This window comes from Neomonachus schauinslandi, chromosome 15 (assembly GCF_002201575.2).
Source record: "Neomonachus schauinslandi chromosome 15, ASM220157v2, whole genome shotgun sequence".
NCBI classification, from domain to species: domain Eukaryota; kingdom Metazoa; phylum Chordata; class Mammalia; order Carnivora; family Phocidae; genus Neomonachus; species Neomonachus schauinslandi.
The window spans coordinates 16,890,134-17,173,125 of NC_058417.1; the positions used below are offsets into that span (position 1 = coordinate 16,890,134).

The 282,992-nt window shown below is 41.0% G+C and overlaps 5 protein-coding genes, 1 non-coding gene and 4 pseudogenes across 7 annotated transcripts in view; 6 read left to right on the forward strand and 4 right to left on the reverse strand.

Annotated features, from left to right (window-relative positions):
• The first annotated feature begins 1,329 nt into the window (after positions 1-1,329).
• Positions 1,330-14,014, forward strand: GIT1 (GIT ArfGAP 1). Its single transcript, XM_021704416.1, has 20 exons — positions 1,330-1,342; positions 4,641-4,774; positions 5,225-5,337; positions 5,459-5,564; positions 6,069-6,286; positions 6,372-6,466; positions 6,803-6,845; positions 8,777-8,825; positions 9,248-9,320; positions 9,852-9,949; positions 10,349-10,460; positions 10,592-10,725; positions 10,890-11,042; positions 11,194-11,424; positions 11,514-11,567; positions 11,735-11,821; positions 11,922-11,995; positions 12,100-12,282; positions 12,401-12,464; positions 12,621-14,014. The coding sequence occupies exons 1-20, from the start codon at positions 1,330-1,332 to the stop codon at positions 12,831-12,833; spliced, it is 2,247 nt and encodes a 748-aa protein (XP_021560091.1). The 3' UTR covers positions 12,834-14,014.
• A 412-nt stretch (positions 14,015-14,426) lies between these two features.
• Positions 14,427-18,495, reverse strand: TP53I13 (tumor protein p53 inducible protein 13). The gene is given in 8 exon segments (XM_021704205.2): positions 14,427-14,730; positions 14,732-14,757; positions 14,849-15,413; positions 15,498-15,692; positions 15,819-15,947; positions 17,817-17,858; positions 18,084-18,152; positions 18,343-18,495. Coding segments are annotated over 8 exon segments (1,185 nt in total). The 5' UTR covers positions 18,415-18,495; the 3' UTR covers positions 14,427-14,643.
• A 2,002-nt stretch (positions 18,496-20,497) lies between these two features.
• ABHD15 (abhydrolase domain containing 15) lies at positions 20,498-24,055 on the forward strand. Its single transcript, XM_021704476.1, has 2 exons — positions 20,498-21,366; positions 23,530-24,055. Exons 1-2 carry the CDS (start codon positions 20,498-20,500, stop codon positions 24,053-24,055), a joined length of 1,395 nt encoding a protein of 464 aa, XP_021560151.1.
• Positions 24,056-27,852: 3,797 nt separating this feature from the next.
• TRNAR-CCU lies at positions 27,853-27,925 on the reverse strand. Its single transcript has one exon. It is a non-coding gene; the product is annotated as a tRNA-Arg (tRNA).
• A 3,747-nt stretch (positions 27,926-31,672) lies between these two features.
• On the reverse strand, positions 31,673-189,040 carry TAOK1 (TAO kinase 1). 2 transcript variants are annotated; one of them, XM_021704581.2, is made up of 20 exons: positions 188,374-189,040; positions 127,129-127,350; positions 100,910-100,981; positions 95,854-95,955; positions 94,579-94,624; positions 93,939-94,035; positions 92,204-92,317; positions 89,065-89,156; positions 80,189-80,282; positions 77,679-77,760; positions 74,158-74,325; positions 71,336-71,539; positions 69,104-69,238; positions 60,645-60,881; positions 58,564-58,692; positions 56,470-56,673; positions 55,403-55,642; positions 51,608-51,820; positions 49,733-49,915; positions 31,673-40,928 (listed from the first exon to the last, which is right to left on the reverse strand). In XM_021704581.2, the coding sequence occupies exons 2-20, from the start codon at positions 127,258-127,260 to the stop codon at positions 40,467-40,469; spliced, it is 3,006 nt and encodes a 1,001-aa protein (XP_021560256.1). In that variant the 5' UTR covers positions 127,261-127,350; positions 188,374-189,040; the 3' UTR covers positions 31,673-40,466. The 2 variants fall into 2 exon arrangements, with proteins under 2 accessions (XP_021560256.1, XP_021560255.1); XM_021704580.2 differs by lacking the exons at positions 92,204-92,317; positions 93,939-94,035; positions 94,579-94,624; ... (2 more) ...; positions 127,129-127,350; positions 188,374-189,040 and having other exon boundaries at positions 77,679-77,734; positions 89,065-89,114.
• Positions 146,413-146,998, forward strand: LOC110593314 (annotated as a pseudogene).
• Positions 160,062-160,182, forward strand: LOC123326761 (annotated as a pseudogene).
• Positions 165,399-166,406, forward strand: LOC110593315 (annotated as a pseudogene).
• Positions 189,041-263,437: 74,397 nt separating the features above from the next.
• Positions 263,438-264,355, reverse strand: LOC110593043 (annotated as a pseudogene).
• Positions 264,356-269,878: 5,523 nt separating this feature from the next.
• NUFIP2 (nuclear FMR1 interacting protein 2) overlaps positions 269,879-282,992 on the forward strand; it is a 24,124-nt gene continuing 11,010 nt past the window's right edge. The window contains exons 1-2 of the mRNA XM_021704177.1: positions 269,879-270,229; positions 275,832-277,556. Of these exons, the coding sequence (XP_021559852.1) occupies positions 269,947-270,229; positions 275,832-277,556 (2,008 nt within the window). The 5' untranslated portion in view covers positions 269,879-269,946. The remainder of the gene's footprint in view (positions 270,230-275,831; positions 277,557-282,992) is intronic.

Consider the following 282,992-nt stretch of genomic DNA (forward strand, 5'->3'; position numbering starts at 1 on the left):
CCCCCCCCCCCCAGGGTGCCTAGAGTCCCAGGGTCGGGCTGGCTTCCTGGCCTGCCTCCTGGCTGTATTTACTGTGGTGTTTCCCTTCTTCCCAGCAGTCAGGTCCAGGCTGATGTGAAACCCCCTGAGCTGCTGAGGAAGTGAGGAGCAGTGACCTGAGAGGCTGCTACCTTCTGATGTGGGAGGACACAGCCAGTGATAGGGCTCAGCAGCCGGCCTGGGGAAGGAAGCCCTGGCTCTTGTCCATCCTCTTTTTAAAAAAGGAGCTATCTCCCTGGGAGACCTCTGGGCAGGCTCAGTGTGTCTGTGAACTCCAGGGGGACTAAGGGCACAATTAAGTGTGAGAGTGTGAAGTGCTGTTTCGTGGGCCCATAACTTCCAGCCACCCTTTGGACGGGCCCAAGACCCCAACAGGCTGAGAACCACAGATACTCTGGTGGTTCTCATGGGTCCAAGCTAGAGTCTTGGGTGACTGTGGATGCCTGGCAGAGGCAGGGTACTCTGGGTGGTTGTGACCTGCGACTCCTGTCAGGGCATGTCACAGTCTGGAGGGCCCTGAAGAAGCTGTCGGGGCTGATGTATCCTTACCCTAATGAGCCGGAAGCTGTGATCTTCCCCCAGCCACATGCTGGTCTGGGGATGGAAGGGCTAAGAGGAAAGCTTGCCCTGTCTGTCTGTCCCAGGCTGTTCTGTACCTCTGGGGGGCCAGCGTAGCATGGGGGTAAGGGTGGAGGGCCCAGAAGGATCGGGAGGACGGTGCTTAGCAGACACTCACCCTATCCGCTCACTCTGTGACCCATGGCAAGACTTTCCTCACTCTGGGCCTCAGTTTGAAGCCTCTGGATGCCGAATGGGTTCAGGGAGGAGTGGTGTGTATCTGATGTCTTGGACTGCTCGGTTCTTATCTGCAGTCATTGTCCCCCAGAGGCCTTGGTGCGCCAGGTACCTCCTTTTCCCCTGATCCAGGATCCAGGTCAGGAAGAGGCAGGTGGTGAGGTAGGCAGGGTGCTGACAAGGTCTTACCCATCACCCTACCCCAGCACCTGGCATGGTGTCTGGCACATGGCAGGCAGTCCCTGGGTGTTTGGGTGCTTGTCAGGACCCCAGCTGGCTCCTTGGGGCTACCCCAGTCCCCCACCGAATGATGCGAGGCGTGGCATACTCAGTGTGGAAACTGTACCACCAGGTACGAGGCTTGAGGGTAATCAACAGTTGGGACCCCATTGGCGTCTGCCTCCTACCCGGTCATAGGTTCCTCTGGCTGTGAAAGGGCTTCCAGCCCTGGGAGTGGGGCTGTGGCTTTTTGTGGTTGATTAATGTGGGGAGGCCATGGAGGTGAAAGGTGAGGTACAGGCGACCCCGGAGGTCCTCGTGCCCCCCTGTTTCCAGGCCTGGGCATACAGGTGACAGGTGTATTTTGTAAGGCGGCTGGACAGGCCATGGCTGCTGTGGCAGCTGGTGCCCCCTCATCAGGTGCCGTATGTGTACCTGCCTGCCATGGGAGTCCAAGGGAGGGGCAGGAGTCAAGGAACCCTGGAGAATGTGTTCTCCCGCCTTCCTTCCCCTCCACTCGCTCTGCCACACAGTCCCAGCCCAGCCCAAGGGCCTGCTCCTCATCCCATGGGTCTCCATCTCAACTTTCCCACCTTGGCAGCCCAGGTCACAGGATGAAGACCTCAGGGTGCCTGTCCTGCAGGCACTTGGGTGAACAAGAATGGCTACTTGCTAGGGACATTTGGAAACCTGCAGGCTCATTTGTTTCTTCATAATGCAGATTGTGGAGTGGGCTGAATGGGGGGGGGGGGCTTTCTTTCTCTTTTATTGAGGTTTAACTTATGTACAGCAAAGTTCCTGCACCTTACTGTTTAGCCTGGTGAGTTTTTACAGTCTGTATACCTGTGTAACCGCCATTCCAGTCAAGAGTTCTGCATTTCTGTCACTCTCTGGGCCTTTCTTCTGCCCCCTCCCAGTCAACACCCCCCCCCCGCCATCCTGACCTTTATCCCCATGGATTAGTCTAGCTTGCTTTCAAGATGGTGGGCTTCTCCCTCTTTTCTAGTGAGGCTCTGCTCAGGAGACCCTGGCCTTTATAGCAGACCTACTGCCCCTGGAGGCCCGCAATGGCTTTGGGTGGTGACATGAATTCACCTTAGTAGAGGCCTCCATGGGTAACATTATCCCAGGATCCCTCCTACCACTTGCCCACACGTTCCAGACCCCCTGTCCTGAGGCAGAAGCCCAGGGGGAAGGTTGGCAGGATGCTGAGGAGGTCACCACATCTCTTAAACCTTATGTTCCCTGGGGGCGCCTGGCTAGCTCAGTCAATAGAGCATGTGACTCTTGATGTGATGAGTTCAAGCCCCACTCTGGGCCATTGGGCATGAAGCCTACTAAAAACAAAACAAAACACCTTATGTCCCTGTCCTTTCTACCCCAGGTTTGATCTAGGGAGCCTCTTGGGGGCAAGGGTCCCTTAACCATTTGACTTAAAGATTAACGCTTCTGGCCTGAGGAACTGGCCTAAGTCGGGCTTAGGGGCTCTGGCTTGGGTAGGCCCAAGGCCCCTTGGGCATATAAGTAGATAGTAGGGTTAGGGTGGGCTTTTCATCTGTGTAATCAAGAACTGAGCTGGCACCAGTGTGCCGCCTGTTCAACCTTCCTATTTCAGGTCACTGTGGAGGAGAGGTAGGACCCCTCCCCCAGGCTGGGAAAATACTGAGCAAAGCCTGGGACCCTGTTCCCCAAATTCTAATCTCTTGGTCCCTGCCATATTCAGAGGCTCACCATGTCTGGCCGGGCTCTGGATAACTGTGCAGTCCTCTGAGGCCTGGCTTCTCCAGTAGGACCGTGGGCCTGGGGTGGAGACCTCAGGGCGTCCCATTTATGATCCTGGCCTGGGCGGCTCCCCACTTACAGGAAACCCCACCATTTCAACAAGAGGAATTTAGGCTGCGTCATTTCCAGCTTCCTGCTTGAGCTGCCGGAGGTGGCTGGACGGCAGACCCCTCACCCAGTGGTGCTTGGGAGTGGGGGGAGGGAGCTTTCCATGTGCCTCACTGGGGTCCCTCCCTGTTTGGGTAGAGCCAATAGAATGTCCTAGGGCTCCCCCTCTTGGCACAGGCGGTAGGTCCCTTCCTCATGGGCCCCTGGGATCGGCTCCCAGAAAAGTGTATGGCAGGCACCTTGTTGCCCTGTGTTTTGGGGAATGCCTAAAGAAGCCCAGACCCAAAGAGCTGAACCCCCTCTTTTGCTTCTCGTTTTTTCCTGTCCCCATGGAGGGGATACTTGCTATAGGCAGAACTCAGGCTGCACCTTGACTCAGTCTCCTTACAGTTCCCCTGGGAACTTTTATGGAAGTCTTTGAGGGGAAGGGTCTGAGAATCGCCTCCTAGTTGGAGAGGCTCTCATTACCCCAAGCCTGTCCCTCCCCTGGGGGGCTCACTTCTGGACTCCCTGAGCACTGCCAGGCAAGGCAGAGAGCCAGTCCCCCCCCCCCCAGGGCTCCCTGAGACTGGGGCAGGGGGCCTGGGCAGAGCACAGTGTCCTGGGAGAGAGGCTCCCTGCCCCCACTCTCTGGAGGCACACAATGGCTGCTTTCTCCCCCATGACCTTTCCAAAGCCTGAGCTGTATACAGCTGTCTCCTCCCCATCTCCCAAGGGGCCCAGGATGGGTGGCATCTCCCCTGCCCTTGTAAAGGACCCCAGGAGCTCCCACCCTGTCCCGGCCCCTCCTTCTTGTCTCCAAAGTTTGCTTCTCCCCAAGGAGTGGAGTGGCTTCCAGGGCCCTTGCCCACTTGGGGCTTCCCCCTTAGGGGCAAGAGCAGAGGGAGAGCAGTGGGTATGACCATGGCCTGGTGTCTGGCATCTCAGTGCCAGACACCAGGGTCCACATCCCAGCAATCCCGTTCATTAGCTGTGTGACCTTGAGCAAGCACTCTAACCTCTCTGAGCCACTGTTTCTCATTGTAAAGCAAGGATAGCATTTCCTGCCTTACCTGACAGGGGTGAGAGACATCGTGCGTACCGGTCCAGCTTGTACACAGTGGGCACCCAGCGTTAGTTCCTTTGCCCTCCCCGGCCCTATTTAGGAGGGGCTACAGCTCAGCCCATCAGTGATGCTGGCAGGGGGCTCAGCATGAAGAGGCCTCTTCCCTGCCAAGATAAGGGCGGAGGCAGGACCCCGTGGAAGGGCCCCGGGGTCCTACAGAAGCCTGGGTGCAGGAGGGATGTGGCACAGCCCAGACACAAGAGGGGTGCCTAGGGCTGTCCTGCAGGTGACAGCAGACTTGCATCCGCTCGGGGACTCCTGCCTCCATGGGGAAGGGCTGGGCCGGCTGTCTTGTTCCCTGGGAAAGGCTGCAGGACAGGAAGACATGCCCGCTGCGTCGGCCATGGGGGCTCCTCCCCACCCCCCCAGACAGGCAGCTGTCAGTCACCTGCTGTGCGCCTTTGGGGAGATCCCTCCTACACCCTAGCTCAGCTTCCTCATCGGTGACCCGTGTGTCCTGATGGTCCCAGCTCCTGGGGCTTTGGGAAGCTGAGTGAGGGACTGTGTCAGCCTAGTGTGGGCCCAGAGCAGGTGCCCAGGACACAGTGTCCCTGACTGGGCCTTGGCTGACCCTCTGCTCCCACCCCGGCAGACCCCGGCTGGGCCTCCATCAGCAGGGGGGTGCTGGTATGTGACGAGTGCTGCAGCGTGCATCGGAGCCTGGGCCGCCACATTTCCATCGTCAAGCACCTTCGCCACAGCGCCTGGCCCCCCACGCTGCTGCAGGTACACGGCTGGGCCAGGCGGGTCCTCGGGAGGCACGGAGTGGGCTGAGCAGAGACACGTTCCCCCCACCCCCCCGCACACACACCGCCCTGGATTTGGCAGCAACCCCCCTCCTGGGGCAGAACCCAGCCCTGACCCTTCCCACCCGTTCTTGCTCACCATGCAGACAGGCCGGGGCCCTCTCCCCAGCTCTGCCGCTCACTAGCTTGGCCGCGGAGCGCAGAGCGGGTCACTTCACTTCTCTGAGCCTTGGCACGCTTGCCGTGCGGCCTGAAGTGCTACACGGGACCCAGGTGCCCGGGCGGCCCGGCTGGGTGGAGGTGCGATGGCGACAGGCGTGGCAGGGCCCTGGGCCCCGTCTCCAGCCACGCGGGCTGTGGCCGGCGCGGCAGGGATCCCCCAGGAGCCAGTGCGCGGTGGGCACTCTGGCTTGGCGCCTCTTCCCTGCAGATGGTGCACACGCTCGCCAGCAACGGGGCCAACTCCATCTGGGAGCACTCCCTGCTGGACCCCGCGCAAGTGCAGAGCGGCCGGCGCAAAGCCAACCCCCAAGACAAAGTCCAGTGAGTTGGGCCGGAGGGGTGGTGGCAGGGGCCGCCTGGCCTGGGACGCGGCTCCGGGAGGCGGCCGGGTGACTGGCCTCTCCCACTCTCCTCCCCACCGCGTCCCGTGTGGCCCGCCCAGCCCCATCAAGTCAGAGTTCATCAGGGCCAAGTACCAGATGCTGGCGTTTGTGCACAAGCTTCCGTGCCGGGACGATGACGGGGTCACTGCCAAAGACCTCAGCAAGGTTGGAGGGGCCCCCGCGGGGGACGGGTGGGCCTCCTGTCTTGTCACCCGCCACACCCCGAGGGCCTTCTCCTCCGTCACCACCGAGCCCTAAGCGCCAGAGGCGGTTGGGTCCGGCAGGAACAGTGGGCACAGCAGGGGGATGCGATTGCATGGTCAGGCGGCACGTGGCCAGGGCCCCTCAGCCCCTAAGGGGACACCGCAGGGCTAAAATCCCCCAGCTGCCATCCGGAGGGGTCGTTTCTTAGCCAGTCAGGGCCTCGGTTTCCTGCTCTGTAAAATGGGAAAGAAATAACAGCATCTCCCTCACAGACCAGATCTGTCTCAAGCAGAGCTCACGGCACAGGTAGATGGTGACTGATAGCAGGGCAAGTCCTCTGTCCCCCTACAACCCGACTCCAGCTGGGCCCCTTGGAGCCGCTAGGAGTCCCAGCAGCTGCCTCACTTGGTACAGCTTGGGGGGGGCCCTCACACGCACATTTGTTGCACACTCTGCTCCTTGCAGCAACTGCACTCGAGCGTGCGGACGGGCAACCTGGAGACGTGTCTGCGCCTGCTGTCCCTGGGGGCCCAGGCCAACTTCTTCCATCCAGAGAAGGGCACCACACCTCTGCATGTGGCTGCCAAGGCGGGGCAGACACTGCAGGCTGAGCTTCTTGTAGTGTATGGGGCCGATCCCGGCTCCCCTGATGTCAATGGCCGCACACCCATTGACTACGCCAGGTGAGGGTCGGATGATGGGTGAGGGTCCGGCGGGTGGGGGTGGTAGACGGCTGCTGCAGGGCTGAGGCATGCCCCCTCCCCACAGGCAGGCGGGGCACCACGAGCTGGCGGAAAGGCTAGTCGAGTGCCAGTACGAGCTCACTGACCGGTTGGCCTTCTATCTCTGTGGACGCAAGCCGGGTGAGCGGAGCTCGGGGCAGGTCTGGCTGGGCCAGGCAGGTGGGACCCAGACACACCCCAGCAGCAGGTGCCATGGCGACAAAGCCGGCTGGGGAACAGTGTTGCTAGGCAACTGGCTCCTGTGAAATTGATGCAGGCTCTTGGCTACAGCACACTGGGATGGGGAGTGGGGAGGGGGGCTAACTTCAGGCAGCTCCCAGGGCTCTCGGGGGTGGCCTGCCCTCCGCCCTGTCCCCTGACAATTCTGGGTGCCAAGCCCTGCTCATGGTAGTGAGGTGGGCTCCCAGCTGCTGAGCCACCCTGCACCAGTGACTTGGCATTTTTATTTTTGTTCAGATCACAAGAATGGGCATTACATCATCCCACAGATGGCTGACAGGTGAGTGCCCACCTGATGCCCCTTCCCAGAGGCTGTCGGATGTCATGGGGGTGCCTGGGCCCCAGAGCCTCCAGCCCTCCCCCTCCCAGGCTTTAAGGTCCCACACCCTTCAGGGGGCCTGTCCAGTCCTCACTCCCCGATGCTGGGCCCCAAGGCAGGTGAGAAATGTCAGCTCGGCATGGGGCCAGCCCAGCCTGAGCCCCACGGCCGGCCGTCCCACACAGGCTTGAGTACCAGAAACACCCGCCCTAGGAGTGGTGGATTGCTGCCTTCTGTTTCCAGTGGCCCTCACCCCACTGTAAAATCTTTAGACAAGTGAAAAGACGGTGGGCTCCAGTAAGATGGTGGGATGTGACTAACTTTGGGACTACTGACCAGGCCTCTGGGGGTGGGGGGCAGGGCACAGCACAACTGAGGTGTTTCTGCCTCTGATCTGAAAAGCCTCAGGCGCCTAGGCTGAGAGGGGGACTCGCTCAGCTCACAAGGTGGATGCTAGCGCCACCTGGTGGCCACCTCTGGTGGCCAAGCTTTGCCAAGCCTTGCCCGCTGGCCTGGATGGCAGAGAGAGGAGGCTCCCTCCCCCTCCAGGGGCCAGTGTGGGCAGACGGGGATGGTCAGGCCTAGGCATCTCGGATCCTGGAATCCAGACCTCCTCTGTTCCGAGACGCCGGGACTCCCTCCTGCTTCTCTGGTCTTACTCGGCCTGGTGTGCGGACCTGTTTGCATGTCTGGTGTGCCTGTTAACAAACACATCTGGGCGCGGGCTCAGTGAAATGGTGACCGAGCACCTTCCCAGTGCCAGCGACTGTTCCTGGCCCCAAGACACGGGTGACTCAGACATGATTTCTGCCCTTAAGGAGCTTACAGTCTAGAGAGGGAGGCAACCTACTCAGACAGCTCTAGTTCAGTGGCTGTGGGAGGGGGTGCAGCGAGAGAAGTAAAGGCAGAGACGGTATAAAGGAGCAGAGCTGTGCTGGGCACTGCGGGCCATCCGTGCGACCGGAGCACAGCGTGAGGAGCAGGGAGTCCCAGGAGCAGGACTGGAGTAGAGACGGGCGAGAGGTTCTGAGCACCGATGTGTGCAGTCGGCTCTGCCATTTATTGGCTGTTTGACTTCAGGCAGGCTACTTAACCTCTCTGAGTCTTAGTTACCTCGTGGAAACGAGGGCCACGGTGCCTACCTTTTCGGGGCTGTTGAGAGGATTAAGTAAGATAACGCATGCTAAGCACGTAGCATATTTTTTAAGTGAGCTTTTGTTTGGAGTATGGCTGAAGTCTGCTCTAAGTATCTTTTGTCATTGAGCTGTCTTTAAGGCCAGGGGTAGTGGGGCCTGATGTGTCAGAAAGATCACCCTGGCTGCTAGCTGGAAACAGGGATTGTAGGGGCGAGCCCAGAAGTGGGAAGATGGATGAAGAAACTGATGCAAAGGCCCCGGGGAGGAGGGACTGATGGCAGAACGTGGGGAAAGCTCCACCGGGGCTTGAGGGTGAGGGCACTTCCGGTGAGCCCCGGGAGCAGATGCTGGTGCTGGGTGAGTGGGGGGAGCAGATGCTGGTGCTGGGTGAGTGGGGCTCGGAGGGAGAGAGCAAGCCAGGCTAGGAGCAGGTTGAGGGGGAAGATGAGTTCCGTCGTGTGTGCGGAGATGGGTGTGAGCTTGCCGTGGGTGCTACTGGGTAATTGCTGCCTCTGTCCTGTTCTTTCCTCTGCTGCCTCTCTCTGGACTTAGATCTCGGCAAAAGTGCATGTCTCAGAGGTATATGGTGCCTGCCACGGGAGCAGGCTCTGGAGGGGGGTGCGGGGGGGGCGGGGGGGCGTTGGTGTGCAGCATCTGGGATGTTGTCTTCCCGGGATCCCTGCATGTTTGGGAGTCACGGCGGGGGCCTAGCCACCTCTCACGCCTGCCCTTCCCGTCTCCCTCCATCATCCACAGCCTGGACCTGTCCGAGTTGGCCAAAGCCGCCAAGAAGAAGCTGCAGGCGGTGAGTCACCATCTCTGACCCTCGACCCCTGCCATCGCTCCCCCTTCCTCTGACCTGGTATCCTTTTCCAAGTCTTGGGCCTGCCCCTCACTCTAGCCTTTCTGGCTCCCTTCCCCCCACTTCCCTGCCTTTTGTCTCTAACTCTGCCCTGCGCAGGCTCCAGGGCCCTAGCTCCACCTCTGACCTACGGGGGGCACTGAGTGTTCTGATCTGGCCTCCCTTCTGTCCTCGCTCCACTGTGGAGCTTGGCAGAGACCCCTGCCCCAGTTTCCAGTTCTGAGACTGGGGGGGGGGGGGGGGGCTGGGCAGCGCGCGGGACACAAGCCATTTCCCACATCTTACGACCTCCTGCTTGAGCTGGCCTTGTCAGCACTGGGGACCAATTGATCTGACAAAGTCTGGGTCCCCCTCTTTGCCTCTAGCTCAGCAACCGGCTTTTTGAGGAACTTGCCATGGATGTGTATGACGAGGTGGATAGAAGAGAAAATGACGCCGGTGAGCCAAGAGGGCATCCGAGGTCACGGGTGGATGATGATGGTACCAGCCCACCTGTTGGGAGGGGCTGGCACCTGCCACGCGGGGACTGCCAGGGGGTGCCTGGGTGAGCGGCCTGGCCAGCAGCGTGCTGAGTTGGAGGCAGCCAGCCTGTTCCTCCGCCCCCAGCCCTGGACTGGGGCTCATCTCTGCTCTGGCTGCCTCCCACTCTGGCTCACTCCCCAGTCCCACTCCACCCCCCTACATCACTCCTTCCTGACCACAGCTAGATTCCAGCCCAAACTCTGGGCTGGGCCTGGCAAGAAGGAGTCGCCTTGTTCTGTTCGTCATCGGCCTAGCCGGCCTCGCCCAGCCTTGCCCTGACCCAGCCTTGCTTCCGTGGTCTGAAGACCACCCCTGTTTTGAACACCAGCACTTGGTGGGCGTGGGGAGGAGCGAGGAAGGCTGCGCCCGGCACTTCTCCACCTCCGCCCCGCGGGCCTGGCCACCGTGGACCCTCCAGACTATTTGCTCCCTGCTCCTCCCCCACAGTGTGGCTGGCTACCCAAAACCACAGCACCCTGGTGACGGAGCGCAGTGCTGTGCCCTTCCTGCCTGTGAACCCCGAGTACTCAGCCACACGGAATCAGGTGAGGGGGCTGGATGGGGGGCCTGGGGCGGTCTCCTCCCCTCCGGGGGTCACCAGCTCTGTGGGCCCTGCCCTTCCTCAGCGGCTGCTGACTGGGCTGCCGCCTGGGCTCTTCTCCCCTGGCCCAGGCCTCCTTCAGGGCTCTGTTGGCACTGGGATTTGGAAATGGGGAAGAGGCTGGGTTGTTTTGAGCACTTGCTGAGCAGCCTCTGGGGGGCATTCCAGCCTCTTCTCGAGAGCTCCCCTAGGCACCCAGAATCCATGTCATCCCTGACCCCCTGCTCTGGCCATGAGCCAGATAACAGGAGACTCCTTGCAGCTTTGTTCCCGCCCCACCCCACCCCCATCTATCAGCTGTAAGGGGGCCTGTCACGCCAGCCGGGTTCTTTCTGCCTTGTAGGGGCGGCAGAAGTTGGCCCGCTTTAATGCCCGAGAGTTTGCCACCCTGATCATTGACATTCTCAGTGAGGCCAAGCGGAGACAGCAGGGCAAGAGCCTGAGCAGCCCCACAGGTGGGAAGGGCATGGATAGGGCTGCGGGCCATGGGCACTTTTCTAGAATATTCTCTTTCATGGGTCCTTTTTGGGGTGGCATGAGAGAAGGTTGTGTGGCTGAATCCTGAGTGACAGGACTGTGCCCTCAGACAACCTCGAGCTCTCTGCGCGGAGCCAGAGTGACCTCGACGACCAACACGACTACGACAGTGTGGCCTCGGACGAGGACACGGACCAGGAACCCCTGCGCGGCGCTGGTGCCACTAGGAACAACCGTGCCCGGGTCTGAGCACTGCCCCACCCCGGGCCTCCATCGAGGCCCGCCTCTCTCCCCATGTAGCCTGGGGCTTTGGGGACAAGCGGGCTGGTTACGGCCTTGAGAAGAGCCTTCTGTGGGCATTCACCCCCTGCCCCTGATGGCTGACTGGCCTCTGTCTCACTCTGCAGAGCATGGACTCCTCAGACCTCTCCGATGGGGCCGTGACTCTGCAGGAGTATCTGGAGCTGAAGAAGGCTCTGGCTACCTCCGAGGCCAAGGTGCAACAGCTCATGAAGGTCAACAGCAGCTTGAGTGATGAGCTCCGGAGGCTGCAGAGGGAGGTAAGGGCGGAGGCTGCAGAGGGAGGTAAGGGCGGCAGCGCTGGTGGGAGTGGGGGCGCCCAGCCTCCTGGTCGGGGAGGGTCCCCTGCTCTCGGAGGTGGGGCTGTGGCCTGGAGCCTCGGGAGGTCCTGACACCGCCGTGCACTCTCAGATCCACAAGCTGCAGGCAGAGAATTTGCAGATCCGGCAGCCGCCGGGGCCGGTGCCCACACCCCCACTGCCCAGCGAGCGGGCGGAACATACATCGATGGGGCCTGGGGGGAGCACCCACCGCAGGGACCGCCAGGCCTTCTCCATGTATGAACCAGGCTCCGCCCTGAAGCCCTTTGGGGGCCCACCTGGGGACGAGCTCACCACCCGGCTCCAGCCTTTCCACAGCACTGTGAGTTGCCCGTGGGTGTCCAGGCCTGGGGGAGACAGGGTTGGAGCTGCCGTGGGGCCCTCCGTGATGCCTACCGTGCCGTCCCCCAGGAGCTGGAGGACGACGCCATCTATTCAGTACACGTCCCTGCCGGCCTTTACCGGGTAGGCAGGGCCTGGGGGAAGTGGGTCTGTGTCTGCGGGTCGGTTCTGAGCCCCGGTGGGTGCAGCTTTTGTGCTGGCTGCTGGGCACAGAGGTGACCCGCACTGCTGGGAAGCTGGAAGGCGGGTGGCAGGGAGAAAAAGCTGACTCCAGCCCTCCTGGCTTTCAGATCCGGAAGGGGGTGTCGGCCTCCGCCGTGCCCTTCACTCCCTCCTCCCCACTCCTGTCCTGCTCCCAGGAAGGAAGCCGCCACACGGTAATGTTCCCATCCCCGGTGCCCAAGGGACAGGCCGAATGAGGTGTGTGCGCATCTGTGAATGTGTCCGTCACCTCCTACCCCTTCCCTGATCCTCCAGAGCAAGCTTTCCCGCCACGGCAGCGGTGCCGACAGCGACTACGAGAACACGCAAAGTGGGGACCCGCTGCTCGGGTGAGGCACCCCCAGGAGGAAGGCTGAGCGGGCCCTGGCGTGCCCGTGAGGGTGCAGGCAAGCGGCCTCACCATGGGAATGTCTCTTTCTAACCCCGGCCTCAGACTGGAAGGGAAGAGGTTTCTGGAGCTGGGCAAGGAAGAAGACTTCCACCCGGAGTTGGAAAGCCTGGATGGAGACCTCGACCCTGGGCTTCCCAGCACGGAGGATGTCATTCTGAAGACGGAACAGGTCACCAAGAACATTCAGGAATTGTTGCGGGCTGCCCAAGAATTCAAGCACGACAGGTATGGGGGTGGGACGCAAGGCTCATAGCAGCCCCTGGGTGTTGCAGAGGGGAAGGGGGGCCGGTGTTCCACTGTCCCTATGAACCCTCATGATTTTTACCCTCCCCTCCCCCAAAAGCTTTGTGCCCTGCTCAGAGAAGATCCATTTGGCTGTGACTGAGATGGCCTCTCTCTTCCCCAAGGTACGGGGGCCGGAAAGAGGAGCAGGATTGGGAGGGTCTCCGGGTGGGGCAGGCGCAGGGAATGTGACCGCTCCCTGGGTGTGGATGAGGACACGCCGGGCCACGTTGGTGGCTCGTGGTTGGAAGTCCGAGGCGCAACTCCCTCCTCCCGTCCAGAGGCCCGCCCTGGAGCCTGTGCGCAGCTCGCTTCGGCTGCTCAACGCCAGTGCCTGCCGGCTGCAGAGCGAGTGCCGGAAGACCGTGCCCCCGGAGCCCGGCGCCCCTGTGGACTTCCAGCTGCTGACTCAGCAGGTGATCCAGTGCGCCTATGACATCGCCAAGGCTGCCAAGCAGCTGGTCACCATCACCACCCGAGAAAAGAAGCAGTGACCACTCTCCCTGCACCCTCGCCTGCACCCTGGGACCTCACTGGCCGTGGGAGCTGGGCCACTCCAGACACTCATCCCCACCCCAACAGAGCCACTGGCGCAAGTGCCCTTCGTGCTGCCACTCCCCCTGGCAGCCAGGCGCCCTGGTGCCCGCCCCCCCTGCAGCCCCCACATTCCATGCACCTCCCCCTGTACATAGCATTCCCCTCCCGCCCCCCCAGCGTGCAGGGGCCTGTAAGGCATCACTCCCAGCCCCTAGCCCTCTGGGGCACCCTCAGCAAAGGGTCGGGTGGGGACACTCCAAGTGGGGCCATTCCCCCTACAGGCACCCCACCCCCATGAGCCAGTTCAGCCCTATTGGGGGCTGAGCGGGGGCATCCCCTCCTTTGTACATAATCTCTGGATGTCCCCGCCCTGTAGCCACCAGCCCCCCTGCTGCTCTCCTTTAATGCCAAACGGCCCCTGCCTAGAGCACAGGCCCCAACCTGTGTTCCCAGGGTCCCTAGCAGCAAACACTGGAAATTGTTTTTTGTTTTTTGGTTTTTTTTTTCCTCTCTCTCCTCTTCCACTCCTTAATTTTAACATTGTGGTAACTGAGTGTCCCTGCGTGCCTGTGTGCGTGTGCGGGGCGGCAGTGCCGTTCCGGAGGCCTGGCCCATCTGGAGTTCTGTGAAGGGTGAGGGGACCGGAGCAGCAGGACCAGTGTTGGGGGTCAGCCCCCCTTCCCCATTCTCGGGGCCAGGGACTGCTGGTAACCAGCTGGGGTCCAACCCGTTGCCTCCCCTCATCTGTCCCCCCACTCCTGACCCCTTCTCCATGAACTTAACAACAAAAACCACTTCCCTGCATCTCACCCCCCCCCCTTGTGGAGGGGGGTGTGCTGGCTGGGGCAGAGAACTGAGCACCTGAGCCTGGGGCTGGCTCCCCGGGGTCCCTGACTCAGCTGAGAGCCCCCTCCCCATAACCTCTTGAGAGGCCAGCACCTGCGCCGCGGCATCCGGGTATCTGGGCTGCAGCCTGAGGTTGGAGACGCAGATGGCAGGGCCTACCAACTCTCCTCCCTGTCCCGCCTCCGTCCCGGGGGCCAGGCTTTACCTGTGTGGTGGTGGGTGGGCTGACTGTCAAGAAGTGTGTCATGTACATTTGTATCAAAAATAAATAAGTGACCATGCGCTGTTGCTGACGCTTAGAGAATTCGGGGACCGGGGCGGGGGGGGGCAGGGGATTGGGGAGGTGGCAGACACGAGAAGGAGAAAGACCAACCTGGCAAGAGCATGAAGCAAGTGAAGACTCCAGCTGCTCTAGACCCGAAACTCAAAACGGAAGCCCTTGTGTTCTAGAAAAGGAGCTGGGTGGTTTCTGTAACTACCACCACCTCCCCCTCCCCACCGTGGTAGCATGCCAGGTTCTCTCACGCTCCTAAAACTTTGGCTAAGGCCGGGTGGGCAGGAGGGGGTGGGCAGGAGGAGGCGGGCAGGTGCCTAACTTGATTTTGTAAACGCCCACTTCAAACAAAACCTATGTGGCCCAGGACAGTGTCCCGGGTGGAAGTGTCTGTGTGGCAGACGCACAAGCTCAACCCCAGATTCTACCAAAATAATTTAATTAGAAACACAGGCAAGGGAGGCCGAAAGGGCCCCTTTCCCCACCCCGAGAAGCAAACCACACCACAGGGACAAGCCCCTTCGCGATGCTCAGGCGGGACTGCTCCGTCTGGCCACCAGGGGGCGGTCCGGCGCAGGGTCCACGTGGCAGAGGTCGCGGCCTCCCGGGTGACAAAGCAAACCTGACACGGGCAGGGCTGGGGCACGTCAGTCGGAACTGTCCCCATCTGAGCCGCTGTCCGGGGTGGGCGAGAGCAGGGGTCTCCGGCGGGAGCGCTTGACCCGGCGGGGGGGGCATCAGCAGCCTCCGCTTCAGCACAGCTGCGGGCAGGGTGGGGACCGGTCAGAGAATGGCAGCGAGGCCAGGAAGGGCCAGGGCTGGGCTGGGTGGGTAAGGAGGGTAACTGCTCACCAGCCACCGTGTCCTGGCTGTCCGCCGTGGGCTCCCAGTAAATGCTCTCCCCGCGTCGGAAGTTTCGGTGCAGCCGAGTGCAGAGCGTGGCCAGAGTGAGCAGCACTAACAGGAAGGTCAGGGCCATGGCAGCCCAAGCAGCCTCCTCCGTGCGCGGGGTGGGGCCCCGGGCCACCCGCGGAGGCACGGGAGGCGCCGCTGCCCGAGGGGCTGGGGAAGCCTCCGCTGGACAGGTGCAGCCCCCTGGGCTGCTTTGCCCTTTGGGCACTTGAGCCTCCAGCCTGGAGCTGGCATTGCCTCCAAGCCCCTCAGGCAGCAAGCGGAGAGTGGGCACAGGCAGCGCATCACCCCCCTCACCCCGAGCTGCCAACATGGGCTGCCTGGCCTCCAAGCTCTGAGGGGAAGCAGAGGGGAACCTCAGGCCCGAGGGGGTGGGCTGGAGACCCAGGGCAGCCCGCAGCCCACGCCTCTTGGCACCGCCAGGAGGGAGGGGCCTGGACCCCCTAGTTGCCTCCTCTGCACCGGGGGGCCACCAGCTCCGCAGAGTAAAGGCCAAGGCTGGAGCCTTTGGGGAGAGAGAGAGGAGTCACCCTTTCCCTGCCCAGATAGCCCAATGACCCCACCACCAACCAAGCCCAGCACCCCTCACCTGCACACACCCTCTCCAGCACAGCCTCCCTCTACCTGGCCTTGGCACCAAGGACCCAGAAAGGCCATCAGAGCAGAGCCATGCCTTCTCCTTCCTCTGTCTCCGCCGCCGCCTCCTCTTCAGCAGGTGGGCAGCCCAGGCCGGCTCTATCCACGCCATCTCCAGCACCACCCCCCATGCTGCCAGCACCAGGGGCTAGGAAAGGGGAGCTAAGATGAAGATGGGGAGCAAGTAGGAAGAAGTCCCTGAGTTTTCCTTCCCCTGCACACGGGGCTACCTCCTCTGCCGGAGCCAGACAGCCACCTTTCATCAACCACTTACCCGCTCCTGAGTAAGGCTAGAGTCAGGGGCCAGCGAGGGCTGGGCCACACAAACGCGGGCCAGGAGGGCAAGCTGGAGCTTCAGCCAAGGGTGCACGCAGGGGTGGTACAGGAAGCTGACATCCTCGGCCTAGAGAAAAAAGCATGGAGATGTCACGCCAGGCCCAGGGCGCTGAGAATCCCAAGGCCTCCCATCCTGGGGGGGCCAGCTTAAAGGGATTCCCGGGGTGGCCAGATGACCCATCTTCAGGACTCAGGAAAGGACAAAGCCCTGGGTGCTGGCGGGCATACCCTCCTGCCTCTGAGTGTTCCTCTCACCCCTCCTCTCCATCAGGTGCCACCCCTCAAAGCTCACAGTTAACACTATCGGACCCCACTCTTCAGCTGTATTTCTCTGCACCTGCAATAGCGGCTCCACAGATCCCCAGTCCAGACTGTAAGCATCCCCCACAGGGACACCAGGCCTTCTATTTACTGACTCTATCTATATATTCAATCTCCCCCCAAACATCCAAATACAGGGCGCTCAGGCAGCAGGTACACAATCCCACGATGGAAACACTTCATCAATTATTAATTATTCTTTGACTGAGCTGACCTGATGCTCAGCACTGTGCCAGATGCTATAGGAGATGCCAAAAGACAACTCCTGGACTCTGCTTGCAGGGAATGTAAAGGAAACTCAGGGCAATAGAACTAATGCAAATGAAAGAGCGAACTAATGCACATGAAAGAGCAAATTAATAAAACTCAAAGTGACTAGTTGCTCAATTATAAGAGCTAAGTTGTAAGCATTACGCGAATTTGGAGAAGGTGATGAGTAAGAGCTGGCGTGATCAGGCAAGAAAGCTGACTGGGCTTTGGAGGTGGATGGGATGGATGGCAGGAGGGCAGGGAGCTGCCCACTTCAGCTTCAGGTCAGGATAGGCCCAGTGTGAAGAATAAGCAGCAGCAAAGGTACAGCAGTGGGAATGAGCCTGGAACTCACATGTGTGGTGAGCAGACCAACACAACTAGAGAGGAACCAAAGATTTGGGGAGGTCAGATTAGGTTTATTTAAGCAGGGCCTGAAAAAGCTGGGGGTGGGGGTGGGGAGAGGCATCAGATGGATATGACCATGATAAGATGAGAATAAAGACCCACTGAAGGTTTCTGAACAGTGGAATGATTTAATGAAAGGGTGTTTGAGGGAAGGAATCAGGTAGGTGGCATGAGGTTTCTTGGCCTGGAGCTATTACAAGGTTCAAAAGATGTTTTGGCTCATCTCGGTTAAACATCTGCCTTCAGCTCAGGTCGTGATCCCAGAATCTGTGGGACCCGCATCCATATCCGAGCCTGCATCCATCGGGGCTCCCTGCTCAGCGGGGAGCCTGCTTCTCCCTCTCCCTCTGCCCCTCTCCCACGCCCCTCCCCCCCACGCTCTTGCTCCCTCCCTCTCTCCCTCAAATAAATAAAATCTTAAAAAAAAAAAAGGGGGGGTTAGATGTTTCGAAAGGAAAACCCAAAGGGACAGGGAAGCTATCTGACCACTAGCAACGAAAACAGAGGCGGCCATGCAAGGCGAACCCACCGTTTGGTGCCTGGTAACCTCTGGCACACTCTACCTCATACAGCTTCCTACTCCCCCCAGGTGCTATCACACACAGCTCGTTTAGTCCTCGGGAGCAGGGACGTTATTAATATCCCCTTAAGGAAACTGGGGCCCAGAGAAGTCAGGAGCCGTCCCACAGTCACACAGCAGAGTTGGGGCAAGGGTTGTTTTTTGGGTCAGAGTTGCCCTTGCAGCCTCCTGCCTACGGGCAGACAGCTACCCGACAGCATTCCTGACGCAGCACCGACAGGGCAGGGGCCCGCGGCTCCCCGTCCTGGGCCCGAGAGCACTCACTGTCTCCTCCCGAGGGAAGTGGTGGAGAATGGAGCTGGAGAGCAGAAACCGCGGAGAACGCCTGCCAGGAGGCTCGCGCCTTCCCACCGAGGACGGCCCCCGCCTTGCACTTACCGGCCATCGGCTCCTCCGCGCGTAAGTCACTCTGGGCGACACCTATGCATGGGGGGAAAAGAGGGCTTAGAGCAGCTGGGGGACTCCGTGCGGGGCGGGGGGGCAGCAGGCCCCACACCACCGGCCGGGAGGGAGTCGTTGGCGACCGACGGCCAGAGGAACCGGCAGAGGTCCTCAGAGCGTGACTGTGGAGGGCGCCGCGAGGCCAGAGCGGGGCTGGGCTGCTCCTTCACACCCCTCTCTCCCACCCCCCCGCCAGGCTCCCACCTGCGGGGGCAGAGGCCACAGGCCCTCGGGACAACCGGCTCCCGCTTCCTCCTCCGGCTCAGCCACCACCTGTGGGTCCAAGGCACAGAAGAGCTGTGGCACTGGGCTCGGCGGGGGCCCTGCCCTCTCCCTCCCAGGCCCAGCCCGCCAGGGGAGGGCTCCTAGTCCCCCCTCCACGCGCCACTCCTTCCAGGACGAACTTTCGGCAAAGCGCTTTGAGATCCCAGGCCGAAGCCTGCTCGGGAGCGGGTCGCCTTACCTCACTGGGACCTAGGAGCCCCGCAAGGGCTGCCAGGAGAAGTAGCTGGGGCGAAGGCGGAGGTGGCGCCATCCCGGCCCGCCCGGGGATCCGCCGGCCGCCCCGCAAGCCAGGGAGCGCGCGCCCCTGCGTCGCCCCCCCGCGCCGCCCGTGTGCCCACGTAGACCCCGGGCGAGCGCGCGCGCGCGGTCCCGCCCCCCCACCCCCAGACCGCGCGCCCCGACGCCCCAGGACCGCGCGCCCCCCGCCTCGCCCCGCCCCCGCAGCTGCGTACTGCTCTCGCCCCGCCTCCGCCCCGCCCCAATGCCTGCCGACAACCGCGGACCCTGCGCGCACGCGTCCTAAACTCGAAGCCGGAAAAGTTTCGCGCAGGAGCCCGGCCCCAGTGCACCGCGCTGCAGGACAGGCGGGGATCCCTCCTTCGCCCGCGCTTTCGTCCCAGCGCGTCTCCGCGGCCTGCAGAGCGCAGCTGCAGTGCCTGGGTGGGATCATGGAGCGGGGCGAAGGGCGGGAAATGGGATCCCAGTGGACCGAGTAGCCCCGGAGGGAAGACCGGTACGCTCCTCCGGCAAACCCGCTTCAGACACGTCAGTGTGACCTGCAGCTAGAAGAGGGGCAGAATCAAGAAGTCCGAGCTGCGGAAGGAAGAGGGTCCCCACTCTAGAGCTTCACCTTCAGTCCATCCCACCCGTGCCCTCGCAAATAGGGCCCGAACCCAGAGGAGCTTCGGAGGGTCTCGGGCCTCTACCCTCCCCAGGCCCAGAACTCCGAGGAAGCCGAAGCCGGGTCTGGGCTGCTTTGCTCCCCCACGCCCGCCTCCGCTCTTGTCGTTGTTTGTTCAGCGATAGCCGGCGTGTGCTCAGGGAGACATTTGTCACCGTGAGGTGGAGGAGTCACAGGCTTCGCCCCCAGCAGGGAGCGCTGGCCGGACCTCCCCTGGGGGGGGGGGGGGGGGGGGGGGCTCTGCTACCCTCTTTCCAGTGCCCTTCTCCTTGGCCCGGCTCAGGATTTTGAGGAAATACGGGAACGTGTGTGGAGGGCGAAGGTTGAGATGCCCAAACTCAAACTTCGAAATAGAGCGAAAGTGGGTTATTTCGAAATAGAGCAAGAACGTGACTTACAAGGGGGTTACTTACCCATCCCTCCCTCGTTCCCCTGTAATTGCCAGCTACTGAAGTGATGAAGGGACTGCAACCTAGCCCCTGCCACGGCCCCATTGCAGGGTGACAGGCATCCCCCTAGCAGCGCGCCTGACTGCATCTTTTCCCCCAGTTTGGGGCTGTTGCTTCTGGGGAAGTCTTTCTCAGGGAGCGGTGTTGAGGATTTCCATGAGCTGAAGCCCCTCCTGGGAGCCCCATGCGCCGGGGGGGGATCCGGACGGTACGCTGATGCAGGCCAGGGAACGAGCAGCCCCCGGCAGCAAACCCGCTGTAGGGCGGGACGCTGGCCAAGCCCCCGCTGGCCCGGAGACGGACCCCCCCGCCCGGCCGGGCTCTAGCGCAGTTGAGGGTGCCCGCAGGGCCGAGACAAACACCGAGGTCAGAGAGCGCGGCCGAGCCTGGGGAGGGAGGAGCGGCTAGTGGCTCCGGCTGCAGCTGCCCGGCCCCGCGGGAGCCCGAGAGCCCAAGCACGGAGCTGTGGTTTATTCACTTCCTTTTGCTACTTCTCAGCTGCGGCCCCTGAGGGCGCAGCGACTCAGGGTCTCCCCGCGCAGCTACACACTAAGCGGGGCCGAGGGGAGGGGTCGGCGGGGACTCTGATGCTTATCCCCGTGCCCCGATCCGAGTCTCCCCACTCTGTGCCGCCAACACCCCACTCCTCAGCTCGCTGCCCTCCCCACTCCCTTCCGGCTCGCTGGCGCGTCCTCGCTCCCTTTTTGTGGCCTAGGCTCCTTTCACCTTCTGCTCCGGCTTGTTGCAATCGCTGTACAAAGGGCCTGGGGCGGGATTGGGGTGGGGGGGCGGGCGAGGGGAGCCGGGCCCGAACTGGCTGCCTCTGCGGGGCCACGGCCAATCCCGAGCGCCCACCGCCCACCCCCACCCCACCCCCGCGCAGGAGAGCCCTGGGCAGCTCCGCCCGCAGAGCCGGGAGCTCGCGGAGGGGACGGCCCCGCCGCCTGCCACCCTTCACCCGCCGGGGGCTCTCCTACCTCGCCATGCCGCCGTGGGGCGCCGCCCTCGCCCTGCTCCTGGCCGCGCTCGCCCTGCTTGGCCTGCTGGCCCCGCGGCTGCGGCGCGCCGTCGGAGCGAGGACTCTGCCGGGGGCCCGCGGCCAGGACCACGAGGAGGAGGCGGACGGCGGAGGCGCCGCGGCCCCGTTCAGCGACGGGCGGGAGCCGCTGCCCGGCGGGTGCAGGCTCATCTGTAAACCGTCGGCGCTGGCCCAGTGCCTGCTGAGCGCCTTGCGACGCTCGACTGCGCTGGAGCCGCGCCCGCGCTCCTGGCTCTCCGGGCCCCACCTGCAGACCCTCTGCCACTTCGTGCTGCCGGTAGGGCCGGGGCCTGAACTGGCCCGGGAGTACCTGCAGTTAGCGGACGACGGGCTGGTGGCCCTGGACTGGGTCGTGGGACCTTGTCCCCGGGGCCGGCGGGTCACCAACGCCGGGGGGCTCCCCGCGGTGCTGCTGGTGATCCCCAGTGCATGGGGGCGCCTCACTCGCAACGTGCTCGGCCTCTGCCTGCTCGCCCTGGAGCGCGGCTACTACCCGGTCATCTTCCACCGCCGCGGCCACCACGGCTGCCCGCTGGTCAGCCCCCGGCTGCAGCCTTTCGGGGACCCGTCCGACCTCAAAGAGGCGGTCACTTACATCCGCTTCCGACACCCGGCGGCCGCTCTGTTCGCGGTGAGCGAGGGCTCGGGCTCGGCGCTTCTGCTGTCCTACCTGGGCGAGTGCGGCTCCTCCAGCTATGTGACCGGCGCTGCCTGCATCTCGCCCGTGCTGCGCTGCCGCGAGTGGTTTGAGGCCGGCCTGCCCTGGCCCTACGAGCGGGGCTTTCTGCTCCACCAGAAGGTGGCCCTCAGCAGGTGGGTAACGGAGGCTGCAGGCCGGCAAGACGGAAATAGGGATCTTGGGCTGACGAAGAAACGGCCCTGCCTGGAATCGAATCACATAGGTTTAGGGCAATTTGGACAAAGTTCTCTTCACACACTTTCTGAGGCTGTCCAAACCCTCCAGTCTAGACAGAACCAGGGAAACAGGTTTAAAAGCTATGGACGGACTTAACATCACTATGCTGGAACAGGGACTCCTGCCATGGGGCCCCATGGCCTCAGGTTCGCCCCAGGCTGTCCCAGCAACCTGAGCACCTGCCCCACCTGTAAGCAGAGGTAGCACCAGACAAGTTTACCACTTTACAACCCACAGCTTGTCAAATCAGCAAAGAGGGTTCTGGAAGCAATTGCAACTGATTGTCTGTCCAGAATGTTTCCTTATAGCGTCTGAGCCTGGAGGTGACAGGAATCAGAAATTTGGTGGTATGTGATTTATTAACATTCTCCGGACCCCACAGAGGTTTTTGCATATTCCTCGATATTGATCCAAAAATGTAAAGAATATGTCAACATACTTTTTAAAAAATCTCCAAAAGGAGAGCAATCCACCATTAGGTTGACAGGTGAGGCTTTGGCACTGAAGAGGCCTGAACGACCATTCCCACAGCAAATGACCAGGCCTCAGCTTGCACTGTTGCCTTCCTAGGAGGTGACAAAATTAGGTCAAAGACATTCAAGCAGAAAGTGTGGTGAGGCAGAAAGACCTGGGATGTACAGTCAGACCCACGTTAGTTCAAATCCTAGCACTGGGTAGGTGCTCAAAAAATGGTGGCAATTGTGATTTCTCTTTTTCTCCTTGCCCCATTTTGTTCTGAGAAGGTCAAACCCTGAGCTCAACAATGGCCCGAAGTGTTGTCACAGCAGAGCAGTCCAAGGCAAGGTGTTCTCATATGGCTTAATTGCCAGTTTCCATCCCCAAATGATCGTGTGTCTTCCCCCCTTCCCCCCCCCACCCAGTGCTGACTCGAGGCACCGGCTGACGGATAAGGTGAGGGAAGTGGAGAGGAAATCCGGACCTTTAGGGTCTGTCCTGCCCATGGAAGTTTAGGATGGAAAACTCAGGGCAAGCCTCTTTGAATGTTTGCCAGAGACACACATCCAAATTCAACTGGCTGTCTGGATTGGTCCACCCAAAGCACTGAGCTGCCCATCCCAGCCTTCGTGTCAGGGTGCCAGGCTCTCTCCATGGAGGTTGAAACAGCAAAAATGTCCCTCTTCCCCAGAGCAGTGGTTCTCAGGCTCCCATGTGGGAACTTACCCTCCTGGCTACTTCCTCTGCCGCTCAGCCCTCTCTAGGAATACCCGTATCACTGCTCAAGGTTTGCCATTATCTGGGCAGCATGTTAACCTTTAAATATCAGACTAATATAACCTGAAGTAAAATGTTAATGATGGGGGGGGATGTCACTTGAATAGTCTGAGCCAGGGAGTTCTAGGAGGGGTTCAGGAGGTGATGGTTCAAAGCAGGTTGCCTAGAAGGTCGGGAGTTGTGGTCAGGAGGAGAGCTGTCACTATGGATCAGCCGCTGTGAAGTCATTTGCTGCCCCAGGGCTAGGCAGGTTAATGCCCTGAATGCCAGCCCATGTTGCCAGACCTTTCCATTTCCCAAGAGATCCCAAATATCTGCAGTGTATGTGAACTCTCCTGATTTTAAATGATGACAGTGGGGTGCCTGGCCCGCTCAGTCCGTAGAGCATGTGACTCTTGATCTCAGGGTTGCTGTCCCTCCTTTGGGCATCGAGTTCACTTAAAAAGATAAAATCTTTTTTTTTTTTTAAAGATTTTATTTATTTGACAGAGAGAGACACAGTGAGAGAGGGAACACAGCAGGAGGAGAGGGAGAGGGAGAAGCAGGCTTCCTGCCGAGCAGGGAGCCCGATGTGGGGCTCAATCCCAGGACCCTGGGATCATGACCTGAGCTGAAGGCAGACGCTTAACCACTGAGCCACCCAGGCGCCCCAAGATAAAATCTTTAAATGATGACAATGAAATGGAAGTTTAGTATCATACGGCCAAAGGATGCTTCTGTGGCCAGAATCTGGCCTGCGGCCTGCCCCTCTGGAGCTCCTGCTGTCGATCCGTTCTCTCATTCTTCCCTCTCTCTCCTACCTTCCCTGTTCCGCGTCGTGCTGCCAGGTATGCCTCGGCCCTGCAGGACACCGTGGACACCCACAGACTGTTCAGGAGCCGCTCTCTGCGCGAGTTTGAGGAGACCCTCTTCTGCCACACCAAGAGTTTCCCCATCAGCTGGGACACCTACTGGGACCACAACGACCCCCTCCGGGATGTGGACGAGGCCGCCGTGCCTGTGCTGTGTATCTCTAGCGCCGATGACCCGGTGTGCGGGCCCCCGGACCACTTTCTACCCACGGAACTGTTTCACAACAACCCCTACTTCTTCCTCCTGCTCAGTCACCATGGAGGCCACTGCGGCTTCCTGCGCCAGGAGCCCTTGCCAGCCTGGAGCCATGAGGTCATCTTGGAGTACTTCCGGGCCTTGACTGAGTTCTTCCGGACGGAAGAGAGGATGAAAGGGCTGAGCAGGCACCGAACTTCGTTCCTGGGGGGCCGGCGTCGCTGGGGCACCCTGCAGAAGAGGGAAGCCTCTCCCTCTTCCAATCTGGAGGAGATCTTTAGCTGGAAGCGATCGTATACGAGGTGAGACCTGGCCCAAGAACAGAGCTGGGCATGCCAGAGTCCTGAAAAGGCCGGGAGGACGGAAGGGGCCCTGCAGTTGGAGGCCTTTGCCTCTGATTCAGCCCCCCTCTCCTAGACTGGTCTGTGGAAAGAGATGGAACTTCCAGCAAGCTGGTGCTCACTTTACCCTGAGAACACTCTTGCCCCAGGCTTTGCTCAACACATTCCAGCTCTTCCTGGTCCGCAGCTGGGCTGTCACTGTCACGCTCTCCAGTCACCGACCTCCTAAGCCAAAGAATAGCACCCTTTGAGTCTAAGGACTCAGGAGAAAATGCTCCGTCCCTAGCAGGGACTCTAGAGAAAATGGATGTATGTGCGTCATCGGGAAGCTCTGCCCCACATAAATAATCAGCCCTCCGACCCTGATTCTGGAGCTGGAGCCACTCAATGTCGTGAGGACAGGATGTTTGTGTCTCAGTCCCACTTCCTTCATTCGGTTCTGTGGTTGTGGCACTCTGCTGACTTCATGCTGTGGCCGCCGTGGAAGCGGCCTCCTAAAGCCACGGGGCTGCGTCAGTCTTGCCTGAGTGTGGGAAAGGCAGCCGAGGCAGTTAAGTGCGGTGCCGAGGCTGGGCTGGTGAGGACCACAAGGTACAGAGAGTGTGTGTCCGTCGTCTGGAAGGCTGAGGTCCGGTCTTCCAGACCAGTCCTGAGGGTCTCGGTTGGGCTGATCCGGGGTTTCAGACTAGGGCTTCAAGCCTAGGGAGATCTTCAGGATGATTTTAGGAAGAGGGAGTTCTCACACACAGGGTCCGCCAGCCTCTGGGGCACTCTGGCTGCTCCCTCCAGTACCGTTCCTGGATATTACTCCAGAAAGTCCTAACCAGGGCTGGTTTTCTTCTGCCGTGCAGGCTTCTCCTAGGTGGTGGAGAGTATAAACCTGCTATCCTTGGTGTTTTCTGGGTCGTTGCCCTCTTTTCTGACACTACTTCTAGCCTCTTCCTTTCCAGAGCCTGGAGAGACATCTGGGACCAGAGAAAACAAAAGTTGCAAGAGGTTGGCAAACGCTTAATCAGTGACTTATGAATATTTCACATTACCACGCTTTTTCTGCTCAATTTATTCAAAAGGCCATCCGTGTCGATGTAGAAAAAGCTTCTTCCTGGATCTGGCCACTCAGGGGCTGGTTTTATGGTGTTTGGTTTTGTGAGGAATAATGCTGAAGATCAGAGTAAAGCAAAGCATGGCACGGATTGATCCCCACATCCTGGTTTGAATTAGGCCATTAAACATTATCATAGGACATCTAGTTCTAGGTGTTGCTACGAAGTTTTATTTTAATTTGTCATCAAGAAAGAACACACCTGTTATAACAGGAAGCTCCCTCCTGGCCTCACAAACAGCAAACCAATTTTAAAGAGGAGAGATGTTATCAAAAGCCATGTCCTGTGGCTCGGTATGAGGAATTCCAGGGGCCATAATTTCAGGTTTGGATAATCTTAGTCCAGCCGTGTTCTAGATCAAATAAGCAGAAACTAGGGCGCCTGGGTGGCTCAGTGGTTAAGCATCTGCCTTCGGCTCAGGTCATGATCCCAGGGTCCTGGGATCGAGCCCCGCATCAGGCTCCCTGCTCTGTGGGAAGCCTGCTTCTCCCTCTCCCACTCTCCCTGCTTGTGTTCCCTCTCTAGCTGTGTCTCTCTCTGTCAAATAAATAAAATAGGAAGAAACTCTGAACTATCCCAGAATCTCACCTGAGATGCAGACAATGCTCAATTATATCTAAGGCACATTATCCTGTCATGAAAAAAATCACTTCCCTCCTTCCTCATTTCTTGCTCCCCCTCCTCCATGGTCCCCATCCGACATTCTTTCACCCTTTCTGAGCAGGAGAAATAATGAGGAACTGAAATCTAAAGAAGCCATTCTACTGCTCGTTTACAGCATCCATCTATCTAGGGCTTGCTGAGGAAGAATTACTAACGTCTGGCCACCCCACTCCCCCCAGCATCTGGTACAGTAGGGATTTCAGTTAATTAGGGTGCTGCAGTTCCCCGCCCCCCACCATGCGGGACCCCAGGATCATTCAGAACTGACCGCAAAATGGGGGCAGCCCAGTGGGTTTTAAACTGTCGGGCTTACGGGGCCCCGAGGGCTGAGCTCTGGATTATTTCTCTAGGCCGGATACCTTGGGACTCTGGTTCTTTAAGGTAAAAGCTTTTGGAGAAATTGTGAGTGGTTTTCTTTTCCTTTTTATAAGAAAGCCAAGCTTGCAGGGGTGGGGTGGGGGTATATACATGTAACATTTTTCTTTCAGCGACAGCCCAGGCTTCATTCATTCCCTTGGACCCACAGCCCTAATACAGAGACTCTTTAAGTATTTCTCCTCCGTGTCCCCTGTGCCACATGTGCTTATAACCTATCTCAGGAAGCCACTTCTTTTTTTTTTTTAAAGATTTTATTTATTTATTCATGAGAGACAGAGAGAGAGAGAGAGAGAGAGAGAGAAGCAGAGGGAGAAGCAGGCTCCCAAGGAGTAGGGAGCCCAATGCGGGACTCGATCCCAGGACCCTGGGATCATGACCTGAGCCGAAGGCAGACGCTTAACCAACTGAGCCACCCAGGCGCCCAGGAAGCCACTTCTTTCTCATCTTCCCATCACTGTTTTTTCAGCAAATTCTGCCAAAAATGTGCAGTTCCTATTCAAGCAGGTTTGGGTGACCCTGAACTTCAGTCTAACACTGAAGGAATCACCCATATTGGCTCTGTTTTGGTGAACAGCTAATCATACGAAACCAGCTGGAAGAAACCCAGGCACACTATTCTGAGACAATATGTGACCCTTGAACAAAATCCCAAGTTATGAGTTTGAGGAAACAAGAAACAAACAACAAAATAAAACTAAGACAACCCAAAGAAGTACCACTGAATTGGGTTTTCCAGGTCTCGAGTCTTAAGCGATCCTCGCAGGCCTTATTCACTTGCTTGCCTTCCTTTTGGTCTCTTCATTATTTATAACCACCTTCAAGTGGTAAGAGAAAACAACAACAACTCCCCAAACACAATGGTTTAGAGGAGGTATGATCTCAGAAGTAGATGGAGTCCTCTGTCTCCTCCCATTGGATCAGAATGCAGGAAGCAAAGGACTGCTTCTGAAGGCTTCTGATCTCGGAGACCTAAGACTGTGCTTGCTATGACTTAATTCTCTTAGAGAGTATTTTATGTTCTTTATACATAGGTTTCTAGGGTGTCTTGGCCAGAGATGATGGTATGTAGAAGAAAGCACCAAATCTTCACTTTGAGAAGTTATCATCTCTGTTTTGAGTGAAGGTATCCTTTTTGAGTACTGTTAAAAAAGAGGCCTTGACACAGGAAGTATCAGCTTGGCTTTATAGACAACCTCAAAATTACCCCCGAGTCAGAAGCTCCTCTCTACTTATCTTCCACCCAGACCACAGATCTTTCATTAGTCAGCCACCCTTGGTATCTTCCTTTAGAAATGAACTTTAGCATGGATTCCTCTCCCTGCTTAAACAAGCAGACACAATTGGCCACTTGGGTAGAACTTGGTAACAATGCCAATAAGGATCTGTGATTCCCTAGCCAAGCCACAAAGGATGGCATCAGAAATCTTCCCTAGTTCTTACCATTGGCAGAGACAAGACTAAGTTATACACAGGGAGTGCCCAGAGACGGAATGAACACCTCAGGAATTCTCACATCATTGGTGGGACATGTAAGCTAGACTCCTGTTTGGGGACATATGCCAAGAAATAAGGGTGTCCTAAATGAGTTTTCTTTTTTTTTTTTTTAAAGTAAGCTCTATGCCTAGCGTGGGGCTTGAACTAACAGCCCTGAGATCAGGAGTCGCATACTCTACCGACTGAGCCAGCCAGGCGCCCCAAGATTGGATAGAAGGTCTCTTGTCATCTGGGAGTCAGTGAACTGAAATAATGCGAATGAGCTCGGTGGGTTGTAAAGACTTTTGGTTGGCTTGAGAATTAAGATCACAGACCTGATACAGATTCTGGGAGTTGGGAGATGACATAAAGATTTTAATGAAAATAACCTTGCCAAAGTGACCAGAGGATGTTTTAAAGTGTCCAGGAGAACTAAGTTTGAAGGAAAAGTGGAATTTCATTAAAACAAAGACACTAACACTAATCAAAATTTAATGTCTCTAGCCCCTCTGCCTCCAGCCTTCCTGTATAATGATAATGAGGTAATACCCTAGTACTTATCACTAGTGTGGTTGAACAAAAACTTCTCTCCAACTTGTTTGCTTCTGAATAATAAATTGCAGTCTCCCTGCAACGATGGAATGTCATTATTTTTTAAATCTCCAGAAACAAAGGCACTGTTTGTCTTCTGAAGTCCTCTGTGTACTGAGCCATACATGCTTACCTACCTGCAAAGTTAACAGAGCCTCCCTGCACATTCTGTATTCACCGGCTGTTGCTTCACTTCTGTACATCTAGCTTTGTGTCTCCTGACACTAACCAGTGGCAGCTCTGTTTAATCAACAACCAGGCCTCCTGCTCTGGGCTAATAATTTCCCAGCAAGCTCAAAATTCCCTGATCATCGGTGGTACCTACACAGAGATATTTCCCACTGAGCAATTAGTAATTTGGGCATTGAATATAGAGTACTGAAGTAGCTTGGAGATGAGGGTTCTAGTTTCTACTTTATCTGTGACATGTGTGTCTTTGGGAAAGTTATTTTACAAGTTGTTCCATATGAAAAGACTGAGACTATAAAAAGGCCCTAATGTTTGTTTGTTTGTTTAAAGATTTTATTTATTTTATATGACAGAGAGAGACAGCGAGAACAGGAACACAAGCAGGGGGAGTGGGAGAGGGAGAAGCAGGCTTCCCGCTGAGCAGGGGGCCCGATGTGGGGCTCGATCCTAGGACCCTGGGATCATGACCCGAGCCGAAGGCAGACGCTTAACAACTGAGCCACCCGGGGGCCCTTTTTTTTTTTTTTTTTTTTTAAGATTTATTTATTTTAGAGAGTGAAGAGTGTGAGCGGGGGAGAAGGGGAGGAAGGAGAAGCAGACTCCCCGCTGAGTGAGGAGCCCAACATAGGACTCGATCTCAGGACTCTGAGATCATGACCCGAGCTGCAATCAAGAGGAGGACGCTTAACCAAGTGAGCCACCCAGGCACCCCAGTAGGCCTTAATTTAGGAGATCTGTTAGGATATAATGAAATAGTAAAAAGTAGGTGAGATCCCATTCTCCAAGTCTACTTAGTTCATCAATCAGAGCTCAAAGACCTCTATCATGAGGTGTTACCTGCTTTCAGATCAGAATGTATTCCCCAATTCTTATAAGGCCAAGAAGTTCGTTATTCCACTGCAAAGTTGGGAAGGGCCTACATGAGCTGGGTCCTGGGTTGCCCAATTGAGGGCAAACTCTCCCTACCCCCTTCTCAAACATGTGTACACATACACATACTCAATAACCTTGTTATAGTTAATAGGTTTCACGCTGGTTCATTTGTTCTGCTGGCTAAAACACATCTGTTTTCCTAGTTCTTATAAATTATGGTCAGAGAAGACGTGACTTTAAGATCTCACCATTATTAGTGATGGAGCTAAAGACCAGAACTCAAATCAGTGCTATTTATACCATACTTTGCCTTCTCCTAGTCCCTGGCTGAGATGACAGTATAAATAATGCCCATTTTAGACTTCATAATGTAAAGGATGGTAACAAAGGGGAAAGAATTTGTCCTCAGAGCTGCTCTAGTACACACCTCTGTGGGGAAGCCATGCACATTAATCTATAAATGGAACCCTTGAAGTTGTTTATTGCATAGCCTCAACACCCTCTGCAACTCTGTCTCCCTCTACCATTAAGAACAAGTATCTGCAGGGGCGCCTGGGTGGCTCAGTGGTTGAGCTTCTGCCTTCGGCTCAGGTCATGATCCCGGGGTCCTGGGATCGAGCCCCGCATCGGGCTCCCTGCTCTGCGGGAAGCCTGCTTCTCCCTCTCCCTCTCCCCCTGCTTGGGTTCCCTCTCTCGCTGTGTCTGTCAAATAAATAAAGTCTTAAAAAAAAAAAAACAAGTATCTGCAGATATAGTAGCAATTAAAGTCACTAATTGGCCACGACACACACAGGAAAGCCTTGTTCTGCAGCTAATATCTCTGAGATGTAAGTGACAGCACCAGCTTATCATCACTAGGGCTGTGGAGCTAGTCAAAAGCTCTGGTAAACTTTTATCTATGTTCAAATTTCTTTTACAGTCAGGTAGGATAGGCTTTGACCCCTGAACTTAACTCAGAGCCTCTTTGATGCATTTAGACAATGACAAATTAGACATTTGTTTTGGGTTGTTGGTAGTGGATACAGGCTAGAAGTACAAGTTTTACAATACTCTCCCCTTCCATGATAGTCCAAAGAGCCCAAATGCAGGGACAGAGCAGAAAGAAATCTTGTTTCTTAAACCTTTTTTGAGTTCCTCCAAATTCAAGGTAGGATGTTGAAAATGCTGGCGATAGGCGATCTGGGATCTAATCTTGGCTCTCCCACCTAGCTGTTTGACCCAGGCAAATTACACTATATAAATTGTTAATCTCAAAAATAGCCCAGTATCACCATACTAGGAGTTAAAAAGCTGTGTTAAGGGCGCCTGGGTGGCTCAGTTGATTAAGCAACTGCCTTCGGCTCAGGTCATGATCCCGGGGTTCTGGGATCGAGCCCCACATCGGGCTCCCTGCTCAGCGGGGAGTCTGCTTCTCCCTCTGACCCTCCCCCCTCTCGTTCTCTCTCACTCTCTCTTTCTCAAATAAATAAAACTCTTAAAAAAAAACAAAGGTGTGTTAAAAAGTTAAAAGTGCTTTTCCAGACAATATTCTATTCAATAAAATAGGCAATACTTTTTTTTTTTAAGATTTTATTTATTTATTTGAGAGAGAGAGAGAGAGCACATGAGGGGGGGAGGGTCAGAGGGAGAAGCAGACTCCCCGCTGAGCGGGGAGCCCGATGCGGGACTCGGATCCAGGGACTCCAGGATCACAACCTAAGGCAGTCGCCCAACCAACTGAACCACCCAGGCGCCCCAGGCAATACTTTTTTTAAATGACACTTAAAACTTTCCTAAATAAAAAACATTAAACTCCCTCTCCCCAAATTAGCCTTCTTACAAAAATAGTCACTTTAACAGTGTTTTAAGCAATGGGCCTATATTAGATATTTGTCCCATACAGGGGCAGAAAATACGATTTTCAAATCATCAAAAGGTGAGACCACCTTCTGAAGTTTTTACAAGGTTCAATAACTGCATATATTCACGTGTCCATATACCATGTGTGTGGGAGGAGTTGGGAGTTCTATAGACTAGAACAGAGGTCTGTATAAAACTGAAGAACCTGCATCAAACCATTAGAACCTAAAGTAGAATCACCTCACACCCACAACACAATAGGCCACTTCATTCTCTGGGCAAACAGAATATTGAGGCAATCAGACCAGAGGGTTTACATCCACATCAGGGAGTTCACTCTTACCTGTATCTTACAATTTTTGTAATAACACCAACATCCAGCACAGTGCCTGAGATTATCCAATAGTCACTTAATTGAAATACACTTTATCTTTGGAAATAAGATTACTTAAAAAAGCTAAGCAGACACTCTGTGTACTAAAATTACTTTATTACAGTTGATTTTTTTAAACATTTCCTTTGCTATGATACAAAGGATACTTACAAACAAAATATTACATATGACCTTGTTTTCGCTCTTATGTTCTGACAACTTGGTAACAGCTTTAAATGCACAATCTATACAATTAATACAGGTTATATATGAACTATAAGGTATGTTGAACCAGAAGAATACTGACAATATACTGTACAATAAGCCTTACCAGTTAGTGCTGTGGACCATTTCTACCAAAAGGAAAATGCACATCTGTACAGTCACCTTTACCAGCTGGTGCTGACAGTGAGGGAGAGGCTTCTTCCCCATTGCAACCCTTGATAAGCCTCCACTGTGGGCATCTGTTTGGTCCGAAAATTGAGAGGACTGTGTATATTTAAAATTAGTCATTGGTAAAGTGGCAGAACATCACTTTCAACACGATAATCTCTCACCAAAATATCAGTCCTAGTTTTAAGACCACAAGTCCTTTGCCTACCACGAAAACCCTACAGGCTCAAGGGCTTTGGGAGATGAGAAGATAAAGGCTGCCAAAAAAGGAGGCAAGAAACCAAGCCAAAATCTAGGTCTTGCAAAATCATCATTTTTCCCTTCACCAAAGGGAACTAGAAATGTACAAATTCATTGATGAACCTCAATGATAACGTATCAGTTAGCTGATAACCCTCATTTTATCTGGACCCCTGACTTGTGGGAATAACTGAAAGAGACTGTTAATAATACATACCACTTTTAGAAAATAACTTCTTGCTTAGTTAAAATATTCCCTTTAGCCACCAAAGCTGGTCCTGGGCTATTACAGGTGTGCATTCATCTCTCAATGGTCTACTCAGAAATGATAAGGTTACAGCTTTTTTTCTTTTCTTTTTTCTTTTTTAAATAAAAAAAGCAATTGACTGAAGCATTTTTCTTTTTTTTTTTTTTAGGTAAATAGCAAAAATAAAAATAAAAACCAACCCTGGCATTTGCACAAATAATGCAAATGGAGCGATATGGCCTTTAAGGTAAGGAGTTAGTAGAAAGGAAGAGAGAAGTGAAGAAAATTCAGAGAAAACGATGTATTAACTTTTCTTTTTAAAAATTTCTACAATACATGTGCAAAAAAATCATGCTGGTTGAGGAAAACAAAGGGAAATGAGTATATAAAACTAAAAACATAAATAATATGTTTGGATGACTGGTGAAAGCAGAAACCAACCTGGGTTACAAAAAGGATTATACATTCAAGATGCTCTTAAACCCAGTGGGATAACTTATGTTAAAACTGTGTTAATAGTTACGTTAAAAATCTCAAGTTTGTTTTTAAATCTTCACAATACAAGCAAAGCTGTTTTAAAATATACACTATACATATTTCTCAAAGTCTCTCCAACTTCATTAATGTGTATTAGGCTATCTTTTTCATTTACTAAAACAAGGGGGTTCTGAAAGCTAGATTGCTCAGAGTAACCCATCCATTATTTAAATGTCTGTCTTAAGTTTTAAATGGGTTAAAAATTTTAGCAGACTTACATAAATAGGATTTAGCAACACAAGTGTTAATTTAAAAAAACTCTAAAGCATTTACAAATTATCTGGTTGGAATAGTCTGGGAAAGTTATGTGCACTATTACTTTAAAATGTTATTTACATCAGACCACTGCTTTTGTAAAAATTTCTCTAAAAGATAAAAAATAAAACTAAATAAATTTGGAGAATTAACCTATTCTAAAGTAGCAGAGAAGGATCATAAAAGGAAAGGTAAAATAAGAACAAAATTATCTTCTAATAGAAACCCCACATATCCTCTCCACTTGGATTTTGCCCTATGAAACCACCTGCAACTATTAGGCTCATATATCAAGTGTCAAGATAATGTGGTATAAATTACTGGCCTCAAGTGGAATTTTTTTTTTTTTTTTAATTTTTCCACCTTGTGTCTCTGGCTTGGATTATTTTAGAACACATATATGTAACTAATTGGTGGGGCACTCTAAGTAGGCACAATTCCCATTTAATATGGAATAAAAGGTGTAACACATAAAAGGTTGGGGAGAAGGGGTGGTGATTTCTTCAATACTATGAAATGCAAGGAAGCACATTTGGAATGGGCACCAAAAAAGAGCTATCTGGCAACACGCCAGGGGCAGCCAACATCTTAATAAACTAAACATAGCTGTCTATGACAAAAAGGGGGTTAGAAGGGTTCCAGGACCCTCAACCCTGTTTGATATGTGCCAAATAGTCACATGGACCAGCCAGAATCTGAAAACATTAAGCAGTTACATCTTTAAATCACGTAATTCACTCCATGACCATGTGCAATTTATAATAACAATAATGTTCATGCTGAGGCAATGTATTTGAGGGCTCAGAAGAAGCAAAATGTGCCACTGAGAGAAACCTGTTCCCACACGACTGGTCTTCATGCTTTCAAGTGGCCCTAATACATCTTTGAAGCTAAGCCAAGCCATGCAAAAGCAAAGAGTACACACTTTTCATTAACAGTGGTATCTCATTTCTAAACTCCATTGACCACAGAGTTGCCACCGAAACGTAGGAGTACTGAATGCACACAAATGAGGGCTCACGGATTTTTAAAAATGCATTTCCCTTGTCTGGTGTTTACCAGCCTTTCATACCTTAGGCTACAAGGCATTCCAGAGAAAGGTTTAGTGGGGATAATGACAAAGGAACATATGTAATTCTGGAAATAGGAAAAATGCTCCAGAAATGGGATCAATGTGCCAGCAGTTAGCATAGTTCATTTCATCTGAAAATTCAGCTACAGAGCCCAATAAACAGTTCCAAGCCATAATGTTACCACCTGCATAATTTACATAAACATTAAAACTCTTGCACTTTATAGACAAAACACACGTCTGTAAACATGGCCACTGGGGGAGGGAGGCTCCTTACCTCATTCATGATTGAAAACATGTAATCATTATATTAAATAAAATGACTTTGCTTCAAAAGATGCAAAACCTGACCAATGATTAAGCTTCATTTCCCCCTGTTTAACAACATTTAAGCATTAATTCTAAAAATGTCACCTAGGATGGTTTCAGGATTGGATGCTAGGACCACAACTGGTAATGACAGCAACTCCTCTCTAGCTGGCACAGACTTATAAACCTTAGTACAAAACCAAAAAATACAGAAACTAGGTCAATTTGTTAGCTACATATTTACAGATAATTACATGATTTTTCACTCATAATTGCTAAAAACTATGAGCGAAAAGGAAACTGTGCAGGCTGAATTACCCGTACTTTGGGGGGAATCCTTGGGCGTCAAAACACCCTTTTCATTCATTCAGAAGTCTCATCTTCTCTCCACTTTTTCATGGCAAGCTACCTACAGATGTCCAGGTTGGTATATCCAGCAGGCATCCTGTCTCAGAGAGGATTAACTTTTTTCTCTATTAAAGAATCTCTTGTATATTTAAAATCAAAAAATAAACCCCACACAATCAAACAGACACCTACATACACGCAAAAAAAAATCTCTGAAACTTCAAAAAGGATTGCTGGGAAACAGTTAACAGTGATGGTGACATAGTAAGTGGCTCCCCAGTTTTAATTCTCTGCCTTTATTTTCTTTAAAGGTTATCTATTTTTGGGTGGGTGGGAGAGAAGTGCAAGTTTAAGAAACCCACAACAGGCAGATAAGGTGCATACTAATTTTTATTTCTTATAATCTGAAAACTATCATTAGGCCAAATGGGTTCTCTTCCCTTGTGTGAGTGAAATTTTGGAAATCTGAATATAAATGAGGGAAATATTAGTCAACATGACTTTAAGGGGGGCTACCAGAATTCAGTAGAAACTATAAATGTACATTAACGGAAGAGTTCTCAGCTTCACTTCTTGCTCTAGACAGTGTTTAAATAAAACTTACTTCCTTACAAATTAATAGTCATTTCCAATGTAGACCTACTGTGGTGTTTTCATAAAAGTGCAGACAACATAACCACACACACAGCAAAACAGACTTCAATCAGTAGTCCTTGCATACAAGAGGCAAGTCTGCTAAGTGTACAGCACACTCTTCATCCTTTAAGGAATCTCAGGATGGGAAATTTCCAGTTCTTAACTAGGAGTGAGTGAGTGCCTTCTCAAAGGCAATGTACAACCTGGTTAAGGGCACTATCACGTTAGATGAGGGAAAAACAAAGTAGAATTCATTTCTCTTTAATAATGATCTGTATTTTGGTAAGCAGCTCAAAGATGACAGCCCAAGTTTTGGCTTTGTTCCTTAGAGAAGGTAGTTTTCTATCTAAGAAACAAGAACCTCTTCTTCCATCATTATAGGAGATTCACACTTATACACCTTAAATATATTATTTTCTGACTTGAATACAAACAAAACACTTCACATCGTCAGCATGGGACAGAATGCAGGACCACAGAAACTTCCCAGGAAAGGGTTGCTGTGTTGGGCCAAATCTGTGCTTGAATAGCAGTGGCTCAGAAGGGCTGGAAGGTGCACGAAGAACTTACTATTAGCAAGCAAGAGGCGGCTCAAGGGAGAAAGCCCCACACCAATACCATATCCTTCTCTCCCAGTGGCCATTTCCTGTTGATCTCATAGTTTAGGAGAACCTTAGATGCTTTAGCAGTAACTCCTTTCTTGGCTTTTTCGGTCCTTAGCAAAATTTATAAATATTAGTATTAATGGAATAAAGAGAGTAAGAGGATCAATGGCATCACTCCTAGGAAACACGTTTAGATTGCGCACACGGAGACTGTGACTTCCTGGTTCTTTTCATCATCTCTGCAGAGGAATCACCACCAGTGTTTTGAATTTCCACGGTTCATTTCTCTCTGCATCACTTATCTTTTATTGCATCACAACACAAACTCACAGAAACGCTGACTGGCCCCACCCCAGCAATATTTTACTCATTGCAACTTATGGCTCCACATTTACTTAACTTTCTTTCCACCCACACAAGTGCTAAGAAGGGAGTAAAAAAGAAAAGATTGCATCTAATGACCACCTTCTCATAAATATCAACCCAGAATACTCATTCTTAAGAAACACATGCATTCTTGCCTTAACTGAGGACTGAAATAACAAAGTAACAGAACCTTAAGCGCCCTGATGGAACTGTACAGTATGAGTTACATCCACCTATCTATACACACATATAGACACTCATATGTATATACAGTATATACATACAAATGATAATAGCTATACCAAAATGTGCATATTTAACACAGTTTTAAAAAGCCAGTAGATCATGGTATAATACAATTTATTTCCACTAGTGAATGGCACACATGGAGAAATGCAAAGGAGGTGTTTCAAGTACAATATTTTTCACAGGTGAAAATAAACAGTATTATTCCAGTGTCCAACACAATGTATTCTATAAAAGTTTAAAATGCCAGACATTTAGTACTTAAAGAAGTAGAAAGTTACTAAAGTCTGCCTTATGGTCTGAAAAAGATACTCATAGAGTTTTCAATTTTTGGATAGGGGGTGAGGAAAAATAGGAGGGAGTGTCAAGGACAGTTTTAGTGTACTGAAAGGTCTTGACAGCTAAAAATCATGACTATGCTAAAAAGTTCAATTCACCAAAAAATCCTTGGCCTTGGGTACCAAGCATATTATACCTGTGGGGGTGGTTCAAATGCAGGACTATTCGTCTCTAGGCATAGAAATGACTAAAAGTAATGGCAGCTCTAAATTAAAGTAATATAAACATTTTCCAGCTAACATGATCTCTATCAATGAAAATACTTTCAGATACTATAATTGGGGGTTACAGCGAAGTTTAATAAGAAGAGAAAAAGTATGTGCAAAAGGAAGGGAAGCCAATTAGGAATAATCTATTTCAAGGTATGAGGTTTTGCATTTTTAAAATGCTAACTTAAAAAAAGGAAGAGACAGTGAACACAAAAAACTTTTTACTGCCAAGCTCTGGATACCAGATATAGCATTGCAACTTTCTGATATGCTGGACAAATTTCCCATACTTCTCATTTTCTTAAATACATATATACCAAGTGAACACCAACACTGGGGAGGAGGTAGTACTAATTTGATCCAATGTTGACATTTGTACACCGATTCAGAAAGTGCTTGCTTCTTTCTTTAGGATCTCTCAAAACCTTTCAAATTTTCCTGCTACAAGCTTTACTCTTGGATGACTCCTACTATGCATGAGATTCCTCAGAAGTTAGATCTTACAAACACACACAAACCAATTAATTGGAATTATTTTTGCAAACTATAAATATTTTAATTAAAATTAACTTAATGGAATAATCCAGGTATAGTCATGACCTACATGTAAAACTGGTTGCCACACAATTAAATCAGATATAAAGCCCTATTGGATAGACATTTGGAGTCAGTATTCAATCACAATTTTACAAGTATATATGAACTCAGTAACTCAATTTGACTAATTTAAGTCCATAAGTAGACTTTAACATGTATCGTTGGTAGTGTTTTGGATTTTAAAGAGTTTTTTGTATGCAAAATTGATCTGCTCCCCTATTCCACCCCTCCAGTAGTACAGATGGGCCAGATTATTAGTTTTTTAAAAGGTATCAAATTCCATTACATTTTTGGACATTTAATTAATTCTAAAGACCTCTCCTATCATTTTCTTCCAAACAGGTACATTTCTCAATTTGTTTGAAATACTGTATATTTTAATGCAAAAAAAGATATTGAGAAAATTAAAAGCCCCTTTAATTAGATAGGACAAGTGCATATTATGTTCACCTAAAAACTGGTAATCTTGAGCATGGCCAAAAGGACAATGTATCTGAGTGCTACCTGAAACACTGCCTAAAACTGAGTGTGAATTCTACTGTTATTTTGGTTTAAAAAGATTTACATTAAAATATTATTTTTTCTTCCAGTCATCTTTAAATGAATGCCAGAAACAACTAAAGGAGAGGATTCATGGAGAGACTGAGCTGACACACCTGGGGAAGACTTACATTTGGTTGACAAAAAACCAAGATTTCAACAGTGACAGATTACTGTTTGGTCATTAGTCAGGTCTAGGTGAAGAGTATCATTGAGAGGGACTTAGAGAATTCTAACTTGGAGCCCTCTGACCACATTAAAAGTAGGACCCAAAGTTAGCAGCAAGGGTTCTTCAAGACAACTGGGGAGGGGGCAGGACAATAACTTGTAAGAAACTCTAATCTCACTGGAAAGGACATTTTTTTCCTTCAAGTCATACTCATAGCTCCTTATCCACCTTCAACTCAATTTCCACACTTGTTGTGGAATACCAAGTAACATCTGACTTTTAGCATTAGGTTGATCCTTCATTGCAAAACAACATAAAACAAAACAAAATATGCCCCTTTCTGGAAAAAAGTTAGCTTTTGTTAAGAGATTCCCTGACCACTATAACTTTACTTTTTTTTTTTTTTTTTTTAATTTGCCAAACTTGCTAGTTCCTTTTCAGTAGTACTTTAGCACTGAGGCTAGAGACTTCTGGAAGTGGTGTTTCCTATTGTGTGATGTTAACATGATGCCAATGGTCACTAAGTCTCAAGGAACCAGAAGTTTGTAAAGTACTGCAGCAACAAAAACAGCCAGGAAAAAAAAAAGGACCTGCACATGCAGCAAAATCTACAGTGGTGAAGAGGATTAGTCAGCAGCTGGTATAGTCATTGGCTCAGTGACTCCTGGTTCACTATGGCAACTACACATTTAAATAATTGGCTATTCTACTTGTAAACAGGAAATCCCATAAGCCAAAGGGGGGATAATCAAATTATGTCTTTGTAGTGTGATGAGAATTCCAATGGATGGCAGTTTGCAAATATGGCATCATTCATATGCCTCCGGCATTTGACTCATAGTGGCTATATGTCTCTGTTTTCAATACAAAGTAAAAGTACTGTTTGGGGTCTTGGCAGTTACAGAGCTTAGCTAGGATGAGACATCACAGTATAAGCAACAAAACGTTAGGATATATAGGCTTCATCTCCTCACTCTGCTGCTGAACATACATACCCACCACATGAACTTTCAGGGGACTCTCTCACCTTCTGGTCTCCCCTTTGAAGGCTCACAGGTTTGTAGATGCAATTCCTACACAACTCAGTGATCTCCTGAAGCACCTCCATCTCACCATGCCACAAAGAAGGCACAATTGAACAGACAAAACAAAAAACAAAAACAAAAACTGACAAACCTATGCAGCACTCAGAAATAGAACTAAGTTGTTTTCTACTCTCCGAAAAAGTCAATGCAACCCTTTAGTGTTCATGGATTTCCACTTTTTTACTCCAAATGAGGCTGAGAAGTCAGACCAATTTAATAAAGAAAATACACTGATTAGGGGATACAGGTGTGTTTCCATAATCACTTGTTTCAGCATATGCTGCCTGCTGTGAGTGGCTCATGAGAATTTGGGGTATGTAGAAAGGCTTGAGATCTTTTCACAAATTTCTTAGGATATAGTTGCCCCAAAGTGATGACACAAGCCACTGTGCTGCATTCTATTTTTTCAGTGTTCAGTAAATATCCCCAATCTAGCCGATTTCTTTTTACATAAACACATCAATTCCCCTTTTCAAAATTTTTCCAAAAGTTAAAAAACAAAAGAAAACCCGGCAGCCAAATACTATGACATCCCAATTAGTAAACACAAACCAGAATGCTTTACAAAAATGAATGAAATATACCATATGCACTCAGCTCCCACACTGTAGTACCCAAGTGAGGAGGCTGCTGTGATGATGTCTGTAGGCAGTTTCTTTTGGCAGACAGCTCCAGCGGAATTGCCACTCTCAATTATTAAGTTATGTATAAGACATGTGTGACCCATTGGATATTTGTGAAGTGACACTCGTGCTTCTGCTCATGCCCTGCTCTGTCCGTCCCCCAGAAGCTGTCCGCCTCAGAGCCTGAGGGCTATTGCGGACTCCCATACTGCTACCTCGGGGTACCCCTTGCATTGGCCCTGAAGGGTGACCCCATGGTTGGGGTCCACCTTGCATTGGATGGCCCCAAGCTTGTGGTGGGCCACCCATGGGGTGACCCCAGTGAGGTCCTGGACCCCCAGTAGGATTGTGAGACCAACCAGAAGCTCCCGGGTAGCTGTGGCTAAATGCCTCAGGGGAGAGATTGGAAAGGACCATGTTACTAAAACCTAGTCTCATGCTTTCAGAGTCAAAAGCTTCAATTTCTCTGGCTTGACGCTCCAGCAGGCTTCGTATTCGTTCTGTGCGTTCATTCTGCAAAGCCAACATCTCTTCTTCAATCTGTTCAGCGTTGGGGGAGAGAAGGAAAAAGAAAGCGGATTTAATTTTAAAAATCTATAAACTAAGGAAGCAATAATTACTCAGCTTTGAAGTGAATCACAAGAAGTTCACTCTGGCTACCTTATGGATGTACATTTAAAAACTGAAGTGGGGCGCCTGGCTGGCTCAGTCTGAAGAGCATGCAACTCTTTTAAGAGAGGGAGAGAGAGGGGCAGAGAATCTTAAGTAGGCTCTACACCCAGCACAGGGTTCGATCTCACAACCCTGAGATCATGACCTGAGCTGAAATCAGAGTTCCAGCCCCAAGTTGGGTGTAGAGATTACTTAAAAATAAATAAACAAAAACTTAAAAAAAAAAATTCTATAAAAAAACTTAAAGAGATGTACTGTAGGAATTGTACATAATTTATATTTTTAAAATGTGTAAGATCAGGGATGCCTGAGTGGCTCAGTCAGTTAAACATCTGCCTTTGGCTCAGGTCATGATCTCAGCATCCTTGGAACGAGCTCTGCTTCGGGCGCCCTGCTCAGTGGGGCATCTGCTTCTCCCTCTGCCCCTCCCCTCTGTTCATGCTCTCTCTCTCTCTCTCTCATGCTCTCTCAAAATAAATAAATAAAATCTTTAAAAAAAAATGACTAAAGGGCGCCTGGGTGGCTCAGTTGGTTGAGCGACTGCCTTCGGCTCAGGTCATGATCCTGGAGTCCCTGGATCGAGTCCCGCATCGGGCTCCCTGCTCGGCAGGGAGTCTGCTTCTCCCTCTCCCACTCCCCCTGCTTGTGTTCCCTCTCTCGCTGTGTCTTTCTCTGTCAAATAAATAAATAAAATCTTTAAAAAAAAATTTAAAAAAAAGACTAAGATCAAGTTCTTTTTAAAAATTAAATCAGATGTTTTTATATTTATTTTTCATTTGACTACAGTTGATGTTACATTAGTTTCAGGTTAAAATCAAGTTTTTTTTTTTCTTAAAGTAGGCTCCAGGCCCAACATGGGGCTTGAATTCATGACCCTGAGATCAAGGGTCACGTGCTGTACGGACTGACACAGCAAGGCACCCCTAAAATCAAGTTCCTAAAAGCAAAGGCAGGGACGCCTGGCTCAGTTGGTAAAGCATGTGACTCTTGATCTCAGGGTCATGAGTTCAAGCCCCATGCTGGGTGTACAGCCTACTTAAAAAAAAAACAAAAAAAACCCAAAGGTAATAACCTCTATTGAAATAATAAATCAAGGCAATTATGATCAATGGCTACTAAATCTATTAGCAAAAAGTTGAATGAAAAAGAAAATGGGTAAGGCGAAACTAACCTTATCAGAAATCCCATAATGTCACTCTAATAAAATAAATATGAGGGGTATCTTGGTGGCACGGTTGGTTAAGCATTTAGGACTCTTGGTTTTGGCTTAGGTTGTGGTCTCAGGGTTGTGAGATCCAGTCCCGCATTGGGCTCTGCACTCAATGCAGAGTCTGCTTGGAATTCTCTCTCTCTCCCTCCATCCCTCCTGCTCGTGCTCTCTCTCTCTCTCTCAAAAATAAATAAATCTTAAAATAACTATGGTACTTGTGTGAAATAGACAATTAGTAAAAGAGAAATAGAGTGAAGATCTCAGTTTGTAGGCATTTATTTATTTATTTAAGATTTTATTTATTTGACAGAGAGAGCATGAGCAGGGGGAGGGGCAGAAGGAAAGGGAGAAGACTCCTCGCTGAGCCAACACAGGGCTCTATCCCAGGACCCTGAGATCATGACCTGAACTGAAGGCAGACGCTCAACTGACTGAGCCACCCAGGTGCCCCAGTTTGCAGGCTTTTAATGCAAGACAAAAGCAGTAATTAATTTAATGGGAGAAACAAATAGCGCAAGCACATTTGGCCAACATCTAGAAGAAAATGGAATGGAACCCCATCTTACACCACATTCCAGATGGACCAAAACCTTAAGTGAAAGCAAACAAAAAGCTAAAAAGTTTTCACTGAAAAGTTAGGAGATTCTGTGTAGCTAAAAATTCATTGTTGGGTAGCCACATAATCAGTTCTGGAAAACCGGAAGTATTACAAATAAATACAGTTGACTGTATATAAATTTTTATTAAAAAATATATGTCAACAATGAAAAAAAAAGTTGGGAGAACTTTATGCATTATCAGACTGACAAAACCTGAACCGAATGATCAATACTAATAGCACTTAAAAGTGGGACAGTTAGACATTATGTATCTCTCTTTTTTTAAAGATTTTATTTATTTATTTGACAGAGAGAGACACAGAGAGAGAGGGAACACAAGCAGGGAGAGTGGGAGAGGGAGAAGCAGGCTTCCCGTGGAGCAGGGAGCCCGATGTGGGGCTTGATCCCAGGACCCTGGGATCATGACCTGAGCCAAAGGCAGATGCATAACAACTGAGCCACCCAGGCGCCCCAAGAAAACAGAAAGTTTAATCTAAATATAATCATGCCTCAAGACTTAATTACCAGTTTACAGGAAATACGAAGAAGAGAGGAATACATTAAATGACACTACGAGAATGAAATAAGCCAAATCCATATGTCAGAATTCCTACAGAGAACAAATGATCCAATCCTCAATAAAAAAAAGGTGTGTGTATGGGGGGGTAGTGGTTATAGACTAAAAGAAAGACTTAAAAGATAATTAACCAAATGCAATGCCTGAACTTTGTTTGGGCCCTGATCCAAATAAATCAACTTAAGAGATAAAAGGGGAAATTTAAGCATGGGCTAAGTATAATATTAAAAATTCATTATTAATTTTGTTAGATGAATTACAGTTATGTTAAAGTCAAAAAGTCCTTACCTCTATTTTGGAGTCAAATGATGGTATGCTGAAATTTCTTCCCCACCTCCTCCCTCCACCACAAAGTTTTGTGTGCAGAGCAGGGGGATAGATAAGAAAAAATTAGCAAAATACTGATAACTGTTGAAGCTGGGTGGTGAGTACTTGGGGATTTCTTAAATTTTTTTTTAAAATGTTTTATTTATTTATTCATGAGAGTCAGAGAGAGAGAGAGAGAGAGAGAGGCAGAGGCAGAGGGAGAAGCAGGCTCCCCGCCCAGCAGGGAGCCCGATGCGGGACTCGATCCCAGGACCCCGGGATCATGACCTGAGCCGAAGGCAGACGCCCAACCATCTGAGCCACCCAGGCGCCCAGTACTTAGGGATTTCGTTGTAATAATTCCTCCTACTTCTCTGTATGCTTGAAAATTTCCATGATAAAAAGTTTTTTAAAAATAAATAAAGAGGATTTATTATAAAGGACCATTAAATCAGTTATCAAGGTATTTGAGGATTTAAGCCAATACTCATTGCTCTCTGCAGAAATCTAACTCAACAAATATGTTTAGTTTTTATGCATCAAATTTTCAGGAGTGTCCTTTATAAAAAAAATTTAAAAAATAGTGTCCAAGTTTAAAAAACTAAACATTTGTTTAGTTTTTATGCATGCAGTTTTCAGAGTGTCCTTTTAAAAAAAGTTTAGCATGGGAGACATACACAAAAGATCACAACAGAATGTGATAAGACATAATAACAGATTTACAAGGTATAGCAGAAATAAAAAGGAATGGAGTGATTCATTCTATAAGGGAGAAAGATGAGGGCAAAGTACTCCCAGAAGAGGTGGTAGAGACTGGATTGTGAAGGAAGAATACAAGTTTACCAGGAACAGAAAGGGAGGGAAAAGATATTTTCAGCTGAAGGAACATGTGCAAAGGCATGGGAAAATGATAAAATAAGAAGTATTTGGGCCAGGGGCGCCTGGGTGGCTCAGTTGGTTAAGCAACTGCCTTCGGCTCAGGTCATGATCCCAGAGTCCCGCGATCGAGTCCCGCATCAGGCTCCCTGCTCAGCAGGGAGTCTGCTTCTCCCTCTGACCCTCCTCCCTCTCATGCTCTCTGTCTCTCATTCTCTCTCTCGCAAATAAATAAAATCTAAAAAAAAAAAAAAGTATTTGGGCCAGAATGGATTCCAGTAAGAAGAGTTTGAAAATTATTGACTGTTCTAAGTACTAAAGTGTTACAAAGTTTCAGAGTGAGCATTTCATATGAAGGCTGAAGGAGAATTTAAGATTAGACATGAATGCTTCTGGGGGAAAGACATCAAATTAACTGTGGTGATTTCTGAGTGGTGGGACTACAGACATTTTAATTTCTATTTATGTTTTTCTAAACTTGTCAAGTTTTGTGGGGTTTTTTGGTAAAGATTTTACTTTTTAAGTAATCTCTACACCCAATGTGGAACTTAAACTCACAACCCTGAGATCAAGAGTTACATGCTCTAATGAGGGAGTCAGCCAAGTGCCCCTAAACTTGTCAAGTTTTAAGAAAAATGATTGTGTATTTGTAAAATAGTTTTTTTTTTAAAGATTTTTATTTATTCATTTGAGACACAGAGATACAGAGAGAGAGAGAGAGAGAAAGCATGAGCAGGGAGAGAGGCAGAGGGAGAGGGAGAAGCAGGCTCCTCGCTGAGCCAGGAGCCCGATGTGGGGCTCGATCCCAGGACCCTGGGATCATGACCTGAGCCGAAGGCAGACGCTTAACCATCTGAGCCACCCAGGCGCCCCTGTAAAATAATTTTCCACTTTTAATAACTATATATAAAATACCCAATTCATATAGAATTTACATATCTCTAAGGATTCAAAGAAATTCAAATTTATCTTTGAAATATTTTTAATGTAAAACTTATAAAAATCCATTTACTAAAAGCATTTATTTTAATTGAAGGGATCTAATAAATAATGTGAATGTGCTGTGTATATAACTAATCTGAATGTGTTGCATATTATCTAAAGGAAACTCATGACAAAAATATAAACACATTAATGTTTATCAACCTTTAATCTACTAAGCATTGCTTCAATTTTGTTTCCTGATTAGTTTTGTCATTTAAGAAACCCAGAACATTTTTCAGTAACATAAAAATAGGCTACCTTAATTCCCATTTCTTTTAAAACATGTTACTTATTTTTTCAAATTAGCAAGGTGGCTTCACTGGGTAGATAAGAGTTACCATAATTAAGACTTTTGAGAGGCTCTTCCAACCTATCTCCTCTGAAATCAAATGTGATATTTTTGTGTATTTTCAGTTCAACAAAGAAAGGTCCTATAAAATGTTCCAATTGTCAATTGTTATTTTAAAAAGTACCAATCATGTTGCTGATGCTGTGAAATATAGAGAGAAAATTAAATGAAATAATAAAACAACAAAAAAAAGCCCATACTTTGGAGATACTGACACTTTTCATGCATGTATAAAATTCACAGGAGATTTAACATTTATAGTGATGTTGTTAACTTGCTGAAATTTTAATGTAAATGAAGTATGAGAAAAGTTGTAATAAGACCTCACGTGAGTCAAATGAGGCTTACTGAGTTGGTGTCTCAACCTAAAGGAACAGTTTTTGTTTCATTTGGAGGCTGAAAACAATCCTCAAACAGAATTATTATTCATCTATAAACAACTAACATTCACTCCAATTCCACCTCTATTTATTTTCAGACGACTATTTCTTTTCTGTACAACCAGTAAGTACAAAGTGCAGAAAAACAGCTGTTAAATGCATTTGGTAGTTGCCAACTGACCCAAACTGCTTTACAGACCTGTACTTCACTTGAAATGTAAACATTAGCCCTAAAAATCAAGCAGCAACTCAAGGCACTATATAGATTTATCATCCTATTGTTCTTTTATTATTTTTAACACTAAATGATGGTAAGCATTTTCCATTATCAAAGTAATATTTAAAAAGAACAAATCTACTGTATTAATATAGCCACTACTAGCATTCTTTCAATTCACTATAATTTGTCTTTTTTATTTCATTCAACACATCATAAGCATTTTCCCATATTAATACTGTCTTTGTAGCCATCACTTAAATGAGTAAGATTTCATTGGCTTGGCCATAATTACTTATCTTTATTTAGATGGTTAAGTGTTTTTTTTCCCCTAGTTTTTATTTAAGACTTTTTAAAGATTTTATTTATTTATTTGACAAGAGAGAGCACAAGCAAGGGGAATGGCAGGCAGACGGAGAGGGAGAAGGAGGCTCCCAACAGAGCAGGGGGAGCCCAATGTAGGTGAAATGTTTTATTTTTTATTTATTTATTTTTTTTTAAAAGATTTTACTTATTTGACAGAGAAAGACACAGCGAGAGAAGGAACACAAGCAGGGAGAGTGGGAGAGGGAGAAGCAGGCTTCCCGCTGAGCAGGGAACCCGATGCGGGGCTCGATCCCAGGACCCCGGAATCATGACCTGAGCCGAAGGCAGACGCTTAACGACTGAGCTACCCAGGCGCCCCAGGTTAATGTTTTAAATCATGATAAAATATGTTATAAAGGGGGCGCCTGGTTGGCTCAGTCGGTTAGTCTCTGCCTTCGGCTCAGGTCATGATTCCAGGCTCCTGGGATGGAGCCCCATGTCAGGTTCCCTGCTCAGCAGGTAGCCTGCTTCTCCCTCTCCTCCCCACTCATACTCTCTGCCACTATTTCTGCCTCTCTCTCAAATAAATAAATAAAATCTGAAAAAAACATGTAATAGGGGCGCCTGGATGGCTCAGTCGTTAAGCGTCTGCCTTCGGCTCAGGTCATGATCCCGGGGTCCTGGGATCGAGCCCCACATCGGGCTCCCTGCTCGGCGGGAAGCCTGCTTCTCCCTCTCCCACTCCCCCTGCTTGTGTTCCATCTCTCGCTGTGTCTCTATCAAGTGAATAAATAAAATCTTTAAAAAAAACCAGAACATGTTATAATGACTGTTTATATGCACAATTTTCCCTATATTTTGGATTTCTTTTCCTTAGACTAAATTCTCAAAGTCTCAAATGCTTAACAATTCCAAAACTCAATATATACATCCAAATTGCTTTTCAAAATGCATTTACAGTATATGAGAGTACTACTGCACCTTCACCAATGGGTATCAGTTTTAAACCAGGCTTTGTAGAACTTGTAGACTTTGGTCCATACATCGAAATAAGATTGTACCTAAGTTACTAATTAGTACTGTTTAACTCTGAGCCACTAGGTGGAGCTAAAAATACAAATATATTTTTAATAGTACCAATATTTCTTTCACGACACTATTTCTTTTTTTTTTTTTTAAGATTTTTTATTTATTTTTGACAGAGAGAGAGACAGCGAGAGAGGGAACACAAGCAGGGGGAGTGGGAGAGGGAGAAGCAGGCTTCCCACAGAGCAGGGAGCCCGATACGGGGCTTGATCCCAGACCTTGGGATCATGACCTGAGCTGAAGGCAGACGCTTAACGACTGAGCCACCCAGGCGCCCCTCACGACACTATTTCTAAAATACTATAGAGGTTTTCCTTTTAGTGATAATTTTGAAGCATGACAGAACTTCAGAATGAATTTTAAATGTTCAAATTGGAATCAGATTTATAAATCTAACAAACTATAGATTTTTCTCAAAATTTACGTGTTCTCTCTCATCTTGAATGAGAAACATAACCAAGATAATTTTTAGAGCCAAGTGCCTCTCAAAGAAGCTAGTAATAAAGACAGCTGTCCCAGGGAAATAGTAACATCTTAGTTAAGTGATTTTTTTAAGACAATTTTTTGAATGTAAGAAGGCACTGTAATTTTATCCAGAAACAATAACAACTTTCATTAGCCAAGACCATTAGGCAAATATTCACTTACAATGGACCTAAGACTATACCAGCTGTTGGGAACTTATGGCTCAGGAATTCTTAAACACAGCTCCGAATCCTGGATACAACTGATATTCTACTACAGTCAATCCTTGAACAACATGAGTTTGAACTACATGGGTCCTCTTACATGTGGATTTTTTCCAATAAATACAGTATAGTCCTTTTAGTATATTTAGTAGTCCTATAGTATACTATAGTATAGTTATTTTCTCTTCTCTAGCTTGGTTTATTATAAGAATACAGTATATAATACACATAACATACAAAATATGTGTTAATCGACTATGTTATCGGTAAGGCTTCTGGTCACTTTTATATGTGTAAGAAAAGGTACATGCAAATTTTCAACTGCATAGGTTGTAGCAGCCTCTAACCCCTACGTTGTTCGAGGGTCAACTATATTCTAACAACAAATGCTTTCCTCTTTATCTCTCAAAAATCTTCTGCCCATCATTCTTTCCCCCAAAACACACACATATTCACACACACTCAACTTTACCACCTTAAAGGATGAAATGAATTTGGGGATTCTAGTTCTATTCTTTAATATATCTGACAAAGAATAAGTAAAAAATAAATAAATACAGATACATCTAGAAGTAACATCTTCAGCTTGATTTTTCACCTGTGTGAAAATAATCTGTCCTATAATTATCTTCCACCAATCTGTATAGTTGCAGGTCCAGGAAGTATAAGTAAAGTATATATATTCCTGATCCTTTGTCCCTGCTTCTCCAAGGCAACTACTAACGTTCTTTTGCTTCACTAACCAAGTTTTTCTCCAATCTCCTTAGGTAGAGCTAGGTACATAAAAGAAGTGAGGAACACGGAGCCGGAGCTACTCTCTCCCAATTCAACTGTCTTCACATAACCCCATATTCCTTCCTCTAGCAATTACTACTTAATTATATTCTCTTGATGTTTAGTACTCAATAATTATAAGGTTCATTACTGAATCAGTAATTTTAAAGAAAAAGAAGAACACTACCAAAACCAGAATTAAGGAGATATGGTATTGTGAAAACAATTCAATACCACCTGTCAATATGAAAAAAGATTTATAAAATGCTTCTGCTGAAAGCAAACCCTAGCACAATTACCTTCCTCAGATTACTTATACCTTTTGTTCTAAGAGTGCCCTGCGGAGGGAGACCCTCTGTTCAAGCTCTCGAAGTTCTCGATCATGTTGTGCCTCGGCTTGCATCTTGATTTTGCTTTGATATGCATTCAACAGCTCCAGTTCCTGCTGCAGCTGCATCTTCAAAACCTGGCACTCTGCTTCCTGTGCTTCATCCAAACGTAGCTGAAAAAGAGAAAGAAAATATCCTACTGTGAGTTATCTATTCCTCACCTATGGAAAAGAGGAGGTATGAGAGAAGACAGAGTACTCTTTTGTAGGATAACAACTGTTCTCTCTCATACCCTGGAGTAAACATCTCTGAAAAAGGAAGGCCTAATAACCATTGATGGCATTAGGAAGATAAAGATATCATGAGCTCTTTGTAGGATGCCTAAATAACCACATTTTTCTTAAGAAAAATCTAGAATATGATAAGATGATATAAGTTAAGACTCTGAATGTTTCTCTCCAATGGAAATAACTATAGCGTAAGGACCAGCAAACAGCCTACTAGCCAAATCTGGGCAGCTGCCCGGGTTTTTTTGTTCTTTGAAGATTTATTTATCCTAGAGAGAGAGCACGAGCGGGAGGGGCAGAGGGAGAGGGAGAGAGAATCCCAAGCTGATTCTTCATTGAGCACGGAGCTCAACAGGGAGCCCAATCTCAAGACCCCAAGATCATGATCTGAGCTGAAACCAAGAGTTGGGAGGCTTAACCAACTGCACCACCCAGGAGCCCCCAAAATGGTTTTTACATTTGAAATAGTTACATTTTATTTTTTAATTTTTTTTTTTTAAAGATTTTTATTTATTTATTTGACAGAGAGAGGGAACACAAGCAGGGGGAGTGGGAGAGGGAGAAGCAGGCTTCCCGCTGAGCAGGAAGCCCAATGTGGGGCTCAATCCCAGGACCCTGGGATCATGATCTCCAAAGGCAGACACTTAACGACTAAGCCACCCAGGTGCCCCTGAAATAGTTACATTTTAAATGGCTATATAACTACCCACATAATATCTTCAATTTTGCCTCCTGGCCTACAAACTCTAAAATATTTACTATCTGGCTCTTTAAGAAAATGTTTACAAAACTTATACAGAAAATATCTTGGGGTGCCTGGGTGGCTAAGTCGGTTGTGTCTGACTCTTGGTTTCGGCTTTGGTCATAATCTCAGGGTTATGGGATAGAGCCCGACATGGGGCTCCGAGCTCAGCATGGAGCCTGCTTCCTTCCCCCTCTCTCTTCCCACCCCCCACCCCCTGCACGCTCTCTCTAAAATAAATAAATAAATCTTTAATTAAAAAAAAAAGAAAGAAAATATTTTATATTTGTACTCAAATGTGACCATTTGGATTCCAAATACAGTACTACTTTTTGCTCACTACCTAACAAAGCTGCTGCTCCAATCCTTGATATATGCTATTGGGATATGTGCTAAACACCTGAGAGGCACTGGCAGAGAGCCTGTTTAAAACTTCAGGTCTAGGGGCGCCTGGGTGGCTCAGTCAGTTAAGCGTCTGCCTTCGGCTCAGTTCATGATCCTAGGGTCCTGGGATCAAGCCCCACATCAGGCTCTCTGCTTGGCGGGGAATCTGCTTCTCCCTCTGCCCCTCACCCCACTTGTGCTCTCTTTCCTGTCTCTTTCTCAAATAAATAAATAAAATGTTTTTTAAAAAACCCTTCAGGTCTAAATGTACCAATGAGAATTCTATATATATCATGCATGCTTCCAAGCAATGCTCCAGAGAAGGAAGAATATGGACCATCACTACTATTTCCCAAGCTGCAGGAGAACGGTCATTTCTAACTAGTATTTTAATTGCTGGGTAGAAGGAAAGGATCACTAACAATTTATTTTGCCTAATAAAACAAACTCACAGCTTGTGTGGAGAGCATTTCATTAATGCTGTGGTCATACTGCTCAGCCAAGATGGCTAACTTCCGGGTCTGCTCCTCCTTGAGCCGTTTCAGAACAGCCTTGTGCTCACTCTTTGGTGTCGTCTCCAATAGGTGATTTCTTAATGCTTTATACTGTCTGGTTTGGATTTTGCAGGTGTCCTGAAACTGCTTTTTTATTTGGAGTTCTTTAGACTGGGAAGAAAAAAACAAATGCATATAATTTTTAATATATGGCATTTGGTGTACCTTAGGCTTACATTAAAATAAGGGCAACAAGGAGAAAGGGAGAAGAAAAACAAAAAGGTCGAGATCATAAGGCTGCAGGTACTTTTGCACTTAGCTATTGGGTCAAACCACTGGATTCTACGCATTTTTATAACAAAAGCTCTAATTTAAAACATTAAAATATCCAGAAATTCATTTATCATAGGACTTCAAGCAATACTTGTTATTTTGTTAGTAAATTTGGTGACTTGAGTAAATATTAAAATTACCATGACAGAAAATTAAATTTCTTCTCATGCATTAAGTATAGTAGATATAAAGGTATTTTACTGGCCAGACAATATTTTATCAGATCTCTGAGGGAGAAAATAAGCATATTTACTCTGTTCCTTATCTGAGGCACTTTGCTTTAATTTCTTTTAATAACAATCTCAACTCTAACTACATACTGAATAACAGACCCCACAAAGCAGGGTATTAGTAACTAATATTATTTACAATTAATTATCTTTTCCTTAAGGGAATAAACTAGATAGAAACATACTTAGTAATGGTTTACTCTTTAATGCCATAAGCAAAAACTTGAAAGTCAATCAGGTTAGCTCATCTTTTAAAGGTCAAACAAAAGTTATGGGGCAAGGGAGAGGACAACTTTCTTGGGAGTGATAAGAGACATGAGCTACATAAATATTTCTGAGATAAAATAACTGAGCTCAGAGACAGAAGAGTTTTGGCTTTGATTTTTGTTAATCATGAGATATTATTCTATAAAGTATACTGAGTGAGCCTGCGAGAATATATTCATTTACTACACTAAGGCAGAACCTATACTTGAAATTATTTTACCTTAATATAAATACTGCCAGATACTGACTGGTTGATTCAGTATGCAACAAATGCACACCTTACCAAAGTAAACCACTTGTCAAGGAACTAGTCATTCACCACCCCTTGTAATATTACAACGTCAAGTAGACCTTTTCCATATTTCACACCAACCGAGGCACTAGGTCATAGTCATGATACTTTATTCTGTGAAGGGTCAAAAATTGTCTAACTAGAAAGATAAACTCTTGGTTTAATTATGCGGAGTAGCACCACACTTAAATACTGTCCTTGGTTAACAAAATTCTTCCAAGTTAGCTAGGAATGAAACAATGACATTTAGACATTCTCTCCTGCCTCTGTATAACATTCAATCTTTTAATAAAAGTTTTTATTTTTAAAATAGGATACCAAGAAAACTGTAATCATTCCGTATCATTAGCCTAATGAGAAAAAGAACTTGCAATTTTTTTTTCAACAAGAAGAGTAACACTCACAATCAAGAATAAACTATAGAAACCCCAAGTGCTCAAACTAAAGTCCCCCTACTCCCCATTAAAGTCTTTTTTTTTTTTTTTAAAGATTTTATTTATTTATTTGACAGACACAGTGAGAGAGGGAACACAAGTAGGGGGAGTGGGAGAGGGAGAAGCAGGCTTCCCGCGGAGCAGGGAGCCCGATGCGGGGCTCGATCCCAGGACCCTGGGATCATGACCTGAGCCGAAGGCAGACGCTTAACCGACTGAGCCACCCAGGCGCCCCCCCATTAAAGTCTTGAAGGAAGTTGGAAGAAACAACTATTATGACTTAGGCATTTAAAAATGGGATGACTTGGTGTTTCTTTTGTTCAAATGGAGCAAGGAGATAAATATATATAACTAAGAGGAACACCATGATTTTCTTCCCTACTAAAATAACAGAACAATTTCCTTTATGGAAAATCTAGAGGTCACTGGTCATCAAAGGAGGCATTCTAAGTCATTCAAAGTCTGACTATGATTGTGAAATAGTCAGACCATCTGTAAAAATAAAATCTAGTGTTAATAAGCTTTCAAACAAAAAGGCTCCAACAAGAGGAAACAGAAAGGAAGGCTTAAATATCAAACAACCACCTATTCCAAGTCCCTAGAGAAATGCAGTCATATCAGATTTATGGTATGACTAGAGAAAACTAACAAGCTTTCAGTGTGGTTTGCTTCTGGGTGCTGTTGACTTTAAAACAATAATTTTACAGACATATTGTTTTAAAAATCTCTTGGGGGAAATTGTTCTGTAGCCAAAAGAGTATATACCCTCTTCATTACAAAGACAAAATAAATCTGAAAAATCATTATGAATTCCAATTTTTCTAAGTAATGATTAATGAAGGCTATATGGGTAGTCAACATAAGCTACTCTGTAAATGATGTTTATTAATTATTTTGAAGACACAAAAAAGTGAAATTTTATCCCAGTTCACAAGGAAAGAATAAACCATCTTAATTTTGCTTTTATATTTCATTCAAGACAGTCTTTTAGAATGGAGTTGCATGGGAATCAGAGTTACAATTGGATATAGTATAGTTTCTAGATTTTAACACAGATTACCTCTTTGAATGAATTTCACTTCACTCCAGGACAGTTAAAGACAAAAAACAGTTTTATAGTTAAATTCTCAAATAAAAGGGCGTAGGGTAAAGTTTAAAAAGGAAATACTAGGGGATATGGGCCTTACTGGATGTAAATAAAAGTTTAAAATTTGCAGACATATCCGAATTAACTGAGGTACTACTACAGATGACCACCTATGCAGTGGATGATTTTGTTTTTGCTCATTAAGAGTAATGTGATTATATTCCTTCAAATATTTATTACAAGTTATAAAATTTGAAAATGTCCTGTAATTGTTAACTCTGGTTGACTCTGGGCTAGACCAGCTGGCTGGAGAGATAAGGGGAGAGAGGGAAATCTTTATAATACACTTTGGTATCTTCACATTTCATACTATGTGAATGAATTCCTGTATTCAAAGTAAATACAAAATTTAAAGTCCTTTGGTATTATATATCACCAACACTTATCTTTACTTATTTATTGGGGGGAGGGCTATATAACAACTTGCTCTACTCTGATGTGCTAATAAAACACACACACACACACACACACACGCACATATATCCCAACTACCTACGCCATGGTCTTACCTACACTACCAAGCAAAGAAAGCAAGCAAGCAGACTCGAGTAACACTGTAATGATTTCTTTGTTCCTTTTAAGATAAGTATAGACAATGAAGGGAGAGGGAGTAAAAAAGACATTTTCTATTCATTGGCTTCTGTGCTGATTAAGAACTTAGTGTCTTTTTTGGAAACAAATCATATTTAGAGTAAGTAAGATTCCAAAATTATATTACTTGGAACAACAGAAAGAAGAAAACAGGTTAGCATGTTGACATGTCAACTATAATATCAGCATTGGACATTTGGGTATATTAAAAATCAGAATTTTGATTCTTACTTATGGCATGTCCTACAACTGTATACCAGAAAGTTTTGGTATACTGCTGAGAAATACATAAACCAAAACATTCTTAAAATGTTAAAATACTAACCAAACATTGTTAAAATGAAAAGAAAAAAGTTTATTCAATTTCTTTATGCCAGACCTCTGTCTTAGACTTTTACTGTTTACATGGATGCCTTTTATCTCTTCTCCCTTTTATCAAGAAGCTTAGGTTAAAGGTACCTTTAGACTCTTAGGCTGTTGTCGAACCTCCATGACATGCTTTCGCCTTAGTTCTCGTTCTCTTCGCTTGTTATATTCCAGCTGGTTTGTCAGCTCAGTTTGATGCTGCAATCTGATCAACTCACAGCGCATCTTCTGAATGGTGTTGAGGTGACGGAACTCCAGTTCCTGCATGGATTCATGCTGTCGCAGTAGCATGGCATGCTCTAAGTCCTTTTGAGTCTGCCTTTTATTTAACTCCTAATCCATAACACAAAAGACAAAGGTATAATACTGCTGTATGATGCCAGGAAAAAAATCCTAAGAAACAGAACAACCAGGAAATAGATGTGATCCTCTGATTCAATAATGGCTACATAGTAAGTATGAGGGTTTTATAATATTTACTGTAGTAAATGAACAATTAGCAGCACAAATTTTCTTTATGCTGTCCATTTACTATTTACTAACACTACTTTATGCAGTAAGTTTAAAATCTATCAAATCTATCTCAAGAAGTTTACTGTCCTTCCCTCTTTCCTTTCTTTATTGTCTCCTAATTTTATATTTGAAGAAGGTTCGTAAGCCATCCTCTGAATTTTTTCAGAGTATACTATTCAATTCTATTAGGAGGAGCATACCCAGTGTAGTGTAGTGGTTAAGAATATGGACTGTAGAGCTAGGCTGCCTGTATTCTATTTCCTTCTTTTTTTTTTTTAAGACCTATTTATTTATTTGAGAGAGAGCGAGAACATGCCTGTGGTAGAGAGGGGCAGAGAGAGAAGGAGAGTCCCAAGCAGAACTAAGCACGGAGCCCTAGTTGGAGCTTGATCTCACAACCTGGCAATCACGACCTGAGCCAAATCAAAAGTCGGACACTTAACTGCATCACCTAAGTGCCCCAAGGCTGCCTGTATTCTATATGTGTAAGAGAAAGAAGTGTAAAGAAGAACATTTAAAGGAAGAAAGCAAGCCATGTGGATTGAATATCTGGGAAAGAAGGATTTAGGCCAGGGAATTATGAGTACAAAGGCCTTGCAGCTGGGATATGACAGACGTATTTCTGATATCACATCATTCAAACATACCTCCCTGACAAGGTCCTGCTCTAAGTTATGGCGTCCAAGTAACATTCTTCTCTTAAAGCGACGGCATTCCAGCTCTAAGTATTGCCTCTGTCGTCGTAGAAGATTAGCCTCTTCCTCTGCTTGGAAATGTTGTATATTCTCTTTCTGCTTTGAAAGCCATTCTTGTTTTTCTTTTTTTGGGGTGCTCTGGTTTTCATTCAGTTCCTGGAAACATAAAGAACTCAGTTCAAAATACATAAAAATTAAGTACATGAATAAACTTAATATAAAATTTGGTATCTGGTAAATTTAAATAAACGTTCTAGTGCTCAGGCAGGGCAATGACCTTAAGGAGGCTGGTAAGTTTTCCTTTTTCTTGAGTGACCAGTGGAAAAAGAGAAAAGTACATTAGAAAACATGCATACCTTTTCGCTTTGCACAGCTACACTTATGATGATTCAAAAGCACACAATGATTGTTAAATGGAGTAAAAATATCTTTCTTTAAATCCTTCCCAAGAAGAGATAGAAGGTAGTGCTTTCAGGTAAAAATCACATGTAAATTAAAATTAGGGCTAAAATACAGTTATGTCTCATTTGGTTTTTAACATTCTAAATATCAAGCTTTTGGCAAGATTATGGATGTACTCAATATAAAAAACTTGGAAATTAAATTAAATTAATTAAATTAAAATCATGGGAGAACAGAAATCTTTTTTATGAGTGGTATTTAATATTTAGCATTAATGACCACTGAACGAATCAAAACCAATGCTTTTCTATAGCATTTTAAGTATCATCTCAAAAACTACCTACATGAAAATAACACTTATATTGGGCAAGATGAGAACATTCATCATATACTCAATGAGGTGAACCCTAGGATGTCAATTAATACTAGTATATTTTCAACCTAAAAAGCCATCAATATTGCAGAGAATACAAATCAGCCATCTTTCCTAAGTCTAAGTTGATTTTTCAGAGACTACTAACCTTATGGTCCTTTCCCTGTTACTCAAGAAAAAGACAAATTCTTTATAACTTAAGTTCATAAGATATTCAAACATGTAAAAATAAAAAGCACATAAATTAGTTCTCAAATGAGGGTGTATATGCACACACACTATAGGAAAAGACAAGGATAACATAGGCACATAGACAGAAAATCACCTGGTATCTTTTTTTTTTTTAACTTATTTTATTTAAATTCAATTTGTTAACATATAGTGTATCATTAGTTTCAGATATAGAGTTCAGTAATTCATCAGTTGCATATAACACCCAATGCTCATCATATGCCCTCCTTAATGCCATCACCCAGTTACCCCATCCCCCCACCCACTTCCCCTCCAGCAACCCTCAGTTTGTTTCCTATGATTAAAAGCCTCTTATGGTTTGTCTCCCTCTCTAATTTCATTTGTCTTATTTTATTTTTCCCTCCTTTCCCCTATGATCCTCTCTTTTGTTTCCTGAGAATCACCTGGTATCTTTCTCAAAATCTTCTGCCAGGGAATTTCCCCACCAAAAGTCTAGTATGTCCCTTCCTCTATACTGAGAATCATTTGGAATGAACACACACATGCATGCACGCACGCACGTGTTATACACCTAAAGGATTATTTAAAGATTTATTATATAGACAGAGAATGTGCACACAAGCGGCGGAGAAAATCTCAAGCAGACTCCCTGCTGTGTGTGGAGCCTGAGGAGGGGGGCTCCATGTCAAGACTCCAGATCACAACCCCAGCTGAGAGCAAGAGTCAGACACCCAACCGACTGAGCCACCTAGGCACCCCGGAATAGTTTATTTTTAAAGAAAGAAATGTGTGGCTTTTTTTTCCACAGCTTACATATTTTTATTTCTAATCAGTTACTTAACAAGTGCTTAGGAAAGCTATTATAAATAAAATAACTTATGTTTTCAGGAGATGATTCTTTTTACGTAAACCTCCTCAATTGAGGATCTCAGTCATCAATGTCTTCATTCAAACTGATACACATTTCATGGTGACAAACAACAAGAGAAAAATTTATCTTCATGGTTCTACGAGTTGATCAACATTACGTATAATCAATAAGCAGATAACTGCCTTGAAAATGTTTATAAAATAAGTACCTCCTTAAGCTGTTCTTTTCGAAGTTTATATTCTCTTTTCTGGGACTCCAAAAAACTATTCAGTTCTTTCTTCTGTTGGGCCTGAATATGTTGCTGAAATTTTTTCTCCTCATTGGCCATCACTTTAGCCTATAGAAAATTTTAAAAATGGATCAAATTAGTTAAGTTGATAGATTCAAAGCAGCATTTGAATACACGTTACCAAGGATACCATTTTCTCCCATGATCAAAAAATTCAGTGTATTACCAAAATGAGAATACCCAACAAATTATTAATACTTGTTACTCAGCATCCTTTTTTATTTTTATTTAAATTTTCGGCAGTTAACATATAACAATATTGGCTTCTGGAGTACTCAGCATCTTCATTTGAATTTCAGAGAACCAATAAAATGGAACTCGTCTTTAAAATGTTGATCTTGTACAGGGTCAGAATGTTTTCACCTTTTTTTTCCCCCCATTTAACAGGAGTATGTTCTCCCCGCAATAAAAAAACAAACAAATACACATTTATCTATAAATATAATTCAATCATGACTTCTTATCTTGGTTGACTTGTATATGAAATAATGTAATATGTTTATCTTTAAATGTAAAACTTGACCTCTTATATATTAAATAATATGAAAATATTAATTATTAGACATATGTATCATACTGTTTTCCCCTTATTTTAAAAGTTTTTATTTTTCAGTAATCTCTACACCCAACATGGGGGTCAAACTTACAACCCTGAGATCAAGAGTTGCATATTCCACCGACTTTTGCCAGCCAGGCACCCCTTATTTCTGATGATATATGCAATGCATAATCACTGTAGAACATTTAGGAAGTATAGAAAAACACAAAGAAGGAAAATATTACATGAGTTTAGCACCCAGAGATAACCAATATAAACATTTTGGTGTATACCCTTCCTAATATTTTCTATGCATATCTATTTCTTAAATTTGTAATCATATTCTATATCCCATTTCATGAAATGCTTTCCTAAATATGTTAGTATCTACCTCTTCCTAAGTTATTAAAAATACTACCCAATGACCAACAGGATAATTCTTTCACCAAATTATTTCAAAATCAAATGTTTATTTACACCATGAATTATTTTGCTAAATTCTCTACTATTGTAAGAGAGTGGTTCTTTTTTTGGGGGGGGGGGAGGAAGGTTGAACAGGGTAGCTATGATAAATAATGCTTTAATGTGGACTACCAGACATATTTGAAGATATTCTGTTGAATTTACTGAGACGCTTACATTTTACTTGACAAACATGACTATGAAATAAAATGAAACTAATGGGACATCAAAAACCTTTACAAGGGGCGCCTGGGTGGCTCAGTTGGTTAAGCAACTGCCTTCGGCTCAGGTCATGATCCTGGAGTCCTGTGATCGAGTCCCACATCGGGCTCCCTGCTCAGCAGGGAGTCTGCTTCTCCCCCTGACCCTCCCCACTCTCATGCTCTCTCTATCTCATTCTCTCTCTCAAATAAATAAATAAAATCTTTAAAAAAAAAAAAAACCTTTACAAGAAAAGGTTTCACATAACAAGAATCCTAAAAAATGTGCTTTTATCATATAGTAAAATGACACTTATTTGTAAATAAACAAATGGGCTAAACCTTAATCTGACTCTCTTATTAATTTATAATCTTTAACATTCTCTTTATATATTAATCTTCAATTATTCTCTGATATAAAAATGTTGCTATAAATTTAAGGACAGTTTCCAAAAAATACACAGAAAAGGGAATCACAAATGATTTTTTTGAGACCTGAACCATGTTACTAATAAGTGATTTATCAAACTCTTCCCAGATAACCAGAGTACCTGAGGCCCAGAACAGATGAATGAATGACTTACCCACCGTGACACTAAATCTATCATGTATCAGGAAATAATCCCGTGTCTATTGGTTCCCAGACTCGGTACCTGATATTTTACATGTTATGTAAATGTCTCTCTCTCCAATTGATTTGCTTGGTTCTGGGGAAGAGATACTCTAACATCAAAATATTATCTTGGTTAATTCTGGGATGGTTACAAGCTAGAACAAATTAATAATACTGAATCAGCCACCTCTTTTTCCATAGCAGCCTGATGTTTCTTGATAAGTTTCTCCATTTCTGCAGCAAAATTGTTACGCTGAGTTTCCAGATCTTTGTCTAATCTGAGGCGATGTTCATCCATCTCAGCCTTCAGCTTATTTTCCAGAGTCATCAACTGCTTTTGATGTTGCCGCCTCATTCTCTTATAGCCAGACATCTGTTCTCTAAGCTCAGAGTCCTGCTCATGTTCTTGCATTTGCCTTGTAACCTAGACATACAAACAATGGACAGAAAAGAACAAAATAAAGCAAAACATTTCTTTCAAAAGCATTTTAGATCACTCTATTAACTAAGGAGGCAATTAATTTAAGAGATCCCAGTTAGCAGTTTTCAATTAAATTTCCAGCAGGTCTTTTAAAGAAATAAACAAGTTGATTCTAAAATTTATATGGGAATATAAAAGGCCAAGAATACCCAAAACAATCTTGAGGGGGAAGAAAAAGTTGGAAGACATATACTTCAGCAATCAAAACAATGTGGTATTGGGATAAGGACAGACTGAACTGATCAAAGGAACAGAACAAAATCTAGAAATAGACCCACACATACTCAGTCAACTGGATTTTCTACCAAAAATTCCAGTTAATTCAAAATGGAAAGCGTTTTTTAATAAATCCTGCTGAAACAACTGGTTCCCTGTAAAAATAAATAGACCTGACTCCTATTATCACTCTATATTCAAAAATTAATTTGAAAAGAATCATTTGATCTAAACATAAAACTTAGAATCGTATGATCCCAGAGTCCTGGGATCAAGCCCCGCATCGGGCTCCCTGCTCAGTGGGAAGCCTGCTTCTCCCTCTCTCTCACTCCCTCTGCTTCTTGTTCCCTCTCTTGCTATATCTCTCTGTCAAATAATAAATAAGATCTTAAAAAAAAAAACACAGAATCATAAAGCAAAATAAGACATGGACTACTGTGTAAGCAAATATTTCCTGGACAGGACACAAAAGGCACTGGCTATAAAGAAAAAAATGTAATAGTCAAACTATGAAAAGAGCCCAAATGTCCATCAACTGATGAATGGGTAAAGAAGATCACACACACACACACACACAAATATTATTCAGCCATCAAAAAGAATGAAATCTTGCCATTTGTAACGATGTGGACGGAGCTAGGCAAAATAAGAGAAAGACAAATACCACATGATTTCACTCATACGTGGAATTTAGGAAACAAAACAGATGAACATATGGGAAAGGGAAAAAAGGAGAGAGAGGGAACACAAGCAGGGGGAGAGGGAGAGAGAGAAGCAGGCCCCCCGCAGAGCAGGGAGCCTGATGCGGGGCTCGATCCCAGGACCTGGGATCATGACCTGAGCCAAAGGCAGACGCTTAACAACTGAGCCACCCAGGCACCCCCATAAAAGACTCTTAACAACAGAGAACAGAGGGTTGATGGAGGGACATGGGTGGGGGGCAGGAGGGCTAAGTGGATGATGGGGATTAAGGAGGTCACTTGTTATGATGAGCACTGGGTGTTATGTATAAGTGATGAATCACTAAATTCGACTCCTGAAATCAACATTACACTATATGTTAACTTACTAGACTTTAAATAAAAATTTGGAAGACACAAATTTATAAATTGGATTTTTAAAGTGAGGTGAAATTCACTCACAACTCCAAGACTAAGTCGCGTGCTCTTCTAACTGAGCCAGCCAGGCACCCCTAAAATTATTCATTTTTTAAAAATATTTATTTATTTATTTTAGAGAGAGAGCAAACGAGTGTGTGAGCGAGTGTGGGGAGGGGCAAAGGGTGAGGGAGAGAATGCTCAAGCAGACTCCCTGCTAAGTGCGGAGCCCGACGTGGGGCTGGAACCCAGGACCCTGGGCTGGATCCCAGGACCCTGGGATCATGACCTGAGCTGAAACGAAGAGCCAGATGCTTAACCAGCTGAGCCACCCAGGCATCCCAAATTAATCATTTCAAAGTGAACAACTCAGTGGCATTTAGAATATTCACAATGTTATACAACTACCACCTTTATCTAATTACAAAACATTTTTATCATCTCAGAAGAAAATCCTGTTCCCCATTCTCTGCTCGTAACCACCAATTTATTTTCCATTTCTATGGATTCACATCTATTTTGGATATTTCATATAGTCATATAATATGATCTTTTATGCCTGGCTTCCTTCATTTAGCATGTTTTCAAGGTTCATCCATGTTGTAGCATGTATCAGTATTTCATTCCTTTTTACAGCCAAATAATATTCCATTTAATATTCCATTGTATGCATATACCATAATTTATCATTCATTTGCTGATGGATATGGCTATTATGAATAGTGCTGTTATGAACATGTGTGTACATGTATTTGTTTATTAGTTTTTGATTCTTTGGGTGAACAGAATTGTTGAGTCATAAGATAATTCCAAGTTTAACTTTCTGAGGAACTGTCAACTGTTTCCCACAGAAGCTGAATCATATTACATATACACAATTACAATATTATTACATACATATTACCAGAAACATACAGGAGTTCTCATTTCTCTGCATGCTCTCCAACAATTATTATTATTTTTTAAGATTTTATTTATTTATTTGACAGAGAGAGAGAGAGAGAGCCCAAGCAGGGGGAGCGGCAGGCAGAGGGAGAAGCAGGCTCCCCACTTAGCAGGGAGCCCAATGCGGGACTTGATCCCAGGACGCTGGGATCATGACCTGAGCTGAAGGCAGACACTAAACCGACTGAGCCACCCAGGTGCCCCTCTCCAACAATTATTATTTTTCTTTTTTTTAAAAGCCATTCTAGTGGGTATGAGGTGGTCCCTCCTTGTGGTTTTGATTTGCATTTCCCTAATAACTAATGATATTGAGCATCTTTTCATGTGCTTGTTGGTCATTTGTATATCTTTTCTGGAGAAATGTCTATTCAAGACCTTTATCCATTTTTTTAAGGGAGGGAGGGGCAGAGAGAGAATCTTAAGCCGGCCCCACACCCAGTGTGAGCCTGACACAGGGCTTGATCTCACATCACAAGCCTGAGATCATGACCTGAGCTGAAATCGAGTCGATGCTTAACTGACTGAGCCACCCAAGAACCCCCCACTTTATGCATTTTTTAAAAGCTTTATTTATTTTATTTGTTTTTAAAAGATTTTATTTATTTGACAGAGTGATAGCACAAGTAGGCAGAGTGGCAGGTGGAGGGAAAGGGAGAAGCAGGCTCTCAGCTGAGCAGGGAGCCTGACATGGGGCTCGATCCCAGGACCCTGGGATCATGACCTGAGCCGAAGGCAGATGCTTAACTGACTGAGCCACCCAGGCGCCCCTAAAAAGTTTTATTTATTTGAGAGAGAGAGAGAGAGAGGAAGAGACAGAGAGAGAGTATGCAGGGGGAAGGGGCAGAGGGAGAAGAAGAATCCCAAGCAGACTCAGCACTGAGTGGGGAGCACTAGGCAGGGCTCAATCTCACCACCCTGAGATCATGACTTGAGCTGAAATCAAAGAGTTGGTCACTTAACCAACTGCACGACCCAGGCGCCCCCCCACTTTATCCATTTTTTAAATTGGATTTTAAAACTAAAAAATTTTAATTTTTCATCAAGTAGGAAAAAGAATAGGTAAATTACAGACGAAGAAAAAATATTTGCAAGACATATATGAGATAAATTACTATAAGCAACCTTTATAAGGAACACCTACAAATCAATATTAAAAAGATGAATATCTGAATAAGAAATGAAGCAAAAGATGGGGTGCCTGGGTGGCTCAGTCAGTTGAGCGTCTGTCTTCAGCTCAGGTCATGATCTCAGGGTCCTGGGATGGAGCTCCACATCAGGCTCCCTGCTCAGCGGGCTCTCTGCCTCTCTACCTCCTTTCTGTTCCTCCCCCTAGCTCGTGCTCTCTCTCTGTTCTCTCTCTCTCAAATAAATAAAATCTTAAAAAAAAAAAGAAGTAAGGCAAAAGACTTGAAGAAACACTTCACAAAAGAAGACACAAGAATAGACAATAAGCACATGAAAAGGGGCTTTAATGATTACCTCTTTAGTCACAGGGAAATGCAAAAATACTACTACAAGATTCCATTTCATACCACTAGAGTGGCTAAAATAAAAAAGACTGACAACCCCAAATGCTGGAGAGAATGTGAACCAATTAGAACTTATACAATGCTAATGGGCATGTGAAATGGTACACCCAGTTTGGAAAACTGATAGATTCTTATGAAGTTAAACATACACATACCTTACAACTCAGTTATGTTACCTTAAGTATTTACCAAAAAGAAATTAAAATATTATGTTCACATGAAGATTTGTACAAGAATGTTTATAGCAATCTTACAAGCCCAAAAGGTAATCAAACCAAATGTTCATCAATAAAGAATGAGTATAAAAATCACATATTCACACAATGGAAAACTACTTATAGTGATAAAAAAGAATGAACTTTTGGGGTGCCTGGGTGACTTAGTTGGTTCAGTGTCTGCCTTCAGTTCAGGCTGGAATCGAGCCCCACATCGGGCTCCCTGCTCAGTGGGGACTCTGCTTCTCCCTCTCCCTCTGCTCCTCCCTCAGTTCATGCTCTCTCTCTCAGTCTCTCTCTAATAAATAAATGAAAGCCTTTAAAAAAGAATGAATTTTAATGAACAGAAGACTGATAAACCTCAAAAACATTAAGTAGAGCAAAATAAGCCTGATACAAGAGTACATTTTGTGATTCCCTTTATATGAAACCCAAACAGTTAAAACTAGTAATAGTGAAGAGACAGAAAATGGTGTTCATGGGAGTGAAAAACTGACAAAGGGGGGGGTATGAAGGGAAATTATTGTGATGACTAGAAATTTTACATATCTTGTTTTTTTTTTAGGTGATGGCTAACTTAGGCATGAACCACTGTAAAAACTCTTCAAATTGAATACCTAATATCCATTTACTGTATGAAAACAACCCAAGGCAGAAGAAAGAATGAGTTATGGTACATGGTAGTTATACTGAAGAATACAGCTTTGGTTATCTTGTACATAAATCTACATACACTCTGAATGTTTTATTTGAAATAAATGGAATTACTGGGTTTAAGAATATGGATCTTAAGCTTTCTAAATCCATAATTTAATAAGTGTCCTTAAGAAAAGGGAACCCCTGTGTACTGTTGGTAAGAAACTGGTACAACCACTGTGGGAAATACTATGGAGGTTCTTCAAAAAATTAAAAATACATACAAACACCATATGATCTATGATTCCACTACTGGGTATTTACCCAAAGAAATATAAAACACTGGGGGACCTGGGTGGCTGCATTAGAAAGTGTCCAACTCTTGATTTCGGCTCAGGTCATGATCTCAGGGTTGTGAGATCAAACCCTGCATCAGGCTCTGCAGTGGGCAGAGGAGCCTGCTTAAGATTTTCTCTCTCCCTCTCCCTCTGCCCCTCCCCTCACTCCATCTCAAAAACAAAAACAAAAACAAAAACAGACGGGAAGGAAGGAAGGAAAGAAAGGAGGGAGGGAGGGAAAAAAAGAATTAAAAAACACTACCTCTTTTTTTCAAAAAAGATTTTATTTATTTGACAGAAAGAGAGAGACAGAGCACAAGCAGGGAGAGCAGCAGGCAGAGGGAGAGAGAGAAGCAGGCCCCGTGAGGTAGGGCTCGATCCCAGGACCCTGGGATCATGACCCGAGCCAAAGGCAGACGCTTAACTGACTGAGCCACCCAGACGTCCCTAGAAAACACTACTTTGAAAAGATATATGCACCCATATGTTCACTGAAGTATTATTTACAATAGTCAAGGTATGGAAACAACCCAAGGGTCCATCAATAAATGAACAAATAAAGCACATAAAATATATATATACACACACAGAGACATAATGGAATATTAGCCATAAAAAAGGAGATCTTGGTATTTGCAACAACATAAATAAACTTAGAGGGTATTATGCTAAGTGAAATTAAGTCAGACAGAGAAAGACAAATACCATATGATTTCACATACATGTGGAATCCAGAAAACCAATGAACAAACAAACAAAAATCAACAGACACTTAAAATACACAAAACAAACTGGTGGATGGTGGGATGGATGAAACAGGTGATGGGGATTAAGAGGTACAAACTTCCAGTTATGAAATAAATAAGTTATGGAGATAAAAAGTACAGCACAGGGGGGCGCCTGGGTGACTCAGTCGGTTAAGCGGCTGCCCTCGGCTCAGGTCATGATCCCAGGGTCCTGGGATCGAGCCCCGCATCGGCCTCCCTGCTCAGTGGAGAGTCTGCTTCTCCCTCTCCCTCTGCCTGCCTCTCTGCCTACTTGTGCTCTCTGTTGAATAAATAAATAAAATCTTAAAAAAAAAAAAAAAAAAGTACAGCACAGGGAATAGAGTCAATAATACTAGTAACGTTGTAGGGTGACAGATGATGACTACCCTTACTGTGGTGAGTACTGATAATGCATAGAATTGTCAAATCACTATGTTGTATACCTGAAACTAATATAACACTGTATGTCAACTATACTTCAATTAAAAAAAAAAAAAAGTGTGTCCTTAATTAATTTGAGGGAGCCAGAAATTGGGAATTTGTTTGGGAAACATTTAATATATGCCAAGTCACAAAGTCACATGAATTGGACTCTCTCCACTAATACCTCTCTAGGTATTTATTAAAATAGTCATTAAAAAAAAAAACAACATCAAGCTATCTTTGCCACTTGCTGTGTCCAAAAAGTTATTTACATGTTGCAGAATAGCAGGAATGACCGGATTCCTCAGGATGGGGGATGGCATTCTTGACCCTAAGTCATACAGAGTCATGGGCCATTGCATGGGACTTATAAAATCTGCTTATGCAGGTGATAACTCAGATAACTTTTTTTCTCAGATACATCTTTTATACTTCCTGTTATATTTTCTAACAGCCTACTTTTCCTATGATATCTTAATTTCCTTTTATTCCTAGTATCCTCATCCTGTGTTTGTCCTACTTTTTTGACTGATCAGGGTAATATGTAGCCTGCTAAAATAACACCCTTATAATGGACACATAATCCATTTATTTATTTAAAGATTTTATTTATTTATTTGGGGGGAGAGAGAGAGAGAGAGAGGTCACACATGAGCAGGGGGATGGAGAAGCAGACTCCCCGCTAAGCAGGGAGCCCAATGCGGGGCTCAGTCCCAGGACCCTGGGATCATGACCTGAGCTGAAGGCAGATGCTTAACCAACTGAGCCACCCAGGCATCCCACCATTTTTTAAAAGTAATCTCTACATCCAATGTGGGGCTCAAATTCACAACCTTAAGATCAAGGGTCACATCTTTTACCAACTGAGCAAGTCAGGCATCCCCCATAATCCATTTTTATTGTTTTTTTTTGGAAATTAGAAGAACTACATTTTGGATACATTAAATTGAATTACTTGATATTTCCCAAACATTTCCCGTCATTTAGCTTTGGTATTTCCTGTTAATTCTTTTTTTTTTTTTTTTAAGATTTTATTTATTTATTTGAGAGACAGAGTGTGAAAGAGAGATCACGAGCAGGGGGAAAGGGCAGAGGGAGAAGCAGATTCCCCACTGAGCAGGGAGCCCGACTTGGGGCTCAATCCCGGGACCCTGGGATCATGACCTGAGCCGAAGGCAGACGCTTAACTGACTGAGCCACCCAGGCGTCCCTCTTCACTGTTAATTCTTATGTAGAAATAACATTTTTCTTCCTCTCTGTGCCTAAAAGCAACAAACTATTAAAACCTCAAACAATTTGTTTTACTTTTTATTTTTTAAAAGATTTTTATTTATTTATTTGAGAGAGCGAGCGAGCATGAGCAGAGAGGGAGGGAGAGAATCTCAGGCAGACTCCACGCTGAGTGCCGAGTGCAAAGTCCCACTTGAGATCATGACCTGAGCCGAAACCAAGAGTGGGATGCTTAACTGACTGAGCCACCCAGCCATCCCTAAACAATTGTTTTATAAATATTTCTTTTATGCCCCAAATCAAAAGTAATCTGAATTCCTATTTAGTACCTTCTAGCCCTCTTAAGCATTTAATATATTCTAACATATCAGTTATTTGCGTAGGTCTTGAAGACATTACTAGTTTTTTTTTTAAGATTTTATTTATTTATTTGACAGAGAGAGACACAGCGAGAGAGGGAACACAAGCAGGGGGGAGTGGGAGAGGGAGAAGCAGGCTCCCTGCAGAGCAGGGAGCCTGATGCGGGACTCGATCCCAGGACCCTGGGATCATGACCTGAGCTGAAGGCAGTCGCTTAACCAACTGAGCCACCCAGGCGCCTGAAGACATTACTAGTTTAACATCTCTCAAAGTATTCTGTATATCCTTCTCGTAAGAGGCACTTAAATGTTCAATGAGTGTTTTGCAAAATAAACCCCAAATCAAAAAAATAAGATAGTGCCACAGTCCAATATGAAAAATGTATTTCTAATTCAGGGGAAGAACGTACCAGTGATGCTGTCCGTATAGTAGCAAAGTGTTCTCGGTTACGATAGTGTGATTTATGACGAGACACTTGTGGTGGAGATTGTGGATCTGATGCTCTTGTTCTAGGATCTCCCTCTTCTCTGTAATTTTCTTCCTCCTAGGCAAAGAAAGAAACAATACAATTTCAGGTGAACAAATACAGTTCATTTGAACTTTCAAGAAAATTTAAAGATAACTTGATCAATTTATCTTAAAGACGTAATTTTAAAAAGCAAAAACAAAAATTGTGAATGCTAACATTTTATTTTCAACATAATTAGAATCAGGAAACATTATTACCTCAGTGTATGAAACAGCACACAGATTTAGGATGAGGAAATGTATCAGATTAGATTTATATCCTACTTATATAGAAAATGGAAAAGCTTTAATAATTTTAAACAGCAGTAAAAAAATTAATTACTCTAAGGCTCTTGGGTTTTCAAATCAATAATATATCTTAAAAATATCTTTATAATACTTCTGCCATTTGTCCATGTAAGTAATCAAAAAATAACTGTAAAAATTTTAAGAATTGATGTATTTCCTTATATATGCCTTAGTTTATTAACCGAAGACGAAATCAATTAAGTAGCAACCAACTAATTATGAGAATAACTTTTTTACTGCTGCTTCTATTGCCTAAGTATATAAAAATTAAACACAATTTTGCCCTGAAGAACACTATTACATAAACTAAATCATTTTTTTTTTTAAAGATTTTATTTATTTATTTGAGAGAGAGAGTGAGAGAGAGAGAGAGCACAAGAGGGGGGAGCAGGAGAGGGAGAAGCAGACTCCCCGCCAAGCAGGGAGCCCAATGTGGGACTCGATCCCGGGACTCCAGGATCATGACCTGAGCCGAAGGCAGTCGCTTAACCAACTGAGCCACCCAGGCGCCCCCATTTTTTTTTTTTTTAAAGATTTTATTTATTTATTTGACAGAGAGAGACACAGCAAGAGACGGAACACAAGCAGGGGGAGTGGGAGAGGGAGAAGGAGGCTCCCCGCTGAGCAGGGAGCCCGATGCAGGGCTCAATCCCAGGACCCTGAGATCATGACCTGAGCCGAAGGCAGACGCTTAACGACTGAGGCACCCAGGCGCCCCTAAACTAAATCATTCTTAATCACTTTTTGTGTTGTGAGTGTAGCAGAACATATATAATATGAAATTTTCCATTTCAACCATTTTTAAATATACAATTCAGTGGCATTAATTATATTCCCAATGTTGTACAACCACCACCATTTCCAAAACTTTTTCCACCACCCAAATGGAAATTGTTATCTGCTAACAAAAATTCTCCATTTTATCCTCTACTCAGTCCCTGGTAACCACTAATCTATTTTGCGTCTCTATGAATTGCCTATTCTAGATACTTCATATAAGTGGAATTATGCAATATTTGTCCTTTGCATCTGGCTTAGTATCACTTAGCATAACATTTCTTTTTTAGCATAACATTTCAAGGTTCACTCATGTTATAGCATGTATCAGAATTTTATTTTTTTCATAGCTGAATAATATTCCCTTGTATGTATATACCATAGTTTATTTATCTTTTCATCTGTTGATGAACACTTGGGTTAGTTCTACTTTTTAGCTCTTGTGCCTAGTAGGTTTTTAGGTAATACTGCAAGCTGTGAAGTTAAAAAGGAAGTATTCCTATTGGTTGCTAAAAACAAGTTACCTGACTTTCAAAATGTTTTCAAGAAAATTAAAAATTCTGCACTCAGAAGTGTGAAGAATAATGTAGCAAAACCCTTATTTCCTAAACCCAGAATTTACAATTATTGGCAATTACACTCAGTTTTATTTTAAAGATATAAACATTATGGACAGTGCAAGTCACTTTTGATCATTACCCATCGTAACTCTTTCTCTTAAAAGACAACCATTATCATGACTTTCATGTGTATACTTACTATTTTTAAATACTTTATTTTTCATGAAATTAACTTCAAATTATATATTACACAGTGTTTCTGTATTTCTTTCTTCTAAGATTTTTAAAATATCCTTTTTGTATTCCTAAAACATTAGTTTCCCAAATGCTAACATTATACTGGGAAAACAAGCTTACTGCCACTTTAAAATAAGTTACCTAAATATGTTCCAAACTTCTGAAACATCCAAGACAATCTCCTAATTAATCAGTGGAAGAAATTATTTACCAAAGTTGAAATTTTTTTTCACTGAAATCCAAATACTCACAGGTTTTAAATGGATGACAGAACTATTAGACATCACTGTGTGGTCTCCCTCCATCATATCCAGCTCACTCTTGTCATCTGAGGCATCTGGAAGACTGTTAACACTACTACTTTGGCTACTGGCACTGATGGACATGCTGGGAATAGACTGATTACTTCCAACACTATTCACTGTTCCTGTCCGGCCAACACCATGATCTTGTTCCTACGGGAAAAGAGCATTAGGTTCAAATATCTGTATCTCTTTTGAAATTGCTAATTATAATCACCTATCACACTGCTTAGCACACAGTCTTTAGAAAGAAACTTAGAGGTCTATCATGAGAAATTCCCTCTATTTGCCAAGACCAGGAAGCCTACCAACTGAAAAACAAACAAATAAAAATAATCAACAACTAAATAACAAAAAGCCCAACCAACTGTGTCAAAAATTCAGTTCATCAGTTATGGGTTGTTTCCAAAGTGTAGCATTTTCTCTAAATTGTTTGACATTTTTTGAAATCCATTTCTTTTTTCTTTTTAAAGATTTATTTATTTATTTATTTGACAGAGAGAGAGATAGCGAGAGAGGGAACACAAGCAGGGGGAGTGGGAGAGGGAGAGGGAGAAGCAGGGGGAGTGGGAGAGGAAGAAGCAGGCTTCCCGCTGAGCAGGGAGCCCGATGTGGGACTCGATCCCAGGACCCCGGGATCATGACCTGAGCCGAAGGCAGACGCTTAACGACTGAGCCACCCAGGCGCCCATCTTTTTTTTCTCTTTTTTTTCTTTTGCCTGTACCAGTGTTGAAATCCATTTCTACCACACATCTCATAGGGTATATAGAGATTCTGGTCATTTCTCAATAATTCCCATGGCTAAAACAAACCCCAATCTTTTTTTAATCCTATAAATAACCACTTTTAGTAGTTGTTGTTTTTAGAGAGAGAGGGCTGGCATGCTCATGCAAGCGGGATGGAAGAGGCAGAACTAGAGGGAGAGAGAGAATCTCAAGCAGATTCCACATGAGAGTTCAAGGCAGGGTCTTAATCCTATGACCTCGATCATGACTTGAGCCAAAATCAAGAGTCTGAGGCTTAAGTAAGTGGGCTACCAGGAGCCCCTTAGTTGTTATTTTTTAAGGAAGACTTTTATTTTCCTTCCTCAGAAAATACTCCCTAGCTCATCCTTCTTTCATCAATTAATTTAATATTAATTCCTATATATTTTTTTGTAAATTAAAAATTACATATTACTTGTACATTTAATCACATTCATAAAAATGTTTTTATGAAGTAACCAGGCAAGCCATGGTATCTGGGCACCAACATTTTAGTACTCTTACCATACCAAGATTCTGTAAGATACGGAGAATTTCATACAGACATATGGCATATATATATGAACTTATATATATATATGAATTTTTCTTACATCCCAGCCTAAAAGAGATGCTGTTATACATCTAAGTACATTAGAATTTTATTAATTTTACTTTACTGAAATATTTTATATATCTAAAAAAGCTCAAAATAATTTTCTTTTTTTTTTAAATAAGATTTATTTACTTTAGGGGCACCTGGGTGGCTCAGTTGTTAAGCATCTGCCATCGGCTCCTGGGATCGAGCCCTACATCCGGCTCCCTGCTCGGCAGGAGGCCTGCTTCTCCCTCTCCCACTCCCCCTGCTTGTGTTCCCTCTCTGTCTCTCTCTCTGTCAAATAAATAAATAAAATCTAAAAAAAAAAAAAAAAAAGGTTTATTTACTTTAGAGAGAGAGAGAGAGAGAGCATGGGGTGGGGGGGGGGAGGCAGAGGGAGAGAGAATCCCAAGCAGACTCTGCACTAAGTGCGGAATCCTACACAGGGCTCGATCTCATGACCCTGAGCCAAAACCAAGAGTTGATGCTTAACTGACTGCACCACCCACGTGCCCCTCAAAATAATTTTCTAATGATTACTCTATAAACTAAAAAACAAAACCAAAACTGTAAGTTAAGAAAGTCTTGCATTTTATAGTTCATTAACTGTGTAGCACTATTAAAAAAGAAAAGTAAGTAACTATTACTCCTGGTTTCAGAATGCAAAGTGATCTCTCTCTCACTGAAAAGCAATTAAAAAAAAAAATCAAAGAATTCTGAGAGGAGCAAAGAAAACTGAAAATATTTATAGAGTAAAAAAGATAGCTCCACAAATAATAAGTTCTATACGTATATTTCCTTATGAGAAGTTCTGTAACATTTCTACTGCAAATTTGTATTTCCATACTCCCTAAAAGGCAACATGGAAAGAACCTGGCCTTGAGACTGAGATACATGAATCCAAACCCATTTTAACCTATGATGAGTCAACTACTCTGAGCTTTGCTTTACTCATCTGTAAAATGCATTTTAGAACTATGCAGATGGAATGAATTATACAGAACTGAAAAGAATCAAGGATCCCTGACAGAGCACAATGCTTGGTAATTCTAAAAACTTCTGAATGACTACTGTCAACTTCCACAGTCTGTAATTTCAAATACTTCCAAAAGCATGTCCCATGGAATCAGACAATAAGGCAAAAGAGGGTTCAGTATCCAAAAAATTTGATGGGGACTGGATTAAAGTTGAACAGGTTTCTTTAATAAAAGACTTTGCAGAGCTTTACTATTATCAATGAGCACTACAAAGGGGCTGGGTTTAAAGAATGCAAAACCCTTTTTCCCACCTGGGATCTTACAGGACCAGTGTTAAGAAAACACAGTCTGGGAAGCACTAATATAAAACATTCATGGCAAGATGAGTTGCATAAGGAAAGAAGCCAATAAAAAAACAGAGCTCAATATCTGAGTCATTTCTAAGTTATTACCTCTTCTTCTTCCTGTGCTTCTACTGCTGGTCCATTATGTGCCTCCTGGAAAAGGAGTTTCTTCATCTTTCGATACTGCAGATTGTCCAGCTCTCTTACTGCATCCTTTGTCCTTTGAATGAGATCTATTAACACTGTTTCAGGGCGCTCACGAAGAACAAACATGTGCTGGATAAGAAGAGAAGGTAAAAGTCAGGGTGAACCTGTATATTTTTTCAATTAGTACAAATGTACCCCTTTCTGAGTGTAGTTACTATCTTAAGTAATCATGATAGATAACACATATAATCTATAGCTATCTAATTCTATTACACTTTTGACTTCCTGTATTTACAAAATTGTCATCTACATATATACACTCTGGGCATACATAACTACCCCTGTACATTTTATGGAAACATGATACCTTTGTTAGCCAACTGAAAATGCAACATTGAAATAATCGAAGAGTCTAATTAAACACTAAGAATTAAGTCCAATTAAGTCCAATAAATAAAGGTTTACATATTCTTAGAACTGATTTCATTGAAAAGGTATTTCACTTCTGAGTTATATTAGGTTTCAACAGGAATGTATTTATGGTGAATTATGTTACTTAAACTTGGATATTATGAGTTCCTTTAGATGTTGGATAAACAATACTCCATAAAACACTAGCAGTTACTTAAAAGCCATTATATTATTAGTGATTTTTACCACTAACATTTAAGCTTAACCTTATCTAATACAGGAAAAAAAAGAACAATTCCACCATTAGAATAATCTGTTATATTTTGATATTTTTTTTTTTTTAAGATTTTATTTATTTATTTGACAGAGAGAGAGACAGTGAGAGAGGGAACACAAGCAGGGGGAGTGGGAGAGGGAGAAGCAGGCTTCCCGTGGAGCAGGGAGCCCGATGCGGGGCTCAATCCCAGGACCCTGAGATCATGACCTGAGCCGAAGGCAGACGCTTAACCAACTGAGCCACCCAGGCGCCCCTTTGATATATTTCTTTACAGAAGTTCTCTTTGTATAAATTTTGTTTTGTAGATACATAGTTAGCATATAGATTGCAGAAAGACACCTTTTGCCTTGAGTTCTATGAAATGTACTTGAATTCTTATAATACTTTTACCTTTGTAGCTCAAATATATTTCTTCTTTAAATAATTTTTTTCTTTTGCCTTTTGATTTTTTAATTACTCAAAAAAAAGCTTCATTTTTTTTTTTTAACGTAGTTGGTTTTTTTTGTTGTTGTTAACCGGGCTCCACGCTGGGCGTGAACTCATGACCCTGAGAGATCAAAACCTGAGCTGAGATCAAGAGTCGGATGCTTAACTGACTGAGCCACCCAGGTGCCCCTTTATTTAACTTTCTGACTCTGCGCTTGTACCTTCAACACTTTCACAACAATTTTCTGCTCCTCAGTAAGGAAAGCACACTTGATCCTGTCATTAACACACTTAGCACACAAACCACCACAGGCTCCACTGATGTGTTTTTCATTTTAGACAACCTCATAAGAACCGTAGGTGTCATAGTACAAACTCCTCAAAGTTGGCCTGGGTGCACAACTCATGAGGATGTGGGTGCTTTCCCAACTTTCTTGGTATAAAGATAAATGATTCTATTACCAGGGGTTCAGGCCATCCTAGTTTTGTTAGACACTATTGTCTGACATATGACAGTATGTCAAACACTGGACCATTCTGAATGCCTATGGATGCCATCCCCCGAAGAGGAAAAAGCTTCTCTAAAGAACTTTACCTATATGATATTTTATTCTACTTCCATTGTCATAAGTATTGTTATTTCAAATTCATAAACATAATGCCTATGGATTACTTCATCAAATGTTTACGCTAAAATAATTTAACTATTACCCTAATTCTGTACAGTTATTTCCAATTTTTAATTCTTTTTTTAAAGATTTTATTTATTTATTTGAGAGAGAAAGAGAGAGCAAGAAGCAGACTTCCAGCTGAGCAGGGAGCCTGATGCAGGGCTCGATCCCAGAACCCTGGGATCATGACCTGAGCTGAAGGCAAATGCTTAACCGACTGAGCCACCCAGGTGCCCCCAATTTTTAATTCTGAGATAGCTTCATACACTTAAAATTTTTTCTATTAACTCTTTTTATGATAAACTGAAACAGAAATATAATTAGGCCGAAGGGAAAGAAGTACTTGATAGATACTTCCTATCATTTTCAATTTCCTGCTATAAACCAGGAAAATGAATAGTATAATGCAGACTTGGGATCTAATCACCAAATATCTGGCCCTGGTGGGTTGGGTTATTACCAAAACAGCTTCTTTTGCTTATATAAGGCAAGTGTAAGAAGCCAGTCAGATTTTTTTCTTTTCCCTGAGCCTTAGCTTGGTATGTATCACTATTTCTGATACTCAATCTTCTTATCCAAAAATAATAAATCTTAAATTTCTAAGTTTGATAGTTTTCTACATACACATCTTGCTTATTTATCACTAACCTAATTCCTAGCTATACTAAACTTTTTGCTGCTATTGTGAGTACCTATTTATTCAGGCTTTCATTTCCGAGACTGAGTGAGCTTAATGCCTAGAATCCCACAAGCATTACTGAAACTCTACTGTTCTTCTACATATTGTGGTTGCAAATAATACTATACACACACACACACACACACATACATGATCTTTTCAATACCTTTGTATCTGATGTGTGTTGGTGAAAATAAACTGAACCTCTCTGAAGTTCTAAAGCATTCATACAAAAATAGTCTACTTAAATCTTACATAAGGTGAAAAATCAACAATATTCCTTAGGGGCACAAGGAGAGAGAGTCAAATCCTACTTACTATTGCCTTACCTAGATGTTTTAAGAACTATATTAAGTTCAACTATATTATTATTGCTATGAATAAGATGGTCAAGCTCCAAATAATAAATTTTTGAGAACAGATAGCATATACCAATCATGTATTTAAATTAAGCAACCAAACCCATTGAAAACTGAACAGAATTTACATGATTCTTAAAATATTTTCATTGCCAAGTTAGGAAAATATATTTCTAAAAAGGAAACAGAAACATGATATCCATTTTTAAGTTTCTTTTGAAAGCTCTTTTATCCCACAATATTTATATAGAATACATTTTCTTTCATATTATTTTAATATAGAACAGATGAATATATAAAATACGGCAGATATAAAAACTAAATCCAAAGTTAAACTATGTTTTACTAACTTTAAAATATGACATTGTTTCACATGAATTCAAATGTGGAGTTATAACTCAGGAATAATTCTTACACATAGAAACAGCCAATTGGTACTATTTGGAATATTTATATATTCTATTCAGACATGGTAAAACACTTAATTAATTTTGAAAACACAAATGAAAAAACTTTGCACCTAAGCAAAGTTCTAAAAGAGAACAGTATATAAAATTAGCATTTCAGTAAAAATTAGTAGAGCATACTTAATATTGATTCAAAATCAAAGAAGAATAAAATACATCCTTTAAATAATTTCTTAGAGGTAGAAAACTGACCTTTAAAAGTTCCTCTGATGTAGGGCGATCTTGAGGGATTTTCTGGAGGCAAGAATCTACAAAGTTGCGAAAATAATCAGACCTATTGTAAAGGAAAGTATCAAGTGAACATATTGCTATTTCCTTTTAAGACACATCCACAAAAAATACACAGAAGATTAGCATCCTGTGCAAGGATGACATGGAAATTCATGAAGCGTTCATTTTTGAGCACTGGGTGTTGTACGTAGTGTTGAATCACTAAATTCTATACCTGAAACTAATATTACACTGTATATTAACTAACTGGAATTTAAATAAAAACTTAATTTAAAAAATCCACAAATCAAGGCATGTGTCTACTGCTGGGAGGGGGAATGGAAAAGGAATGATAAAAACAAATACAATCTACTATAGATTTTATATAAGTCTATGAAAAGCTATCTAAAGCAACCAATGAATCTTTACCATTTTCCAAAGATAAATTTGTACAGATTATTTAAAAATCCTGCTCCCACAATTTAAGAAACAAGCAAGCAAAGTAAAAAAAAAAAAAAGAGAGAGAGAGAGAGAGAGAAAGAGACAGAGAGGTAAACCAAGAAACAGACCCTTAACTATAGAGATCACACTGATGGTGACCAGAAGGGAGGTGGGTGGGGGGATGGGGGAAACAGGAGATGGAGACTAAGGAGGGCACTTGTTGTGATGAGCACGGGGTGATGTATGGAAGTGTTGAATCACTATTGTACACCTGAAACTAATATTACACTGTATGTTAAATAACTGGAGTTTAAATTAAAAACTTAAAAAAAAATCCTACTCCCACATATTTAAATATCATAACTTGTTCTATATTGAGGCAAAAATTAAGGAAGCCGATTTTTTCTTGTTTGTTTTCAAATTTAAGATAACATTCTTTTCAAATTTTTCTTTTCTCTAAGCCATTTCCCTTTTTTTTTTCTTTTTAAAAGATTTTTATTTATTTATTTGACAGAGAGAGAGGGAACATAAGCAGGGTGAGTGGGAGAGGGAGAAGCAGGCTTCCTGCTGAGCAAGGAGCCCGATCCCAGGACCCTGGGATCATGACCTGAGCTGAAGGCAGACACTTAACGACTGAGCCACCCAGGTGCCCTGCCATCTCTCTTTCTTGTTTGCCTGTTGGGTCATCTTCTACATAGCATTTTTAGAACATCAATCTATTTGCTTTGGAGGGAGCAGTTTTATACCTATGTATTTCTAAACAAAAGGATAAAACATCCATTAAACCCAGAAAATCAATTAGGATACTTTTAAAACATCAGAAGTCTGCAACATATTATTTTATACAGTGTTATTGATGAGAGTTCAGTGAGGAAGGTAGTAAGTAATAATTACTCCATCAATGTTTGTCTTTCATATTCACACTAGATTTTAAGTTCCTTGTAGGCAAGAATTCTTTTTTGAATCCCCAAATATCAAACAGTGTAAAGACAGTCTGTGTTCAATATATTTATTACTGATATGTACCATAATGCTAAACTCCACCAAAAGATTCCTTCTAAGTATCTCTAAACAGGTAGCAAAGATCTATGAATGTGCCTTAAATATGTAATCTTTAAAAAATTAAGTCTCATTAAGTTATGCATCTACTTGTCAATTTAAAAATACTTATTTAGTATCCTTGATATCCCCCTAGAATTTTTCAAATGTTAGACACACTTGAATACACTTAGATACATACACTAAAATTTTCTTTTTTTTTTTTTTTTAAAGATTTCATTTATTTATTTGACAGAGAGAGTGAGAGAGTACAAGCAGGGGGAGCAGTAGAGGGAGAGGATCCCAGGACCCTGAGATCATGACCTGAGCAGAAGGCAGACACTTAACCATCTGAGCCACCCAGTGCCCCCAAATTTTCTATCACTGATAAAAACCCTAGTTTTCTAAACTGTCAATCTGTTTACATAAACTTCTTTACATAAATGAATTTAATTTTATCAAATCAAGGAAGTACCAGGAGATGGAGTAACAGAGTATTCTGAATATAAATATCATAATAACAATTAGAACAATCCCAAAGTTATGAATTACCTATCTGATAAATCATCTTACCTATGTTTTATACTTGATAAATTATAAACCATTCCCCAATAAAATATCACTATAGATTGTGGCAATCTATGTATTTTAGTTATAAAATATTAATGTTTAAATTATGCTATATTATATATATTATTTATTATATAATCAGCATTAATAGGTGTTCCTAAAATTCAAAGAAAAAAATAAAATATAAATTTTTGTAAAAAGCATTACTGTTTGCTTCCATGTGGCATCATCTATCCTTTATTTCTGAACTGAATTACATATATGTTATGAAAAACAGATGTTAATAGAAGATAAACATGATATAAGGGTAAGATAAACCAACTTAATATCTCTTCAGGTAATACACTTACTTTACCTAATTGAAATAAAATCATTTTGATAACATTATAAAAAAGTTTTTAATTTATACAATGTTGTTTAATACATGTCTCAGCAATACTCACCATTCATTAGACTGTAGTGTAGGGGATTCATTTTGGGCTATGTGATATAAGGCACTCATTGCATTCATATTAAATAAAGGAGGCTTCCTTTCCGCTGTAAAAGAAAGAAACTTTCCTGTTAAAATATGTGCCTGTTATATAAGTGCATGCAAACATTGTTTAAAAAATTTGGTAGGGGGGTACCTGGATGGCTCAGTCAGTTAAGCGCCCAACTCTTGATTTCAGCTCAGGTCATGATCTCAGGGTTGGGAGACTGAGCCCCAGCCAGGCTCTGTACTGGGTGTGGAGCCTGGTAAAGATTCTTTTTCTCCCTCTCCCTCTGTCCCTCCCCTCCCTCTCTCTGTCTCACAAAAATTAAATTTAAATTTAAAAAAATTTTAATAATGTTTTTTCTTTTTGGAAACAGTCTCAAACTTAGCAAAAAAAAATTGCATACAGAGCTCAAAGAACTTTTTCAAGTGAGTCAATTTACACTAAGTTGCTGGCCTAATGCCCTACCATCCCTAAATACTTTAGTGTATATTTCCCATAAATAAGAACCTTCCACTAAAGAAATCAGGCCATTAATACTGATACATGAGTTATCATCTAATCCTCAACCCTATTCAAATTTCAATCAAATGTTCCAATGTATCCTTTGTAGCAACAGCAAGCCTTGATCATTTGCATCAAGGAAAGTGTGCACCTTATCTAAATTACTAAATTAACATAAAATTGTTCATAGTATTTCCCTATAATCCTTTTAATACCTGTAAAATGTGTAGTGATGTCACTTCCCATTCCTGATACTGGTCATTTGTGTCTTCTTTTTTTCCTGATCAATGTGGCTAGAAGTTTATCAATTTTACTAATTTTCTCAGAGAACTAGTTTTGTTTTTAAAGATTTATTTTAGTGAAAGAGAGAGAGAGGGCGCTCACGGGGGAAGGGGAGGGGCAAAGGGGCTGGGAGAGAGAGAATCTCAATCAGACTACCTGCTGAGCACTGAGCCAGCGCTGGGCTTGATCTCAGGACTTTTGAGATCATAACCTGAGCCGAAATCAAAAGTCCCAAGCTTAACCGACCAAGCCACCCAAGCGCACCTCAGAAAACTATTTTGTTTCACTGGTTTTCTCTATTGTTCTTCTGTTTTTTATTTAACTGATTCCTGCTTTGATTTTTTAAAGTTTTTATTTATTTATTTATTTGAGAGCGGGGGTGGGGGGTGGGGGAGGGGCAGAGGGAGAAGCAGGCTTTCCACTGAGCAGGGAGTCAAACATAGCTGCTTAATCCCAGGACTCTAGGATCATGAACTGAGTGGAAGGCAGACGCTTAACCGACTGAGCCACCCAGGCGCCCCACCTGCTTTGATTTTTTTAAATTCTCGTTGTTCTAATATTTTGGGTTGAATTTGGGTCTCATTGGGTTGAATTTGCTTTTTCTTTTTTTTTTTTTAAGTAGACTCCATGTCTGATGTGGGGCTTGAGCCAATCACAACCCCAAGATCTAAAGTTGTATGCCCTACTAAGTCAGCCAACTGCCCTTTGCTCCTCTTTTTCTAGTCTCTTAAGGTAACTGCTGAAGTCATTTTGAAGTATATAAGACTCTTGAATGTCCCTCAATTTGGGTTTGTCCTATGATTACATTTGGGTTATAGATCTTTGGCAGGAGCATCACAGAAGTGTTACATTTTTCTCACTTTATTCTATGAGATGATGCATGATTCTGAATGCTTCCATTATTGATGGTGTTCACATTGTATCGATTAAAGCTGTGTCTGTCAGACGTCTTCATAGTAAGTTTCTTTGTTTCCTTTGTAATTAATAAGTATTTTTTGAGAAGGTACTTTGAATCTATACAAACATCCTGTTTTTTCATAAAACTTTAATTTTCCTATTTATTTATTGTATGGACTTGTAGATTTCTATTTTTATAATCTGCTACTATCCTTTATTTTGATGTTCAAAATGCCTCATGTTTGAGCAGTGAGAACCATTTTACTGGCTTCTTTTTGACATGGCCCTATCATTTCTTAATCACTTCCTTGCTTTCTGGCACACTAAGGTTTTCCAGGCTCATCTTGTACTTTCCACACTCCAGACTAAGGTTTCCACCATTTCTCCAAGGACCTGGGGCAACAGGGGTGCTCACTGCTACTGAGGTGTCACTGTTCTTAGATCCTTTCCGTGGACAGAACTAGGAAACACTAATATACACAATATATTTATATACATACATGCACATTAAACATATTTGTTTATGAAAACAATGGAGTTCTAGCTTTATCTCTTTCCATTATTTGTCACACCCTTCTGACAATGAGGAACCTTGCTCTTATTATCCTTAATTAATATTTTCTTATTTGATAAATTCTCCCTGTATGTAAACAGTCTCTCATCTTTGCTACCACATTCTTTTTGGTGTTTTTTGTTTTTGTTTTTTAAACTACCACATTCTCTCTTGAGCAGATGTCCCCTTTTCTTGCTCAAGTTTGTTGTTGCTGTTTTTCCTTGCTCAAGTTTTGAAACCCCATTCCCAGTTACTCTACAGTGTGAACATTTTTTTATCCACTCAGTTTCTAAAACCCAACCTAACCTGGGTCCCTTCTCTGCAGCGTGGCCCTCATCAGTCTTTATGACGGAAGCTCTCTTCCTTTTGATCAGGGACAAACACTGTATCAGGCCACCCCCAAATATAGATGTCCTCCTTAGACTCTGACCCTATATGATAGAAGTTTCTCCTATTGTCACCTCTTCACCCTACTTGGGCTCTGACACCCCATGCTGAACCACCTCCATGGCTCATGAGGGGGTCATTGCCCCTAACTCCCATGTTGTTCAAGGGTCAGTCGACTGTATTGTTGAATTTGGTGTGCTAATACTCTGTTGAGGGTTTTCTGGATCCATGTTGATCAAGGATATTGGACTGTAATTTTCTTTTCTTTTAGTGTCCTTTTCTTTTTCAAAAGTGACCTTTTGGTATCAGGGTAATGCTGGCCTCATAAAATGAGTTTGGAAGTATTCCCACCTCTTCTACTTTTTTGGAAGAGTTTGACAAGGATTGGTATTAATTCTCCTTTATATGTTAGAATTCACCAGTGAAATGATGTGGTCCTGAACTTCTGTTTGTTGGAATGTTTTTGATTACTAATTTGATCTTCTTACTAGTAATCAGTCTGTTCAGATTTTCTATTTCTTCATGATCCAGTCTTGGTAGGTTGTATGTTTCTAGGAATGTATCCATTTCTTCTAGGGTTGTCTAATTTGTTGGCATCTAATTGTTCATAGTAGTCTCTTGTGATAATTTGTATTTCTGTGGTATCAGTTGTAACATCTCTTTCATTTCTGAATTCATTTGAGTCCTCTTCTTTTCATGGTAAATCTAGACAAAGGTTTGTCTGTTTTATTTATCTTTTCAAAAAACCAGCTCTTAGTTTCATTGATCTTTTCTATTGGCTTTTTAGTCTCTCATTTATTTCTGCTCTGATCTTCGTTATTTCCTTCCTTTTATTAACTTAAGGCTTAGTTGTTCTTTTTCTAGTTCCTTGAAGTACAAAGTTAGGTTATTTAAGATCTTTCCTGTTTCTCAATGTAAGCATTTATCCCTATGAACTGCTCTCTTAGAACCGCTTTTGCTGACTCCCATACATTTTAGTATGTTGTATTTCCATTTTCATTTATCTCATGTATCTTTATTTCTCTTTTGATTTCTCCTTTGACCCACTGGTTGTTTCAGTAGCATGTTGTTTAATCCTCATATGTTTGTGGATTTTCTGGTTTTATTCTTATAATTGGTTTTAAGTTTCAAACCATTTTGTCGGAAAAGATGCTTAATTGATTCCAATGTTCTTAAATTTATTAAGACTTACTTTGTGGTCTAACATATGATCTATCTTGGAGAATGCTCCATGTATACTTGAGAAAAATATGCATTGTGTTGCTTTTGGATGAAATGTTCTGTATAGATATGTCTGTTAAGTCCATCTGTTTCAACGTGTTAAGGCCAATGTTTCCATATTGATTTTTCATCTGGATGCTCTACCCATTGATAAAGGTGGGGTATTACAGTCCTCTACTAGTATTGTATTGCTATTTCTCCATTTAGGTGTGTCAAAACTGCTTTACATATTTAGGTGCTCCTATGTTGGGTGCATAAATATTTACAAATATTATATCTTGTTGCTGGATTGACCTCTACACCATTATGTAATACCCTTCTTTGTCTCTTACCACAGTCGTCGTTTTATTTTTTTTTTTTAACTTTTTAAAAAAAGATTTATTTATTTATATATTTGAGAGAGAGTGTACATAAGCACAGGGTGGGGAGAGGAGGGGAGCAGAGGGAGAGGGAGAGAGAAACTTAAGCAGACTCGAGTGAGCATGGAGCCTGATGTGGGGCTCAATCTCACAATCCTGAGAACATAACCTGAGCTAAAAGAGTAGAGGCTTAACCAACTGTGCCACCCAGGTGCTCCTTTACTTTTTTAATTTTTAGTAGGCTCCACACCCGACATGGGGCTTGAACTCATGACCCTGAGATTAAGAGTCACATGCTCTACCAACTGAGCCAGCTAGGCGTCTGTACAGTCTTTGTTTTAAAGTCTATTTTGTCTGATGTTAAATATAGCTACCACACCTTCTTTCGGTTTCCATTTACATGGAATATCTTTATCATCCCCCTTCACTTTTAGTCTGTGCGTATCCTTAACATCTGAAATGAGTCTCTCATAGGCATTACATAGATGGGTCCTGTTCATCTACCCTATGACTGGAGAATTTAGTCCATTTATAATTAATTATTGATAGGTATGTACTTATTGCCATTTTGTTAATTGTTTTCTGATTGTTTGTAGTTCCTTTGTTCCTTTCCTCTTCTTTTGTGATTTGATGATTTTTTTGTATTAGTATGCTTAGATTCCTTTCTTTTGATCTTTTGTGTATCTACTATAGGTTTTTGCTTTGTAGTTACCATGAAGCTTACATAAAACTTATATTTACAGTAGTCTACTTTAAGTTGGTAACAACTTAAGTATGAACACGTTCTAAAGTTCTACATTTTTACTCTCCAGACTCCATGTTTTATGTTTCTAATGCCACAACTGACATCTTTTTATCTTGCATATTCATTAACAAATTACTGTAGTTATTTTGATTTATTTTCTTATTGCTATTTTTTCTGAAATTTGATGTCCTCGACATACACTTAATAATCAGAAAAAAATGGTAAATTTTACTTTTATAGACACAATTGTACAATCAGGCACAAAGCCTGAAAAACAACAAACCAGGGAACTTTTTCATAAGATTAATTGTACAAAAGCATATGAACTCACCTATGAAAAATCCTCTACTTTAAGATTCTTGGTCATAAGACATAACCAAGTTACTTCAATCTTTATGATAACAAAGTATGAAAGTATTTATTAATAACTATATTTATCAAAACCAGGGTCAGTACAATTGACTTACATTTGTTCTCCTACCTGCACTATAAGAACATAGTTTGCTTTAACTCATTATCCTTAACTACTTAATTTATTTTTAAAGATTTTATTTATCTTAACTATTTTAAAGTTCAAAAGCATATAACAGGGGCGCCTGGGTGGCTCAGTCATTAAGCGCCTGCCTTCGGCTCAGGTCATGATCCCAGGGTCCTGGGATCGAGCCCCGCATCGGGCTCCCTGCTCGGCGGGAAGCCTGCTTCTCCCTCTCCCACTCCCCCTGCTTGTGTTCCCTCTCTCGCTTTGTCTCTGTCAAATAAATAAATAAAATCTTTAAAAAAAAAAAAGCATATAACAGATATATTTCTGAAGACTGCAAATCTAATTTGCATTGAAAATCATGTCTCTTGATCTGTACTGTCCAACAGGGTAGCCACTAGCCACATGTGACTATTTAAATGTAAATTTATTTAAATGGTGTAAAATTCAATATTCATTTACTCAATTGCAACAGCCACATTTCAAGTGCTCAAAAGCCATGCAGATACAGAACACTTCTATCACTGCAGAAAACTTTACTGGCCTGTGCTACCGTACACCTTTCCTCTGGAACCAGAAGCAGGCTTAAAATGTAGTTACTAACTTAGCACTTCATAATTCAAAACATCTGTAAGTAAAATTTAAAAAAGTGATTATGAAAGATTATAAAAACTGAAGATGCCAAAAGTATGCCTAAAACTCTAAGAATTTCTTTAAATGTCTCACTCATTTAAAATTATCTAAAGGCAGTTTCATCTTCTGAGATTGTTTTATTTTAAGTGTAAAGACTCTCATTGTGAAGGAATAATATTTTATTAGCTATAATAAAAAGAAGCTAGAGGGGTTCCTGGGTGGTATAGTTGGTTAAGCCTCTGACTCTTGGTTTCGGCTCAGGTTGTGCTTTCAGGATCATGAAATCGATCCCCAAGTCAGGCTCCATGCTCAGCCTCTCCCTCTGCCCCTCCCTCTTGTGCTCTCTCTTTCTCTTAAATAAATAAATCTTAAAAAAAAAATAAAAAAGAGGGGTGGGAGGATGGGTTAGCCTGGTGATGGGTATTGAAGAGGGCACGTTCTACATGGAGCACTGGGTGTTGTGCACAATGAATCATGGAACACTACATCAAAAACTAATGATGTAATGTATGGTGATTAACATAACAATAAAAAAATTTTTTTAATTAAATTTAAAAAATAAAATAAATGAAAAAGAAGAAGCTAGAAAGTCTGGAAAAATAAGCCATTTCACAGAAACTAGAGTTTAGACAGATTTCTTGCTAAGCACTACAACTGGTCAATGAATACTTTCTAATCAAATAAATATTAACATATATCAATAATATCTAACAGCACCATTAAGGCAATTTCACTATCACCAAGGGGCACATGTATGTATCAACCAGCACAAGTATGTAAAAATACCTCAGAGGCAGAGTATATTTAACCAGCTTCTCTACATTTATACCCAGGTTTCTTTTTCTTTTTTTTTTTTTTTTTAAGATTTTTATTTATTTATTTGACAGATAGATAGACAGCATAAGTAGGCAGAGTGGCAGGCAGAGGGAGAGGGAGAAGCAGGCTCTCTGCTGAGCAGGGAGCCGGACATGGGACTCGATCCCAGGACCCTAGGATCATGACCCGAGCCAAAGGCAGCCGCTTACTGGACTGAGCCACCCAGGCGCCCCTATACCCAGGTTTCTTAAAAAACTAATTAGGATCTACCTGTAGGAAGAATTGAGGTTAAAAGAATTGAGGTTCAAACACTTTCAAATGGAAAAAACATTCTGCAAACCTCAAAGAGAGACCAAGAGATCTGAGGAGAATGACAGGATGATAATCTCCAAATCTCTGTTCGCTGATGCTGTCATACTTTAAAGTAAAATAAATAAGTAATATAGAGCTTGAAGGGAATAGTTAATAATAGTAATTACAATAAAAGCAAAAATATCTAAAGATTATATAATTTTGGAAAAATATTAGACTGTAAGAGAGAAAGAGCCTGGTTTATAATGGAAATTATGATTTTAATCTACTATATAAGGATAAGCCTTTGATTTTATTTTACCTCAATTTCCCTACTTATTTTACAAAAATTGATTAACTCAATTTGAAAATCATTTAACCAAATTACACATGGATTTTACTTTTTCTTTAAGATTTTATTTATTTATTTGAGAGAGAGTGTATGCCTGCACAAGCAGGAGGAGGAGCAGAGGGAGAAGGACAAGCAGACTCCACACTGCGCTTGGAGCCCGAGGCAGGGCTCGATCCCACAGCCTAGAGATCATGACCTGAGCCGAAATCAAGAGTTGGACACTCAACCAACTGAGCCACCCAGGCGCCCTCACATGGATTCTATTTTTAATGTGTTATTTTCGATCTGTGGTTACTCCTAGAATGGTTCGATTAAATATTCCCAATATTTCCCACTTTTAAATAAAGTTTAAAGGAATATCCTTTTTTTTTTTTTTTTTAAGATTTTATTTGTAAGTAATCTCTACACCCATCATGGGGCTCAAACTTAAAGAGTTGCATGCTCTATTGACTGAGCCAGCCAGGCACCCCTGGAATTTTTCTTTTTTTTTTAAGATTTTATTTATTTATTTGACAGAGAGAGACAGCGAGAGAGGGAACACAAGCAGGGGGAGTGGGAGAGGGAGAAGCAGGCTTCCCGCGGAGCAGGGAACCCGGTGCGGGGCTCGATCCCAGGACCCTGGGATCATGACCTGAGCCAAAGGCAGACGCTTAACGACTGAGCCACCCAGGCGCCCCACCCCTGGAATATTTTTATAAGAAGAAAAAAAAAGGAAAAGGATATAGGACCGGAAGGGGTAAGCTTGGAGAATCAAGAGCAAGAAGATGGACAACATCTTTAATTATAGTGACAATTCAATTATCTACCTGCCTCACTTAAACTAGGAATGTTAGTAAAGTTATGATGGTCCACTGACTTAAGCATAGTTCCCTTTATGGTCAACAGAATAAAATGTGTGCATAAAATCAAATTGTTACAGTATGGCATGCAGCCTGACGTCTAATTCTCATACCTAATTCAAAGTAGTAAGTATCCTACATAGAAGTAAGTAGTTCATCAATGCTGTAGAGACTTTCTACAGATGATAAATCTAGTAATCACAGACATATTTTAGATGTTTAACAAATAGCCATTAAATATTAGACATAAATACCTCAAACTTAATACCACAGTGGAAAATTATTCTAGACCTAATTTAACACAGCAAATATCATATATCTCACCTAATATATATATAAAAAGTACCAGATAACCAAAGTGAAAACTTTAATAGATTTATTGTTCCCTTCAGTAACTGACATAAAAAATAAAAAGCTATGATTTGGTACAGAAAATGAGGTAAAACACTGATCACAACTTACTATATAGTAATAAAGAACAATGCTTACCTAGTTCAATACATGTTATTCCAAGAGACCATACATCTACTTTGCCATCATACTGTCCTTCATCCATGGCTAAAATTACTTCTGGGGCCATCCTAAAACATAAAATGTCATTTAAAGTAAAAAAAAAAAAAAAAAAAAAGTATACTACTCTTTAAAAATGTAATGACCATCTACATAGAGAACAACTGTGTGAATTCTAGACATCATGTCTAGATGAGAATTTTTATAATGAGAAATAAATGCACTACAGGTTATCAGGTAAATACTTACCATTGCATATATACTGTGAGACTCATTCTCACCATCTGTCATGATCATATAACAGCATCCTAAAGAAAGGATGCCCCAGAGCAGGGTTGCATATTCTAATATTGTATAACCCTTAGGCTAGTGATTCTTTTTTGTTTGTTTGTTTTAACTCAGTGGGGTTTTTCTTGTTATTTTTTTATAGTTTTTTGTTTGTTGTTGTTGTTTTTTAAGAGAGAGAGAGAGTAGGGAAGGGGCAGAGGGTGAGAGAGAGAGAATCCTGAGCAGGCTACAGGCCCAGTGTGGAGCTAGACTTGGGGCTCGATCTCAGGACCCTGAGATCATGACCTGAACCGAAATCAAAAGTCGGACACTTAACCAACTGAAGCACCCAGGCACTCCCCCTTAGGCTAGTGATTCTTAAATATTTTGGCCTCAGGATCCTACTACGAAAGCCTGAATTATGCTTTAAAGATGGAATTGTTATCATTAGCACTGAATACTGTCAATTGTTTTCCTTGAAGTGACAAGCTTACTCCATTTATTTGAGAAAATAGCTGCCACAATAACCAACACTGAATAACCATAGTTTGTCACTCTTCCTTTTAAATAGTAACAGTGTTCCATGATAAAAGTGGCTAGGGCAGCTCACAACAAAGACAATTACACAATTATCAACCTTACAGGTGTCTTGGTTATAAAATGGAATATTAATTCATGTTTTCAATTAGAGTCTAACATTTTTGATGGTACTTTAATTTATACTTCAATTAGAGTCTAACATTTTTGATGGTACTTTAATTTATACTTCACTTGTATTTGTTGTTAAGCACAGAAAGACATTTAGAACAGTTGCTGATACTTAGGTAGGATTGTCACCATATTCCCCTGTGTGTGTGTGTGTGTGTGTGTGTAAGCGTAAGTGTAAAGACATCTAAATATGTGTGTGTGTGTGTGTGTGTGTATGCGTAAGTGTAAAGACATCTAAGTATGTGTGTGTGTGTGTGTGTGTGTGTGTAAGCGTAAGTGTAAAGACATCTAAATATGTACCTAGCTCCTACGTTCCAAATACACCATATACAAATTAATGAATATGTAAATAAAGTAAATTTTCAGTTGTCAATACCAGAGTGTTTCCAAGATTTTTTTTTTCTAATAGAGGGAGGGGCAGAGGGAGAAGGAGAGAAAGAATCTTAAGCAGGCGCTATGCTAGGCATGGAGCCTGATGTGGGACTCGATCCCATGACCCTAAGACCATGACCTGAGCCAAAATTTAAAAAACTGGATGCTTAACCAATGAAGCGACCCAGATGCCCCCCAAGGTTCTTTAAGATGTTGAAGTAAGTTTGGGAAATTACTAATTTAGGCAGAATTAAAGAAGTAATTTTGTTTTTTATTGCAGAACCTTTCAGGACCTTTTAAATATCTAATATTCATCATTAATTTATAAATAGGAGAAACATTAAGAAATATTTGCTCCCAGAATCCTTTTAATAGAAGGGAAAGGGAGTCTACCTAAAGTAGGGTTCTACATAAGAAATTTTTGGTCATCTAGAGCAGTGGAGGAGTAGAAATTCTTCAAGTTTTTAAATTCATTTGCCACTAATGAATTTATGAAAATTATTTATCCCCTTGTATATTTTTGAGTTATCTAAATTTTATAAACTTAATAGATGTAAAGGATATAATGCACAGCATATATATATATATACTTCATACTGTGTATGTGATTTAAAGATATTTAAAACACAGAGCTGCAGAGTTAGCTCATTCGATTTATTAAAAAACAACAACACAGTGCTGTCTAACTCAATTAGCAAAGCCAGTCTTCACTGTCATATCAATCAGTCAAATAAGAATCACTTTCTGTCAAAAAAGTCTGACTTCATTTTCAATGTAAATAACATGTTAATGTGTCCCCATGACAACCATCTCAGTTATGAATTTTACTGGGGGAAAGATAACTGAGGAGAGAGAAAAAGCAAGGAGTAAAAGGAAGGGAAGGAAGATGACTGAAAAGGCACAAGGCCTTGCCAAGAGTTTGTGCCCTGACTCTTCAATATTTCTGATAGTTACTATATATTCTCAAATTGTTCTTCTGGTATTGCTTTGAGGCTTTTACAACCAAGACCAATGCATCATTGTAATATTCAGGATGTAAGGAGTCCTATTTTTTATAAAGCAGGAGAGGGAGATTTGAAAGGTAGGTGGGAAAGAAGACGTAGTAGAACTAAGACACTACTCTCATCATATGGAAGTTGAAGAGCTAGACAATTATTCCCTTCAAACTTGCTGACATTAATACTGAATTATTTATGGATAAAACAGAGGATGCCTAGAATTTGCTTCACAATAATGGCGGGGTCGGGGAGAGAAAAATGAGTACATACAGCAGAACTGGCCATGGGATATTGTTATTGGGCTGGGTGACTGGTATGTGAGGCTTCATTATACTTTTGTCTACTTTTATGTATATCTGAAATCTCCATAATAAAAAATAAAACCAAAAAACTCCAAATCAGCTATCAGTCTTCAGGTATTCTTAGTCTGAAGATAATGATATATAATAAACATAAATCTAAAGAAAACACACAAATTTCCACTTAGCATTTCTATCTTTCTCCTCCACTTGGATTTTCACTGAATATTTTTACTCCCACACCCAAAATATGATGCAGGTTATAATACAGAAGAAAATGTCGAAGAGACAAATGAAAAAATAGGAGATGTAAAGGCAGCACTCCAAATCTGTATTTGAAACTAACTATGCTTAAAGTTAAAATGTCCAAAATAGCATTATATTACCAGGCAAAATATAAGGCATCTGAAAAAGTATAATCACACATTTCCTATTTCAATCATGAGGATCAACAGCAAATAGGATTATTCTTACCAATATGGCGTTCCCACAAAAGAATTGGCAGGAGATGCCATGGAAGCTGATCCAAAGTCAGCAAGTTTCACCTGGCCTGGTTCTGTCAGAAGGATATTTCCTGCTTTGATATCTCTGGGTTTAAGGAACACAGAAAATTATTTCTCTTTTCTTCGTTAGATTGTGTTGAAAATGATAAAAATCAAGTAAAAAATTTTAAAACAGGGAAGGAGAAATCAAAATAATTAAGTCCTAGGGTAATTTCTAAATTAGGATAATGAGAATTAAGATCCAAAAGTAAAAAATACAGAAGTGATATAAATATACAGTGATAATTTTCCTCTCTAAAAGAGAAGACAAAATAGCAGTAAAGACAAAAGACAGAAAATCAAGTAATTCGAGTATAGTCTATACTTGAGTTCCTGTTTATTGATACAAATAATGGTTTTAAAAATAGAATTTAATTAGCTGACCATTCCTTCATAATTTTAAGATTTCTGAGTATACCACTTAAAGTTAAAAACGAAAGATCTCATACCCCAAATTTGTTTTTTTTAAAGTTATTCTTATCATTTCCAAACCTTAGCATAGTTCTCCTAATTAAACATGAAATGAAAACTGAAACACATGGATAATGTAGTATCTAATGATCCAAATTTACTTTCAAGCTTACTTTTTAAAATCAGCAAACATATTATCCATGCAAAATAAGAATATTATGGACATTTATATAATAGCATTGTATGTCCAATTGGCACCATAACATTTAACCTTTCCCAAAAAAACCACAAAAAAACCAACCAAACAAAAAAAAACCCAACCAAATTTCCAAGCACTTGTCAATTCTAACTATTGTAATGGATATAATATTAAATAAATCTTTTTCCATTTCCTTTTTAAATGAGGAGAGGTACTTTGAGGTTGGTAAGACCTTAGGGTCTAATTCCAACTCTTCCATTCACTTATTTGTTAGCATGTAGATTTCTCTTGGACCTTACTATCCTCATCTTAAAAAAAAAAAAAGGGTAAGCCATTTAGCTCACAATGACTCTACTATATAGTTTAATATCAATTGCCTGGTCCACTGCTAGTTTCCTTTTAAAATAGACAAAACCTATATCAATGCTAAAAATGCATTATAAAATAGTTTAACCTTAATGTTACTATCCATTATTAAGGATCATCAAGGATTAATACTCAAAAGCATAGAGTGTTAAGTCCATGTCATGGGATCAATGGAATAAAACTGGCATTATCAGTTCCCGGAAAGACAAAAGACCTAAGCTTAGTTCAAGTCTAGTATGGCTTTGTAAACTTCAGAAAAATTAGTCATAAACTGGGGCATCGTTTTACCTGTGAAATGAAAAAAGTTAAGACTACATAATCCCTAATGTCTTTTCCATCTTACAAATTAAATGATTCTACAATTAAATTCCTACCACACATCTATAAAGTGCACAAATGTCAGAAAACCCAGCAGCACGTGTAGACAAAGATAAAACTGATCCTAAAAGAAAAATTATTTAATTTTGAATTAAATTAAATCTTTTATCATTATGGAAGAAAATACCTGATCCTAAAAGGAGATCAAATGTACTGGCATGTTTGTAAGACAACCTAAAAAATGAGTTTATAAGATTCTGAAATACTTTTATATGGCTATAACCAACAAAACTTTCAGGGTTAGTAAGTTCCATGGTTGATAAATCCAATAAGCCACCTGCTGTTAATACATGATAACTGTCAAAGTGCTTACCTATGGATCATGGTATGAGAATGTAAGTAGGCTAATCCCTGGAGAGCACCATGTGTAATTGCTGCTATTTCCACTTCTTGTAATGGCTTTTTGTGAACTTAAAATAAAATTTATTGGAAGATAATTACTATACAGAATATTTTTGTTTAAAAAAATAAACACCTAATATTTGAGGCCATTTTAAAAAAACAAACATTTAGTGAGAAGACTTGCTCCCCAAAACAATAAAACAAGGCTACTGAACTTTAGAACTGGAATTACAGTTGTGCCTAGCTGTTGAAGTATATAGCTCACAGCCAATTTTTCTCTAAGCTAACAAAATTCAACAATTAGTTAATTATAAAAACAAAAGTAACAAAAGAGAAGTTCTCCCTTTATTCTCACACATCTTCATTCTGAACAGAAGGAATAGGTTAAGCTAAATGACAAAGGATAAAGAAAAATGCTTGGTAAGTCATAATATAAAAAATTTCACCTATTTTACGCTACTACAGGACAGTGCATACCATGAAGAGAATCTAGAAAAGGCGAAGGTTTTTACTCTATCTGTAAAGTTTTTACATTATTTAAGAAAATCATACAGAATTCTCATTATATTTTTGCTAATACTTTTTTTCCTAAATAATTAAAGGAAACCTACCTTCCAGTAAATCTGAAGCAGATCCTAAACAATATTCCATTACCAGCTACATGGGAAGAAAAATTATAAAGGCATTAAATTAGTAAAAAGATTCTATTTGAGATAAAATAAGTTCACCAAGGAGATCAAGATGATAGTTTGAAGTAAAATAAATCTAGTCATCATTTACCTTAAAAAATGTTTATGTATTTAGCAATTTCTTAAATGATAAAGTTAAGCCAATGATACATTAATCTTTTATGCTGACATGTAATCACTTGTACAAGATGTATATTTCATCTATAATTACTAACTAAAACTATAAAGGAACATAGTTACATTGTTATAACTGTTAGCAAATGGAAAACTGTACTCTGGATCTATATGTACAACGGTTAGGTTATAGTTTAAATGCTTCCTTAAAGCAAACGCAGAGCATCTCCTGTGCGCCAGATATTTTATATATATAAACTAATTTAATCCTTATAACCACCTTATAAGGTAGGCCCTATTATTACCCTTGGGGATCATTTCTGTTAAAAGAAAATTTATTTTTTTTTTTAAGATTTTATTTGAGAGAGAGAGAGAGAGACAGAGTGACCAGAGAGAGAGCACAAGTGGGAAGGAGAGGGAGAAGCAGGTTCCGCACTGAGCAGGGAGTCAGATGCAGAGCACGATCCTAGGACCCTGGAATCATGACCTGAGGGGAAGGCAGACGCTTAACTGCTGAGCCATCCAGGCACCCAGAAAATTTACTCTTTAAAGATACATTTATTATGCCTATACCACTGCTGGAATACTACCTTGTCACCTCAATGGTAAAAAGAAAAACTTAATCTCCATTTCTTGTAATAAAGTGTCTCAATTCTCTACCATTAGTATTATTCGGCCAAGGAATCAGTTCATATTTCACCAAAATTCACCGACACTTTACCAAAATCTTTGTACATTACAATATATTTATGTCAAAAAGATATGCTAATTTTTATCCTCAAATAATAGGATTATTGTACAATGCTTGATAAACCATTTTAAAATGGTGATAACTAAAAAATGTCAGAGAACATTTTACCACGCACATAAAGGTCAGCCAAATCTCTGCAGTAAACTTGCAAAAGTTTTATTATCTCTTATTGCCAAGGAGTTCCAAGAAAAGCTGCTCTTCCTCTCTCAGTAAGAACTAACATTTCAAGGTGTTTTTGCATGGCTTTCCACAACCACTTTGAGACATTCTTGAATTAATTAATTCTAAACCAATACCAACTAAATTATAGCAAGGAGAGGGCAAACACCTACCCATGCTGTGTGCTCACGTAAATAGCAGCCTTTGTATTCTATACTGTTGGGATGTTTTATTCTTTGTAGAAACTTGACTTCCTTAATAATATCCTGCCATTTCTGTGGGGGAAAAAAAGGAATAAAGGAAAGAAATATGAACAGTTGCTTTTCCTTAGAAAGTTATATAAGAAAAAAGTAATTACTAGCTTAAGCAGGGTTAATGAGAACATACAACTTTGCTTTATTTGTAATATTTAAATAGCAAACTAATAAATTTGAAAGAAATGACACTTGTATAGGTTAAACTCAATTCATAATTTATAGTTATTTTATTCAAGGTAGAACAAATTTTACTTTGATAAAATTTATCATCAATGAATCTCATTAAATTTTACAATCACACACCAAGCATGTTGATGAAAACTACATACTATATTTCGTGATTTTTCTTCATCAGCTCAACTTCCCCTTTTTTTTTTTTTGTTTTTAGATTTTACTTACTTATTTGAGAGGAAGACAGAGAGAGAAAGAGCAAGAGCAGGGGGAAGGAAAAGCAAACTCCTCGCTGAGCAGGAAACCTGACATGGGGCTCAATCCCAGGATGCTGGGATCACAACCTGAGCCAAAGGCAGATGGTTAACTGACTGAGCCACCCAAGCACCCTCTTTTTTTTTTTTAAAGATTTTACTCAAAATGGATGAAAGACCTAAACATGAGACAGAAATCCATCAAAATTCTAGAAGAAAACACAGGCAGCAACCTCTTTGACCTTGGCCGTAGCAACTTCTTGCTAGACATTTCTCCAAAATCATGGGGAAACAAAGGCAAAAATGAACTATTGGGACTTCATCAAGATAAAAAGCTTTTGGACAGCAATGGAAACGGTCAACAAAACCAAAAGACAACCTACAGAATGGGAGAAGATATTTGCAAATGACATATCAGATTAAGGGCTAGTATCCAAAATCTATAAAGAACTTCTCAAACTCAACACCCAAAGAACAAATAATCCAATCAAGAAATGGGCAGAAGACATGAACAGATATTTCTCCAAAGAAGACATCCAAATGGCCAACAGACACATGAAAAAGTGCTCAACATCGCTCAGCATCAGGGAAATCCAAATCAAAACCTCAATGAGATACCACCTCACACCAGTCAGAATGGCTAAAATTAACAAGTCAGGAAACGACAGATGTTGGCGAGGATGCGGAGAAAGGGGAACCCTCCTACACTGTTGGTAGGAATGCAAGCTGGTGCAGCCACTCTGGAAAACAGTATGGAGGTTCCTCAAAAAGTTGAAAACAGAGCTACCCTAGGACCCAGCACTTGCCACTACTGGGTATTTACCCCAAAGATACAAATGCAGTGATACAAAGGGGCGCCCGCACCCCAATGTTTATAGCAGCAATGTTCACAATAGCCAAACTACGGAAAGAGCCCAGATGTCCATCAACAGATGGTTAAAGATGTGGTGTGTGTACACACACACACACACACACACACACACACACACACACACAGGAATATTAAGCAACCATCAAAAAAATGAAATCTTGCCATTCGCAATGACGTGGATAGAACTAGAGGGTACTATGTTAAGCGAAATAAGTCAATCAGAGAAAGACAATTATCATATGATCTCACTGATATGTGGAATTTATGAAACAAAACAGAGGATCACAGGGGAAGAGAGGAAAAAATAAAACAAGATGAAAACCAGAGAGGGAGACAAACCAGAAGAGACTCTTAATCACAGGAAACAAACTGAATGTTGCTGGAGGGGATGGGGGTGGAGGGATGGGGTAACTGGGTGATGGACATTAAGGAGGGCATGTGATGTAATGAGCACTGGGTATTATATAAGACTAATGAATCATAGGCCTGTACCTCTGAAACCAATAGTACATTATATGTATGTAAATTAATATAATTGAATTTAAATAAAAGAATGTTTAAAAAAATAACGTCTTTACTTACTTATTTGAGATAGAGAGGGGGGAGAGATTGAGTGGGGGGGAGGGGCAGAGGGAGAGGGAGAAGCAGGCTCCCCGCTGAGCAGTAAGCCCAACTCTAGGCTCAACCCCAGGACCCCGAGATCATGAGCTGAGATGAAGACAGACACTTAACCGACTGAGCCACCCAGGCACCCCATCAACTTTCCTGTTATTTGCAGCTTTATTAACATGTAATTTACAGGGGCACCTGGGTGGCTCAGTTGTTAAGCGTCTGCCTTCGGCTCAGGTCATGATCCCAGGGTCTGGGATCAAGCCCCACATCGGGCTCCCTGCTCCGCAGGAAGCCTGCTTCTCCCTCTCCCACTCCCCCTGCTTGTGTTCCCTCTCTCGCTGTCTCTCTCTGTCAAATAAATAAATAAAATCTTTAAAAACAAACAAAAACAAAAAACAAAAAAACCCCATGAATTTACATGCCATATAGGTCACCTATTGTGTTTTTGGCTTATATGTTCTATCAAATATTAAGGTTATGTTTGTTTTTTAAACTCAAATGATTACTCTGAGATTTAAATTCCTAAATGCATACTTTCTAAATGCTAGTAAATAACTGTTACTATATAGGAAAGGTCACAGAAAAAAACAAGCAGTATGAAAATATTTTCTTACACATTTTACTAAGAGCCTTCTTCATTGACAGCTTTGAGGAAATACAGATAAATCTTTGGCCATAAGCTACTCCATGACAGCCTTACTTATGTCATACCCATAGTTACTCTTAAGCAACCAGGGAGGGGCGCCTGGGTGGCTCAGTAGGTTAAGTGTCCTGGGATCAAGCCCCACATCAGGCTCCCTGCTTAGCAGGGGACTCTGCCTCTCCCTGTCCCCCTGCTAATGCTCGCTCTCTCTCTCTCTTCCAAATAAATAAAATCTTAAAAAAAGAAAGCATCCAGGGAACTCTAAAAATACAGATCCATCAGTCCATACTCAAAGATTCTAGAGGCTTAGTAGATGTGGGGTGGAAATTAGGAATCTGCTTTTTGCTCTTGTTTGAGTTTTTTCAAGGTTTTCTACTAACTTGGGCCATATTTCTAAAGGCAGGGAAACTACTAGCATAATAGAAAACTTTGAGAAATGTTTTGTACTAAAATTTAAGATCATATATCTCATTTTATTTCACAAGTCTTCAACAAAAGACAGCAAAATATGTTTACAGTGTTTTTTTTTTTTTTTTAAAGATTTTATTTATTTATTTGAGAGCGAGAATGAGAGAGAGAGAGAGCATGAGAGGGGGAGAGTCAGAGGGAGAAGCAGACTCCCTGCTGAGCAGGGAGCCCGATGCGGGACTCGATCCCGGGACTCCAGGATCATGACCTGAGCCGAAGGCAATCGCTTAACCAACTGAGCCACCCAGGCGCCCCTGTTTACAGTGTTTTTATATAAAATGTGTACAATATAAGACGCTACATCATGAAAACATTTCATGGGCTTTAAATTTCAAATTTGAATGCTCTGGGACGCAACTCAGAACAAAGCAAAAGCCTGTATTCTTGAAGGTAAAAAAGACTTTCATGAAAGACACTAATAATTGGATGTGAAAAGATGATACACTAAATGAAACTTTGTTTTAGGTGTAACTAATCAAACAGACTCCAACACAGTACCAGTCTGCCTGTGAAAGCTAGTTCTATAGTTGTGCTATAGAATGGCAAATAAAATCAGTTAACTTGTAAGAAATGGAGTTTTTTAGTAGTTTTAGGAATTTTTAGAAAAATTTTTAGGTATCAAAATGATGGAAGAGTGATATAATCCTAAAAGTGTTACCATACCCACAAGATGATCTTCACAAAAATAAGATTTACCATAAAACAGAAACTTCAAAAAAAGTAGAAAACCAAAATCTTTAAAAAGTAAAGACTAACCAGCAATTCCACCTCTAGCCATATACCTGAAATTATTGAAAGCAGAGATTCAAAGAAATATTTACACAGCCAGGTCACAGCGGCACAATAACCAAGTGGTGGAAGCAACATGAAGTGTCCACCAACAAATGGTGGATAAACAAAATGTGGTGGTTTGTACACACATACACACTCTCTCTCTCTCTATTTAGCCTCAAAAAAGAAGGAAATTCTGACACATACCATAACATGGATGAACTTTGAGGATATTATGCTAAGTGAAATAAGCCAGTCACAAAAGGTCAAATACTGCATGATTTCACTTACATGAGACACCTGAAGTAGTCAAATTCACAGAGAAAGAAATGAGAATGGTGATTTACAGGGGGGGGAGGATGGAGAGAATGGAGAATTATTGTTTAATGGGTATAGAATTTCAGTTCTGCAAGATGAAAAGAGTTCTGGAGAAGAATGGTGGTGATGACTGCATGACAAAGTGAATGTCTTCAATGCCACTGAACTGTACATTTAAAAATAGTTAAGATGGTAAATTTTGTTGTGTGTATTTTACCACAATTAAAATAATTAATTTTAAAATTAAAGCCTAAAGATCCTAGATTTAGAAAGTAGAATACATGTTATAAAATAAATGTATACGATTAAATAGAATAACTACCTGAAGAGAACTAACCAGAATATTAGCAAACTGAAGTAGTATCAATGTAGTATCAATAATTTTTTTGTTTTTCAAATTATTACACACTGCTTATTTTTCAGACTAGATATAACTGCCTGTTGCTTATTAAAGTTTGTTTAAAACAAGCCTTAAACAATTTCTAAACCATTAAGAAACTATACACAATATAATTTATTGTCAAATATATCTTATTCTAGTTTACTTTTTTAAAAACTGGTGATTCCTCTATGATACAGATAAAGTAATATATTAAACCACAGTTTTAAAAAGCTCACTTCAGCAGCACATATACTAAAAAATTAAAAGCAAGGGGCACAAGTTGGGAGGCCATTAATGTTTATGGCTTTAGGTACAACTTTAATGGGTATATTTAGTTTCTGAAAGAAAATTCACTGAGATACACCCTTAATATTTGTATACTTTTATGTATGTATACTTTTTGAAAGAATTCCCATCTACCCCCATTAAAAACAGCATGTCTTTCTTTAATATGCCAATAAGAATGTATACATTTCACCTACCTCAGTAGACTGCTTTCCACTGTAAGACATTTTCTTGATAGCCACCACTTCATTGGTGCGTACATCTCGTGCCTAAAAAAACGAAGGACCATAGTAAAAATGAATAAATTAAATCTGTGCAATTATTTTTCTGAGAATTAAAGCATTTATAAGCTATCATATCAAAAAGGACATCAAAAGTGCTATTAAAGCACATTTAAAAAATAATAATAAATATATAATGAAACTTATCAAATTATCCAGGAGCTCATACACTGGAGAGAAAAATAAAGGTTTATCTTTCAGTGATTTAGTTGAGAGAAAAAAATACAGAAATCTTAATAGTACTATAAACAGAGACAAAACAAGACTAGTATATAAGTCTATGCTAATAAATTTTGAAATCTCAATGAAATGGACAATTTTCTAGTTAAAATTACTAAAACTGATCTAAAGAAAAAATGTGAGGAAAACAACAGTGGCATATTGAAAAGAATACCAATTAATTATCTTTAAAATAGTCATAAGTGGAAAATAGTTTTATCAGGGGAACTTTCCAGGATATAAGTGGTAACAAAAAGTTATCCCATTAATTTTATGAAGGCAGTATAACCCAGAAACTAAAACCTCACAAACAGTACAAAATAGTACCAATTTCATTTGAAAATACAGACAAAAGAATTCTAAATAATTTAAAAACCAAGTATTACAAAAGGCATTAAAATAAATATTCATTTGGATAAAATACATATCACAGAAATGCAAAAGATTTAGATACTAGGAAAACATGTGCCACATTTTAAAAAATATTTGAGAGGGGGACAGAGAGAGAGAGAGAGAGAGAAAGAGAAAGCTCACGTGCTGAGCCGGGGGAGGGGCAGAGGGAGAGGGAGAAGCAGATTCCCTGGTGAGCAGGAAGCCCAACAGGGCTGGACCCCAGGACCACGATGATGCTTGATAGACTGAGCCACCCAGGTGCCCCTCATTTACCACGTTTTTATTAAAAGTCAAAGGGGAAAAAAGTATATATATCAGTGCTCAATAAATGCTGAAAATGCAGGAAGGGCCCAATGCTAAATGTACTCAATTGCAGGGAACGTCAAACTCCTAGAAAACCTAAATTAGAAAGGTAATTTCTCAACGTGACAAATCATGTCTATTGTAAACAACTGCTAATCAGAATTAATACTGTACAATGATACCATAATTATTTACCACTCTTGTGGAAATTTTGAAAACAAAGTGATAAAAACATAATAGAAATACGATCATTGGGGCGCCTGGGTGGCTCAGTCGTTAAGCGTCTGCCTTCGGCTCAGGTCATGATCCCAGGGTCCTGGGATCGAGCCCCACATGGGGCTCCTTGCTCTGCAAGAAGCCTGCTTCTCCCTCTTCTACTCGCCCTGCTTGTGTTCCCTCTCTCACTGTGTCTCTGTCAAATAAATAAATAAAATCTTAAAAAAAAAAAAAAAGAAAAGAAATACGATCATTAACTCTTTGGAAGGGGCACCTGGGTGGCACAGTTGGCTGAGCATCCCACTCTTGGTTTTGGGTCAGGTCATGATCTCAGACTCCACATTCAGCAGGGAGTCTGCTTGGGATTCTCTCTCTCCCTCTCCCCACTGCTCTCTCTCTCTCTGTGTCTCTAAAATAAGTAAATATATCTTTTAAAAAAACCCAAAAAACTCTTCGGAAAAGAAGAGCCAAGCTCTTACTATACATCCACACATGCATGCACCCACACACGCACACGAGAATAGCTGTAAATACTTAAAATGAGTTACTCTTGATTTTGGCTCAGGTCACGATCTCAGGGTGATAAGATCAAGCCAAACTGTGTTGGGTTCCCTGCTGGGCACGAAGCCTCCTTGGGATTCTCTCTCTCTCTCTGCCCCTCCATGCCACCTCCCCCAAAGCTCACTCTCTCAAAACAAAACTATTTTAAAAAGACACCATGTCTGGAAACAACTGACATTTCAATTTCAATTAGTAGTAGATTGGTTAATGGAAACTTGCACCACTTGTTGTAATGGGTAAAGTGGATCTAGCCACATAAGTCCTGCTTGAGTATTTTTCAATAAACTTATTTTTCCAAAATGTTCTCTGCTTATCTGTGAGCTCCTTGATTTTAATCAACAGGTGTTAACATCAATATTCTTTTCTTTTAGAAGAGCTTTATTGAGATAATATACATTCCATTCAATTCACATTTGAATGTATACAATTTAATGGCTTTTAGTACAAAGATATATGCAACCATCACTACAATTTTAGAACTTCCATCACCTCAAAAAGAAAACTCCACAAATTGTTCATTTAAAAAATGGTTAAAATGATAAATTTTATGTGTATTTTACACTAAAATCTTTTCTCTATTAAAAAATAAATAAACCCCATACCTTTTAGCAATCGCCCTCTTATTCCTTTTCCCCACCACTTCAGCCCTAAGCAACAACTTATCTCTCTGTCCCTCTAAGATTTGCCCATTCTGGACACTTCATGTAAATGGAACCATATAACATGTGGTCTTTTGTGTTTGCTTCTTTCATTTAGCATAATGTTTTTAAGATTCATGACTCATGATGTTAAGCATCTTTTCTTGTGCTTCCTGGCCATTTGTACATCTTCTTTGGAGAAATGTCAATTCAGATCCTTTGCCCATTTTTAAATTGTCTTTTCATTATTGAGTTGTAAGAGTTCTTTATTCTAGACAAATCCATTATCAGATATGCGATTTAAAAATATTTTCTCCTATAGGTTGTCTTACAATGTTTTGAGACACAGAAGTTTTTTATTTGGACTTCATCTATTTTTTCTTTTGTTGCTCATGGTTTTGGTGTCATATCTAAGGATCCTTTGCCAAAACCAAGGTTATGCAGATTTATCCCTAGTTTTCTTCTAAAAGTTTTACACATTTAACAGTTACATTTAGATCTTTGATCCATTTTGAATTTTTATATATGGTAACAGGTAAGGGTCCAATTTTATTGTTTTGCATTAAACAGATGCATTTTTTTAAAAAAGATTTATTTGAGAGACAGAGCATGCAAGCATGGCGTGGGGGAGAGCAGAGGGACAAAGGGAGAGGGAGAGAGAATCCCAAGCAGACTCCTTGCTGAGCACAGAGCCCCATGAGGGGCTTGACTTCACGACCCTGAGATGATGACCTGAGCCCAAATAGTCAGGCACTTAACCAACAGAGCCGCCCAGGAGCCCCAGATGTAGTTCTTTTGTTTTTAATGATTTTCTTTTTCTTTCTTTCTTTCTTTCTCTTTCTCTCCCTTTCTTTCTAAGATTTATTTTGAGAGAGAGAGCGAGCATGAGCAGAGGGGAGAGGGGCGGAGGGAGAGGAAGAGAGGGAATCCCAAGGAGACTCCCTGCTTGAGGGTAAAGCCCCACACGGAGCTGAATCCCACAACCCCAAGATCATGACCTGAGCTGAAACCAAGAGTCGGCCGCCTAACCAACTGAGCCACCCAGGTGCACCACCAGATGAACTTTTAATTAGCCTAAGACAAAGCCTGATTTAAAAGTGGGTATATTGGAGGTGCCTAGTATAGGCCCTCGGATTCTCCCCCACCTTTATCTCTCTAAAAATAAATAATAAAATAATGCTAAATGCAATTTTCTGGATTAGATTCTAGAATAGAAGAGAGACAGTGGAAAAACCGGAAAAATCTGAGTATGTAAGTTTAGAGTATCATTTGATCAATGTTGATTTCTTAGTTTTGATAAATGTAATGTTGATAAATATAATGTTGACAAAACCATATTACATAGTTATGTAACATGTTAAAATTAGGGGAACTAGGTGAAAATTATAGAGGAAAACTCTTTACTATTATTATAAAATCTCCTGTAATGTTATTTTTTTAAAAAGGTTTTATTTAATTAATTATTTGACAAAGAGAGAGAACACAAGCAGGGGAAACCCGATGTGGGGCTCCATCCCAGGACCCTGGGATCATAACCTGAGCCAAAGGCAGACGCTTAACTGACTGAGCCATCCAGGTACCCCTAACATACTATTTTAAAATAACATTACTGCTCAGCGGGAAGCCTGCTTCTCTCTCTCCCTCTGCCTGTCGCTCCCCCTGCTTGTGCTCTCTCTCTCTTTCCCCCTCTCTGTCAAATAAGTAAATAAAATCTTAAAAAAAAAATAGTTAAATTAGAAAATTATTATAACTTATTAAAACCCAAACTTATTAGTGATGTTACATTAAAATTAAATGACAAAATTAAAATGAGATACCTCTGCGGATTACATCTAAAAAGAATAAATAAAAATATATAATGCCTACATACATGTTTTCCCCTCCCTTCAGGATCACATGTTGTACTTCGTTATCATGTCTTGTTAGTCTCCTCTAATCTAGAACAATTCCTTAACCCTTGTCTTTCATGACACTGGCATTTTTGAAGAATATACAGTGGTATTTTATAGAATGTTACTAAATTTGTGCTTGTCTGGTATTTCTTCAAGATTAGATTCTGGTTATACATCCTTGGCCAAAATACTACAAGAGTGATATTGTCCTTTTCAGGGTATCATATCTGTAGGTATACAATCTCTTCTTTGATGTTACTAATTTTCATCACCTACTCAAGGCATTGCCTGTTCTTTCCCAATGTATATAGTTATAGTTACTATTTCCTACCCTAATGTATATAGTTATACTTACTGTTTCCTACTTTATATCTAACAAGTAATCTGTGAAGAGATACTTTTAAACCATGGAAACATCCTGCTCATCAAACTTTCCCTCTAGATTTAGCAACCACTGAAATGTTCTAGGCCCAATCTTCACTATGATGATTACAAAATGCTGGGGTTTTTTTTTTTTTTCAACTCTACCATTCCCTTCTCATTTAACAGTCAGCATTCTTTTTTTTTAAAGATTTTGACAGAGAGAGAGAGCGCGCACAAGCAGTGGGAGCGGCAGGCAGGCAGAGGGAGAGGGAGAAGCAGGCTCTCTGCTGAGCAAAGAGCCCGATGCGGGGCTCGATCCCAGGATCCCGGGATCATGACCTGAGCCAAAGGCAGCTGCTTAACCGACTGAGCCACCCAGGCACCCCATAACAGTCAGCATTCTATTATGAGGAAAAGCCCTCCCTTTTTATCCATCCATTCATCCATCATCTGTCATGGAAATAATGGATTCCTATTTTACTCAAAAGGCTATATAATCCATTACCATTTTTATACTAATGCTTATATTACAGGATTTGGCCAGTGAGAGCCCCCTCAATCTGGCTCTAGTGTCCTTTCGACAGGCCCCAACTTTTTTTTTTCTTTTTTTTTAAAAATTTTTTATTTTTTCTCTAAAGCACTTTTTAACTTTCTGGCACAAGATGTTCTAAGGCTTATCTTTTAATGTTCCCTGTCCCTGAAATAGAATGAGCCATTACTCCAAGGAGCTCTTGTTCCCTTTAGTGAGGAATTCAAAATCTGTGTGCTGAGGTGTCATTACAGTGACAATCTTGTGGCAGACAGAGATAGGAGATATATGGGGGGGGGAGATATAACCCATCAAATCCCACAGGGTTCTTCCTTAATTTCCCTGAATCCATATTTCTCTTCTCTCATAGTCAGGATCCTAACTCTAAATAACAGTATCATTCATTGCTCAATCCTTTAACACATAGTTTCAGAACTGTCACACCCATACCAATATGAAACAAATGTATTAAGAGTTGAAGACTTGTCTGCAGTTTCCTTCTCCCAAACTGAGGGTATACAGTTAAAATATTATGTACAAAAGTTACTTGTATTAGATCTATTCTTTCCTCCAATGTGGTTGTATCTGAAATACAGCTGGAGTCATTGTTCCTGTTTGCCTTTGATATGCACCCCATATATACTGATTAAATTTTAATTTTTAAATATATAAAATATTAATTCAAGGTAAATTCAAACAAGTGTCATTCCATCCTCTATCTTTTCCATTCCATTCCCCACCACCACCATCATCATTCTATATCTTGATTTGTTGATTGTATAGGGGCATAATTTATCTAATTTCATCAAACTATACATTTAGTGTTTGTATATTTACTGTACATAAATTGCATTCAATAAAATCAGTCAATTTAAAAAATACTACCACCACAATGAATGGGCTGTATGTCAGGATTTTCTCAGTGTGGTTCTTTTTTCTTTTTTTTTAAGATTTTTATTTATTTATTTGAGAGAGAGACAGGGAGAGCATGAGCGGGGGGAGGGGGAAAGGGAGAGAAACAAGTAGATTCCAGTGCGGAGCCCGAAGCGGGGCTCGATCCCAGGACCTTGAGATCATGACCTGATGACCTGAGCTGAAGTCAGATGTTTAACTGACTGAGCCACCCAGGGGCACCCTCGGTGTGGTTCTTTTATTGGGCCCAATTCTAAGATTCTATGTATATTTTCCCCCTCTTCTGTATTTCTCCACAGTAGTATAAATTGGAGAAGGGACAAACAAAAACTCAGACAAAACTGTAATACCAAAAAAAGGTGTTTTTTTTTTTTAAAGATTTTATTTATTTGACAGAGAGAGACACAGCGAGAGAGGGATCACAAGCAGGGGGAGTGGGAGAGGGAGAAGCAGGCTCCTGGCTGAGCAGGGAGCCCAATGCGGGACTCGATCCCAGGACCCTAGGATCACGACCGGAGCCGAAGGCAGACGCGTAGTGACTGAGCCACCCAGGTGCCCCCAAAAAAGGTTATTTTTGAAATGTTTTCTAGGTCCCTCTTCCCTCATTTTGTGTCCAATCTGGAAATTAAACAAATGTGAGCAACAACTGCACACATACAGCATGTGTACATAACAAGATTCTTCAAGGATATAAACCTAAATGTTAATAACAGCTGTCCTTGGGTAGTGAAATTATAGATGGAGTTTTTACTATATTCCTTATTCTTTTTGTATCCAATTTACAAATGGGATATAAACCAAAAGTTCAAATTGTTAAGAATTTGAAACATATTTCTTCTCTAGGGAAATAATATTTTAAATTGTGGTTTTATTCCAATGGTGCCCACTAAAAAACAAAACAAAAAACTAAATCCATAATACTGCCAAATTATTAAACATCTATAATTATATTTGTTGCTTGAGTGGGGGGGAGCATTTTAAAAGGAAGAAGAAATAAAGAATGTGAGTGGAGTTTTCCCCTACTGATTATGAAAGGAATTCTTAGAGATGTTTTATGGCTTTAGAGTAATAGTTCATTGGCTTGCTTTTAAAATTACAATCTTTAAAATAATAAACATGTTTCTTTAACTACCAATTTTATGTCCTGGAGCCTTTTATTTATGAAGTATTTATTTCTCTAAAGGAAAAAAAAGTCAAGAGACACTTCCCTTTTTTCTTTTTTGGAGAAAGTCTATTTCTGGTTACTAATAAGCTTTTTTTTGTTGTTGTTAACTTTGAAATAATTACAGACTTACGCAAGTGTTGCAAAAATAGTACAGTTACCATATACCCTTCACCCAGCTTCCTCTAATGTTAATATCTTGCATAATGCAGTACCATTATCAAAACTAACAAATTAACATTGGTGAAATTATTAACTATTAACTAAACTGAGGCTTTATTTGAAGTTACCAATTTTTCTACTAATAACTTTTTTTCTGTTCCAGGATCCTACATTGCTTGGTTATCATGGTGCCTTAGTCTCTTCCAGCCTGTGACAGTTCCTCAACCTTTCTCTTTTAGGACTTTGACACTTCTGAAGAGCACTGGTTATTTTGGGGTTTTTTTGTTTTTTTTTTTTTAAGATTTTATTTATTGATTTGAGAGAGAGAATGAGATAGAGAAAGCATGAGAGTGGGGAGGGTCAGAGGGAGAAGCAGACTCCCTGCTCTGCAGGAAGCATGCTTCTCCCTCTCCCACTCCCCCTGCTTATGTTCCCTCTCTCGCTGTCTCTCTCTGTCAAATACATAAATAAAATCTTTAAAAAAAAAAACACAAAAATGATGTGTCCTCAGTGTCATGTCAGAGAGGGGGTACATGATGTGGACAATGGTGCTATTAACCTTGATCACTCGGTTAAGGCAGTCTGACAAGTGTCTCCACTGATTTTCCCATTTCAATTAATAAATATCTTTGGAGCTATACTTGAGATTATGCATATATCCTCTTCCTCCTCAGACTTTAACCCACTGATTTTACCATCAGTGGATCTTGGTTGCAACAATTATTCCCTTAGTCATTCTACATTTAATAAAAGAAATTTATATTCTTTTTCTATATATATATATTTTTTTCTTTATATAAATATCCGTGGTGTGTGAAAGAAAATAAGTCCCTACTAATACCTTCACAATTCTAACCCAAAACCACAGCCTTCCCCCATTCCTTATTTGTAACTTCTTTCTTGGACAGTAAGGAAACTTGTTCTCATTATCTACAATACATTTATTTACTTATTCAAATCTACTATATAGTTTCAGAATTGCCAAACCATATCCCTGTGAATAACAAAGTAACTAGACCTCCTTTTGTCTTTAGCCTTATTCAGCCAAAATACTGTTTTCAAAATCATCTGAGATTAGTTCTTTTCTCCCTTACCCACTTCTGTGTGTTTATGTTGTTCATTTATAATACAGTTAGGTTCATTTGTTATAGTCCATTTGTATTTCATCATAGTTTGTGTGTGTGTATGTGTACATGAAATGTGTGTTTAATGAAAATGAATGAATCGGGGCACCTGGGTGGCTCAGTCAGTTAAGCGTCTGCCTTCAGCTCAGGTCATAATCCCAGGGTCCTGGGATTGAGCCCTTCGTCGGGCTCCACGCTCAGCAGGGAGTCTGCTTCTCCTTCTCCCTCTGCCCCTCCCCCCTGCCGTGCTCTTGCTCGCTCTGTCTCTCTCAAATGAATAAAAAAATCTGAAAAAAAAAATTTTTTTTTAAATAATGAACATTTAATAAACAGGTGGCATGTACACTGAAGTAGATTGCAATTTCTGGCAATTATGAATAAAACTACCATTAAACATTCATGTATAGTTTTTTGTGTGAACCTGAGTTTTCATTTCTCTTGGATTACTATTTAGGAGTGGGAATGCTGGCTCAATATGGTAATAGTATGTTTAACTTTATTTAAAAACTACCAAAACTACCAAAAAACTACCAAACTACCAAACCATTTTCCACAGTGACAAAACCATTTTACATTCCTACCAGCAATTAATGAGATTTCCAACCGCTCGACATACTCATCAGTACCTGGCACTGCCTGTTATTTCTTTCAGCTCATCTTTATTTCTGTCATTTAAGCATACAGTGGTATCTCATTGTGGTCTTAATTTGTATTTCCCTAAAAACTAACGATGTTGGGCATCTTTTTATATGTTTATTAGCCATCTGTATTTTGGGGGGATGTGTCTGTTTAGACCTTTTGCTCAATTTTTATTATTTTCTTACTGTTGAGCTGTGAGAGTTCTTCATTTTTCTAATTTATTTTTACTTTAGAGAGAGCACACGTGAGCAGGGGGAGGGGTAGAGGGAGAGGGCAAGAGAGAATCCTCAAGCAGACTCCCTGCTGCATTTGGAGCCCAATGCAGGGCTTGATCCCAGGACCCTGAGATCAGGACCTGAGTCAAAATCAAGAGCCAGATGTTCAACCAACTGAGCCACCGAGGTGCTTCAAGAGTTCTTTATATGTTCCGGATACAAATCCTCTGTCAGATATGTGACTTGAAAATATTTTCTGCCAGTCTGTGGCTTTCCTTTTCATCTCTTTACAGTATCTTTTAGAAAATGAAAGCTTTTTCATTTTGATACAGTTCAATTTAAAAATTTTGTCTTTTATGGATAATGCTTCTGCTGTTAAAGATTTTCTCCTATATTTTATTCTAGAAGCTTTATAATAGGCTTTAAATTTATCATTATGATCCATTTTGCATTCATTTTTATATAAGGTAGAATCAAAGTCTATTTTTATTTGTTTATTTATTTATTTTTTAAGATTTCATCCACCCATCTGAGAGAAAGAGTGCATGTGTGTACGGCAGAGGGAGAGGGAAAAGCAGGCTCCCTGCTGAGCAGGGAGCCAGATCCAGGCCTCAATCCCAGGACCTCCAGACCATGACTGGAGCCAAAGGCAGATGCCTAACCAGCTGAGCCACCCAGGTGCCCCTATTTTTATTTATTTATTTATTTTTTTTTTAAGATTTTTTTTTTATTTATTTGAGACAGAGAGAATGAGAGACAGAGAGCATGAGAGGGAGGAGGGTCAGAGGGAGAAGCAGACTCCCTGCCGAGCAGGGAGCCCGATGCGGGACTCGATCCAGGGACTCCAGGATCATGACCTGAGCCGAAGGCAGTCGCTTAACCAACTGAGCCACCCAGGCGCCCCTATTTATTTATTTTTAAAGATTTTATTTATTTGACAGAGAGAGACACAGTGAGAGAGGGAACACAAGCAGGGGGAGTGGGAGAGGGAGAAGCAGGCTTTCCGAGGAGCAGGGAGCCTGATGCGGGGCTCAATCCCAGGACCCTGGGATCATGACCTGAGCTGAAGGCAGACACTTAATGACTGAGCCACCCAGGTGCCCCCTATTTTTATTTTTTAAAAAGATTTTATTTTTAAGTAATCTCAACACCCAAGGTGGGGTTCAAACTCACAACCCCAAAATCAAGAGTCACATGCTCCACCAACTGAGCCAGCCAAGTGTCCCTCAAAGTTTATTTTTGTAAACTTTGCTCTGGCACCATTTGTTGACAAGACTATCCTTTCTTCATTGATTTGTCTTTGTACCTTTGCCAAGAATCTGTTGACTATATTTGTATGGGTCTACGTCTGCACTCTCTGTTCTGTTTGAAGAGTTTCTGTATTTATCCTTTCAACAATATCATACTATCTTGATTACTTCAGGTTTCTGAAATCAGATGATGTGAGTTCTTTTTTTTTTTTTTTTTTTTTAAGATTTTATTTATTTATTTGAGAGAGAGAATGAGATAGAGAGAGCATGAGAGGGGGGAGGGTCAGAGGGAGAAGCAGACTCCCTGCTGAGCAGGGAGCCCGATGCGGGACTCGATCCAGGGACTCCGGGATCATGACCTGAGCCGAAGGCAGTCGCTTAACCAACTGAGCCACCCAGGTGCCCCAGATGATGTGAGTTCTTGAACGTGTTTTCTTTTTCAAAATTGCTTTGGCTATTCTAGTTCCTTTGCTTTCCCTAAAATTTTTAGAATATGCTTGTCAATATTTATTTTAGAAGCCTGCTGGGATTTTGATTGGGATTGCATTGAATCTATATATATCAATTGGGAGATAACATTATTTTGTCTTCCAATCCATCAACACAGTATATCTCTTCAATTATTTAGGTCTCCTTTGATTTCTTTCAATGTTTAAGGGTTTTCAGAATACAAATCATGTACATTTTTTGTTGGATTTAAACTCAACAATTTCATTTTGTGGGTACTATAAATAGTACCTTTAGCATAAAACATTCACTGCTAACATATAGAAATACAATGGGTTTCTGTATATTGTTCTTGTATCCTGCAACTTTGCTAAACTCACCTATTAGTTCTGGGATTCCTTCTGTAAGCTGGAAATTTCCAAAATAAACTACCATGTTGTATATAACACGGTAAATATGTGGATAAATTTTAAAACTATTTTTTCTCTTCAATTCTTTAAAATACATATGACTGTTTAAAGCAAAAATTATGACACTGAATTCTTGATTTATAATGTATGCAGATGTGGGCACTGTCTGGCTTAGTTGGTGGAGCTTGCAACTCTCGATCTCAGGGATGTGAGTTCAAGCCCCACAATGGGTGTAGAGATCACTTAAAAATAAAAATTTTTTTAAATAAATCTAATGTATGCAGATGTAATACATAAGACAAGAATAACATAAATGATATAGAGAGGAGTACATGATTTCTACATTTTTCTTGAAGTGATTAATATTAACAAATGAACTGAAAAGAGGATGGGATATTCCTCTCATAGAGAATAAATAAGATGATTAATAGTCAGAAATTTTTTTTAAAGTATATATATACATAACAAAATACTTGAGCTATAAGTAATTAAAGAGCACAACACTACATGTCATCTATTCTCACTGCCTGAGAGTAAAGGTAAAGTCAAAACTGGCTATAGGTCTAAAGACAAACTGGATGCTGTAGAGAGCAAAAAAAGAGGAGGAAAAGGAAAATATATACAACTAATCATTCTGTTTCAAACCAGGAAACTGTAAAGATCCATTCTGGAGCTATTTTAACGAACCAATAAGAATGATCTGAAATCACCATCAATTAATTATATGTAAATGGTCTTTCTAGATCTTTTTGTACATTTATATATTTTCTGTTATTTTTTTTTTTAAAGATTTATTTACTTACTTTAGAGAGAGAGAAGGGGAGAGAGAGAGCGCACATGGGGGGCTAGGGACAGAGGGAGAGGGAGAGAGGCAATCTGAAGCAAACTCTCTGCTGAATGCGGAGCCCGGAGCATGGCTCAATCTCACAACATTGTGATCATGACCTGAGCCAAAATCAAGAGTTGGATGCCCAACTAACTGAGCCACCCAGGCTCCCCATATCTTTTATTAACACCAACAGTATGCTGTAACCATCGAAAATATAAAACTTGCCAAGCCCCTAAAAGAATACAGATTAGTAAAATCTTACAGCAGAAAATAAGAGGTAAATATTACATCTCATTTTTTAAAACAAAGAAAAATAACTTCAAAAAATGAATTTGCCAGGGGCGCCTGGGTGGCTCAAATGGTTCAGCATCTGCCTTCGGCTCAGGTCATGATCCCAGGGTCCTGGGATCAAGCCCCACACTGGGCTCCTGGCTCAGCGGGGAGCCTGCTTCTCCCTCTCCCTCTCCCCCTGCTCATGCTCTCTCTCTCTCTCTGTATTCCTGTGTCTCAAATGAATAAATAAAATATTTTAAAAAATGAATTTGCCAGGATCATACATGGTCTGTCATATTTGTTAGCAAGCTACCTGGCTCCCAAGCCAGTGCTCTGTCACCCATCTACTGACATATTGGTTCTACTTAAGGTACTGGAAACTAAAAGAGAAATTTCTATCTTCCTGGCAATCTAGAGATAGAAGTCCTTTTGGACATGACTCTTTGGTAGGCTTTCAAATACTTATAATACCAGCCCTTGCTTGATTAGCTTGCCTGATGAGATAGCCAGCATAGCTGGCTCAACTGGAGTATTTTTTAAATTTAAGGTGATCCTTACTGTCAATTAATGAAAATTCAGAGATGTTTTAAAAACTACTTCTAGTCATCTAAAAAAATTTGATGAGAGGGTCCTTCCTCTATATACCCTATAGGCAGACACCACACATTAAGCCCTGTCATGGGGTGGGGTGAGAGGAAACAAAAACCAAAGCATTCATTCATGCGTGCACACTCACACATGCAACACATACACACGTAGGTTTATCTGATACCACGAAATACAAAGGTTAGTGACACAGAAATGGAATTACGGCAAAAATATTCAATTCTGGGCTACATTCAAACTTTGCACATCTACCTGGTGCATGTCTCCCAGACATCAAAACAATTAGCAGAAAACACCTGCTTTGAGCAGTTGCCCTTGATTCCTTGATGCTTTCATGCAATGGTTCCTGATGGGTGGTCCTAACCTGAACCTAGGTTTCCTGACTTCCTAAAACAGCATTTATCATCTTGTTTCCCTCACTCATTTTGTTATGAAAATATGTCAAACATACAGTAAAATTGGTATAGCTCAGTGAACCTTTGTTATGCCTTCCCCTAGGTCATAAGTCAGCAAACTTTTTCTATAAAACAGCAAGATATTAAATATTTTATGCTTTGTGGCCAAATACAATTATCTTTCTTTTTCTGTTGCATTTTCTTCTTCCTTTTCTTTTTTAATTTTATTATTTTTTATTATTTTTTAAGATTTTATTCATTTATTTGACAGAGAGAGCCAGAGCGAGAGAGGGAACACAGGCAGGGGGAGTGGGAGAGGGAGAATCAGACTTCCCAAGGAGCAGGGAGCCTGATGCAGGGCTCGATCCCAGGACCCTGGGATCATGACCTGAGCTGAAGGCAGAGGCTTAACGACTGAGCCACCTAGGCGCCCCAAAAACAAAATCTTTAAAAAAATGATTTTTACATTTAGGAAGAAAAATGTTTTGTTTTGTTTTGTTTTTTAAGATTTATTTATTTATTTATTTTAGCGCATGCACCCTTGGAGAAGCAGAGGGAGAGGGAGGAGAGAGATAGACTCCCCGCTGAGAGCTGAGTCCCACGCAGCCTCGATCCCACAATCCATGAGATCACAACTTGAGCAGAAATCAGGAGTCAGACACTTAACCAACTGAGCCACCCAGGTGCCCCAAGCCCTCAGTATTTCTTTCCTAAATTACTAGAAAAGCTTCAAAATCAGCATCCCTTCTTTGATCTTTGACAACGCCAATCTTCCCTCCACATTGCTGCAAGAATAAACTTTGTATATCACAAATGGAAATATTTCTCTTGCACTTCAGAATCAAATATACATTTCTTAGCATAGTATAGGGGGCTGTCTTCAAGAGCCCTTGCTTGTCTTTCCTTTTTACCTTTCTCTGGTGCATCCTCAGTCCCCACTAAAACCTTAATTCAAAACCTACCTGCTTCAGTCACTTCAACAAAGACTACTCACAAGTTATGGATTTGGGGTAATACAATTTTATAGGTTTAAAATTTTTAAATCACTGATATTTTGCTAATATGTGATTTCACTTAGTACCTTAATGCAAAGAAAAGGATCATAACATTACTCTCTCCACTGGACAGATTATGTGGGCAGGTCTAAAGAAGAGAAGAAATCTGGGGGCGCCTGGGTGGCTCAGTCGTTAAGCGTCTGCCTTCGGCTCAGGTCATGGTCCCAGGGTCCTGGGATCGAGCCCCGCATCGGGCTCCCTGCTCCGCGGGAAGCCTGCTTCTCCCTCTCCCACTCCCCCTGCTTGCGTTCCCTCTCTCGCTGTGTCTCTCTCTGTCAAATAAATAAATAAAATCTTTAAAATAAAAAAAGAAAGAAGAAAAGAAAAAAAATCTATAGAAATTCTATACTTTTCACTATTAACAATGAAATACCAATTGCTCCAAAAACACATATTTACAGAATAATATATGAAAATTCCATGCAAGGGGCGCCTTGGTGGCTCAGTCAGTTAAGCATCTGCCTTGGGCTCAGGTCGTGGTTTCAGGGCTCTGGGATCAAGCCCCATGTGGGGCTCCCTGCTCAGTGGGGAGTCTGCTACTCCATCTCCTTCTCCCTCTGTCGCTCCCTCTGCTTGTGCTCTCTTGCTCTCTCACTCTCTCTCTCTCAAATAAATAAATAAATAAAATCTACCAACAACAACAAAAAAAAATAGAAAAGTCCATGCAAGTCCAAATAATATCACACATTAACCTAGGAAAATCTCACTACTAAGATAAAACAACCAATAAAAGCAAGCAATATATGCAAAATGACTTCATGAAACTACTGAAGAGCACCAAATGCAGGCAGGCTTTAGAGACCAGAATGTTTGAGAGAGAACAGAATGCTTGAGAGAAGAACAATATACAAAGTGAGCTATAAATTTACTCCAGCTTCATCCCTGAACTTGTGGTACAGAAAAATAGAATCCAAGGAGAAAGCTAGGCTAAGGAGACAGAGGACAGAAACAGGAGCTTCCAAAATGTCTGAGACTTATAATGCATCATCTCAAAAAAGGGAGCTGAAAAGCAGCAGCTCAAAAACCTGCAGGGGCTCCTGGGTGGCTCAATTGGTTGAGCATCCAATCTTGGTTTTGGCTCAGGTCATGATCTCTGTTGTGGTGAGATCGAGTTCTGCGCCGGGCTCCCCACTGAGTGTGGAGTCTGCTTCAGATTCTTTCTCCCTCTCCCTCTACCCCTCCGTAATCTCGCACACACTCTCTCTCTCAAATAAATAAATAAAATATTTTCTAAAAAAAATGTAAATTAGGGCACCTGGGTGGCTCAGTTGGTTAAGCATCCAACTCTTGATTTCAGCTCAGGTCATTATCTCAGGGTCGTGAGATCGAGCCCTGTGATGGTTTTATTTATTTAAAAATAAATAAAATGTTAAAAAAGAATCAAATGGACAGTTTAGAAAAATTGCACAAAGAACAGGAGAAAGACAGGATTGAAATAGTGTAAACTTTTCACATTGTTTGGGGCGCCTGGGTGGCTCAGTTGTTAAGTGTCTGCCTTCGGCTCAGGTCATGATCCCGGGGTCTTGGGATTGAGCCCCGCATAGGGCTCCCTGCTCAGCGGGGAAGCCTGCTTCTCCCTTTCCCACTCCCCCTGCTTGTGTTCCCTCTCTCGCTGACTCTCTCTCTGTCAAATAGAAGTTTTCACAATGTTTGAGAAATGGAAGAAGTGCTAAGTTACCTATAATAAATCAAGAATATATAATTTCTGGGGCGCCTGGGTGTCTCTCAGTCAGTTAAGCATCTGCTTCAGCTCAGGTCATGATCCCAGAGTCCTGTGATTGAGCCCTGCATGGGGCTCCCTGCTCAGTGGGGAGCCTGCTTCTCCCTCTCCCGCTCCCCCTGCTTGTGCACACGCGCTCAAAAAAAAAAAAAAAAAAAGAATATATAATTTCTGGGGTGACGATTAAAAGAGTAATAAAAGAATGGATAACCAAAAGGTTAATATAGGGGAAAAGACAAACAAATGATCAACAGGTAAATGAAAAGGTGCTCAACATCACTAATCATCAGGGAAATTCAAATCAAAACTACAATGAGATAGCACCTCAATCCTGTTAGAATGGCTCTTATCAAAAAGACAAGTGATAACAAGTATCAGCAAGGGTGTGCAGAAAAGGGAAACCTTGTGCACTGCTTGGTGGGAATGTAAGTTGGTATAAACACAATGGAAAACAAAACGGAAGTTCCTCCAAAAATTAAAAATAGAACTACCATATGACCCAGCAATCCTACTTCTGTGTATGTATCCAAAAGAACTGAATTCAAGATCTTGAAGAGGTATCTACACCCCCAAATTCACTGCAGCATTATTCACAATAGCCAAGATACAGAAATAACCAGAAGTATCTGTCAAAGGATGAATGGATAAAAACGTGGTATACGCACACACACACACATAAATACAATGGAGTATTAATTCAGCCATGAGAAAGAACCACTTGCGACAACTTGGATGAAACTTGAGGGCATTATGCTAAGTGAAATAAGTGAGATAGAAACAGCAAATGCGGGGCATCTGCCTGGCTCAGTCAGATGAGCATGGGACTCTTGATCTCAGAGTCGTGAGTTCAAGCCCCACGCTGGGTGCATAGACTACTTAAATAAATAAACTTAAAAAGAAAAAGACAAATATTGTATATTATCACTTATATGTAGAATCTAAAGAAGCCGCACTCAAAGAAACAGAGTAGAATAGTGGTTACCAGGGGTTGGGAAGTGGGAAGAAATGGGGAGATACTAGTCAAAGGATATAAACTTCCAGTTATAAGATTAACAAATTCTGGGAATTTAATGTACAGCATGGTGATTACAGCTGAAAATACTGTATTATATACTTGAAAGTTGCTAAGAGAGTAGATCTTAAATGTTCTAACTACAAAAAGGAAATGATAATTATGTGACAGGAAGGATGTGTTAGCTAATGATATTATAGTGGTTATCATTTTGCAATATATAAGTGTATCAAACCGACACACTGTAACACCTTAAAATTACACAATATTATATATCAATCACATCACAATAACGGTGGAAAAAATTCTGGGGGGAAAAAAGACAAGAGAGATGAGAAACACTTTATATTTTTTAATTTTTTTAGGGGGGGGAGGGTCAGAGCAAGAGGGGAAAGAATCTTAATCAGACTCCATGCCCAGTGCAGGGCCCCCAGCAGGGCTCGATCTCACAACCTGAGATCATGACCTGAGCCAAAATCAAGAGTTGGACACTGAACCGACTGAGCCACCCAGGCGCCCCTAGGAAACACTTTAAATGTAAGGTTCCAGAAATTGTAAATGAAAGAAGATGGAAAAAGAAATACCAGGCAAGCATTTGCCAAAGAAAGATGTCTAATTAACATCAAAGTAGATTTTAAAACAAGAAATACTATAAAGACAGATAAAGACTGAAATTTTGTAATGATAATGGGACAATTCAACAAAAAGATACAATAATCTGAAATTTGTATATTCGTAATAACACAGCTTAGAAAGGCATAAAGTAAAACAAGAGAGAGCTAAAAGGAAAAACAGGTAAATACACAATCAGAAGAGATTTTAAATACATCTCTGAGTTGCTGACAGAACATGCACACCAAAAACAAACAAATGAAATCAGAAAGAATGCAAAAGATCTGAAGAATATAATCAATGTACGTTATGTACTTGACACGCATAGATCATTACACCCAACAAACTGCAGAATATATGTAATTTTCCAGTTCTGGGAGAACACATTCACAAAACACATAATATTGGTAAGTATCCAGGATATACAAAGAACCCATACAACTCAAAAAAGAAAAACAACCCAATTTTTAAAAAATGTGCAAAACAACTCAACAAATACTTCCCAAAGATATGTGAATGACCATTAAGTCTATGAAAACATACTCAATATCCAGTCATCAGGGAAATGTACATTAAAACCTTACTGAAATACTATTACACATCCACCAGAATGACTCAAATTAAAACGACTGTCAACACCTAATGTTGTAGAGAATATGAAGCAAACAGAATTCTCATACACTGTTGATGGGAGTGTAAAATTTTTACTCCTTAAAAAATGTCTGGCAATTGGTTATAAAGCTCAACATATACCTTCTCTATGATCCAACAATTCCATCCATACTTAAGAGAAATGAAAAACTGAGTCCCCAAAAAGATTTATAAATCAAAAGACTTGTAAGTCAAAAAAGGTTCTGAGATAAAGACATTATATACTAATAAAGGTTCAATACAGCAAGAAGATATAACAATTATAAACATTTACAATACCTAATAACAGATCATTAAAATATATGAAGTAAAAATTGACAGAATTGAAAAGAATTAACAGTTCTACAATAACAGCTGGAGACTTTAATACCCCACTCATAATAATGGAGAGAACAACCAGACAGAAGATAAGCAAGGAAACAGAGAACTCAACACAATAAACCAACTAGATTTAATATACATATACAGAACACTCTACCCAACAATATAATACATATTCTTCTCAAGGGTACATGGGACACTTTCCTAACGTATGTTAGGTCACAAATCAAGTCTCAATAAATTTAAAAAGACAGATATCATACAAAGAATCTTCTCTGATCTCAATGTGATAAAGTTAGAAATTAGTAACAAAAAAGGAAAACTAAGGGTGCCTGGGTGGCTCAGTCGGTGAAGCACCTGACTCTTGATTTCGGCTCAGGTCATGATCTCAGGGTTGTAAGACTGAGCCTCACGTCTCCCCCTCCCTCTGCCTCTCCCTCCCCACCTTCAAAAACAAAAAACCAAAAAACCAAAAAACCAGAAAACTGGAAATTCACAAAGTTGGGGAATTTAAACAACATACTTTTAAACAACAATGGATCAAAGAAGAAATCACAAGGGAAATTAGAAATACCTAGAATTGAATAAAGACAAAAATACAACATATCAAAACTTAAGGGGCCAAGTAAAAGAAATGCTCAGGAGGAAATGTGTAGCTATGAACACTTACATTAAAAAAAAAAAAAAAATTCTCAAATTAACAACTTAACTTTACAACTTAAGGAACTAGAAAAAGAACAACTAAACCCAAATTTAGCAGAAGGAAGGAAGTAATAAAGATTAAAGCAGAGATAAACAAAACAGAGAACAGAAAAATAATAGGGAAGATCTATGAAATCAAAAGTTGGTTCTTCAAAAAGATCAATAAAATTGACAAACCTTTAAGCTAGATGGCCTAAGGAAGAAAGATTACTAAAATCAGAAAGTAACAAGGGGACATTACTATTGATTCTACAGAAATAAAAAGGATTTTAAGAGAGTACTATGAACAACTATATGCCAACAAATTAGATGAAAAGGGTAAATTCTGAAAAATATAAAACCTACCAAGACTAAGCCATGAAGAAATAGAAAATCTGAATAGTATGACTTATAAGTAGATTAAATCAGTAATCAAAAATTTCCCAATAAAGCAAAGCCCTGGACCCAATGGGATCCTAAAATTCAACAACAAGAAAACACACAACCTGATTTAAAAATGGGCCTAACACCCTGACACCTTACCAAAGAAAAAATACAGATGGGAAATGAGCATATGTAAAGATGGTTCACATCATGTATTACAGGGAAATAGAAATTAAAACAATGAGATACTACTAGACACAATTAGAATGGCCAAAATGGAACACTGACAGTACCCTTTGGTACTGATGAGGATATGGAGCAACAAGAACTCTCATTCACTGCTGGTGGGAATGCAAAATGGTACAGTCCCTTTGTAAGATAGTTTGGTGGTTTCTTACAAAATTAAACATACTTTACCATGCAATCCAGCAATGGCACTCTTTGGCATTTACTCAAAGGAGGTGAAAACATATCCACACAAAAACCTGCACACAAAGGTTTTTTTCAAGGCAGTGAAATACTCTGTACGATGATGGGTACTTATCATACATTTGACTATACCCATAGAATGTACAATATCAAGAGTGAACCCTAATGTAAACTACAGTGATTATGTCAATGTAGGTTCGTCAGTTGTCTTCTGGTGAATACTGATAATGGGGGAGGCTATGCATGTGTGAAGGAAAGGACTATAGGAAATCTCTCTGTACCTTCCTTTCAATTTCGCTGTGAGCCTAACTAAAACTGCTCTAGAAAAATAAAGTCTTTTTTAAAAATGTTTTTAAATACCTCTACTTGAGATGCCTAGGTGGCTCAGTCTGTGTTGGGCTCCTTGCTCAGCTGGAAGTCCACTTCTCCCTCTCCTTCTGCCCCTACCCTCAGTTCGTGCTCTAACGATCTCTCTCTAATGAGCTCTCTCTATCTAAAAAATAAATAAAATCTTCTAAAAAAATAAAAAAATAAATCTCTACTTAATTTAAAATCCTCATCTCAATTTCCTTAAGATGAATCTGTTCAGGTTTATAAAGTATTGCAACTTCACTTCTCAAGAGGAAGTATATGTATAAATATATTGTTTTAAGTTTTTATTTATTTACTTAAGTAATCTCCACACCCAACGTGGGGCTTGAACTCAGGACTCCCACATCAAGAGTTGCATGCTCTTCCAATGGAACCAGCCATGCACCCCTATATATAAATCTTTTACTTGCTTACGGCAGTGTATTTTTAAACAATGAAAAAATTAACCTACTTTCTCCCATCAGTAAGTTTTATGCCAAAAGATGTCTTCTTTAACCTGTACAAGAAACTACCAAATAGATACACACCATAAAATATTTTCCGTAGGGGTGCCTGGGTGGCTCAGGCGGTTAAGCAACAGACTTGATTTTGGCTCAGGTCACGATCTCAGGGTTGTGAGATCAAGCCCTGCGTCGGGCTCCATGCTGAACATGGAGCCTGCTTAAGATTCTCTCTCCCCTTCTCCCTCTGCCTTTTCCCACTCATGCTCTGCTCTCTTTTGAAAAACAAACAAACAAACAAATCCCCAAAAAAGGCTCTTTAAATTAGTATCGCTTCTGGTTCTATTTTGTTTCTTCTCTTGGCCTACTTGGGCACTAATACCATATGGCTTTACTATTGTGTTGTATTTTTTTTTTTAATTTCTTTCATTAAATAAACGCTATACCCAACGTGGGGCTCAAACTCACAACCCTGAGACCAAGAGTTGCATGCTCCACTGACTGAACCAGCTGGGCACCTCTATTGTGTCATAGATTTTTAATAATTGATAATCCAAGGTTCCCTTCAATAGTCTCCTATTTAATATTCTTCATTATTTTCTAGGCTATTCACATTGCTTTATTCTCCTTTTCTTCTTTTTCCCTCCAAACTAGCAAACATATTCATTAAGAGGAAATATAATGATGTTCATTACAGTATTATTATTATTATTTTTTTTTTATTTATTTGCGAGAGAGAGAATGAGAGACAGAGAGCATGAGAGGGAGGAGGGTCAGAGGGAGAAGCAGACTCCCTGCTGAGCAAGGAGCCTGATGTGGGACTCGATCCCGGGACTCCAGGATCATGACCTAGGCCGAAGGCAGTCGCTTAACCAACTGAGCCACCCAGGCGCCCTACAGTATTATTTTTAATAGCAAAAAAAGGGAGGAGGGTTGAAAAACCTAAATATCTACTCATATGGAATGATAAAGTAAATTATGATATACTGAATGGATATATAAAATCTGATACACTAGTTGTTATACATGTACACTTATTAATATGAAAAATAAGCAGCACTGTAAAAATTTTAAAAAACAAATGATACCATTTTCATTTTAAAAATGAAACGGCAGGGGCGCCTGGGTGGCTCAGTGGTTAAGCGTCTGCCTTTGGCTCAGGTCATGATCCCAGGTGCTGGGATCGAGCCCCGCGTCGGGCACCCTGCTCCGCAGGGAGACTGCTTTTCTCTCTCCCACTCCCCCTGCTTGTGTTCCCTCTCTCGCTGTGTCTCTGTCTGTCAAATAAATAAATAAAATCTTTAAAATAAATAATAAAAATTAAATGGCAACTGAACAGTATATAAACACTACATGTTACAGATATATGTAGAATAATTAATTATCTCATTTTGCCCTGGACTATGAGGTTTCTAGGACATGGGACTTTCACCACTAAAACTGGGAGTCCGGGCTAAATTGAGATAACAGTCATCTTAGATATATGTACATTACTGAAAGGCTGAAAAGATGTAAATGAAATATTACCAGTGGCTATCTGAAGGGAAAACAACTATAAGTAATGGTTTCTGTATGCTTTTCATTTTTCAGTTAAAGGTGATATAATACATCCTTGTATGAACAAGCAAAGTTTACTAAGTGTCTTTTAATGAAAATCTCAAACTAGAATTATAGTTAAAATTCAAGAGAAAATGGACTTAGCTACACCAATAAAAAAGTAATGAGAGAGGAGCCAAATAACTAAAACCAGGAATGAGTGGGAACATTACAACCAACCTACAGAAATAAAAAGCGTTATATGAGAATACTATTTACAACTGTATACCAATAAATTAGATAACCTAGATGAAACAAATTCCTAGAACCCCCAAATAAAGTAACTTAAGAAAATAAAAAATAGCAACATACATTTAACAAGTAAGCACTTAAAAAGTAATCAAAAACAAAGTCCATAACCAGATGCCTTCCCTGTGAATTCTACCAAACAGTTAAAGAATTGTTCCCCAACTCTTCCAAAAAATAAAAGAGAACACTTCCTAACTCAATGAGGCCAGTATTAGCCTGATGCCAACACGAGACCAAGAAAATCACAAGAAAATTAGTGTCTCTTATGAATACAGATGTAAAAATCTTCAAAGTACTATCAAACCAAATCCAACAGCATTTTATATTATAAACATGAAAAAGTGGAATTTATCCCAGAAATGCAAGAGTGGTTCAATGTAACAGAATCAATAATGTAATATACTACATTAACAGAACAAAGGAGAAAAACCGTATGATCATCTTAATTGATATCAAAAAGGTATATAACAGAGTGCAACAACCTTTCATGGAAAAAAAACACTCAAAAAATTAGAAATAGAAGGAACTTCCTCACTATGATAAAGGGCATTTAGGAAAACCTCACAGCTAATATCATCCTCAATGATGAAAACTGAAAAAAGCTTTCTCCCTAAAATCAGGAACAAGCATGCTCACTTTCATCACTGCCATCAAAGTTCTAATTAGAGCAAACAAATAAGAAAAACAAATAAAAAGCATCCAAATTAGAGAGGAAGAAGTAAAACAATCTTTACTTATAAGTGACATGATCTTATATAGGGAATTCCAAAGTTTCCACATGAAAGATACTAGAGCTAATAAATTTAGCAAAATTGTAGGGTAAAAACCAACGCACATGAATCAGCTGTTTCTATATACCAGCAACGAATAATCTGAAGAGGGAATTAAAGTAATTCCATTTACAACAGCATCTAAAAGAATAACATACTGATGACTAAATTTAAGCAATGAATTAAAACACTTATACACTGAAACTATAAAACACTGCCGAACAAAATTAAAGAAGACCTAAATAAATGTTTAGAAGGGCATTTGTGTTCACAGATAATAAGACAATATTGGTAAGATGCCAATACTACCAAGCATGATCTACAGATTTAAACAATTCATAAGAAAATTCCAACTGCAGAAATGGAAAAGCCAATCCTCAAATTCATATGGAATTGCAAGGGACCCCAAATAGCCAATTCTTTAAAAAGAATAAAGTTATCCCTGATCTTATACTACAAAGCTACAGTAATCAAAACAGTATGATACTAGCATAAAGATGGATATGCAGACAAATGGAAAAGAACTGAGAGTTCAGAAATAAACCTATACAATATGACAATTGATTCCACAAAGATGTCAAGACAATTCAACGGGGAAAGAATAGTCTCTTTAATAGAGGGCACCGGAACAACTGGATTTCCACATACAAAAGAAGGTGGACCTTTACCTCACAACATATACAAAAATTAACTCAAAATGAATCAATGACCTATAAATAAGAGCTAAGACCATAAAACTCTTAGAAGAAAACATAAGGGTAAATCTTCATGACCTTGGATTTCACACTGGATTCTTAGACAAGACACCAAAAGTATAAGTAACAATGACAAAAAAAAGACCAACTGGACTTAATCCAAATTTAAAACTTTTGTACATCAAAGGACATCATCAAGAAAGTGAAAAGACGAACTACAGGATGGGAGAAAATATTTGCAAATCGTCTATCTGATAAGGATTTAATATTCAGAATACATAAAGAACCCTTACAACTCAACAAGGAGACAAACAATCCAAATTTTAAAATGGGCAAAGGAAAAAAAAAAAAAAATAAAAAAAAAAATAAAATAAAATAAAATGGGCAAAGGATTTGAATAGACATTTCTCCAAAGAAGATATACAAATGGCCAATAAGCACATGAAAAGATGCCCAACATTATTAGTCAATAGGGAAATACATATCAAAACATCAAGATACTACTTCAAGTAGGATAGCTATAATCAAAATAACAAAAAAATAACAGGCATGAGGATGTGGAGTAATTGGAACTCTGGTAAACTGCTGGTGGGAATGGAAACAGTGTAGCCTTTATGGTGCAGTCTGGCAGTTTCTCAAAAAGTTAAACAGAAAATTACCATATGATCTAGTATTTTCACTCCTACGTACACACCCAAATTTGAAAACAGTGACTCAAACATATTTGTACACGAATGTTCATTACAGCATTTATTCACAATAGCCAAAAGGTGGACATGATCTTGTGTCCATCAACAAATGAATGGATAAACAAACCATGGTATATTCATACAATGGGATATTATTCGGCTATAAAAAGGAATGAAGTACTGAAACATGCTACAACATGGCTGACCTGTAAAATGTTATGCTATACATTATGCTAAGGGATATAAGCTATACACAAAAGTACAAATATTGTATGATTCCATTCATATGAAATATCTAGAATAGGCAAATTCATAGAAAAAAGTAGATTAGAGGTTAGGTAGAGGGAGAAGGAGGAGTTGTTGCTTATACATACAGAGCTTCTGTTTGGGGTGATGAAAAAGTTTTGGAAATAATGGTAATGGTTGTACAACATTGTGAGCGTAATTAACACCACAAATTGTACACTTAAAAATGGTTAAAATGGCAAATCTGATGGTTCTTTTAGCACAACACACACACATATACACACAAGAGGAAAAGACTTTGGTACATAGCCTTCTGTCAAGTAATAATTCTAGATTTCCATAACACTAAAATGGACTGTGTATGAGATTTTACAGAAGTCGGTATTCTGTAATATTTAATTTTAAAGTAATACAAGTCATGAGACTCCTCAAACCACTATGCTAAAATGCTAAACCATATGTAAGTTAAAACAAAATAAAATTCTTTCCCATTTTTTCAATAATCCAAGAAGCTCCATAAATAAAACTACCTATTTTCATATTATACACACACATCTATGCAAGTGATTATAAATTGGACTATTGCCTATGTTTCTTTATATTATTGTTTTTTACCCTGCTGGGACTAGATATTGAGTAAATGCCAGTCACTGACATTAAGCCTTTAACACTTACAAAATACACTGCTCCAAAGCTTCCATGGCCAATTTCTCTGAGATCTGTGAAGAGCTTCTCTGGATCTTCTTTGAAGAAGAGCTCTGCAATTTCAGGGTCCTTCAGACTGCCCGCTCGGTTAGTTGATGGCATCCTGCTGGGCAATCAGTTCTCTGATTCTAATTTTATACTGCTATCCCAATCCTTGGTTCATCTGTATGAATGAAGCCACGTTGGCATAAACTATTGTAGAGAAATAAGAAAAGAAAAAAGTCAGGAAAAGCAAAAGCTGCTAAGAATAATTAGTATAAGATTATTTTCTGACAGCATATACAAAAATTATCTCAGGTCCAGATTTTCACTGAGAAGGAAATGTGGTCTACTAGTTCCTCAACCTGGCTCATCATCACAATCACCTGTGGTACTTTTAAGAAAACCCAGATTCTTAATATCCATAGTATATATGTATATACTACATATAGACTTTTAAAAATTAAACAAATCTTACGTCTTAGAAGTCTTTCTGTATCTGTACTTAAAGATTTACCTAATCCAGATGCAGTGCACCCTCAGAAGAGCTAACACATAAGCTATCAAAAATGTGCACAGCAACTTAAGACATACCAATACTATGTCTCTAACACCAGGAAGATTCCCATCTATTAATGATATTCAAATGTAAGAAAATATACAAAAGATTTAATTCAGTAAGTTGTTTCTTTTCCTTTCAGATACCATTTGCCAGCGTTTAATCAAATCTAATACAGACATTCCAAAGAAAACTACAATGGGAGAAAGTAATAAATTTCACACAGATAACTGTTTTCCCCATAAACCTGATTCACATTAAAATATGGCCTTTATCAAATCTGTATCATTAGATACGTAGATACTACAGAAAAACAGTAAATTCCCTGGTTTTCTCACAGTTTCTCTATATCTGATTACTCAATTTTATAAAAATAGCTGTCATAATTGAGAGGCTTCAGAACCTGGGTTCTGGAATGACACTGCCTGAACATGAATCCTGGCAACACTACAAACTGTGAGCTTGGGTAGCCTCATTTTCCTAATCTATACACTGAAAATAACCTATTTCATAGAATGGGATAGCATCCTCCAGAAAATCAGAGAAATAAGAAATAATGAACATTTACTTTATAAAATAATAAAAAATAACTATGGTATCATTTAGAATACTAAAAATAGGACAAGGAAATCAATAATCTAAAAGACAGTCCAGAAACAGGGGCGCCTGGGTGGCTCAGTTGGTTAAGCGACTGCCTTCGGCTCAGGTCATGATCCTGGAGTCCCTGGATGGAGTCCCGCATCGGGCTCCCTGCTCGGCAGGGAGTCTGCTTCTCCCTCTGACCCTCCCCCCTCTCATGTGCTTGCTCTCTCTCATTCTCTCTCTCAAATAAATAAATAAAATCTTTAAAAAAAATAAAAAAAATAAAAGACAGTCCAGAAACAAACCCGTGTATGTCTGTCTTGGAATTTAGCATACAACTAAAGAAGAAGAAATAAATGTTGAGAAAATTGGGAACCCATTCAGAAAAAATATACAAAAATTATAATCTTATCACATATCTTATGTAAACATTACTGCTAAGTGGCTTAAGAGGCATCCCAAATAAATGAGGAAAAAAATGAATTTGAGACCTGTTCCTCAAACTTAACACCAGACTTACATATGGGTCAGAAATACAAACATAAAAAATGAAACTGGGGCGTCTAGCTGGCTCAGTAAGAAGAATACGTGATTCTTGATCTTGGGGTCATGAGTTTGAGCCCCACGTTGGGTGCAGAGATTACTTAAAATAAATAAATACAATTTTAAAAAATGAAACTACACATAAGTACTAGAAGTAAGTTCCTCCGTAATCAGGGATTGAGGAAACTTTCCTATGATCCAAATCCAAAACAATGACAAAGACTGATATGTATTTAAAAAAAAAAAAAAAAAAAAAAACCTGGGACAAGGGACCATGAAAAAAGACACTCCAAACAAAAAGATAAAAGATAAACTTGGAAAAAAAGTTTGAAACTTATGTTTATAAACGGTTAATATCCCTAATATGTAAAAAGTTAAAAAAAGAAGACAATCTGATATCCTTAATACCTGTAAAGTTTCTGAAAACAGCAAAGAAAAAAATACAGCAGATATCCATAGTTCACAGAAAAAAAAATTAAACTTAAATTAACAACTTTAAAAAATTAAGTTGCTTAGGGGTGCCTGGGTGGTCAGTCAGTTAGGCGTCTGCCTTTGGCTGGGGTCATGATCTCAGGGTCCTGGGATCAAGCCCTACATCCACTTCTCTCTCTGCCTCTCCCCCAGCTTGTGCTCTCTCTCTCATTCACTCTCTCCCTCCCTCTCTCTCAAATAAATAAATAAAATGTTTTAAAAAAATTAAATTGCTTAAATCTAACCAACCATTAAATATATGAAAATATGTTCAAAATCACAACAAGTAAGAGAAATACAAATTAAAACTATACTAAGATTTCATTTTGTACCTATCAGAAAGGCAAAAATTCACCACATGCTGATGGTGGGGTGAAGGGAAATATATATGCACTCATCCATTAATAGCGGTAATGAAAAAACAGTACAAACCCTATGGAGAAAAATCTAGCAAAAACATATATGCACTTATCATTTCACACAAAAATACCACTTTAAGGAATCGATACGAAAGATACTTATAGAAAACATAAGAAATGATAAATGCACAAGGTCAGGAACTGGAAATCATTACATGGGACTATAAAATGGTACAACCGTTTTGGAAGACTGTTTAGCAGATGCTTATCAAGAAAAATAAACATTTACTATATGAAGGAGCAATTCCTGAACTAGCTGTCATTTATTCAAAGAAAAGAAGACAAAGGCACACAAAAACTCACACACAGTAGCTTTATTCATAATAGTCCAAAACTGCAAATAATACAATTATCTATCAACAAATAAATGTGTAATAGAATTGTGGTATACTGGGACGCCTGGGTGGCTCAGTCGGTTAAGCGGCGCCTTCGGCCCAGGTCATGATCCCAGGGTCCTGGGATCGAGTCCCATATCAGGCTCCTTGCTCAGTAGGGAACCTGCTTCTCCCTCTCTCTCCCTCTGCTTGTGCTCTGTCAAATAAATAAAATCTTTAAAAAAAAAAAAAAAAAAGAATTGTGGTATACTCACACAATGAAATACTATTCACAGCAATAAAAACGAATAAACTACTGATACACGCAGGAACACAAATGAGTATCAAAAGCATTATGCTCACCCCGGAAAAAGAAGTCAGAAACAAGAGTATGTACTTAATGATTTCCCTGATAAATTCTCAAACAGGCAAAACTAGTCTAAAGTAATAGATCCATGGATACTTGGGGTGGATATGGGGGACAAAAGGGCCCAAAGGACCTTCTGGAGATGACAGAATGTTCTATATCTTGAGGTAGTGAATTACGTTAAATATATACACTTGTATCATGTATTACATTATGTAATTGGGTTGTAAAACTACAACTGAACACTTAAAATGGATGCATTTCACTATATGTAAATTATACTTCAATGAAATTAACTTTAAAAAAATTAAATGGCTTGCGGCGCCTGGGTGGCTCAGGCGTTATTCGGCTCAGGTCATGATCCCAGGGTCCTGGGATCGAGCCCCACATTGGGCTCCCTGCTCCGCGGGAAGCCTGCTTCCTCTCCCACTCCCGTGTTCCTTTCTCACTATGTCTGTCAAATAAATAAAATCTTAAAAAAATAAAATTAAATGGCTTAAATCTAAGTACCATATACACATATATAAAATCTAAGTACCAAGGGTGCCTGGGTGGCTCAGTCGGGTTAAGCGTCTGGCCTTCGGCTGAGGTCATGATCCCAGGGTACTGGGATTGAGCCCCGCATCAGGCTCCCTGCTCAGAGGGGAGCCTACTTCTCCCTCTCCCTCTGCCTGGGGCTCCCCCTGCTTGTGCTCTCTTTCTCCCTATCACTCTCTCTCTGCCAAATAAATAAAACCTTTCTTTTTTTAAACCTAAGTACCATATATATGATCTCTTGCATGTGCACTCCCTATATATAGTACAAATTTCTGAACTAGGTATAGAAGGATATGTATTGAAATGTTAATATTTTCTGTGATACAAAGTAGAGCCATGAAAAGCATTATTTGTTAGCCTACACATCTGTATTATCTGAATTTTTATAGTGACTGCTTTTATAATTTTAAGAAATCTACAGTGTACTTTAAATTTGAGAAAAATAAAACAGAACATTTTTAGAACTAGAAGAATACATACTCTGACTAGGGAGAACATCCAAAAGGCTATCCGCATTTTTTTAAATTCACAAAAGACTTATGCATTTTACAATTTTGTATGTCAAAAAAAAATTAAGTCAAACACAAAAACTGAAACTTCCAGAGCAAACACAATTAAGGATTAACATTCCTTAGATATATAGATATCATTCAAATTACTCAGAAAGTAGCTAATTCACCAACATATAAATAAATGGCCAAAGGATATATATTAGCATTCCATAAACAAGTAATATAAATTACTGGGGAGAGAAGTTAAAACCTGATGGGTATGGCCATGAGTTTTGGATTCTATTTTCCTCCTTTAACTCCTGGCAGCTTTGACCTAAGAGTGGCCTGAATTACAGCAAGGAAACCCATAAAGAAATCCCCTCTTTCCATCCAAAGGACCAGTAAAAGGAGATCCTATGATCTAGAGATTGTGGGGGGGAAAGCCATTATTTTCTCTTTTCTCTCCTCAGCCACAGAACTGCACTGCCCCAACAACAGAAAAAAAAAAAAAACCTCTCTTTGGCCAGAAAAATTGGAAAATAGGGCCCCTGTTGGTCCAAAAACTATGAGGGGAATTCCCATTATTTTTTTAAACTCCTCTCTTCTTTCCCCATTTCACTTAAGGGGAGCCCCAGTTATGGGGAGCCGTACAATGCACAGGTCTAGAGGCTCAGAAAAAACCTGTTTTCTGATCAGAAGAACCAGGGAAAAGTCCACTGGAAATTGAAGAGTAAATGGAGGAAAATCATGGAGAAGAGAGAGCTGGAAAAGAGATCCCTAATTCTTTTATTTTGGTATAAGCCAAAACAAATACTGATTTGCACTTGTGTAAAGGAGACTCAAAGAAGTATAGCAAAGGCTACACTAAAGACAACTAATCTATAATATAAACCACTGCCAAGTCTCATTCTATCATTGAGAGGCACACAGAGGGCAAATCCAAAGAGCACAGCAAAGGTTTTGGAAATAGAACTCATTCGGGAACCACCACTCACAGAAAGTGAGATAGAACTACCCATTTAAACCAGGTGGTGTCTACTAAAAACAATCAACATTCTCTAGAGCATATTAATAGGACTCAGAAATGACAACATAATATTCACAATGTCCAAGATAAAATCCAAAATTACTCTACATGCAAAAACAAAACAACACACACACACACACACAACTGGTAAATGTCACAAATTATCAAGGGAAGAGAGGACCAACAGATGCCTACTTTGAGATGACTCATGTTGAAATTACCACACAAAGACTTTAAAGCAGTTATTATAACCATAACAAATGAGGTAATGGTTAACATTCTGGAAACTGAAAAGACGTAAGTTCTTAGCAGAGAGATACAAATAACATTTTTTAAATCACATGAAAAATTTAGAACTGAAAAATACAGTATCACAAATGAGGGGCCCCTGTCTGGCACAGCCTGTACAGCATGTAACTCTTGATCTTGAGGTCATGAGTTCAAATCCCACGTTGGGCATATAACTTACTTAAAAAAATAAAAAACCTCATTGCATGGGCTCAAATGCACAACAGAGATGACAGAGGAAAGAGTTACTAAACTTTAAGACAGAAATTAATGAAACTAAAGAACAGAGGATAAAAGATTGAAAAAACTGAATAGAGCCTTAGTGACTTGACAGTATCAAATTGTCTATGTTTTAAACCATTGGTGTTATTAAGGAGAGGAAATATAAATTGGTAGAGAAAAAATTTTTTTTAGTAATGTCTGAAAACTTCACAGATTTGACAAAAGACATAAATTTAGAGATTCGAAAAGCTCAACAAACCCCAAACAGGACAAATTCAAAGAAAATCAGGCTAGACACCTAATCAAAATATTAGGAAAAGATAAACTAAAATTTAAATGACAAGAGATTTTGTGTAAAAAACAGTCTACAGAAAGTGGAATAATATCTTTAAGGTTATAAAAGGAAAGAATTACCAACCCAGAACATAATTCTTTATCTAGCAGAAGTCTTCTACAAGAATAACGGGGGGGGGGGGTTCTTACATGATACAAAACCAAAAGAATCTGTTGCTAGCAGACTTACTTTAAAAGAAATGCAAAATATTAAACAGAAGAAAGCTAGAGTAGCTACATTAGTATCAGACAAAATAGACTTCGGAACTAAGAAAATCACAAGGGATAAAGAGGAACATTATATAATGATTATGATTCCATTCATCAAATCCCAAATTTGTCTTCACCTGACAAAAGAGCTTCAAATTCATGAAGCAAAAATTGATACACTGGGAGACTCCAACACTCCTCTCTCAGAAATTTAAAGAAGTCTGAAAATATATAGAACAACACTATCAACCAAGTCTACCTAATGACATTTCTAGAATACTCTACTTGACAACAGAATATACATTCTTTTCAAGAGCACATATGATATTCACACTAAGATTACATTCTGGGCCATAAAACAAATCTTAACAAGCATAAAAAAATTTCAATTCATACAAAATACATTATCTAACGATAGTATAATTACATTTAAAGTAACAAAAATATGACTTTTTAAAAAAAAGATTTTATTTATTTGTCAAAGAGAGAGAGGACAAGCGGGGGGGGAGCATCAGGTAGAGAGAGAAGCAGGCTCCCTGTTGAGCAAGAAGCCCAAGGCAGGACTTAATCCTAGCACCCTGGGATCATGACCTGAGCTGAAGGTAGACGCTTAACCCACTGAGCCAACCAGGCATCCCCCAAAATATAACTTTTTAAAAAACCCACAAAATTTGGAAATTAAACACACTTCTACATAATCCATGGGTCAATAAATGAGTTTCAGGGGAAATTAGAAAAGAATACAAATTTGGGGCACCTGGGTGGTTCAGTCTAAAGAGCATGCAACTCTTGGTCTTGGGATTGTGAGTTCGGGCCCCACATTCAGTGTAGAGATTACTTAAAAACAGAATTTTAAAAAAGAATACAAATTGAATGAAAATAAAAATACAGCATAAAATTTGTAGGCTACAACTAATACAGTGCTTACAAAGAAATTTAAGGCACTAAATCTATATTAGAAAAAAAAGATTCAAATAAATAATCACACTTCTATCTTAAGAATCTAGAGGGGGCACCTGGATTGCTCAGTCAGTTAAGTGTCCAACTCTCTTTTTTTTTTTTCCTTGATCTCAGGGTTGTGAGTTCAAGCCCCACACTGGGCTCCATACTGGGCATGGAGCTTACATTAAAAACAAACAAACAAAAAACCTAGTAAGAGAAAAGCAAATAAAACCAAAAATAGGGGCACCTGGGTAGCTCAGTTGGTTAAACATCAGACTCCTGGTTTCGGCTCAGGTGGTGATCTCAAGATGGTAAGAGTGAGCCCTGTTGTGTGGGGCTCTGCACTCAGTTCAGAATTTGCTTGAGATTCTCTCTCCCTCTGCCTCTCCCCACCTCTCTAAAATAAATGAATAAATCTTTTTTTAAAAACCCAAAACTAAATATAAGAAAGGAAATATTAAAGAAACAAGAATAGAAATCAATGAAATTAGAAAACAAAAAGCCAATATAGAAAAATCAGTAAAACCAAGAGATGGTTCCTTTGGGTAATAAAAAAAACTCAACAAAACTGAAAGACCTCTGCCAAACTAACCAAGGAAAACAAGAACAGACACATATTAGCAAAAACAGAAATCAAAGGGGAAATATTACTACATACTCTTTTTTTTTTTTAAAGATTTTATTTATTTGAGAGAGAGAGAGAATGAGAGAGCAAGCACATGAGAGGGGGGAGGGTCAGAGGGAGAAGCAGACTCCCCGCCGAGCAGGGAGCCTGATGCGGGACTCGATCCAGGGACTCCAGGATCATGACCTGAGCCGAAGGCAGTCGCTTAACCAACTGAGCCACCCAGGAGCCCCGAAATATTACTACATACTCTTAGAACACTGAAAGGAAGAAGGAATAGCTCTAAGTTCCTGAATTTAATTCACCATTCTAAACAGACTACAGAAAAAAGAAACACACGATCATATCAACAGAGGCAGAAAAGGATTTGACAAATCCAACATCCATTTATGATAAAAACATTAAAAAAACTAGGACTAGAAGGGAACATCACTGGGATGCCTTGATGGCTCAGTCGGTTAAACGTCTGACTTCTGCTCTGGTGATGATCCTGGGGTCCTGGGATCGAGCCCCACATCGAGCCCCATGTCGGGTTCCCTGCTCAGCAGGGGGCCTGCTTCTCCCTCCACCTGCTGCTCCCCCTGCTGTGCACATGCGCGCACACGCTCTCACTCTCACAATAAATAAAAACTTAAAAAAAAAAAAAAGAAAAAAAGAAGGAAACATCATTAACCTGGCTAAGGGTATCTACAAAAAACCTACAGCTAACATCTTAATGATTAAAGACTAAAAGATTTCCCCTAATGATCAGAAACTAAGTAAGGATGTCTATTCTAATCACTCCTCTTCAACATTGTACTATAAGTTCAGTCATGCAATAAAGGAAAGAAAAAGAAAAGAAATACATAATAGAAAGAATACTCTCTAGTTGCTGGCATTACTGTGTACATGAAAAATCCCAAGGAATATACAAAATAGTAAAAGAAGAAAAAGAAATATTTAGATATGTCTAAAAGTATTTGGATAGAATTTACATAGTAAGAACAATAAATGGGGTGCCTGGCTATCTCAGAGCATGCAACTCTTGATTTCAGGGTCATGAGTTAAAGCCCCACCCTGGGCATAGAGCTTACTTAAAAAAAGAAAAGAAAGGAAAAAAAAAATTAAATGGAGAGATGTACCATGTTAATGGACTAAATGATTCAATACTGTTGAGATCATTCCTCCCCAAATTGGTCCAAAAATTCATTGATTTATAGATTCAATACAATCTCAGGCAAAATTCAACAGAATTTTTTTTTTGCAGATATCAACAAACGGATTCTAAAATGTACATGAAAAGGTAAAGAACCAAATTAGTCAAAACAATTTTTAAAAAGCAGAATAGAGTTGAGGGACTCACACTACCAGATTTCAAGACTTAATACAAAGCTACAATAATCAAGATGGTGTAGTAATGATAAAAGGATAGACACATAGTCCAATGAAACAAAACAGAAGTTCAGAAACAGACCCTCACGAATATGGTCAACTGATTTTTGACAAAGGTACAACAGAGAAAAGATCTCTTTTGAACATGGCACCATAAAAATTAAACATCCATATGCATAAAAATAAAGTTTGCCTCATACCTTAAAGAAAAATTAACTCAAAATGGTCCATTTATCTCAATGTAAAAAGTTAACACTTTAAATCAAACATTTAGAAGATGACGCAGGAGAAAATCATTGCAACCTTAGGTTAGTCAAAGAATTCTTAGATATAACACCAAAAATGTAATCCATAAAAAAGGCAAAACTGACGTGGCCTTCACCAAAATTAAAAACCTTTACTCTTACAAATGACACTTTTAAAAGAATGAAGTCAAGCCAAAGGCTGCTAAAAAATTATTTTCAAATCATGTATCTAAAAAAGCATTTGTATCTGAAATCTATAAAGAACTCTCAAAACTCAATAATGGGGTACAGGAATGCACACTTAGATTATGAAACTATAAAGAAACTCCCAGAAGTTTTTACTGTAGTAAATGTCAGGATAGCAGTTACTTTAGGAAAAAGAAGGGGCTGTGATTGGGCTGAGACATTAGGAGGAACATCTAGAATGGCTAGCAAAGTTCCATTTCTTGTCTTAGGTAGTGATTACAAAGGAATTTTATTTATAATTCATTAAGCTATGTTTGCCAAATTTCTGGATCTGCTTGATTTTATAATAAATGAAAACAAAAATTATATATACTGTAGTTTTCACAAAGAAGGCAATACAACAAAGTGGTACAGATTATTTTTAGGTAGTTATGGCCAGTATTATGCACAACATTCACAAGTCTATACTTTCCTTATGTTCTAAATTTTCAAATAATAATTACATGTTCAACTTCCACAACCAGAAAAAAAGATAAAAGAAAAAATATCCACCATTTGCACACATTCTTTGGGCTGTTAGAAGACAGAAAAAAAAAAGAAAAATTAAATGAACACAAATAAGACAACTCCACTGTTAGAAATCCCTGAAATACTCCGTTACACTGTTAGGCTAGAGTTTATTGTATTCATTGCATAACTGCTTTTCTGTACATCCTCAAATTCCCAAAAATAAAGTACTTTATTATAAAAGTTAGCACCATCTTGGTTGCCCTGCACCCATTCAGAATATTGCTACAACAGAGTCATCAATGTTAAAACTGACAAAGGCACTTGGATTTGAGTCTTGTCCATTTTAAAAATCTGTCATGAATACAGGAAAATAAATAGCACAGAGGAGCTTTCACAGCAACCCTAATCATAAACTCCATTATTTCTCCAGTATGCTAAAAATGAATATTAAGTACATGAATACCCAACATACAGGACTAATACAACCAGATAAACTACAAGTCAGGTTTAAAAGATATAAATATTTTAAGTTCTTAAAGATATTATGAGACTATACATGCAATCTTCTTTAAAAAAAAAAAAACAACAGCCTGTTAGGTTACATTTTTTAAATGGAAAAAATATCATTACAGTAACTTATATCGTTCTTACTAAAAGAGAACAGTAAAAGGAAATTAACAATCCTATAAACAGCAAATGAGATCTTGTTTCTGGTTCCATAAAAAATAGACCAAAGAAGCTCATCATTTATTAGGTTATTTAGGCTTGAATGTAAAAGACATAAACAATTTTTATGGTTGGTACCATTTTGTTCAATCCTGAAACATTTATCTAAGAAAGCCCAATGAAACTAGAATAAAAAATCCAATATGGGGTGCCTGGGTGGCTCAGTCGTTAAGCATCTGCTTTCCTCTCAGGTCATGATCCCAGGGTCCTGGGATCGAGCCCTGTATCGGGCTCCCTGCTCCTCGGGAAACCTGCTTCTCCCTCTCCCACTCCCCCTGCTTGTGTTCCCTCTCTCGCTGTGTCTCTCTCTGTCAAATAAATAAAATCTTTAAAAAAAAATCCAATATAATTTATTTTAAAATCTCAGATCAAATTATGATTTTCAGAATTAAGTAACTGTTCCACATTTATAAAACAAAGTCAAATAACTGACAATAACATCAATCAAAGCAACAGAAAGATGATGGGGGAAGGGTACTGATAATCACAGCATATTCAGTATTACTTGAGGAATGCTCCTTGGACGAAGTGATGATGTCATGCTATTCCATCTTTTAAGAACCTTCAGATTTTCACAAAAAGGACATTGTTGGTCTTAAGCAACTGCTTCAATACCATAACGCCCTTTTCCCTACATCTGTTAATCAGAGGACTCAGGCTTAGAAAACAGCCAACTCAAACATTCAATCCCTTTAGAGAAAGAAAAATTGTCCCTTTATACAGTCTAAATGGAACAATACATAGATAAAATGTAACTGATAAGATTGTATAATTAAGGACTTTCTTGAAAAGAATATTACTTTCTCCCTCTTTAAAAATTTTTTAAAAAGTAATACATGTATTTGGGGAACAAAACTTTTGAAAGACAGAAAGGATTCACAAGAAAAAAAATACAAGTCTCCCAAATACGCCTATTTCTGACATATCCTTGCATAGATTACCTGTGTGTGATGGTTAATAACCCTATAATGGCCTCCAAGTGTGCAAGTGAAAAAGCTGCACATCTCTCATTTAAAATCAAAAGCTAGAAATGATTAAGCTAAATGAGGAAGACATGTCGAAAGCAAAGAAAGGCTAAGAGCAAGAGCTCTTGTGCCAAAAGCCAAGTTATGAATGCAAAGGAAAAGTTCTTGAAGGGAATTAAAAGTGTTACTCCAGTGAACACATGAACGGTAAGAAAGGGAAATAACTTTATTGCTGATATGAAGACAGGTGTTTTGGGGTTGTTGGGGTTTTGTTTTTTTTGGTATACTGTTCTTGTTGTTCCTTTATTTTTAATTTTTTTTTAATTTTATTTATTTTTGAGAGAGAAAGAATGACAGAGAGAATGAGAGGGGCGAGAGGCAGACTCCCCGCTAAGCAAAGAGCCCGATGCAGGACTCCATCCCGGGACTCCAGGATCATGACCTGAGCCGAAGGCAGTCGCTTAACCAACTGAGCCACCCAGGCGCCCCTTTTTTTTTTTTAAAGTATAGTTGACACACAATGTTACATTAGTTTCAGGTGTACAACATAGTAATTCAACAAGTCTATACATTATTCTATGCTCACCACAAGTGTAACTATGTCAATACCATTGACTATATTCCCTATGTTGTATCCTCTGTCCCTCTGACTTATTCATTCCCTAATTGGAAGCCTGTATCTCCCACTCTGGTTCACCCATTTTGCCCATTCCACCACCCACTCCCCTCCGGCAACTGCCAATTTGTTCTCTGTATTTATGGGTTTGTTTCTGCTTTTTGTCAGCTTGTTTATTCATTTACCTTTATATTCTACATACAAGTGAAATATTTTATTTGTCTTTCTCTGACTTATTTCACTTAGCATTATACCCTCTAGGTCCATCTACGATGTTGCAAATAACAAGATCTCATTCTTTTCTACAGCTTAGTAATATACCACTGTATATGTATGCCACATCTTCTTAACCCATTCATGTATCGATAGATACTTGGACTGCTTCCACATTTTGGCTATTGTAAATAATGGTACAATAAGCATAGGGATGCATTACCTTTTCAAATTAGTGTTTTCATTTTCTTTGGCTAAACACCCAGTAGTGGAATTACTGGATCATATGGTATTTCTAGTTTTAATTTTTTGAGGAATTTCCACAGCAGTTGCAGTTTTACATTTCCACCAACAGTGCACAAGGGATCCTTTTTGTCCACATCCTCACCAACACTTGTTATTTCTTGGCCTTTTTTTTTTTCCAATATTTTTAAGTACACCCAATGTGGAGCTCAAACTCACAATCCCAAGATCAAGAGTCACATGCTCCACCGACTGAGCCAGCCAGGACCACCAGTTTCTTGTCTTTTTGATGCTAGCCATTCTGATAAGTATGAGGTGATATCTCATTGTGGTTTTGATTTGCATTTCCCTGATGATGAGTAATGTTGGGCATCTTTTCACAGGTCTATTGGCCATCTGTATGTCTTCCTTGGAAAAATGTCTATTCAGTTCCTCTGCACATTTTTAAATCAGATTATTTGGGATGTTTTTGTGTTGAATTGTATAAGTTCTTTATATATTCTGGATACTAACATGATATGGAGAAAGTTCTTGTGGTTTGGATAGAAGATCAAACCAGCCACAACATTCCCTTAAGCAAAGCCTAACCCAGAGCAAGGTCCTAACTCTTTTCAATTGTATGAAGTCTGAGAGAGTTGGGGAGGCTGCAGAAGAAAAGTTTTAAGCTAGCAGAAGTTGGCTGATGTTTAAGGAAAGAAGCTGTCTCCATACCATAAAAGTGCAAGGTGAAGCAGCAAGTGCTGATGTAGAAGCTACAGCAAGTTATTCAGAAGATCTAGATAAGATAATTAATGAAGGCAGCTACACTAAAAACAATAGATTTTCAATGTTGATTAAACAGCCTTATATCGGAAGAAGATACCTTCTAGGACTTTCATAGAGAGGAGAAGTCACTTCCCTGGGCTAATGCAGCTGGTAACTACAGGCTGAAGCCAATGCTTACTGACTGTTCTGAAAGTCCTAATGCCTTTAAGAAGTATGCTCTATCTACTCTGCCTGTGTTCTATACATGGAACAAAGCCTGGATGACAGCACATCTGTTTACAACATGGTTTACTGAGTATTTTAAGCCCATTGTTGAGACCAATTGCTCAGGAAAAAAAAAAAAAAATTTCCTTTCAAAATATCACTGCTCATTGACAATGCATCTAGTCACCCGAGTATATGGAGATGTGCAATGAGATTAATGTTATTTTCACATCTGCTAATACAACATCCATTCTACAGCCCATGGACCAAAGAGTAATTTCAACATACGAGTCTTATGATTTGAAAAAACAATTTGTAGGGGCGCACCTGGGTGGCTCCGTTAGTTAAGCATTCGACTCTTGATTTCGGCTCAGGTCATGATCTCATGATCTCGTGGGACTGAGCCCTGCATCGGGCTCTGCACTCGGTGGGGAGTCTGTTTGAAGATCCTTTCCCTCTGCCCTTCCCCCCCACTTGCACACTCGCCCTCCCTAAATAAATTAATCTTTAAAAAAATTTTAAAAAGTTTGTAAAGCTATAAACGCCATAGATAGTGATTAGTCTGATGGATCTAGGTAAAGTAAATTGAAAACTTTCTGGAAAGGATTCATCATTGTAGATGCCATTAAGAATATTTGTGATTTGTGGGAAGAGGTCAAAATATCAACATTAACAGGAGGTTGGAAGTAGATTCCAATCCTCTTGAACAACTTTGGGGGGGTCAAGACTTTGGTGGAAGAAGTAATGGCAGATGTGATGAAAACAGGAAGAGAATTAAAATCAGAAATGGAGCCTGAAGATATAATTAAGGTGCTATAATCACATGATAAAACTTTGAGGAGGAGTTGCTTTCTTTTTTTTAAGACTTTGTTTATTAAATTTTATTTATTTATTAGAGAGAGCACACATGAGCATGAGTGTGCAGGGGGGCGGGGGCAGAGAGACAGAGGGAGAAACAGACTCCCCACTGAGCAGGGAGGCCATTGCAGGGCTTGATCCCAGGACCCTGAGATCATGACCTAAGCGGAAAGCAGCTGCCCAACCAACTAAGCCACCCAGGTGCCCCTATTTATTTTTTTTAACAGAGAGATAGTGAAAGAGAGCGCACAAGCAGGGGGAGCGGCAGGCAGAGGGAGAAGCAGGCTCCCTGAAGAGCAAGAAGCCCGATGTGGAACTCGATCCCAGGACCCTGGGATCATGACCTGAGCCAAAGGCAGATGCTTAACCAAATGAGCCACTCAGGCATCTCAAGGCTTTGCTTTCTTATGGCTGAACAAAGAAAATGGTTTCTTGAGATGGAATCTACTCCTATTGATGCTGAGAGGACTGCTGAAATGACAACGAAGGATTTAATATATTCCACAGACACAGCTGATAAAGGAGCAGCAAGGTTTGACAAAACTGACTCTAATTCTGAAAAATTTCTACTCTGGATACAATGCTATCAAACAGCATGTAACAGGGAAATCATTTGTGAAAGGAAGAGTCCATCAATGTGGCAAACTTCACTGTTGTCTTATTTTAGGAAAATGTCACAGCACCCCCCCCCAACCTTCAGCAACCACCACCCTGATCAGTTATAGCCACCCTCGATCAACATCAAGGCAAGACCCTCCAAGAGCAAAAAGATTACAATATACTGAAAGCTCAGATAATGGTTAGCATTCTTTAGCAATAAGGTATTTTTAAATTAAGGTATGTACATTTTTTAGACATAATACTATGGCACACTTAACAAACTACAATATAGTGTAAACATAACTTGTATATACACATGGAAGCTAAAAATTTCATTTGACTCATTTTATTGCAATACTCACTTCACTGTGGTGATCTGGAACCAAGCCCACAGTATTCTCTAAGGTATGACTGTATAAATGTTAGTACTATTAAAGGGAATCAGACTAAAATAATCAGGTCATTTCAAAAGTATTTTGTGACATATACAAATTGTCTTGTACACATAAAAACTATCTCTGGGGGGTGCCTGGGTGGTTCAGTTGTTAAGCGTCTGCCTTTGGCTCAGGTCATGGTCCTGGGATAGAGCCCCACATGGGGCTCCCTGCTCTGCGGGAAGCCTGCTTCTCCCTCTCCCACTGCCCCTGCTTGTGTTCCCTCTCTCGCTGTCTCGCTCTGTCAAATAAATAAATAAAATCTTTAAAAACAAAAACAAAACTATCTCTGGGAAGATGACTGGAAACTGATAGCACTGGTGGCCAGCATCTGAGGAAGGGACTCAAGAGCCTGAGACACAAAAATGACAGGGAGACTTTACACTATTTTGTATTTTTCGAATGGTCCTGGGATCAAGCCCCACATTGGGCTCCCTGCTCCGTGGGAGGCCTGCTTCTCCCTCTCCCACTCGCCCTGCTTGTGTTCCCTCTCTTGCTGTGTCTCTCTCTGTCAAATAAATAAATAAAATCTCAAAAAAAACAAACAAATCTTAAATATCAGAGTAAGAAAAATTCATTTTCTGGCCAAAGCATTTACATGAAACTGAGTTCCAACAGTTTAATATTTTTTGCAACTTTCCACAAGCACTCACATTTCTAATGTTCCCCATCCCCACAAACAAAGATTCTGAGAACTAGAAAAGTAATTCATATGACCATTAAGATTTACAGTACTTGGTAAGAATCTAAATGCAGATTGATAAAATGAGCCTCTTTCCAGTTGTTTCCCTTTAATAAGATCAGCACAGTGTTATAATACAAAATTCTTTTTTTTTTTTAAGATTTTAAATAATCTCTATATCCAACATGGGGCTGAAGTTAAAACCACAAGATCAAGAGTTGAATGCTCTACCAATTGAGCCAGCCAGGCACCCAATACAAAATTCTTTTATTTTTATTTTTTTAAGATTAATTGATTTAGGGCGCCTGGGTGGCTCAGTTGGTTAAGCGACTGCCTTCGGCTCAGGTCATGATCCTGGAGTTCCTGGATCGAGTCCCGCATCGGGCTCCCTGCTCGTCAGGGAGTCTGCTTCTCCCTCTGACCCTCCCCCGTCTCATGCTCTCTCTCTCTCATTCTCTCTCTCTCAAATAAATAAATAAATGTTAAAAAAAAAAAAAAGATTGATTGATTTAAGAGAGCAAGAGAGAGAGAGAGGACACGAGGGGCGGGGAGAGCAGAAGGAGTGGGAGAAGCAGACTCCCTGATGAGCAGGGAGCCTGACCAGGATCATGACCTGAGCCCAAGGCAGATAGATGCAGGTTCTTAACCAACTGCGCCACCCAGGTGCCCCACAAAATTCTTTTAATGTCTCTCTTACACATACACTTTCATTCCCTCAAGTATGGAAAGGAAGACATCAAAATGTTAATAGCTGTTATATGTGAGTGTGAGGATTTATAGACTTATTTTTTTCATTTTCCTGATCAGTACTTTCTAGTTTATTCTTTCAATGAATGCAGTTTATATGAATTTTTACAATGCAAATAAAAAAGAGAATTGCATGATTCTTCAAAGTGCCAGAAACTTAAATGCAAGGTAGGAATGAAGCAGGAATTTTTTAAGTTTTTAACTCAAAATCTACAAGTGTTACAACTTTGCAAAGGAGAAAGATTTTCATTTAAATTTTTCAAAATTCCTTGAATACACTGGAAAACATTCTTCTAAAACTATTACTGGGTCAAGATTTGGGGAGAAGAAAAAAGACTATCAAACTATTTAGATATCTAGAATCCCACACTAACAAATTTGAAAATCTCATGAAGATGATTTTCTGTCAAAATGGAAATTAGTTGCAAAACAACTAACCTGAATTCTTCAGAATATTATGAAAGACAAAAAAGACCAGGGAAATGTTCTAGAGGTTAAAGAAGACTAAAGAAATATTGATGTGGGAAGCAAAGGCAAAAGAAAAATTAAATTTCGTTACTACCTACAACCCACTGACAAGTCCTTGACACAGGCAGAGTGACATTCCTCTAGAAGCTCAGCTGCCTCCATGTTAATACTTCGCTAAGGGCAAAAGGCAATCTTAGCCCAACCCCCAAGATCCTGTAAGTCTTCTTTAACATATAAAAATTCCTTTGGAAACTTCCTTTATCTCTATCCCCCACCCAAGATATATGTTGGCAATCATTCCCCAAGCATGTGGCCCACCAATATATATCTGAAGGGTCTCATGACAAAGGTTTTATTAGACCGTAATAAATAGCCTTTTCCTAACAAGAGCTAGCCATCTCAAGGTCCTGGAAACCCCGCTTCCAAAATTCCTTAGAGACTTATGCTATTCCTAAGCCCCTCCCAACTTGGAAGTATATAATCAGCCAGTCCTCATGACCCCAGCACAGCTCTTTGCGCCCACAGGTCCAGTCCCTGTGCTTTAATAAAACCAACTTTTTAGGGACCCCTAGGTGGCTCAGTAGTTAAGGGTCTGTCTTCGGCTCAGGTCATGATCTTGGGGGTCCCAGGATCGAGCCACACTTTGGGATCCCTGCTATGGGAAGCCCAGGGGGAAGTCTGCTTCTCCCTATCTGTTGGCCCCTCCCCCTGCTCATGCTCTCTCAAATAAAAAAAATCTTTTAAAAAAACAAAACCAAAAACATCTTTTTGCACCGAAGACATCTCAAGAATTCTTTCTTGGCCATCAGCTCCAAACCCCAACATTTCCTACCTTAATAAGACAATTAAATGCCATTTACGGTCCTGAATTGGGGGGGGAAAAATCCATCTTTAAAAGACATTACTGGGGCACTTGGGTGGTTCAGTCAGTTCAGTCAATCAAGCGTCTGACTCTTGATTTCCGCTCAGATCATGATCTCAGGGTTGTGAGATTGAGCCCTGTGTCCGGCTCCACACTCAGGGGGGAGTCTGCTTGGGATTCTCTCGCCCTCTACCCCTCCCCCACCCCCTGTACTCAAGCTTGCACGTGCTCTCACACTCTCTAATAAATAAATAAATAGATCTTTAAAAAGACATTATTGTGACAAACTGGAATAATCTGAATGTACACTGTATATCTGATAAGAGTATTGTATTGTTAAATTTCCTAACTGTGGCACTTTTATTGTGTTTAGTGAAACAATGTCCTTGTTCTCAGGCAACACATGCTTCAGTATTTACAGTCATGTCTGCAATTAACTCAAACACTTTAGGGGATATCAAGTGGGTGTCTACGTAATACAGCAATAGTTATATGTTATATATGTTAACAACTGGTGAATCTTCGGAGTACAATGGGTATTCATTATACAAGTCTAGCAACTTTCCAATCAATTTTATATTTCTCAAAATAAAAAGGAGGTAAGGACAACAAGGCCAGGGTGCCTCCTACAGGTCAAGGCTACCACTATCATGCCAAAGCTGCCCACTCTGGAGGATCCAAAAGTACAGGAGGTAAAAGTTCTGTGCTTAAAATTGCAGCCCATCACTATGGAGCTCAGTGTGAAAAACCGAACAAAGAGTTCATGCTCCAGGGGCTCCTAGTAGGGCTCGGTCTGTGGAACATATGACTGCTGATCTCAGAGTTTAAGTTTGAGCCTCACGTTTGGTGTAGAGATTACTTTAAAATCTTAAAAAAAAAAAAAGCTTATGCTCTGCTGCTTAAAGAGAAAGATCTGCGGTGATGTTTTTAAAAAAGGCAAGTTTGTCAACAAGTGTGCTCTGGACTTCTTTGGGCAGATGAGGCTTCCTGTGTGGAGCCTTTACAGAATAATAGACTTGCATTAATTATTCCACCTAAGATTTTTTCTTGTTTCAAACAGCAGGCAAAATTTGAAGAGAATGTGTTGGACAAACTGGACTGGGTGCAACCCGACCTGGGAGAGCTGTCAGAGGTCACCAAGGGAAACAGACTAACCCTTACAAGAGTATCTCTATCACTCAAGACCAAGACCAGAGGCCACTCCCTGAGATAGAAGATCTTAAGTGTGCCAAATAGGGAAGCTGCCCTTTTCTCTGAACCATGGAAAGATGGGTCTACCAACCACTCAGTCATGAGCCCAGACAGTAACTTATGTAAACTCCCACACAGTTTAAACTGACCAATAAGAGTGTTCTTTCTGGGATCACAAACGTTAACAAAGAAGTTAATTTATGTGATTTGGCAGTTATTCTATACCATTTCCTTGCCATTAAAATGTTTAAAGGACAAAAATAATAAAATTTTAAAAATTAAAAGTTGGGGAAGGGGGAAAACTGGAAACAACCTAAAAGTCCAACAGTTTGATAACTAAAGCCCAGTGAAAGAATGAGAAAGTATTACATCGAATTATAATTTAAACCATGGTAATTTGGGGCACCTGGGTGGCTCAGTTGGTGAAGCATCTGCCTTTGGCTCAGGTCATGTTCCCGGGGTCCTGGGATCTAGCCCCCGCTCCCTGCTCAGCGGGGAGTCTACTTCTCCCTCTGCCCCTCCCCCACTCATGCTTGCGCACGCTTGCTCGCTCTCTCTGAAATAAAATCTTTTCAAAGTTAATAAATAAATAAATAAATAAAACGTGGTAATTTTATTGATGATTACTTTCAAACTTTAAAGCAGAAAGGTAGGAAAAACCCTAATAATAAGGAAAAACAGCAAAAGAAGAAAGATCCAACCAATTTTACTTTGAATTCACATAAAGGTGGTATATCCAAGAGAATATTCAATAAATAAAATTAGAACAAATTTCGGATTGCAGCACAGAGCCTCGAGATCCTCCCCCTCTCCCTTTACCCCCCACCCCAACTTGTGCATTCTCTTTCTCTAAAATAAAATCTTAAAAAAGAACTAAAGATAAAAATAAATACCAACAAAAAAGAAGTTAATACCTATGTAAATTTTAAAACATTAAGTTTTCCCAAAACACTGCTGAAAATTAAGACAAACTTCAAACTGCTAAAAATATTTCCAACTAGTTTATGTGAATATAAAGGATATTTAAAAAGGGCTCAAGCAAATTAAAAAAAACAACAAAAAAATAGGCAATTCTCAAGCAAGCTTATACTATAACACCAATAAAATCAAACCAATACAAACAGACATGAAAACAAATGGTTTTGGGGTGCCTGGATGGCTCAGTCACTGGGCGTCTGCCTCCGGCCCAGGTTGTGATCCCAGGGTCCTGGGATTGAGCCCCGTGTCGGGCTCCCTGCTCAGTGGGAAGCCTGCTTCTCCCTCTCCCATTGCCCCCTGCTTGTGTTCCCTCTTGCTGTCTGTCTCTGTCAAATAAATAAATAAATCTTAAAAAAAAAAAAAAGAAATTTTTTTTCTGAAATTGAAATTTCAGGGATTTAATGGTCAAACCTAGGACTCTCAAAGGTACATATGTAAGAATGTATGACAGGGATGCCTGGTGGCTCAGTCAGTTGAGCATCTGACTCTTGGTTTCGGCTTAGGTCATGATGGCAGGGTTGTGGAATGGAGTCCCACCTCCAGTCTGTGCTCCACCTGGAGTTTACTTGAGATTCTCTCCCTCTCCCATGACCCCCTCCCCAGGCTCGCACTCTCTCTAATAATTAAAATCTTTTTTAAAAAATGTATGAGAAATAAGAATGTACACTGATTCGCATTTCTGGAAAGCAATGCTGGGCTAGGCATCAATATAAAAACCCTCCTGCCCTTTGACTCAGCTCTACCTCTAGGAACTAAAAAAATAATTATAACAAGTATGTTCATAACAGCATTACTTATAAGAGCAAAACAGCTAGAAATAATCTAAAGGTCTATCACTGGGGCGCCTGGGTGGCTCAGTCGTTAAGCGTCTGCCTTCTGCTCAGGTCATGATCTGAGGGTCCTGGGATCGAGCCCCACATCGGGCTCCCTGCTCGGCGGGAAGGCTGCTTCTCCCTCTCTGGCTGTCTCTCTGTGTCAAATAAATAAATAAAATCTTTAAAAAATAAAAAATAAATAAAGGTCTATCACTAGAGACATGAGTAAATGAATCCATCTGACAAATTTCTGTAAGCCATTTTAAAAATTCCGGTTTCAAAGAATATTAATGGCATGGGAATGTGGCCACAATAAAAGTTGTACAAACGCAATTTTTTAAATATATAAATAATATTTATTTATATTTATAAATATTTATAATATTTATTATATCATAAGCACTATATTAAGTACATTATATCCATTATCTAATTTATTCTTTTTTTAAGATTTGAGAGAGAGAGCACGGAGTGGGAGGGGCAGAGGAGAGGGAGAGAGAATCTCAAGCAGATTCCTCACTAAGTGAGGAGCCCGATGCGGGGCTTAATCTCACAACACTGAGATCAGGACCTGAGCGAAAAACAAGAACTGGAAAAACAAAAAAAAAACAAGAGTTGGTCGCACAACTGACTGTGCCATCCAGGCACCCCTAATTTATTCTTTTTTTTCTTTAAGATTTTATTTATTTTAGAGAGCGCAGGAGCAGTGGGAGGAGCAGAGGGAGAGGAACAAGCAGACTCCGTGCTGAGCACAGAGCCCAAGGCAAGGCTCAATCTTAGGAACCAAGATCACAACCTGAGTGGAAATCAAGAGCCAGATGCTCAACTGACTGAGGCACCTAGGCGCCCCCTTAATTTGTTCTCTTAAAGGCACTATTAAGTAGCTCTTAAGTAGAGATGTTATGAGGATTCAGATTTTTCACTTAGTAAAGTACCTGGCACACAGCAAATAGTACTATTTACTTTTATTATCCCCATATTACAGATTTTGAAACTCAAGATTCAGAGAAATTAAGTGATTTGCTATAAAATCACATAGCTAAGGGGCCCATGGGTGGCTCAGTCCTTTAGGCATTTGCCTTCGGCTCAGGTCATGATCACAGGATCATGGGATTGAGCCCCACATCGGGTTCACTGCTCAGCAGGGAGTCTGCTTCTCCCTCTTACTGATGCTCAAATAAATAAAATCTTTTTAAAAAAATCACATAGCAACTAAGTGGTGGAACAAAAATCTGAACTGAAAGGATTTAATTCTAGAATCTCCATTTCTTTTTTTTTTTTTAAGATTTTATTAGAGAGAGCAAGCACAAGCAGGGAAAGGGGCAGAGGGAGCAGCAGACTCCCCGCTGAGCGCGGAGCCCGATGTGGGGCTTGATCCCAGGACCCCGGGATCATGACCTGAGCCGAAGGCTTAACCGACTGAGCCACCCAGGTGCCCCTAGAATCTCCACTCTTAACTATTATGCTATACAATGTCTATACATTAAAAATACACAGAAGCAATAGTAAAGGAAATACACCAAAACAGTGATATCTTCTAAGTGGTAAAATCAGTGATGGCTTTTATCTTCCAAATGTTCTACATTTACACATAAATTACTTTTAAAACTATTTTTTTCCAGAGAACTTTAAAATACCAGTAACACAGGGACATCTGGCTGGCTGGCTCAGTTGGTGGAGCATGCAACGCTTGATCTCAGGATTGTAAGTTCAAGTCCCATGTTGGGTGCAGAGATTACTTAAAAATAAATTCATTATTTTTTACATAGAATCTTTTTAAAAATATCAGTAACACAAATATCAGTATTATAATACCTAGAAGACATAAAATCTTCATCAAAAGCTTAGTCTTGTTAGTTCAGTATCACAATACTTTCAAGAATGTCAACATTTTCTGATAAAGGGAAACTACTGGGGCGCCTGGGTGGCTCAGTCGTTAAGCGTCTGCCTTTGGCTCAGGTCATGATCCCAGGGTCCTGGGATAGGTCCTTGCTCTGTGGGAAGCCTGCTTCTTCCTCTCCCACTCCCCCTGCTTGTGTTCCCTCTCTAGCTGGCTGTCTCTTTGCCAAATAAATAACATCTTAAAAAAAAAAAAAAAAAGGAAACTACTGATCAGAGCTCAATAAACAAAATGTAATGCTTAAAGAAATATCGGTCATAATATCTTCTGTTTTTCAAGAAAATATAAAGACAACAGCTAAAATATCCAATATGTCCAATGTATAAAGTAATGTTCTGGTGATTTAGCAGTGCAGCATCGAATGAATATGATGAAGAAATAAAAAACATTTTGCTTCTGGTATAACTATTCCCACTGTACACCAATTGTAACTTGGATAACTCTAGTTTACGTTAGCCAAGAATAATTCCTTTATTAACAAAAGGAAAGGAATATTTAACTTCAATATTCAAAACAGATTATTCTTTTTTTTTTTTAAAGATTTATTTATTTATTTGAGAGAGCGAGAATGAGAGAGAGTACATGAGAGGGGGGAGGGTCAGAGGGAGAAGCAGGCTCCTCGCTGAGCAGGGAGCCCGATGCGGGACTCGATCCCAGGACTCCAGGATCATGACCTGAGCGGAAGGCAGTCGCCCAACCGAGCCACCCAGGCGCCCCAAAACAGATTATTCTTAGGGGCGCCTGGATGGCTCAACTGGTTAAACATCTGACTCTTGGTTTCGGCTCAGGTCATGATCTCAGGGTTGTGAGATCGATCCCCACATCCAGCTCAGCACAGAGTCTGCTTGAATTCTTTCTCTTCCTCCCCCTCAGCCCCTTCCCCTACTTGTGTGCATGCACTCTCTCTCAAATAAATAGATAGCTCTTTAAGTTGTTATTTTAGATTTAGATTAGCCTTTTTGGCCCTCTTTTAACCTAGTCATTTTGCAGTGTATATTCTTAGTTCTGCCATTCTCAAAAGGAGAACTGTCCTGTCTTAACTGCTTTCTAGATTGAAAAATCTTTTCACATCTTATATTAGCTCTAATAACTGAAAGCCAAACTCTATTTACATTTTTTTTATTAACAGTAATTCAAGAGGTAACAGCTGTGATAAAGCCCTGTAAAATTACTAATCAGCTATGTTATTACAGACAGAAGAATGGACAGCCCATTTATTTACTACATAGAAGTTCAAAGGCATTATAAAACTATGTATTTGACATCTCCATTTCAATATCTCAAAGGCACTTCTAACTCAACATAATCTCATCACTTAAACTAATCTTCCTTTTGTGTGTGTCCCCTATATAAAACAAAGTGAACCAACCTAATATATCCAATTCAGCAATTCAGAAACCTAAGAGTTATTTTTTGACAACTCCCTTTCCCTCACTCATAACCCAATCCATCATCACGTCTTAGAGATTTGTCCTCCTAAAACTTTCTCAAATTGATGCACTTTACTACATCTCCACAATCCCCTCCTTACTCCATCCAGGATACTACCATAGCTCACTCGGCTACCTTACTATAACAACTTCCTAAATCTTATCATTGCATCCACTCTTGGCCCTTCTCAAATCCAATCTACTACAACCAGAATGACCTTTCAAAATACAAATCTGATTATGTCATTCCCTCTAGGTGTTCAATGCCTTTACACTGTATCTCAGTTGAAACAAAAATCATTAACATAACATTTAAGGAATTGATCTGACCCCACCTACCTCTTTAGCCTCAACTGCAACTTCCTGTGCTCTGATAACACAGGCCTCTCAGTTGTTTTTTTTCTTAAAGATTTTATTTATCTATCAGAGAGAGAGCATGAGAGCGGGGAGGGTCAGAGGGAGAAGCAGACTCCCTGCCGAGCAGGGAGCCCGATGCGGGAGTCCCGAGACTCCAGGATCATGACCTGAGCCGAAGGCAGTCGCCCAACCAACTGAGCCACCCAGGCGCCCCAGGCCTCTCAGTTTATTGTCGTGCTCCTTTTACCACAGACCTTGAACAAACAGTAACTAAAAACACAGGTTCTAGAATTATATTGTCTACGTCCCAAAACTGGATCTGCCAACATACTAACTTTTGGCAGTTAACTGGAAGCAATTTAATCTCTCTGACCTCAGCTTTCCCAACTCTACAATAGGGGAAATGGTAGTATCTATGTCATGGAGGTTTTGTAAGGGTCAAATATGTGTAGAGAACATACTGCTCATAAGCAGTAAGCACTTCATGCCAAACTCCTCTACTTGCTTTATTTTCTTATTTTTATTTTTTAAGGTTTTTATTTTAATTCCAGTATAGTTAACACACAGTGTTATAGTAGTTTCAGGTGTACAATATTCAACAATTCCATACCTTACTCAGTGCTTATCATAAGTATACTCCTTAAATCCCCACACCCACCTCCCCTCTGGTAACCCTCAGCTTGTTCACTATAGTTAAGAGTGTGTTTCTTAGTTTATCTCCCTCATTCTTTTTTTTTTTTTCCTTTGCATGTTTCTTAAATTCCACATGAGTAATATCATATGGTATTTGTCTTTCTCTGACTTATTTTACTTAGCATTATACTCTCTAGCTCCACCTATGTTGTTGCAAATGGCAAGATTTCATTCCATTTTATAGCTGAATAATATTCCACTGTATATATATACCACCTCTTTTTTATCCGTTCATCTATCAATGGACACATGGGCTGCTTCCATGCTGCAATAAATATAGGGGTGCATGCAGCCCACTGAATTTGTGTTTTTGTATTTTAAGAGTAAATACCCAGTAGTGCAATTACTGGATCATAGGGTAATTCTATTTTTATTTTAAAGTTTTATTTACTTAAGTAATCTATACACCCAACATGGGGCTTGAGCCCGAGATCAAGAGTTGCACACTCCTCTAACTGAACCAGCCAGGCACCCTATTTTTAACCTTTTGAGGAACCTCCATACTGCTTTTCACAGTAGCTGTACCAGTTTGCATTCCCACCAATAGTGCACAAGGGTTCTTCTTAATCCACACCCTTGACAACACTTGTTATTTCTTGCCTTTTTGATTTTAGCCATACTGACAGGTATGAGGTGGTATCTCATTGTAGTTTTAATTTGCAGTTCTCTGATGATAAGTGATGTTGATGAAGCATCTTTTCATGTGTCTGTTGGCCATCTGTATGTCTTCTTTGGAGAAATGTCTGTTCATGTCTTCTACCCATTATTTCTTTTCTCTCTCTCTCTCTCTTTTTTTTTGTAAGCTCTATGCCAAGCTGGGGCTTGAACTCATGACCCTGAGATCAAGAGTCACATGCTTTACCAACTGAGCCAGCCAGGCACCCCTCTTCTGCCCATTTTTGAATTGGATTGCTTTTTGGGTGTTTGGTTGTATCAGTTCTTTATATATTTTTGGATACTCTTTATCAGATATGTCATTTGCAAATATCTTCTCCCATTCAGTAGGCTGCCATTTAGTTTTTTGATTGTTTCCTTCACCTTGCAGAAGCTTTTTATTTTGATGTTGTCTAAACTCCTTTTTCTTCAATCTCTGGTTATCACCTCCACTGGGAAACTTTTCCCAACCCAATTCTTCTTCCAGGCACAATTAACTGCTTTTGTGTGTGTGTGTGTGTGTGTGTAATGCTTCTATAAGGTCTGCTTATACTCAATTAACACTCATGTCATCTCACTGTTCTGAACTGTTTACCAATCTATCTCATCCTACTAGTAGGTAGTTCCTTAAAGGCAGAGGCTATCTTATTAATCTTTGAATCTGATGTACCTAACACAGTAACTCTGATAGTAGGCATTCAAGAAATATCAGAGTGAATATAGAAATCAGGTAAACAATGAAAAATAAGGTTTTAATACAAGAATTGTGACATAAATAAAAAGATTTTATGTACAATTATGTTTTTTTTTTCAAGTATGGTCTACAGCTACCTGTGTAAAAACTGCCTACTGTATTTTTAAAATGCATACCTCTGGCCCCTCATCAAACCTATATATCTACAATTTTTCATAAACTTTTTTTTTGTAAACCAAAGGTTGAAAGTTGCTAGATTAGCATAACGAATTTATGCAATTACTAAATATAATTTATGAAAATGTATAATACAGTGGTCAAACATTACCCTTCAAAGTCCTTAAGAGTAATGAAATCATTTAATTGAACCTACTACAATTATTTGTAAGCCAAGACTACTGGTAGGTTGTATTCAACATTTTTGAATAGGAGAGTCTGAGGGATAAAATAAAACTGTCTGGAGATTATATCTAATAGGATATTCTCCTTAACCTAGTTTGGAAGTGAAAAGGGGCAACAATTTAAAATATAAACAATTTAACCTACATCAAATTATGCCCAAACCTGAGAAGCACTAATAAACAAAATATAAACTACTTGGATTATTTAGGACATACCTGCTCTCAATTATCTCCATTATATATTCCACTATAGTAAGATCCACCTTTAAGTTACATTTCTAAGCTTTGTGTCCTCCCTAATATTCCCCCACAAAAAAAAAAACAATTTAACAATACACATATTTTATGACTTTCCTTTCAATCATTACACAACTAATAGATAATCTGTGAACTAATATTTGCAGAGAAAATGAGTCAAAACACAACAAACCCTGCCTTTTTGTCATTTTTTCTTCAAATAGAAGAAAAAGCTCTTGTGAGTTTTCCCAAATCTCAATGCATAGTTTTCCTTTAATACTTAAAGTACAGTTACAAGATAAAAATTGAATTTTTTTACTGTCAACAAAATCTAGCATATTGATTAATCTTAGAATCCCTTTCAAAATAAAAATTGAGCCTTGGGCGCCTGGGTGGCTCAGTTGGTTAAGCGACTGCCTTCGGCTCAGGTCATGATCCTGCAGTCCCGGGATCGAGTCCCGCATAGGGCTCCCTGCTCGGCAGGGAGTCTGCTTTGCCCTCTGACCCTATCCCCTCTCGTGTGTTCTCTCTCTCTCATTCTCTCTCTCTCAAATAAATAAAATCTTTAAAAAAAAAAAAAAAAAATTGAGCCTACTGTGTGACATAACAGACTCAGAACAGAATTATAAAAGGTACCTTAGATATCCTTTAAGTCAATATTTACATTATGGATCAGGGCCTGAAAGGTTGAGTGGTTGCCTAAGGTCACACTTACTAACAGAACTAGAATTAAAAATCTAAATTTACTGGGGCACCTGGGTGGCTCAGTCATTAAGCGGCTGCCTTCGGCTCAGGTCACGATCCCAGGGTCCTGGAATCGAGCCCCACATCCGGCTCCCTGCTCTGCAAGAAGCCTGCTTCCCCCTCTCCCACTCCCTTGCTTGTGTTCCCTCTCTCACTGTGTCTCTTTCTGTCAAATAAATAAATAAAATCTTTAAAAAAAAAATTTTTTTAATTTACTAAATGCAAGGTAATGTGCTGAACTGGATCCTGGAATAGGAAAAAGGACATCAGTGGAAAAATCTGGATAAATCTGAATAAAGTCAGTAATTTAGTTAATAGTTTTATATCAATATGAACTTCGTAATTTCAACAAATATATCCACTGTTATACAAAACATTAACAGGGGCGCCTGGGTGGCTCAGTCGTTAAGCGTCTGCCTTCGGCTCAGGTCATGATCCCAGGGTCCTGGGATCGAGCCCCGCATCGGGCTCCCTGCTCTGTGGGGAGCCTGCTTCTCCCTCACCCTCTGCTTGCCTCTCTGCCTACTTGTGCTCTCCCTCTCTCTCTGTCAAATAAATAAAGAAAGTCTTTAAAAAAAAAAAAAACATTAACAGAGCAAGCTGGGTGAAAAGTACATGAGAACTCTCTGTACTAATTTTTCCGTAAATCTAAAACTATAAAATAAAATAAAATAAAAATTAAAGGCTTACTTTAAAAACTCTAAATCTAAAACTAATGTCTAATCCAGAATGCTTCCTTTCTATTTGTATAACATTCCCTACCAGAAAGGCATTAAATTCTAAGTATTCAGAGGTAACAAAATAAAGCACCTCCCAACCAAACACAATCAAAAGAAATCCTCCCTGTTTTTCTGCTTAACACTGAATTCTTACTATATACTCCAGGCATTTTACTTATTTTATTGAATTCTCACAACTATCCTAAAGTAATTATCAACCCAAATTATACCTGAGGTTGAAAAAAGTTAAGTAATTTGCTTACTATCACCTAGGCACTTTAGAATCATGTGTACTTGAATGAGCAAGAAGAATTTGCTACTAAATTTTACAGATTCTATCTTCACAGTGTTTTTCACTGTGATGTGTTTTTCACATCAAAACCTCTTGTCTGTTCTAGAGAAAAAAACCTCCCAAACACTTATTTTTTTTTTCAAGATTTTACTTATTTGAGAGAGAGCACAAGCACAAGCAGGGGGGAGGGGCAGAGGGAGAGGAAAAAGATTTCCCGCTGAACAGGGAGCCCAACACGGGGCTCGATCCCAGGACCCTGAGTGAAAGGCAGACACTTAACTGACTGAGCCACCCAGGTGCCCCCAAAACAAGCATTTAAATCTCTAGTCTTTCCCCCTTAATCCATTATGATGTACATCTATAGTTGTTTACTGGCTTCCCAGAATCTACCCCCACTTTTTTTTTTTTTTTTAAGATTTTATTTATTTGACAGAGAGAGACACAGCGAGAGAGGGAACACAAGCAGGGGGAGTGGGAGAGGGAGAAGCAGACTTCCTGCAGAGCAGAGACCCCGATGCGGGGCTCGATCCCAGGACCCTGGGATCATGACCTGAGCCGAAGGCAGACACTTAACAACTGAGCCACCCAGGCACCCCTACCCCCACTTTTTAGTAAAGGAACTGATTTCCTTCTGGGAAATTACCTCTCCTCTACCTAGATAGGACTATGTATAAATATGCCTAGTTCTGGGGCACCTGACTGGCTCAGTTAGTAGAGCATGTGACTCTTAATCCTGGGGTTGTTGAGTTTGAGCCCCATAGTGTGTAGAGATTATTTTAAAAAGTAAGATTTTAAAAATAATAAATAAATAAATAGCCCTAGTTCTGCCCTCATAGATGATTGGACATGAACCCTACTAAGCCAATCCCACTCTCTGTTCTCAAGGATCCTAAATCCTGAGCAAAATGAGACAAGTTTGGGGGGGGGAAATGGGTGCCACTAATTTATTCCGGTGGCCTGTTTAGACTGTCAATTCATGGGGCGCCTGGGTGGCTCAGTTGATTAAGTGTCCAACTCTTGGTTTCCTGGCTCAAGCAAGGGTTGTGAGATCAAGCCCCACATGGGGCTCTACGCTGGGTGTCGAGCCTGCTTAAGATTCTCTCTCCGGGGGTGCCTGGGTGGCTCAGTTGGTTAGGCGACTGCCTTTGGCTCAGGTCATGATCCTGGAGTCCCGGGATCGAGTCCCGCATCGGGCTCCCTGTTCGGCAGGGAGTCTGCTTCTCCCTCTGACCCTCCCCCCTCTCATGCTCTCTCTATCTCATTCTCTCTCTCAAATAAATAAAATCTTTGGAAAAAAAAAAAAAAGATTCTCTCTCCGGCTCCCTCTTGTTCCTACCCTCCAAGCACCTGCTTATGCTCTCTCCCTCTCAAAAAACAAACAAACAAACAAACAAAAATGTCAATTCATTCCTGTTATCAACATCCCAGGAACTCCCAGACTGACTCTCCAACCTTCCTTTTATGTCTATGAGCAAATTAGTAGCCTTACAATAAGTTTCTTTTCTCCTTAAGACAATGTCACTTTTCTGCCGGCGAAGACTCTAATGGATACAGCACCCTTGACTCATTTAAGATCTCTAAATCACCTCGAAAGTATAACTCAATCCTCCTGCTCAAAAATCTTAAATTACCCACAACTTCCCACTATTACACTCTTCTCTAGGGAGACTTTTCAGGGTTCTCCCGATTTGGGTCCAATCAACATTTCTGAACTTATTTCTCACCAATGGCATCATATATATTAGCGCTGTCTTCTCCACTTGGAATGCTATCCCACCATCTTTGCCTATAAATCTTATCCACCATTCCAAATCTACTTCAATTATTCCCTTGTGTGTAAATTCTTATCAATTCCACTAACACACCAAAATATTGTTAAAAAAAAAAAATCCCCATGCCACTTGGCAGCTATTAGTCCATATTCTGCACTTATTTCTGTATGGATTATATTCTTCCACTGACCCCACTAACTCTTCCAAAAGGCAGAAGGAGTAGAAATATGTCAAGTACGTGCTGTCACAATTCAATCAAGAATAGTATCTCCAGGGCGCCTGGGTGGCTCAGTTGGTTAAGTGTCTGCCTTGAGCTCGGGTCATGATCCCAGGGTCCTGGGATCAAGCCCCACATCGGGCTCCCTGCTCAGTGGACAGCCTGCTTCTCCCTCTGCCTACCACTCCCCCTGCTTGTATGCTCTGTCGAATAAATAAAATCTTAAAAAAAAAAAGAATAGCATCACCAGGGGCACCTGGCTGGCTCAGTCAGAGAAGCACACGACTCTTGGTCTCAGGGTTTTAAGTTCAAGCCCCAAGTTGAGTGTAGAGACTACCCAAATAAATAAACTTAAAAAAAAAAAGATAATATCACAATATTGGCTATAATATTATGAAAAAATTTAAACCAATCAAATTGTTTTTGAGAATTGGTATATGCAAATTTGGGATCAACTTCTGCTTGTGAGCAATGATAGAGTAAATGGGACAGGATTTATTTTCCTGTCATAAGACCTGAAACACTGGGAAAATATAAAATTCCTTTTTAGGCACTGAACAAGAGGCAACACATGACCATAACCTCTGAGAGAAGTAAAACAAGGTAAGTTCTATGGTTATTGGCTTTCTACCTAAAAACACTTTCCAGAATGCAGCACAGGCAAAGGGATTCCAAGTAAAGCATAGCACTCTCTGAGCTAAGAAGACCAAGAGTTTAGGAGAGCCAAGCCAACCGAAATAGAGAAAGTGGACTTTCTAGAGAAAAAATTCCAGAACTGTTTAGGGGATGCCTTCCAATATTTTGCTGAATTAAGTTCCACATGCACAGGGTGAAACTCTGATAAGGCCAGGCAAAGAACAACTACCAGGCAGCTAAACTCCCAGAAGTCACACAGGCTGGAAGATGTCTGAGTTCCAACTCAACCACAATGGAGGGTCCTTGTTGAAGACTTATGGCACTCAGTAGAGACCCCCAAAAGGGTCATAACTTAATAGTAAAGCTAAATTAGCCCTAGTATAAAGACTACTCGAAATTTACCTTAGTGAAGCTTAAAAACAACCCTGAAGGGATTAAACTGATCCACAAGTAACTGCCCATCAGAACAAAGTTTAACATTCTTTAAAAATAGACCAAAAAATTCAGCATAAAAAGAAAAAAGTGACAACATACTAAACTCAATCAAAAATTAAAAGACATACCAAAAAGTGCTGGCTTCAGCAGCACATGTACTAAAATTACAACGATGCGGAGAATATTAGCATGGTTTCTGTGCAAGGATGTCATGCAAATTCACGAAGCCATCCATAAAAAAAAAAAAAAATTTTTTTTTAAATGCAGGGGTGCCTGGATGGCTCAGTCAGTGGAGCATGCGATTCTTGATCTCAGAGTTGTAAGTTCAAGTCCCATACTGAGTGTAAAGATTACTTAAAAATAAAATCTTTTTAAAAATGCAAATTAAAAAAGAAAGACATACCAAAAATCCCAGGAAATGTTATCCATAACTGGCAGAAAAACTGATCAACAAAAATAGACCTCAGAATGAAAGAGAAATTAGCAGAAAAGGGCATTAAATTAGTTTTTCTAAATACCTATAAGCATTTAAATAATAACATATACATAATGAGGAGAGAAAAGAGGAAAAAAACCAAAACAGAACAAAATGGAACTTCAAAGGATGAAAAATACAATTCAGAAATGTAAAAATATACTAGATGGGACTGATAGCATATGTGACACTGAAGAAAACACATAAATTTTTAAAAGATCCATTAATATGAAGACATGAAAATAAGAACTAACTGGGCACCTGGGTGGCTCAGTTGGTTAAGCGACTGCCTTCAGCTCAGGTCATGATCCCAGGGTCCTGGGATCGAGCCCCGCATCGGGCTCCCTGCTCCGCGGGAAGCCTGCTTCTCCCTCTCCCACTCCCCCTGCTTGTGTTCCTGCTCTCACTCTCTCTCTCTCTCTGTCAAATAAATAAATAAAATCTTAAAAAAAAAAAAATCAATAATAAAAAAAGTCTTAAGACTAGTCAGAGAAAAAAAGACATGTTTCCTACAGAGAAACAAAAATAAGAATGACTGCTGAATTCTCATATGAAATTGTGCAAGTCAAAAACATAATGGCATGACATCTTTCATGTACTAAAAAAACTGTCAATCTAGACTATCATATACGGTAAAAAATATACTTTAAAATTGAAGGTGAGGGGCGCCTGGGTGGCTCAGTCGTTGGGCATCTGCCTTCAGCTCAGGTCATGACCCCAGGGTCCTGGGATCGAGCCCGGCATCGGGCTCCCTGCTCAGCGGGAAGCCTGCTTCCCCCTCTCCTACCCCCCTTGCTTGTGTTCCCTCTCTCGCTGTGTCTCACTCTGTCAAATAAATATATAAAATCTTTTAAAAAAATAAATAAAATAAAATCGAAGGTGATTCTACACACCTATCAGAATGGCTAAAATAAAAAAAAATTATAACACCAAATGCTATGAAATAAGCTAGTCACTAAAGGCCAAATATGTATGATTCCTTTCAAATACTATTTAATTCCCAGGGCCTGGGAGGGGCAGGGAATGAGGAATAAGTGTGTAATTGATACAGAATTTTAACTGGGGAAAGATAAAAAGTTTTAGAAATGGATGGTAGAGAAGGTTGCACAACAATGTCAATGTACTTAATGTCACAGAACTATACATTTTTTTTTTAAAGATTTTCTTTATTTGACACACAGAGAGAAAGAGAAGGAGTGAACAAGCAGGGGAAGAAGGAGAGGGAGAAGCAGGCTCCCTGCTGAGCAGGGAGCCTCACTCAAGGCTCAATCTAGGACCCTGGGATCATGACCTGAGCTGAAGGCAGACAGTTAACTGACAGAGCCACCCAGACGCCCCGCACAGAACTATACACTTAAAAATGGCTAAAATGGTAAATTTTACACTACATATATTTCCCACAATTAAAAAAAAAAGGCTAGTGAAGATATGAAAAAACTAGATTACTCACATATCGTTAGTAGAAATGTAAAGGTATTATTTATTTGAGAGAGAGAAACAGAGCACAAATGCAAGGGAGGGGAAGGGGCAAAGGGAGAGGCAGAGAGAGAGAATCTCAAGCAGACTCCATGCCCAGCGTGGAGCCCAGTGCAGGGTTCAATCCCACAGCACTGAGATCATGACCTGAGCTGAAACCAAGAGTCCAACCCTCAACCGAATGAGCCAGCCAGGCTCCCCTCACTAGTAAAAATGTAAACTGTTACAGACACTCTAGAAAAGTATGGCAGTTTCTTACAAAACTAAACATGTGTGTGGTATATAACCCAACAATTGAATTCTTGGATATTTATTCCAGATAGCAAAACTTACGTTCACACAAAAACCTACACCATTTGTATGCCTGTACTTCATTTGTAGTAACAAAAAACTGGGAAATACCCAAATAGCTTTTAGTAGGTAAATGGTTAAACAAAACAAGGAACATACATACCATAAACAACTACTTTGCAATAAGAACAAACCACTGGTACATTTAACAACTTAGATGAATCTCAAGCAAATCATGCTAAGTGAAAAAAAACTTATTTCACACACTCCCTAAATGTCAAAATTGTAGAGATGAAGAACACAAGTGACTTTTAGGGGTTCGGGAGGGTAAGGGAGAGAGGCAGCTGTGACAATAAGGGTAGCCCAAGTGATCCTTGTGATGGAATTATTCTGTATTGACTGTGGTAGCTGTCATAGGAATCTACACATGTGATAAAACTGCACAGAACTAAATATATACACAAATTCACACACAGGGGTGCCTGGGTGGCTCAGTCGGTTGAGCAACTGCCTTCGGCTCAGGTCATGATCCCAGGATCCTGGGATCGAGCCCCACGTTGGGCTCTCTGCTCAGCGGGGAGCCTGCTTCTCCCTCTCGCCGCTCCCCCTGCCTGTGCTCTCTCTCTCTCTCAAATGAATAAAATCTTTAAAAAAACAACAGAGTGCTGTGTATTGTGTAAGACTGATGAATCACAGACCTGTACTCCTGAAACAAATAATACATTATATGTTAAAAAAAAAAAGGAAAAAAATAAAGTAAAATTGGGATACAAAAAATAAAAAATAAAAAAACAAACACACACAAAGGAGTGTAGGCAAAACTGGTGAAATCTGAGTAAGGTCAAGTGAACTGTATCAATGTCAATTTCCTACTTGTGATACTACACTATAGTTACCCAAGATATTACCACTGGGGGAACCTGGGCGAAGAGTCGACAAGATCTCTCTGTATTATTTCTCATAATTGCATGTGAACCTACAGTTACATCAAACAAAAGGGTTTCTTTCAATTAAGGTGAAATAGTTATCAAGCAAAATCTGTGAGAATTCATTAACAGCAGATGTGCACTATAAGAAATGTTAAAGTCGGGCGCCTGGGTGGCTCGGTTGGTTAAGCAACTGCCTTCGGCTCAGGTCATGATCCTGGAGTCCCGGGATCGAGTCCCACATCAGGCTCCCTGCTGAGCAGGGAGTCTGCTTCTCCCTCTGACCCTCTTCCCTCTCGTGCTCTCTCTCTCATTCTCTCTCTCTCAAACAAATAAATAAAATCTAAAAAAAAAAAAAAAAAGAAATGTTAAAGTCGGGGCACCTGGGTGGCTCGGTTAAGCGTCTGCCTTCAGCTCAGGTCATGATCCCAGGGTCCTGGGATGGAGCCCCGCATCCAGCTCCCTGCTGAGTGAAGAGCCTGCTTCTCCCTCTTCTCGCCTCTCTGCTCGTGCTCTCCCTCTTGCTCTCTCTCTCTCTTTCTCAAAAAAATAAATGAAATCTTTCAAAAAAAAAAAAGAATACAGGAGTACATACCCAAAATTGAAAGCAGGTGCTCAAAGAGATTACGTGTATACCATTATTCACAGCAGCAATATTCACAATAGCCAAAAGGTAGAAACAACCCAAAGTCTATCAAAAAATGAATAAACAGGGGCACCTGGAGAGCTCAGTTGGTTGAGCATCCGACTCTTGATTTCGGCTCAGGTCATGATCTCAGGGTCATAAGACTGAGCCCCACCTGAGATCTGCACTCAATGTAGAGTCTGCTTGAGATTCTCTCTCCCTCTCCTTCTGCCCCTCCCCCATCTCTCTCTCTCTCTCTCAAATAAATATTTGAAAAAATAGATGAATAAACAAATGAACACGTGAGATACACACACACATTCCTTTTCAACCTTTTAAAAAGGAATGAAATTCTAAGATATGCAACTATACAGATGAGCCATGAAAACATTATGCTAAGTAAGCCCAGACACAAAAGAACAAATACTGTATGACTCCACTTATATTAGCTACCTAGAAAATGCAAATTCATAGAGACAGAAACAACAGAGGTTACCAGGCCCAGGGAAGGTGGGGATGGGATTGGAGCTGTTCTTTAATGAACACAGAGTCTGTTTTGGATGGTAAAAAAAAGTTCTAGAGATGAATGATGGCAATGGTTACACAACACTCTGAGTGCACGTAATGCCACTGAACTATATACTTTAAAATTGTTAAAATGGTTCATTTTATGTAATTTTAACACAATTGGGGGTTTTTTGTTTGTTTTTTTTAAAGATTTTATTTATTTATTTGACAGAGAGAGACAAAGCAAGAGAAGGAACACAAGCAGGGGGAATGGGAGAGGGAGAAGCAGGCTTCCCGCTGAGCAGGGAGCCTGATGCGGGGCTCGATCCCAGGACCCTGAGATCATGACCTGAGCCAAAGGCAGATGCTTAACGACTGAGCCACCCAGCCGCCCCGACACAATTGTTTAAAGAATGATGAAGTGTTACCAAAGATGAAAAGGGATTATTTCAAAATGAGAAAAGGACAGTTCAAGAATATACAATAATCTTGAGCACCTGGGTGGATCAGTTGGTTAAGCATCTGCCTTCGGCTAAGATCATGATCTCAGAGTCCTGGGACAGAGCCCTGCGCTGGGCTCCCTGCTCAGCAGGGAGTCTTGCTTCTCCCTCTCCCTGTGCACCCTTCTTACTCATGCCCTCTCTCTCTCCCTCAAATAAATAAAATCTTTAAAAATTTTTTAAAAATTAAAAAATAAAAATATACAAATATGTATGTACCTAATAAAACTTCAAAATACATGAAGAAAAACTGACAAAACTGAAAAGAAAAAGACAAATTATGGTTGATATTTCAACATTACTCTATAATTGAGCAAACAGGTACAGAAAATCAATAGGTATACAGAAACTTAACACTCAAATAACTTGACCTAATTCACATTTATAAAGTACTCCATCCAACAAAGAATACACATTCCTTTCAAGTGCTTATGGAACATTAACCAATGTTCCACACTAGACCATACACTGGGCCATAAAACAAGTCTCAACAAATAGAAAGAATTACAGTGCATTCTCTGACCCACAGAATTAGAAATTAAATTAGAGGAGTATTCCTAAATATTTGGAAATAAATAACAAATGGCAGGGTACCAAAGCTGCTGCCACCAAGTCTGAATCCAATGCTGCCCGCCGGCCCACCTGCCTGCCAGACATGTACCCCGATTCCATATGGTTCTAAATCCAATATGGCAACTCTCAAGGATCAACGGATTCAGAATCTTTATAAAGAAGATTATACCGCCCAGAATAAAATTACAGTTGTTGGGGCTGGTGCTGTTGGCACGGCCCATGCTATCAGTCTCTTAATGAAGGACTTGGAGATGAACTTGCTCTTGTGGATGTCATGGAAGACAAACTGAAGGGAGATATGATGGCTCTCCAACATGGCAGCCTTTACCTTATACCAAAAATTGTCTCTGGCAAAGACTATAACATGACTGCAAACTCCAAGCTGGTTATTATCCCAGTTGGGGCATGTCAGCAAGACAGAGAAAGCCATCTTAATTTGGCCCAGCATAAAGGGAACATCTTTAAATTCATCATTCTTAATACTGTAAAATACAGCCTAAACTGCAAGTTGCTTGTTGTTTCCAATCCAGTAGATATCGTGACATACGGCTTGGAAGATAAGCAGCTTTCCCAAAATACCTTTTTATTGGAAGTGGTTGCAATCTGGATTCAGTCTAATTCCATTACCTAATGGGGGAAAGGCTGGGAGTTCACTCATTAACTGTAATGGGTCGGTACCTGGGGAGCATGGAGACTCTAGTGTACCTGTATGGAGTAAATGTTGCTGGTGTCTCCCCAGAAAAATCTGTGCCCTGACTTTGGCACTGATACAGATAAGCAACGGTGGAAAGAGGTTCACGAACAGGTAGTCGACAGTGCCTATGAGGTGATCAAACTGAAAGACTACACATCCTGGGCCACATGACTGTGGCAGATTTGGCAGAAAGTATAATGAAGAATCTTCTTTGGTGGGTGCATCCAATTTTTACCATGATTAAGGGTCTCTATGGAATAAAAGATGATGCCTTCCTCTGTGTTCCTTGCATCTTGGGACAGAATGGAATCTCAGATGTAGTGAAGGTGAATCTGATGCCTGAGACAGAGGCCCATTTGAAGAAGAGTGCAGATACACTTTGGGGGTAATCCAAAAAGAGCTGCTGTTTTGAAGTTTTCTAATGTTGTACCACTTCACTGTCTATGCTACAACAGGGTTTTAGTTGGAGGTTGTATATATTATTGTCCTTATTATCGGTTACTCTAGTAATATTAAAATGACCCAGGAAAAACATCAGTTTCCTAAAGTTACAAATAGAAATAGTTCACAAAACCCTGCAGCCATATCCTGATGTTAGATGATACCTATCTCGTGTAGTCTTGAATTGGTTAATGTAAAATAGTTCCACCACCTCAGAGACACCACTGCCAGTGTTGCATATGCTGCAGTTGCTCTTCAAACCAGGTATGTAGTTACTGTGTGTTATTTAACTCCTGGTCCCTTCATCCAACATGTCTAGTCCAACCACATCCTGGGATGCTTGAAACACTCTCCCTCTGCCCCTCCCTGCTTCGAGAGAGAGAGAGAGAAAGAAAGAAAGAAAGAGAGAAAGAAAGAAAGGGTGAGCGAGCGAACGGACAGACATCAGTTCTACATAAACTCGTCTAGCATATAAACACTTACCAACTTAACTTATGAAGTCAACAATACCATGATACCAAAACCAGACATGAATAAGAAATCTATAGACCAGTATTTCCCCAGGATATGAATGCAAGAAACTCTGAACAAAATATCAGCAAGTAGAAGCCAGCAACTTATGAAAATAATAATGTATTATCACACCAAGTGGAGTTCATCCCTGGAGTGAAAATCAATCAATATAGCTCAGTATATAAGACTTAAGAAGCGGGCGCCTGGGTGGCTCAGTTGCTTAAGCGACTGCCTTCGGCTCGGGTCATGATCCTGGAGTCCCTGGATCGAGTCCCGCATCGGGCTCCCTGCTCGGCGGGGAGTCTGCTTCTCCCTCTGACCCTCCCCCCTCTCATGTGCTCTCTCTCATTCTCTCTCTCTCAAATAAATAAATAAAATCTTAAAAAAAAAAAAAAAAAGACTTAAGAAGCATAATCATATGATTTCAGTAGAGGCAAAAAAAAAAAAGCATTTGACAAAGTTCAATTCATTCCTGACAAAAACTCCCAGCAAACTGAACATAGAAGAAACTTCCTTTACTTGATAAAGAATATCTGTAAGAGCCCTACAGTTAATATCATATGTAATGAGGATATCTACTCTCACCACATCTATTCAAGATTGTACTGAAGGATCTAGCCAGTGCAATAAGGCAAAAAAAAAAAGGAGGAGGAGGAGGAAGGAAGGGCATGCATTCACACTGGAAAGGAAGAAATAAAACGGTCTTTAACCATAAACATAACTGTCTACTTAGAAAATATCAAATAATCTATAAAATAGCTACCTGAACTTAGTACTAAGTGAATTTACCAAGGTTGCAAAATACAAAGTCAATACACAAAAATCAATTGTATTTTACACAGTATTAACAAAATTGAAATTTGGAGGAAAAAAAGTACCATTTACAATAACTTCAAAAATCTTCAAATACTTAGGGATAAATATGTACAATATTTGTATGCTGATAACTATGAAGCACTGATGACAGAAATAAAAAATAAACTAAATAAATGGAGAGATATACCCTAGTGGTAGATTGGAAGACTTGATATCGTTAAAGGGTCAATGCTCTCCAAAATGACAACTCAAGTTGTCCTGCAAATGAAGGAGGGGGATGTCCTCAAATTCCTTGCAGCAGGAACCCACTTAGGTGGGTTGACTGCCAAATGGAACAGTACAACTACAAAAGGAAGAGTGATGGCATCTACACCATAAATCTGAACAGAACCTGAGAGAAGCTTCTGCTGGCAGCTTGTGCCATTGTTACCACTGAAAACCCAGCTGATGTCAGGGTCATATCATCCAGGAATACTGGCCAGTATTAGCTGTACTGATGTTTGCGGCTGCTACTGGAGCCACTCCTATTGCTGGCCGCTTCACTCTGGAAACATTCACTAACCAGATCCAGGCAGCTTCCTGGGAGCCAGGACTTTTGGTGGTTACTGATCCCAGGGCTGACCACCAGACTCTCACAGAGGCATCTTATATTAACCTGCCTACCATCATTCATTAAGTCTTAAGCTGCTCTTCCACAAAAGCAATAAATGGAAATAATGGAAAATAAAGTTTCTTAAAACAAAACAAAATAAAAACAAATAAATAAAAGACCTAAATGTAAAACCTCACACTTTAAAATTTCTATATGAAAGTACTGAACAAAAAATTTTTTGTGACCTTAGTTTATGCAAAGATTTCTTAGATATAAAACCAAAAACACAACCCATAAAAGAAACTGATAAACCAAACTTCATCAAAACTGAAAACTTCTGTTCTTTTAAAGATAATATTAAGAAAATAAAAAACGAGCCTGAGAGAAAAGATTTGCAAAACACGTATCTAATAGGGGCACCTGGGTGGCTCAGTGGTTAAACATCTGCCTTCGGCTCAGGTCATGATCCCAGGGTCCTGGGATGGAGCCCCGCATTGGGCTCCCTGCTCCATGGGAAGCCTGCTTCTCCCTCTCCCACTCCCCCTGCTTGTGTTCCCTCTCTCGATGTCTCTGTCAAATAAATAAATAAAATCTTTTTTTAAAAAAAGTATCTAATAAAGGGCTTAAACCTAAATATATAAAGATTCATGTCTAAGTAATAACAAACAGCCCAATTTTAAAATGGAGGGGAGGGGCAAATAATTTGAACAGACAGCTAAAGAAGAAATACACATCGCAAATAAGCACAGAAGAGACATCAAGGAAATGCAAATCAAAATCTCATGAGCCTCTTCCCCATTTAAGGGATGGGCTAAACTTAGTGACTCACTTCCAAAGAAACAGAGGAGGGAAAGAGCAAAATAGTAACTTCACAGTAGTGAAACCTGGCAAACACTACATTTACCAAGTGAGGAAGGCTAGTATCATCAGTGTTGTCACATGGACATTATGTACCTCCCGATAGGATGTCTGGGGAAGACACTACACATCCACGATATTCCTTCCAAAAACCCATCACCTCAGGCTAATCAGGAGAAAAATATCAGACAAAACTAGATGGGAGACATTCTTCAAGATACATAGCCAACGGGCGCCTGGGTAGCTCAGTCGGTTGGGCGTCTGCCTTCGGCTCAGGTCATGATCCCAGGGTCCTGGGATCAAGCCCCGCATCGGGCTCCCTGCTCTGCGGGAAGCCTTCTTCTCCCTCTCCCACTCCCCCTGCTTGTGGTCCCTTTCTCACTGTCTCTCTCTCTGTCAAATAAATAAATTAAATCTTTAAAAAAAAAAAAAAACTAATCCTGAGAAAACACTAAACATGCCCAAATTGAGAGACATATTAAAAATAACTGACCAATACTCAGCAAGTGTCAACATTAAAAAAAAAAGTGTCAAGGTCATAAAAGACAAAGTACCATCACAGATTAAAGACCAAAGACACATAACAAACTGTAGTGTGAGATCCTCAAACTGAGAAGAGTTATTAGTGAAAAAAGTAGTAAAATTCAAGTAAGGACTAAGGTTAAGTTCATAATATCATACCAATGTTGATTTCCTTGTCTTGGTAATTATTCTATGGTTATATAAGATTAGGGTTGAAAGGCATATCTTAACATTCTAATAACTTTGCAACTTTTCTGTAAGCCTAAAATTATTACAAAAAAATGTTTAAACACATTATAGTATATCAATTAAAAAGCTGGAAAAAAATGTAAAAGAAAATGCCCGATTCTACTGAAATCTCCAAAGTTATAATAATCCCTGATAACTGAGAGGTATGTATTAAAATGATATCCCAGCACTTACTTTGATTTCTATAATTAATCCAATAGAAGAAATATTAAATTTTCACAATACTTACTCCTTCACAATGAATTTTTTTTTAAGATTTATTTATTTATTGGGGCGCCTGAATGGCTCAGTCAGTTAAGTGTCTGTCTTTGGCTCAGGTCATGATTCCAGAGTCCTGGGATGGAGCCCCACGTCGGGCTCCTCGCTTAGTGGAGAGCCTGCTTCTCTCCCTCTGCTGCTCCCCCTGCTTGTTTTCTGTCAAATAAATAAATAAAATCTTAAAAAAAGAAAAGATTTATTTATTTGACAGAGAGGGAGAGAGAGAGCAGGGGGAGGGGCAAAGGGAGACAGAGAGACTCTTAAGCAGACTCTGCGCTGAGCACAGAGCCCGACTCAGGGAGATCCCACCACCCTGAGATCATGACCTGAGGGGGAACCAAGAGTCAGATGCTTATCTGACTGTGCCACCCAGATGCCCCCCACAGTTAATGAATTTTTATGACATGCCAGAATATTAGCAAATGAGAGACGCATTTTATTCTAAGCAATTACTGTAATAGCTCTTTAAGTAAAAGGACAATCACAAAAAAAAAAAAAAGCAAAACATCGGTTAAAAAAATGTAAAAATTTAGAATATCAGTTATCATATATTGAAAGAAATTATCATAGCAAATAATTAAAGTTTAATAATGCTCCATGTTCCAATGTCCAAATGTACACAGTAACTCATGGGGGAAAAGGTACTACAAGAAGATCAAGCTTTCTTCTATCAAGCTTAAACCACTTGCTTTCATTTGATTTAACTAGACAATATCAAAACCAACCAGTAAACCAAAATAGGCATAATTCATTCAATATTTACTACGACTTTACCAATTCCTAGATGCTGGGGATTCAGAGATGATTAGATGGGAAAGGCAAATAAAGGAACAACTGCAATCTCATTTAACAAATATTCATTAAATAATAAAAGATGAATGAAAGATAACCCCACCTTGGGGCCATGGGTGGCTCATGGAGTTACGTGTCGGATGCTTGATTTCATTCAGGTCATGATCCCGGGGTTGTGACATGAGCCCTGCGTGGGGCTCTGCACTCAGTGGGGATTCACTTGAGATCCTCTCTCCCTCTCCCTCTGCCCGTTCCCCTGCTCATGCGTGCGCACACACACACACACACACACACTCTCTCTCTCTCAAATGTTTAAAAAAAAAAAAATTGCAGGGTGCCTGGGTGGCAGAGTCGGTTGAGCAACCAATTTGGTTTCGGCTCAGGTCATGATTGCAGGGTCATGAGATCCCACGAAGGGGCTCCTTACTCAGCATGGAGTCTGCTTGAAATTCTCTTTCTCCCTCTTCCTCTGCCCTTCCCCCCACTCGTGCTCTAAATAAAATCTTTAAAAATAAAATAAAATCTTAAAAAAACTTCCCATATTTAGTGTATATATTTTGATGAGTCTGTACATAAGCACACACTTGCTTATGTACCATCACTGCAACCAAGGTACTAAACACATCCATCACCTCCAAAAATTTCCTTGTGTTCTTTTGTGGTGTGTGTTTGGTTGTTTTATTGGTCAGAACACTCAACATGAGAGCTATCCTCTTAACATATTTTCATATTTCCTAATGAAAGAAAGGGACTGAGAATTTGTTCTTCCTTCCTTAAGGTAAGAGAAATAGTCACACATAAGATTCACAATGCCCACTAGGTTTAATAAGAAAAAAACGAATGTAATTATTCTTTAAGTCTTAGAGAAAACAGTTGGATCATCAGAAAAGGTGTGGTTATATATTGGAAATTAGGTCGAATACACATATTGCATGGCTTCTTCCATTTAGGCAAGCTGAAGGTATACATTTGTCATCTCTTAGTCTTGTTTAATTTTAAAACTGAGAGGGGCGCCTGGGTGACTCAGTCGTTAAGCGTCTGCCTTCAGCTCGGGTCATGATCTCACGGTCCTGGGATCGAGCCTCGCATCAGGCTCCCTGTTCAATGGGAAGCCTGCTTCTCCCTCTCCCGCTCCCCCTGCTTGTGTTCCCTCTCTCGCTGTGTCTCTGTCAAATAAACAAAATCTTTAAGAAAAAAAACTTTTCTAAATGAGAATAAAATGTTTATGTTTAAAGATTTTTTAAAAGATTTATTTATTTAATAGAGAAAGAGAGCACACAAGTGAGTGCAAGGGCTCTGAGAGGTGAGGGAAAGAATCTCAAGCGGACTCCCCTCACAGTGCAGAGCAGACGTGGGGCTCAAACTCAGGACCCTGAGATCATAACATGAGCTGAAATCAAGGGTTGGCCACTTAATGAACTGAACAGCCCAGGCACTCCTATTTATTTTTAAAATAAACTCTACCCCCAATGTGGGGCTCAAACTCATGACCCTGAGATCCAGAGTTGCATGCTCTACTAACTAAGCTAGCCAGGCGCCTCTTGAGTAAAAAAAAAAAAAAAAAAAAAAAAAAGATTTAGTTATTTATTTGAGAGAGAATGTGCACACGCACTAGCAGGGGGAGGGGCAGTGGGAGGGAAGCAGACTCCCCGTTAAGCACAGAGCCCAACATGGCTTGATCTCAGGACCCTGAGATCATGACCTGAGCTGAAATCAAGAGTCAGATACAACTGACTGAACCACCCAGGTGCCCCTTGAGTAAAATTTTAAAAACTGATTTGAGATTTTATTTTCCCTCCTTAGATTGTATTCAATGCCATGGAGAGGAAGGGTTTTTTTTGTTTATTGGGGTGATCATTGTGCTATACAAATATTAAATCACTATGTTGTATACCTGAAATTAATATGTTATACATCAATTATACTTCAATTTAAAAAAAGACATGTTTGCAAAAGTAATCTATGATAAAGAAGTCAGAACAGATGTGGGATGGATGGTTATTGAGGGGGAAGGGACAAGAGGGAACTTTCTGGAATGTTAGAAACTTTTTATAGCTTAATTTGAGAGGTAGATACATTTATAAAACTTCATTTGTGTAGTTTACTGTTTGTATATTTTACTACAATTGAAAGAAAGATACATAAATAGTTGCCAGATGATACAGGGCCTTTGTAGGTTTGAGCAGGTAACAGAAGAGTGGTGTGTTAGGGGATAAATCACAGCAATATGTAAGAAGAACTGAAACGGGAGAGGAAAAGATAGACTTTATCTTTTTAAAAGATTTTATTTATTTTACTGAAAAAGAAAGAGAGAAAGAACACAAGCAGGGAGAGCAGAAGAGGGAGACAGATAATCTCAAGCAGACTCCACACTGAGTGCAGAGCCTGACATGGGGCTTGTGATATCACGACCCCAGCCAAAATCAAGAGTTGGACACTTAACCGACTGAGCCACCCACACGCCCCCAGACTTTAAAGTAACGTAGAATTAGGGTAATAATACTAATACGTACATTGTACGTACATAATACGTACAATATGCCAGGTACTATTCTAAGAGCTACACGTGTAATAATGCATTCTAATCCTCTTACTAACCCTGTATGACAGGTATTATTATTATCCTCATTTTACAGATGATGAAACTGAGGCCCACAGGGATTAAGTAATTTGCTCAAGGTTACATAGCAACGAGAACATCCATGATAATAGAATTACTTTTTTACCACAACATACGTACCTATGAATATACAACAAAACAAAAACCAAGACAAACTAGAATGGCATTCTCAACCTACTTAAACTGTGTTTACAGGGATGGAGTGCATCCAACAGCAACATCCCTTTTCCCCAACCTAAAACTTCAAAGTCAGCACCATCCTCTCACCATTATCAGTCTACATTCCCACCTGACTATAAACCTCACTCAGAAAGGGCACCATCTTCATAATCACCCTTACATCTTCTACTCCTGAAATAAGGCTTCACAAAATAAAAAGTACTTTCTCACAAGAACATTAAGGCCCTTGGAAAAGAAAACAAAGGATGAAACATATTCCAATGGAAGAAACCCCATGATTTCATAATCTACTGGATGAATACAGGTGAGGAAAGAGGTTAAAAGAATCAAAAACAATCCCAAAGTTTCTAGCTTGCAAGGTTTTAGAAAGGTTATCAACAGAAATAAAAATAAATGGCCACAAAAGGCTTGCACATAAATGTTTATAACAGCTTTACTTCTAATAGCTAAAATCTGGAAATGATTCTAATATCAATCAACAAGTAAACAGATAAATAAATTATGGTATAACCAAACCTAGAGTATTACTAAGGAATACAAGAAATGAACTACTGATCCATGAAGCAACATAAATACCACAGACATTATGCCAAGAGAAAGAAGACCAAAAAAAAAAAAAAAAAAAAAAAAAAAAAAAAAAAAAATACATACTGTATGATTTCATTTCTATGACACTCTAGAAAAGACAAATCTAAATCAGAGGAATAGAAATCACATCAGTGGGGCGCCTGGGTGGCTCAGTTGGTTAAGCGACTGCCTTCGGCTCAGGTCATGATCCTGGAGTCCCAGGATCGAGTCCCGCATCGGGCTCCCTGCTCAGCAGGGAGTCTGCTTCTCCTTCTGACCCTCCCCCTTCTCATGCTCTCTCTCTATCTCATTCTCTCTCTCAAATAAATAAATAAAATCTTTAAAAAAAAAAAAAGAAATCACATCAGTGGCTGCCTAGAAATAGACTGGGGTAAGACTGATTGCAAAGGAGCCTAGGGAATTTCCACAGGACAGAAAAATGTTCTTTATCTTCACTTAGTTTTGATGGTTTTCTGAACACTAAGAATGTGTGAATTTTACTGCAAGTAAATTACACCTTGAAAAACTTTTTTTTTTAAGATTGTATTTATTTATTTGTCAGAGAGAGAGAGAGTGAGAGCACAAGCAGGGGGAGCAGCAAGCAGAGGGAGAAGCAGGCTCCCCGCTGAGCAAGGAGCTCAATGCGAGACTCGATATCAAGATCCTGGGATCATGCCAAAGGCAGATGCTTGCTTAACCGACTGAGCCACTCAGGCATCCCAGGTAAAGTTGACTTTAAAAAACGTTTTTAACTAAAAATACCAAACAAACAAAAATACACAAAAAAATTATTAACTTTTAGGTAAATAAATAGGTAAATAAGGGGAACCTTTAGCAAGGGGAGATGAAAAAGATGAGTTCATTTTATATGTGTTAAAAATGACATATCGGGCGCGTGGGTGGCTCAGTTGGTTAAGCGACTGCCTTCAGCTCAGGTCATGATCCTGGAGTCCCGGGATCGAGTCCCATATCAGGCTCCTTGCTCAGCAGGGGGTCTGCTTTTCCCTCTGACCCTCCCCCCTCTCATGTGCTCTCTCTCTCTCATTCTCTCTCTCAAATAAATAATAAAATCTTTAAAAAAAAATGACATATCTATGAATATCCAAGAAATATAAGACCTCTCAGGTAGGCAGTTGGATATAATGAATTTGGGAGAGGCAGTGGAAAGAGAAGGACAGAGAAAGAGAACCAGAGAGATAAACAAAGAAAAGTATCAAGTGTTAAGAGACATCTAGAGTAAGGGGGCAGTAAAATAAAATTTTTAAGAAGGAAGGGGATCATAAACAGTGTTAAGCATTATAAGGAAGACACTTAGGACCACACATGAATATTTTTTATTTTCCTTGTGAATTCTAAAATGCCTTTCATGAACACCTTTTATCCCCTAGCATTTAACATAGAATTTTGCAAACCGGAAAAAGTCTCTCTAAACTCAAAGTCCTGCTCCCTGAAAATCAACCTAATAAATTAATGTTTTTTAGACACTCTAAATATTAAAAAAGAAAACAGGGTCAGGAAGGACTAAGGTCACCAGTAGACTTATGCTCTTAGAAATTTTTTTGCATGTTTTTGCACACATTAAATTACTAAGAGAATACCAGTAACATACCCTAAATTTTCCATGTGTACCACACAGTTAATTTACTAACTATAAATTTTTTTAAAAGATTTTAAGTAATTCCTACACCCAACGTGGGGCTCGAACTTACAAACCCAAGATCAAGAGTCACATGCTCTACCGACTGAACCAGCCAGACACTCCTAACTATAAATTTTTCATGTCTTTCCTCAGAGTTTTTGATGAAGTGCTTGTAAATGTGTACTACTTTTCTGCAGACATGCATACTAGGAGGGTTTTCCCCTGATGCCTGATCTACCATTCAAATGTTTAATACCAACTATCTTTGAAAGGATACACAAGAAATTGTGGTTATCCATACAAAGGGGTACAGTGTGGGAAGGGGTCAGACATGGGAGGATAACTTACTTTTCATGGTGTATCTTATTGAATATTTTGAATTTTATATCATGCACAGTTATAACTTATTCTAAATAATTCAACCTTTTTCCATTAGTTAAGGCCTTTGATTTTAAGGCAAAAGCTGATGACTTCCCAAAGACAACCATAGTCCCAAGATGCATGGATAGCTTGTATGATAGAAATGCTTTGATTTACTTCTCAGAGGCCTTTCCCATTACAGAGAGCCTTGGATCTGCCTATTAACTTCATGTCAAAGTACCATTAGCCTCTCAAATATAAGCCAGTTCCTTCCCTCAATAGAGAGAGGAAGACAGTTTCACAAATCAGATTTGTTTCCTTTAATCTTTCCTAAAGTTTTCTTACAAAATCCTGACTCAGTCTTCTACTTTGACTTTTCTATTCCTAACAGCCAGATTTCCTCTTATTCTAATTACCAACACCCCCAAGACTAGCAATTCCCATACCTGAAAGGAAATTCTCACTAAGGAAGAGTAACAGAGAAATATATCACACACACTAGTGTTTCACATACAAAGAACTGATGAAAAACTTTCACACCGAAACACTAATAATAACTCTACTATGATACAGGCAGATATAAGAAGATGGTAAAAAAAAAAAAAAAAATGAATGAATACAAAACAGCAGCGTTTAGGGCACCCTGCTGGCTCATGGCTCAGTCTGTACAGCATGCAACTCTTGATCTCAGTGTTTTAAGTTCAAGCCCCACGATAGGTGTAGAGATTACTTAAAAATAAAATCTTAAAACAACAAACAGAACAAAACAAAAAAACGGGGGGGGGGGGCCCGCCTGGGTGGCTCACTCAGTTAAGCGTCTGCCTTCAGCTAAGGTCATGATCCAAGGGTCCTGGGATAGAGCCCCATGTCGGGGTGCTCAGCAGGGAGACTGCTTCTCCTGCTTGTGCGGACGCAAGCGCTCTCTCTCTCTCAAATAAATAAAATCTTTAAAAAATTTTTTAAAAATTAGCAGTATGTGATTGATTAGTCAATCAAAAAGTTTTTTCTTCCCTCCACCCTACTACCAAGTAAATTCTATTTAACCAAGGAGAGTACAACTAACTCTTTAGTTCAATAACTGGCAGCTCTTATTACTACTAAGACTCTTAGATAAATTTCAACATAATTCACTTTTTAAAAGACTAAATAAGCTATAATATAACTCAACATATGACAAATATTTACTAGAACTGAAATTCTTTTCAGAACACACAGTAAGACTGCACTTCCTTACCCCTTCTGTGAAATCTATTAAGACCGTAAGACTTGCTTTGGCCAATGGACAATAAGCCAAAATGACAGGACCCTCTTCTAGACACTTTAAGAGCCAGTGAGTTATTAACAACAGTCTCCTTCCTATCACGGAACGTGTTGAGATGGAGCCTCCATCAATGTGAGACCCTGCACAGCAAGAACAAGCAGAATCCTCCACCAACCCACAGTACACATATAGCATGTCAAGCAAAAAATGTCCTGTTAAAAGCCACTAACATTTTTGAACTGTTACCATAACACTACCTGATCTCTCCTGACAAATATACAATCAAAGCCAAAATCATTATACTTTGCTTATTGCTTATGAAACAAAGTCATCCTCAGCATATCCTTTCCCCTACCTCTAGTAAACCCCCAATCCCATCAATTTTTCTGCTTTAAACTCTCTCAAATCCATCATATCAGCTCTCCTCCTTATTGAGACTTCTGTAATAACCTTCTAACCAGTCTCCCTACATATAATCTCTTCCCATTTATTCTCCATAATATGTCCAGAGTAATCTTTTTAAAATATAATCATATCACACTCCTGCTTTTACGATTTTCACACCAGTTACGAGCACAGCAAAAATGGCCCTTCAAGAAATAACTGTAAGAAGTGCTAGAAATGTTCCATGATGTTCTGCATGATGGTTATATACTGTATACATCTGCAAAAATTCAAGAAGCTTACACTTAATATTTACACCCTGATGTCTCAATTAGTTAAAAAGAATAAGATGGCCCCAAAGTAACTTTTCACCTTCATTTTACCAAATATCCAACCCAAACCACATAAATAAACTATAGCCACAAACAATTAGTAATCACCCTCTTAGATAATGATCTTTCATGCTCTCAGGTATTTAATATCCTTTCCACTTGTACTTTTCTTCAAGACCTAAATAAAATCTCATTCCCTCAGGGATCATTCCACCTAAGTATCACTTAACTCTATCTTCACTTGTGCTACAACAACTCTTTGTACATTCCACTTCCCATAACCTTAGCATTCACTACACCAGTGGGTCTCAATCAGACATGAATTTGTTCCCCAGGGGACATCTGGCAATGTCCGGAGACATTTTTGATTGTCACAGGGCAGGGAGGGAGTGCTACTGGCATCTAACTGGTAAAGCCAGAATTGCTCCAAAATATCCTATAATACACAGCACAGATCCCCGTAACAATTAATTATCCTCCCGAAAATGTCAATATTGCCATGGCTGAGAAACCTTGCACTGCATTTATCGTATGTACTTATTTGCAAGTCTATAACTCTACTAAACTGAACAGGAAGGATCAAGTCTTACCCATTTTTTGTATCCTGGCACAGTACTTAGCAAACAGCACTCAAAATGTATAATAAATAGATGTCATTACGATAAGCACAATGCCTAGACTACAGGACTCAAAGATCTATAATACATGTATTATTAATGAATCTTCTTTTGATTAAAATAAAGCTAAAGCTACACAGTTTACTGGCTAAACTGGTAGCTTTTATTTTTTTCTTCCAAAGGTATTTATTTATTTGTTTGTTTATTTATTTAAAGTAGGATCCACGCCCAAGGTGGGGCTCAAACTCATGACCCTGAGAATAAGACTACAGGGGCGCCTGGGTGGCTCAGTCGTTAAGCATCTGCCTTCAGCTCAGGTCATGATCCCTGGGATCGAGCCCCGCATTGGGCTCCCTGCTCAGCGGGAAGCCTGCTTTTCCCTCTCCCACTCTCCCTGCTTGTGTTCCTGCTCTCGCTGCGTCTCTCTCTGTCAAATAAATAAAAATAAAATCTTTAAAAAAAAAAAAAAAAGACTACAGACCGAGTCAGCCAGGCACCCTATGCTGGTAGTTTAAATTCGAATTCATCAATTACTATTTTGATTTGGTGTTTTCACAGTATATAACAATAGAACATAAGTTATAACCTGAGTATCTCAAAAGTGTTACATTGAAATTGATTTCCATATTAAGTTAAGCATGAGTAAACCAAATAGCTTAATGACTATGCTTCAAGAGGATTAAAAAAAGAACACTTTCAAAAAAATGTTTTAATCTCATATCACAGTGCCGCCAGATTAAGGTAGAGTAAAATAATGGATACTAAAATTTGGGATACCATTCCCCTTAACTTCAGTCCAATATAATTTAACAAAATGATAGTGCACTTTAACAAATTGTCAAAACAACCAGTTTTTTTGTTATTTATTAAATATTTCATACCTCAAAAATAGAATCATTTTATTGTTAATGACTGGATGTACCACCTCAAAGACAGTCATAAAGCATATTTTAGGTGTTTGCTTACTGTATCTTTCACCATTCCTACCCTAATGTATTCCACACCATAACCTGGAGGGTTGAATGAAAATCTGTACTTCCAAGACTTTTAAATTAACTAGATGCCTGTTAAGTTTAGTTGTTTAGAGTAAAATATCAGGAGGCTAATTATCCAACTGAAGGCAAATTTTTTAAAGAATGATATACTATTAAAATATCTACATTCCAAATCTGATAAACAAGTTTTTTGATTCCTATCTAAAGTTCTCAAAACACAACTTTCAAATTAGGTCCATTCCTGATGATTATAAAAAAATGTTTTTTCAAAAGTCACATTTGGCCCTCCTTACAGGCACAAAACCTAATTCAATTCCAATACTAAAACCACTAAATGCAAAATCAAAGTAAAACCCCCCACACACCCTTATTTATTTATTAAATAATAAACAGCATCTACTTCATATGTATTCAGCCAGAGAAAGAAAAAATTCATTTGGTAACAATCCATTATTTAGGATTTTGGAATAACACCTTTCACTATAGTAATAAACTCTTATAAAACTTATTCTTCTAACTTACTGAACTATCTAATACATATTACAAAAACAAAATTCATATGTCAATATTTTTATTTTCTTCCAAGCCATGCTATTCTTGAACACAGTGGTTCTCTCCAACCATTTTACTATACATTTGTATGTTTATGTATAATTAGTTCAATCAAAATGTCATGTAAACAAAAAGATATCCAAATTCTATACTTTCCATTGCTAATAACCAAGTCTATTATAGGACATTTCTTTCCTAAATAGAAAATGTTCACATCTTTTCCTTCTTAAAATCCTTCAAGTTTTACAGCATTATTTTATAGAATTGAACATTCACACATAATACACAAAAATAATTGTCAGTACCTAAACTGAAAATAAAAGGAAGGATCTTTTCATTACTCTATTTTCAAATTATTTCTGCTTTTCTAGATAATGGAAATTAGCACCAACAACTATACGTCAAAGTAAGGAATCTGAGGGATGCCTGGGTGGCTCAGTCAGTTAAGCATCCAACTCTTGATTTCAGCTCAGGTCATCTCAGGGTTGTGAGAATGAGCCCTGCGTCTGGCCACAGCCAGCTTAAGATTCTCTCTCTCTCTTCCTATTGTCCCCCTCCCCAAAAAGGTAAAGAATCTGAGAATGAGCATGGTATATTGTTCCTCTGGGACTCAGAACCCTTGAATTCTAAGAAAAAAAACAAAAACAAATACCATACTCATATAATGTGTTGGTCCATACATCACAGTCATCATCTACCATATATACAGCATGAGATTACTGAAACACTGCATATTAAATACTATCACACATACTATACAGAGTTTCTATGCAACAATAAAGAGTAAAGTTTCCTTATCAAGTACAGTTACAGGTAAATAAGTAATTTTAGTCTTTACAATTAACAATATGGATGCTTTTAGCAAAGAGAGAAAGCTTCCCCAATTTTTGAGTAACACTAAATTTCTAAGTGTAAAAAAGGAAAAACCTTGACCTTGTTTAGTAAATGCTGTTTATCAACTTTTTCTGAAATTTCTCAGTCCCAGGGGAAATAAATTTGAAGAAATCAATCAAAAACACAAACTAGAGACTCATAACCACTACAACTGGACTAAAAACATCAACCAAAACATAAGGATATGGTTAGATGTCATGTACTGAAGCACACAGAAATTTTAAAAATATACTTAATATAGTTACTTAATATATTTCAACAGTCACCTTATAAATCCTATTAAAATACATGTTGCACTATTTTTAAACTCCACATATGGACCAAATAAAAATAAAAGACATTTTTCTCAATACATTCCAAATAAAGTTTTCCTTTTTTAAAAAATAAATTCTTTTAAGATTTATTTTAGAGAGAGCGAGCGAGCATAAGCGGGGGGAGGGGCAGAGGGAGAGAAGCAGACTCCCCACAGAACACAGAGCCCAAAATTGCTGGTACCCTAATCAGGATCTTTTTTTTTTTTTTTTTAAGATTTTATTTATTTGTCAGAGAGAGAGAGCGCACAAGCAGGGGGAGCAGGAGGCAGAGGGGAAGCAGGCTCCCGGCTGAGCAAGGAGCCCAACGCAGGACCCTGAGATCATGATCTGAGCCAAAGGTAGCTGCTTAACCGACTGAGCCACCCAGGGATCCCCCTAACCAGGATCTTTTAGACAGAGTCCTCAGTACCCTAACAAGATTTGAGGCCTAAGAAAGGTAAATATGTATAACATAACTACCAAACAGACTAGAGACTAGAATCAGGAGAGATTGAACGTAGACTTACTAAAAAAGAAAAAGAACAAAACAAACAAGAATATCATACTTCAGAGACATTAGAAGTAAATAGGATGCTGGGGTGCCCGGCTGGCTCAGTGGAAAAGCATGTGACTCTTGATCTTGGGGCTGTGAGTTCGGGCCCCACACTGGATGTAGAGATTATTATAATAAACAAAAAGTAAAAAGGATGAGTTGAAAAAGAAATTTCAAGAAAATTTAACTGTGTATCCAGAACACATAAAATACAGCAAAAAAAAAAAAAAAAGTTTCTCATTAGAATGCTTACCCTTACTTACATACCACATTCTATTATTTGCTACTATTATTCATTTTAAAAAACTGTTTTTGTGACCCACTAAATTGAATTCACAAGCCATTAATAAGTCATAACCTAAAGTTTGAAAAGCACTGGCTTAGAGGAACTGACAACCATTGGAGTTCATTACTTTCCTAAGTACCCACTTTAATATTTAGGAGGTGGAAAAAATGAAAAGACAGAATTCCTCCAGGGCAGAGACCATGTCTTACTGGCATATGATCATCACTTAATGTTTGTTAATTAGTACATTGTGGAATACAAAGCACTTCAAGGTAAGGACACACAAAGGATACCTATAAAAATAACCCTAGGAGAACATGAGTACTTTGGATGCCTTCAAAGCTAGGAAGGTGAAAAGAGCTCCAGGAAGTAGAAGAGTGACATCAACTGACTCTTAAATATAAAAATCAAGAACCAAAGGGAAAGAAAATTTCGTTCTTTAGGATAGGCTTTATCCACAAAGGAAAAAGAAAATGTCTTGTAGAACTAAAGTCCACTAAGGGTACAAAAAGTTGTAAGCTACTCTTGATTAGAAATTCTAATCATTTCTTTCAAAAATATATTTTGAGCTCCAAATGTATTAATCCAAATCAAAATTATGGAATGCACTTCAGTCTTAAATATTAGACTCCATGTATTCATTTGTAAAAATTTACTAAGTAGGGGCACCTGGGTGGCTCAGTGGGTTAAGCGTCTGCCTTCAGCTCTGGTCATGATCCCAGGGTCCTGGGATCGAGCCCCATGTCGGGCTCCCTGTTCATCAGGGATCCTGCTTCTCCCTCTCCCCTCTGCTTGTGCTCTCTCTCTCTCTCAAATAAATAAATAAAATCTTAAAAAAAAAAATTTACTAAGTAGCTAGTGCTAGTGTGATAGGCAACAACTTATTGAACGTTTACTATGTATCAGGCAGTATGTTAAGTACTTAAGAAGAGTCATCCCATTTATACCTAACAACCTTGTAAAGTGACTACTATCTTCATTTTATAGGTTAGGAAAGTAAGGCTTAAAAAAGCTACATAAAGAAGTTACACAGCTAATAAATGGTGAAATTAAGATATATTAAGTGCCAGTTTTATTATTATTAGTGGCTGCAAATCAGAATATTTAGTTCCATTTCACTATTTGTCAGTGCTTTTCTCAGAAACTATATTTTGCATATCATTTATTTTATTTTATTTTTAAAGATTTTATTTATTTATTTGACAGAGAGAGAGACAGCGAGAGAGGGAACACAAGCAGGGGGAGTGGGAGAGGGAGAAGCAGGCTTCCGTGGAGCAGGGAGCCGGATGCGGGGCACGATCCCAGGACCCTCATGACCTGAGCTGAAGGCAGACGCTTAACGACTGAGCCACCCAGGTGGCCCTTTGCATATCTTCTTAAATGGAATAATTCATCTACTTCTAAATCTGCATAACACTATTGTAAGTTTATTGAAAGGAAAAATTAGCCCCTTCTCAACTTTAAAGATCAGTTAGAGGCCAATTAAAAGTAGTTATATTTAGGGGCGCCTGGGTGGCTCAGTTGGTGAAAAAAAAGTCTGCCACTCCTTGGGCTTGTGCTCACTCTCTGTCAAATAAATAAATAAAGTCTTAAAAAAAAAAAAAGTAGTTATGTTTAGAGGCACCTGGATGGCTTAGTCGGCAGAGCATGCAACTCTTGATCTTGAGGTCCTGAGTTCAAGCCCTTCCTTGGGCCTAAAGCTTACATAAAAAATAAAACAAACAAACAAAAAGGTAGTTACGTTTAAATATCACTGACATTGGCATTTTTAACAGGATGTATACCTGTACTTTCATTGACTTTATTTACATGCAGGTACTTACATTTTGAAAAACCTTTCCACCTTTTATGGCCCACTTAATTTTGTCACTAGGTAAAAAGATGCTGTATTTCAGAACAAAAAGTCTGCTTCTAGCACAAATGGAAGAGACTGATAGAAATAATTGTTACCAAATGCTGACAGATACATCCCAACTGAAAATAATTGTTTCTAGTCCCTCCACACAACTTTTCAATTCATGTGAATTTTTTTAGAAGGTCTGAGATATCTTTAATAAAATTAAACATCAATTTTTACCACTAAAAATTAAAGCACTTTAATCCAAAAATGGAATGTAACGGAATGAAATAATACAGGTTTGTATCTTTTTCACTTACATCTTAGAATTTGAAATCTTGAAGAATATAAAAAAACAATCCAGCCATGAACAAATGTAGAAACCTAAAGGCAGACAAACATAACACTGGCACTCCGTTTAACAGAACAATTTCAATTTTATGAAAGACTTGACTAGAGAAGTAACACTTTTTAGAAAAGACTCATTCAGGGGCGCTTGGTGGCTCAGTCGTTAAGCATCTGCCTTCAGCTCAGGTCATGATCCCAGGGTCCTGGGATCGAGCCCCACATCGGGCTCCCTGCTCTGCGGGAAGCCTGCTTCTCCCTCTCCCACTCCCCCTGCTTGTGTTCCCTCTCTCACTGTGTCTCTCTCTGTCAAATAAATAAATAAAATCTTTAAAAAAAAAAGAAAAAAGAAGGCTCATTAATATATGATCCTGAACTGAACAGCAGCTAATACATACCAAAAAACTCCTATAAAAGGTAAATTAGTATGAATGCAATTATTATAACAGACACTACTGATAACCAAAAGGGATACAAAGAAAAAATTAACTGATTTTAATACACAAATCAGTCAAATGAAAAACACAGAATTTATTCCCAGGTAATGTGAATAACAGACTAATCTCAAATCTAATTTCAATGCCAACAGTTGGCCCCTAGATAATTTCTGGATTTACTAAGTATTTACATAAGTACCAGCAAATTACTAAAATAAATTATACTCTTTATGTTTAGATAAGAGCATCTAGTCTTGGGGTGCCTGGGTGGCTCAGCTGATTAACTGTCAAACTCTTGATCTCAGGCTCAGGTCTTGATCTCAGTGTCGTCAGTTCAAGCCCCATGTTGGGCTCAGTGTGGAGCCCACTTTCAAATTAATTAATTAATTAAAATTTAAAAAGAGCACCTAGTCTTTCTGGTGTTCTGTAAGTAATCGCTTCTTTTTTATTAACAGAATGGCATCATTACATGGGTCCAAATATGTATGTGCCTTGATATACAGAAAGCCTGTTTAATATGAACACACATTCAATTAATTACCATATCCATAGTTCTTCCCAAATCTGTATTATAGAAAACGCAATTAATTATTTTCTATTCAGTTCACTCATATTTTTGGTCCTGTACACTGTTATATTTCTTTAAAACCTCTCACAGTTTAAATATGTTTGAGAAACTGTCCTTTAGTTTGGAAGGAAGTTTAGTTACTGTCAAGATAATCTTAGACTATTAAACCCAGTTGATTCTCAGAAATTCTTCCATTTATAAAACATGAGAATTATAACCAAATTAACAAATCAGATATCAGAATGCCAAAAGTTAAGTCATTAAAAGGGAATCCAGAGAAAGAGTCAGTTGTGAAAGAACAGGAAGTGATGTACACTGCCATTTTGTAGATGAACTATTTAGAAACATAAGTACCATACTAAACTGGAATCAACCAAACCGACTTAACAGCTCTCAGTATTCTGACAGTGGCATCGAGGTCAGCTGAAATAACCCTCAGGCAGTTTTTCCCTAATAATGAATTTATCTAATTGATAAAGAACATACTTTTACCACTCTTAGAATTCCTACAAGCTATGGAAAAGAGGGTTTCTTTTTAGTTGTCCTTAAGAGTATCTCTTAGTTGTAGCATGCATTTTGGAAATTGAGCAAGTAGTTTACTTATATTCTGTGTACATCCTTAAGTTTTGTAGCCTTTATTGACAAACCTTCTCTGCCTGCACCTTTCCAAAACAAAAACAGTCACTCTTTGCTGAGCAGTATGCTTGGGTTTACACATACTAGTATAAATGAATTATCAACAACAAACCATAACATACAGAATTAGACTTTATGGCAGAATTTCCCATGTAAGGGGAAACTCTACATACTACAACATGCAGCTTTGTGCCATGAAATAAAGATTCAAATGAGAAGTGCTGTTTAAGTCAAAATGAATTCAGTTAAAAATAAAAAGGGAATAAAGAAAGCAAGAAGAATTCTACGTTCTGAGGAAAAATAAACTGATTTAACATATCATTAATGAAATATCAAAATCATGAAATGAAGAGGACAGAAATGAAATTAGTGCCTAACACTACTTATACTAACATCTTTAAAGCCCTGTCTTAAAACAGGTTTCAAAATGCAACAAACACACCAAAAAAACCTCTGATGAACAACATTAAATATACATGGCATTCGGAAGTATTTTAAAATAAGTCACCCACTAAGCAAAGCTTAAACACCAAATACAACTTGTTAGTAAAACATCTAAACAACCCATAGCTGTACATATTGTAGTCTTCGTTGCTTTGTAAAAAAAAAAAAAAAAATTAATCTTAGAACATTTATATATGAAACATTTGGAAATCACTTCATCAGTAAATCTAAATACTTAAAGAAAAAAGTATGAACAGACTTCATGACTATTTGATCACAAAAAGCACTTGGCAACACACTTCCAGAATGTTAAAATTTTTAATTTTTATTTATTTCTACTCTACTAAGGACAAAACCAACAAGTACTACTGTAAAGCAGATAATTTGTTTTAAACAAATCTGACATGAAGCAAAAGAAGTGGAAAAGTGATTTATTGACTACATAACACAGATCCTATCACAGCATAATTAGGCAAATTAGTGTCTGTTTTCTCATTTCCTTCAGAAAAAAAGCATTTCTACAGAAAGGTTTGTAACCTAATCATTTTCAGAAAATCCAATTCCAATGTTATACAAAATAGTATGAACCCTAAAAATTCACAGCTCGAGGAGAATGTCCATAAGATGGCCTGCCTGTATGCATTAATCTTTAATAATTCTTCAAGAACTACTAAAATCACAGAAAGGAAAAGGAGAGGGACATGAAAGAGTACAAATTTATTTTATTTGAATCCTAGTGAAAACCCAACATGCTCACAAAAAAAATGTCAATCTAGTGTGTAAAGAGAGCGAGAGAGACATCAAAACTGTTCAAACATGGCAGGGTCCCTCTCGAGAGGCCATATCTCCCAACAATAACAACAGGAACAGATATACTTCCCAGGGACAGATCTCAGGGGAAGAATATTAAACCAGTAGTTATCCATTTAAAACCAAAGGGAAAAGGGTAACCTTTCCAAGGGAAGCGCCATTACTTCCCTCTCCAGCTCCCCCTCCCTTTCAGTGTATACACGGGCCTATGTATGAAGAAACTGCCTTGGACTTCTGCAGCATTGCAGTAGACTAAAGGATGGGGAAGGGGGAAGGGTAGGGGGAGAGAAACGCTTCCATCACCCATGTAGGAGTATAGATTTCCTGAGCAGGGGTGGAAGCCACCCAGCAGGCTACCCTTCCCAAGAATACAGACACTACAAAGGAGGAGAGAGAGGAGCAGAGGGATCAGAAGGGAAAGGGACCTCGCGCCTTTAAATCGGGGTGCACATCAACCCAGTCTCCCCAAGAGAGCCACACCTTCCTCGAGACATCCCCTTCCACCACCCCTTCCGGTGACCCTCAGGAAAGAGGGATGTAATTGCTCTTGCCCCTCAAAACGGGAGGGCGCCTAGCTCACCAGCTTCTTCACCCCACCCACTGAAATCACAGACCCTCCTTGTCTCCCTCCCTACCCCACCCCCACCTCCCTTCTCGGAGAGGCCAGAGTGGGCCGAATTTCCCCGCCCCCTCCATGTCTCCCTTTCCCAAAGCAGAGGTGCCCTTACCCTTTCGCCGACAGGTCTGGGGCGGAGTAGGCAGGCGCAGCCCCCTGCAGCGCTCGGGTAGCCGCTACGCTGGAGGGCGAAGAGTGAGGAGGAGGGGGCCTGGCGACCGACTGCCGCCCCCCCCCCCGGAGCCCCAGCAAGCCGCCCAGCCCAAGCTCTGCGACAAGGGGCTGGGGGGGGAGGGGGCGAGGGGACGACCGGGGTCGAGGAGGCGCCCTCAGAGCTTGGGCTCAGCTAAGATGGCGCGGGGAAGTGCTGGGAGCCGCCGCCGCCGCCGCCGCCGCCGCCTCGGGGGAACCGGCCCGGGCCTCGGCCGCCTTCCGTCCTCACACAGCCGAGGCCCTCTCGTCCCCCGCCACGGCCCCTCAGCGGGCGGGCCCACGCACAGCCCTCCGCCACCACCACCACCCCTGGGAAGGGGGCGCTCACAAAGGGAAGGGAGGCCGCGGGCCGGCCGGCCGGCGGCGGGGCGGGGTCCCCAGGGGCCGGGAGGCCTCAGAGGTTCGCGGGTGCCTCGCGCTCTCGGCCCGCGAAGGGCGCAGGCAAGCGGGACCCCTCCTCTCTCCTCAGACAGGCGGCGGCACCGACTCACTATCTTTGCCACCCTCCCTCTCTCTCTCTCTCTCCGAGCCCTGAAGCCACAGAGCCCGGCCGCTGCCCAGGTTTCCCCCCCCCTTCCCCAACACCACTCCCCTCCTCCCGACAGTCATCCCAGTCTCCGATCTCGCGAGATTTCCCGCCTGACAGGCCCGACCCTGCGCGAGACACGACTGCGAACGCGTGCGCGCCCTCACGGGAGCGCGCGAGTGCTTGCACTGACTGGGCGGAGTCTCCCGGGTACCCCGAGTCCCAGCCTCGGTCCAGCCTCGTCGCACGCAGCTGGCGGATCTCTTCTGCCACGCGGGCATCAGGTGCATTCATTTCACCCTGAAATCTGAGAAAGAAGAGTTTATCAGCTCTCCTCTGTTCTCACTTCCAAAATATGCGCCCCCCAAAACCCTGCGAATGAGAAGCTTGCCCTGGCATGTAGGATATCCAGTTCTTACACACCTTGGTTCAACTACTCCGTGGAATTCAGAGGTAATCTGGTCAGTGTAATCAGTATGTAGTTGAATTTTTGAGATTCTAAAAGCTTATAAGAACTTCTGGAATGGTAATAAGAGTTGAGAATACAGATTAAACCACCCTGTATGTTGGTAATGGTAGGAAAGAGACAAATTCTTGTGAAGTTTTGGTGTATGTCTTTAGTAGATTGAGTGACGATAACTTTTGGAAACAGGAGCAGCGAACTAACTGAAGAGTCCTACGCGTCCTAACGCAGGAAAGAGAGCTTCTAATTTTTTTGTGTGGTGAAAACGTTTTTTTAGAGGAAAACTCCTTCAGTGGACTATAAAGAGCAATTTTATTCAGGAACCAAAAAGTATGCCTCAAGTGCAGTCATAAAAAAATCTTGATTCTTCAACTGGTTAAGCAGTGAGATAAATAGATCTGTTGTGTGAGACTTATGAGTAAGAGTGTACCCCGGAACAACTGGAAGTTACAGTAAACTAGGAAAGTAAACGCTATGATCAGAAAAACAAGGGCGCCTGGGTGGCTCAGTTGGTTAAGCGACTGCCTTCGGCTCAGGTCATGATCCTGGAGTCCCGGGATCGAGTTCCACATCGGGCTCCCTGCTCGGCGGGGGTCTGCTTCTCCCTCTTCCCTCTCATGCTCTCTGTCTCTTGTTCTCTCTCTCAAATAGGTAAATAAAATCTTTAAAAAAAAAAAAAAAACCAAGATATCCTCTTCGGTGGGTTATACATATAATTTGTTCTAAATATGCTTTTTCGTAGTAAGGGGGTTTGCTCTGTCAGTCAGTCCTCTTTTCACCTATATTGTCAACTACTCTCAAGTGGCAACTTAACCTCAGCATTAAAACATGCCCTAGTTTCTTTGGAGGGAAAAGAAGGATTACAATCTTCATCTCTCCTCCCCTTAAAAGACAAGCTTCTGGGAAAAGTTGTCTGTCTTCCCACCTCCACTGAAACTGATCTTATTACAAGAGTCAAGAGTGACCTCCTACTTGCTGTGTCTAGTAGAGTCATTTTATTTTATTTTTTTTTAAGATTTTATTTGACAGAGAAAGAGAGCAACAGAGGGAGAGGGAGAAGCAGACTCCCCGCTGAACAGGGAGCCCCATGTGGGACTTGATCCCGGGGCCCCGGAACCATGACCCGAGCCGAAGGCAGATGCTTAACCGACTGAGCCACCCAGGCACCCTAGAGGAGTCATTTTAATGCTTCTTGACATCTGCAATATTAGACATAGTTGATACTCCTTCCATCTTGAAACTGTGTTCCTCCTTGGCTTTTCAACACCACTCAAAACCAGTTTTCCTTCTACCTTCTTGTCCTTGGAGCCTCTCTTCCTCCATCTACCGCTCAAATGATGCCCTTCCAATCCTGATCCCTTCTTCTGAAAGTTACAGCAAGAATGTTCTCTTCTAGTTATTTCATACATTTAGGAATGGAAAGAGATTCAGGCTTTCCTATAATATTTATTCTTAATTTTCTATGGAAAATTTCAAACATACACAAAAGGAATGGGATATAATAATAAACCCCCATGTGGGGGTGCCTGGGTAGCTCAGTCGGTTGAGCGTCTGCCTTTGGCTCGGGTCATGATCCCGGGGTCCTGGGATCGAGCCCCGCATCGGGCTCCCTGCTCGGCCAGGAGCCTGCTTCTCCCTCTCCCTCTGCCCCCACCCCCCCCACTTGTGATCGCTCTCTCTCTCTGTGTCAAATAAACCCCCATGTGTCCATCACCTAGCTTCAACTATTATCAGCCATTTTTATCATTCTTGTTTCACCTATTCTCTCACAGCCTTTTCCACCCAATGTAATCCCCCTCCAACCAATGTATTTTTTTAAGATTTATTTGTGAAAGAGAGGGAGGAAAAAAGAGAGAGTGAGTGGGGGGAGAGGCGGGGCTAAAGGGAGAGAATCTGGAGCAGACGCCTCCCTGAGTGTGGAGCTCTGTGCGGCACTCAATCCCATGACCCTAAGATCATGACCCCAGCCAAAATCAAGAGTCAGGGGCTTAGCCGACTGAGCCACCTAGATGCCGCCCCCCCCAAGTGTATTTTTAAGTAAATCTCTAGTAAACCATCATAACATTTTACCTGAAAATACTTCAATATGTGTCTTTGAGAAATGCTTTGGTTGAAACATAACCACAATATCATTATCACACCTTTACAATAATTTCTTATTATTTAATACCCAATCCATGTTCAGCTTTTCCCAGTTTCCAAAATGTCATTTTACAGTCCATTTGTCTGAACCAGGACCTGAAGTTCTACACTTTGCCTTTGATTAATAGATATGTCTCTCTTTTAAAAAAAAAAAAAAAAAAGATTTTATTCATTCGAGAGACAGACAGAGAGCATGAGCAGGGGAGAGAGGCAGAGGGAGAAGCAGACTCCTGATGAGCTGGGAGCCCAATGTGGGGCTCGATCCCAGGACCCTGGGATCACGACCTGAACGGAAGGCAGACACTTAACCATCTGAGCCATCCAGGCACCCCTAGATATGTCTCTTATATCGCTTTTCATGTATAACAGTTCCCCCTCCCTTTTTTCTTCCTTTTTTTTTTTTTTAAGATTTTATTTATTCATTTGAGAGAGAGAGAGTGGGAGGGAGAGGGAGAGAGAATCTGAAGCGGACTCCACACTGAGCACAGAGCCTGACGTGGGGCTGGATCCATGACCCTGAGATCGCCACCTGAGCCAAAACCAAGAGTCCGACGTTCAACTGACTGAGCCACCCAGGAGCCCCTCTTTCCTTTTTGTAAGCAGTTTATTTGTCTAAGAAATCAGATTATAGATCCTGTAGAATTTTCCACATTCTGGACTTGCCAGTTGCATCCTCACAATGTCATTTCACATTTGCTTCATTGCCCATATTTCTAAACTGGTAGTTAAATCTAAAGGTTTGCTCTTGTATAGGTAGTGTTTCTTTTTATAATATTTTGTGTCTGCTACTACCTCATTCTCCCTCTTAACACCACCTGTACCATAAATTGTAGCTCCACCCCCTCTCTGATTCCCCAGCACATAGCGTATCTTAAGAGACCCTGCCTGTCTTTTTAAAAAATTATTATTCCAGATATCTACCTATGATCTGGTACTAAGAGGCCTCCCTCCCCAAATTCTTCAAATTTCACACACACAACACATCCATACATACATACACGTGGGCTTATCCTGTCAAATTTGTTCAACAGTCAAGTATCATTGGTTGATACTGCAAAAGATATCAGTTATTTAATTTCAAAAATTGAATCCAAACAAGAAAATTACACTCATTCATGGTAGGAAAATAACTTAATACTTAGAACAGTTGCAGATTTTGCACCTTCTGTGATTTAACTCCTGAACATTTCTCAAATTCATCCCTTTCTTCATCCCTTTCTTCATCCCCACTGCCTCTGCTATGGTGGTTCATACTGTTTCTAACCTGGGGTACTGTAATTGCCTTCCAACTACTCTCCTCACCCCCCGGGGTGCCCCATTCTCTATACTTTGGTGAATGGTTTTAATCTTCCTAAAATGCAATTTCTAAAAGATGAGTGTGTCATTTCTCTGCTTAAAACTCTTCTATGGCAAAAAAAAAAAAAAAAAAAATAGAAACAAAAAAACTCTTCCATGGCTCCCAAAACCGTCCAAGTAAAATCCAGACAAAACCCTTGCATACCTCTCTAACTTTATTTAGGATGTTCCCACCATCCTGAACTATTATTCACTCTTCTGCTAACTGCTTATATGCTGTCTTCAAGATGCGGCACCGCACTCCTCTGCCTGAAAGACCTCCTCTAGTTGGCTAATATCCTTCAAGATTTAGCTCACATGTCACCTCCGTGAAAAGCTTTCTCATATCTCAATTAGGTATTCCTTGAGCCTACAAATTGGGGTCAGAAAGCTGTGCGAGGGACACCTGGCTGGCTCAGTCGGTAGAGCATGCCACTCTTGGTCTTGGGGTCCTCAGTTCAAGCCCCATGTTGGGTATAGAGATTGCTTGAAATAAAAATTTTTTAAAAAAAGAAAGTAAGCTAGCTGTGGGGTGAAGAATGGGTACCAACCATGTTTTGACCTCGATAAAAAAGTTACCTAAGCAGTGACAAAACCAAGAATAAGCTTTTTCCGTACACTGACATATTTAATCGTCACAACAAACTTGTGCAGTAGGTTCTGTTATGATTACTTCCAATTTATAGGTAAGGAAACTAGGGTTCAGAGAGTTATGTCACTTGCCCAAGATCACACAACTAATAAGTGGTGAGCTAGAATTTGAACCCAGTTGTGAATGAATCTAAACCACATTCTCCTTCCACCATATTCCACTCCTGGCACCACCAATCGAGGACAGCTTGATGCCATGCATATATTTTTTGTGTGTAAGAGATGCCTGACCATGTGTAATGTCAGTATATTTGTGTCATGCATGGATCTATGGGTGAAAAGGCAGCTTGTCAATGTGCAGGTGGGTGCACTGACCGATCTGGTATCTGTCCGATTAAACGATGCTTTCAGTGTTGTTACTCAGTAAAAGACCAAGTTGTCTTCAACTCAATTTAACAAATACTTATTGAGTTCCTGCTGTATGTTAGGCTTAAGTAAAATACAGAAAGGGCAAATGGAACTAATGTTTATAGAGTTACTCTGTGCTGAGAACTGTATGAAGCAAGTTCTTTACATTCATTATCCCCTTAATCTTTCCAACAACCCTGAAAAAAGGATGATGATGATGATGATGACTCCCAACAGAGAGGAAGAAAGTACAAAAAAATCAAGTACCTTTGTGCAGCTCAGCATGGAGAGCTAAAATTACAGTACAGGTTCAATATGAATTTTAAGCTGCTTTTTTTTTTCACTGCTTATTGGTTCCCTTTCTCAAATCCCTCCCCATACTAGGAACTCAAAATCCTGTTAGAGGGGTGCCTCGGTGGCTCAGTCGGTTAAGCGTCCGACTCTTGATTTCGGCTCGGTCATGGTCTCAGGGTCCTGAGATCAAGCCCAAGTCAGGCTCTGCACTGGGCGTGGAGCCTGCTTAAGATTCTCTCTCTCTCTCTCCCTCAGCCCATCCCTCACTAAAAAGAATCCTGTTAGAGAGATTAGATCTGCATGCACAAAACTAAATAACAGGGGCAGCTGGGTGGCTCAGATGGTTAAGCATCTGCCTTTGGCTCAGGTCATGATCTCCAGGTCCTGGGATCGAGGCCCACGTTGGGCTGCCAGCTCAGTGAGGAGTCTACTTCTCCCTCTCCCTCTGCCTCTCCCCCTGCTTATGCTCTCTGTGTCTCTCTTTCTCAAATGAATAAATAAAATCTTTAAAAAAAACATTTAAATAACAATGCAAAACTACCTATTAGCAAATGATGCACAGAACCAGACCTTAATTTATACTTTCCTGGGCCTCAGTTTCCTACCTAAGTGCAATAGACTAAAATGATCTTTGGATTCCTTTTAGTTCAAAAGTATATAATTACAGGAATGATGCAAATAACACGTACAGATAACTTGAATTCCAAAGTGTGTGTGTGTGTGTGTGTGTGTGTGTGTGTGTGTGGCGTGCATTTAGAAACAGAAGAAATGCCTCTTCGGGTGTTTTAACTGACTCCTATTAAAATGTGGGAGAACTGCATTGGTCATGATAATATCTCCATCCAACTTTAACTAGCGTATAAATTTTTTGCAATTACATTGTGATTATTTATGGAAACCTCTATCTCCTTACAGTCGAAGGCAAAAACCATTGAAGCTGAGTACATGACAGGGTAGTTGGTGAGAAGGATGTGTCTTAGAATTTTTACTGTAGGGGCGCCTGGGTGGCTCAGTCGGTAAGCGTCTGCCTTCGGCTCAGGTCATGATCCCGGGGTCCTGGGATCAGGCCCCGCATCGGGCTCTCTGCTCGGCGGGAAGCCTGCTTCTCCCTCTACCACTCCCCCTACTTATGCTCTCTCTCTCTGTCAAATAAATAAATAAAATCTTTAAAAAAAAAAAAAAAGAATTTTCACTGTAGAAACCAGGGGTGAGGCACTCCATGAAACTGGTAATCAACAAATAAATAAATCAGTATGTTACTGGCAGCTCATTCAGTGCATCCTGGGCTATCAGTTCATCCACAGATTTTGTCTTTAGGCTCCAAGACCAACCAACTAAGGCAGGTTTAAGTCTGGTTGTCATACCTCACCCAGACATGTCTACATAAGGCTGTCTCAGATAAGTATGGCTTCCACAGGCTGGAAAATAAAGCTCATCATGTATAAAGTTGTTTCTTGAGCTCTGCGCTCCCACATAATTGAGTTCATTTTGTGAACATCTTTGAAAGGGCCCTGCATGTGGAGGCAGCAGATTCGTCCACTTTAACCCACAGGAATAGATAAATGCTGGGCCAAGGTACCCTAAGGAGAGTAGAATACAATTCAGCTCAGTAAAGTTCTGACCTAGAAACCTTTCAGTCTCCAGTATCTATCAGCTAAGCATCTGCAGCAAACCATGAATAAGTTAAAGCAGCTGCTCCAGAGTCTAAAAGAAGTCCAAGCCTGAAGATAGCAAGCAGAGGATGTGAAGGTCCTGCAGCAGCAGGCACTGACTATGGAGTCCCACCTCCATCACTTCCTGGTGTCCGTCACTATGCTCCTTGGCATCAGTGTCCTAACCAGGCTGAGCGTTCCTTTCCTTAGCTGCAAAATGGGGTTAACATCAAGGGCGCCTGGCTGGCTTAGTCAGTAGAGTGTATGACTCTTGATCTCAGGGTTGTGAGTTCGAGCCCCACATTGGGTGTAAAGGTTGCTTAAAAATAAAATCTTTATTTTTTAAGATTTTATTTATTTATTTGACAGAGAGACAGTGAGAGAGGGAACACAAGCAGGGGGAGTGGGAGAGGGAAAGCAGGCTCCCCGCCGAGCAGGGAACCCGATGCGGGGCTCGATCCCAGGACCCCGGGATCACGATCCGAGCCAAAGGCAGATGCCCAAAAACTGAGCCACCCAGGCACCCCGAAATAAAATCTTTAGAAATGAATAAATAAATAAATGTTTCCTTCCTCAGAGGTATTTAGGATTAACTATAGCATGTAAAGTGCTTACCCCATTTAGAGTGTTAGCTCTGTCTTGTGGGTTTGTGTTTTTTTTTCTCCAAGAGATCAGATTTTTGGGGGAGAAACAGGTGAGTAAGCAGACAAAATATTGTATTGCGAATGCTACAGCAGGAGTGAGCTCAGGATGCTTTGGGAACACATGAAAGCTCTCCCAATCCAGCCCCCAGGTGGGGGAGTCAGGGAATGCTTCCTAGAGGAGGTGGTATCACTGTTACACTTCTGCCCTTCCCAGGGAGGCTGAAATGCAAATTATTTAAATATGTAATGTCTAGGGGCGCCTGGGTAGTCAGATGGTTAAGCGTCTGCCTTCAGCTCAGGTCATGATCTCCAGGTCCTGGGATAGAGCCCTGTGTCCGGCTCCCAGCTTAGCGGGGAGTCTGTTTCTCCCTCTGCCTCTCCCTCTGCTTGTGCTCTCTCTCTCTTTCAAATAAATAAATAAAATCTTAAAAAAAATAAAAATAAAAAATATGTAATATCTAAGTGGGAGATATAGTAAGAATTTATTTGATTACTTTCAGTTTTGTACTACACGGAACTACAAAACATATTTCTGTGACTAAAGGTAGAGATGAAAAGAAAAAAAGATTTGAGAGACAAAGATACAATTTTCATGAACCTAGTAAGTAGGGGTATGGCTAGGAATCAGATGTTCACTGGGAGAATTCTGGAAATTAAGAATTAGAAGGTTGAATGCAATCTGATAGGTAACTATACTTAGGATCTCTCTTAAAGGGTAATGTAGTTCGATTTTTTGAAGTAACAAACGACACACATTTTGAATTGTGTGCATTAGGTTGTTTATTTCAAGTGTTAGCTCTTATTGTGTATGTGTAAAGATGTAAATATTCATCTCACTGCTCTGACACCACCCTCTGGCAGGCACCCCATGATCAGTGCATCATGATTGTCTGAGACATCTGTGAATGTGGGAAGGGTTGGGCAGCATGTTTGTGGACTGAGAGATTTTTGGAATTTATCTTCAGGACCAATTGGTGATTTTGTCATGCCCTTCTCTTTGGCTGACATCTGCCAGGATTCAAAAAAACAAAAATAACAAAAAATAAAAAAAAACACTACCCTAATTCCTACCAGAGTTGTGCCACATAGGATATGAAACAAACAGCTTGCAATCAAAACATAAAATAAGTTGCTATTTTATTGGCCTGGAATTGTCTTTGGGTCTCCTCTTTAGCCTTATCTTTACTAGGTAGTAATACTATACTAGCAAGAAGTCTTTTGGTTGAAAGTGACTATTTAAATCAGCTTAAAGGGGAGAAAAAAAAGGAAATTTATTAGACCCTGTAATTGAAAAGTCCAGTGCCTCAGGAATTAAAAGAATTTTGTTAGGTGTCTGACTCCCCTTTTTCTGTCTCTCCACATACCATCCCCAGCTCCCAGTTGCTTGGCTATTTTTCTCTATAGACTGGATTTTGTTATAAGATTGTCTGTGTTTTGGGGCACCTGGGTGGCACAGTCATTAAGCCTCTGCCTTCGACTCTGGTCGTGGTCCCAGGGTCCTGGGATCGAGCCCCGCATCGGGCTCCCTGCTCCGCGGGAAGCCTGCTTCTCCCTCTCCCACTCCCCCTGCTTGTGTTCCTTCTCTCTCTGTCAAATAAATAAATAAAATCTTAAAAAAAAAAAAAAAAGATTGTGTTTTGTGAGGACTAGAACTGGCGGTGCAGGTGCTTTCCACTGCTGCCACCTAGTTTAATATACCCCAACCCTGAATGCTGCTGTTGGTGCTGTCTACACACAGGAAATGAATCAAGGAATTGTTTTTAAATAGGCTCCATGCCCAATATGGGGCTTAAACTCACCACCCTGAGATCAAGAGTCTCATGCTCTGACTGAGCCAACCGGGCACCCCAAATCAAGTTTCCTAATATTGGTTTTAATCAGATGCTTCCTTTACTGATATGTTGTGTTATGATCACTAGTGACAGGAGCCCCTGTCCCAAAGTTCAGGTTTATACATCCACTTAAACTTGCCTGCTATGTGATGTTTCCTACACAACCTACTCTCTCCCACTTGCTGCCAAAACCCCTGAGCAGGGGACAGAGGTCTGGTCTAGTTATCATGAAGCTCATCCTTTCTCCTCCTCATAAATATTCTCAATACTCGGGCACCTGGGTGGCTCAGATGGTTGAGCGTCTGCCTTCGGCTCAGGTCATGATCTCAAGGTCCTGGGATCGAGTCCCGCATCGGGCTCCCTGCTCCTCGGGAGCCTGCTTCTCCCTCTGCCTCTCTCTCTCTGTCTGTCATGAATAAATAAATAAAATCTTTAAAAAAAAAAAAAAAAAAAAATATTCTCAATACTGAAATGTCACAATATGGCAAATGTAGAAATTGAAGGCATTTGGGACTTTGTGAGGATGAACAGACAAGAATTTGGGGCTTATGGGCCATAAACATGTTTCCATGAGAGGTTTAAGCAGAATTCACATAGATCATACCAAGATGGACTTCCATCTTAGTTTATTTCATGCCGCAGAAGGATGCTGGACCAGAGCAGGGGGCAAAATGGAGTGGGAGGAATGGCCACAGAAGTTCAGATTTACGTTGCCCCAGTTTACTGACCCCAAAGGCAAAGAAAAGCTTCCCACTCTCTCATAAGAGTACATAAAACACAAAGGAACAGCTCCAGGTGGCCCAGCTTGGGCTTTGTGTCATATGGTCTTCTGTGGGCTAGTGGCTTCACCAAAGGATGAGACATTTTGATTGCCCTAGCTGGGATTCTGTGATCACCCTGTGGCAAGAGGCTCAGAGTAACAGCTCCACAAGAACTACGCAGAATTGATGTAGATGGAATGGAAGGGAGAGGAAATTCCCCAAAGGAATGTAGAGTACTTTTTGCCAGAAGAAGAGGGAGCAATTCTGGACAGACAAAAACAACAGATGTTCACTACAAGTAGACTAGAACTGCTGGTGAGGCCAAATGATATGGTTTTGTGGGGATGCTAGCTAGAGTAGAATGTATTAACACTTGCTGTGCTCAGGTAAAAGAAAGCAACCATCACCTGAATACAGTAGAACTTTCATAGATCAATGAGGTTCTTCTCACCTTTACCATAACTCTGAGAAATAGGCAGGGCATACTGCTTTTACAGAATATATTTTTGAGACCCAAGCAACACAGAAAAGCACAGCAGAAGAAAAAACAATTCATATGACAGGCCCAGGTATAAATCTGGTATGTACACTATTTTTGGAGGGAGGCGCCTTCCAGACATTCTCAAAGCCTTGGACAATCCTGAAAATATCTGGCATGTGCAGGAGCCCAGAAGATGTCCATCAGCCAGGCGCAGAGTGCCAAGGTGACAGCAAGTTCTTGGGAACCCCAGCGAATGTGTGCATCTTTTCCTAGAGTTCTCTATCACACTAGCCTTTGTAGTTGCTTCTACAGAATAGATGAGTATTCTTCAGAATACCCCAAGATAACAGTTTTTATTCTCTCACTCTTTTTTTTTTTTTTTTAAGTGAGCTCTACGCTCAGCATGAGGCTTGAACTCACAACCCTGAAATCAGGAGTGGCATGCTCTACCTACTGAGCCAGGCAGGCGCCCCTATTCACTCATTTGTATTTCCATCTCCCACACCTAAACCAATTTCTGACATATAGATGACTCACAATAGATGTTTATGGAATAGTGAATTGATAGATAGCAAACATGTACGGGATGTCAGTTATGTGTATTATGCTGGGCTCTGTGGATATACAGATGAATAAGATACCATTACTGTTCTTGAGATCATAGCCTAATGAGAAAGACCAACACATAAACAGTTCTAAATCATTTAGGACTCTTTGGTTGCCAGTGGCAGAGAATCAGACCCAAAGTAGTTTTTTTTTTCTTAAAGATTTTATTTAATTTTGAGAGAGAGAGCGAGCACAAATAGGGGGAACAGCAGGCAGAGGGAGAAGCAGGCTCTCTGCTGAGCAGGGAGCCTGATGTGGGGCTCGATCCCAGGCCCCTGGGATCATGACCTGAGCCGAAGGCAGATGCTTAACCGACTGAGCCACCCAGGCGCCCCCAAAATTAACCATTTTAAAGTGTCTAGTTCAGTGGAATTAAAGTGTCTAGTTCTGTGGAATTAAGTATACTCACTGTTGTGCAACCATCACTGCTGTCCATCTCCAGAACTTTTTTCATCTTCCAAAGTGGAAACTCTCTACCTGTTTTTTTGGTTTGTTTTTTTTAAGTAGGCTCCATGCCCCCCAGCGTGGAGCCCAACACGGAGCCTGAACTCACAGTCATGAGATCAAGACCTGAGCTGAGACCAAGAGTCGAATGCTCAACCGACTGAGCAGCCGGGCACCTCAAACTCTGTACCTGTTAAACAACAACATCGCATCCTGCCTCCACCCACCCCGTCCCTGCCAGTCTCCACTGTACTTTCTGTCTCTATGAATATGTCTACTCTAAGAACCTCATATAAGAGGACAGCATTTGTCCTTTTGTGACTGACTTATTTCACTTAGCATAATGTCTTCAAGGTTCATCCATGTTGTAAGACACGTCAGAATTTCATTCCTTTCTAAGGCTGAATAATATTCTGTTGTATGTACATACCACATTTTGTTTAGGCAGTTGTCTGCCAGTGAACATTTGCATTGTTTCCCCCTTTTGCTACTGTGAATGCTGCTGCTGTGAACACGGGTGTATCTGTTTAAGTCCTGGCTTTCCATTTTTTTGGGGTGTACAGGAGTTGAGCTTCTGAAGAACAGAAGAAAGAAACAGCAACTTTATTAAAAGGCTATGTCCAGTTCCCATAGTCCCCTTCCACTTCTGGATTTGATCACTCCCACTCTCCTGCCAGACCACAGAGTCAGCCCTTCCCACTGAAGACAAACATGAATACAGAGGTTTTCCCCCATCACCACCACTGGCCACAACATTCCGCTTTGGTGGAATTGGAGAATGCACTGAGAAAGCTAGCTTTCCTCTCAGATCATCCTCTTTGAATGATAGCGGGGAGCCTAGGACTGAGAAACTTTGGGTCCCTGGGAAGGAACATACCAGCTGTGAAAAGCCCGCAGCTGTACGTTGTCAGGTGGTGACTGCCTGTGAAATCTGTCAAGACTCTTGACAGCTCAGCTGAGAACCTAATTACCAGTTACAAAGAGAGACAGGAAAAACGTGTTGTCAGAGAGCTCCTGGCCAGAGAGAATGAGGTACCATGTCCTGGCCCCGTCATCAACCTCCTGCTTGTTTCAACTAGAGCGCAGCACATTAGTATAATTGACATTACACATGTTTATTATCTGGAACAAAGGAGCCATGTCAGACCACAGCCCTGTGTTAGCTGAGTCTTTGGTAATCACATAAATTGAACAGTGGCATTTGACCTGATTGTACAAGCACTTCCGATAGTCTCAGTGCCAAGGATAATACCAAGCCGTACTTAACTTTTCTCCTGGAATTTACACAAACTTCAAACAATCCTCCTCCTTTCCTGGAGTGAAGAGGAGCAGTGATCCTTTGTTCTGGTGAAACCTAGAGAGGGATAATACTTAAAGTCACAGTCAATCAGCAACCCAGCATGTTATCTTCCAAGGAAAATAAATTTGTGTCAACCATGCTGCAGAAACAATTTGAAGAAACCATCAGTCTTCACCAAGAATCCCTACGTTGGGGGAAATTAACATTAGAGTATTGACATGCTAGTTTTTCCAAAGTCTTGGTCCTCTAGTCTTGCAAAACACTCACACTTCCCACTTGTCTTCCTTCTTCAATTGTATCAGCAGCACCTGAGCAAGGATGCTAACTTTCTCAACGGGAAAATTTTTTTTCAAATTTTTGAAAATAAGGACCTGCTACTTATAGCAGCAAGAGATGGGAGAAAAGAGACTTAACATGTATTGGACACATCTGTTATGTTCTGGATACTGTGTTCTGCTGCTAATTTAATCTATAAACCAACTGGCAATGTTGATACTATTATATGCAACTTCAGATGCCATGCCTGGAGCTCAGAGAGGCTAGGTGAATTGCCCAAGAGGACACAGCTAGTAAATGGCAGAGGAGATTTAAAAAAAAATTTTTTAATACAGTTTATTATTATTTTTTTTTAAGTAATCTCTAGACCCAAGGTGGGGCTCGAACTCACAACTCTGAGATTGAGAGTCACATGCTCTTCCAACTGAGCCAGCCAGGCATGGCTAAAATTTTTTTAATGTATTTTTTTTTTTCAGGACAGGGCTTGGAACCCACTTTTTTCTGGCTCCAAAGTCTGTGTTCTTTGTAATATATTATACTAACCTCAGAAGAGAAGAAACTAAAGGGATTCCCCAGAGATAAAACTGATAAAATCAGCCACTCTGAACTTATAGTGCATTTGATTTTCTTATACAGGTATGGATTTGAATTACCTGGTAAAACACAAGGCATTCAGCAAAAACACTCCATCAGAAGCTGCTACCGAGAATAGGGAACCGGGATGGAAAACGGAAGGAAGGAAGGGAAAAGAAATGGAAGAAGAAAGAAGGATGGGAAGGGAAAATGCCTGGCAAATGTAATGGGTAGCTGGAGGTTGTTCTCAGAGGCCTTCTACCTACACCCCCAAGAACGGTGCAGAAGCTGATACTCCTTTTTTGCTCCATTCACCATTTATTTTCTCTTTTTCTATAAAAGGATTAGCAGGATGGGCTCAGTGGGAAAGGAGGCCCCTGTGGGATCCTGTTACCAGCCATCTGTGTTCTGTTCTTTACTTTCGAACAAGATGGCTCCAAAACTCCGAACTGGAGAGGGAGTTGGAGTTGCATACAGATCAGCAGAGCTATTGCTAACAGCTCTGACGCTTGCAGGATGACTCAACCCTCTGTGCCTGGCAGAGTCAGCTGTGGTCCCCTGGAGCCTCCTACTCTAGGGACAAAATCAGAGATGTGAAAAAGTGTCAAGATCCTTGATCTTGGGCAGGAATTCAGGCTGGAAGGATAGGTAGGGGCTCCTGAGTCTTTAAGCGTTCTGGCTGATGATGGGGGAGGGATTAAAGGTGACAGTGAGGGAAACACAGTCCTTTATATACTTGCTCTGCTTCACGAAAGGAATATTCCGTCTGGAGTACGGCAGTCAGCAAAAGCCATATGGCTGTGTCACCAGGAATTCAGCCTAAACACAAATATCACTCACTTCCCTGGTGAATTTCACTCAGGTACAAGCACCTCCTGCTGTTCCCTCACTTTCAGAGAAAACCAAAGACTCTTCCAGTCCTTACACAGCACCATTAATACTTAAGAACATTCTCATGCTGAACGGTTGCCGCCTTCAGACCTCTCCCCTGGTCAGATGTCTAAGGTACGAGCGATGAGGAGGAAGCTACTTGTGCATCATGCCAGGAGGCATCTGGATTTACCCTCTACCAGGACCTCCAGACAACCCCAGGCTTCCTCAAAGAGTTTTCCTTTCACTTGGCTCCTTATCACTCACCAATAAATAGCCCCCAGAGTTTGGCTTCCTGTTGTCATGGCAACCTAGGAGAAATGGTTGAAGCTGCCAATAAAGGCATCTGCAAGAGCTCCCTAAACTCAGACTCTTTGAAAAACAATAGTAGGAAGTAGAATCACCACTCTCCACCCTCCCCACCACACTACGTACACACCTTCAGTTGTCGGTTTTATGAAGAGATTTAGTTCTTGGAACAGCTAAGAAAGTGGCTGTTTTGCCCCAGGTGAAAGGTTCTCATATTTGAATGCAATCCTTTCTTTACACACTCGCCTAGTGATCTATCCAGCCTACCAGGTATTAGCATCTCTCAGGGTTCCTGGAGTTTACAAAATACCACTTATGTGCCCTTATACTTCATTTTTCTAAGCCTGTAGGAAGAATCTGGGTATTTGGTATTTCAGGGCCACACTGCTGGCTAGTTTCCAACAAAGAGTGAGAAGACTCCTGATATTCTCATATATACTATGTGGGAAAATACTTTGTACTCTGTGTAGGAATGTTCACATGTTCATATTAACTACTATTCCCTGTCCACAAAACCCTTTAGCTCAAGGCCATACTGTATAGGAGTTAAGCTCATGGATTCTGTCAAAATTCCTATTTTGAATCCCTTTTTTACTTTCTACTTTGCACTTTCGGCGAGGCTGTCTCTGTTTCACTTTCCCCTTTGTGAAAGGGTGAGGATAACAGTATCCACTTCAGGGCGCCTGGGTGGCTCAGATGGTTGAGCGTCTGCCTTCGGCTCAGGTCATGATCTCAGGGTCCTGGGATCGAGTCCCGCATCGGGCTCCCTGCTCCCAGGGAGCCTGTTTCTCCCTCTGCCTTTCTCTCTCCCCCTTTCTCCCAAAAAAAAAAAAAAAAAAAAAAAAAAAAAAAAAAACAGTATCCACTTCAGAGGGCTTTCATGAGGGTTAAATAAAAGATGTAAGGTACTTAGATCAGTACCTGGTTTTATATATCAGGTGTGCCTCTAGATGAGTGTGTTGCAGAGAAACAGACAAGCTACCTACCTCATCCTCAAAGAGTTCACAGGCTGGGCGCCTGGGTGGCTCAGTTGGTTAAGCGACTGCCTTCGGCTCAGGTCATGATCCTGGAGTCCCTGGATCGAGTCCCACATCGGGCTCCCTGCTCAACAGGGAGCCTGCTTCTCCCTCTGACCCTCCCCCCTCTCATGTGCTCTCTGTCTCTCTCATTCTCTCTGTCTCAAATAAATAAATAAAATCTTTAAAAAAAAAAAAGAGTTCACAGGCTGATATCCACCTGGTAGAGACAGACAAACCAATAATTATAGATAACATGACACATGTTTCTCTAAATAGAGAAAGAGAACAGAGAAGGGGGCCAGAAATTCAGCCCTGAGAATTCCTGGGATGATTTCCTAAGTCAGAGAGATGATTTATCAGTTAGGCACTCTGCGTTGCAAAGGACAACTCACTCCATTTATCACAATAATTCTCTTTTAAAGGTATTTGCCATAGAAACCCAGGTCAACTAACAGCCCAAGAGAGCAAGAGACAGCATTTTAGGTATTGTCATCCTGACGCTCAATCCTTAGCATGACTTAGCTATTTCTCCTCCTGGCAGAGCCTCTTTTACCAATACCAACTGATTCCTTCTTCTTTGCTTTCTATTGATGTTCTCTTCTTCATAGTTCCTATTTCCTCAGAGCTATAGCTTGCCTTGACCCCTCAGGACTCTGAGTTTATCTCATGGCCTCTCTTTATGTATCCTTTTAGTTCTTGTTCTTGTCCTTAATAGTCTCATTCTTTCCTTTTTCTAACTCAAATTTTAGAGTGTGGGAGAGAATCTGATCAATCTACTCCTTCGTTGGTGCCAGTTATGTTTTAAGTTATCGGCCGGGTTCTGGATTGTCCACTGTTGCATCAGATGCCAATTCTGGTCCAGTCAGCTAAGGCAGAGGTACCTTCATGAACTGTACATGAACTGTGGCTATCTAGGGCTGCCTCTTCCACAGAGGCTGTAGGTGAGAAGGTCTCTCTTAGGAAGGAAATGGCCGTAGCAGTCATGACATCGGGTTTAGAACAGAAGAAGTAACAATGTATACAAACGTATTTATTGAGGCATCGGTTTGTTGTTTTTTTTTTTTTTTTTAATTTTATTTATTTATTTGACAGAGAGAGAGAGCACAAGCAGGAGGAGTGGCAGGCAGAGGGAGAGGGAGAAGCAGTCTCCCCGCTGAGCAGGGAGCCCAATGTGGGGCTCGATCCCAGGACCCCAGGATCATGACCTGAGCCGGAGGCAGACGCTTAGCCAACTGAGCCACCCAGGCGCCCCTACTGAGGCGTTATTAAATGCCAGTCAGGATGCAGGATGCCAGGAGTACATAACAAATACTGTGATAAATATTACAAAGGCTGCTATGGGAACCCATTGCAGGGCCACCTGAACCAGACATGAGGTGCCAAGAAAGCTTTCTTAGAGGAAGGAAACTCAATTTTGGGACCAGAAAGAAGGGTAGAAATAAAAAGGAACATGACACATTCCAGAATCTGAAAATAGCTTAATGAGGCTGCCAAAAAATGAGAGGGGATAGTAAGAGGCAGGCAGGGACTACATCATTCAGGTCCTAAAGATTGTAGTTACCATTTATTGAACATAGACCTGAACATTATGCTATTTTATGTGTATTAGCTTATTTAATCCAACAACCCTATGAGTGAGTGAGGCAGGAATAATCGTCACATTTTTTTTTTTAAAGACTTTATTTGTGAGGGAGAGAGAGCACGAGCAGAAGGCAGAGGGAGAGGGGTGCCTGGGTGGCTCAGTCGTTGAGCGTGTCTGCCTTCGGCTCGGGTCATGATCCCAGGGTCCTGGGATCGAGTCCCGCGTCGGGCTCCCTGCTCGGCGGGAAGCCCGCTTCTCCCTCTCCCGCTCCCCCTGCTTGTGTTCCTGCTCTCGCTGTCTCTCTCTGTCAAATAAATAAATAAAATCTTAAAAAAAAAAAAAAAAGAAGGCAGAGGGAGAGCAGGAAGAGAGAGAAGCAGGCAGAGGGAGAAGCAGGCTCCCTGCTGAGCAAGGAGCTCGGAGCATCGAGTCCCATGTGGGACTCGATCCCAGGACCCTGGGATCATGATCCAAGCCGAAGGCAGCCGCTTAACTGACTGAGCCACCCAGGCATCCCTATCACTTACATTTTCTAGATGAAGAAACCAAATGTCGGTGAGATTTAGGAACTTTCTTATGATCCCTTAACTAGCACATACCCAAACTGCTAAGTTACACTTATATTATGGGTCATATTGAGGATTTTGGTCTTTAAGAGCAATGGGAAGCATGGGAGCAATGGGAACCATGAAGAATTTTAAGCAAATTTGCATTTCAAAAGATCACTGGCTTCAGAGTGTAAAACAGATTGCAAGGAGCAAAGGGGGACATAGGGAGGCCACTTGGGTTCCTATTGCAGACCAAGAGAGAGATGGTAGTAAGGTGGACTAGGATGGTAACAGTCAGGTAAATGAATTCATTCATTTATGACTCTGATCAATAAATGTTTAATGGGCTCCTATAAGAGTGCTGGGCACTAAGGGTATAAGAATGAACAAGGCAGACGTGGTCTCTGGCCTCAGAGTTTGAGAGAGAATAGGCAGGAATTCATGGAGTTGAATGTGAGAATGATGATAAAGTCTGGGATGATTTGCTGGCTGGTGGTTGGCGCCAACACCCTTCCCCTTTCCACCTTACTACTCCCCTAGGATTATGTATGTTCAGGTGGGGAGCAGAGGTGGGGGCGGGGGTGAGGTGGGGTCCTAACTGGTAGAGTTAGAAAGGAAGACCAACAACAGTTAAGGAAGAGCTTTGTATGGCATTCTCATCAGCTCAGACTCTATTCTGGAGCCAATGAAAATGTGTAAGCAAGAAAATGGCTTGACCAGGGCGCCTGGGTGGCTCAGTTGGTTAAGCAACTGCCTTCGGCTCGGGTCATGGTCCCGGAGTCCTGGGATCGAGTCCCACATCGGGCTCCCGGCTCAGCGGGGAGCCTGCTTCTCCCTCTGACCCTCTCCCCTCTCATGCTGTTTCTCTCTCAAATAAATAAATAAATAAAATCTTAAAAAAAAAAAAGAAAAGAAAAGAAAATGGCTTGACCAAATGTACATGTTAGCAAGATCAAGATTTATCCCTTCTGAAATTTAGAATTCCTCCAGAGCTGTATAAGCCAATCTGAAAGGGTGAGAAAGCTGAAATCTTCTTTTCACATTCTGCCCTCTAGTGGCCAGAGAAAAATCCGCCAGTTCCAAGTCTACAGGTTTGGAAGGAGCTGCCAGCCAGATTTGCCCTGAATGTCACAGTTCACGCATCCCTCAGCAAGCTGTGTTGCTCAGTCTTCAGCAGAGACCATCCATTCATTTCAGGAGTCCCCCAGCTTCATGGACACAACTCTGTCTCTGACTACAGAGAACCCTCTTCTGAGAACTCTCACCAGCCTGGCTCCCCACCTCCCATGTGGACTTTGCACTCTTCCTCTTTGATGCCCTTACAGTGCGTATCTCTCAGTACGCAGCCCTAAGGAGGCAGCAAAGGCTCACACTGCTGCCGTCAGGTGGGAACCCGGTGAATTGCACGTTGCATTTCCCCTGGAACCACTCCCTCTCAGAAAGTCAGTTCTTTAAACTTGGTATTTTATTGAGCATCCACTTCATTTACATCCAAGTTATAAGAGGAGAGTACCCCCTTCTACTCTCTGGCTCAAATCTAAGGAAGCAATGTGGAGGAGGAAAAGGCGGGAGCTCCTCCTCCCCATGAATTCAGCATTGTCATCATCACCATTACCAGCAACAGACCCGGAAAACAACTTTTCAAAGCCTCAAAAATAGAGAGTGGGCAACACAGGGTAGCCTTTTCAAGGACATCTCCTGCTTTCCCTGGAAAGAGATGTTCTCCTTCTCTCATACCTTTATCCTCGTCTTTTTGCCCCAGCGGCCCTGTGCTTCTAAGATGAAGCTCTGATAATGTCCATCACAATAAGAGAGTCTTATTAGTCTGTGTACTTTGGAAATGAACACTGGAATCACTTCTCAAAAACCCAGATTGATTTAAACACTCTCTGTCAGTGTTCCTTTGGCATCCTTGCTGGTGTGCTAATGAACCTGGGCCACAGTCTCCTCCACTCATTGACTCAGCACTTAGTGGTAAAGTGACCCTCATCTCAGCTAAGACAGCTCCCCTACGTGCTAAAAGGGTGATTTTGTGCATCAAACCCTGATGCTGTTTTTCTGATTTAGCAGATACACACCACCCACAGACAATTTATTCCAGAATTTCTTTTAAAGCCAGGGGCTTTAAGATTTCTGACCGACAGATTCCCTCCCCCTTTCAAGCCCTCTATTCACCCAGGAATTTGCGATGGAAATAGTACTGCTGGCTAGAGTAGCGCGCATACCAGTGCCGCTGAGAGTTGGGTGGCCATTGCCATGGGGGCAGGAGAGTTTGCCTGGAACTGCCTATACAAGGTGGTAGTCTTGAGGACCGCTTAGATTCAGAGGAGTCTAGAACTCAGCCAGCCGCCTCATTTTTCAGATGAGGAAATGGAGGCCCGAAGACATAGGTTAAATGACTTCATTGAAGGTCCAAGGGCAAGTTAGAGACAGAGTTGTGCTCTTTGCAATACATCACCTTTTTCATGAAAACACTCGTGCTGGTCAAGTGGGTGTTCCGCCAGCCATTTCCACTCATGCCACGGTGCTATATCCTGGCACCACCGATTCCAGATAGGAGTGCCGGGAAACGTGGGACTGGCAACAGTGGCGTGTAAATATCCTTTCGTGTGTATGCACGCATAGTCTTGCATCCACCTGTGCACACCTGTAGGTGCTTGTGCTAACGAGGCATTTGTATCGCTGTCTGATTACATGGAATTCCTTAAACCTCAGGGTTCCCAGGAGTGAAATTCAGAGAAGAAATAGTACCTATCTCAAAGGACTAAATGAGAGAATGTATTGAAAGCACTTAAGTACAGTAGCTGCCATATTATAATAAGGGTTGGATATTATATTGTTTCTGTTAGGTCTTTCCATAATGGAATGTGTCAGGGATGACTTTTAAAGGCTTTAATTTTTTCACTTAATTTTCACAGTAACCCTTTGAAGTAGCTTCTTTCGTTTTCTTTCTTTTTTTTTTTTAATTTATTTGACAGAGAGAGTGAGAGACACAGCAAGAGAGGGAACACAAGCAGGGGGAGTGGGAGAGGAGAAGCAGGCTTCCCGCGGAGCAGGGAGCCCGATGTGGGGCTCGATCCCAGGACCCCGGGATCATGACCGGAGCCGAAGGCAGACACTTAACGACTGAGCCACCCAGGCGCCCCAGAATTTCCTTCCTTTTAAAGATTGAATAATAGTCCATTATAAGTATATACCACATTTTATCTCTTCATCGGTCCATATGTACTTGTAAATAAGTTCAACTCTGCTTTCAATGTTTTTGGGTATATACCCAGAAGTAGACTTGCTAGATCATCTGGGAATCTTTTTTTTTTTTTTTAAGATTTATTTATTTATTTATTTGACAGAGAGAGAGACAGCGAGAGAGGGAACACAAGCAGGGGGAGTGGGAGAGGGAGAAGCAGGCTTCCCGCGGAGCAGGGAGCCCGATGCGGGGCTCGACCCAGGACTCTGGGACCATGACCTGAGCCGAAGGCAGACGCTTAATGACTGAGCCACCCAGGCGCCCCAGTTCTTTCGTTTTCTATGTAGCACTGATGAGGAAACTGGGCCTAGAGAGGTTGAGTAACTTACATAAGGTCGCAGGGCTAGGACGTGGCTGAGCAAGAATCAAAACCAGGTCTGTCTGTGCTAATGCTGGCAATCTTAACTGGGTTATACTGCCTCTTCTCTAGAAAAGCAGAGGCGTAACGGACCTTCTCTACTATCGCTGGATTTGTTTGCTAGAACTCTAAACCCAAACACGTTAGAGACATACTGCATGTGAAATGGCCTGGCTCATCCAGATAAATACATTTTAATTAAAGCCACTGAAACTGTAAGCAAAGAATTTGTTTTCACTCCCCTTTAATTACAGTTCTTTATAGAGACCCTACTTAGCCATTTTGTACAAGAAACACTTTCCCAATGACTGAATGCCGTTTTATTCAATATCATATTGTTTCTAAACTCCTAGTTGGTCCTGGTGCGACCTATATAAAATCTACTGGGGTGCCAGTCTGGCTCAGTTGGCAGAGCACGTGACTCTTGATCTTGGGGTCATGAGTTCAAGCCCCATGTTGGGTACAGAGATTACTCAAATAATGAATTATTTTAAAAATATGTATAGAGACACCTGGGTGGCTCAGTCCATTGAGCATCTGCCTTCGGCTCAGGTCATGATATGGGGGTCCTGGGATTGAGTCTCAAGTTGGGCTCCCTATTCAGCGAGGAGCCTGCTTCTCCCTCTGCCTGCCACTCCCCCTGCTTGTGTGCTCTCTGACAAATGGATAAATAAAATCTTTTTAAAAATTAATTAATTAAAAAATAAAAATATGTTTATACTAGTCTACTGAAATCATGTCACAAAATGCTCCGGATCCTACTTATCTGGTAAGCTGTCTGTCTATTCTTTAAAATCTCTTTGGGCATAAGAGACAGAAATTAAACATTTTTCTTTAATTCTTATTAAAAATTCCAGCTCTAGGGGTGCCTGGGTGGCTCTGTTGATTGATCATCTGCCTTTGGCTCAGGCCATGATCCCAGGGTCCTGGGATTGAGCTCCGCATCGGACTCCCTGATCAGTGGGGAGCCTGCCTCTCCCTCTCCCTCTGCCCGCCACTCCCCCTGCTTGTGCTCGCTCGCTCTTTGTCAAATATATAATTTTTAAAAAATCTAAGAAAAAAAAATTCCAGCTTTAAGATCTCTCAGAGTCTGACCCAAATTTCTCCTGTGGTCACATCATTCAATTTCTGTCAGATCAATTTCAATCAGAAATTAGTTGTTCTTAGTTGTTTCTTTTTCGTATTCTCTCTTTTCTCCCTCAGCAATTTCATTCACTCTTGTAACTTCAACGATCCCTGTCGGATAGATAATTACCACATCAATCTTATTCATTCAGTAAACATTAATTAACTTCTTGCTGAATGCTACAACCTGGATTGCACGGGTTCTGTCAGACATCTCTCCTAAACTCCAGTCCAGGTGTTGGTGGAATATCTTTGACGCGATGATGTGAGGTGTCTGATACCCCTGTAAAAGTTGCTCTGGGTAGGGTGCCTAGGTGGCTCAGTTGGTTAAGCAACTGCCTGTGGCTCAGGTCATGATCCTGGAGTCCCTGGATCGAGTCCTGCATCGGGCTCCCTGCTCGGCAGGGAGTCTGCTTCTCCCTCTGCCCCTCCTCCCTCTTGTGCTCTCTCTCTTAAATAAATAAATAAAATCTTTTTAAAAAAAAAAGTTGCTCTGGGTAAAAGAAAGTACCTTGGCTTCTCTGTACCCCACTCTTGGCATTACCACTCTGACCCTCCTTATCCTTACATTAGGTATCCACAGTTTCTGGAATTCTCTATACTGAAACTATAAATCTTGTCTTAGTCCAACTTGGAGCCATGGGAGAAATAACTAGTGTTATCACCCCAAAGTCAACAAAACTGAAACCTATGTCATCACCTTCTTCCCCAAACCACACTGTGTTCTTAATTTCCTTCAGTATTTCATTTGATAGAAGCACTATTTCTCTAAAATTTCCCTATGTCTCCTGACTGCTCTGACACAATCCACTTGCCATTTAGTAACTAAAGTAATGTTACACACCAAGCCAATCATGTTATTCCCCTGCTTAAAACCAGTCCTCAACTTCCCTTTGCTCTAAGAATATAATTCAGATTCCTTACTGGGGCCTAGAAGAAACCCCGAGTGATCTGCCCTCTACCCACATATACTCTCATCTCATGCCACTCTCTTGCCTTGCACCAGCCACACTGGCCTCCTTTCAATTCCTGGAAAATGCAAAACTCTTGTTCTGAGGCTTTAGCAGAAGCTCTTCCTTCTGCTCTTGGCATGGTCTATTTCTTATCCTTTGAGTCTTGGTCTGACGCTATTCCCCTTCTCCAACCTGGCCTTCATCCCTAACCATTATTCTTTGTCGTGGTACCATGTGTTTCTTCATTTGCATTTATCCCAAATGATAATGTTATATATTTTTAGAGTATACCTATTTGTTGTCTGCCTCCTCTGCTAGATTGGAGGCTCCATGAGGGCAGGGACCATGTCCACTTAGTTCTTCCCCTGGCATATAATAAGTGCTCATAAATGGTAGCTGATATCATTGTTTCTAGTGAACTCCCTTTCTCATTCTATAAAATGACCACTTCAGACTCTCTGTAAACTACCTTCTCTAATCTCCTTAAAATCTGATCAGATTGCCATCCTATTCTCTTTTTTTTTTAAGATTTTGTTTATTTATTTTAGAAAGATGAGAGAGAGACAGAGAGAGCGTGCACACAAGCAGGGAGAGCAGCAGAGGGAGAGGAAGAAGCAGGCTTTCCGCTTGAGCAGGGAGCCCAACTTGGGGCTTGATCCGCAGACCCTGGGATCATGACCTGAGCTGAAGGCAGACACTCAACTGACTGAGCCACCCAGGTGTCCCATTTTGAAATTTTTTAAAATCTCTACACCCAACGTGGGGCTCAAACTCATGACTCTAAGACCAAGAGTCACATGCTCCACTGACTAAGCCAGCCAGTGCCCCTGTATTCTTCTTTAAATCCCCACCATCTAGCACAGCTTTTGATTCATGGTATACAGTCAATGTGTAATAATCAAATTAAGAAAGCCAGAACAGAACATCTCTGAAAGAAATTCAAAGCTTGTCCCAGAAACTAGTAAAAAGACACCTGATAGATTCTGAGAAAAGACAGGTGCTGTGTTGGCCATATCTCAGATACATCTTTTCTTCAAAAGCCACAGAAAACCTCAAGAAGTCTCTTTTTGGATTTTCTTCCCATATGAAAAAAAGAGAGAAATCCAGGAATGAAGTGAAAATTGTGTGAAATCAGGGCTCCTTGAGCTGACTGCTAGGTCTTTAAGAAACTTAGTTCATTACTTAAGTTCATTACTTTAAAAAAAAGTGAATGCTGGGGCACCTGGGTGGCTCAGTCGGTTAAGCCTCTGCCTTCTGCTCAGGTCATGATCCCAGGGTCCTGGGATCGAGCCCCACATCGGGCTCCCTGCTCTGCGGGAAGCCTTCTTCCCCCTCTCCCACTACCCTTGCTTGTGCTCCCTCTCTTGTCTCTCTCTCTGTCAAATAAAATAAAATCTTTAAAAAAAGTGAATGCTACCTCTTTTTATTTTTTTAAAGATTTTATTTTTAGTAATCTCTACACCCAGTGTGGGGCTCAAACCCACAATCCCAAGACCAAGAGTCACACGCTCTACTGACTGAGTCAGCCAGGCACCCCAAATGCTACTTCTTTCTAATTCTTCTTTATTCTGTAATGAATACCTACCCCCAGATATTCAGACTTAATTGGTCTAGCATATAACATTGATATTTTTAACAGCTCCCTAGATGATTAATGTGCAGCCAGGATGGAGAACCAACTCCTAGGATGGTGTTACAGACTAAATGTTTGTGTCCTCTCAAAATTCATATCTTGAGCCCTAACCAACAATGTGATGGTATTCAGAAATAGGGCCTTTAGGAGATAATTGGGTTTAGACAAAGTCATGAGGGTGGGAAAATAAAAAGCTTATGCACAATGAAGGAAACCATCAACAAAACAAAAAGGCAACCTCCTGAATGGGAGAATATGTGCAAGTGATATATCCAATAAGGGGTTAATATCCAAAATATATGAGCAACTTAGCTCAACACCAAAACCCCCCAAATAATCCAATTAAAAATAGAGGAACTGAATAGACATTTTTTTCAAGGAAGAATCCAGTTGGCCAACAGACACATGAAAAGATGCCCAACATCACTCATCATCAGGAAAATGCAAATTGAAACCACAGTGAGATATCACCTCACACGTGTCAGAATGGCTAGCATCAAAAGACAAGAAATAAGTGTTGTTGAGGATGTGGAGAAAAAGGAACACTTGTGCCCTTTCGGTGGGAATGCAAATCTGTGGAAAACAGATTGGAGGTTGCTCAAAAAATTAACACTAGAAATACCATATAATGGAGTACCTGGGCGGCTCAGTCGGTTAAGCTCTGACTTTGGCTCAGGTCATGATCTCAGGGTCCTGGGATTGAGCCCCACATCAGGCTCCCTGCTCAGCAGGTAATCTGCTTGTCCCTCTCCTTCTGTCCTTCCCTCACTCGTGCGTGCACACAGTCTCTCTCTCTCAGTTAAATAAATAAAATCTTAAAAAAATATACCATATGATCCAGTAATTCCACTACTGAGTATTTACCCAAAGAAAACAAAAACACTAATTCAAAAAGATATGCATCCCCATGTTTATTGAAGCATTATTTATAATGGCCAAGATATGGAAGCAACCCAAGTATCCATTGGTAGATGAATGGATAAAGACGATGTAATAGATATACAAATGGAATATTACTCAGCCATAAAAAGAATGAGACCTTGCCATTTGCAATATTATAGATAGACCTAGAGGGTATTATGCCAAGTGAAATAAGTGAGACAGAGAAAGATAAATACTATATGATTTCACTTATATATGGGCTCTAAAAAAACAAAATAAATAAACAAGCAAGCCAAAAGCAGAAACAGACCCATAAATACAGAGAACAAACTGATGGTTGCCAGAGGGGAGGGGAGTGGGGATAAGCAAAATGGGTGAAGGGGAGTGGGAGGTATAAACTTCCATAGAATGAATAAGTCATGAAGATAAAAGATTCAGCATAGGGAATATAGTCAATGGTATTGTAATAGTGGATTGTGTGGTGACAGATGGTAGCTACTTTGTGGTGGGCATAGCATAACATACAGACTCATCAAATCACTGTGTTGTACACTTTAAAGTAATATAAAATTATGTGCCAACTTTCCTTTAAAAATATCATGAGGGTGGGGCCCCCATGGTGAGATTACTGTCTTTATAAGAAGCGGGAGAGACCAGAGTTCTTCCCCTACCTGCCAGGTGAGGACATAGCCAGAAGGCAGCTGTCTAAAAGCCAGGAAGAGAGCCCTCACCAAGAACCCAACTGCACTGACACCCGGACCTTGGACTTCTCAGCCTACAGAACTGTGAGAAACCAATGTCTCCATTTAAGACACTCAGTTTGGGCACCTGGGGTGGCTCAGTCAGTTAAGTGTCTGCTTTCAGCTCAGGTCATGATCTCAGGGTCCTGGGATCGAGACCTACATGGGGCTCCCGGCTCAATAAGAGTCTGCTTCTTTCTCTGCCTCTGCCCCTCCCCTGCCCCCACCTCAAACAAAAAAGATTTTATTTATTTATTTGACAGAAAGAGACACAGCGAGAGAGGGAACACAATCCTGGGATCACGACCCGAGCCGAAGGCAGACACCCAACCGACCAAGCCACCCAGGCACCCCTAAATAAAATCTTAAAACAAAAAATAAGACACCCAGGGACCCCTGGGTGGCTCAGTTGGTTGAGCGTCTGCCTTCTGCTCAGGTCATGATCCCAGGGTCCTGGGATCGAGCCCCGAGTCGGGCCCCTTGCTCGGCAGGGAGCCTGCTTCTCCCTCTGCCTGTTGCTCCCCATGCTTGTGCTCTCTCTCTCTGATGAATAAATAAATAAAATATTTTAAAAAGAGGGGCACCTGGGTGGCTCAGTCGTTTAGCGTCTGCCTTCGGCTCAGGTCATGATCCCAGTGTCGAGGGACTGAGCCCCGCATCGGGCTCACCGCTCTGCGGGAGGCCTGCTTCTCGCTCTCCCACTCCCCCTGCTTGTGTTCCCTCTCTCGCTGTGTCTCTCTCTGTCAAGAAAATAAATAAAATCTTTAAAAAAATAAATATAAAAAAATAAAAAAGAATAAGATGCCCAGTCTACATATTTTGTTATAACAGCCTGAGCTGACTAAGACAATTGAGAATCCACTGGTCTTTCATATGGATGTAGTGTTGAATTGATTTTCAACAAGTAATCATTATCATACAAAGCATTTTGGAACACTGCCTGCACATAGAAAATGTTCAATAAATGTTAGCTATTAGTAGTAATAGCAATATTAGCATTATCATCACCGTCATCAAGTAGATAGCCACAGGTTGTTATATACTTCCTTTAATTTTCAATAAAGAATTAAAAGTGAATTATTTTTCTGATAAAGAAATTAAGATTTCGAAGAGTTAAGTGGTTTGACCAAGGTTTCAGAGTCCAGGATTAAAATTATGACTGAAATCTGAATATTTTTAATTACATTAGGTTAATGACAGGAGAAACAGCTTCTTGTTTAGAATTACTTAGAATAACAGTTCCCAAGATGAATATTATTATTCATGCTTAACTTGATTCCTTGGCCATCATCTTTTTTTTTTTTTTTTTACAGATTAAGCTCTCCAACACTAATATGGATGATCTAGAACCAAATACAGGTGGGCAGAACTTCTGGATCTAAAAACCTAACAGTTTTAAAATTCCACAAAGAAAACAAAAACACTAATTTGAAAAGGTATATGCCCGCTATGTTCATTGCAGCACTATTTACAATAGCCAAGATATAAAAGCAACCTAAGTGTCCATCAATAGATGAATGGATAAAGAAGATGTTGTGTTTGTATATAAATACATACAACGGAATGTTAGTCATAAAAAAGAATGAAATCTTGCCATTTGTGACAACATGGATGGACCTAGAGGGTATAATGCTAAGTGAAATAAGTCAGACAGAGAAAGGCAAATACTGTATGTTTCATTTATATGTGGAATCTAAAAAAACAAAACAAAACAAACAACAGAGACAGACCCATAAATACAGAGAACAAACTGGTGATTGCCAGAGGAGAGGTGGGATGGGGAGATGGGTGAATTAGGTGAAGGGGATTAAGAGGTACAAATTATAAAATAATTTAATAATAATTAATAAAAAATTAAGAGGTCCAATTATAAAATAACTGATAAGTTCCAGGGATATAAAGCACAGCATAGAAAATATAGTAAATAATATTTTAATAACTTTGCATAGTGACAGATAGTAACTACACTTACCATGTGAGAATTCTGTAATATATATAAATGCTGAATCATTATTTTGTATACTGGAAACTAATATAATATTGTATCTCAACTATACTTCAGTTAAAGAAAAAAACCCTAATGTCTGCACCTGGTAACAATTAACCTTATTTACAATACAGAGCCCCCAGCTCTTAGGCTGTCCCTCCAGGCTTGAAGAGATCAGATTGCTAAAGAGCCTTTTTTTTAGAGGTTCATTTCTTATCTAGTACTCATGTCCTTCTACCCTTGTTGATTTCTACAACTGTTCATTTCCTAAAAACTCAGAGGAGAGTGCTCAGAAATGGGTCCACAAGAGGGAAAAGGTGAGGAGAGGTGCTACTGTTGACGTTATCTCAGTATCCCCAGAAACGCAGGTCAGTCCAGGACATTTTTTGTGCCCTAATTTTTACTGAGTCCAAAATTGGATCAGGTTTTTGACAGTCTGACTTCCTTAGATGAGAGAAAAACCCAGAGATGGGCCAGATTCCTACCAGGAAGCCCTACATTTCACTTGGCTAATATTCTTTTATAAAGAACCAAATCAAAGCCATCTCTTTTGTGATATAACATTTTTCTCTGTGGTCCCACATTAGAGCTAACTTTGTTATAGCACTTAGCATTGTATCAAAATTTTTGATTACCTATTGCTTCCCTTCATCTTGCTATGAACAAATAGAAGGATCATAACTTATTTATCTCTGTTCTCCCTCCAACAATAGCAATTACGAAGTGGCTAATACTTTGGAGATGCTCAAGAAATGATAGCTAAACAAATTGATGCACAAATGGATACTAGGTTTAATTTAGACCTGAAGTAAAGATATAATTTCAGAGGATATATTTTTGCTTTATTTGGGCCTGTATCTTCGCATCATACTACGTGATTAACTAGATGATAAACTTTAGTATTGCTCTATTCATCTTTATATTTTCCACAGCATCAATTTTTAAGAAATATATGCTGAGGACCTGTTCTGCTCAGATACTGAATAAAGTTCGCCTGTTTTAACTGGGGCAAAGTCCATTCATAAACTTAACATTTACTAGATTCTTTTTATTTATTTTTTTTTTAAGATTTTATTTATTTATTTGAGAGAGAGAGACAGATAGTGACAGAGATAGCGAGAGAGAGCACAAGTGGGGAGGAGAGGGAGAAGCAGGCTCTCGCTGAGCAGGGAGCCCGACGTGGGGCTCCATCCCAGGACTCCGAGATCACGACCTGAGCTGAAGGCAGACGCCTAACCAACTGAGCCACCCAGGCGCCCCTATTAAATTCTTTTTTAATTTTTATTTTTTAAAGATGTTATTTATTTGAGAGAGAGAAAATGAGAGAGAGAGAGCAAGAGCAAGGGGAGGGGCAAAGACAGAGGGAGAAGTAAACTCCCCTGCTGAGCAGGGAGCTCAAAGTGGGGCTCAGTCCCAGGACCCTGGCATCATGACCTGAGCCGAAGGCAGACGCTTAACCAACTGAGCCACCCAGGCGCCCCTAGATTTTTTTTTTTTTGAAGATTTATTTATCCATTTTAGAGAGAGAGAGTGAGTGGGAGGAGAGACAGAAGGAGAGGGAGAGAATTCTCACGCAGACTCCCTGCTGAGCACAGAGTCTGATGCAGGGCTTGATCCTAGGACCCTGAGATAACGACCTGAGCCAAAATCAAGACTCAGATGCTCAACCGACTGACTGAGCCACCCAGACGCCCCTAGATTCTTTTTTTAATTGGATTCTCGCTATGTGCAAGAATGATGGGAGATAGTATGTATAAAAGGCTGGGTCAGAATTAGTCTTACAGTGAATGCGAATCTGGAACTGGATTATTTTTTAAAGATTTTATTTATTTGAGGGTGCCTGGGTGGCTCAGTCGTTAGGTATCTGCCTTCGGCTCAGGTCATGGTCCCGGGGTCCTGGGATCGAGCCCCACATCGGGCTCCCTGCTCAGCGGGAAGCCTGCTTCTCCCTCTCCCACTCCCCCTGCTTGTGTTCCCTCTCTCGCTGTCTCTCTCTGTCAAATAAATAAATAAAATCTTTTTAAAAAATTTATTTATTTGAGAGAGAGAGAGAGAGCACGAGTGCAGGGGAGAGGGGCAGAGGGAGAGAGACAGGTAGACTCCCCACTGAGCAGGGAGCCTGACATGGGGCTCTGTCCCAGGACCCTGGGATCATGACCTGAGCCAAAGGCAGATGGTCAACCAACTGAACCACCCAGGTGCCTCTGGAACTGGATTTTTAAAAATCATAAATTTGGGATCATAAAATAATAGGGCATTTTAGTTTCTAGGAAGAGCATAATCAAAAGCAGAGAGGCAAGAGTGAATATGGCATATTTGGAAGGCATTGGTTGGGTGGTGGTAACTTTGTAGTCAAGGATCCCAAGCAAAGAAGATATATAGATGGCTAATAAGTGCAGGAAAAGATACCCAACATCATTAATCATTAAGGAAATGCCAATTAAAACCATAATGAAATGAGATACCACTGGACATCCACTAGGATGGTTATAATCAAAAAGACTGCCAATGCCAGGGGTTGATGAGGATGTGGAGAAACTGGATCTTCGTACATTGTTGATGGGGATATAAAATGATAAAGCTACTTTGGAAGATAGTTTGAAATTTCCTAAATGTTAACATAAACTTAATTATGAGTCAGAAATGCTACTCCTAAGAACCACCCAAGAGAAATGATAGTATTTATGTCTACTCAGAAGTTTGCACATGAATGTTCATAACAGCATTATTCATAATGGCCCCAAAGTGGAAACAACTCAAATGTACCTCAGCTGGTAAATGGATAAACAAAACATGGTATATCCATACAACAGATACTGTTCAGTGGTAAGAAGCAACAAATTACTGACATGCTACCTACATGGATGAACTTCAAAAACATGCTAAGTGAAAAAAACCAGACAACAAAGGATTCTATTTATATGCAATATAGAATTCCATTTATATGAGTTTCATAAAAGGCAACTCTGTGGAGAAAGAAAGTTGACTAGTCATTGTCTGGGGCTAGGAGAGGGAGCAAGAATTGACAAAGTAACTTTTTGGGGTGAGGGAAATATTCTAAAAGCAGATCCTAGCAGTGGTTGCAGAACTCTATATATTTAGTAAAAATCATTGAATTGTACACTTCCAGTAGGCTAATCTTACGATATGAAAATTATACCCCAATAAAACTACAGGTGGGGGTGGGGGGGTAGGACACAGGTTTAAATCAAATCCTGGCTCTACTAGTTTCTAGCTATGAGACTTAGACAAGTCTCATAAACTGCATAAACCTTTATTTTCCCATCTCTAATATAGGGATGATAAAAATAGTACTTACCATAGCTACCCAATGAAGACTAAGTAAGTTCATGAAGTAAAGCATGTAGCACATAGTAATTACTCGGTGAATGTTAGTTCTTGTTATTATTAGTGTTATTGGAAGATGGGTGAGGGTATCTGCCTGATAGGATGAGCACATGGTCCACATTGGGGGCATGAGGGCTGGGGTGCAGTAAGTGAGGTGGGGCTAATTGATAGACACTGTGGTATTTATATTTATTTTATTTATTTATTTTTAAGATTTTATTTATTTATGTGACAGAGAGAGAGAGCACAAGCAGGAGGAGTGGCAGAGGGAGAGGGAAAAGCAGGCTCCCTGATGAGCAGGAAGCCCAACATGGGGCTCGATCCCAGGACCCTGAGATCATGACCTGAGCCGAAGGCAGATGCTTAACCGACTGAGCCACCCAGGTGCCCCTGTATTTATTTTCAAAAGGTACATGGAGATTTAGAGGGAAGAATAGATCTCCAGCCCCAAGAAAGAAAGGAATTAACTGTGGGACTTTTGAGGAGATAAAACAAAGAAGAGGTAGGTGGCAATAAAAACGCAGAAGGAAACTGCAGGTAGGCAATGTTGAGTAAAAAAGATAGGAAATGAGCACTAGCTGGATGACTATAGCTGTATTGAGAACCCTTTTCTAAATTGGATTTGTATATAGGTAAAAAAAACTTAATTTTAGGGGCACCTGGCTGGCTCAGTCAGTAGAGCATGTGACTCTTGATCTCAGGGGTGTAAATTCGAGCCCCATGTTGAATGTAGAGATTATTTAAAAATAAAATCTTAAAAAAAACCCTTAATTTTATTTACTCACGTATTCGCTCATTCATTTAATCAACAAAATGTACAAACCAGAGATAATAAGAGCACCTACCATATAGAGTTGTCATGAATTAAATGGATTAATTCTTGTAAAGCACAGTTCATAATGTTGCTTTGTATATGATATTAGGGAATTAGATCTGAGCTTCTAAGAGTTGTTTTCAACCCATTTATATCAAGGCTCACTAGTTAATTGGCAGCCCAGAACTGTTGTTATCCACATTCTTGTTAGAAATATAATCTAGAACTCACTGCCATTCCATACTTTTCCAAAGCTTAACTGAGAAAAATAACTTTTGTGGAGAATATGCAATAAGTTATCCATTTCTTTTATTAATTAATTAATTAATTTATTTATTTATTTTCATCCATTTCCTTTTATTTTTTAAAGCTTTTATTTATTTGAGAGACAGAGAGTGAGCAAGAGAGAGAGCAAGAGGTGGGGGGGGGAGGAGCAGAGGAAGAGGGAGAAGCAGACTCCCCACCGAGCAGGGAGCCCCCACGCAGGACTCAATCTCAGGACCCTGAGATCATGACCTGAGCCAAAGACAGACTTAACCAACTGAGCCACCCAGGCATCCCCTATTGGTTCCTTTTTAAAGGTCTGTTTTTCTTAACCATTTTGAGATCTTTTTGAGGTCTTGGATCTCTTTAAAATACAATGAAAGCAGCAGTGCTCAATCCAAAAAGCCTTTAAAAATAATGAGCTTTTGTTTATGTGGATTATATCTATCAATAATTACAGTTTAGTAATTAAAATAAAGAAATAATTATTTTATTTTAAAATAATAGTATACTTATTACCTATTAACATAAATAGCATATTTTAATGAAATGTAACTATATTTCCCAAAACAACAAAAATGTAATAAAAAGAGTCAATGTTTTATGTTTTTACAAAGTTTCTTTTTTAAAGTAATCTCTACACCCAATGTGGGGCTCAAGCTCACAACCCTGAAATCAAGTCTCACACTCTATGGACTAAGCCAGCCAGATGCCCCTACAAAGTTATTTAATGTCCACTTTAGCTAGATTCTCATACATGCATCCACATTCAGGCTGTTGCAATATGTTGTTTTAGCTGAAGTATATGAAGAAAATCTGGCCTCATATAGATATGCAGTTGGAAAAGGGGGAATTATTTTAATAGACTTCTCAGAAAATTGTGGTTATTATTTGATACCACATGAAAACTCAACAAATGGTAATTTCTTCTTTTTTTTAACAAGTGGTAATTTCTTAAAGGTTAGTTGCAGTGTAGAATCTGAAACCATATCAATGAGCTTTTTGTTCTGTTTCATGAAAATCCATTGGTCTTTCTTGCTCTTTGAAAGGACCTTTTACCCATTCATTGGTCATTTGAAAATATTGGTTCACTGAGTTATGCAGATCTTCTGAATGCCAACACATTTCATTATACAATATTTTAAAAATCACATTTATTATCATCAGAAAAGTATTTTAAGTTTGGGGAAGCTGTCAAGCTCATGGTGGTAGAAATAAGTGTTCTAAAATTCTAACTTTTGTTCGAAAATTCAAATTTTATCATTGGCAACAAATCCTGCCAGTTATTTTTCTGGAAGCGCAGGCTCACTTTGTTCATTTTTGAGAAAATTTCAGCCAAATATACCAGTGTGAATAGCCATAGTTTGTTACTCATTGTTTCAAGTAAAAATGGTAGTCAGTGAGAAAAGCAGCTACCTCAGGTCACAACTCCATTGAGTTACACATAAATCACATAAATATTTTTCCTCAAGATAACGCTCGGTTGTTCTTCTACATGGGGCACTGGTATCATAATTAAAGCACGGGGCACCTGGGTGGCTCAGTTGGTTGAGCATCTGCCTTTGGCTTGGGTCGTGATCTTGGGGTCCTGGGATCGAGCCCCGCATCGGGCTCTCTGCTTGGCGGGGAGCCTGCTTCTCCCTCCCCCTCTGTGTTCTCTCTCTCTCTCAAATAAATAAATAAAATCTTTTTTTAAAAAAAGAAATAATTATGGGCGCCTGGGTGGCTCAGTTGGTTAAGTGACTGCCTTCAGCTCAGGTCATGATCCCAGGGTCCTGGGATCGAGTCCCACATCGGGCTCCCTGCTCCGCGGGAAGCCTGCTTCTCCCTCTCCCACTCCCCCTGCTTGTGTTCCCTCTCTCGCTGTGTCTCTCTCTGTCAAATAAATAAATAAAATCTTTAAAAAAAAAAAGAAATAATTAAAGCACGTTTACTGAGGGGTCAAGATTTAATAAAATTACTAATTTTCACTGCTTCATCAAGGACATTCTTAAAAGAGTAAAACAGCATCCTTTAAAAAAAAAAGTTACAAATAAGGGACGCCTGGGTGGCTCCGTCAGTTAAGCGTCTGCCTTCAGCTCAGGTCATGATCTCAGGGTCCTGGGATGGAGTCCCGCATTGGGCTCCCTGCTCAGCAGGGAGCCTGCTTCTCCCTCTGCCTGCTGCTCCGCCTGCTTGTGCTCTCCCTTTCTATACCTTTAAAATAAAAATAAAAATAAAAAAATTTCAAGTAGGGGGCACCTGGGTGGCTCAGTCGGTTAAGCATCTGCCTTCGGCTCAGGTCATGATCCCAGGGTCCTGGGATCGAGCCCCACATCGGGCTCTCTGTGCAGCGGGAGGCCTGCTTCTCCCTTTCCCACTCCCCCTGCTTGTTTCTGCTCTCGCTAACTCTCTCTGTCAAATAAATAAATAAAATCTTTAAAAAAAAAAATTTCAAGTAGATGGCAGTAAAGAATGCAGTGACTACTAGCATGGTTTGGTGCCACCACTTGATTTGTGTTAAGGCATTTGCAGTTTTACCCACCAGTGCTGTTAGTGCAAATGTCAACACAGTGGAAAAAGGCAGATAACATCTTGCCATTATTATGCATATAAGCCATTCTCCCCCACCCCAAGGATTCCCAGATCACACTTTGAATATTACTGCCCCAGAGCCTTTCTACCCAAAGTATGTTCTGAAGATCGGCAGCCGTGGCATTATCTGGAGGTTTGTCAGAATTGCAGACTCTCAGGCTAGCCCCAGACATACTGAATCAGTGTCTGCATTTTAACAAAATCCTTAGATTTCTGGTATTCATATTAACTTTGCAGATTAGAATCACCTCGTGAACTTTTTTAAAACAACGCCAGATCCAGGCTCCCCAAGACTAAGTCAGGGTGTCTAGAGTCCCTGGCATTGGTTTTTTTTTTTTTCTTTAAAGCTCCTCAGGTGATTCTAATGTGCAGTTAACCTTGAGAACTACTGCTCTAGACTTTTCCTTCAGGAAGATGCATCTACTCATGGACACATTTTTTTTTCCTTTTTAAGAAAGACTATTTTTTTTAGAGCGGTTTGAGGTTCATAGCAAAATTGAGAGGAGGATATGGAGATTTCCCGTATACTCCTTGCCCCCACACATGCGTAGCTTCTCCCATTATCAACATCCCCTACCAGAGTGGTACATTTGTTGCAGTTGATGGATAATCCTTCAAAGTGACACAGTATTTTTGCATACAATTTTAGAGAATTTAGAATACCCTGAATGTTGCTCATGAACCCCAGATTAGGAACTTTTACACTAGATCCTTTAAATAAAAGAAGCATAGATCTAATAAAACCAGGAGAGAGCTACTTATCTTCTGGGCCGCATAATAATAATAATAATTTTTTAAAAAGATTTTATTTATTTGAGAGAGAGAATGCACACAAGCAGGGGGGAGGGGCAGAGGGAGAAGCAGACCTCCCGCGGAGCAGAGAGCCTGATGCGGGGCTCGAACCCGGGACCCTGGGATCATGAACTGAGCTGAAGGCAGACGCTTCACCGACTGAGCCACCCAGGTGCCCCAATAATAAAAATTTGCTTTTACTGAACTGTGTATGGCTGTAATGTTTTCAGCTTTCATTAGAGGCACTGTAAGAAACAGCCCTTCAAAATTTATCTCCATGCTTACCATAAGGAGGATGCTGTTGAAGGTGACATTGCTCACAAGATTTGCAATCAGAGAAAGCGCAGCAGAAATTTATGTCAAGTCTTATCTTCAGGAAGAGTAGTGATTTTCCTAAAAACAAGGCTGTTTTTGCCTGTGAACACTGCAAAGACTGTTGCCACTGATGACATTCTCATCTTTTTGTTAGTTGTCAGGGAGCTTAAAGTAAATATTGTTTTTTGACCTTATTAGCAAGTATATAGAATTTCATGGTATGCATTTTTTGTGACCCCCCATTCTTGGCTCTATTTTACTTGCCTCCCCTTATATTCCCTTTGCTTCACCTTTCTTATATATATTATATTTTGTCTTGCTATTTGTTTTCACAACTTTCTAAGCCACCTTAAGTTCTTCTTCTTTGCAAGAAGACAAACTATAGATGAATGAATGAGTGAGTTCAATTAAAATAAGGTGATTCCAGAAAGCCCCATCCTGGAATCTCTACTAAAGACAGAACTAGTCATTTTTCTTAGATGGGCTATTAGATCAGATACTCTAAATGTATTTAATCATCATGAAAGAAATATTTATTAAGCATTTACTATCTATCAGGCTGTAGGCTGGGCAGGTCATCAAGAAGTGGAGGAGCCCACTTTTCTTTTTTTACCCCAGAAAACAAGGTTTTCTGCTTTGTAAGCACCCCACTTTTCTTTTTTTAATAGAAAAGCTAAATATAAAGGAAGGGAGTAGACAAGTCCTCCAAGGGAGAATAGAAAAAAGTTGTTGATAGTTTTAAAATCTTTATATTCCTTGACCCAGTAATTCTGCTTCTGAAAATTTTCCTAAGAAAACAATGTAACAGAAGAATAAAAAAATATATATGTGAAGATGGATTATCTTTATAATAGTGAAAAATAGGTTTTTAAGCAAGGGTGTTAGATGGGCAATAGTAACAGCTACTTCTTAGAAAGGTGTGATAATAAATAAGATAATGCATGCAAATTACTAGGTGTATTGCAAGGCAAAAGTAAATACTTAATAAAAGGTGCCCGGCATGGGGCGCCTAGGGGCTCAGTCGGTTAAGGATCCAGCTCTTGATTTCAGCTCAGGTCATGATCTCGATGTTGTGGCGTAGAGCCCCACAGTGGGCTCCGGTGGCAGTGCAATCTGCTTGAGATTCTCTCCCGCCCTCTTCCTCTGCCCCTCCCCCCAAATAAATAAATAAATAAAATCTTTTTTTTTTAAGATTTTATTTATTTATTTGACAGAGAGACAGCGAGAGAGGGAATACAAGCAGGGGGAGTGGGAGAGGGAGAAGCAGGCTTCCCACCGAGCAGGGAGCCCGGTGTGGGGCTCGATTCCAGGACCCTGGGATCATGACCTGAGCTGAAGGCAGACGCATAACGACTGAGCTACCCAGGCACCCCAAATAAAATCTTTTTTTAAAAAGATGCTTAACTTTACTAATCATGAGGGAAGCGTAAATCAAAATCACAATGAGATATCACCTCACACTTGTTAGAATGGCTCTTCTTTTTTTATTATTATTATTATGTTAATCACCATACATTACATCATTAGTTTTTGATGTAGTGTTCCATGATTCATTATTTGCGTATAACACCCAGTGCTCCATGCAGAACGTGCCCTCCTTAATACCCATCACCAGGCTAACCCATCCTCCCACCCCAGAATGGCTCTTCTTAAAAAGAAAACATATAGGGCGCCTGGGTGGCTCAGATGGTTAAGCGTCTGCCTTCGGCTCAGGTCATGGTCCCGGGGTCCTGGGATCGAGTCCCGCATCGGGCTCCCTGCTCCTTGGGAGCCTGCTTCTCCCTCTGCTTCTCTCACGAATAAATAAATAAAATCTTTATAAAAAAAAAAAGAAAGAAAACATATACCAAATGCTGTCGAGGATGTGAGGAAAAAGGAACCCTCGTGCACTCCTGGTGGGGATGTAAACTGGTGCAGCCACATGGAAAACAGTATGGAGGGTCTTCAAAGAATTAAAAATAGAACTACCATATGATCCAGCAATCCCACTACTGGGTATTTATCCCAAGGAAATGAAATCACTATTTCATAGAGTTATCTTTGCCCCCATGTTCATTTCAGCATTATTTACAATAGCCAAGACATGGAAACCACCTAAATATCCATTGATGGATACATGGATAAAGAAAATATGGTATAGGGGCACCTGGTTGGCTCTGTCAGTTAAGTGTCCAACTCTTGATTCCAGCTCAGGTCATGATCTTACCGTTGTGAGATCGAGCCCCATCTCAGGCTCTGTGCTCAGCATGTCTGTCTCCCTCTGCCCCTCCCCCCACTCAGGTGTCCTCTCTCTCTCACACACAATAAATAAAATCTTAAAAAAAAAAAAAAAAGAGGGTGCCTGGGTGGCTCAGTTGTTAAGCATCTGCCTTCGGCTCAGATCATGATCCCAGGGTCCTGGGATCAAGTCCCACATAGGGCTCCCTGCTCAACAGGAAGTCAGCCTCACCCTCTGCCCCCTCCCCCCACCGCTCGTTCTTTCTCTTCTTCTGTCTCTCTCTCAACAATAAATAAATACATCTTTTTTTTAAATTTAAAAAATTAAAAAAAGAAAATGTGGTGTATATATATATACAATGGAATATTATTTGGCCATAAAAAGAGAAAAAATTCCTGTCATTTGTGACAACATGGAAACTTGAGGACATTATGCTATGTGAAATAAGTTACAGAAAGACAAATACTGTATGATCCCACTTACATGTGGAATCTAAAAAAGCTGAACTCATAAAAACAGAGAGTAGATTGGTGGTGGTCAGGGGTTGGGGGGTGGAGGAAATGGTGAAGGTGGCCATAGGGTATAAACTTTTGGTTATAAGAGGAGTAAGTTCTGGGAATCCAAGGTATAGTATGGTACCTATGGTTACAATACCATAATATATACTTGAAAGTTGCTAAGAGACTAAATCTTAACTGTTCTTACTGTAACAACAATAACAAAATGGTAATTATGTGAAGTGAAAAAGGTGTTAACTAACCTTACAGTGGTAAACATTTCACAATATATGTGTGTATCAAATCATCACATTTAAAAAAATTTTTAATATATTTTTTAAGATTTTATTTATTTGAGAGAGAGAGAGCATGAGCTGGGGGAGGGAGAAGGAGAAGCAGACTCCCTGCTGAGTGTGGAATCTGATGTGGGACTCGATCTCATGACCCTGAGATTATGACCTGAGCTGAAATCAAAAGTCCAACACTTAACCGATTGAGCCAGGCAGGCGCCCCTCAAATCATCACATTGTACACCTTAAACTTATATAAAGTTATATGGGAATTATATCTCAAGGCTGGTGGAAAAAAAGGTGGCTGGTCTTATACTAGCAAGCAATCCACACCTCTGCAATGCTGATCTCCCTCTCTCCCAATCCTTTATACTCATATTCCTGACCCTCAGAATCTGTGAAATAATAAATGGCTGAAGAGATGTGTACACCTGAAAAGCTGCCTTAGGAAGACAGGAGAGCCATACCCAAATTCTTCTTCCCTGTCTCTCAAGTAGAACCCTCTTGAATTCCCCAACTTTCACATATATATTATATTAGAAGTAGAACAAACAGTACTTGCTGATGAATTTCTTAGGGGATGGAAGGCCAGAGAAAGAAAAGAATAAAGAATGCTTTCAGTAACTGAGTGGATGGTAGTGTTGTTTGCTAAGAAGGGGGAAGCTAGGGGCACCTGGGTAGATCAGGTCATGATCCCGGAGTTCCGGGATCGAGCCCCGCATCGGGTTCCCCGCTCAGCGAGGAGTCTGCTTCTCCCTCTACCCCTCACCCGGCTCATGCTCTCTCTCTCTCTCTCTCTTTTCTTTTTTAAGATTTTATTTATTTGACAGAGAGACACACAGCAAGAGTGGGAACACAAGCAAGGGGAGTGAGAGAGGGAGAAGCAGGCTTCCCGCTGAGCAGGGAGCCTGATGCTGGGCTCGATCCCAGGACTCTGGGATCATGACCTGAGCTGAAGGCAGATGCTTAAGGACTGAGCCACCCAGGAGCACCCCCCCTTTTTAAAAAGATTTTATTTATTTGACAGAGAGAGACAAAGCAAGAGAGGGAAGTGCTCTCTCTCTCTTGCACTCTCTCTCCCTCTCTCAAATAAATAAATAAAATCATAAAAAAAAAAAAAAAAGAAGGGGCAAGCTATGGGAAAATCAGGCTTGGAAGAAAATCAAGACTGATAAAAGAAAAGAGGGGCCAGGACCAAGCCTCAAGAAGCAACAGTGTGCTAGATATTTGATGTGGTTTTTAAATATGTCCACAAAATCTTTAATACTCCTCTCTTCAAGCTTGATCCCATTCCCTTTGAATGTGGGCTGGACTTAGTGACTCACTTCTAATGAATAGACTATAGCCGGAGTGATGGTGTTGGACTTCAGAGACCAGGTCATAAAAGGCATTACAGCTTTCTCCTTGCTCTCTCTCGATCACTCACTCTAGCAGAAGCAACTGTGTGAGGTGGCACACACAGCAGCCCTGTGGAGAAATTTACTGGATGAGGAACTTGATAGCCTTCTGCTATCAGCCATATGAATGAGCCCTCTTGTAAGCAGTTCATACAAGCTTCAGGCGACTATAGCCCTCATTGACATCTTGATCTCAACTTCACGAGACTCTGTTCATATTCCTGACCCTCAGAATCTGTGAAATAATAAATGGCTGTTTTCAACTGCTAAATTTTAGGGCTATTTGTTGCACAACAAAAAATAACTAGGGGCGTCTGGGTGGCTCAGTCGGTTAGGCATCTGACTCTTGATTTCCGTTCAGGTCATGATGTCAGGGTTGTGAGAGGGAGCCCCGCGTCGGCTCCGTGCTGGTGTGGAGTCTGCTTGAGGTTCTCTCTCTCTCCCTCTGCCCCACCCCGGTCTAAAAAAAAAAAATTAAAAAAAAAACCTAATAAAATACTTTTCATACTTCCTCTATTTTTTACAGCACTCAGGTAAGTGGTATTATTTATATCCATGTTACTAAAGAGAGAACTGAGGTTCAAAAACATTAATGGGGAGGGTGGCGGAGTGTGGGAATCCTGGGCTCCCCTTGTCTCATAGGTACAACTAGATGGCACCCACATCAGTGTAAATAACCTGGAAAACAACCCAAAGATGGGCAGAACAGACTCTAGAGCTGAATGTGGAGAGGAGGCCACATGGAGGAAGTCAAACGAAAAGTAAAGAAAAATAAGGGGCACCTGGGTGGCTCAGTCGTTAAGCGTCTGCCTTCGGCTCGGGTCATGGTCCTGGGGTCCTGGGATCGAGCCCCATATTGGGCTCCCTGCTCAGCGGAGGACCTGCTTCTCCCTCTCCCTCTCCCACTCCCCTTGTTTGTGTTCCCTTTCTTGCTGTGTCTCTCTCTGTCAAATAAATAAATAAAATCTTAAAAAAAAAAAAAACATCTCATTGTCCAAAGACTCTTAGCCAGCAATTTTGGAATAGGTGGTAATTTATGGAACTAGATTTGAACTCAACTAATAGCCACCCTCATGTTTTCTCACCCGTCTTCTGTGTGTATGTGTGTGTTTGTACTTTCTTTTCCTTTACCCTTTCTTTTTTTTTTTTAAACTAAGGATCTCAATCTCCTTTCTTTTTTCTTTTCTTTTTTTTAATTTTATTTATTTATTTGAGAGAGAGAAGGTGAGAGAGAGCATGAAAGGGGGGAGGGTCAGAGGGAGAAACAAGGTCCCCACTGAACAGGGAAGCCCGATGTAGGACTCGATCCCAGGACTCCAGGATCATGACCTGAGCCAAAGGCTTAACCAGCTGGCCACCTAGGCACCCTTCCTTTACCCTTTCCTCTTTCCCTCTATCCTCTCTTCTTTCTGTAATTTCAACTCTCCCTTTGTGGATGACCCCAAATCTGTGTATTTCATTTTAGTCTCTCCTGAATTCTAGTCTTAATGTTTTGATTTTCTGGAGTGTATAAAACTTAACCTGTTTGGGTGCCTGGGTGGCTCAGTTGGTTAAGCGACTACCTTCGGCTCAGGTCATGATCCTGGAGTCCCTGGATCAAGTCCCGCATCGGGCTCCCTGCTCGGCAGGGAGTCTGCTTCTCCCTCTGACCCTCCTGACCCTCCCCCCTCTCATGCTCTCTCTCTCTCAGTCTCTCTCTCAAATAAATAAATAAAATCTTTAAAAAAAAAACCAAAAAACTTAACCTGTTCCAAACTGAAGACATTAGTGCCTCATCCAGCACCTCTAAGCCTGTCCAAAATAAAAGTGTTCATCCTACCAACTTCCCTTTTTCTCATAAATGACAGCAGCATGATTCCAGTTACTCGTACTCAAAATTCCAACATGATTGCTTTTTCTTTTAATTTTTAAAACCTAAATTAGAGGCACCTGTCTGTCTCAGTCTGTGGAGCATGTGACTCTTGATCTCAGGGTTAAAAGTTCGAGCTCCACAATGGGTGGAGAGATTACTTAAAAAAGAAAATCTTTAAAAACTAAATTAGTGGTACATGTCTATTGAAGAAAATGTGGACAAGAGACACTTCTTTTAAAATCTAAAATTATCTTTTTTTCTAAAGATTTTATTTTTTTAAGTAATCTCTACACTCAGTGTAGGGTTTGAACTCATATCCCCAAGATCAAGAGTCCCATATCCACTGACTGAGCCAGCCAAGCGTCCCTTAAAATTATCTTTCAACAACAGTATGAATAACTATAAATAAGGAACTTGTGAAATAAATTATGGAACATCCATACAATGGAATATCATGCAGGAATTTAAAAATTTCAAAAAAAGAAGCAAAATTTAAATTTTATATTACAGATAAAAGTCAACTTTCTAGTTAATACTTTCGGGGAGATTCTCTTTTCCCTAGATGTAGGCTGAAAACCAAAAGAAATGGATTTATGCTCTTTATTGTCCAGACTTGCTTCTCTTACGTTCTTTAGCTTGGAGAATGGCAGTACCATCTATCCAGTTGCGAAGCCAGAAACTTGAGAGTTATCTTCAACCACTCCCCATCGCTCACTGCTACAGCCAACAGGCAACTTCTTCCATAGCTCTTTGTTCTCTTCCGTAGCTCAACAGATTCTTTGTGCCTATTGCCTGGATGACCACAATATCATCACAGATTTCCAGGATTTTAGAATCTCCTTCTTCCGGCCCATCTTCCACATTGCCATTATAGTTATCAACCCTAGACTCTAATGATAGTAATAGGTAATTTTTCTGCTGTTTGCTTCAAAGACCTACAGGAGAAGGTTTAACCATGTAATGGACTCTCAAAATGCCATGCCTCTTCATGCGTAGTATGACTGTTTTTTTCTTTTTTGTCTGACAAATTCCATCTCATTTTTATTTATTTATTTTTTAAAGATTTTATTTATTTTTTTGACAGAGACACAGTGAGAGAGGGAACACAAGCAGGGGGAGTGAGAGAGAAAGAAGCAGGCTTCCGGCTGAGCAGGGAGCCCAATGCGGGGCTCGATCCGAGGACCCTGGGATCATGACCTGAGCTGAAGGCAGATGCTTAACGACTGAGCCACCCAGGCTCCCCCCCTCCATCTCATTTTTAAACACAGCTCAAATGTCACTTCTTCTCTGGCTCTGCCAGTATTATTCAACCCTTTGTGCTTCCAAAAGCACTTTGCACATACCCCTTATATGACACTTACTACATTATATCACCCAGTTTAATGATGCTTATTATTTAAGACTTACCTATATCTCACTTTTTTTTTACCTTTTTACTTCTTCATTTCTAGTTTTTTTTTTTTTTTTTTTAAGATTTTATTTATTTATTTGTCAGGGAGAGAGAGAGAGAGCACAAGCAGGGGGAGCGGCAGGCAGAGGGAGAAGCAGGCTCCCCGCTGAGCAAGGAGCCCAATGCGGGGCTTGATCCCAGGACCCTAGGATCATGACCTGAGGCGAAGGCAGATGCTTAACTGACTGAGCCACCCAGGCGTCCCTCGTTTCTAGTTTTTATGTAAAGGAAGCACAATACTATATAGCAAGTCAGAAACCCATTTTATATCAATCTTAGCAAATGTTTTAATGTACCACTTAAAATATCTATGTTCATTTTATTTTATTTTATTTTGAAAGACTTTACTTACTTATTTGACAGAGAGAGACACAGCGAGAGAGGGAACACAAGCAGGGGGAGTGGGAGAGGGAGAAGCAGGCTTCCGGCTGAGCAGGGAGCCCGATGTGGGGCTCGATCCCAGGACCCCAGGATCATGACCTGAGCCAAAAGCAGACGCCTAACAACTGAGCCACCCAGGCACCCCTGTTCTTTTTTTTTTTAAAGTAAGCTCTACGCCCAATGTGGGGCTGAAACTCACAACCTTGAGATCAAGAGTTGCATGCTCCATGGACTGAGCCAGCCAGGAGGCCCAAGGCAAGATTGTTTTTGAATAGATTTTTGAATAGATTTTTAAAATCTATATTTATGACATGGAAAATTTTTTTATGGTTTTCCAATGAAGTATGGAGTGATGGCATTTTTAAAAAGTATCAAGAATTCTGAGTTAATGTTTAAAATTGTATCTTTCTAGGGGCACCTGGCTGGCTCAGCCAGTTAAGCATTGGCTTTCGGCTGGGGTCATGATCCCAGCGTCCTGGGGTTGAACCCTTCATCTGGCTCCCTGCTCAGTGGGGAGTCTGCTTCTCCCCCCTCCCTCTGCAGCCCCCCGCTTGTGCTCTCTCTCTCTCTCAAATAAATAAATAAAATCTCTTAAAAAATTGTATCTTTTGGGGCGCCTGGGTGGCTCAGTTGGTTAAGTGACTGCCTTCGGCTCAGGTCATGATCCCGGAGTTCTGGGATCGAGTCCCACATCGGGCTCCCAGCTCAGCAGGGAGCCTGCTATTCCCTCTGACCTTCTCCCCTCTCATGCTGTTTCTCTCTCTCTCTCTCTCTCAAATAAATAAATAAATAAATAAAATCTTTTAAAAAAATTGTATCTTTCTGTACCAAGTTGCAAAATAGGCTTTTAGATTAAAAAAACATGGTTACTGTAGTTTCATATGCTAGAATTTGTCTGTATCAAATAGGACTCTATGTTGTAAACGGTAGAAAATCCAAATTTTTTGTTTTTTCCAAACAAAGATACAAAACAAAACAAAAGTTTGTTGGCTCACATACCACTCAAAACAGTTTCTTGCTTTGATGGAGTTTGGTCCAGAACTCAAACAGTGTCTACTTCCTTAGTAATGACTCCCTTCTCAGGTAGGCTCTCCTTTTTTGGTGCCAACCTGGCTGCTAACAGGTTCTGGAATTATATACACCCATCTGGTAGAAAAGATTTCCCTGATAGAACAAGGGTCCCAGAACCTAGGTCTTATTATCCCTGAATATCCTGTCTTGGAACATACACCCATTCCTGAACCAATTCAGGCATTAGGGGAGTTAAAGGGATATGAGATGTGGTAATTGGCTTGAGTTGTTATCCAAGAGTTGCACATGCACAGAAAGAGGGAAGTGAAAGGGAAAATATTGGATCAGCCATTATCTTAAAATATGCTTTCCATAGGAGAAATGCCTTAGTCATCAACCACAATATTTATGGAGCTTCTAATTTTAGAAACAGCTTGAAGGTCATTAGACCGATTTTTATTGCCTCTGTTTGCCTGCTACAGGAAATTTATTAAGGAAAAAAAAGACAATAATTGTCTTGATATTTCTTGGTAAAGTTTAAGTTTATTTTTCTTTATAAAATATTTTGTTCTCATCATTTTCTCTAGTATTTCTGTTTTTCATTGTTTGGAATTTTCATTTCTGCAAGCAGAAATTTCATCTTACACAGGTCGAAAACTGGGAGAGCTGTTAGTAGATTTCAGGGCAGCATCTTGAGCTTGGTTGGATTATAGAATAAAGATGGCTTCATCAGCTTTGGCATAGAGAGACTCAGGATACTTGAGCATATAAAGAATTTTAGCATTGGGGGCACCTGGGTGGCTCAGTCAGTTGGGCGTCTGCCTTCAGCTCGGGTCGTGATCCCAGAGTCCTGGGATCGAGTCCCCCACATTGTGCTCCCTGCTTGGCTGGAAGTCTGCTTCTCCCTCTGTCCTTCCCCTCACCACCCCCCACCCCCCGCTAGTGCTTGCTCACTCGCTTCTCTTGTAAAAATAAATAAAATCTTTTTTAAAAAAAGAATTTCAGCATTATCCATCTCCAACAGTATGCCAGAGATTTCTCCGGCCAGAGTTGGGTGAATGGATTGAACCAGAAGAACCAGCTTTTCACCCAAGATCTTCTGAGTAATAGCTGATGCCAACACAGATACATTCAACATGTCATGACCTTGCATACAAACAGGGTTAGGCTTCTGGATGGATGCTGGTCTTTCTACTTTAAATTTTAGAGGGCTATGAACACCTGCAACTTTTTTGAATCTTTTAGTCAGACATGGTCTTGAGGCAGAAGTTAGAAGGTGAATAGCCAAGGCCTGGGTTGTTGTATTGGTGATCTGATAGGCTGACTTGACAGCTGGAACTCGCAGTGGTCTCGCAGTGGAACTCGCAGAAGGTGCTCAGTGATGGTTTAGGTGCTGCTGCTGAGGGGATAACACTACATATATTGAGGCAGATGAGGTGTGGTCCTGACCACACGCTTGCAAAGTTGTGCACTTCCATGTTGAGGCTGAAGAAGAATTGGCACGAAGTTACTTGATGATGTTGCTCCTGCCTGTGAGAGTGGATTATAGCATTACCTCCAGTTCTCATAGTCTCCATTGTCTCCATTTAGTGCTTGGTGAGGAGAGCCCAGTGTTCCTCCTGGCTTTGTGCAATAGTCAATGATCACAATGATCACAATTCTTCCATTCACTGTCATGATGGCCTTGCTAGCTTCCTGAGGAGATGTAAAGCAAGTGAAGCCAAAGCCTTTGCTGCAACCAGCCTCCTTTATGACCCTGATTGTGCCCAAGTGGGATAATTCTCAGACATTTATCATCAATATAATCTTCAACATTTTTCACATAAAGATTAGCACTCTTGCACCTGGTGAGTTTACTCTGTTTTATTTGATCAAATTTGTGCTTTAATTCAGACTCTCTTTCCTTTGTTCTGTGCCCCACCAATATAAACTGGGTTTCCATGAAAGACTTTTCAGTTTGTTCCTTCGATGGCTTTCTGACCGTTTTCAAAATTCTCAAAACTTACGAACCCCAAATCTCTGGATTTTCCACTTTCATCAGTCATTTGGTGTCGAATTATATGATAATTATATATTGAAAACCCTGAAGGCTTCACACACACAAAACCTGTCAGAACTAAAAAAATGAATCTGGTAAAGTTGTAGGATACAAAATCGATGTATGAGAATCAGTTACATTTCTTTTTTTAAAAACCTTTACTTTTTTTTTTTAAGATTTTATTTATTTATTTGAGAGAGAGAGAGAGCATGAGCAGAGGTGGGAGGCAAAGGGAGAAGCAGACTCACTGACGAGCAGGGAGCCTGATGCAGGACTCAGTCCCAGGACGCTTAGAACATGACCTGAGCCGAAGGCAGACACTTAACCAACAAAACCACCCAGGCACCCCTACATTTCTATACACTAATAACAAACTATCAGAAGAGAAACTAAGAAAACAATCCCACTTACAAATGTATCAAAAAGAGGGGTGCCTGGATGGTGCAGTTGGTTGAGTGTCTGACTCTTGGCTTTGGCTCAGATCTGATCTCAGGGTCCTGGGATCAAGCCCCACGTCGGGCTCTGCACTGAGTGGGGAGTCTGCTTGAGATTCTCTCTCCCTCTCCCTCTGCCCGTCTCCCCTGCGTGCTCTCTCTCACTGAAATAAATGAATAAATATTAAAAAAAACAAAAACAAATGTGTCAAAAAGAATTAAATACCTAGGAATAAGTTTAATCAAGAAAGTGAAAGACCTGTCCACTGAAAACTATAAAACACTAATGAACGAAATGAAGAAGACACAAATAAATGGAAAGATATTCCCTGCTCACAGATAGGAAGAATTAATATAGCTAAAATGTCCATATTACCCAAAGCAATCTGCAGATTCAATGCAATCACTATCAAAATTCCAATGGCATTTTTCATAGAAATAGAACAAACAATCCTAAAATTTGTATGGAACTACAAAAGGCCATGAATAGCCAAAGCAATCTTGAGGAAGAAGAATAAAGTTGGAGGCATCACAGTTCCTGATGTCAAACTATATTACAAAACTATAGTAATCAAAACAGTAAGATGTTGGCATAAAAAACACATAGATCAATGGATCAGAATAGCAAGCCTAGAAATAAACCCACACATATACAGTCAATCAATTTATGACAGAGGAGCTAAGAATATTAAGTGGGGAAAGGACAGTTTCTTCAATAAATGGTGTTGGGAAAACTGGACAGCCACACACAAAAGAATGAAACTGGACCACTATCTTACATACACAAAAATCAACTCAAAATGGATTAAGACTTGAAAGTAAGACCTGAAACTATAAAATCCCTAGAAGAAAATGTAGATGGTAAGCCCCTTGACATCAGTCTTGGTGATGATTTTCTGGATTTGACACCCCAAAGCAAAGGCAATAACAGCAAAAATAAACAACTGGAACTGCATCAAACTAAAAAGCTTCTGCATAGCAAAGAAAACCATCAACAAAACAAAAAGGCAATCTGTGAAATGGAAGAAAATATTTGCAAACCATATATCTGATAAAGGGTGCATACCCAAAATCTATCAAGAACTCATAAAACTGAATAGCCACAAAACAAAACAAAAAACCAATTACAAAATGAGCAGAGGATCAAAATAAACATCTTTCCAAAGAAGACATACAGATGGCCAAGAGGTACGTGAAAAGGTGTCAACATTGCTAATACCTGGGAACTGCAAATCCAAACCACAATGAGATATCGCCCCACACCTGTTAGAAAGGCTAAAATAAAAAAGACAGGAAATAACAAGTGTTGGCAAGGATGTGGAGAAAAGGGAACCCACATGTGCACTGATGGTGGGAATGTAAATTGGTGCAGCCACTGTGGAAAACAGAATGGAAGTTCCTCAAAAAATTAAAAATAGATCTACATGTGGATCCAGCAATTCCATTTCTGGATATTCAGCCAAAAGAAATGAAAACACTACTTCAAAAAGACATCTACACCCCCATGTTCATTGCAGCATTATTTACAATAGCCAAGAGATGGAAGCAACCTCAGTGTCTGTTAATGTATTAATAGATAAAGAAAACGTGGCATACACACACACACACATTGCACACATGTGCACACACTCTCAGGTATGCACACACACACACAATGGGATATTATTTAGCCATAGAACAGGAAATCTTGCCATTTGCGATAGCATGGAAGGACCTTGACAGTACTATGCTAAGTAAAATAAGTTAGAGACAAGACAAATACTGTATGATCTCATGTATATGTGGAATCCAAAGCAAACAAACAAAACCAAACTTAGTTATAAAGTAAGTCCTGGGGCGCCTGGGTGGCTCAGTCGTTGGGCGTCTGCCTTCGCCTCAGGTCATGATCCCAGGGTCCTGGGATCGAGACCCACATCGGGCTCCCTGCTCAGCGGGAAGCCTGCTTCTCCCTCTCCCACTCCCCCTGCTTGTGTTCCCTCTCTTGCTGTCTCTCTCTCTGTCAAATAAATAAATAAATAAAATCTTTTAAAAAATAAAATAAAATAAAATAAGTCCTGGGGTTGTAATGTGTAGCATGGTAACTATGGTTAATAATACTGTACTGTATATTAGAAAGTTGCTAAGAGAGTAGATCTCAAACATTCTCATCAGAAGAAAAAAATTGTGAGGTGTTAACTAGACTTATTGTGGTGATCATTTTGCAATATATACAAATATCGAATCATTTGCACACCTGAAATTAATATATGTCAATTACATCTCATTTTTTTAAAAAAAGCAGGCAAGATAATACTTCAGAAATACAATTAAGATCTTCACGAATTAGGAGTCAGAATTTTTTGCCCATTTGCCATCCACTCCATCCACTTAGTGGCTACTCCAAGCTATTTTATAGTTTCTGATCCCATGTTCTAGGTTGAACTTAGACTTCTACCCCTTTTTCTGTTTAAACTTACTTCTAGTTAAAATATGGTTTTCATATCCTTCTGGAAATTATCTTTTTACCAACCACTGGTCTCTCTAAGATGACTTTAGCCTCATTTTTTTCTCAGTTTAAATTATTTGCTCTGTTCAGATATATATATTTCTGAGACTTTTTCTTCCTCTGATCTTTTTTTTTTTTTAAGATTTTATTTATTTGAGGGGCGCCTGGGTGGCTTAGTCGTTAAGCGTCTGCCTTCGGCTCGGGTCATGATCCCAGGGTTCTGGGATCGAGTCCCACATCGGGCTCCGTGCTCCGCGGGAGGCCTGCTTCTCCCTCTCCCACTCCCCCTGCTTGTGTTCCTGCTCTCGCTGTCTCTCTCTCTCTGTCAAATAAATAAATAAAATCTTAAAAAAAGAAAAAGATTTTATTTATTTGAAAGAGACAGCACACGCGCTCTGCTCGAGAGAGAGAGAGAGAGAGAGAGAGAGAGAGAGAGAGAGAGAGCGAGCATGAGTGGGGGGGAGGGAGGGGGAAAGTGGGGAGCGGCAGAGGGAGAGGGAGAAGCAGACTCCCTGCTGAGCAGGGAGCCCTTGATATGGGGCTTGATTCCAGGACGCCAGGGTCACGACCTGAGCCAAAGGCAGAGGCTTAATGGACTGAGCCACTCAGGTACCCTATCTCCCTCTGATCTTTTAAGAAACTCCCAAGTGCCTTACTAGTGAAAAGCCTATGACATCTTGGTTTTTCTACCCTCTTACCTAAAAGCAAATAGGCCAGGAACTAGAAATTTGGGAGGCCATATTAGAATTCTGTTAAGAATTTTTTATAAACTATGTAGCATAACTATGTCTTGAGAAATTATTTTAAATTTCATAATTTTCTCTTTCCTGTCATAATATGTGGTCAGTCAAATGTTTTTAAATTTGATATCAAATACTCAGGAATTCAAACTGTTGCTGTTTTTATGAGAAAATCTAGACTACTTCATAATAATCTGCTATAAAAATAGGAAGCTAATCAAACAGTAAGTTAATTAACAACAATTTATTTATTTATTTAAAGATTTTATTTATTTATTTGAGAGAGAGAGAGCACATGAGAGGGGGGAAGGTCAGAGGGAGAAGCAGGCTCCCTGCCGAGCAGGGAGCCTGATGCGGGACTCGATCCCGGGACTCCAGGATCATGACCTGAGCCGAAGGCAGTTGCTTAACCAACTGAGCCACCCAGGCGCCCAATTAACAACAATTTATTGAGCATTTACTATGTAAAGGCTGATGTGCTAGGTGTTGAATAGAGTACTGGTTTTAAACCTACCATCAAGAAACTTGTAGACAAATTGAGGAAATGAGATCTAGGATAATCCAGAGTAGACTATGATAAGAATAAGACAGTCTTCTATTTCTAGCCTTACCTTGATGCTCTTATTCATGGCTTCCTGTGTCTAGATTCTCTGATCCTCAAAAGAGGAAAAGAAAATATTTGGGGCAAATCTGAAACACAACCAGATTCTCAGGGAATTCTCTGGGCTAGATATGAACTTGTTTTAAGCCCCTCTGCAGCCTCACCTTGACCCACACTTTAGGAGCAAGCTGCAACAAGACTAGAGCTGTTTTGGGTGAAATTTGTAATTTCCAAAATTAATTTTAAAAATGGCAAATTTTGTGTTATGTATATTCTACCACCACAATAAGAAATATGTGTAAAAAAATTAGCAGTTTATTTATTTATTAAAATATTTTATTTTGGGGCGCCTGGGTGGCTCAGTTGGTAAGGCGACTGCCTTCAGCTCAGGTCATGATCCTGGAGTCCCAGGATCGAGTCCCGCATCGGGCTCCCTGCTTGGCGGGAAGCCTGCTTCTCCCTCTGACCCTCCCCCCTCTCATGCTCTCTCTCTCTCATTCTCTCTCTCAAATAAATAAATAAAATTTTAAAAAAATTTAAAAAAAAATTTTATTTTTAGGTAACCTCTACACCCAACGTGGGGGGTCAAGCTTAAACCCTGAAATCAAGAGTCACATGCTCTACTGACTGAGCCAGCCAGGCACCCCCCCCAATTAGCACAGTTTAAAAAGAAAAAAAAAAAAACCTGCCATGTTCAGTAGATGTTCAATCATTGTCTTCTCACTCAGATCCATTTTTTAGTGAACTTGTCCATCCCACATTCCCTAGGAGAGGGGGTAACCTGAAGCAAACTGGACTAATCAGATTCCCTCTCCCAGGAATTTGGAATTGAGGAGCTGAGAGACTGAGGCAATTGGTGGATGGTGTGTGCTTAAACAAAAAGGGAGTGTAGAGGCGAGGCCATGGCAGACCAAAGCCATGTGCAGGCTAAAGTTCGGTGATGCATAGAAGCTCAACTGCAGAGAAAAAGGAGACAATAGACCAAGCGTGGCTAGGAGAGGTGGAGCAAGAAGCCTCGGTTACCACTTCATAGCTTGTCTTGTTCTGAGCTGGTAGCATTTAACTTCATAGGGGTAGTCTTTGCCTTAGACTTCTTTAATATCAGGAATCTGTTAACTTATCTCCATTTTGACTGCTGCTACCCCGGACTAAAGCTTCATCATCTCGCACCTGGATTGTTCCAATAGCATGTTCATTGGTCTCCTTGCTCTACTCTTGTCCAATCCATTTGACATATTATAGTCAGAGTGAGCTTTAAAAACATAAATTAGGTCATGTTACATCTCTGTTTAAAATTCTTTTTTTTAAAGATTTTATTTATTTATTTGTCAGAGAGAGCACAAGCAGGGGGAGTGCCAGGCAGAGGGAGAAGCAGGCTTCCCAAAGAGCAGGGAGCCCGATGCAGGACTCGATCCCAGGACCCCGGGATCATGACCTGAGTCAAAGGCAGATGCTTAACTGACTGAGCCACCCAGGCATCCCTCTGTTTAAAATTCTTAATGGCCTCTATTGCTTTAAAATGAAATCTAAGCAACTATATGACTTCAAGCAACTATATGATTGGGCTCTTGCCTCCCTTTCCAATCGCATCATAATATATCGCTTTCCCCCCCACACTTCATTATCTTTAACCACTACAGTGTATTTGTGTGTGTATTTGTGTGTGTGTGTGTGTGTGTGTGTGCGCGCCATGGTCTACTTTCCTAACTGGAATACACTTCACTAGTTTTTTTTTTTTTTTTTAATTTATTTATTGAGAGAGATAATGATAGAGAACATGAGAGGGGGGAGAACATCAGGGGGAGAAGCAGACTCCCCAGTGAGCAGGGAGCCCGATGCGGGACTTGATCCCGGGACTCCAGGATCATGACCTGAGCCGAAGGCCTTTGCTCAAACAACTGAGCCACCCAGGCGCCCTACACTTCACTAGTTCTAAAGGTTTATTTTTGTCTTGTCTTTCAGGTCTCAGTTCATGTCACAAGCTCAAAGAGGCGTTTACTTTAATACAGTGATTCTCAACTGGGGGTAATTTTGCACACCTCCCCAATAGATTTGTCAATGTCTAGAGACATAGTTGATTGTCACAACTGGAGGGGTTGTACGTTACTGGCATCTAATGGGTACAGGCCAAGGATGCTACTAAACATTCTAATATGTACAGGACAGCCCCCTGCAAAAAAGAATTATCCAGTCCAAAATGACAATAAGTACAGAGATTGAGAAACCCTACAAATAACGCCCTAAAGTGGCTTTATTTCAGTGCCATGTTTATTTCCTTCACAGCACTTATCATAGTATGAATTTATCTTATTTCTTTGTTTGTTGTTTGTTTGTTAATTCTCTGCATGTCCCATTAAAACATGAGCTCCATGAAGTCCAGATTCTCACTTGCCTTGTTCACTGCTGATTAAATGAATGAATGAATTCCATGAACCTGTAACTACTCAATTTCCCCACTAATTTTTTTTTTTCTTGAGAGAGAGAGAGTGCATGCACACAGTGTGCAAGTGGGGTGGGGGTTAGGCAAGGGGAGGGGACAAGGGAGAGAGAGAATTTTAAGCAGGCTCCACGCCCAGTGCGGAGCCGGATGTGGGGCTCAGTCTCATACCCCTGAGATCATGACCTGAACTGAAATCAAGAGTTCGGCGCTTACCTGACTGAGCCACCTAGGCGCCCCTCCCCACTAATTTAAAGTTTTATTTTACAAATTAATCTAATTCATTCCCAAACCAGTATCTACTTTTAGTCATTAATTCAACCATTATTTTGTTTTGAATACCAACAATGTGCCAAGCAATGAGCTAGGTGCTGGATGTATAATAGGAAGTAAGACACGGCCCTTGGTCTTAAAGAGCTTATAAGTCAAGCATTGGTTGGGGAAGGATACGTAGAAGTAAAAAGGCCATGTATAGTTTGGGATGCTATGGAGAATTAAGGAGAATATATGGTCTCTGCTCTCAACAGGCTTTATCTCTTCCAGGGGTGGAAGTGTGGAATGAAAGATGCACACAAACAACTACAAATAGCAGAAAAGGACACAAACAAGAAAAGCAAAATCTGCACCAGTTATGGAAATCAGAGAAGGCTTTGCGGAAGAGGTGTTACTTGACTTGAGACATATAAGAAGGCAGATGAGAGTTTGATAAAAAGGGAGGAAGAAATGGAAGAAGGGGAGAGGGCATTCCAGGCAGAGAATGGCAAGAGCCAAGGCACAAAAGTGTGTGTGCCAGGAACAAGTAGACGTGTTTGGCTAAAGTACAGGAGACCAGTGAGAGCTTAGGCTGGAAAAGGAGTCTGGGTCCAAACTGGGTCAGTTGAATATGAATACAAATGACCCAGATCTTGTCCACATTTCCTATAATTTAGAGCAGCATTTCCTTCATGCACACTGGGAAAGAGAAGCTTGGAGAAATCTGGTGACTCACGAGTCATTAGTAGACCTTTATTGTTTTGACTGTCAGGATTTGGGTGAGGTTCCTGGCTTACCAAACCTCCCAGGATCTTGGTATGATGACACACGTGAAGGGACAGAGCTCCTGGTTTATAATAGGAACACTTCCTGTGTCAGTGTATAAACAATGTGTTGCCAGATTTAATTTTTGGGGTGGGGGATTAAAAGGCTCAAAAAGGAGTACTTTTCCTTTTATTCCAAGGTATGATAGGAATGGGTGTACACTAATGAAGGAGGACAAGGAAACAGGAGGGGGACCAAATAACGGAAAGAATAGGTATGTTTGTTTGAGAAACAAGCTATGCTGAAGTATTTATTTGCAAAATTCCAGTTGCCGTAGCAATTGGATGCTGTTCTTTCCACTGTTCCTCCTCTTATCCTTTGTACGGTCCTCAAAGAAGTCATTTCCTAGACAGATGTAGTCCTTGCCATTTATCTTAAAGATTTTGGAACATTTATTTCCACCTGCTTTCCCTCTTCCCTTTTAACAGTCCAAATCCAGCCACTCACCTGGGAAGAACTGGATGGTGCTGGCTATTTCAGGAGCAGGATCTTAGGAACAGAGGAGCTTTACCCAGCCAGATCCTAGTGGAAATGCCCAACTGCTGCCTTCTGAAGCATCCCAGTGTATAAATAAGTGATAAGTATAGGGACTAAGTAAAATGAGAATGGCTAGGGGGAAAAAAAACCTTGCAGGTTACAGACAGAATAGTCAAAATTCTTTAAAACCCGGAGTAAGAATTATCCCTTATTGGGAGGAAATGTTATCATTATGGTTATGAGTTTCATATTGTCTTATTCCACTCGATCCTCCCAACAACCCTGTGAGCCAATTGTAGCTAATATTTACTGAACACTTATTTTGGGCCACTCTTCAGACCCTGTGTTATCTCATCTAAACTATCACAACAACCTTTGTTGCAGATGATAATCATTATTTCAAAATTGAGAAAAGAACATAGGCTTAATTATTGGATACAGATGATGTGCCAAGGTACTCGGTAAGCACTTGGCATGCACTTTCCTGTGGCAAACCCCGGAAGTGAGTCTATATTTTACTGAGGACCAAGGAGGTTAAATAGCTTGTCCAAGTCTATATAGCGAAGAACAGGAAGAAGAACGATTCAAAACTAGGCTTTCTTATTCCAAAGCCCATTAACTTAAGCACTCCAAAAATAGAAATGGAAGTTCAGAGAGTTTAAAAGACTTGCCCAAATTTACCCAGCCAACAAGTCATAGACTGATAATCTCAGTCCAGGTTTGTCTGACTCCATAGGTGAAATGCTGACATTTCACAATAAGGAAGGTAATCAAAAATAATTCAGTTCTTTCATCTGAAGCTAACTCTGGAAGCAGAGCCATCGAACTGGGTTGTATTTCCCTATATGCTTTATTTTTTAAAAATTTTAAAGGATTTTATTTATTTGACAGAGAGAGAGAGCGAGAGAGTACAAGTAGGGGGAGCGGCAGAGGGAGAGGGAGAAGCAGGCTCCCTGCTGAGCAGGGATGTGGGGCTCCATCCCAGGACCCTGGGATCATGACCTGAGCCGAAGGCAGACGCTCAACCGACTGAGCCACCCAGGCACCCCTCACCGTACTCTTTAAATATGGTTCCTTTAGAAGTTAGTTTGTGAATCACCAGCCAGACTTTTTGGTATCTGGCTACTAAACTGTAAACTTATGGGTCAAATGGTTCCTATTCTAAAAGTGTTTTTACCACCTGTTTAGGGGAACTAGACATTTAAAAAGGAGAGAAGGAAGGGAGCAGACAGGCAGATAGGCAGGGAAAAGGAAGTGAGGGAATAAAAATTATAGTATAGGAGGGGAGATAGATGGAGTATTTTTTTTTTTAAATGGTGGGCTTTTTTTTTAAAAGATTTTATTTATTTATTTGACATTGAGAGAGAGACACAGCGAGAGAGGGAACACAAGCAGGGGGAAGCAGGAGAGGGAGAAGCAGGCTTCCCACGGAGCAGGGAACCTGATGCGGGGCTTGATCCTAGGACCCTGGAATCATGACCTGAGCCAAAGGCAGACGCTTAACGACTGAGCCACCCAGGCGCCCCTGGAGGATTTATTCTTATCTTTAACTTCTGGAACTAATGAAGATTGACTTTCATTACATACGTTTTGCAGGTAAGACCAGGATGGATTTTGCTCCTAATTGGTGAATGTTCAAACTCAGTGCTTTTCAAACTTTAATGTACAGATTAATCACCTGGGGGATCTTGTTAAATGCAGATGTTGATCAAGTCCTCTAGGGTGGGGTTGAGATTCAGGATGCCAGAAAATGCTGACGCAGCTGGCTGAGGATCACACTGAGTAGCAAGGCTCTAGCTTAAGTGATGTGACTCATTTTAATGTAAAAATGATGAACATAAATTTGTAGAAGAAAAAAACCGAAATCACATTATACTGTTAGTATTTATACTTACCTTCTTATTTAAAGACCATCATGAGGATCTGCTTCCACCAAAATGAAATTTCCACTGGCCTGTCACAGCACCCGACATTTTTCACTCATAGTTCTTTGAGTTAAAATATCTCTCCTAAGGGGCGCCTGGCTGGCTCAGTGGGAAGAGTGTGGGACTCTTGATCTCAGGGTCATAAGTTCGAACCCCACATTGGGCTCCATGCTGGATGTGGGGTTTTTTTAAAGTAGGCACTTTAAAAAAGGGGGGGGGAGAGAGATATCAGGGATGCTGAGAGAAATAGCTTATTCCAAGGCTGGGATATGGAAAGTACAAAATAAGCTTGGGCTATCTTATTGTGCCCCCCACAAAAAAAGTAGTACTCAAAAGAATGGGGTAATTCAAAAGGACACAGAAGCCAACTCAAAGGAGCTAAATCTGGGACAATTAGAGCATCAAAACAAATAATGATAGTAATGGATTATAAAACATAGGAATCTATGAGTCCATATTGATATAAATAAATAAACGAATAAACAAGCAGTAAAACTAGAAAGATTTTCTTTGCACTTGAATGCTAACTAATAATCACAGAAAGAAGACTAGAATTAGAAAATCATCATTTGGCAACTAGTAGTCATCGTTAATTCAGCCAAGAAACATAGTGAATACTAAAATTAATGGGTGAAAATTTGATGAGGAACAGGATATTTACATAGTCTTAAAAATACTTCCCCACAAAATACTTAATTACAAAGTAAAAAAGAGAAACTTTACAGTGGAGAAACCTGGCAAATACAACATTAATCAAGTGATCAAAGTTACCATCACCAGTCATAGCACAAATTGAAATTGTGTACCATTTGATGGGACACAGTGAGAGAAAAATACAGCATTGCTTCTTTGATAAATCTGCCAAAAATGCATCACCTGAATCTCATCATCAGGAAACATCAGACAGGGGCCTGCCAACCCGGCCCAGTAAGGAAAAAAAAAAAAAAGAAAACATCAGACAAACCCAACTTAAGAGATAGTCTAGGGGCACCTGGGTGGCTCGGTTGGTTAAGTGTCTGCCTTCAGCTCAGGTCATGATCCCAGGGTCTTGGGATGGAGCCCCATGTCTGCTTCTCCCTCTCCCTCTGTGTGCTCTCTCTCTCTCAAACAAATAAATAAATTTAAAGAAAAGAGAGAGATAGTCTACAAAATAATTGGCTAGTAGTCTTCAAACGTGTAAGGTATTGAAAGTCACAGAAAGATTAAAGAACTAGTATTACAGATTGAAGGTCACAACTAAATGCAACATATATCTTAGATGGAATCCGTAGCGACAAAGGACGTTATTGGGACGTTTTTGAAACGTGAATAGATTCTGAGTATGATATGGCAGTCATGTATCAGTTTTGATGGTTGTATTGTGGTTATATAGAAGAATACCCATGTTTGTAGAAATTACACTCTGACGTATTTGTGGATCATGGGACATCATGCTGGCAACTTTCACCCAAATGGATAGGGGTGGGGAGGGGTTACTCGTATTATCTTGCCAAAAAAAAAGTAAACTTATGAGGTTGAAGAAGTGATTCATTAAGGAGCTCCATTATCAATTAATAACATCTATTAAGTGTACAGGATATTAGTATCCAAGCAGTATATTTTCTGACTCTAACCTATGGGCATGATGACATTAAATAATCACTATTTAGCAGTGTGGTTGACCCTGTTTGTTGCCTTCCCAACTGCTGCTCCCTTCTCCCATTTTTTATTGCTAACAGAAGCCCAATTTTATTGAGCTATGGATACCTCGGTCCTTCCTATCCCCTGAAGGTGAATTTTAATTTGGTCTAAGCCAATCATGGTTTAGGCATGGGCATGTAATATAATTCTTTTTTTTTTTTTGACAGAGAAAGACATAGCGAGAGAGGGAATGCAAGCAGGGGGAGTGGGAGAGGGAGAAGCAGGCTTCCCACTGAGCAGGGAGCCCGATGTGGGGCTCGATCCCAGGACCCCGGGACCATGACCTGAGCCGAAGGCAGACGCCCAACAACTGAGCCACCCAGGCGCCCCTAATTCTTATTAATGATACATGAAACAGGTCTGCTGGGATGGGCGGGAGACCCTTGGGAAAGATTTTTCCTTGCTAATAATAAGACATACAGAATGAAACGGTTCCTCTTGACGTGGTCATGTCTACATGAGATATCCTGGAACTGCAGCAGCCATCTTACAACCATGAGGAGATAAGCCTGAGGATACAAGCCAACACGCTAAAGATGACAGAGAAGAAAGATGGGGGGAAAAAAGCAAAAACCCCCCAAACCTCCTACATCTGTGATAATGTCATTTGCTGCTAAATTCACTGACTTAGTAACCATCCTATCTCCTGTCCATTATGTGAGATAATAATTTTTTCCTTATTTATTTAATTTTTAAAATTATTTTATTATTTTTTGTGTGTAAGCTCTAAGCCCCAACATGAGGCTTGAACTCACGACCCTGAGATCAAGAGTTGCATTTTTTACCAACTGAGCCAACCAGGCACCTGTAAATTTTCCTTATTTAAGTAATTTGAGCTGGAGTTTTCTGTTACTTGCAAACCAAAAGCAGCCTAATTGAGAAAGACAGCCTGGAGAAATTTTTAGTCCACACCTTTTCTAAGATAGACCTAGTTCCCCTAAGAGGAATAACCCTCTGCCTAGGTAAACTAACGTGTACCCTGTTTCCACAAATGTGGATGGAGTTTGAGCTCATGGAAGAAGACATGAGCTGAAAGCTTCTTTAGCTTACACACGAAGCTTGACATGATGTTTCTGGAAACCTAATGGTGTTGCACTGGCTGGCTGGAGTATAAACCTTTGATTTGACAACTTCCCACCATCTGGACCATTCTGCTTGATAGATCACAAAATTTTCCTCAAAGATTCATATGGAACATTCCATTCTTTAGCATAATCCCAATGATATATGTTATTGTTTATTCTTTCTCATCCCTTTATCTAGTAGCAAAATTTAATGTAAGGGGCAGAAATTAAAATGTTGTGAAAATCTCTGCTAACTGCATGCTAATAGATTCTCACTGAATAAGCACAGCCTTCCCCTGCCCTTCCTTCTTAGTCATATACTACAAGTGCTTGAATAAGCTTTGTGTTTCTGTCTTATTTTTAAAATAATCTTTGTTTTATCAGATTTTTCCCAATGTTCAATTTCTGTCTTTTTTTTCCTCTTTTGGTCACATGCTCATTCTTGGATTTTGAATAATATGATGGTTAAAAGCTTGAGATGGGCCTTTCTTATTTGCTATATGATCTTAAACAAGTTATGTAACTCCGCTGAGCCTCAATTTTCAAATCCATCAAATGGGGATTTGGACAGCACCTACCTCACAGGTAGGGTAATTGTTAGAATCAAGTGAGAAAATGAATAGAAAGATCTTTGTATAGTACCTAAGACTTCATTTGGTAACTCATTAAATAATAGGAATGTAGTACTAAAGTATCATCTACACATCACCTTACATAACTTTCTGTAGAATTTGTTTAACTAGTTCCATATTTTTAAAAAGATTTTATTTGTTTATTTGACAGAGACACAGTGAGCGAGGGAACACAAGCAGGGAGAGTGGGAGAGGGAGAAGCAGGCTTCCGGCTGAGCAGGGAGCCCGATGTGGGGCTCGATCCTAGGACCCTGGGATCATGACCTGAGCCGAAGACAGATGCTTAACGACTGAGCCATCCAGGTGCCCCTTAATAGCACCTTCTATTTAGACATAAACTATTTGTTAACGTCATCATTTATTTATTTATTGCTAACATGAATTTATAGCAAGTACGCAATTGCTTTTGTACTCGAGCAAATCAGGAAATCAAGACACAATTGCCATCATCAAATCTGAATCTTCAGAGAACAACATCTCCTCGAGGTTGGCCTGAAGACACTCGGATTCTACCAGTTTTTGAGGTGTTCCGTAGTTAAGGAGTGTAGACACTGCTGTTACTTTCAGGTTTTTTCTGAAGTCATTATTTGGATTTTTTTTTTTTAAAGATTTTATTTATTTATTTGAGAGAGAGAGAATGAGAGACAGAGAGCATGAGAGGGAGGAGGGTCAGAGGGAGAAGCAGACTCCCTGCCGAGCAGGGAGCCCTATGTGGGACTTGATCCCGGGACTCCAGGATCATGACCTGAGCCGAAGGCAGTCGCTTAACCAACTGAGCCACCCAGGCGCCCCTTTATTTATTTATTTTTAAGATTTTATTTATTTATTTGAGAGAGAGAGTGAGCGAGAGAGAGAAAGAAAGAGAGAGATAGCACAAGTTGGGGGAGAGGCAGAGGGAGAGAGAAGCAGGCTCCCTGCTGAGCAGGGAGCCCCATGAGGGGCTGGATCCCAGGACCCCGGGATCATGAGCTGAGCTGAAGGCAGCCGCTTAACTGATTGAGCCATCTAGGTGCCCCTATTTATTTATTTTAGATTTTATTTATTTGAGAGAGAGAGAGAGAGAACGAGAGAGCTGGGGTAGGGGCAGGGAGAGGGACAAGCAGAGTCGGCACTGAGCGCGGAGCCCAATCTGGGGGCTCCATCTCACTACCCAGAGATCACAACCTGAGTCGAAATCAAGAGTCAGCTGCTTAACTGACTGAGCCACCCAGGCAGTCCTATGATTTTATTTTGAAGTAATCTCTACACCCAACATAGGGCTTGAATTCGCAACCCTGAGATCAAGAGTCACATGCTCTACTGACGGAGCCAGCTAGGTGCCCCTACCACTTTTTATTAGAATGACCTTGGGGAATGAGAAAAAAAATAATCTGAAATTCCAGCTGGGGACCCACATTCCAGTAAAGGCCTTGGTCTTACATCATATCACCAGACTGGTGAATGAATGTACATTTGTATGTTTTACAAAGGGGAATCTTTACCTCTCTGATCTTTAGTTTCTTCATAAACCTAGTGTAGACCCTCATTATTTACAAATTCTATATTTGTGAATTAGCCTATTTGCTAAACTTTCTTTGTAATTCCCAAATCAATACTTGTGGTGCTTTTGTGCCTCTTTGTAGACAAGTGCAGAGCAGTGAAAATTTTGAGTTGTCCAACTTGCACGTTCCTAGCTAAGAATGAAAAAAGCAACACTTTACCATCTTGTTTCAGCTTTCATACATAAACAAGTGTCCTTTTTACGGTCTATTTGGTGTTACATCTTTTGTATTTTTATGCTTTCTGTTGGTGATTTCACCAATTAAAATGGCCTCCAAGCATATCGCTGAAGTGCGATCTACTGTTCCTAAGTGCAAAAAGGCTGCCATGAAGATGGAGAAAATATGCAAGTTAGATAAGCTTCATTCAGGCGTGAGTTATAGTGCTGTTGGTTATGAGTTCAAAGTTAAGGAGTCAATATATATTAATATGGTGTCTTTAAACAGAAACACACATAAAACAAGGTTATGTATTGTTGAGCAGTTGACAAAATAGTTATGACCAGAGGCTCACGGGAACCTAATCTGTTATTTCCCTTAGGAGCAATGGTTTGTTATTCACTAATTAAGTGCTCAGGGTCATATTATAGAATAACTACTGTAAATAATGAGAATTGACTGGCTCTCATAGGGTTGTTATAGCAAGGCTTAACTGAACTACTGTGTGCACATGTTCAGCATTATGCCTGGCACATGGGGGTTAGGCCCAGTGCAAGGTAGGGATGGGCAGGGGAGAGATTTTGGATATATTCTTGTCAGTTTGATCATGACACTTATCTAAGCACCACATGGTTTAAAGCAGGATTATATCTGAGTTAAAGCCATGAAGATCTAGAAACTTCACAATGAAACTCTCAGGCTAAGCCACTGGATTCCCCTTGACAAAGCACCAAATAGACCATTTCCTTGTAAATAAGAGTTTACTTCTACAAAAATAGATGACCTAGCTCATGATCATAATTAGCCTTCTGGAATTGAATGACAATTGCAAATGAGCAAATATATATAGTTCCCTCTTTCACTTTCCTAAACTGGTGGAGAGTTCCTACTCCTTGTCCTTAGAATGGGCATTTTAAGAGTAAAAATACCACATTTTGTTGATTATTCCATTACACATATGCTTAAGTAATGCCATAAAAAGGGCAAGTATTTTACAGATGAAATATAATGCATTTTCACAAGAGGTTCCAGAAGGAAACCCATTAATTCTCATTTCAAGGATGTTGAAACTAGGCCCAGCAATAAAGTAGAACAGCTAAGTGACAGACCTGAGTAAGACCTGTGCATTGTATCATGGCTCTGTGCTCTGCAATTAGCGAGATTAGGAACAGTGGAGCCTGGACACGCCTTTCCATAAGAGACTGCACTGATCTTCTGATTACCCCAAGGCTCCAAACTTTTTTTTCTACCTTATGGCCTTTGCATATGCCATTTTCTCTTCCCGGAATACTCTTCTCCAGCCTTCCCCTAACTCTTACTCATCTTCTGGGTTCTGGGTGAAATGTCACTTACTCAGAGAGGTCATGTCTAACCACTCTCTTTGCCTACCTTAAAACACCCCCTCCCCCAATTCTCTTTCATAACATTCTGTACTTTTCTCCATAGTGCTCATCACAATTTGCAATTATATGTCTATTCGTTTTTTAAAAAAGATTTATTTATTTATTAGAGAGAGAGAGGCAGGGGGAAAGCACGAGCAGGGGGAGGGGCAGAGGGAGAGGGAGAGAAGCAGACTCCCCGCTGAGCGTGGAGCCCATGCAGGGCTCGATCTCACCACGGGCTCAATGTCACCACCCTGAGATCATGACCTGAGCTGAAATCTAGAGACAGACGCTCAACCGAATGAGCCACCTAGGCGCCCCATTGTATGTCTATTTGTACAAGTACTTGTCTGTCTTCTTCACTAGGCTCTCAGCCCTATGCATGCAGGGACCCCATTCTCCACTGTAGATCCACTGTGTAGTACAGGGCTGTATGTGTAACAACAGGCTCATAAATAAATATTAGTTGAAAGAATAAATGAATGAATGAAAAGTCATGTTTCATATACTATTCTGGTGAAGGATAGCTTGGAGTGGAAATGGATCTTACTAATAATACTTTAATGATTGGTGGTGGGTTTCATCACCCTCTACTCTCACCCTCTCCCCCAAACCTCTAACCTCACCATCAAGTAGTAATTGTCTAGCACATCTTAATCTCCTAGTGCCAGACCTGGTCTCTGTAAATTTAGAGACTGGTTTTTGGAACAGATACATGTACCAGGACTGATTCAATTTGTTGGATTTTAGGCTTAAAAGTCCTTACTGAAATAAAGTTTGATTTCATATTATTTTGGAGTAACTCCAGGCATTCACCATTCAATGTGAATAATTCAATATTAGTCTGGAGTAACTCCAAGGCATTCACCATTCAGAGAAAAAGACATTTGTTTTGTTTTGCTGAAAACTGAACTCAGGCTATATGAAAGACATTGCTGCATTTACAGATAATTTGGTGCATTTTAGGTATCTAAGAAAGGATATTGCTTTTGGATGGTTATAGTGTATTCTCTCTATTTGTATTGCTACCGTACAAACTTTTTACTATATATTTTAATTATAACTAATAACTTTTTTTCTAATTGCAAAAGCAAGCATATTCTCTATAGAAATTTTGGAAAATGCAAAAAAGCAGGAAACAGAAACAAAAAGTATAAACAAACAAATAAACAAAAATCACTCAAAATTCTACCACCTAGAGATAATCATTGTTAACACTTTGGTATAGTTTCTCTCGGGCTGATTTCTATGTGTATGTGTGTGCAGACCCAAATACCCATAGTATATATAATATATTATACATAACATATATACACATTATATAATATGTTGGTGTATATATACAATACATGTACATACATATATATAATCCATATAATATATAATCTCTCTATTTAACACACACACATATATAATAGTTATCATTTACTGAGTATGCCAGATACTTTGGTTTTCTTCTTATGCATATTGTCTCTTATAATCTTCTCAATAGTTCTCTGAGAAGATATTATCATTCTCACTTTACAGGTGAGTAAATTGAGGATGAGAGTGTTAATTTGTTGGTCTAAGGTTATTAGTTGGTAAATGGTAGGTCTGAGATACAAATCTAGATCCAATTCTAAAGTTTATAATCAACCATTATGCTGCAGGACTGCCTGTCCATTTCTACACCTTCAATCAAATTGGAATTACTGTAGAAATAATTTTGATTACTGTAGAAATAATTTTGTAAAATATATAATTCTATAGCATTTCACATCCTTTATTAACCTAATTTTAATGGCTTTATGATATTCCATAAGATTATGAAATAATAAATGAATGAATGAAATACTGTTTATCATACACTGCTTTGGTAAAGGACATATTGAGTAAATGCTCTAATGTTTCAGACTCTTTCTGTCATCTTATATTCTTAATCTTTTTTTTCATATTCTGCATAATTTTCTCTTTTTCTTGTCTCTTACTACATGAACTATGTATTCTTTGCTTTTTAAATCCTGTTTAATGCTTTGGAAGTTATATATCCTGTTTTTTTTTAAGATATTTATTTATTTATTTGAAAGAGGGGTAGCGAGAGAGAGAGAGAGAGCACAGAGGGAGAGTGAGAAGAAGAAACAGATTCCTCGCTGAGTGGACAGCCCAATTTGGGGCTCAATCCCAGGACCCTGAACTGAAGGTAGACACTTAACTGACTGAGCCACCCAGGCACCCCATATATCCTGTTTTTATTATAAAATTGTTTACCTTGGGGCACCTGGTGGTTCAGTCAGTTAAGCGTCTGCCTTCGGCTCAGATTATGATCTTGGGGTCCTGGGATCAAGACCTGTGTCAGGCTCTCTGCTCAGCAGGGAGTCTGCTTCTGCCTCTCACTCTCCCTGTGTGCTCTCTCTCTCTCTCAATTAAATACATAAAATCTTTAAAAATATATATAAATAAAATTGCCTACCTTTAAGTTAAAGAAAAACACCTTCTTTTCAATATCACAATGAAATAATAGCTCTTGATTTCTCCAGTGCAAGTTGCGGTATTCAGCATACTTTTATTTCCCCTCATTCTCTTTTTTTTTTTAAAGTAAGGTCTACACTCAACACAGGGCTTGAACTCATGACTCTGAGATCAGGAGTCGCATGCTCTATCAGAAGTCGCATGCTCTACTGACTGAGACAGCCAGGTGCCCCTCCCCTCATTCTTTACCCTCATTCTTTACCTCCCACTGTCCACCCCTCCCTGCTTGGTTTTAGTTCATGCAATCTGGTCTTTTCTTTTTTTTTTTTTTTAAGATTTTATTTATTTATTTGACAGAGACACAGTGAGAGAGGGAACACAAGCAGGGGGAGTGGGAGAGGGAGAAGCAGGATTCCCGCGGAGCAGGGAGCCCGATGCGGGGCTTGATCCCAGGACCCTGGGATCATGACCTGAGCCGAAGGCAGACGCTTAACAACTGAGCCACCCAGGTGCCCCTTAACTAGTTCCCTATTAATAGCCTTCAGGAGATAATAGTGGTTTGGCACATTTGGCTTTGGAGTTGAGCAGAACTGTTTGAATCTCATCTTTATCACTATTTATTTATTTATTTTTGAGGGTTCATGAGCATTTTTTTTTTAAGATTTTATTTATTTATTTGACAGACACATAGTGAGAGAGGGAACACAAGCAGGGGGAGCAGGAGAGGGAGAAGCAGGCTTCCCGCTGAGCAGGGAGCCCAATGGACGCGGGGCTCCATCCTAGGATCCTGGGATCATGACCTGAGCCGAAGGCAGACGCTTAACGACTGAGCCACCCAGGCGCCCCGGGGTGATAATATATTTTACAGAAGTGGAATCTTGAACTGGCCCTTCCTTCTAATTGAGTCCTTTTACATTCTAACTAGCAGAAGTTCCTCAAAGTTTCTGGCACGTGGAAGGCTTTTCCTCTGCTTATTCCTTTGATCTTCTCTATGTAAATTTAGAATGAGGCAACTTAGAAGCCTGTCCTCACAAAGCCATTTTATTAAAAACCCCACAAAATAACATGTTCCCCCTCTATGTTAAGAGGGTGATAAAAAAAAATGCTCAAGACTCGTCATTATATGTGGTTTTGAAACGTTTCATAAAGGGTCTCAAACCCCATGTGGGAGTCAGGAGAAAGGAATCTGATTGTGATAGGTCATTTCACTTGTGGCTTTGAACAAACGATTTGAACGTCAGGTTCTCTAATCTCAGATCTTCCTACGTCATAGTGTTACAGGGAAAGCACCAGAAAAAAACAAATGTGGAAGCTCTTTGAACTGTTCAAAGACAGACACTAAGGAAATCTGAGGATTTTTGGTTATTGTTTGAATGCTATGATGGCTTTGGGGTTTTCAAGCTAGCCCAAAGGATATCTGCTGGAGGGATAGCAAAAGAGGTCTGGTTACTGCGAAGCCCAGATATGGAAAGCATTTCTGAATTGTAGCTGGGAAGGAACACTGCTTTGGACCTGTGGCGTAAGACCCACGAGAGTAGTAAATGTGGACCCACTTTTCTGTTAGGTCAAATTACCACGCATGGCTTATCTGAAATGAATTTGCCTCTCCTTTTCATGAAAATGAAAGCCTCTGGGTGGGTGAATCATGCCTTAATAAACAACTTCAGTACTTCTGGCCAGCATAGGCAGCACCTGTCTTTGTGAGATGATTTGGAAGTGTGCAAAAAGAAATATCCGTACAGTTACCTGGGAAGCTTGAAGAAAATATCTTGTTGCCCCAGGGGAAAACTTTCCAGGTTCTACCTCTTCACAATGATTAATTCTTTTTGTATTTTATGATTCAATTTCTTTATGAAATTCCTATAAAATTCAGTATGAAATTTTCCTAATCATGGGAAAAAATATTGTCTTTGCTAAGATCCATGACACTGCAGCTGTTTCTGCACTATGGAGATAAATGGCTCTCTATGTCATTTGTCTCAGACAAATGATTTCTTTTTTTTAAAGCAATGGACATGAAATGGAGAAATAAGAATTTCTCCCTTCTGTGCAATGTCATTCAAATTACACTTGTAACACATAGGCTAAAATATAATAGGGCAGCTTAATCCGTTCAACAATTGATTAATCCCCTGCCAGGTAGCAGACACTGCACGAGGAGCTAGAGGTACATCAGTAAACAAGACATAGTTCCTGCCCTCATGTAGCTTCACATCTAGTGGGAAAGACTAATCAAGTATTTTATTTTACTTTTTTTTTTAAGATTAAGTCAGGTGGTCTTTTTTTTTTTTTTATTGAGAGAGACAGAGAGAGTGAGAGAGAGCACAAGCAGGGTGAGGGGCAGAGGGAGAAGCAGACTCCCCGCTAAGCAGGGAGCCTGACGTGGGGCTCGATCCCGGAACTCTGAGATCACGACCTGAGCCGAAGGTAGATGCTCAACCGACTGAGCCACCCAGGTGCCCCATTTTATTTTACTTTTTAAAGATTTTTATTATTTATTATTTATTTGAGAGAGAGAGCACAAGAAGGGGGTTGGGGTTGAGGAAGAGGTAGAAGCAGACTCCCCACTGAGCAGGGAGCCCAACGCGGGGCTCAATCCCAGGACCCTGAGATCATGACCTGAGGCTAAGGCAGACGCTTAACCGACTGAGCCACCCAGGTGCCCTAATCAAGTATTTTAATTGGGATAAGATGCTATGAAGGAAATGTATGGGATACAGTAAACACAAATAAATGTAGAAGAGGAAAAATCTGCTTAAATAGGGCAGGAAGGGAGTCTTTGAAGTGAAACTGACCTTAAGGTTTAGAACAAGAAGGAACCTGCTAACGGGAAAGGCTGGAGGAAAAACATTACACCAGAAGAAACAGAATGTGCTAAGGTTCTTGACTTGTGCAAAGAAGTGAAAGGCACAACGGATGGTGTAACATGATGGTTGAGTAGAGAGTGACATTAACATGAGTTTGGAGAGAAATGCCATGATAGGATTTATATTTTAAGGTTACCCCACCTATTTTGCTAAGAACGGAAGTAGAGAGACCGGTAGCTGAGACTAGGAAGTAGCAGAGAAGGAAAGAAGTAAATGCAGTTCAAATATATTTGTAGGTCGAGCTGATAGGACTTGTGAATGAACTAACTGTGGGGGATGAGAGAAAGAGAGGAGTCAAAGAAGACTCCCGGGTTTCTGGATTAAGCCAATGGTGAATGGCAGTGTCCTTACAGATGGAGAAGGTCAGAGAGAAAGGGGTTTGGAGGAAAAGATAAGAGTTTGCTTTTCAGACATGATAAATTTGAAATGCCTATGGTATAAGGAAGAAGGTATAACAAGCAACATTTGTGAGTTTGAGCTCAGAGGAGAGGACTGGGGACAGACATAAGGAATAACACCTGAGGGATAATATTTTAGTCTTGGAGATGGGGGAGATCTCCTAGGAAGGCTGTAAAGAGAGAAGGAAAGAGAGCTGAAGATTAAGTCTGGAGAACTAGCCAGGTGAATAGTTGGGCTACTAAAAGAAATACTGAAAGAGATTAAGAGGAGCAAGTGGTTTAAAGAGGAAATCGATGCTTTATCTTTCAAACTTGATAAGTTTGGGGTACTGACTGGATTCTTGTCATTTCTGGTATGGTGCCGAGACAAAATGTATAGGTCCCCTTCGTTGTTTTTTTTTTTAAAGATTTTATTTATTTATTTGAGAGAGAGAACGAGATAGAGAGAGCATGAGAGGGGGGAGGGTCAGAGGGAGAAGCAGACTCCCCGCTGAGCAAGGAGCCCGATGCGGGACTCGATCCTGGGACTCTAGGATCATGACCTGAGCCGAAGGCAGTCGCTTAACCAACTGAGCCGTATAGGTCCCCTTCGTAACGCTAATGCTTTATTTATATTTTATTTTGCGATTCAGTCTTCGGATAACTGTGAATTTTCAGAATAAAACATTCCTAATCACGCCTAAATTAGGGTTTGGAAGAGGAGAAAACTCCACTAAGATCCATGACGCTGCAGCTGTTTCTGAATTATGGAGATAAATAGTTCTCTATGTCGCCAGTCTTAGGCAAGTGGCCATTTCTTTTTGTGTAATGGACATGAGATGAAGAAAGAATAATTTGTTCAATGTTTAGCAAGTGCACTTTACTGGTCGCATACATGCTGAGGAGAATGCAGTGACACTACGCATATATTGAGCACCTGCCATGTGCCAGGCACTGTGTTAGGCTCTGGGGATAACTCAGAGAATAAGACATACAGGACTTGGAGCTTACAGACTAATAAAGGAGATGAAATAAATTAACTTACAAATAAAATAACTACAAAGTGTGACAACTGCCATGAAAGAAACAAATATGGGAAATAAGTGCAGGGTGCCACTTGGAATCTAGACATTTAGGGAAATGTTCCTTGAGTAGGTGACATTTACTTAAATTGACTCCTAAAGGACGAGGAGTCAGTCATGCCAAGATTAGGGGGTGTGGCTGGCCACTGATGATCCACCAAATTGTTTTATGCAGTACTTGGTCCTGAAAAGTTAAGGCAGGCTGAAGAGCTCATATTGGAATATTCAATAGTGGCACGCCAAGGGTAGGGGAGGTATTGGGAGTGGTCTGCCCTCATGGGGAGAATTTTATCACTGACATTGTTTAAAATTGCCTGCACATTGTAATAATAAAAAGTAGACTGACATTTAGTCAGGTTTACTATGATTTTAAAATTCTTTACAGACAGTGCCTCCGTTGTGGGATGAATGGTTGCCCCCCAAAAGATGTGTCCATGTCCTAATCCCTGGAACCTATGAATAGCATCTTATATGGTAAATAGCATCTTATATGGTAAAAGAGTAAATGTTACCTTATGTGAAAAGATAGGATTAAGGATTTTGAAAGAGTATATCAGATTATTTTTTAGTTGAGCTGAATGCAGATATTAGACTGAGAAATTAAGTTACCCTGTTCTTAAGATAAATAGATATGTATTTTGATAGAGCTATAACTGTAGAATTTGATGCTGTGTTGTGAGAAATGTTTCTTACTTCTAAAGTTTGCTTACACCCAAGTAACTCAGCCCAACTTAAGCTACCTGCCTGGCCCATGTGGACATTTTATATTTCCATTCCTATTGTACAAGGAGGACTCCTGGCAGCTCACGTGGGCCCTCTCAAGACAGGACTACAGTCCTGGGCTGGTCCCAAGTTTTGGTTCAGTACTGATCAGTGTTAGGGACACTCAAACACACTAAGCAAACTAACAAAATTTGAGTGTTTAAGAATATTTACTAATTTAATGAAGAATGAGAAACTTGCGTATGCTATTAGTTTACTTTCTCACCTTAAAGGCAAGTCATATATAATATGCAATTATATTCAGAATATAGCTAGGTGATGACATCATAGCAAGCAGAATAAGTCTGAGGAATGCTTTTATCTCTGTACTGGGAGCCTCCGAGTTGACCTTCAATGAGAGTGTAGTATTCATACCCTCCTGTGATCCTCTCCCCTTCTGTGTAGGTTGGACGAGAGAGAGAAAGAGAAAGAGAGAGAGCACAAGCAGGGGGAGAAGCAGGCAGAGGGAGAAGCAGCTCCCCGCTGAGCAAGGAGCCCGATGTGGGGCTCGATCCCAGGACCCTGAGATCATGACCCGAGCCGAAGGCAGACGCTTCACCGACTGAGCCACCCAGGCGCCCCTTGAGTGCTCCCTCTTGTTCTATTATTGACTCAGAGGGAAGACAATTGCTATGTTGTGTGCTGCCTTTGGAGAGGCCTCCAGTCAACAGCCTGTGAGGAACTGAGGTCCTCAGTCCAACACACCATAAGGAACTGAATTCTACCAACAACCACATGAGTGAGCCTAGAAGGAGATGCTCCCAGTAATTTCCTGACAGTCAGAGGCACCCAGCTAAGCAGCATCTGGATTCCTGACCCTCAGAAATGATGAGATAATAAATGTTTGTTGTTTTAAGGCACTAGGTTTGGGGTAGATTGTTACACGGCAATACATAACTAAAAACCAATCATATAACTTTTGAAATGCAATTTTAAAAAACACCAAAAGAGAGTGGGGGGGGGGATAAAATTGATAAGTTGTCGTTTTCATGGCTATACTATTTATTTTCTTATAGCTTTTTAGGCATTCTAATCACAGTGACTAGATTCCCTATTAGTGGTTAATTCCATCCAGTTTATATGGAGTCTTACCAGTTTTATTCTTAGGGAGTGATGTTTTATACAACTTCTGGATGCATCTAATTATGGACTCCAACAAACTGAGGATACATGCTGACAACTAAATATTTATTGATTCATTCAAACATAAATTCATCTACTGGGAACTCAAAAAGGAATCCAGAATGGCAGATTAATTCTCTTGGCCTTTTTTTTTTTTTTTTTAATGTTCACAGGATAGTTGGATATTGACAAACTCATTCATTTTTTAAAAATACTTTCTTCTTGGGGTGCCTGGGTGGCTCAGATGGTTAAGCGTCTGCCTTTGGCTCAGGTCATGATCCTGGGGTCCTGGGATTGAGCCACGCATCAGGCTCCCTGCTCAGCGGGGAGCCTGCTTCTCCCTCTCCCTCTGCCTCTCCCCCTGCTTATGCTCTCTCTGTCTCTCAAATGAATAAATAAAATCTTTTAAAAAAATTAAAAAAATACTTTCTTCTTTTTATAAAAGGAATAAATGCTCAATGTACAACATTTAGGGGCGCCTGGGTGGCTCAGCTGGTTAAGCGGCTGCCTTCGGCTCGGGTCATGATCCCAGGGTCCTGGGATCGAGCGCCGCATCAGGCTCCCTGCTCCACCTCGGTGGGAGGCCTGCTTCTCCCTCTCCCACTCCCCCTGCTGGTGTTCCCTCTCTGTCTCTCTCTCTGTCAAATAAATAAAATCTTTAAAAAAAAAAGTACAACATTTAGAGAAAACAGAAAAGCAAAAGAGAAGAAAGTAAAAGTCCACTCTGCACGTGCTACTCCAAGAGGACTGCTATTGAGACTGAATGCACTATTGCTTTTAGTTGACATTTGCCTATCTTTTTTTCTTCAACATTACTAATAAGACTTTTGGTCACCATTAAAAGTCTGAATTTTAAACAGCTTCTTGGACTGGTGGCTCATATCTTTCAACTTCAGCACCTGTCTCATCCTGCGTCATTTTTTCGTAACTACCACCTTCATCATGAAGCCCCGTGAGTTTTCCCCATACACACTCAGGGTTTTCAGCATCTTCACTTTTCAAACAAAGACATCGTGGAGTGGAGAAACAGACTGGCAAGGCTTTTCTATGTCTTTTCCAGTGCTGTCTGGAATCAGTTTATTGACCACTTCTTTCAAGTCATTTGTTTGCACCTGTCAGGTCATGATTTCCATCAACTTCTCCCGGATTTGGCAGACCTGTTGGTGCTTATCGGGAGAGGTCTTCCAAATCTGATTATTGAGATTTTTTTTTTCTTAAGTAGGCTCCATGCCCAGCACGGAGCCCAATGTGGGGCTCGAACTCATGACCCTGAGATCAACACCTGAGCAGAGATCAAGAGTCTGATGCTTAACTGACTGAGTCACCCAGGCACCCCTGATTATTGAGAGTTTTAGTAAAACCAACAACAAAATAGAGAAAATAACCATGGGTAGTCTTGAAATCAAAATGGGCTTCAACCATGGTCTGCCATTTTGACCACGGAGCACATTTTGTCACTGGTAAAATCCACTGAATTTTTGGAAGTTAGGCAGCTTTTGCCCCGAACATCCTCAGTAATTAGCTTGGATTTTCTAAATGCAACTTCATCGTTCTGCAGATCAGCAAGGCTTACTTCAAAAACTCCACCCTTGAGGCCATCAAATGCAATTTTGATTCCTTGAGTGCTCTAGACTAGTGTTTTTATTTCTTATATTGAACACAGCTGGTGCTTTCACATCATGCCATATTTCTAGAAAATGGATTAGCCACTTTCTTCTTGGCAACCTTTTTGCTGCCTTTTGTAAAGTGCTTGTTCTTGCGTACCGCCATGGTGCTGCTCATACAGCCAAAAGGGTTATTTGCCTATCCTTTCAAAAACTGGGAAAACACTCTATTCTTGGTTAACTTGCTAATTGATTTCTCTGAAACTCAGTTTCTTTAATGAAATATATCTGAGAGTTTACCTTTATACGTCTAATATTTAATAATTTAGTATCACTAACATTTGATATTTGGTACCACTTACTAGTATTATAAACACTATACTCAACAACTTTGTTTATATTATCTTATTTAAACTTCACTATACCTTGTGAGTTAGGCAGTAATATTACTTCCATTTTTCAGCTGAGTAAACCAAGGCTTAGAGAGGTTAAATGATTTGCCCAAACAAGGTCACTAAGCTAAGCAGTCTCAGAATAGAAATCCCATCTCATTTCTGTCTGACTACAAAACTCAAACCACTCTGCTATAGTTTCTCCCTCAAACTTTTCCCCTAATACTTTTCATAAAAGCAAAATGTCATTTTTAAAAAACTTTCATATTTAGAGAAGTTGTCATATTCCAGTTATTAAAAGACTAACCTAATTTACCCACACCTCTGTTCAATTCCTTTGAAAGTTTTTTGAAGTTAGTGTCTCTAGGCAAAAATATTAAGATCTAAAGGAAATATACATGAATAAAATTCTTTCCCTGCTGAAATAAAACAGTGGAGGTTACTAGTGATTTGCCTCATTTTGAAACTGGAACTAACATCAGAAAGCCAGTTTCCATTTATATAAAACTACATAATATTGTTTCTGATTATAATTTCTGTAAAGTTATAATCAATTGTTACAGTTGAAAAACTCAAATTTTATCAGCTAAATTTCCTGCTGTTGTATAGTTTTATTATAATGAATTAAAGGGCTAATCTGGGAAGAAATAGCAGAGCTATATAATCATGACATGTTAGAATGGGAAGAAATTTGGAGGCCTCTGCCCATTCTCCATATTTTAGAGAGGAAAAAACTGAGGCCCAGAGACTTAAATATTTCTGTATCTCTTAAGTTGTCATAGTACACAAAGTGTAAGATTAAAGGTGTGTAAAAAGTGATTTCATTTGATAATTAAGACAGTCTTGCAAGTATATTTAACCAAGTTCCAAAACTGAATCAATAAGAGAAATGGATTAAAAAAACAAAACAAGGGGTGCCTGGCTGGCTTAGTCGGAAGAGTGTGTGGCTTTTGATCTTGATGTTCATGAGTTTGAGCCCCACATCGGGTATAGAGATTATTTAAATAAATAAATAAACTTTAAAAAATAAAATGAAACAAAACAAATGACACCCAAATAACAAAAAGCATAATACCTGGTGCATAAAAAATGCCTAGTAAATATTTGTGAATGAACAAATGAATAAAAAGATTTTATTGCTTTCATTTTTCAAGTTCCCTCATAGTCCTTGAATTCATATTTTATATGCTATAATAATGTGTATATGTAATTTGTTACTTTGCTTTTTGCACTTGAGTTATAGTGTCAATATTTTTTTTGCTTTTTGCACTTGAGTTATAGTGTCAATATTTTTCCATATCATTATATAAGATGACTATAACCTTTTAAAGTACCTATTGAGGTTACAACACTTCTGAGATTCCCAAATGACTGTTAACCAGGGTGAACCTCAGTTCCCTCCCTCAGAGCCCTCCCTCATTAAGGAATAAAATACAAAAATGTATTACTTTAAAAAATTCTTACAAAATAATGAAAAAATATCTAGCTCTTTCCACAGGTCATTTCTAGGGCTTTGGAGGGGCCTGTGCATTGAAGGGCCCTGAATCTTCATTAGCTTCATAGTATACCCGCCTCTGTTACTAACCAGACTCCATCTTCATGGTGGTTATGATACAGCTTGAACGTTTTTCAGAAGTTTACTAAAATTTTAGAAATATACATCACTTTGATAGTGTTAGAAATTCTTTCTATCCAGCCAATCTGGAATCTATTTCAGACCTTGTTATAAACTTGGTGGCTTTTAATTATAAGCAAGTCTCTTAACTTCTTCAGGCCTCAAATTCCTCATCTGTCGAATGGGCTTAGTGTCTATCTCAAAGACTTACAAACGAAAACAAAGATAAAATACTTGGTACAGTTCCTGGCACAGAGTAAATGCTCAATAAATATTAACAACTATGGTTATAGCAATAGTTAAAACATTAACTTACCACGTATAGGAAACTCCTATCTCCATTATAACTTCCCACGTTGACTGTAGGTAAAATAAGCTGTAAAATGAATTTCAAAGAATTGTGCAGATTCAATTTTTTATTACTTTAATTTTTAAAAATGTTATTATGAAAAGTAATAACTACATAACAGAACATTTGGAAAATAGAGAAAAGGAAAAAAAAAAAGCATCCATAATTTTACCAGACGTTATATTTTCTTGTTTTGTTTTTCTCCTTAGTGCAGATGTTATTTTAAAAATGCTTGAAATAAGTATACCCAATTATTATCTTTTCACAGAGGTTTGATATTATGGCATCATTGTTGTCAAATACATGGCAGATCTTAAATATCTTTTACATAAAACTTTTAGAAAAATCAGAATGAAGAAAAGGTACATATTCTACTGCTGTATTTCCACACTTATTTTTAAATATTCATGTTTTGACAAGGTTATGATGGTAGCATACATAGAATTTAATATTCTGCATTTTTTTCTTACATTATATCACAAGCCTTTCTCCATACTGCTACATGCTAAGGCAACATTCATAGTAACCAAAGTACCTGAAGCCAAGGTTTAATTTCCTAAAATTCATACAACTGTATGTGAAGAAAGTAAGGTAGGCTAAGGTGTGGTAAGTCAGAAACTCAGAGTAAATGCTTTTGGTTTGCCTGCAACTGGAGACAGAGAAGTTAGAACTAAGGAATTCTTTTTTTTTTTTTTTTTAAAGATTTTATTTATTTATTTGACAGAGAGAGAGAGATAGCGAGAGCAGGAACACAAGCAGGGGGAGTGGGAGAGGGAGAAGCAGGCTTCCCACCGAGCAGGGAGCCCAATGTGGGGCTCCATCCCAGGACCCTGGGATCATGACCTGAGCCGAAGGCAGACGCTTAACGACTTAGCCACCCAGGTGCCCGAACTCAGGAATTCTTGCCTTCCAACTAAATGTCTAAGTCAGGAAAGGAATATATAGCCCTATCAACATAATTCTAACTTGTACATGCACTTTTATTTCTTAATTTAATTTAATTTCTTCATTTCTTAATAGATGAGAAAGTGGTGGAATACTACTCAGTGGCAAAGACTTACTTGTCACAATGCTATTATTGGGGTTTTAGCTCTCAAAACTGGGTAAATGTACTCGCCACCACACCCTAAAGGGTCTTTCTTCAAAATTTAGCAAAGCGACACAAATCCTCACTATAAAGAACAAGTCAAGATCTGGTCATGGTTGTCTGGATTCAGTGACATATGCTGTTGTAAAAAGGCTTTTACCTTTTAATTATGTTTTTGTGTTGATATTCATTAATTTCAGAGCACAATTTTTTCCCTTAAAGCTTCTTTATTCCTTTAATATTGTCCTGCCATAGTAAATCAAGCCACATTTTATTTATTTATTTAAAGATTTTATTTTGTTTTATTTTATTATTTTTAAAGATTGTATTTATTTATTTGACAGAGAGAGAGACAGTGAGAGAGGGAACACAAGCAGGGGGAGTGGGGGAGGGACAAGCAGGCTTCCCACTGAGCAGGGAGCCCGATGTGGGGCTCGATCCCAGGACCCTGGGATCATGACCTGAGCCGAAGGCAGACGCTTAATCACTGAGCCACCCAGGCACCACTAAGATTTTATTTTTAAATAATCTTCACACCCAACGTGGGGCTCAAACTCACAACCCCAAGGTAAACAGTCACATGTTCCACTGACTGAGCCAGCCAGGTGCTCCTCAAGCCACATTTTAAAAACTGTAAAATATACACTGAGGAAACAATCCATATGTCCATTGCCAAATGAATGGATAAACAAAATGGGCCATATACATACAATGGACTATCATTCAGCATTAAAAAGGAAGGAAAATTTGATACATACCACAACACGATGAACCTTGAAGACGTGTTAAGTGAAATAAGCCAGACACAAAAGAATAGATATTGTATGGTTCGACTTGTATGAGGTATCACAGAGACAGAAAATATTGCTTAAAAGGGGATATGGGGGAGGAGAAAGGGGGAATTATTGTTTAATGGGTGCAGAGTTTCAGTTTGGGATGTAGAAAAAGTCCTGGAGATGGACAGTGGTGATGGCTACACCACAATGTGAATGTATCTACTGCCAATGAACTATACACTTAAAAATGGTTAAAGTGGTAAATTATACATGTTTTATGCTAAATTTAAAAAAAATCCCCCCAATATAACATAAACTGAGAATAGTGTATTATACATACAAACATTTTCGGTTTAAGAAGTAATTCTAAAGCAAATACATGTGTCATTACCATCTAGGTCAAGAAATAAAATACTATCAAAGGGTACCCCTGCGCTCCTCCCCAACACAACCTTTCTCTTCCTTCCTGAGTAATCACTCTCACTCATAATGTTTCTAACATTTGCTTTTAAAAAATCAGGTTGTGATGTGATAATGCAGGATAAATTAAGCCAACATCACAAAAGCAATAGAGTATTTAAATTCCAATATTTTCCATACATGGAAAAAAATTTTTTTAACTTAGTAAGTTTTAAAGTGCCTTTTCTCCTGTCTTTCGCTCTTGAAACTTCATATTCTACAACTTATCATGGTTCTATAGTTGACCTCACCTGGAGTTAACAACAACAGCAACAACTCAACAACAATACTACTTCACTGTAGATTTTAGATTTTCATTCCTCCCGCTCTCCCTTGCCTCCAACTACAAAGAAACAATGATTTAAACCCTTTGTGCCTTTTAGAAAATTACACAGATACCCCATTGTGGAACCCTATAATCCCTTCGTGGAAAGGAAGAGATTAGCATATGAATACAAAGCAAAATGAATCCAGAATACAAAATGATCTACTGAATTGTGAAGCTCTTGTGTTCTTAAAAAATGTATTTATTTCCTCTTTTTGTATTGCCCCTTTAGTGGTCTCAGGGTTAAGGGAACTGATCTTCTCCTCTGGTTACCCGGAAAAGGATTTAAAAAAAAAAAAAGCCAACAGATTCTAGGAGGTGCAAAACCAACAGATGGCTCCCAGGGCCAGTGGAATCGCCAGTGGAATCTGCTACACTCGACGTGAGTTTGCTTGCGGGTGAGGAGTGTAGAAAGTGCTGTTCGCAGACTGCGCGGTGAAGGAGAGACAGCGACAGCAGAGAGCCATAGTGCTGACGTTGAAGGCCGGGCCCTGTGAGGTTGCACAGGGTAAGTGGCGTTGGCCAGGAGGCAGTGGCGAAGGGGAAGGAAAGAGGATTTGGGCTAGGGGCGGGGCCTGCGGCGCAGCGCGGCTCCTGATTGCTGGAGCGCCGCTGCCAATCTCGCAGAATCGCTCGGTTAACCAGTGCGCTGGCTAGACGCGCTCAGATATACTGAGTGAGCCCTGAGAAGCAGTCTCAGATCCTGACGGTGCAGCAGCCCGCAGCCTCAGCCAGGGAGTCCCAGCCGCTTTCAATGGAGGAGAAGCCCGGCCAGCCACAGCCTCAGCACCATCACAGCCACCACCATCCGCACCATCACCCCCAGCAGCAGCAGCAGCAGCAGCAGCCGCACCACCACCACCATTATTATTTCTACAACCACAGCCACAACCACCATCATCACCACCATCACCAGCAGCCTCACCAATACCTGCAGCATGGAGCCGAGGGCAGCCCCAAGGCCCAGCCTAAGGCGTTGAAACATGAGCAGAAACACGCCCTCCAGCAGCACCAGGAAACGCCGAAGAAGAAAACAGGTCTGGGAGGGAGGACGAGTGGGGGAAGGGGAATGGGGGTGGGGGGTAGGGGAGATGGGGGTGGGGCTGGATGTGGAAAGCGCGGACGCGGTCCGAGTGGTTGTGTGTGTGTTTGTGTGTGTGTGTGTGTGTGTGTGTGTGTGTCTGTGTCTGTGTCCTGCGGGGCTGGGGAAGCCCCCTTCCATTCTCCCAAAGCCCGGCCTGGGCCGCGGGCTTTGCAGCGCCCTCTCCTTCCCCTCAGCACGGGAGAGGCCCAACCAGGCCAGTGTGACCTTCCCGGCCCCCGCCCGGGCTGGAGGGAGACCCGGAGGGTCGGCCTTGGAAGTCCAGCCTCATCATTCCTTTCCCGTTTACCTTCCCGAGGCCCCGGAGGAACCTTAATTTGGTAGCCCTGATTTGGGGTGTCCATAGCTCTCCCCCCGCAAAAGCCTTCGGGGTGTATCTCAAGAAGGCCTAGCGAATCCCGACTTGGGTGGTGTCGCGAGACCCTTTTGCAGGCGGCGAGGCGAGGGTAGGTGGGCAGAGTTGAGGAAGTGTCCTCCCTCACCCGCCACCCCAAGCCCACCTGTGGCCTTGGGGTTCCCCGTCTGGGGGGGCGGCCGGGACCCCTCGTCTCTCGAGTCATTTCCACCTCTAGACGCCCCTTTCGGGCACCAGACCCCGCAGTCAGCCCTTGCGGCTCCTCGCGAGGCCGGCGCCCCAGGCCCGCTCCCCCCAGAGCCGGCGCGGCTGGAATGTTCTCTCCTCCTCGCGGGGCCGCTTCCTGTCCGCCATGTTGGAAGCCGATTCCTGTCACCGACTCCGGCCCACTGAGGAGCGGAGGGGGAAGGGTGTCGAGGGGGCTCGGCGCGGCGGAGCTGGGGGGCTCGGGATCCCCACCCGCGGCCGCCTTGCCCCCCGCACTGCGGGGGCGCCGTCGCCCCCGGCCCGTGGCCGCCCCTCCCCCCGTCGCCGGCCGGGTTGTGTAACCCGGTGGCGGCCGCGCGGTCCCGGGCGGGTCCCTGGGGTGAGGGGCGGGGGCGGTTGGGGTGGGGGAGGGAAGCGGCCACGAGGGGAGCGGCCTGCACCGGGCCCCGCGCGCCGGCGGCCGCGTTTCCCGCTCCCGGGTGCGGCGGGAGGCGCGGGCGGTCCGCGCGGGGAGCCGGCCTGGAAGTGGAGCCCAGAGCAGGAGGCCGCGGGCGGCGGCCGCGGCGCTCCTTGGGGCAGGAGGGCTGGTGGGGGGGGTACATTTTGGGTAGAGGCGGTGCCTGAAGGCCGGGTGGGGTACCCAGCGGGAACCAGGCTCCCCGGTCACGAGTTTCTCTGCCACAGGAACCTCGTCTCCTGCCAGGTTCGCTCACGACTCCGCCTCTCAGGCTTTGACTTGGGCCCTTTCCCTCTAGCAGCTCATTTTTACAAAAAAAGCTTGTTTCGCTCCCTCAAGCCCCCCAGCATTTACCTTCCGGGCTTGGGTAGTGATTTCGAGGAGAGCGATTAGAAAAATGATTGGATGGGGGGAGAGGGCGAGTTTTTCTTGACCCCTATTTCTTGTCCTTAAAGGAGAAACGAGGTGGCTCATCCATGAGGTTGGTTCACTACCATCTTGCCTCGGACGAGGCTTTTTTTCCATGTAAAAAGGAAAGATGTTTTTCTATTTTCAAATTGATGGCGAGCCCCAAAGTCTTGATTTGAACAAATGTTAAATTGAGAGTAAAAGTCATTTTAGAAAACATTTGAGAAGAAATGAAAAGTTTGTAACCAGGCAGATTTTTACAGATTAAAGACTCCTTATAAATTGAAGAGAAATGAAGGGAATAGTAAGAAAATGGATGTTAAACCCAGCATATCAAATGTGATACAAGCAGTTACTGAGAGCTGGAGAAAAATTGCTGCTCTGTTGAAGACTTAATGTAATTTGAAGACTGAAATTGGAATGCCAGATTTTCCACTTTTGGGGGCAGGGACATCAGGTGTGCAGTAGAAGTGAACATATATATTATTTAATCTTAACGGATTTGGAACAGCTTGAAAACTATTAGAAAGTATACAACACTAAATGTTTTAACCTTAGGTCTTTTTCAACTTAGAGGAAAGAAAATCTTACTTTATTATAGTTGCTTGGAATATAAAGCAGTATTACTGTTCAGATTGGAAAATTGTATTTCGTTGATCAGGTATTAATATACCCCTGCAGGCATCGTCTCTGCATATAGAAGCAGCCCCTGAACCATTCAAGGTGGCGTTCTTCAAATTAGTATGTCTTATCCAGGAAGAGGATAAAGAGGGGAAACTGGGCTTAGCAGTTTTGAGAGAATGTAAACAATTTGGGATGAACAGTTTTACATGTGTGGCCTGGTTACAGTATTGTGACTTCAACATGTATAATGCTAATTTACTAAGAAAACTAGGAGCATTTTTGAAATGTATCTGTAATATGTTGAAGTGGGCTTTTATGACCCATTACCCACAAACCTATAAAGAGGAACCTGTTTTCTTTTTCCAGAAGAGGGCGCAAGAGAGGGCCAAATGTGTTCAATAATCCCGGTTTCTAATCCAAAAGCTAGATTTCTCGGGACTGAAGTTTTGCAGAGTCCATTTGAAGTAGGGTTAGATGCTTTAGCATGACAAACCTGAATAGTGAAAGTGCAGAGAGCTCTTTGACTTCTCTCAGTGATTCTGTGGTGTTTGCATTTTTCTTAAATACCTAAGTTTCTGAAAGAAAATGTCTCTGGTACGCTTTGCATACCAACAAAGTTACTATAGAAAAAAAAATTTTTTTTAAGACTTTATATGAGAGGGGCGCCTGGGTGGCTCAGTTGGTTAAGCGACTGCCTTCGGCTCAGGTCATGATCCTGGAGTCCCGGGATCGAGTCCCCGCATCGGGCTCCCTGCTCGGCGGGGAGTTTGCTTCTTCCTCTGCCCCTGCCCCCTCTCATGCTGTCTCTCATTCTCTCTGTCTCAAATAAATAAATAAAATCTTAAAAAAAAAAAAAAAGACTTTATATGAGAAAGAGGGTAGCACGATGGGCCGGGGGGTGGCGGTGCTGAGGGAGAGGGAGAAGCAGTCTCCCCACGAGACTAGGACCCTGAGATCATGACCTGAACATAAGGCAGACGCTTCACCGACTGAGCCACCCAGGTGCCCCTGGAAAAAACCTTAGTTAAATGAGAAATGCTATTTGTTATTAAAACTTGGGAGTAGAAGTATAGTGGCTTTGGAGCTGTTATTAAATTGTTTGGTGATTCCTGATATTGGAACCACTAAATACTAGTAATTTTAGGAAAAATTATCCTGGTTCACTTAAAAGTCTTGGCTTTGGTCCAGGTTAGTTTGGATATTGGAATTTTTTTAAGACTGCTTGCTTACCTTTGAGAAAGTTACGACTAATGGGCCCAAGAGTACAGACCTTTGTTTAGCCTGTTGGCATGTTAAATGGTATATGTAGTTTTTCTTTTTAGTCTAGAGTTGTACACAGGTAAACTTGGATCTGTTAAAAATGTTGAGAGCCTCTATTTAGGAACTTTTTTAAGAAAAAAGGAACCTTTCAGAAAACACCCTAAGCAGTGATCTCTTCTTTACTTGTAGTTTCATAGTTAGAATTTTTCCACCAGAGTTTGATTTGATTGGCTGTCAAAAAAAAAAAAAAAAAAAAGCAGTCAAAAATTACAACTCTACAGAAGTTAAGAGCTTTAACAAAACATTTTTTATGGTACAAGTTTTGTGCCATTCAGTCTTAGAACGATTATAGTCTTCTTTTCTGAAAGTTAATACAGTAGAAGAAAATGCCTCTATTTGTTCATTCTTAGCGTCCTTATCTTTTTCTCTGATATGGAATGAGTGCCTTAAAATTATAGTACATCCTGTTGTACATCTTCCCAGACTATGTTCTATTCCACATCAAATTCTTTTAAAACAATGGTTCTCACACTTGTAAAAAAAAACAACAACAAAAAAATCCTAGATCCTTTATGTTTTTAAAATTCACAAAGAGCTTTTACTTTGGGTTATATATCTGTTGATTACCATATTGGGAATTAAAACAATTTCAAAACAAGAATATAGTTCACATTCCTTTTAGCCTTCACAGGCTAAAGGCCCACAAGAATGAATGAAAGTGACAAAGGCAAATTACTTGGTATTGTTATTGGACACCTCTCCCCCAATCCCCTGAAAAGCTGCCTTAAATGAATGTGTGTGTATCCTTCTATTATGTATCTGTTTTGTTTTTTTTTTTAAGATTTTATTTATTTATTTGACAGAGAGAGACACAGCGAGAGAGGGAACACAAGCAGGGGGAGTGGGAGAGGGAGAAGCAGGCTTCCCGCCGAGCAGGGAGCCCGATGTGGGACTCGATCCCAGGACCCTGGGATCACGACCTGAGCTGAAGGCAGTCGCTTAACCAACTGAGCCACCCAGGCGCCCTATGTATCTGTTTCTAATTATTTCTAATTACTTGACCTCAAAATGCTTTTGGGAACATTTCATAGAAAGGTGGATAACTAATATTACTATTTTATGGGTAAGGAAATGGGAAAAGCTGTTGTTAGCCTAATTGAATAATGTATAGTAGTAAACTCTTTATGGTAGTTGAAGGTCTTAAACTTGAACACCATAACACTTTTTAAAATTAGATAACTTTCATTGTAGTTTTGTTTAGTAAATAATATTGCATCACTTGTAGGCAGTATTACATAGTAATAGGATACTATGTTATAGGCAGACTGGAGTTCAGATTTCCAGTTCTCTATGTTGTGACTTGGGCAAGTTAATTTCCCTGAGAGTCTGCTTACCCAGATATAAAATGAAGAAAATATATTTTAAAAGAGTTAGAAACATTGGTACATAGTTGTTTTGGTTTCATACATTAACAGTATGATCTAATGTCTGGGAAATGTCAAAATAAATTCAAGACCACTGTAGAAAGAGTTCATGAGTATTAGATTTTTGTTCAGCAGAATGCAGTAGAAACTGCTTATGGTGACTACCAGCCATTTATGGTTGCATAGAAAGGGATTTTTTTTTTTTTTTTTTTTTAAGATTTTATTTGAGAGAGCTCAAGAGAGCACGAGCAGAGGGGAGGGGCAGACAGGTGGGGGGGAGAAGCAGACTCCCAGCTGAACAAGGAGCCCAATGATATGGGGCTCAATCCCAGGACCCTGAGATCAGGGCCTGAGTTAAGGCAGCTTAACTGACTGAGCCACCCAGGCGCCCCTGGGAAGGGATTCTTTAATTTCCTTGTACAATTAATGTATCAACATAACTTGATTTTTGCCCAGAGGGTAGCTCTGTTCTTAATTGTAAAGGAAATTTTATAACAGCCTTGTGAGAACAATGGGGAAGTTGGTTCTTTTAGGTGAGGGGTATTATGGCGTGCTGTTAAGAGGTCTTGTTCTTTCTGACCTCAGACTTTGGTTTGAATTCCAGCTTGGTTCAGACTCTTGCTTGGTAGACTTCTGATTACTAATATGGGGCTCACAAGTGTTTTCTCGTAGTTGTGAAATAATAACAGATCGTCAAGCTAATGCTCATAGCATAGTGTCTTTAAATGTTAGGTACTACTGTAATGTATATATTATAATTGTAAAAAAAAAACCAACACCTTTTTTTTTCCGCCCTCTCTAGGCTATGGTGAACTAAATGGTAATGCTGGAGAAAGAGAAATACCTTTAAAGAGCCTGGGTTCTGATGAAGCTACCAACCCTATTTCCAGGGTCCTCAATGGCAACCAACAAATTGTAGACACTAATCTGAAGCAGACTGTAAAGGCCAGCACCTTTGGGAAAGCAGGAATTAAAACCAGGAATTTCATTCAGAAGAACAGTATGGACAAAAAGAATGGGAAATCTTACGAAAATAAATCTGGAGAGAACCAGTCTGTAGAGAAGACCGATACAGTAGCAATTCCAAATGGTGTTGTAACAACTAATTCTGGCTATATTACTAATGGTTATATGGGCAAAGGAGCAGATAATGATGGTAGTGGATCTGAGAGCGGATATACCACTCCTAAAAAAAGGAAAGCTAGGCGCAATAGTGCCAAGGGTTGTGAAAACCTTAATTTAGTTCAGGACAAAATAATGCAACAGGAGACCAGTGTCCCAACCTTAAAACAGGGACTTGAAACTTTCAAGCCTGACTACAGTGAACAAAAGGGAAATCGAGTAGATGGTTCGAAGCCCATTTGGAAGTATGAAGCTGGGCCTGGAGGAACAAATCGAGGAAAACCTGCTGTGGGTGATATGCTGCGGAAAAGCTCTGATATTAAACCTGGTGTGAGCAGCAAAAAGTTTGATGATCGGCCCAAAGGAAAGCATGCTTCTGCTGTTACCTCCAAAGAGGACTCATGGACCCTATTTAAACCACCACCAGTTTTTCCAGTGGACAATAGCAGTGCTAAAATAGTTCCTAAAATAAGTTATGCAAGCAAAGTTAAGGAAAACCTCAACAAAACTGTACAGAATTCTTCTGTGTCGCCATCTTCATCTTCATCCTCTTCATCATCTACTGGGGAAACTCAGACCCAGTCTTCAAGTCGGTTATCCCAGGTCCCTATGTCAGCGCTGAAATCTGTTACTTCGGCCAACTTTTCTAATGGGCCTGTTTTAGCAGGGACTGATGCAAGTGTGTATTCTCCAGGGGGTCAGCCACTGCTAACTACTGCTGCTAATACTCTAACACCCATCTCGTCTGGGACTGATTCAGTTCTCCAGGACATGAGTCTGACTTCAGCAGCTGTTGAACAAATTAAATCTAGCCTTTTTATCTATCCTTCAAATATGCAAACTGTGCTGTTGAGCACGGCACAAGTGGATCTACCCTCTCAGACAGATCAGCAAAACCTGGGGGATATCTTCCAGAATCAGTGGGGTTTATCATTTATAAATGAGCCCAGTGCTGGCCCTGAGACTGTTATTGGGAAGTCATCAGATCATAAAGTGATGGAGGTGACATTTCAAGGGGAATATCCTGCCACTTTGGTTTCACAGGGTGCTGAAATAATCCCCTCAGGAACTGAGCATCCTGTGTTTCCCAAGGCTTATGAGCTGGAAAAACGGACTAGTCCTCAAGTTCTGGGTAGCATTCTAAAATCTGGGACTACTAGTGAGAGTGGAGCCTTATCCTTGGAACCCAGTCATATAGGTGACCTGCAAAAAGCAGACACCAGTAGTCAAGGTGCTTTAGTGTTTCTCTCAAAGGACTATGAGATAGAAAATCAAAATCCTCTGGCGTCTCCTACGAACACTTTGTTAGGCTCCGCCAAAGACCAGAGATACCAGAGAGGCCTAGAAAGAAATGATAGCTGGGGTTCTTTTGACCTGAGGGCTGCTATTGTATATCACACTAAAGGTAACTCATTTGTTCTTCTATAAAGATTCCTACTGGTTGATTTAACTTACATTAGCTGGTGTATTAAGGGTGAATTTTGGAAATTACTATGAGATTCTTTAAGAATTTGGAAACTAAGTTGAGAATAACAGTGGATAAGCAGCTGATAAACTAATTCAGGGTCTTTGGAAATAGTACTATTAAGAAGGAATGTTCACGTTTTCAACTTAAAAGCATTTTTTTTTAATATGTACAAGTATATTTGACTTCCTACACTTGGTTCAAAGAGTGAAGAGGGGTGGGGTTGTGCCTAAAGGGATGACATATTTTCTCTTGGGTTCTTTTTAAAATTTTTCTTTGAACAGATGTTCACTCTCCTTTGCTTTTTATATCATATGCTTCTTTATTAGTGAGCTCACTTGATAGTTCTAATTTGTGTAAAATGAGTAGGAGCAGTGTTTTTGAGGAGGAGTCCAAAAAGATGGAGTGTCAAACTATTTTTCCTCTTATACGAAGGAATAGTGGGTGCTGAATGGGAAATGGAAAATAATTTCAATAACTGCAATGGCAAGCCCAATTAGCATTGTAGGAACCAGGCTCTTGGAATCTGTACTTTCCATAGCCCAAAGCCTATGTTAAAAAAAGGAATCCGATATCTTTCAAGTTCCATGCGCATAACTTTTTTAGAATATGGTTTATTTGTGTCTTTTTTTTAAAGTCAAAATTAATTTATATCAGAGAAAGAGCAAGCGTCGGGAGGGGCAGAGGGAGAATACTGAGCAGGGAGTCCACTGCAGGGCTTAGTCCCAGGACCCTGAGATCATGACCTGAGCCAAAATCCAGAGTCGATGCTTAACCGACTGAGCCACCCAGGCACCCCATTTGTGTCTTAAAAATATGCTGTATGGCAGGGCGCCTGGGTGGCTTAGTTGGTTAAGCGACTGCCTTCGGCTCAGGTCATGATCCTGGAGTCCCAGGATCGAGTCCCACATTGGGCTCCCTGCTCGGCAGGGAGTCTGCTTCTCCCTCTGACCCTCTGCCGCTCGTGTGTTCTCTCTCTCTCATTCTCTCTCTCAAATAAATAAATAAAATCTTTTTTTTTTTTAAGATTTTATTTATTTATTTGACAGAGAGAGACACAGCGAGAGAGGGAACACAAGCAGAGGGGGTGGGAGAGAGAGAAGCAGGCTTCCCGCCGAGCAGGGAGCCCGATGTGGGGCTCGATCCCAGGACCCTGGGATCATGACCTGAGCCGAAGGTAGACGCTTAACGACTGAGCCACCCAGGCAACCCCTAAATAAATAAAATCTTTAAAAATATATATATATATGCTGTATGGCATAACTTATTATCCCTACAGCAAATAACGAGGCTTAGTGAATGATGTTTACAACCTAGGTACTTTTGAGAACAGTGGTTTTCAGTCTTCCATATTCCCCTCCTCCCCTAACAGAAATCTGTACCCCATGCATGCATACACACACCTAAGATATGCTGCACATTCCCATTTTTAACATTGGCTCTTTTAGGCAGTGACTTGTAACTGCAGGGAAGGGGCAGCATATCATATAGTGGGGATGAGGTAATTACCATATTCTCCCTGGAAGAATCACTGCCTCAGAGATGAATAACAAAGCTATTTATGTGACTTTTAAGCAAATTGCCTCCTCTGCATACCTTTCCTTATCTGCAAACTGGAAGACATTAGTAAAATGAACAGATGTCCTTTTTCTATTTTTCTTCCCTTTAAAAATTGGGAGTAAGTAGTAGTATTGCCTTATGGGAGTTTAGGAGTAGAAATCCTGGCAGATAAAATTACCTGTCTTCACTTTTTTCTCCAGCACTGCTATTTGGAAGTAAATGAATTAACCAGGAAGTGGATGTTTTTAGGAAAGTTAGGGCAAAAAAATTGCTTAGTTTCTTAAGACTTGTGGTTAATTATCAGTTAAATTCTGCTGGGGGAGTTGGCGTTTTTGGTGGTATCTTCTGTGCCATCTGCCCTCCAGAGACCTTTATTGGGAAAAGCTTTACCTGAGTATTTTGTATTGGTGGTCATTGTGTGAACCTGAGAGGATATCTGATTATGTTCTTCCGTAACCTGCAAAAAAAAAGTCCGGGACAACTTGTTCCATTAAGTGGCGGTTGGCTGGTGGTTTTATATAGATTTTTATTATGGAGAATTGTAAGCCTTTTTAAATGGGAGTATTAACTCCTGTATTTATTTCTAGGTATTCTGTATGCATTTTCCGTATAGGTAGGCTAACTAGATAGGAAATCAGTGGTACTTAGATGAGCTAAATGCCCCTACATGGATGCAGTTATATTTAATTTTGCTGATATTACCGAATGATCTGCTTTAGTAAAGTGCATCAATTTGAGTTTTGTAGTTGGATATTACTGAGATTAAATTGGTATTGATTGTCACCCGTCGCCCCCCCCCCCCCCGAACAATGGATAACATTCAGTTTAGTTAGTTCCTAGTGGCAGGTTCTTTGAATTACTGCCAAATGTGGATTGGTTCATTAGGTCACTAATTTTTCTTTGAATTTGTTTTGAATTACAACCTTTTGAAGATCTGCAGATCTTTCTCATAAGCGAAGGCTGGCTATTTTTTCCCCCCAAGTTGTCTTAAACTCTAAAGGAGGTAATAATCAGTTTGGCTTATTGGAATACTTTAAAAGAGCACCTGTATTTTTTTGGTCCGTTAGTGTAGTCTTCTCTTTCAACTTTCAAAGGCAATCGCTTACTGAGTTAAAGTTAGGCTCAGGAATAGAAGTTCTTAGGCATACCTCCTAACTTCAAAAATAAGCTCTTCAACAACTTTATTTGGAAATAGTAGGTAAGAGGGTGCTTGGTGTCAGTTCAGTAGGAATGGTGCATTTTTTAGATTAAACATTAATTACTTGCAGCCTTAGACTAATGTTCAGTACATTTTGAGGATATGAAATACAGATATGATGAGGCATAAAAAAAGAGATTGGTGGGAATTCTAGTTCTTGGGATTTTTCTTTTTACACATTATGTTATTAACTTTTCTTAAGAAACAGGAGGGTTAATCTTTATATTATCTGGGGGAATATTGTACCATTACATAGCAGTATTAATATTTATGGTGAGATGTAGGTTCTATTCTCTATTATTCTCAAGTGGCACTTAAGGGGTGAACTTTAAAGTGATATCTTTTTAAACTGACTATGAAAAAATTTATATTCAAAAGTGGAACCTATAATGAACCCCAATGTACCCATCGTCTAGCCTGAACATTTAAAAAGCATGGTCATTCTTATTTCACCTGCCTACCTTCATACTTTCTTTGGTAGCAGTGTCAAGAGCAAATTCCAGGTATCCTAACATTTTGCTAGTTGATACTTAGAGTAATAGCTTTTAATGCACATACCCAGGACATATAACTGTTGCCTCCTTTAAAGCATTTACTTTTCAAGAGACTTGTAACACTAGACCCTTTAACTTTTTGAGGTGAATATTTGATTTTGAAATGGTCATTTGAAGTAATTTGATTCAAAAAAAAAAAGTCATTTGAAGCCAAATCTGTTGAAATAGGTTGGTGTGAGTTGTGTGTTTGGTCAGTGTTTGTTTAAACCAGGTTGATTTATCTTGCCTAACTAATAATGCACTGAAGGTTATCAAGCATTCAAAATGCTGATATTTTGGAGTATTCATGAAAAAATAATTTGATATGGTAAATTTTACCCAGCATGTAGAGATGCAAGGGGAGATGAATAAAATAAGGTCTAATTCTTGATGGTTGAAGTGAGTCAACATGACAGTTATCTAGTATAAAATGTCCTTGAGGGAACACTAGGCTATAGTATGAAACTTTAAGAATTTGTTTCTCTGTTACCTCCATAGGTTATTGGCATAAATGATTTGATTTACTAGATCTGGGCCACACCCTGGAATAAAAATGTGTTTTAACTCACTAGGTGGTTCTCATTGCCAGCTAGGATTGGGAACTCCAAGTCTAGAGAGCTTTCTTCAGCTTAATCCTTTTTTTCTTTTTCTCTGCCACAGTTGTGCAGTAATGTGTATGTGTGTATGTTTTCCTTTCCCTTACGATGTACTTAGAGGCAAAGTACTTTGCTTAGCTATGGAAGACTTCGAAAGGGTGAGTCTTTTTCTTTGAAGAGCTTAAGTAGAGGTGAAAACACACAAGTTTACTAGGCAAGATTTTAAGTGTCATACAGATACAAATACCTAGAAGACTTTAGTGGAAGGAGAATTTTTAATGGAGTAAAGGTGGGAAGAGTAAATGTGGGTTTGTTTTCATGGAGGCAGCAGTATTTAAACTGAGTTTTGATGGATGGGGAAGATTTTTTGACTTATGGAAATGCAGAGAGGAGGAAGATAAAGAATAGATAAGTTGGAGAATCCTGAGTAAATGTAAATATTGGAAGGGTTCTGCTTTGGATGTGGTGAGGGAACATAGAAGGAAGGTAAGTTGCTACCAGATCATCAGATCAGTCTGGAGGCAGGTGGGGAGCCACTGAATATCAGGGAGAGGGGCTGGTGGAATGGAAGTAACTTAACTGCACAGAAGACGGGTGAATGCTAAAGTATTCCTAATTACTGTGTACCTGAAAAAAAATCATTTGTCATTTTTAAGCCTGGGCTTCTAAATTTATAAAACAGTACATCAGCCTTTGTTTTATTGTACACTTTTAAAAACTGAGTTGGTATTATTACCTTGCATTCAGCTAGATTAATGTGGCACCAATTTGTAAGATACATTGGAAGTCATTTTTCTTTTTTTTTTTTTTTTTAAGATTTTATTTATTTATTTGACAGAGAGACAGCGAGAGAGAACACAAGCATGGGGAGTGGGAGAGGGAGAAGCAGGCTTCCTGCTGAGCAGGGAGCCCAATGCAGGGCTCGATCCCGGGACTCTCGGATCATGACCCGAGCTGATGGCAGACGGTTAAAGACTGAGCCACCCAGGCACCCCTGGAAGCCGTTTTTCTGATGAACTCTTGGAATAGTCTTGGCAGAGGAATAACAAGATTTTACCTTTTGTATTTGCAGTCATATGAATGTATTATTTATCTGAAAATAAACATTTTATTTTTTTTTTAAGATTTTATTTTTTTGACAGACACAGCGAGAGAGGGAACACAAGCAGGGGGAGTGGGAGAGGGAGAGAGAGAAACAGGCTTCCTGCTGAGCGGGGAGCCCGATGCGAGGCTCGATCCCAGGACCCTGGGATCATGACCTGAGCTGAAGGCAGATGCTTAATGACTGAGCCACCCAGGCGCCCCCCCTAAAATCCCCTTTTAAAAATAAATGTTTATTGGGGTGCCTGGGTGGCTCAATCGTTAAGCGTCTGCCTTCAGCTCAGGTCATGATCCCAGTGTCCTGGGATCGAGCCCCGCATCGGGCCCCCTGCTCGGTGGGAAGCCTGCTTCTCCCTCTCCCACTCCCCCTGCTTGTGTTCCCTCTCTC

Excerpts from the sequence above, each read along its gene's own strand:
- GIT1 (XM_021704416.1), top strand. Across the intron at positions 6,467-6,802 it reads TCTCTGTGGACGCAAGCCGG|ATCACAAGAATGGGCATTAC; the intron begins GTGAGCGGAGCT and ends ATTTTTGTTCAG. Across the intron at positions 11,425-11,513 it reads TCCAGCCTTTCCACAGCACT|GAGCTGGAGGACGACGCCAT; the intron begins GTGAGTTGCCCG and ends GCCGTCCCCCAG.
- ABHD15 (XM_021704476.1), top strand. The coding sequence starts at position 20,498 with ATGCCGCCGTGGGGCGCCGCCCTCGCCCTGCTCCTGGCCGCGCTCGCC. Across the intron at positions 21,367-23,529 it reads CAGAAGGTGGCCCTCAGCAG|GTATGCCTCGGCCCTGCAGG; the intron begins GTGGGTAACGGA and ends TCGTGCTGCCAG.
- TAOK1 (XM_021704581.2), bottom strand. The coding sequence starts at position 127,260 with ATGCCATCAACTAACCGAGCGGGCAGTCTGAAGGACCCTGAAATTGCA. Across the intron at positions 80,283-89,064 it reads AATAACATGTATTGAACTAG|CGGAAAGGAAGCCTCCTTTA; the intron begins GTAAGCATTGTT and ends TTTCTTTTACAG. Across the intron at positions 69,239-71,335 it reads CTGTCATCCATTTAAAACCT|GAGGAAGAAAATTACAGAGA; the intron begins GTGAGTATTTGG and ends TTCTTTGCCTAG.